At 40.2% G+C, this 288,358-nt stretch overlaps 3 protein-coding genes across 6 annotated transcripts; 2 read left to right on the top strand and 1 right to left on the bottom strand.

Annotated features, from left to right (window-relative positions):
• Window positions 1–6,882: 6,882 nt before the first annotated feature.
• On the top strand, window positions 6,883–113,539 carry SORCS2 (sortilin related VPS10 domain containing receptor 2; the record flags this gene model as incomplete). The annotated part of the gene is made up of 28 exons (XM_083358328.1): window positions 6,883–7,116; window positions 13,489–13,556; window positions 41,274–41,373; window positions 50,141–50,305; window positions 51,075–51,148; window positions 55,608–55,672; window positions 57,193–57,311; window positions 58,165–58,254; window positions 60,011–60,190; window positions 62,647–62,793; window positions 67,395–67,497; window positions 71,897–71,973; window positions 73,045–73,136; window positions 75,539–75,646; window positions 77,375–77,495; window positions 79,810–79,943; window positions 81,877–82,002; window positions 82,953–83,124; window positions 88,290–88,476; window positions 95,783–95,916; window positions 100,980–101,103; window positions 101,447–101,559; window positions 102,701–102,826; window positions 104,636–104,735; window positions 105,326–105,428; window positions 107,451–107,605; window positions 110,077–110,156; window positions 110,425–113,539. 28 exons carry the CDS (start codon window positions 6,883–6,885, stop codon window positions 110,446–110,448), a joined length of 3,321 nt encoding a protein of 1,106 aa, XP_083214454.1. The 3' UTR covers window positions 110,449–113,539.
• A 9,892-nt stretch (window positions 113,540–123,431) lies between these two features.
• AFAP1 (actin filament associated protein 1) lies at window positions 123,432–197,769 on the bottom strand. 4 transcript variants are annotated; one of them, XM_083358334.1, is made up of 18 exons: window positions 197,651–197,769; window positions 181,689–181,817; window positions 180,393–180,490; window positions 176,324–176,432; window positions 173,688–173,899; window positions 170,869–171,048; window positions 161,934–162,023; window positions 158,617–158,701; window positions 151,474–151,623; window positions 148,706–148,917; window positions 147,067–147,212; window positions 143,226–143,343; window positions 140,867–141,124; window positions 138,709–138,823; window positions 136,578–136,742; window positions 135,200–135,390; window positions 133,705–133,866; window positions 123,432–128,567 (listed from the first exon to the last, which is right to left on the bottom strand). In XM_083358334.1, exons 2-18 carry the CDS (start codon window positions 181,813–181,815, stop codon window positions 128,541–128,543), a joined length of 2,445 nt encoding a protein of 814 aa, XP_083214460.1. In that variant the 5' UTR covers window positions 181,816–181,817; window positions 197,651–197,769; the 3' UTR covers window positions 123,432–128,540. The 4 variants fall into 4 exon arrangements, 3 of the variants coding, with proteins under 3 accessions (XP_083214460.1, XP_083214459.1, XP_083214461.1); XM_083358333.1 differs by having other exon boundaries at window positions 143,208–143,343; XR_014491969.1 differs by lacking the exon at window positions 123,432–128,567 and adding an exon at window positions 135,819–135,894 and having other exon boundaries at window positions 133,828–133,866; window positions 143,208–143,343.
• Window positions 197,770–232,561: 34,792 nt separating this feature from the next.
• SYNDIG1 (synapse differentiation inducing 1) lies at window positions 232,562–263,136 on the top strand. Its single transcript, XM_083358344.1, has 4 exons — window positions 232,562–232,758; window positions 239,372–239,896; window positions 250,619–250,756; window positions 261,770–263,136. Exons 1-4 carry the CDS (start codon window positions 232,717–232,719, stop codon window positions 261,926–261,928), a joined length of 864 nt encoding a protein of 287 aa, XP_083214470.1. The 5' UTR covers window positions 232,562–232,716; the 3' UTR covers window positions 261,929–263,136.
• The last annotated feature ends 25,222 nt before the right edge of the window (window positions 263,137–288,358 follow it).

Here is a 288,358-nt window from a genome sequence, read left to right on the forward strand (position 1 = left end):
AGTCCTAGTAGACAATCACTTAAATATGAGCCAGCAGTGTGCTGCAGCTGCCAAAAAAGCCAACACAGTGCTAGGCTGCATTAACGGGATAGAATCAAGATCACGTGAAGTACTAATACCACTTTACAATGCCTTGGTAAGGCCACACTTGGAATACTGCATCCAGTTTTGTTCACCACGCTGTAAAAAGGATGTTGAGACTCTAGAAAGAGTACAGAGAAAAGCAACAAAGATGATTGGAGGACTGGAGGCTAAAACATAGGGAACGGTTGCTGGAATTGGGTATGTGTAGTTTAATGAGAATGGTGAGGGGTGACATGATAGCAGTGTTCCAATATCTCAGGGGCTGCCGCAAAGAAGAGGGAGTCAAGCTATTCTCCAAAGCACCTGAAAGCAGGACAAGAAGCAACGGATGGAAACTAGTCAAGGAGAGAAGCAACGTAGAACTAAGGAGAAATTTCCTGACAGAACTAACCAGTGGAACAACCTGCCTCCAGAAGTGGTGAATGCTCCAACACTGGAAGTTTTTAAGAAGAGACTGGCCAGCCATTTGTCTGAAATGGTATAGGGTTTCCTGCCTGAGCAGGGGGTTGGACTAGGTGACCTCCAAAATCCCTTGCAACTTCTTCTTCTTCTTCTTCTTATTAACTTGTAGAAAGGAAAGGCCCACACTGATAAATTAAAAATCTTTATGGTCTGCAAAGGAATGCTGGTGGGCTAATCAATGATTTGGTGACTAGAGGAGCATCTACAGTGTTGGAGCTTGTGGTCATGGTAAGCCATAGAGGCACTAGGCAACATGACTTTCAGGGCAGTGGTGGTGATTTTATTACTTTAAAAAAAAGTCTGTGCTCTGTCCAAGGGTGCTTGGTAGGCTGCATGTACAGGCCTGGTCTAGAATTTATTTTGGAGCATTCAACTATCTAGAGCAGGCATGTCAAACTCATTTTTTGAGGCAACTTTTTATAAAAGAATTGCCATTAATTTGTTTTAATAAAATAATTTAAATCAATTTTTCACTTGATTTCAAATTAAATGAATGAGATTTTTTTAGTACAATTGCTAAATGCAATAAACTGGTTTTAGGTATATGTTACTGGAAGGAAAAAGCAGTCCCTGTTGCGTTACTGATCCCAGAGAAACATTTGCATGTATGCAGGTATCCTTAGGGTTCCATAGTTATGGATGAGAAATATTTGTTGCAAAGTTGGCATTTCTGGATGTAATACAGATATTTTGGACTTATTTTGTTTCTTTGCATGTTTGATATTTTTAAAAAGGCATATGCTACTGACTACGCTTATGCACATATGTAACATGATCACTGCTTGTCCAAAATTTTACTATACAGATAATACCCCCAGAAATTATTTTAGCCTTTTTAATAAATGTTGTTATTGATATTAAGCTCACCAGGGAAAACATCATATATTGTTATTTATTTATTTATTTATTTATTAGTTTTTATAAACCGCCCTTCTCCCGAGGGACTCGGGGCGGTGTACAGAGGAAGGAAGGTATACAGATGAACAATAAAAAGTAATAAAAAAAATAGTGAAAACAAACTGGGACCCCAATTAACGCTATCATGCCAGGCCGGACTGCTGGAACAGGAAAGTTTTTAAGTCGCGACGGAAGGTACGGAGGTCGGGGGCCATCCGGATTTCGGTTGGTAAACTGTTCCAGAGGGCCGGCGCACCCACTGAGAATGCCCTCCCCCTGGGGGCCACCAGCCAACATTCCTTGAGCGGTGGCACCCTGAGGAGGCCCTCTCTGTGGGAGCGCACAGGACGGTGGGGTGCTGACATCGGCAGAAGGTGCTCCCGTAGGTAGTCCGGACCCATGCCATGTAGGGCTTTGTATGTCATTGTTAGCACCTTGAACTTATGTATATACTAGGTTAATTATTTAAAGACTGAAGTGCAACATAACTAGATTCTAAATAATCTATTTTTCAAAACACACAACAGTTTAAACAGTAAAAGTAAAGTCCAAATTAAGAATATTTCATTCTTAAGAATTGTTTAGATTCAAAATAGTTTTCAAGAGTGTACAAAAGATACTATTTTTTTCTAGAATCAGCTATATTAGACATATTACATTGAGAAAAGTGTTTCTCATTTTTTTCCTGTTACCTTTGATTTCATTGCAGAGATGTTAACATAAGAAATAGATTATTTTGTTATCTAATTTTGCCTTCCAAAAGACAGAAGCAGATGAAAAATGTGAGGTTCTTTCCTGTTGGCTTTTCTGAATTAGCTGTTTTAGATTCTAAAAGTTTAGTTCCTAAAGAAGTAATCCTGTAAATAATTTTAATGTGCTCCTCTAGTGCAGGCTCTTTTATGACTCAAGGACTTCAACTCCCAGAATTCCTGAGCCAGCATGGCTCAGCTTGGAAACCTCTCACCCCTTAGCATGGCTGGCTCAGGATTTCTGGGAGTTGAAGTCCACGAGTCATAAAAAAGAGCCAAGATTGCTAGCCCTGCAATAGGCTTAGGAAAACCAATAAGGGAGCTGGCTTGTTTTTTTGTGGTTTTTTTTTTTGCAAAAAAAAGGTTCTGGGATGCCGTTCTGAGCGTTCTATGAGAAAAAAAGCCCTGCTTAAAACAATCAGAACATGCGAACAAATACTGATTTATTAGTCTGTAGATAGTATGTGCTGCAAATCTAACCAATTTCAGACAAGAGCTACGTGGAGTTTAGCAATAATTTTCTGAAGAAGCTCTCAGAGATACTAAACTAAGTCACGTTATGGTTGAATTTACATGACAAACATTAACTATAGCTACATCTGGTCTGAACTTTGGGTACCTGACTTGCTCACTGATCCCATGTCAGAGTGTCATCCCTGAGATAGCTACACTTTCTTGAGCTTTTAAATATTTAACAAAACAGATTACCAAAAGGTTTAGCTTCTCTTACCCATTATTGCTCTCATTTCATCTCTCCAAATCAATTAGAAGGGAGGGATGAAAATACCTCCTACAATGCAGCTCACAGATACTTCTAAGTTCACTTTAATGGGACATCCCTGGCTGCTGCCACCACCTGCCCCAACCACCACTGCTGTCACTGTCTCCAGTCTCTTCAATCTGGAGTTCAGCATGGTAACAGTGGGGTGTGTGTGTGAAAATGGAAAGCCCCTGGCCACCAGTCTGTGCTCTGCTCACTTGCTCACCCATCCATTTCTCCAGCCACCCACAGTAAGTTGTCCCCATGGTGAGTTGGCTGTGTGTTCTTTGGCGGCAGTGAATTGGCAGAGGCGACTTGGCAGTGTAAGCTGCAAGCAGCGAGTTGGTCATACCCCATTTGATATACCTTTGTTGACAAAGTATTGCCCTATTTTCCCCAACTAAAAGTTACAAAGTATCAAACACACAAGTGTTTTAGTAGCATACAGGTAGTGATTTTTTTCTCTAAAATTACCCGCATGCATCTAAAATGATGTAATCCAGAAGTAAAAGGGGAGAATCATTAAGATTTGGGAAAATTATTTGCATAAATTATACAAATCAGGAACAAAAACCATTTTAAGTAAGTAGAAAAGTAACAAAAGAAAATGGCTAGAAACCAGAACCAGGAAGAACCACATTTTAGCTTTGTATTATATACAGGTAGTCCTTGACTCACAACCATTTGTTAAGTGACTGTTCAAAGTTACACCAGCACTGAAAAAAGTGGCTTTCACTTACAACTTTTGCAGTATCTTCATGGTCATATGATCAACATTCAGTTGCTAGTTAACTAGCATGTATTTATAACAGCTGGACTGTCCCAGAGTAATATGATCATCAACTGTACTCTCAGCCAGCTTCCAACAGGCAAAGTCAATGGGGAAAGACAGATTTGCTTGCGTGATTCACTTAACAATTGTGGTGATTCGCTTAACTGGTAAAAGTCATAAAATGAGGTGCAACTCACTTAACAACTGCCTTGCTTAGCAACAGAAATTTTGGGGTCATTTGTAGTCATGTCAAGGAGTTACCGGTATAAACTTTGTCTATATGATGGTTAGTGGTTTAATATGTTACATAAACCTAGAAAATTGACAAATTGTGCTTAAATGTATTAATGACAGTATATTAATTCTATTGATAAGAGTAAATATTGTAGTTCTAGAAACTATGATTGTGTAGGAAAAACCTTGAGAATAAGGACAGTGAAACAATTCAGAAAACAAAAGTCAAGTTATTTAGAATCTGATAATTATTTACAATATATTGTCAGTAATAATCAGTAATAATTCAACAATATGGAGAAATAAAGTATATTTAAGACATTTCAAAATAGATATACAGTAGCATAATAGGATCTTATATAAGCAATATTATTTTACATGGCAGTACATTGGCTTTGTTATAGTTTTATTTTGATGTACAGCATGGGACTTGTATTTCTCTTAGAATTGATTCTTGCTGGAACATTTAAAAACTGCAATTAAATAAAGTTGCTTGTAGTGTAGTAGACTACACGTTATGAAATAGCACTTTTCTTTTTTCTTGCACAGGAACATATTCATGGCGCACAATTCTTACTCAGGTTTTTAAGGTGAATCGATGACAATTGCAATAGGCTGCTGGAAGAAGATTCATTTAATGAAGCCTCATTATTGTCACCTAGCTCTTGACAATAATTTTAAGGTATGTCATATCCAGCCTTTTTAACAGAAGGACACCATGAATTAAGCCAGGTAAAGGTAAAGGTTCCCCCGCACATGCGTGTTTCCGACTCTAGGGGCTGGTGCTCATCTCCGTTTCAAAGCCAAAGAGCCAGCATTTGTCCGAGGACATCTCCGTGGTCATGTGGCTGGCATGACTAGACGCCAAAGGCGCACGGAACGCTGTTACCTTCCCACCGTAGTGGTCCCTATTTTTCTACTTGCATTTTTACGTGCTTTTGAACTGCTAGGTTGGCAGAAGCTGGGACGAGTAACAGGCGCTCACTCTGTCACGCGGCACTCGGGATTCGACCCGCCAAACTGCCGACCTTCTGATCGACAAGCTCAGCGTCCTAACTCACTGAGCCACCGCTTTTGGATCCAGCTTTTGTACTTTTGCACTGGTCTTGGACTGTAATAACATTTATCTAACCCCAAAGAAGTGTACAATAGCCATAACGTTGATTGCTTTCTGACTGGTACCTTGGTTCCATCATATTTTCTACTTGCTCTTCCGGTGGAAGTATTCAGGGCTGCCTCTTATTACAGTAAGACGTTAAAGCTGGAATGACGGAATCTTTATCTTGCAAGGCTGTGTTGTTCTTTTTTTTCAGGCTTGACAGCAAAAGTGAAACCTGAAATGCTAAATCCTGCTGTTCTCAGCATACCCTACTTTAGAAGGTGGTTGAAAGGATGTAATCACAGACGGAAGCCATTTATGACATTCTACGCTCTAAGGAACGGTCGAGTACAAATGAAATGGGTCCAAGTCTGAATCTTTCCCAAGAACTAGCCACACTCCCTGTATTTATCTACCCCTCACGAGATAATTTATCCATCAAGTTCAAACAATACCCGTTCGCAGTGCTTTTTTTGTAAAAGAAAAAGGTGCCGGAACTCACACGTGTCGTGCAACCCGCCTTGCCTACCCTACAAGGTTCCATCCAAAAAAGGTGCCGGAACTCCGTTCTGAGCATTCTATGAGAAAAAAAGCCCTGCCCGCTCGTATTATCAGAGGAACGTTGTTTGACATTCGTTGCTTGTTCGATGACTGCCCCCTTAGAAAGGGATTGGGAAGCCGGCTGATTCGCGAGGCTCTCTCAGAAGGTGGCACTCACAAGTCTTCAAGGCTTGGTGGAGCAGTGGGCTAATGCCTCCTTAAGTAACACCAGCTGCCTACAATTAGTGCAGGTTCGCATCCCACCAGGCTCAAGGTTGACTCAGCCTTCCATCCTTCCGAGGTAGGTAAAATGAGGACCCAGATTGTTGGGGGCAATTAAGCTGACTTTGTAATAATGCCGCTTGGGGGGGGGCGAAAGCCCTAATAAGCAGGCATATACATAGAACAGGGGTGTCAAACTCAATTTCATTGAGGGCCGCATCAGCATTGCGGTTGCCCTCAGGGGGCCAGGTGGGTGTGGCCTGGGTGGGCATGGCCTACTGGGTGGGCGTGGCTAGAGTGCGTATGGCCTACTGGGTGGATGTGGCCAGCTCTACATCGTTCGCATCAAGGGTGCCTATGGGGGCCCGGGCAGGAGTGGGACAGATCTGAGGGTCTCTGGTAGAAGGAGGGTCTCTGGGCCAGGGCCAAGGCAACGGGGGGGGGGCATTCCCTCACTGTTTCCAGGATGGCTTCGCGGGCCACATGAAACCACTTCGCGGGCCGCATCTGGCCCCCCGGGCCTTGTGTTTGACATGTCTGACATAGAATGAAGGCTATTGCTAAGCACATTGGTTTGTGCTTAAATTGTAAGCCGCCCTGAGTCTTCGGAGAAGGGCGGGATATAAATGGGATTAAAATAAAAATAAAATAAATAAAAAAATAAACCCGTGGCGTGGAGCGAGGCGTCTGTCAGTCATCCGAGGCCCGACAACCGCTGCTCGGCCGCGCTTTCTTCAGCCGGCTAAACTGCGCAGTCTCGTCTTTCTTGACGGGAGCATCAGCGCGCCCCGTCTGCTCCGCTCTTCGGCATCCGAGCAAACCCGCCGAGGCAGCGCCGGCAGAGGGCAGCCGCTGCTCCTCAACGGGGCGTGGAGGCTCCGACACGTTGTTTCCCACGCAGCGCAACCTCGCGACGCTCCCTCCGTCTCGGGCTCAGCCTCCCCTCGCCCTCGCTCATCTGCCAGACTCCTTTATCTTGGCCCGGCGGCGGGGAGCGCAACGGAGGCCGAGCCGGCCCGCCCCGCCAGCAGCATTCCGGGAAAGCGGAGCGTCGAGCCTCGGGATGCCGCTAAGGCTGCTGCTCTTGCTGCTGGCGCTGGACGCCTGCCGGGCGTCGCGTCCCCACGGCTGGCTCTACCGCCAGAGACGGAGCAGCCCGCGGGAGGAGGAGGAGGGCCTGCGGGATCGCGCCGCGGGTGGCCCGGAGGCGGCTTCCTTGCTTAGCACCTCGTTCGTTCTGAAAGGCGACGCGGCTCACAACCAGGCGATGGTCCACTGGACGGGCGACAACAGCAGCGTAAGTGCCGAGTAGCCGGCGCCGCTCGCCTTGGCCATCTGGGATCGCGCCCCTGGAGCTGCGGGGCTTTCCTGCTCGTTCGAGCCGAGTCCTCATGGCGCCCTCGCCGGCAACGGGGGAGGGGGAGTGACGTGCCGCGTTTGGGTGGGGAAGGGAAGACCCTCTTCGGTCCTCCCCGAAGGAAGAAGAAGGGTCGCGCGGGTCCCTTTTGGAAGCCTTTGCCAGTCGCCGCGGAAGCCAGCCAGCCCCGTCCTCAACCGGTCAGACAGACCTCCCTCCCCCCTCCCAGGCTTCCTCCAGTCGGAGAGAAAGCTTGACATGTAGATGGACGAGTGGGATTCCTATTTTCTGGAGTTTTGCCTGCTTGGGCGGATTAAGCCAGGGGTCTTCAAACTTGGCCCTTTTATGACTTGTGGACTTCAACTCCCAGAATTCCTCAGCCAGCAAAGCTGGCTGAGGAATTCTGGGAGTTGAAGTCCACAAGTCATAAAAGGGCCAAGTTTGAAGACCCCTGGATTAAGTCATCCAAATGCAGTTGCTTCCGAATTCGTGGGAAGAAGTTAGTATCTCTGACGGGGTCTGCTCTAACTAAAACACCGGCTCCAAAAACCCCCAATGAGATTTCCTCTCGCTCCCTCTCCCCCCCCCCCTGTTAGAGAGAAGAAGCCCATTTTTCATATCAATTTCATAATTTCCCAGATGTCAGTGGAAGTATATTTGTCCATTTTAAATCTCTCCCAACTAAGATATTTTTTTTTATCCCCTGTGTAACTCTAGGAACGTAATTTTGCCCTCTCCTGGATTGTGATAACTAGGGGAAATCTTACCCTTTTACACTTAGAAATGCCTGCTTGTCCCAGATTGCCATGTTACGGGACCACATTGGGACTCCTCCAATCCCAACTCCACACACACACACACACACACACACACACACACACGCGCGCGCACACACACACACACACACACACACACACACCGCCACTTGATGGTTACAAATGGACATGCCATGCTTGCACACAAAGAGACACAAGCTTTCTCTTGGCAAGGCAAGAATAGAACCACACTTTGAGATCCTCTAGGACAGAAGTCCTCAACCTTTTGGGCACTGGGGACCAGTTCCGTGGAGAGAGGTTTTGCACCGGAAGGTGCATGATATTCTTTGCTGCCTGCATCTTGTGGATGGGGCTTTGCTTGTTTGTTGCTGGCATGCCGCGGCCTGGTACTGGTCCACGGACCAGGGGTTGGGGACCCTTGTTCTAGGATATGCAGTTTGGATGAGAGGTATGCTGATAATCGTGAAAATTAGTATTCAGTTCCCATCCTATTTCATTTTATGGCAGTTTTTGAAGAACATGATTTCAGAGGCAAAAGTATTGGTCTTTAAAGTTTTAAGATCTCCAGAAATGCCAACACCAATTAATATCCATCTGCCCCAAAACAATATGCCTTAAAATCGAGGCAGTTACCGGTATTTCATAATTTGGTGGCATCCTGTGTTGGTTATTTCATTATTTTTTGTGCTTTCCCAAGACAAGATTTTTGGGGTCAAATACCACAACTAATTCATTAAAATTTCATGGAACCTCTGCACATTATCATGTAAAAGCAGACAGCAGTTGCTTTTTTAAAATAAAAATTAAAGACTATTGTCATCTTTTATATAAAGATGGAATGATAATGTAATTTCCATAGCTGCAAATATATTGAGCATTGATGCTCATTTTTTCAAAAAGAGGTTGGATGTGTTCATTGATTAATAAAAGGTAAAGGTAAAGGTTCCCCCGCACATGCGTGCTAGTCATTTCCGACTCTCGGGGCCGGTGCTCATCTCCGTTTCAAAGCCGAAGAGCCAGCGCTTGTCTGCAGACGTCTCCGTGGTCATGTGGCCGGCATGACTAGACGCCAAAGGCACACAGAACGCTGTTACCTTCCCACCGTAGTGGTCCCTATTTTTCTACCTGCATTTTTACATGCTTTTGAACTGCTAGGTTGGCAGAAGCTGGGACGAGTAACAGGCGCTCACTCTGTTACACGGCACTCGGGATTCGACCCGCCAAACTGCCGACCTTCTGATTGACAAGCTCAGCGTCCTAACCCATTGAGCCACCGCATCTCCTCATTGATTAATAGAGCAGCTCAAATACTAAAGCATAAACATACATTCAGTATAATCTTTGCAATCAGTTACTTTATATCTGGTGTATTTTATTACTTTAAAAAATAGCAACCAAATGCTTTTCTGGATATTTAAAAAGACAAGTTTAAATAATATGGTTTTAAATTTAAAAGAAATTATAAAGGAAAAGGTAAGAAAAAGCAGTAAAATCTACCACAAAAACATATCTTTATTATATGTTAATGCAAACCAATCATACATATATATATTCATGTCACAGTGCGCAATTTAATTAATAACGTTTAAATCAGCTTTCTTAACAGTGCGAAGAGGAATTCAAACTGTATTAACCACTTTTATGTAGTCCAGATTTTCAAGCAGTCTGTGTTTTCTTTTAAAAAGTATTTTATTTCATTTTACCACATGTTTGAAACTTGTAAGAAAATTCTCTCTCAGTTTCTAAGTCGTATTTCAATACTGTCTTGTAAACAGAGCTTCTGAATGTTGTTACAAGCTTTTCAAATTCAGTCAAGTCTGACTGCTCTGCTTAGTTTTATCATTCTTTCTGAATTAGTTGATGATATTAGAACGAATGTCATAAGTTGAGGACTACCTATATGTTTTAATTAAACCATATTTTATCCTGGGTCCACCAGTATTTTGAAAGCATGCCCTGTTTATTGGATCTTCCTCTCAGCCTGAGAGGAAATTTGGCTCTATGAGGAATGAAATATGTATGTGCAATTTTTTTTCTCTCCCTCTCCCTGAAATTTCCTTCCACCAAATTCTTAAAGTAGCTAATTATCTGTTCCTACCCTCAGCAGGGAGCAGGTAAAAAAAAAAGAACATGTCTAATATACTACCATGGTTACTTTCTCTACCCAGCACTGTCATTGCAGTTACTATAGGCCAGGGGTAGGCAACCTCGGCTCTTTTATGACTCATGGACTTCAACTCCCAGAATTCCTGAGTCAGGAATTCTGGGAGTTGAAGTCCATGACTCATAAAAGAGCCGAGGTTGCCTACCCCTGCTATAGGCTGAAGCCCAGGTAGACCGTTTCCTGAGATGGCCACATTGTCATCACTGTCCAGCCAAGTCTCAGTAATACCTACTAGACCAGCGTCCTCATCCATCATCATATCAGACTTGGATGCAACCTGTTTATGATCTGTCCTTTACAAGGTGCCCTTAGAACTAGGACATCCCCTTCTCCTGTGGCAACATGTGCAGGGTGATGTTGCTTCTCCTCCTGCCTGTCTCTATCCCAATTTGGGTCCCAATTGTCTTAGCCCCAGAGACAGACAATTTCTCCCATCTATCTTCACATGCCCCACTCAGCTCCACTCTTTGGCTTACACTGGCATGTATAAGCAAGCAGACTGTATCTATTCTATACTAACCAGATACATAACCCCTGATACTCAAGGTCCTATCTGTCTACCCTAATACTTATTCAATTTTCTTTTGCCTTCAGCCACATGGCTAGCCTCCTCCAGACCTTTCCAGGAGCTTTTCTTTGCTCTCCATACAGTATCATGCATTACCTAGTAAAATCAGAACGAGAGAGGAGTACATTTCAGCACTTCTCAGCTGCATCTGTACCATGTGATCTGAAAAGTCCAAGTCCAGGTTTGATTAACCTAGCTCTGCTGTGGCTTCTAAGTCACTTCCTTTCTGCAGCCATGGTATATTCCTTCTCTCCCTGTCATTGTTTTCTTTCTCCATGTCGCTGGTCTCCATGAATTCTTTTTTGAGGGAGCCAGTCGAAAATCTCCACTTCTGTTCTCTTTTCTCTCCTTAATTACCTGCAAAACCAGATTCCACCCTCTAACATTGATCTTTGTTGCTTTGTGTCATTCATGGTAACTGCTCTGTTGTCCTCTGCAGCAATTTCTATGTAGGGTTTTGAATCTGAATTTGAATTATTCCTTGTTGATATTTCTGTTACAGTCTTTTCCAGTTCAGCTCTCTTGTGGGTATGGGGCAGGAACTGGTATCAACAATTTGGACGATCTTTTCTTTCATCTGTCCTACTTCACCCATGTCTTCCTACCCTCTGGGACTTATTTAAAGATACTTGCAGTTTTCAGTCATCTATCACTTTCACCCTACCCAATTTCCTTACTCTCCTCTTCTCACTTTTTCATTATCCTGCGGTAATATAATTAACACCAACATTGATTAAGCTGACTAAATTAAACATTTAACCAGAGTGCTACTAAAATTAATCATCTGTCCAATAGTTCATATGCATCTCTAGATCCAAATGCTGGCTGTCCTGCATTTGTGGAATTACTGCAGAGTTTCATAAGCTATGTCTTAGTCTTGGGAGGAAAAAGTGCTATCAAGCACCAAATTTGGCCAGTACAAAACAGAAACTATAGGTTCATGATGTCGAACTAAATTTTCATTGAGATACTAGAAACTGTGTTATGCGAGCCTCTGATAAGGCATGACCCCAAAGAGTTTTGTCTGTTTTCCTTCGAAAGAATAGAACTAATTTTGGAAAAGGAATATGTATGTTTTCAGTTCCTTTGGAATTGAGCAATAAGGATCAATAATGATTAATACAGCAAAGCCTATATTTAGAGAAAATATAAATCTGGTTCAGGGACAGATCAACAGGATAATTGCCTTCTGGTGATATTCATCTTTAAAGTTCTTTTAGAAAAAAAAGAGTGGCATGACCCTGCTGAAATCCCAGTGTAATACAGCAGCTGATTTGAGCACATATTTTATGTGGTTTCCAGAAGATCTCTAGAATGTCTTGAAAGAAAAGAACAGTGGAAAAATAAAAGTTTTCTCTGTACATTGAAAGATCAACTTCTATCAATTTTCCAAGTATTGTGAAGCTCATATTCTGCTAGATCCCTATTTTCTTTTGATTTTGAAATCTCTTTCATTCTGTTGGATTTAGAGTTGAAAGAGTAGGCAGCCAGACCTAAAAGACAGGCTGGGGACATTAAGCAACATTTCTTACCAAGCAGAACATAGCAAAAGAGCTAATTTGGGGGAAAACCTCATTGTGTCAACCATCTGTCTAGCAAATTCAAAATTAAGGAATCTTCACAGCTTTGAGGTGCCAGAAAAGGTATTTATTGAATATACATCCCGGCACTGAAGAAATAAAACTAACTCTAGTTTTCCTGCGATAAAATCTGGTTAGTTAACAATAGCTTTGCATAACCTCCACTCACCAAGTGTTCCTGTTGCCCTATAAGAATGTTCCACTTCTCGTCAGACACCTGCTTTTGTGACCTTGGCTCTCATGGTTTCTGGTCGGCTTCTTAGAATTCTGTTTCTTTCACAAGCTCTCTATTCCCTCCTCCCTATATCTGTGGCAAGTTGAATAGTGATAGAAGTTAGCAAGCATCTTAGCAATTCAACTTTGACACTTTGAGAGCAGGTGAGCGGTATGAGCCATTCCTTGGTAGGTGGCTTGAATAAGGAACACAAACAATTCAGAGATAAACCATGAATAGAAGAGAATAATAACTTGATTGTCACTTTGAATGTACAATAATCGGCATACATTAAAATGAAATTTTGTTGAATACAGCTCTCAAATGGCCACCACCTCCAATATACACTACATAAATGTGACAAAAATAAATACCGAATTATGCATATACTCACATAAATTATAGGTTCTGTTTCAGCTATCATAAGAAACTACTTTGTGAACCTACCACATTCTCTAAGCCAAGGATTCAAAGAATGTTTTGCCAGAAAAAAACCCCTTCAATTTTATTTATGGAATGAAACAAACAAGCAGCATGATGGCTTAGCATTATGTGAGAATGCACCTAAAGACTAGAAGCTTAATTATAGTTTATTTATGAAGCTTATAAAAAAAGTATGTAATATATCTGTTCATTTAAACTGTAGACCTATGTATACTTTGCTAGGAATAAATCCTTTTAATCTCATGCTTTTAAGTAATAGCTGCATCAATCTGTTTTGCTGATTTTCTGAGACATTTTTGGTTTACAGTGCAAACCTGGATTTATCTGTTTGGCAGTAAGCCCCTTTGATACCTCTCTGACCACAAAAAGGCGAAGAAACAATGCTCAGCTTTTTAAAAAGCAGTGATACAATGGATAACTTAATAATTCTTAGAATTCAAGTCTTGTCAGTTTGTTTATTTTATTGCATATTAATATGGATAATTTAATTATGTATATATATATATATGTGTGTGTGTATATATATAAGTATACCTTAGTTTTCTTTTTTGCATGCTTTCCTTTAGGTAATTCTGATCCTTACTAAATATTACCACACTGATATGGGCAAAGTGTTGGAGAGTTCTTTGTGGAGGTATGTTTCTTGCTTATATTCTTAGTTTTCCTAGAAATCAAAGAGAAACTATTTCCTGCTTGAACATATTGGTTTTTTTAAATTGTTGTCACTTGAATGGGGAAAAGATATGGGTATGGCTAATGTCTTCGATTTTGGAGGCTTTTGTTTGTTTTCTTAAATTATGTTGCTTAATGTTTACTTCATAATTATGGGAAAATATCAGGAAAATCACCACATTGATTTTTAGTAGCCGCACTCAGCAATGTAATAGTAGAAGCTTCAGGAGCTGCAAGAAAGGGGATCGGGAATTTGCAGATTGCTCCCACTAGGTCAGGGGTAGGCAACTTTGGCTCTTTTATGACTTGTGGACTTCAACTCCCAGAATTCCTGAGCCAGCATGGCTGGCTCAGGAATTCTGGGAGTTGATGTCCACGAGTCATAAAAGAGCCAAAGTTGCCTACCCCTTCACTAGGTCATACAATTAATCTACTATATGATTAGCACGATGCACATTAGCTCCAGTGTCAATTTATTTTAGTTCAAATGAATATCTACTGAGTGAACGATTAAAATGACAAGTCCTTTTAATGCTGTTAAACGGTAGAGAATAAACAAGCATTCTAAATCTACGATCTCTGCTCCAGATCCCACTGCTCTTTATCCAGATTGCTGTAAAATTAGTATGAGCATAAAGATTTCAGCTAAAAATCCCCCAGTTTTCAAAATGAAAATATACAGGAAATTAGAAATTAGGGGAAGGCAAACTTATAAGGTCAGGACGGTGTTCTCCCATGTTATTGTATTGTAATGAATAAAAAAAGCTTTCTCCAAATGCTGAGTTTCTAATTTTAATTGTGACATCATTGAGTACGGAATTAGAATAGGATTTGCTTCTGCTGCCTTGTGCTAAAAATGTTTACCAAGGGATAAGTGCTAGATACTAGATTTTTGAAAGAAAGGTGTGAAGAAATAAGAGCATGATTATTTGTAGGACTGGTAGGTTAAATCTGTTTCATTTTTACTACATTCTACCGTCCTTCCACGGAGTTAATGGTATAAAACTAACCACAGGACAATAGCATCGGATGGAATTGTCTACCTCTGCAAACCTCCTCATAGAAATAGAAATCCACGACTAGATGATTGCTTAAATCTGGAAATTCAACATTAAAACATGCATTAAAGTGGGCTGCATATAATTAATTAGCTTCCCAGTCAGCAATACCAATACACGAGAAACAATACTGAATTGAATGTCACTAAGAAATAACATCTTTTAGCTCGGAGGCCTTGTTACTAACATCAGTGAAAAATAGGACCGGAAAGCTAGAGCCTTGGTGGAGCAGTGGGCTAATGCCTCCTTAAGTAACACCAGCTGCCTGCAATTAGTGCAGGTTCGCATCCCACCAGGCTCAAGGTTGACTCAGCCTTCCATCCTTCCGAGGTAGGTAAAATGAGGACCCAGATTGTTGGGGGCAATAAGCTGACTTTGTAAAAATGCCGCTGGGGGGGAAACCCTAATAAGCAGGCATATACATAGAATGAAGGTTATTGCTAAGCATATTGATTTGTGCTTCTTAGATTGTAAGCCGCCCTGAGTCTTCGGAGAAGGACGGGATATAAATGAGATTAAAAAAAAAAGCTAGATGCACAGCAAAGTAAGAGTCTGGCAAGGACTCTGTGGTTATTTACCTCTAAGGACTTGTACCTTATGTGCCATCATGTATGCCTTTAAATTTGTACGTGATTGTGGTACTAATGAAAAAGAGGAGGAAAGAACACAAGGTCCAACATGCAACTTGCCAGCATTCCCCCCCCCCACAAGAGGTCCCCAAATGTGTGGAGGCAACTTTTGGTCGCTTTTTTGGAGATTTTGAAGGATGCTCAGTGCTGTCCCTTCTACTGTATTTTTTGACTAGCTGGAGCTTCCAAGTGGTCTTCAAGGGAGCCTCCTGTAGGGTGCATTACTGTAGTTCATTTGTGAGGTGATTAAGGCATGTTTGTAAAATGAGCTCCTAGTCCAGGAAAGGGAACAATTGGCGCACTAGATGTACTTGCACAAAAGCCATCTTGGCTACAACTGCCACCTGCTTTTTGAATGGGAGTTGTGAGTCCACTATCACCACCAGGTTGCACACCAATCTTGAATGGTGCGATCCTATCAAAGTCCTATCCATGAACAAAGATGGAAGATCCCCAGTCTTGTCAGGATTGAGCCTGAATCTCTTCTTCTTCATCCAAATCCTGACACCGCTAGATAACAGATCAGTACATTGAGAGTTTCACCTGCACTGCCTAGGGATGAAATGTATCATCACATACTGGGTTCTCAACTTACTAATGACTTCACCCAGAGGTTTCATGTAGATATTAAACAAGGAGTGTGTGGGGGAGTGAATCTATCCCTTAGTTAATTCACAAGTAAAGAATTCTAAACTTGATCTCTCCCATCCTGTCAACACCAACAGGGACCAACTGCTGAGACGATTCATGAGATATATCTCATTGAGTAGAAAACAGCTTTTACATGTAAATATTCAGTTAAACTGGCAATGTAGAGTCTTTTTTCCCCCAGCAACATATGCATTTGCGTAGGCGGTAGCCTAAATGCAAGTGCTGTTGTATATAAAATTAAAAAGAGTACTGTGATAATTCCAACATAAGGTATGTTCTTAATGAACTGTATATTATAAGGGAAACTGTCAAACAAAAATTGAGCAAATCCGTTTTAATGGGTAACCGTGAGAGATGGAGGGGAGGGAGAGCTAGTGTGATGGACTATAATGAAGCAGCAGTTTCCCAGGAAGATGGAGCACAATGCAGAAAGAATCGGGAGAGACAAGAGGCAGCACAGCTGGGAGCTGGAGAGGAGACAGAAGAAGAGAGTTAGAATAGCCACTCCATAGAATTTCCCAGGGTATATCTATTGGGCTGAGAATAGTAAGGATTCTGTCTATTGCAGGGGTGTCAAACTCAATTTCATTGAGGGCCGCATCAGCATTGCAGTTGCCCTCAGGGGGCCAGGTGGGTGTGGCCTGGGTGGGTGTGGCCTACTGGGTGGGCGTGGCTAGAGTGCATATGGCCTACTGGGTGGGCATGGCCAGCTCTACATCATTCGCATCAAGGGTGCCTATGGGGCCCTGGGCAGGAGTGGGACAGAACTGAGGGTCTCTGGCAGAAGGAGGATCTCTGAGCCAGGGCCAAGGCAGTGGGGGCCGTTCCCTCACGGTTTCCAGGATGGCTTCGCGGGCTGCATGAAACCACTTTGCGGGCCGGATCTGGCCCCCGGGCCTTGTGTTTGACATGTCTGGTCTATTGTGTGTAAGCAAATAAACTGAATTCTGACTGGACAACTCTACAACATTCTTAGGATAAGAATGACAGTAACTAAAATAACGCAAGATGTAGTTCTAGTTTCACCAGTGGTGAGATTCAGCCGGTTCGCACCAGTGCGGCAAAAACCGGTAGCTAATTTTTTGTTGCCCAGGCCCAGAATGGACGTCCGGAAGTGGCATCCACACAGAGAACCGGTTGTTCACATACTTGAATCTCACTACTGAGTTTCGCCCAAAATCTAAAGTTAACCTGGTGACCTTGGGCTAGTCCCTTTCAGCACTAGGAAGGAGGTAGTGGCAAACAACTTCTGAAAAACATTGCCAAGAAAACTGCAGAGACTAATCCAAACCGTTACCAGGAGTCAAGATTGAAAGTGCCAAAAATAAATAAATATCCAAAATATGGAGCACATTGCTTTCATATCTTATTTGGTCAAATTTCTGCATAGCTCAAAGAATTTTGTCTAGAAATTCAAAGAGCTGAGAAAAATTAAACAAAAAGTTTTATTTTTTTGCATTTTTCTTGCATTTTTAAATTAGTCTGTTTTAGAATTATGAATAAATTTTTCAGTCAAGGTATTCTTGTATTGGAACTCTTTATTCAACCTAAACTTTGTTCCTAAAAACAAGGCAGAATGTTTCTAGATGCAATATAGAAAGGTTAATAACCACATTTGAGCTGAGGACAAAAACAATTTTTGCAATATTTCTCTGGCACAAGAGAAGAAGGAGGATCCAATGCATTCTTTACTTATAGGTGCTCTTATTTACTTTTGTCAATATTGATAAATATTGCTGTGCTCTTGTTGGCCTGACTAGATCTCAAAAGACAAGAAAAATAATAGAATGGGTAAATAGACCATTTATTTATTTATTTATTTATTTATTTATTTATTTATTTATTTATGGGATTTATATCCCGCCCTATCTCCCGAGGGACTCAGGGCGGCTAACAACAACAAAACTTAAAGGTCTCTGTACAGTAAATTAAAAATAAAATTTGAAATAAATTAAAATAAATTAAAGAATAGAGTTAGAATTGTAAATATAATTAAAATCCCTGTCAGTCTAGGTCAGCCAGGTGGAAAAGGAGTGTTTTGAGGCCACGGCAAAAGGACTGGAGATCTTGGGCCATCCGAAGCTCAGGGGGGAGCTGGTTCCACAGGGCTGGCGCTCCCACAGAGAAGGCTCTTCCCCTGGGGGTCGCAAGCCGACATTGTCTAGCCGACGGTACCCTGAGGAGGCCTTCTCTGTGTGAGCGTACTGGGCGATGGGAATTCGTTCCCGGCAGCAGATGGTCCTGCAAGTATCCTGGGCCTAAGCCATGTAGGGCTTTAAAGGTAAGAACCAGCACCTTAAATCTCACCCGGAGGGCAACTGGTAGCCAATGCAGCTCACGCAGGAGGGGTGTAATATGGGAGTATCGGGGTGCTCCCATCACTACCCGTGCAGCTGCACTCTGCACCAGTTGAAGCCTCTGGGTGGTCTTCAAGGGCAGCCCCATGTAGAGAGCATTACAGTAATCTATACGGGAGGTAACGAGTGCGTGGGTGACTGTACGTAGGGCATCTCGGTCTAGAAAGGGGTGCAACTGGTGTACCAGGCGAATCTGGGCAAATGCCCCCCTAGCCACGACTCTAATATGATCTTCAAAACTGAGTCGTGAATCCAGGAGGATGCCCAGGTTGCGTGCTCTATCAATGGGAGGTAATATCTCTCCTCCTATAATCAAAGATGGAACCTCTTGAACTAAACGAGATGTCGGTACGTAAAGCCACTCAGTTTTGGCCGGGTTGAGCCGGAGCCTGTTCTTTCCCATCCAAATCTGTACCACTTCCAGGCAACGGGACATCACATCGAGGGCATCACTGGGTTGGTTTGGGTTGGAGATGAACAACTGGGTATCATCCGCATATTGGTGATACCTCACCCCAAAACCACGAATGATTTCACCCAGCGGCTTCATATAGATGTTGAACAGGAGGGGCGAGAGCACCGATCCCTGAGGCACCCCACAACTAAAGGGCCTTGGGTTGACCTCTGCCCTCCTGCCAACACCGTCTGCGAACGGCCCGAGAGGTAGGAGGAGAACCATCGTAGAACGGTGCCTCCCACTCCCAACCCCTCAAGACGACGCAGCAAGATACCATGGTCGATGGTATCAAAAGCCGCTGAGAGATCTAATAAGACCAGGATAGAGGAGTAACCCCTATCTCGGGCCCGCCAGAGATCATTCACCAGCGCGACCAATGCCATCTCCGTGCTATATCCGGGCCTGAAAACCGATTGGTACGGATCCAGATACTCAGTTTCCTCCAGGACCAAAGGGAGTTGCCGTGCCACCACGCTCTCAACGACATTCGCAAGAAAGCGAAGGTTGGAGACAGGACGAAAGTTGTTTAAAATAGCTGGATCCAATGCAGGTTTCTTAAGGAGGGGCCTTACTACCGCCTCTTTCAGGGTGGCAGGGAAGTACCCTTCACTCAGTGAGGCATTGATAACTGCTAGGATCCAGCCTCGTGTAACCTCTCGAGACGCATACACCAGCCACGAGGGACACAGGTCCAATAAACACGTGGCGGCACTTAATTTCCCCATGATCCTGTCCACTTCATCTGGAGTCACAGGATCAAACTCTTCCCAAATGTTCTCGGCCAAACTCATCGTTTTCCTCTCGTCAGATACTGCCCAGTCAGAGTCCAGACCAGCCCGAATCTGAGCAATTTTGTCCACCAGATATTTACTAAATTGCTCGGCCCATCCTTGTAAGGGGTCCTCTCCTGTCCCTTGATTTAAAAGGGAGCGGGATTTAAAAGGGATTTATTGCTGTAGGCAGGGCTTTTTTTCTCATAGAACGCTCAGAACGGAGTTCCGGCACCTTTTTTGGATGGAACCTTGTAGGGTAGGCAAGGTGGGTTGTATGACATGTGTGAGTTCCGGCACCTTTTTCTTTTACAAAAAAAGCACTGCCTGTAGGCATTCAATTAGAAACTGATTGTCCTAGCTGTACACGAGGATTCAACAGATCTACAGATTTTGCAGAATTACAAATAACACTGAAGCTGAAAGCAGGCATAATACTTACTGAACTATGAAAGTTCTAAATTCCATTTTTAAACTCAGCTTTGCTGTAGTTACCGTTTATTAAAATAATATATTGTATATTGTGTTCAGTTGTATATTGCAGCTGAATTCTTAGTAATTTGTTATTTTGTGCAAAATTATCCCTTTATTCATAGTTCTGAGTTTTACAATCCAAACACAATAATTTTATGAGAAAACCAAGTTATAGTTCACACCACCGATGGAGACAGATGGAGGTTTCCTCATGTCCTGCTCAATTTGTCCTCCCCACCCCCCCAAGATTAAGCCAACACTCTCTCGTATGGTTTTGGAAAGTTTGAAAACCTGGCTTGGTCTCAGGTGTGGGTCTAATGTTTGCTATTTGTTTAATGATCCCTGTTTTGTTTTATTGATTTTGTCATTAGAACATTTTAGTCTGGGCTGCTTATTTATTTAATTTTTATTTATATCCCATCTTTATTATTTTCATAAATAACTCAAGGTGGCGAACATATCCAACACACTTTCCTCCTCCTATTCCCCCCCTTCCCCCCTGCAAAGAATTTGGAAGAATTTTGCCATTGCCGCCTTCTTGAATGTCTGTTTGACCTCCCATTCTAATCCACAGCACTGAAATTTTGTGGTGATCTCCAAGTACTAACTAGATCCAGACCATAAAATTATCCCCTCACCCAGTTTATTCTTCCCTTCTTTAAAACAAAAACCCTACAAACTTTCACAAAACTTTCTATTTGTAGCTTGTTTGACAACCCTGATATCCAGTTATCCCAAAGATGCTTTTTCACGAGGCAACTGGACTTTCTTGTTTTTCTTTGAAGATGTTGTGCTTCTTATCCAAGAAGCTTCTTCAGCTCTGACTGGATGGTGGGGAATGGAAGGACTTATACTGCTTACAGACAGCTGGCCATTTGCATTCTTTTAGAGAATCGTTGAGGCCACCTGGAGGTTTAGCTGTGTCCTCAGGGTCACCTGAGTACTGCAAATGGGTGTGGAGCCTTCTTGGAACTGTTGAAAGGACTGTGTTGTAGACTGAAGATAGATGATGTCATATTCCTCCCCCTCTGTTAAGAGAGGGCTGTTCAGTTTTGACATAGATGACCTCTTTGACCCCTCTTTGTCCTCTCTGTCCAAAATGTGGAGTTTGCTGTCTTCGAAAGAGTGGCCTTTGTCTTTTAAATGCAGATGGACTGCTGAATCTTGTCCTGATATCCAGTTAATTCTCTTTTTGGTGAGGTGTTTTTTTTTTTTTTGCACTCAGAAATGTTTATTGAAAAGTTTTAAAAATACAGTTTTCCTTTAAAAAACCCCCTTCCCCCTCCCTCCTCCCCTCCCTACCTCCCCCCTTCCCCCCCCCCTCCCTCCTCCCCCCCACCTCCCCCCAACCCCCCTCCCCCCCCGGACTTCCCAGAGCTAAATACAAGGTATATATATATAAAAAAGCAATCATAAACAACCATATACTAACAACTATAAATTCTAAAATCCATCACTCTCTAACTTATATAGGATCAAACAAAACTTAGCATTATTAAATATATATAGAAGACTAAAATAGAAAAAGAAAAAAGAAAACGAAAGAAGACTTATTCGAATGCTACATAAAACTTCTTAACCCTATACTTGTTCTGGATAAACTCAATCCATTTTCTCCATTCCATAATATAATGTTCTTGCGAGTAATCTTTCAAATAGGCCGAAATCTTCGCCATCTCTGCCAAGTCGGAAACCTTTAAAATCCACTCTTGTATAGTCGGCAGTTCCTCTTTCTTCCAATATTGACCTATCAAAAGTCTTGCTGCCGTAACTAAATTCAACATCAACTTAGAGTCCACAACTGTAGCGTCATCAATTATTCCCAACAAAAAAAATTGCGGACAAAACTTTATCCTCCGTTTAAAAATCTTCTGCATATTCCACCAGACCTTTATCCAAAAAGCCTTGACCTTTTTACATGTCCACCATATGTGAAAATATGTTGCCTCTTCATCACCACACCTCCAACATTTAGGCTGATAATTCGGATACATACTTGCAAGCTTTTTAGGATCTAGATGCCATCTATAAAACATTTTATAAAAGTTCTCTCTTAGACTTTGAGCTTGAGTGAATTTTACATTCCTCACCCAAATCTTTTCCCACGTGTCCATTGTAATAACTTCCTGAATGTTTTGGGCCCATTTTATCATACAATCCTTAACAAGCTCTGTTTCTGAATCGATCTCTATCAATGCAAGATATATCCGTTTAATATGTGCTGGTCCTTGATTTCTAATTTGCTTTATCAAATTTTCATCAGTCGTTACAAATCCATTTTTCTGGTCTTCTTTCCACCTGGCCCGTAACTGAATATATTGAAACCAAGTCTGAACAACCTTCTCTTCTCGCAAGAAGCTATATGATTTCAAGCACCAAATATTCCTTTCCAAACTTAAAATTTCCTTGTAAGTAGTCTCATCATGTTTGAAACCAGCATGTATATTTTCTATTGCGTGTTTTGGGATTGCCCACAATGGTATCTTGCTGCTTAACTTATGTCTATACTTCTTCCAGACTCTCAGCAGTGCCTGTCTTAAAATATGCATCCTAAACACAGTATCTACCTTCTTATCATACAACAAATATGCATGCCAGCCAAACAACAAATCATGGCCCTCAAGATTTAATAACCTCGATTGTGTCAAATTAATCCAATCACTTATTCCTACTAGTGCAGCAGCTTCATAATATAATTTAAAATTAGGCATTTTAAGGCCACCTCTCTCACGAGTATCCTGCATAATCTTAAGTTTAACTCGTGGCTTTTTCCCTGCCCACACAAATTTATTGATACCACGCTGCCATTCCTCCAGGTTAGAATCTTTCTTAAGAATCGGTATCATTTGAAATAAGAATAAAAATTTGGGCAGGATATTCATTTTCACTGCTGCAATCCGTCCCAACAAAGACAATTGTAATTTTTCCCAACTCTCCAGTTCTTTTTGAATTTTCCCCCATAACTTTTCATAATTATTTTTATATAGCTTTGTATTAGAGGGCGACAAAATCACCCCCAAATATTTAACCCTTTTAACAATCTCAAATCCAGTTAATCCTTCTAGGAGAGCCTTCTGCGAAACTGTCATGTTTCTAGCCAAAATTTTAGTTTTCTGTATATTTACTTTAAATCCAGAAACCTTCCCATATTGTGTTATTATCTCCATCAGGTCCACAACAGAGTTCTCTGGCTGGGTCACTGTAACAACCAGATCATCTGCAAATGCTCTCAATCTGTAATCCTGATCTCCAACTTGTATCCCCTTAATTTTTTCCGAATTCCGAATCTTAACCAATAATATCTCTAATGTTAACACAAATAACAAGGGCGATAGCGGACACCCTTGCCTTGTGCCCTTCTCAATATTACATACTGTTGTCAAACTATTGTTAACTATAATTCGGGCAGTTTGTTTTTGGTATAATGCCCTAATCGGTTGTAAAAAATTTTCCCCAAATTCCATTTTGTCTAAAACTTTCAACAAAAATTGCCAGTTCAATTGATCAAAAGCCTTTTCAGCATCTAAAAAGATTAGCGCAGCAGAGATCTGGTTGTGCCTTTCCAAAAACTCTAACACATCAACTATATGTCTCACATTAGTTTTCATTTGTCTTCCACTAATAAACCCCGTTTGGTCCCCATGAATCACCTGTTGCAGAACCCTCATCAGTCTATTAGCCAAAACCTTAGCAAATATCTTATAATCTGTATTTAAAAGCGATATCGGTCTGTAATTTTTAACTAAAGTAGCATCCTGGTCTTCCTTCGGAATCAAAGAGATAAAAGCTGTTCTCCAAGACGGGGGCACCTTTCCCCCCCTCTGGATTGTCTGGAACAGTTCCTTTAACGGTTTTATCATCTCTAATTGTAAGTTTTTATAATAGGCCGCAGTCAAGCCATCAGTGCCTGGTGCTTTATCCACCTTCAGTTCCTTAATAGCTGTAAAAATTTCTTCTTCTGTAATCAGTTGATTAATCCCCTCTTTTTGTACTTGCGTAAGAACCGGGATGCTAGCCTTCTCCAAATACGTATCAATATCTTTTGCATTAATGTCCTCTTTAGTATATAATTTCGAGTAAAAATCCACAAAGGCATCTTTAATAAGATTCTGTTGATACACAACCCTTCCTTTATACTCAATCTTATCTATATTAGATGCCCTTTGTTTTTTCCTCAGTCTATAAGCTAACCATCTGCCTGGTTTATTAGCATTGCAAAAAGTATTATGCCTAGCAAACCGCAGATTGGTCGCCACTTGATCAGCCATTAATTTATCAAATTGTCCTCTTAACAGTCTAATAGCCTCCTTGATCTTCACCTCCTCTGGGTTCAAAATCAAAGCCTTTTCTTTTTCCTTTATTTCATTCTCCAGTTCTTTCCTTCTAGTTTCCACTGCACGTCTATGTCTATTATTCATATATATCAACACCCCTCTCATATAGGCCTTGCTAGCATCCCAAACCATATCCATAGAGGTACCCTTATTCATATTCATCTCAAAAAAATCCTTCATCCGCTGTTTGCATTCTTCCACATTTCTCTGATTTCTAAACAAATTCTCATTTACGCGCCATGAGCGTCTATCTCCTCTTTCCTTATCAATCTCCAACCACACTGGACTGTGATCAGAGATAGTTCTTGCGCAGATTTTCACCTTTTTAGTTCTCAAAAGAAAATCATTAGTCAACAAAATAAAATCAATCCTCGAAAAAGATTGGTGTCTATCAGAATAAAATGTATAATCCTTCTCCTGCAGATGTCTCTCACGCCAAATATCTCGCAATTCCAGGTCATCCTTCATTTCAAAAAAAGATTTAGGCAGTCTAGCGTGACTTGGAATGCGCTTAAAGGCTCCAGCCTTATCCAACTGTACATCCATAACTCCATTCCAGTCCCCCATAAAAATAAAGGATTTATAATCCAACTGGGTAAGCTTTGTATCAAGTAAACTAAAAAAGTCAGCTTGTTGTTGATTTGGTGCATATAATCCAACTAAAAGCGTCTTTTTACCTTCAAACAACAGCTCGATCATAACATATCTTCCATGCTTATCTGCTTCAATTAGATCCGCTGTTAAGGCACTTTTAACATAAACAACCACTCCATTTTTCTTATTCTCTGCAGAAGCAACAAATTGCGTACCCAGCCTCGAGTTCAATAAGTACTTTTGATCCAAAACTCTAATATGCGTTTCTTGCAGGCATATAACATCTATCTTAAATTGTTTTAAATATTGAAAAACTTTCTTCCTCTTCTGCGGTGAGTTTAGTCCATTAACATTCCAGGTTAAAAATTTAGTTGCCATGTATATCCCCGAAAAGCTCTTGGACCACAGCTTTGATAGGACTGGTTACTTTAGGCCGTGCTCCTCCCACAGCTTGGCTATGAATGCGTTGTGAAGAATCTGAAGACTTTTGCTGATCTTGTTCTTTTATTTTCTTTGCTCGTTTTAAAGCAGCACGCGTCACTCTTTGCTCTCTAGGATCATCCAAAGAGATTGTAGCTTGATCTCCTCCAGCACCATTCTCCTCTGTTTCCTCCTCTTGTTGTTCTTCTTCTCCAGATCCCTTTCCAGCTTCCAGGAGCGTTAATGGGGTTGCTTTTAAGACATTATTGTAGAAATCACGTGCTTGTTTCACAGTAATCAGCCTATACCTTTTACCTTCATACATCACCATCAGCCCATCTGGAATCTCCCATCTGAACCTTATATCTCTTTGCTTGAGCTCTTGCACAAGAAATGTATAGTCCTTTCTTCCCCTTAAAATCCTTGGAGGAATTTCTTTTAAAACCAAGACTTCTTGTTCAGCAATCACCACCTTAGCATCATAGGCAGCTTGTATAACTTGATCTCTAATTTCTCTTTTTGCAAAATAAACCACCACATCTCTAGGCAACTTTCTCTGTCTAGCAATCCATGAATTCACCCGAAACACTTTATCCATAGCTGCTCTTATTTCAGATGCTGGCTGGTTCAATACCCCTTCGAGAGCCTCAGAGATCAGCTGCTTTAAATCTTCTTTAACATTCTCTTTTAAGCCTCTAATTCTGACAGCAAACTGCATCTGGTAATATTGGGCAAGGCTTAACTCCCTTTCCAACTTGCCTCTTACATTTTCATTCTCCCGTGCTTTTACTTCTAATATGGCATTCCTTTGAGCCAAATCATCCACTTTTTCATCTAAATCTTCCACACATTCCGCCACTTTATGCACTGAAGTCAAAATGTCTACCTTCATCACGCTGTACTTCTGTTCCATCCTCTCTTCCATTCTTTCCTCAAATTTCTCCAATTTCTCCTCCATCTGTGCAAATTTATCAGCAATTGATTGGTTAATTGATTCCAAAAGTACCTGGGCATGTTTATCCAGGGCATCTCGCAAATCCTTCGATGTCAGCACTTCAGGAGGGTGCAATGCCTGTAGTGATGATTGTTGCACCGGCGAGGATCCTCCACTCCGAAGAGTTTTAGAGGGAGGTTTAGCCGCCATCTTTTAATCCTCAATTATGACGCACTTTCAATTAAAGTTTAAAAAAGTCCAACAAGTTCGAGAGTATAGTAAAATAGTCCTCTTCACCTTTTCCTCTTGTACCGCTCTGCCTGCTCCTTTAAATCATAGTCCTTTCTTCAGGCAGGGATGGTTCGCAGACGCCTGGCTCTGCTCCAGGAAGTTCGGAGCAGAGACGACGGCCAGCTGGGAGCAACCCAGGCTTCGGGGGAGTTCGATCCTTCAGCCGCCCAAGCTCCAAGCTCAGGCGGCCTCGGAGAACTCTACCCCTACCTGGGGCCTCACCCCCTCCTCTTCTCCCGAGGAGGGGGCTTCAATTTCGCCCGAACAGCTGATCGGCGCTGTTTCGGGCGAAAAAACAAACAGCTGAGCCGCGGGCAGCCAGGGGAGGCTGTCTTCGGCGCTGCGCCGCCACCGGAAGTCCCTCTTTTTGGTGAGGTTGAATGGTGACATCTGTCCATGTGCTATTGAAGTTCCAGTTCCATTATCTTAACTTTTTGAAAGTTTCTACCAATCATAGAGATATTAAAATACATGAAATATAGATGAAACTTGAAAATAAAACTACTTGAATTAGTATTTGCATTTTTCCTGTTTTGTTGATTTGTTACTTTTTAATGCATATATAATATCTTACACTGGTTTGTATTTATTATCGTTCTCTTTCTCAAAGAAAAATCTAGTCCTGTGGAATACCGATGCTATCTCTGAAGAGTCTTCTAATACCACAGTAAAGTCAAAAGGCTAGATTCACATAACATTCTATCACAAAATATAGATTTTCAACACAAAAGATAAAATGTCAATCACTTCTTTATGAATTATCCTCAACTTACAACAACAATTGAAACTGCAATCCTTGTTGAGCGAAGCAATCGTTCAATGAGATGTCACGTGTCTGCTTCACTCGATGACTGCAATCCTGGCGCTCCCAGTTGAGGTCATTAAATGATCTCCTGGGTCATTAAGCAGACAGAGTGAAAGAGTTGCCTGCCAGAGAGACTTGGTCCTGTGCGGGGCTGAATCCCTCTGACGGGCAGCCCTTTTGCTCTGTTCCCTTTGCTGCTGCGTCTGTCCTGAAATCCAAACAGGATTTTGGCATGGAGTGTTTGCAGCATGGAGGTTTGCAGCCAGTTCCCAAAGACAAGAGGAGTCCCTCTGGCTTTTGGGACTGACTGTCAATGCATCGTGTTGCAAACATTCTGTGCCAAAATCCTATTTATAGTTTATAGTTTATAGTTTATTAAATTTTTATACCGCCCTTCTCCCGAGGGACTCAGGGCGGTGAACAGGGCATATAATAAAAATACAGAATACAAAAGTTAAGAACAAATTAAATTATAGCCCAAATAAAACAGTAAAAATATACAAATATTAAAACCCAAGTTAACTCCCCATCAGGCCAGGCCAGCTTGTTCAAATAAATGGGTCTTTAGGCCGCGCCGGAAGGAGCGGAGTTCCGGTGCCATCCGGAGCTCAACCAGCAGTTGATTCCACAAAGCCGGGGCCCCCACAGAGAAGGCCCTCCCCCTGGGGGCCACCAGCCGGCATTCCCTGACCGGAGGCACCCTGAGGAGGCCCTCTCTGTGGGAATGCACAGGGCGGATTTCAGGACAGGCCATTTTTGGCCAATGCCCAGAAACCAGGAGTCTTTCAGCAAGCAGAAATGGCTTGTGACCTTCCCTGTTGGTTTCCCTATTGACTTTCTAGGGAAGCTGACCGGGAAGATTACAAACGACAATTACATGATTGTGAGCACCCATATCTCAATCCTGTGAGGGTAAAATGGCTGTAACTTTTTGGGCATGGGCTGTAACATCCTTTGTTCAGCACTGTGGTAATTTTGAGCAGTCACTTAACAAATGATTGTTAGCCGAGGACGGCTTGTAGTGTATTGTGTAAACTCAGCTAGTGTGATTTGTAAATTTATTTATTATTAATTCAATTTGTATACCGCCCTATTCCCGAAGGACTCAGGGCGGTTTACAGGGCAAAATTTAAAAACAATACAGTTTAAAATTAAATTAAATTAAATATGGCCCCAAGAATTAAAATCCCAATTTAAAATCATTAAAACCCCTCAGTCCAGGCCTGATAGCTCAAAGTGCCAGGTTTTTAGGTCCCGGCGAAACGAACGAAGGTCAGGGGCAATCCAGAGTTCTGTTGGCAATTGGTTCCATAGGGCAGGCGCACCCACAGAGAACGCCCTCCCCCTGGGGATCGCCAGCCGACAATCCTTGACCGGCGGTACCCTGAGGAGGCCCTCCCTGTGGGAGCGCACAGGACAATGGGAAAATGACACTATTTGTACTTTACTGTACCATTTTTACCCAGTTAAGTTTTTATTCAAGAAACCAGTATTACACAAAATATGGCTTATGTGAACACAGACAAAATTTGGCAATTGTTAATTTGAAACTGATCTCAGAAAACATGTAACACATTTTGAGAGTGTGTCCCCTTGCAGTGGTCTACTGTATCACGAACAGGTTTTGGTTTTGATCTCCAAAACTGAAGTTAGTTGGGTCAGATTCTTTTTTCTGTTGCCCTGCATATAGAACAACCTTTTTCAAGATATTTTGAGAAAACTCCTATTAATGTGTCAGAGGTCTGCTATATATTTGTAGACATGATATTTTAGGTAGTTCATTACTGAAGATCTTGTTTAGTTGGCTTTATTTGTTCAATGCTAGTTATTATTTTAATATATGTTTTAATGTATGTTTTAAACTTGTTTGTAGAGAATCCTGTGTAGTTTACTCTATGTAGTAAGCTGAAAATGGAAACTAATTCATGAAGTACAGCTGGGGTTGTTTCAGATTTCACTCTATATGCTAGTGGCTTCAGATGTGTTGCAGTAACACATCTTTGTTAGTTATGTATGCCTCACCACCCCACACATCCTATTTTGCAGTTGGGAGTTTCAAGTGCTTTTGTTATTTTCTGTATTTAAAAATAAAACACGGAGCTGCACAAGAGGAGCAAAAGAGGAAAGCATAATGTGATTCAAACGCCACAGGAAGAAATTAAATCTCGACTGCTTTGAAAAAGGGATGCTTCTCGGCAGGAAATAAAAGAAGCATTACTTGTAAGAATAGAAAATTGAGATGGGTTGCTAGGAAACTAATAAATTAATTGAAAGATAGATTCAGAGGGAAAATTGAACAGTTGAAACCTATTGTTACTGTCACATCCATTTCTATTTTTGGGTAACCCCTTTAGTACAGCCAGCCAAAGGTTCCTAAAGAATAAGCAAGTTTTGGAATTCTCCTGAACTCTTCAACATGCAAGATGGGGGGAAAAGCTGAGAGAAAAATGAGTGTTTTAGTCATGAGCTCTGTAGTTCAAGTTGGTTCCAAAATGAAAGTTATGAATTGAACGTGTAGTTAATGGTGCCGCGATCCGAAAACAGGGAGGATGGAGTGGCTACTCTTATCTGAGGGGCTCTGCTAGCTTTCAGAGACATAGTCCCATAATAAAGGAAGGAGAGATCATGTTCAGTTGGATTCTAGGGTTCATTTGGGATCTCAATAAATTAAATGGAATTCTTGGGTTTGTTAGTAAGGTTATCTACTTATTTACTAGATCCATGTCTGTCCTGATTTATTAAAGTTGCCTGGAAAATGACATGCAGTTGGTGATAGCTGTGGCCATGAGTCTCTTTGTATGGAACCATCTTACAGTATGTGGCAACTACATCCTTTCCTGGATCAGGAGGCCTTACTCATGGTTACTATTGCCTTGGTCATTTTATGGTTGAATTATTGCAGTGCACATTACCTGGGGTTGCACTTGAAGATCACTTTGAAGTTATAGCTGGTCAAGAATGCAGGGGCATTAGTGGTAATGGGGACACTTTGGTGCACTCAGAAACACCTCTGCTCCATGAATTGCATTGGTTGCCATTAGGCTTCTGCGTAGAATCCATAGTAGTGGTCATCGTCTATATATCCCTTCATGATTCAGGGCCTGTGTGACTTCCTTTCTCCAGTTATGTATCCTGTCCTATAGATTTAGTAGAGTGGGCATATTCAAGATCCCATTGTTAACATTATATTATGTTAACACCCCTGCCCTGTGGAGTAGTATCTTTTACCCACATCCTCCCAGGCCTGACCACTGTCATTAAGGAAAGACTATAAAACATAGTTTTCCATCATGCCTTGGGGTAGGATTGTTGGGAATTCTCACTGATATTGGGACTTTATTCCTTGGTTTTTAGTAATATATTTAGGTTGATGTTTTCTACTGTTTTTATTGTTTTAATATTTCTACATATTAAAACAATACTCGGAGTTGCTTGAACAATTCAGGAGGTTGATTAATCAGATAGACAGACAGTCAGACAGACAGACATAGGGGATCTAATGGCTTTTTATATTTATGCTGGGCTGGGAGAGGCAACAGTTTTCTTTATTCCTTAATACTATGTAAGCTTGTCCAGGAGATGTGAGGAAGCAGTTGATGCATTCTTCCATGTGTTTCACACAAATCTGATAAACATGTTACATGAATGTTCAAAAGAGGCTTCTGGCAAATATTTCTTAAGGTAGATTATTAGAGCAGTCTGTGGAAAATTGCAGGCCCAGTTATTGTTCACAATTCCTATCTAGAATTTCTAACTGCTTTTGGATCTCCACACAACCTGCAAATCTAAGACAATTTCAGTAGCCTGCCATTCTCTAGTTAATTAAAAAGTACAATGTCTCAACCGGCGTTCAAGGAAACATTTCACCCATTATTGCACAAAAAGGCAAATTCCAGTAGTATGCATATAGAGTGTGTGTTTTGAGAGCAAAATGTAAAATCATATTTTAGAAATTAAATTTTGGATTATTATTTTTTTTAAAAAAAGAGTCTCAATAGCATTTAAGAGGAAGCAAAGTAGGACAAAAAGTATCAGAAGTGGCCTGGGCGAGAGATGACACTATGTGAGATGGCAGCCAGGAGTCCGAAGGAAAGGGGATAAAAATTGTCTTATAACTTTTTAAATTTACATCTGGCCTTTATTATTTTTATAATAATTTTATAAAATTTTATAATTTGTTTTTATAAATAAATAAAGTCAGTGAGCATGCCTAATACTCCTTTCCTCCTTCTGTTTTTCTCACAACAACCTTATGAGGTGGGTTGGGCTGAGAGAGTGACTGGTCCAAAGTTACCCAGCTGGCTTTCATGTGTAAGGTAGGACTAGAACCCACAGGCTCCCAGTTTCTAACCTAGAACCTTAACCACTAGACCAGACTGCCCTAACATTTCCAAACTGAACATTTTCTTATAGCTTGCAAACATACTTCACATATGGCTAGTATCATTTCTATGAATTCTCAAAAGAAAAAAGCACAATAAAATTTAGCAAACACTTCAGGAATATTTGGATCCATTAGTAACTTTTTTAAACAAGACAGTCAAAAGTGAGTCTGATGCCACTTTAGAAAGAAATTAAAATTAAACAAATACAATATCTTTTGCAGAATACAGGCAAACTAAAAATGGCAGTCCAAACTCCTCGAAGAACACAAAAACAAAGGGCAGCTGTAAAAAAAAAAAGAGGTCAGAAAAGAAAGGTAAGCATAGAGATTAAGCTGGTATAAATAAAAAATGATATTCTGACATGGTGATTATTTTGTCTTTAATGAAAAGTAACATTCATCACGTTTTAGAGGAAAGTGTAAAAAGGAAAGGAAAGACATATTTAATCTAACATCCTCCTCTTAAGTGGTACAAAGGGAAGGGATTATAATAGTAAAATCCACTTTTAACAGAAAAAGTATTGGCAACGTTTACATTGTTAGCGGGCTTAGAGCAGAGATGGAAAATGTTGGATACTTGGCTGTAGGGCAGACATGTCAAACACAAGGGCCCGGGGGCCGGATCTGGCCCGTGAAGTGGTTTCTTGCGGCCCGCGAAGCCATCTTGGAAACAGTGAGGGAATGGCCTCCACTGCCTTGGCCCTGGCCCAGAGACCCTCCTTCTGCCAGAGACCCTCAGATCTGTCCCACTTCTGCCCAGGCCACCATAGGCACCCTTGATGCGAACCATGTAGAGCTGGCCACGCCCACCTAGTAGGCCATACGCACTCTAGCCATGCCCACCCAGTGGGCCACGCCCACCCAGGCCACACCCACCTGGCCCCTTGAAGGCAACCGCTTATCCGGCCCTCAATGAAATTGAGTTTGACACCCCTGCTGTAGGGCATCCCCCAGCCAGCCTTGTTCCCTTCTTCTCTCCTTGCTTGTCACAGAGGACTTAGGGTTGATAAAAGTTTTTTTTTATTATTAATGGTAGATTTTTTTTCACGTCCAGCTTTTGCAGAGAAGTTTCTTCCATTGTAGTATGAATATATGTCTGAAAAAAAATGAGAATTAACCAAAGTATGTGTCTGTCATATGTGAGAGTGTGAATGAATGCTCGAATGTGAATATTATATGTAGATATGATATGGCTGCTGTGTTATCAAACATACTTTTTGCTTCGACTGTGTCCATTTTAACTCTTAAAAATTAGTTAGCAGGGAATATATTAAATTTTTACACCAAATCAGTATGGAACTACACAGTGGCTTATTATAAACATTTTTTTAATGTCTGATTCTCAGAAACTGCCTGGGCAGGTTTCTGCAGGTTTCTTGGCAAGATTTCAGAAGTGGTTTGCCAGTGCCTCCTTCCTAGAACTGAGAATAATTTGCAGCCTCTTCAGACAATCTTGGTGAAAGTACTGAGAAAAGCAGATTATTCTGAATTATTATTGTAAAACCGGCTTCAGGAAGGGTTAGGGTTTGCTGATTGCTCTGATCAGTCTGATGAGTGATCTGTATTTAGGGATCATTGAGGGAGGGTGACCCTGTTGATTTTTCTCACTGCTGCAGTGCCTTTAACATCATTTATAGTATTAACCTTCTGGACTGCCTGAAATATTTGGAAATCATAATGTCTTGATAGATTTTAGATAGCGCTGCTGCAGACAGCTGCTTTTTGGGGGAAATGGAGTTATGGTCTCTCACATGGCTCCACTCAGTCACCAGTGCTTTTTGATCTCAACATGAAAGACAGCAAGAGTGGATTTGGAGCTGGACCTATCAATAAACTGATAACAACCAGAATCCTAGGTAATGGTGTGATACAGTTGACTGTGTTCAGGCACCCCTTGGAAGAAACTTAAAATGATAGTATACATGCTGATAATCTCCAGAGTGAACTACTACAATATGTAAGTCTACTTTTAGTGCAGAAAGTTCAGGTAGCATAGAATTATGGGACCAAGTTGGTCGCAGTGATTTAAGGACATACTTACACTGTGCTGAAAAAAATATACTTGGTATACTACAAGTTTTTTTTTAATCCCATTTATATCCCGCCCTTCTCCGAAGACTCAGGGCTTACAATCTAAAGCACAAATCAATGTGCTTAGCAATAAGTCATAGTTGCTTGGTTTGGGTTACCTGAGATTGTCTTCTTCTACACAATCTTCCTTTTGCTCCTGTAGGAGCTTTGCCTACAGAGGTTAAAATTATATCTCTGTGTCATTTCCCACATAGTATAGAAGAAAAAAACTGAAGACAACATGATATAACAGAGAAATAGAGTACACGATGAAACTCAAATGAGTTTAAAATACTTGAAATGTGAACCTGAATTTCCTGTCTTTTGAAGGCAAAAAAAGAAATGCTTGAAGAAAGTAAAGAAAAAATATATAAACCATTACTTGATTAAGATATTGTGTGTACTGTACTAATATGTTAAATGATCTTTTTCAAAATTGATATTTTTAATTGAAATAGAAGCAGGAAAATTAATGTGGGGAAAAAGCAGAAGCAGTAAAAGTGAAGGAAAGGATTCATTAACATTCATCAAAATTCATTAAAATATCAAAAATGCACTAGCAGGAAGCCATATAAAACTCAGTAGGATTTGCTTCTAAATAATCATGTATAGAATGTTGTATTTAAAAAGTCTATTCTATCTCTGCATTTTTAATTATGCACAGATGGACGTATTTGGAACTTTATTATAGTTCCCATAATATCTGAGGGAAGTCTCATGCATATCATAAGACCTTTATGCAGATCGTTGTGAATATATATGGTAAGCACGGGGGTGAACAGAGCCAATTCAACAGAGAAGATTGACTGAAAAGGAACTGTTTTGGACTTAAGACATGTAGAAAAAAAGCAAATCATAAGAAATGAGACACAAGGAAAGAAGTAGATGTAAATATTTCAATTGCTGTCATGTTAATCTGTTTGTTGTCTTCACTTGGCTTAATTACAAAAAATAGTACACCAACATATAACAAGTATAATTTTATCATTTATGAGCATAAAAATATGTAGGTTAGAAAAAGGATGGAGAAATAAGCATTTCATTGTAGAGAAAATTCATATAAATCAATATCAATACTAGGAATAACTTTCATGTTCCTTACTACCATTTTTAAAATGACATCTTTATCTCCCTGGCCTAGCAGAAGCTAACAAGTACAAAATCGGATAACAGCCCATTGAAGGCCACAACTAGCTCTTTCCAGAATGGAAAACCACCCATCGCACAAATCTTTTCATCTTACATGGGATTTCAGTTCATGTCAGTCATATGCCAAGGCAGCATCCTGAAATATGGAACAAAGATCCAAGCAGCACTTTGTTCTTGGATGCTGTCCATGGTGCTGACTCCATTCTCTGCTGCTTAAAATTATTTTGACCCTGATCTCTTGGGCTTCAAGAAGAAACTTGGCCTGACAGTGTCCACTTATTTGAACTGCATAGTGTGTATGCACTACAGAGGAAGAGACTGAGATGCAATAGTATATGGTGAGTGGGCATTTTACCTGCATTAACCTTTTTCAGCCACATTTGTGGTTGTTAAGTGCTCAGTCATTCTGGTAATTCCAGCATACTCCCTCTTGCTAGTGCCTGATTTGCCCCGAAGTCATCATCATGTAGTAGATTTTTTTAATGAAAAATTAGCTTGTCCTTTGCTAAAACAATATTTACTGCCAGTCTTCTCATAGTCCCTAATTCACATAGCCAGATGATGTATTGAAAGAGATATTTAAAATGGACTGTAATGCTTTCCTTGTGTTTTTTTTTTTAAAAAATGTTCTGCTAGGAAGTGCTTGATCCCTTTTAGCTTGGAGAGGTTAGGAAGATGTTGGAGAAATGATAATGCAGTTGATGATACAGCACTTGAAACTCCTAATCTGGAAAATGATGATTCCTTGATTCCACTTATTTTTCAAGGTTGCCTCAGAGGCAGTTTATCAAATACCATAACTGTTGCTGATATGAACTGTGGAAAACACTCTGAGAGGTACCTCTTTAGAGACTAGAGCAAAGAAATATCAAACTTCATTATGGAAAAAGAAATCAAAGTATAATAGAAATTAAATTTGAACCTTAAGAATTTCACAAAACTCAAGACCTTTTTGAATATAGATCTAAAAGAACAGGAGCACTTGCAGCAATCTCAGAAAGAAAGAGAGATTGGCAGAAAGAAAACTGGTAGATTAGTAGCAACCTTGCCAGTTTTCTTCTTGGGTCTGTGTCTGAAGGTCCTTACTTTACAGTAGGTTGTTGGGATCTTTAGCTACTTGTCATTAATATGTGAGATCCAAGCATGAGTTAGGTTGGGATTTTTTCCCCCATCTGTTCAGCTGTAGCTGACTCAATGTTGCCCCAGAGCCTATTAAAATCTGGGTAGAAGAGATAATATATAAATGTGTTTGGATTTCTGGTTCTCATCGTGGCACTACAGGCAAAGGAATAGCGGGGCTCCGCTTTCCCCGGCTGATTTCTCCCTGCAGGGGCCCTAAAATGGTCGAAAGTCACCCGGGAGAGGCAATGAAGAAGAGGGGACCCTCGTCGATCACAGAAAGACAGCGGTCAATCTGTTTGATCTGAGGAAAGCCCTCTAAACTGGCAGAGGAAAGACGAGCTGCATTTGTGTGGTACCTGTTCAGAAAGGAACACCTCAGGAGATCAGGCCCTCTGAGGCAGCCATGGACATGTGTTGAATTGGCCTCCGCTCATGAATGAAGAAGGGCATACTCTAGAACTGGACCTCTATTAAGTTGAATGATCTCTTGGCAACTCTTGTTATCATATTTTAGGCAGTCTACTGCTGATTACCTCCAAAGTGGTAATGGATTGTTGCAATTATGTATCCCATATTTCCTTATGAAACCAAATACTTTCCTTGAGAATTTTCCGCCCTTCTTATCGTACTGTCAAAACATTGGCTGATTTATGGACTAAGGAAACAAGAGAAGAGTATATATCTAGTTCATGATTGACCTATAGAATCTTTGGTCTTTCTCAGCTCTGCTGTTTCCTTACAGATATTTCATTATCAACTAAGTAACATCATCAGTGCCCTGAAGATGTACATACTTGAGTAATGAAACATCTGCAAGTAAGTTCACAGAATACCAGGACTCCACTATGGAAACAGCCTTGAGAGTGAAAACTGTCACTGCTGAGCATGCCCCATGGTTAACAGAAAGCTAAGGAAGCCAAAACAAAAAAGCAGCAGCTTGAGCAGAATATTAGATGTGTATCAGTCTCACACAGACTAATGATCTTTTACAGCAATATTTCATAGTGATAGGAGCAACAAAGAATTCTTTCTTCACAGCATCTGCTGACAATAAGCTCTGCATCTTTTCTTGCTGTATAGCTCATTGTGATAGTCAGAGACTTCTTTCTTTACAGGCTGAGTTGCTTGATCCACCTCAACTTGGTCTCCAATTTTGCAGCAGATATAGTGATTTAACCATAGCAACTATTTGAGTTATTGGTCTGCATTCTTTTCAACTTACAGATCTCAAGAATTCAGACAAACTTGTCTACAAAGATATAGATGACCTTGTGCTTGTTTAATGCTGGTTAGTTAAATTGGTTGGAAGAAGACTAGATCCACAGTAAGAAGTAAATTAGTGCCTTCCATCCCTAAAGCAGACAGTGATAAGACCACTATTAAAGAAACCTTTCCTGATTAGAAACTGTTGATTAATCACAATTTTACCATCCTTAGCTAAGTTTATAGAGATCTTTCCACACAGACATATTTGGCATATATTATTTATCTGGAACTATTTTTATTGGGTTTTTAAATGGAATAATTAAGTTTAAAATTTTTATATGAGCCATTTCAGGATCAATTAGGATAGCCTCCCCATCATTAACTAAAAACAGATATATCTTTAGTGTCTGTATTTAACAGATGTAGTGCAAGTCCCCCCCCCCCCCCCGGGTGCTCCCTTTTCCCTCCAGAGAAAGTTTAAGGATACCACCAACAAATGTGGTCCTTTTGTTTCTGAAATCTTGGCTTTTATCTGAATAGATTTGGAATTCATTTTCATTGTAAATGCTTTACATAATTGCATCAAAATCTAAATGCAAACAAATCGAGGAAACTCTTTATTAGGATTTATTCTCAGATCCCTGAGGAATAAAATCCTCCTTCAAATCTTGTTACTCAGAATAAAAAGAGTGTATAGAAACTAAATATCTGAAAGAAGGAAAAAGAGAGAAAGGAAAGGAGGAAGAAAACAAAGAGAAAGAAAAGAAAGAAAGAGAAAGAAAGAAAAAAAAGAAAGAGAAAGAAAGAAAGAAAGAAAGAAAGAAAGAAAGAAAGAAAGAAAGAAAGAAAGAAAGAAAGAAAGAGAACCAGTTTTCCTTCTGCAAATTGGAGGACTGGAACTGAAATTAGAAGATCATTTCTTTGGTGTACCCTATTTTTCATCAGCACTAGCCTAGAATAACCAACTATTATAGAAAATTGTGCTATTAAAGGAATATTAATTCAAGGTGATTTAATGATAAAAAAAATCCTAAAAGAAGAAATGCAAGGACTATAAAATTATCAATCATAGCAAACATCTGAACAGCAAACAGAGTCTATAAAATAGGCTGTCTGAAGATATTCTTTCTCATGGTGGTAAGATATGCCATACTGTCATTCCAAATTTCAGCTCTACATCTATATTAACTTTCAACCTCCATGCAGATTTGTATCACATTTTGCCAATTTGTTTTGCTGACAGAGTTTCTGACTTCTAGCCTTATATACAGGTAGTCTTTGACTTATGACCACAGTTGGGACCCGAGTTTCAATTACTAAATGATGCAACCATTAAGTGGCTAGACCTGATTTTATGATCATTTTTATTACAGCTATTGAGTGATCACGGTGGCTGTTAAGCAAATCATGTGGTTAATTGAATTGCATGGTCACTAGTGATTCTGGTTTCCCCAATTGACTCTGCTGGTCAGAAGCCAGCTGGGAAGGTCGATCGTGGGATCCCAAGACACTGTGACCATCTTAAGTGAGCTCACTTACCAAGCACCTGAATTGCGTCGCATGACCTTGGGGCTTGGTGCAACAGTCGTAACTGAGGAAGGGTTGTAAGTCACTTTTCCAGAGATATTTCTAATTTTAATTCATAATTTTAAGGTCATTGAGTACTTCACTGATACTATATTTGTCTTCACTTACGGAATCCCTGCTGAACATATGGTACAAGCCAGGGGTAGGCAACCTTGGGTCTTTTATGACTCATGGACTTCAACTCCCAGAATTCTTGAGCCAGGTGGCTCAGGAATTCTGGGAGTTGAAGTCCACGAGTCATAAAAGACCCAAGGTTGCCTACCCCTGGTATAGGCATTGCACCTTTTATCTAAAATTTTTCTTGCTTGTTTCCAAAAGGCCTAAAAGAATCCAAGGAATTTGCAGGGGGACAAGTGGATTTGCTGATTTATATTGGGTAGAATGCCCCTTAGTTCCTTTCAGTTACATTCAATGTCTTTTTGAATTATAAATTTTGAATTTAGGAATATATTAGGAATCTGTAGGTGTTTTGAAAGGCAATTTTATAAGGTTGGATATAACTGCATTTTGTTCAATTTTATTTCTTTGCCGATTTTTAAAAATATCCTAAAAATTATGCTAAAGATAATGTGTTTTAAAGAAATCGCCTTTTGCAAGGGCTTGATTGACTGGTTTTATAGTTAGGCGAGGTATGACATTTTTAAACCAAAGCCATGAAATTGATACATTATAAATTTGCACAACTTTGCAATTAAAGGTATCTTTTCATACTTTTATCCATGGTGGCATGAATTGCTTTAGATAAACAGCCATCAAACCGTAGTCTTCTGTCTGTATTCTCCACATCTGCTTGATTACAACACCTACAGCAGCTAACCAGCACTCAGACTAATATGTTGTCTGGAAATTATATGAGTGTAGTCTTAATACATTTTTAACAATCCATTAGGAAATGTGGCAGTGTTATACATTATTATTTTTTACAACTGACCTAGGTTTGAATGGTGTAATGCTTGATCCCCACTTTTTCACCAGTCTGATAGCTTGCCTCTCAAGAGTTCTGGGTACTCCATCACTGGATGTTTTCAGAATTTAAACCAGAGAACCATTTGTCCAGGACGATATAAGGACTCCTGCTTTGAGCAGAGGGTTGAAGACCACTGAGGTCTTTTCCAGCCGTTTGATTCTATGTGCTATCCCTGGAATTAGCCTAGAGCAGGGGTAGGCAACCTTGGCTCTTTTATGACTCGTGGACTTTAACTTCCAGAATTCCTGAGTCAGCTATGCTCTGGGAGTTGAAGTCCACGAGTCATAAAAGAGCCAAGGTTGCCTACCCCTGGCCTAGAGCATTTTCTAAATAAGTATTTTTCAAGGAAGCTTTCAGCTAACGTGAATGTGTGTCTCCCTTAAAATGGTGTAGTACCACATTCCAACCTTTATCAAATATGTGGCACCTGTTTAGTTTGGAAGGATATCCAAGCAATATTGGCTCTTTACCTTCATTATTTTCATTGTTTTGCTGAGAAGGGAACATCGTAATGTGTGTTTTCACTGTAATCCGCTTTATATTGAAAACACGGTGGTAGAGCAGATACAGTCTGAAGGGTACCTCATACATGTTTTCCCTTGCAGAAGAATGACTCTTGGTCCCTTCAGATTTCTTAATAACTGTATTTTTGGTTTATAACATTGTAAAAAGAATAACAGAATATAGTTCTGCTCTAGGTTTTCATAAATAACATTTCAGTTGCTTTTACGAATTGCCTTATAAATTTACTGTGTGTCTTGATTAATTGTACATATATTGTGAAAGAAAAAATAATTGAAGTCCTCCAAACTCTATGTGAATTAAAACAGTGAATGAAATAATATATTACTGTATTATTTTACAATTAGTGACAATATTCTCTGCAAATTGAAAGCTGTGAAAAAGAAAAGAAATGCAATCACAAGTTGAGTTTAGCTCTCATTCTTTTGGCTTTTAGGAAACCTGTAAAGCAGATCTTTGTAGCCAAGCCTTTAAAGACCAACTGCTTTATTTTTTGTTTTACTATTTGTAAAGTTGCATTTTTTGTTTATATGTTTTAAATTAAATGTCCCTCTAACTGTTCGTTTTGAATGTAGCCCTTAAATTAAAATGTTTTGTGCGGTAGCTAGTTTAAAAATCTTTTTAGGGGGTTTTATTTTTATACTTATGCTTCATAAATGTTATTCTTTGTTGTAGAACTTACCTTTCTTCTGATAAATTAAATGTTTTTGTTTTTCAGAGGTGATATTTTGTAAACAATATTTACAGTCACTTTGGTTTCCTGCTTGCATGAATTTTGGTATTTATTTCAGTTGTCAAATATATAATTAGTGGCCTGAACACTTCTCAGTTATCTTTTAAAGTTGAAAATACATGCAGATCATCGGAATACCACTTTTGCTTTTTTCTTGTCTCCCAGGTCGTCAGATTTTGGAACACTATATACCAAATTAAACTTACAGCCTGGAATTGTTACAGTCATTGAAAATTTCTACATCTGCCCTGCTAACAAGAAAAAGGTATGGGGATAATTGTTTAGTTCAATAGAAGAGCCCAGGTAAAAAAAAATGTGTTTAGTAGAATACATTTCTAGCAAAGCATGTCAGTCACATGTACTCCAGCTCGAAAGACAAACAATCAGAAGTACGAATTAACAGAGAAATAAAACTTGATTAGGAATTAACTAACTGTAATCAAATAATAATTGTACTAACTGTAGCTATATTTATTCGAGCATGAGAAAATAACAATATATATGAAAAAGTAAAACCATGCAATGGAGCTTAAATAATGTAACTACATACACACCCTGTGCAAGACAAAAACAAAATCCTGCAGATATATGCTATATGGCCAGGGTGAAATTTATTTGAATGTATTTCATAGCACAAGGCAGGGTTAAGGTTAAAGTGTAGTTCTTAATTTCTGAAATCCCATGATTATGTGTTTCACAGAGGGCCAATACTTTCTTCAGCACTGCAACTCTGGCATCAGATCTTGTATATACTTGAACAGCTTTTCTGGAGAGGGCAATAGGGTAAAAATAAGTTATCCCTTCCTTCTTATAGTACTTCATCCTCAAACAATTCTGTATCCTCCATCCTCCTTTTCACTCTCTATAGCAGGGGTGTCAAACTCAATTTCATTGAGGGCCGCATCAGCATTGCGGTTGCCCTCAGGGGGCCGGGTGGGTGTGGCCTGGGTGGGTGTGGCCTACTGGGTGGGCGTGGCCAAAGTGCATATGGCCTACTGGGTGGGCATGGCCAGCTCTACATCGTTCGCATCAAGGGTGCCTATGGGGGCCTGGGCAGGAGGGGGACAGATCTGAGGGTCTCTGGCAGAAGGAGGGTCTCTGGCCCAGGGCCAAGGCAGTGGGGGCTGTTCCCTCACTGTTTCCAGGATGGCTTCATGGGCCACATGAAACCACTTCGCGGGCCGAATCCGGCCCCCCGGCCTTGTGTTTGACATGTCTGCTCTATAGTATGTGTGAATTAACTTGCTGAATAAACATGTAATATTTTTCTTAAAATGTAAGTTGGCCTTAGCTCATACTGTATATATATGTATATATGTATAGACAAACACACATACATACATACATACATACATACATACAATGTATATTCTTGGTAGTATTTCTCCCTTGCCTACGAGATATTCTCTTGAAGCAGATGATATATGTTTAATTTGGTATCCAGAAAATAAAAATTGGTTATTTTGTTAAATAAGCATATTCCTGTTGTGTCTGTCCATTTATTGGACTGTACCTGTTTTTGGATCGAAGCCCTCCATGCTTCTCAACCTGTTCTATAAGGTTGGGAAACCTTGTGGAGCAGATTTTAATAATGTAGAGGGAGGAAACAAAAGCTCACTGTGAATTCGGGTATGTCTGCACAGTATTGGGTATCGTTCTGTAAAAGGATGTTTTCTGAGAATTAACAAATCATACTGTTTCTCTAAATTTTGTCCATGTCAGGGAGAAATATCAGGGACAAATATTATTCCCAGCTCGCCTGTACACAAATACCTCTTTTATTTATTTTGTCCAGTGTAAGTTTCTAAAACTTATTTAAATGGTATCTTATTTGAGAGGAATTCTGCAGCTTAATTGTGACAATCTCAGCAGATGTGCTCTAAAATAGCCATCAATTATTCAATATCCTGTGAGATATCTTTTTAAAAATTAAAATGTTTTCACTTAAAAACCGTAACATGTTTTACTTATTACAAGGAAAGGAAGAACACTTCAAAATATTCTGCATAAACAGGCAGCAGAACAAAAGGACCACAACACAAATATTGCAACATAGCATAGGATGGAAACAATTATAAACAAATGGAAAAAGTTTGGACAGAAAAGACTTCCAAACACCAATTCTATACTCACTCTTCAATAGTGCGATGGAAGCTAGTTTTGTGTGGCAGTCAGGAATATATACAAATGAAGCACCCAGCTAGGATTGGTTGCCTACATTTCCCCCCCCCCCCATATTTCTCCTTTCCTGCTAGATCAGACATGTCAAACACAAGGCCCGGGGGCCGGATCAGGCCCGCGAAGTGGTTTCATGTGGCCCGCGAAGCCATCCTGGAAACAGTGAGGGAACGGCCCCCACTGCCTTGGCCCTGGCCCAGAGACCCTCCTTCTGCCAGAGACCCTCAGATCTGTCCCACTCCTGCCCGGGCCCCCATAGGCACCCTTGATGCGAACGATGTAGAGCTGGCCACGCCCACCCAGTAGGTCATATGCATTCTAGCCACGCCCACCCAGTAGGCCACGCCCACCCAGGCCATACCCAGCCGGCCCCTTGAGGGCAACCGCAATGCTGATGCGGCCCTCAATGAAATTGAGTTTGACACCCCTGTGCTAGATAGATACTAGATGTACATTTTATGCCATTGATCTTTGTAGTTGCTTCCTTCATAGAAACCTTCCACCACCCCATATGATATAGTAACGCAGTGAAGCAATATGCACCTAATAGACTACCATCTCCTTGTTCATGCATTGAACCTGGCTTCTTGTAAAGTCCTTAGACTAATTCCAGCACACGACATATCGCATTTTTCCTTTTGCTGATGTGAAATACTTTGCTTCTTGACCGCTGGAAGACATAGGTAGTTGGCACTATAATTAACTATAGATTAAGTCATTTTTGTAAATGTTGAATCTGACAAAAACTCTGAATTCTTCATTCTTCACTTGTAGCTTTTGACAAAAAAAACCCCCCTCGTTTCCATTTCCTGTTCTGAGTACACTGCCCTCTTTGTTAGGATGGAATGGGGCATTTCTAAGATTGCAAGACTTCCTGGCTTTCTTTGTGTGTCACCCTTGTTTAAGTGCCCAAGTCAGACAATAATTAAAGTTTTGTTAGGATGAGACCATCAGGCATGCTTGAAGGAATGTGGGAAATTATAGACTGATGTTAAATGAAGTGAGCAAAGCTGAAAAAATATTGATAATGCCTGGTAGTTTGGCTTATTTGTCAATCAGTTGTTTCAGATGGCATTTGAAGGCCAGTTGGAGTCAAAGATGCTTGAAGCTGGAGTTTGGAATGTAATGAATGCTTCTTAGTTCACATGACATGCCATCAATTATGGGTTGTCTCATGACAAAAAAAAGTTGTTACTGCTTTTTTAGCTTGATCGTTAGTAAAGAGGTTATAGTACTTATCACAGAAATAGTCAAGAAAATATAAGGTTGCAGTGTAACCAAGGAAGTCCTAATGACAGCAAAGATCCTTTAGCTTAAAGATCTTTTTTTACTGTCAGGTCAGTGATCAAGACCAGCACTTTCATCCAGTACTTTTAGACGTTTTGCCAGCAATTAACCAGGTTTGGCAAATGGAGGGGATTCAGTCCTCCTAACTAGGATTAATCTAAGATGTAGCAGTCTAAGTCTGTAGGGGGAGGGTTTGAGTATATAATATATGGGATTCTGTCTCACTGATTAGATACATCTTCAAGCACAATACCATTTTGAGTCCTCTGTTGATTTTAGGCTGCTGGGGTAATATAGATAGTTGGCCGATGTATTTGTATGCTGTTGGGATAAAGTGGTTGGTGTATTGTGTGTGACAGTTGGGTAGTCTCAGGCATGATGTAGGATGTTTCGTGCCCTGGAGCTTTTCAGTGACCAGTCAGGAAAAGCTCAGAATGTCAACCGTGCCTAGGCAACCATGGATGCATCACAACTAGCATGTTTGATAAGAGAAAAATAGTACTATAGAGATGATGTTTTGAGTTATCTGACACTAAGACTGACATTCTCACATTGATTGGAATGGAGAGTTTGTTGGATTAAATGGAATTGTAAAAGAACTTTTCTAATGCTCTTTTTAACATTTAAAAACTATTCAGACAGATTAGCTTTAGAGAACAATGTTAGGATAAGAGCATGTGTTTGCCTCCTCAATATTATTTTCCTAATTAAAATTCTTCACATCCCCACGAGCTGCTAAGAACTTAACTGGGAAGTATGGGGTAGGGAATTTCTTCTTTTACTCCATGTCTGCTTTTTAGCTTTAAAAAAAATGATATTTTAGTGTTATTTGTATTATTTCTTTCATTCTGTCACTCTGTTTTCCTCTTTTCTAATCCACGCGTTTGTTTTCTAATTTCTTGCTTTTATGCATCAGAACTGTATGTTGCCCAGAGTCACTTTTTGTAGTTATTTAAACTGAATAAACAAACAAAGAAAGAAATTGCAACAGGACTGCATGTAATCACTTTGGGAAACATAAAGCTAAGGAAGATGTTCATTTACTTATAATAATGTAGATTTAGTATAAGGTTATCAAACATTATTTTCCCTGCCATTAAGCAGGGAAACAGGAGAAAGAGCAAAGGTTATGGAAAAGAACTAAATTACAAATTATTACGTGTAGAATGTAGAGATGTAGACCTTGCATGATCGTGAGGCGAGGAAAACTGTAACTCAAAGGACGGGCTTCATATTATCCTGAGGAGGAGTGTGGGAAAATGTCAGGGAGCCAGATTTGTTGGGCAGCCGTAACAGTCGGCTTAGGAAGCCAAGACTGAGTTGGAGCCAACTTGTGGAGATCTTCCAATGAAAAGGACCACAGACAATTTCAAATTTGTTAAATAACATGGCACGGTTAAGAAAGTTAGAAAGTAGTGAAGAAAATAAAGAGGAAATTGTTCGATTAAGATTGACCTCTTGTGACATGTGCGCTGGAATCTTTTGAACCACCCCAGTGATGACAGAGGCCTTTCCCCAGGTACTTAATAGTCTAGTCTTGTCTAGTCTTTCAGATTTTCCGTAGCGAATAATAGGATCAAGAAAAGAAAATCAGACACTCATTCACATTTCTTGTAATGTGGAGGCCTAATGGATCTGAAAACACTGAACTCTACAAATCTTTATCTGATAATAGATTTGTTAATCCATAGGTACCCTAAAACCTGGGGAGGGGGTTGTAGGGATGGCCTTAAATCACTCTTTTGGAAGCATTTGGAATATTTTACTACTCTTCTGCCTTACAGATATTTATAGCTACTAAAATAAATGTCCAAATATTAAGGTATAGCAAAACTGGGTATGTAGTGAGGATGCAACTTTGGGTTGTAGATGTAGATGATAGTACACACAGTAAATGTTGTATATTTTGTAAAGCCCTTATTTAAACAAAATATTATTTCCATGTATGTCCCATGTGTTCCCCATCTATTTCTATCTGAAAGCCTGCTTATTCTGTAACGGAAACTTGATGAAAGCATATAAAGCTTTTGGGGACAGATTTATACAGTCCTTAATTTCACACCATCCAAGTTGCTACTTTTAGCTCTGGCTTCTGTACAGCGAGAGATTTAATTAGCCACTCCACAAACCTCCCTCCTCCGCTCACCTTGCTCACTTTTCCCACAGATGAAAGAGATGTTATGCATCACATTCCAGAAAATTCTTTACGGTTGGGAAGCAGGCACAAGGCATTTGAAAATCGTTCTGCAGATTTAAAAAAAAAAAAGGGGGGGGGGAAGCCATTTAGGATCTGCCAAGTAACAGGAACAGGCAACCACTCTAAGCCAAACGCCCCTTGAAGTGACTTACGGAAACATTCATCTAGAGAACTTTTTCTCTCCCTTGGCGATTTAAACAGTCGTTTGTTTCTCCTCTCTCTCTGTAGATTAGCTTTCCTTTGGGGACTGGCATGCAGCAACAGTGTTGGGATGGGAGGAAAGTGTGTGGACATAAAAGGTGCTGTTCCCTCAGCCTCTCTTTTAGGTGGCCCTCACAGCAGGTAATGGGCATTTATTTCAGGGCTGCTTTTCTCCTCTTCCCAGTATCGGCAGCTACAGCCCGGAAGATACAGAGCCTAGTGGGTAGATCGGAGTCCATCTTGGCTGGAGGGGCTCACCTGATATTTGTGCTCAGCCACTAATGCCACCTTCACTAGGAGTTGAAGGAGGTGGTGGTTCATAACCTTTGTAAAGAAACCCATCTTAGATCCCTTCATTTTTGGCTGGATCAGGTTTGAACTAGAGAGCCACTTCTGTGTGGTGGTTAAAATACTAGGCTAGAAACAGAAAAACTGCACATTCCAGTCCCATCTTAAGCTCATGCTTGGGCCAGTCACACACTCTCAGTGCTAGGAAGGAGGCAATGGCAATCCACTTCTGAAATCGTGCTAAGAAAACTGCAGGGACTAATCCAGATAATTGCCAGAAGCCAAAACTGAGTCGAGGGTGCCAAATTAAAAAAAAGATTTGAACTTGGCCAGTTTGGGGCAAGGTGATGAGGTAATGGCATTGGAAGAATTCCAGGTGTCACATATATGAGACTCGATGGTTTTTATTTTTAGATTATTACAAATTATGATGAAGGTATATTTCTGCCATTTAAGCGTGTGTATCTTTCTATTTATTGAAATAGTACTTCAATTTTTTTAATGAAAATTTATCTTAAAATTTGGGGTTAGATCTAATACTGCACAATGTAATACTGATAGTCCTCAGCTTATGAGCTGATGAATTAAGGGAAAATAAGTGAGAGAAGAAACATCTACAGCATTGCTGGAAAATTATGAAGAGCAAAGCATTAGAGCCTGTCTTGTTGCGGTGAAGACAACAAAATGTTCTTATTTCTGTGCCCATATTGCACCTGTGGCTGACTTTCCATTGGCCTTGTTTAGGGTAACCTGATTCCCCCTTGGGAGGGGATCCTGGGATCCATCTGCAAAGCATTCTTGCCTCGAGGCACCTCCTGGCTTAGCTATCAGGTGACAGGAGGGGTTGATCCTGTCAACTAGAGGATCTATATGCTGCCTGGTTAGTTAAGGCTGCTGAGGAGGAGGTGGGCTGGGTCCGAGCAATGCTAATGCTTCTTTGAGAGAGAGGTTGACCTGCCACTTCTTAAGGAGGCAGTGGTGTGTCCCCTTTGCAAGAAGCTATCACTAGACTAGCATTCTGGACAATTGTGTCCAGTATCCAATCTTCCTTTTTTTAAGGAAGATTGTAAAGAAGATGGCTGCACTATAGTATAAAGAACGCTTGGAAGAAGAGCATTATCTGTACCACTTTCAGTCAGGGTTCAGGCTTGGGTGTGGGGCTGGCATGGCACTTATCATACTCTTGGATCACTTCTTGGCATGTCCTTGCTCTTCTTGACCTCTCAGTGGCTTTTAATAACATTGATCATGGCATCCTTGTGTGGTGGCTTTGGAAGTTGGGAGTGGGCAGTGCTGCATTGTGCTCATTCTCCTCCTGCCGCGGTTCGTTTCACTTGCTGTTGAGGAGTGAGAGAGTCCAACCCATGGCTCTTCGTTTGTGAGGTGCCACATGGCTGAATACATTTTCTCTTCCTGTTTAACATCTACACGAACCTACTGGGCAAGGTAATCTGACAGTTTGGGGTGAGGTATCATCAGGTATCATCATATTTCTACCCCAGGTGGTCTGAGTGAGGCCATGGAGATTCTGTCTTTTTATCTTGAAGCTGTGGGGACTTGTTGGCCTTCTGCAAAGCCTTGAAAACGTGGTTTTGTGCCCAAGCCTGAAGACCTGAGTGTATGACATGGCCCATCTCCTGGTTATTGTTAATGTTTATTTTACAATGCCAGCTGTTATGTGTTTTATACTTTTTGAATCGTATGTGTTCTATTTATTTTTATTGTAAGATATCCAGAGACATGTATGTGAGGTGGGGCAGATATATAAATCCATTAAATTGATTAAGCATCAATTGAATAAGCATCTAGAATGTTCAGGGCGGGGCTCAAGGCAACTGGCTACAGACACCTGTAAAAATGCATGTCATTTCCAATGCAAGTGGACAACTTTCTGTAAAAGGCTTCTAGCTTTCATCGCAGTGAGATCACTAATTCCAAGAAATTTTTTCCTTACCTTTTCACACTTCTCTATGAGAGTCCTTTGTCTACCAGCTGCGAGAATGTCTGCAGCAAGCCGAGGGTTTTTTTCCCCCCCAAATGAGGAAAGTATGCATCATGATGTCACAACGCAAGTTCTATCCTTGTGTACAGCATCATAACGCTAGTATGAACTGGGCAAAAATTGCATTATAATACTGTATGTGTCTGACATTGCCCAGAGCTTGTCTCCTCTGTTGGTGCCCATCACAGTCACACGTTCAAGCTTAGAGGTTATGTTGTGGAATCTAGAGTAGAAGCTGTTGTGTAATTACAGAGTCCTTTTCTTCTTTACTTGATGTTGGGTCCTAGGTCAGTTAATTCATTGGCTTCCAAGGTCCCATCACACAGGTTTTCTACAAGACTAATAACAAATAATAGAGTTTTGTTATATTCATTTTCCTAGCGTACACGACTGTATTAGAAAGGTAAGTTGAATGGATATATATTTTTGCAGTTTCCAGTTTCATGATACTTTTTCTATGTTGCTTCCTCCTCCCAAGACTTCTTTGGTTATTCTGATACAAAGTAGACCTAAACTCAGATTAAACTGCAGCCCCACTTACTAGAAATGCAGAAGAGCATGCCTTAGTTTGTGTGATAAAACCTGTTTTACTTCTCGTTTACAAAATGTGAGAGTTGTAGTTATGTGAAAACCACTAGGGATTAGCTAGAAAATCTCTTGCAGTTTTGCTAAGCTTCAGTTTTTAGGAGTCTTTATATAAACTCTGAGAATTTAGGAGATTATGAGAATACTTGGCAGAATACTTCTTTTAATCTATTTTGGATCAAGTGATATTGAGGCATTGCTTATTTAGTTCCTATTTTTTCCCCTTCTTAATTAATCTTAATTAAATAATTAATCTTGGTTAATTTGTTTGCTTTGCTTTTTTTTCTTTTATAGATAATTCTTGTAAGTTCTTCCCACAATGACCTGGACCAGAATCTTTTTATTAGTACAGATGAAGGTGCTACTTTTCAAAAACAGCCCATTAGTTTTTTTGTGGAAACACTGATATTCCATCCAAAACAAGAAGATAAGGTGCTTGCTTACACCAAGGAAGGACAGGTAAAAAACTAAAAAAAGTTGTGTGGTTTTGCTTTTGATACATCTGAAATATGTTCTGGACAGCTTGGAGGAACAATATGAAATATCAAACAATTTTACAACATAAAATACTGTAATATAACCAATATAGGAAAGCTTTCCAAAATTGTTTATGTAACGTCTGCATGCATATCCCTTTCCAACTGTCACAGGTGAATCATCAGATACAGAGTTACATCTTTTTTTAAATGGCATTAAACTTAACATTTAGCTACAATGATTTGTTTGCAGTTGTATGTCATTAGTTGATCCTGCATTTACTGAGTGATTGATTTGTGTATATGATCCAGTCTCTCTGCACTGTGTTCATTTATAGGAATCCAAATACTGTTTCATTCTGCATCATGTTTGCTTAATACTGAAATGACTTTACATTAAAAATCTGTAACAGAGACACGAGCTATTTACACTTTTGGCTCTCTAGTGTTAATTCAGCTTTCAGTACTAATTTATGCTTTATTCCTTGGCAAAAAATATTATGGATAAGAATATGTAAAGTAAGTTTTAAATATGTTAAAATATGGAAGTGCCAGGGGGGTAATGACTAAGATGTTCGACTAAATCAAGCCCACTGTCAGTTATGAAAATTCATTGGGTGAGTTTGAACCATTCATTTCTCTCCACTCCATCCTACAACTTGTTGAAGGGAAATGTTGGAAGAGTCCTGTGTTTTTACCTTGCACTCTTGGAGGAAATAAAAATATGCTTTCTCCTTCTTTCTCATTTTAAGCTTTATGCATCTCTTGATTTGGGGATAAAATGGACTTGCGTACAAGATCACGTGTCAAAAGATCATATTTATTGGTAAGAGGCATATTCTTGCTATTCAGGATTACATAGAACAAATTATGGAGAAAAGTGATATTTTTCAGTCTTTGAGGGTATTGTATTCAACTGTACTGTAATATATAATACCTACAACTTTTTGCTAGAATTCATAGAAAGTGAGAAAGTTGATTTAGATACCGTGATAAGGAAAATGCCTTTAATTTTTCCACTTTATTTAAGTAATTTATACTTAATCTTCATTCTTTATGTTTTACTGAAAGGTTTCCCACCATATTCAATTCTAGAATGTTCATCGCTTCAAAGTACCTGCACTGTGTGAAATAAGACTTAAGTTTTAGAAGGTCACTCTTCTGGCACTGAACATTTTTCTGCCAAGAATTTGATGATTATTCATTTGCCAATTATTAAATCAAATACCCTTGCATAAGACACTAAACATACTTGCCAGAGCTTTTTAACCTTCTGACTTGCCAAACTGCATCCTGGTGTGCATCAGGAATTCACATTGGGCTGTATTTCTGTCAGCTGTTACATACAGAAGTTTGTGTAACTGGTTGTTCAATGTTATATTCTGATTGGTGTTTCAATGATTAAATCATCTCTGCAACTGAATCCTACACATTTTTTCAGGACTTTTCTCAACACCATGATTAATCTCTTGCTGATGCCATAATGAACATATGTTTTGATACCTTTGTTCAGAACCCTTTTTTTAAAAAAGTATTTTATTGATTAACACCATCTTTAGTGCTTAGTAAACAACATCTTGTCTGGGTTCACATAACTTAACATTAGCTTCTTCAATATAAGTCTGTTCAATATTAAACAATCCAGAGTTTTTTTCCTGATCCTCCTTTCTTCCCCAATTTATTTTCATTTTCTCCACATTATGCAATTCTTGCTACAATTAAGGCATAAAAGGTTAGATATAAACACCCTCATCATATTTTCTTAATATTATACAGATAACAATAATATCAGTTTATAACCTCTAGCCAATTGATACTTCAATTTTATTTGCCATTAAAATCTCCTTGTAGAGTCAATATCCTGTTTTTCACGCTCTTATTTAAGTTTGATTTCCCATCAATATTCAAAATATCTTTTATCAGTTATGATTTTCTCGAGATTAGTTACATTTATATAGCTAAAAATTTTGTTCGTACCAGTCATTCTCTTATTTTCATATTTCTCAGATCAAAGAAGAAAGAAAGAGAGAGAGAGAGAGAAAGTGCTACTCTAATTCTAACATATCTTTTGTTATAAAAGTCTAAATTTGAGAAAAACATGTGACTATGATTTCTGAGGGAAGAGGTTTACAGCCCTGTAATTATTCAGTGAAACCAATAATATTATAAGAGGTAGAATGGTGTGGGAAATTTTTTGCTACCCAGGGTTACCTAAATTGTCTGCAGGTAGTCCTCGACTTACAACAGTTTGTTTAGTGACTGTTCAAAGTTACAACTACACTGAAAAAAGTGACTTGTGGCCATTTTTCACACTTACAACTATTGCAGCATCCTCATGGCCATGTGATCAAAATTCAGAGACTTAGCAACTGACTCACATTTACAACGGTTGCAGGGTCCCAGGATCATGTGATCACCTTTGGCAACCTTCTGACAAGCAAGTCAGTGGGAAAGCCAGGTTCACTTAACAACCATGTCACTAACTTAACAACTGCAGTGATTCACCTAACAACTTTGGCAAGAGAAGTCGTAAAATTCAAGGCAGCTCCTGGTCGCATCGTGTCTTCTTTCCTGAAGCTTGTTTGCATGTGACTTGGAAAGCCACCAGCATCCTTAGGAAACCCCGCAAGAATGGAACCTATTCCAAAATCACACAGGACTTCCTCTAGGCTTCTGAAGGATGGAACTTGTTCACCTGGGGCTTCCTGAGACTTTCAAAGTTGCACAGACGGGCACTGGGAAAGATGGCCTGGTGTGATGAGAAGCTACCTCACATAGGCCATGTGGGGCCTTTTAATAGTAGGAGAAAAATGGCTGAAGGTAAGCAGTGTGTGGCAGATCTCCAGGAGTGCTAAGCAAGGCAAGGTAAAGGAGAAACTCTTATCTATGTGATCATTAAGAGTTGTCAATAACTTGATGGCATATTATTGTATCTAGGGTTCTTTAAGTGAGTTCAGCCAACCAATACTGTAGGCCAGTCTTAGTGCTCTTCTCATGATTTGAGCAGTATCATCAGGAGCTGTGCATAATCAGGTGTGGTACACATAGGAAACAGGACTCTTGCTAGGAGAATCTGTAAACGTTAAGAGGGTTCTGAACCAGCTTTCCAGTGAAGCATAATTCATGTCCATGATTTCACAGATGGCACTCAAAGTAATCCAGTTACTAATAATCAGTTTCATATCCTTCCTCACAATATATAATTTTCTTTATGTGGAATATGAGAGTGGATACAACCAAGTTGTGGAATCCCTGAGGTGAATAGATTATCACATAAACGTTTGTTCATGTGTGGATATTTCTATGGCAATGAGTGTACCATCATTAGTAAAATACACATACCAAATTTCTGGTAGTGATTTGTAATATATTTTTATGGAGCATTTTACAAGTGACAAAGCTAATTGAAGATTCGTAAAGAGAAAAGTTTATTTGACAAAAAGCAATCTGAACTATTAAAGTATTAGATAAGTCCTGAATAAAGAATTCAGTTTGGGTACTGTGTGCAGTGTCAAAAGAGTAGCATGGTTACTGTACAATATAAACTATGTCACTTGAGACAGGACTATCAGAAGAAAAAGTCTGATTAAAAATACAACAATAAATTAAACATACTATGTTGAGTAAGTTATTTTCTGTCTCTACAAGTAACTAAAAGTGCCAGAAAACATGACTTTCATGCTAATTAGAGGAGACTGTTTATTCAATACACTGAAAACATAATCCCCTCTAGAAACAGTACCAGCATCATGTTTCAAATTAGCTGTCTCATTGTAGACATGAATAATGCTGCTTGATTAAAGGGTAATTCATTCATAAGCCAGTATAATGAACTGGAGATCTTGACTCTATTAGTATACTTGGACAAACTTTTTAGCAATTTACTAAATATAGTGAAAGAAGACAGACATGAGAGTATTTTTAGTGCAATTTTAATTTGAATTGTTTTGAGGATACAGTTATTTTTTTAAAAAAATAAAATAGTGCATTCAGAAAATCTAGAAAATAAAATTGCACGCAGAACACCAAAACAATAAATCATCCAAATAGAAAATCTACATAGGAATAAGAAAGAAAAGGAATGAATTTTGAAGTATATATAAATACATGTAATCTTAAGAAACCTGAGAGAAATACAATATTTAAACATCCATATTCAATATTTCTTTCCAGAATATTTCTATAAACATAATTTGCTACAAACAATTACTTTGTTTACGTTTTATGTTTACGTTTTATTTAATTTATATACCGCCCTTCTCCCTGGGGACTCAGGGCGGTTAATATCATTTTATTTACTATATTTATCTAGGGAGATTTCTAGCATTTTCCAGTGATTAACATTAGTTTTATTTTGTTGACGAGACAGATAGGTGAACTCTTTTGATAGAGACATAGGAATGTTTTATTAAGATAGCTAAAAAAAATTGGCTAGAAAGTTGAATGTTATTTATATCAGAATTTTTGAAATTATTGATATTTAAATTAATTGTCTTTTGAACATGTAAAACTCAACGAAACATGTTTATAGACTTTTAAATATAATACAGACAATGCTATAGTTGGAATGAGCTTTGGTAACTATTTTAAGGAATAATTAAATCATACTAAAGAACAGTATTTGTTTTCTCAACATTCTGATTTTGCTGAGGTAGATATGAGTTAATTTGAAATATAATTGTATTTTAATTAACAGTGCTCATATTGGAGACAGTGATTATATACAGTAATTTTCTCAAATAAAGCTATTTTTAATAAAACTGCCATTATCTAACATTTTAAAGGAAGTATAAATTTGAAATTGATCTTTAAGATCTGCCTTCAAGGAAAGATAGTACTTTAGAGATAATAAACTGCATTTAGTATTTATAATGTGTTAGAAAACATTTTATCTTATGTCTACAGTTATAGTTTTAAAAAATTGGTTATGTAGTGGATAAGAAATTTAGACTTAAAATATCAGTTCAAAATCTTGCTCAGCTGTGAACTTGACTTCACAGACTATTGTAATTAAAATAGGATAATTTACATGGACTGTATCAAACTTTTGAAAAATAAATCAGGAAATAAATGTATCTTTTGGATAATATGAGTAAAAAACATTTCTCTGTTACATGAGTGTTTTTGAATCTATTTCTGCACTGCTTTTTGAGAGATTTTAATAATTAAGCAAAGAAAATAAGGCCCATTTTCTATAAATTCAGAATTGGCAGTAGATGGTTAAGTTTATTCACCCTAAAATTGTAGTTTTTCCTGTGGTAACAGCAATTTTATTACTCTTACAGGGCTGTTGATGGAGTTGATGAAGACCCTGATTTGGTTCATACAGAAGTCCAAGATCCAAATGGAGGTACACATTAGGATATTGCAGTTGTTTTTTGTTTTCAACATTTCTGGTTAAATTCATAAAAAAATTAACCAAAAATTTCTGGTTAAGTTCACAAAAATTGAGAAGCTTGCTGCTAAGTGTCATAATCTATCACATTCTCATGTATTCAGCAACTCTACCTGATCTCTTTTTCTCATTTTTATGTATGCTATAATATTGTCAGTGTAACAAAATCTTTCATTATGGATATCAAAATGGATTAGTCTGATTATGATTAAATAAGTCATTGTGTAATCAATTTATGATATTGATCAAGTAAATATAAGTTAATATTACTAGAAAATAAGCCCAGCTCCATTATACTTAAATGAGCTAATAATATAGACACAAAGGGCAAACAAAAGATTTTGTACAATACAAGAGGATATAAACTAAATGGATGAGAATACTCAAGGGGAAAACAACTGGGAAATTTTAAAAAGTGAGAGTATAAAAGACCAGTCTAGCACAATACCAATGAAGAAGAAAAATAACAGCTCTCAAAAGAAATCCGCATGGCTACATAGAAAACTCTGATAAATTGAAAGACAAAAAGGACAGGTATAAAAAGTGGAAAGCGGGGCACATAACTAAGGCAGAATAGTAGCAAATAGCCCAAGCCTACAAAGATGAAGTGAGGAAAGTTAAGGCTCAAAATGAACTAAGACTTGCAACAAAAGTCAAAAATAACAAAAAAGCTTCTTTCAACATCTGAAAAAACAAGAAAAATAAGGAAATTTTAAGGAAATAATTGGCCCATTAATAGGAGACAGTGGCAAGAAGGTGACAAGCAACAGGGTGAAAGCAGAACTACTTAACCCGTTTTTTGCATCCGTCTTTACACAAAGAGAAAAAAAAACAGTCCAACCTATCAAAAACAGTACAATAACAGATTAGAAACACAATCTGTGTTTCTAATAATAATAATCATGTTACATGCTGTAGTTACAAAGTTCAGTAATCACCACGAATATCAGTTCACTAAATTGGCCAATCGAATTTTGTAGATTTCACTCCACAAAACCAAAGTTTTGTATTGTAACCCTGAAATGAGAAATGACAAGCCCATTAAAGGTTTTATGGAATAATTTATTACTCTACTAAATACCCTAAAATTTACATGCTTCTGTTAAAATATGATAAATTATATGTAGTTCTGGTCAGTGCTTTTTTTGAAAAAGAAAAAGGTGCCGGAACTCACACACGTCATACAACCCGCCTTACCTACCCTACAAGGTTCCATCCAAAAAAGGTGCCGGAACTCCGTTCTGAGCGTTCTATGAGAAAAAAAGCCCTGGTTCTGGTATTTGTCATTTACATGTGTCTGAATCTTAGCAGAAATATCTTGCTCAAAAATCTAAAAACCAGCTGTCCAGGAAAGCAGATCAATCAATCAATTAGTTGAAGAGGGTGGACTTTTTGAATCATTCAGCTTTTATTCTGGCAAATGATGTAAGCATTTTTTTTATTTACTTATATCTATTATGTTTGGTTCTCAATAGATTTTTACTACATGACCTGTCAGTTTCAGAATTGTTCTGAAAAATCACTAAAATCTCCCTTCAATGGTAGGATTGACAAGAATTCCTTGACTGTACAGGATGACTACATATTCCTTCAGGTAAGATCATTGTCTGTGTTAATGCTTACATAATTTTCAGCAAAAACTAGTGCTTGTTTACTTATGAAGCTTATTAATAAAAAAATAAATGCAGCCTCAAAAAGATAGCGCAAAAATTATCGTAATCAAATGTGGGCGTCTCCCTTAACCTCCAAATGGCAAGTTATTTTCTAGCCCAAGTTGCCATTTAAAAGCTAATTCTTCATGTGGTTGGTTTCATTTTTCCAGGGGATTACTACAAATACAAGTGTCAGTTTAAATTTTCTCTGATGTTGCATAATTGGCATCAACTTTACTTACTTTGCAGCCACTTGTCTGAAATGGTATAGGGTTTCCTCCTTGAGCAGGGAGTTGGACTAGATGACCTCCAAGGTCCCTTCCAACTTTATTATTATTATTATTATTATTATTATTATTATTATTATTATTATTACCATCGATTCTATCAGATAGCTGATTAATTGGATAGCTACTTTCAAGACTGTCTAGCACAGGTTTGGTAATTTGTGTCCATACAGTTCATTTTTGCATTTGTAGAGTCCCCACAGATTAACAAAGTTAGATTCATTTGTTTCTTTACAGCCCTGCTCATTGTACCCTGGCTGTCATCTCACTCTGAAAATAATGTTTAAAAGTGCAAGCGCACAAGCTGTTAACTAGCCATCGCTTGATACTGTAGGTATTCTTTCCCCAATTCACTCAAGAAGAATTTCTGCAAATGACCATGACTACATTAGCGCCCCTTCTGTGTGCACTCTCTATAGTCCCTGTTCCTAATTAAATAAATCATTACTGTGTACATTTTTACCATATTTTCACAGATAAAATTGTTCTCCCCTATTTTTTTCCACAGGTGTCTTCAGGAAACCAAACAAAATACTATGTTTCTTATCGTCGGAATGAATTTATACAGATGAAATTGCCAAAGTATGCTTTACCTAAGGTAAATTCCTCACAAAATCTACAATTCTTCTTTCATTGCTGGACCAGAAGAGATTTACTCAAATTGTTTATTGGAAAATATATATTTCTATTTATAAATCATTCTTCAAGAGTTTCTATAATTTCCATACTTGTATTTTGGGGGGGGGGGCGGTTTTGCACTTAAGCACCAGGCATAAACCTATGATAAAACATCATTACAGGCTAAATCTTATGCAGATGTTTGCCTGCGCGCAGAAAGAACTGAAGATGAAGAAGGAAGATGCAGGAACCACGAAAGTCCCGTCTGCAGAGTCCTGCTGCTTTTGTCCTCTGAAAAGTCTTGAGGCCCTGGCAGTGGTGGGATTCAAATTTGTGAACAACCAGTTTTCTGTGTGGATGCCGCTTCTGGAAGTCCATTCTGGGCCTGGGGAACAAAAAATTAGCTACCGGTTCTGCCGAAGTGGGGTGAACTGGCTGAATCCCACCACTGGGCTCTGGGCTTTGGAGCAGATTGACTATTAGCTCAAGGTTGGCTGGCTGGCTAGCTGCCGTGCGGGGGAAGGCTCTAGCTCAGACATGTCAAACACAAAGCCCGGGGCCCAGATCCGGCCCGCGAAGTGGTTTCATGTGGCCCGCGAAGCCATCCTGGAAACAGTGAGGGAACGGCCCCCACTGCCTTGGCCGTGGTCCAGAGACCCTCCTTCTGCCAAAGACCCTCAGATCTGTCCCACTCCTTCCCAGGTCCCCATAGGCACCCTTGATGCAAACGATGTAGAGCTGACCATGCCCACCCAGTAGGCCATAAGCACTCTAGCCAAGCCCACCCAGTAGGCCACGCCCACCCAGGCTATACCCACCTGGCCCCCTGAGGGCAACCGCAATACTGATGCGGCCCTCAATGAAATGAGTTTGACACCCCTGCTCTAGCTCATGGCCCGAGCTTCATTGCAGCAGTACAGTCATTTGGTGCTGCTGCAGTTGAGACTGAGAAAGAGCTCTGGATATGGTGGTGCTTCTGCTTAACTCGTACTGGGGCACCAGCAATCTCTGTTGCTTCATTGAAGCTTAGGCAGCGAGCTGGTGCAGGATTTCTTGCTAGTCACCAACACAAGAGTTTTGGTGATTGGTAACTTAAGTTTATTATTTAATTTTAAAATGTAGTATTATTTATGCTTTATTGAATTTTTCATTTTTTAATTATTACCCAACTGCATTTTAATCTGGTACAACCCACATTCAGAATGTAATGTACTGTTTATGAAAAATTGCACTTCCATACTGAGCTGATCACTGTCTGATATGATTCAAAAAAGAAGTACTTAGGACATTGTATTAAAAACCCCTTTCTGCTATTGATTAAAGCAGCTGAGTCCTTTTTCAAGCTTCTGCATAAATGTGGAAAAGTTGCTGTGACTTTAAAAGTCAATTGATTAATGCAATTCTTAAGTACAGCAGCATTTTTTTTTACAAGCCTGTACTGGAAAAAGTGATTGTAGAAAGCTTTCTTGCTATTCTTTTTTTTCTGTCCCAAATAATAGGGAGATATGAATGATGGTATACAGCAGGGGTTCTTCAACCCCTGGCCCCTTTTATGACTTGTGGAGTTTAACTCCCAGAATTCCTCAGCCAGCATGGCTGGCTGAGGAATTCTGGGAGTTGAAGTCCACAAGTCATAAAAGGGCCAAGTTTGAAGACCCCTGGTATACAGTATTTTCATAAACACTACGTAGCTCTAAGTTGTAAGTCTGTGTTTTTCCCCCTCTTTTTCACTTCAGGATTTGCAGATTATCAGCACTGATGAGAGCCAGGTGTTTATAGCTATCCAGGAATGGTATCAGATTGACACATATAACCTCTACCAGTCTGACCCACAAGGCGTTTCCTATTCCATTGCATTAGAAAATGTCAGGAGTACCAAGCAACCTGAGGAGAATGTTTTAATAGATATTTTGGAGGTAAATGTCTTTTTAAAAAAAACACAACAACACAATTTTACTAACTATAGTAATATTTCTTCAGCCTCTTTGATTTTTGGTTTAAAGATTTTTGTACTGGTTTTCCTGTTTTCCTAAAATGGAATGTTCCTATCAATATAACTACACCTTATTTAAAGTACAAGTGTTCCTTGGTTTAAGAATGAGTTTGGTTCCTGTTGTCTGTCCTTAAATTGAATTTATACGTAAGCTGCAACAATTTTATTGTATAATACTGTATAAGTAGTATACTGTAATGAACTTGAATCATTACGTATTTCACTTGAATTTTGCCTCAGTAGGCTATTTTCTTAATTATCGATCAGCCTAAAACTGGGGGTGCTTAGCCCAGGGATTTGCTGTATTATAGATAGTAGTATAAATATAAAAGTGGGTATATATTTTAAAAATAAAAGGTAAAAGTATTCCTATTTGTTTTATGTATATTTTTGACAACCAAGGCTGTGTTACTATTAATTAACTGCCTTTCTGAGACATATTGAGCTGATAGGAAGAAAATTCTTCAATCTACAAATTTTTATTAGTATATACATATATCTGTCTACGTATGTAGTTCAGTCACATTTATAGAGTAAAAGGCATGTCAGATATATAGTGTATATACCCTCACTCTAGGGTATATGTAGCCCATTAATTATTACAAATAATTGAATTGCCTATTTGCCTTTCAAAAAGAGGTGTGCCTTCACATATTAAGGGGCCTCCAGTCGTATTTGATAACATATGTAGAAAACTCTTGAAGTAATAACTCCACCCTTTTTTTTCTCCCCTGGTATCCCATAATAGAATGGGTGGATGACCTTGGGGGATGAGTGGAAGAAGTGCTGCTTAAGAAACAATCAGACAAGGGAGGCAGGAATGACTTAACAGTTAGAGAAAGAAACTTAGGAAGGACTCCCCCTAATTGAGCAAGCAGTTGAAATTGGTGCCTTTTGTAATTTCACACTTGCCAGATTCTGCTAATGTAGCCTTACAATAAAGGAGAATTAGCTCATCTAATCATGTTTCCTGCTTGGTTTACCTGGAAGGATTGACATATCCTCTGTCCTCTCTCAGCCATGTGCCATGTTAGAATGCCCAAGAATATTTATTTATTTTTATTTATTTATTTTTATTCTATTTATTTTATTATTTGTCTGAAATAATAATCTTTTCCTTCTTATGTAAGCTGTTGGAATGAGAAGATGTTTTACCTCCACAGGGAATTGATACAGTGTATGACAGGATTATTGTATTTGGTCAGTCAGATGACCAGCTCTATACATCCAAGTATCTTAAAGGGATTAATTCTCAACATGAAATCTCAACAATATTTATTGTATAAGGGCTTAATACTGCATAAATAGAAGAATACCTAAATATCCATGTGACTAAAAATGTTAACCAACTACCTAATTACTATATTTATTTTTACTATATTTATTTATATCCCGCCCTTCTCCGAAGACTCAGGGCGGCTTACAAGCTTAGCAGTAGCCTTCATTCTATGTATATGCCTGCTTATTAGGGCTTTCACACACACCCCAAGCGGCATTATTACAAAGTCAGCTTAATTGCCCCCAACAATCTGGGTCCTCATTTTACCTACCTCGGAAGGATGGAAGGCTGAGTCAACCTTGAGCCTGGTGGGATGAGAACCTGCACTAATTGCAGGCAGCTGGTGTTACTTAAGGAGGCATTAGCCCACTGCTCCACCAAGGATCTATATTTGACTAGAATCTATAAGTCTCTTCAATAACCAAGAGTTGAACACCTCCAACTCATGCCTTCTTCAGAATTGTTCTATATCTTTCTGTTTGAAAGAGAAATTTTTATCCCTGAATCATCTGCTTCTACATACTGCAACATAATTTACTTACATAGCAATTAGTTTTCTAAAACGTGGTACAATGGATATGCAACACAACATACGTAACCATACAAGGAAAATAGATTTCTGGTTTAGAAAGACAACTTTTTCTTTCTAGTTGGAGAGACTTTCTTGAAATGTGGAATTAGAGCAGCCCCTGAAAGGCTACAGCTTCGGAATCAAAACATAACTAAAGGAACAATTGCTCTCTTTGTTTGGGTGTATTTGGGAGGGGAAGGGGAAATTACTGGAAGATTGCTCTCATAACAGCAAAATCTGCTTCAGCTCCAGTTAGCTCTTGTTATTTTATAATGACATCAACAGAATTCTTGCAATGTTTATAACTAACTAATACATTTGTTAACAAGAACTCTGTTAGAAAGGTGTCCTTTTTGGTGGGAAAAATGGTGGAGGCCGTTCTATTTCTGTCTTGGTCAGATCCAAATTTCTGAGAGTAGTTATATTTCAAGCTATTGACATGCTCACTTTTCTACTAGTATGTTAATATATTGAATATGTATTTGATGGTTGTTTATTAACTTGACTACATTTTATGTTTGCAACATAGGTTAAAGGTGTCAAAGGAGTGTTTTTGGCTAATCAGAAAATAAATGGAAAAGTTACCACTCTTATAACATTTAATAAAGGCCGTAACTGGGATTATCTAATGCCCCCAGCTACTGATATGAATGGTAAACCAACTGACTGCAAACCAGTGAGTATTTCCCCCTGCTCTTAAAATAGCAACAAAAAACCCATTTATTTAACAAAGACATAAAAAAATATGTTGACCATGAGAAAAACAGATTAACTATGGAATGTTTTTATGAAGTAAACAGAATATAATTTGAACTGTTGTGCTCTGCTATTTTTGGTTTTCTATCAATAAAAGAATCTGTACCTTACAATAAGATGGAAACACTTTAGACTTCAACAACTGAAAATTATATTTCCGAAATGATTTACAAATATTTCTGTGCTTCATTTTCCTGAAAGCTTTGGGTAAATCTCTCTTGATGTGTAAAACTACTCTAGATATAAGATCTGCATTATCATTCAGTTTTTTCTTTAAAAAAAAAGCATTTCCCTTTTACTGTAGAGACTTCATAGTTACTCCAACGTTTGCAGTGGTTTTGCATGGCTTTAGTAAGATGTGTTTTCTATGGATGTGGGGATAAAGGATATAGAATACATCCAAGTTTTAATGCATCGGTCAAACTAAATTCATAATTTCCTAGTATTTCATATGTAAATTGTATATATCATATATTAATGCTTTCCCATGAAATGATTCTTTGCAGACCTCATTTAGCAGCCAGCTAGGTCAGTATTCAGCTTGTTTCCTGAACTTCTTCATTTTTTTTTAAGATGTAGAAGCTTTTTGCATTCCAATATTATTTTGGACATTAATTTTGGGGGTTTCATCTTATAAACCTTAATTAAGTTTTATATCTATAAATGACTCAAAACCTCATCATAATCAATACTGAGATAAATGGCAGTGGATTATAGTACTGGTTCAAATCCACACTTCATCTTGGAGTCCTTTAGATAACAAAGCCAATCACTGTGCCCAAATCCAATTCATATCACAGGATTTTAATTATAATAAAATGTGCTGTAATTCCCTAAAGAAAGAAGGGACACAAATGTGATAACAAACACAACAATTTTTAAGAGCTGTGGGAAAGTCTTTACCGAGATACTGCATGTTGCATACAATTGTCTTTCAGTCTCCAGGTTCAAGTCATCAATTGTGGTTATAATGGCAATTCAGGCAACATGTGTTCAACAGTGATAAAGATGGAATTGTGAGTTTAAGATGGAATTGTGAGTTTTCTAGCATTTGCAAGAGAGAAACTGAGGAATAGAAAAGCAATTGACCTCAACGTATTTTGGATGGAGAGAGCATGTAGAAATTCTGCAACCCAAAATATTGATTTAGGATAATGGAAAATTAGCTTTAAGTCCTCACATAACCCTAAAGTTCACCAAATGACTTTAGGTAGCTATGCTTTCCAGCCCACGTTAAATCACAGGACTGGTGGATTAAAATGAAGGATGAACTGCATTTACATAGTCCAAAAAAAGATGGGAAATACAATAACATAATGAAATGTTCGTGCAGTGAATTTCAGATCAATGGATGACATTTTGGGGAATAATTGATCATTTAAATAAAAAGCTTCACTTGTAGTGCTGAGGAAGAAGAAGAGGAGGAGTAGAGTAGTAATTTTATGTAGGCAATTTCAGTATAAACAATAATATTCAGTAACAGAGATGAATTAACTTAATCATCTTGCAGGGGTCTTCAAACTCGGCCCTTTTATGACTCATGGACTTCAACTCCCAGAATTCCTCAGCCAGTGTGCCTGACTGAGGAATTCTGGGAGTTGAAGTCCATGAGTCATAAAAGGGCCGAGTTTGAAGACCCATGCTTAGGGCTGTAATAGGTGCTCCCAAATGTGTTTCTGATGTAATCCTGAAGTTGGAAGCAGGCTTGCCAAGCATTAAAACTCAGGCATGGTCCAGAATATTAACAGTTATTTCAAATCTCAGAAGATTACATCTACCGTTGTTAATGGGTAACTATAAAGACAGTTGCTAATAGGTTTGCAAACAAAAACTCATTACTTATGTTTCACACTATATAATATATAAGCCAACTGGGACTTGAAGATGCCATGGAGATGGTTAATGAAAAGATAGCCAATATAAAACACTGAAAAGGCCTGGCCCAAGCCCCATACTGCCAGTACATCGGATTTCTGTAGTTGATTAAATGATATATTTTGGACTTGGACGTACCTACCTTGATCCAATCCATGCTCATATGAATTAAATAATAAAAAGCAACTTTAGTTTATTTCAAGGAAAGTGAAAGGTGTACTTTTATGTATATTAGATTTCATCAATTATCATTATAATATTGGACAAATAAAAAATATCCATTTTATTGAAATCAAAGGACTCTCTTTGGCATTATAGAGAAGGCACTTTTCAAATATGATAGTTCCGTTTAATTCAGCTTATTCTTGTCAGTATTTTTCCTTCACATCTCTTTGGGAAAACATACAAGAACCCCAAACCTGAATTATTAGGATGATTAAAATTTCAAATATCTGAAAGCAATGATTGGAGACTGTGGTCTTGATGGAATACTATTAAAAAGTGATTAAGGTAATTAGTACATTTATAAAATCTTGGGACTAAGCACAGAAATTCTTTCTTGTGAAACTGAGAAGTGATTCTTCTGGCATTTGTACCTGGTGTATTTTAAAAATGGCAAAATAGTTTTCAAACAGATTTATATCTCTTTGGACTATACAAACCTTCAATGTAGATGTGTGTATTTAACTTTAAAGAATACAATTACAAGTAGTCCTCAACCACAGTTGGGACCACAGCTAGAATTACTAAACAAAGCATCATATGACTGTGACAGGTTTATCTACTCACTTCTGCTTTGGTCATTAAGAGAATCATCATATGACTGGAACGTAATGCTTTTACTTCCACATTCCAATTGAAAAAGCATACAAATGGTGATCACGTGGATATGCACCAGTTGCAGAGCAGCTGAATAGCATTGATCACAGGATGCTGTGACAATTATAAATGCAAGGATTGGTCAGAAAATTGGGGTGGGGGGATGGGTGGGTTAATACAATCATAACTAAATGGTTGTTTAAAGGAGCTATTCTGTAAGTTAGAACTACCGGTATGTATTATATTAAGATGTCATACAGAATTTAAACATACTGATGATATACAGGTAATCCTTGAAGTACAACAAGCCGTTTAATGAACATTCAAAATTAGACACCCCTTCAAAAGCTACATATGACCCGTTCAAAGTTATGATGGCTGCAGCCGGCCTGTGGTTATTCACCTTTATGGTCCACCTCCGGATCACTGCAGCCCCCTCCTGCCTCTCCCCCATCCCATCCCACCAGAACCCTGCAGTACTTGGGTCTCCTCCCCACACTTACCTTCTGAAGCTCTCCAGTCCTCACATTGTACAAGGAGGGTAGGTCATGTGTTCTTGGGGCCTGGGGCCAGCAATCCAAATGTGGCCACCATTTTGTCCTGCTTGCTTCTGGGAAAGAACAAAATGGTAACTGCCAAAGAAATTACTTCATTTTGCTGCCTCAGAGAGGTCTGCACAGTGCTACAGAAGCTTCTAAATCAGGGGTCCCCAACCCCCAGTCCATGGACCAGTACCGGTCTGCATCATGCCAGCAACCGGTCCTCACAAACAAGGAAAGCCCCATCCGTGGGATGCAGTCAGCACACAAAACCACGCCCCCTCCAGTCCATGGAAAAACCTCTCTCCACGGAACCGGTCCCTGGTGCCCAAAAGGTTGGGGACCTCTGTTCTAAATGATGGAAAAAGCTTCTGCAGCACTGTGCAGACCTTGTTAAGGTATCAGAACAAAGTCGATTGTCTCCGGGCTGTGCGACAGCAACCTGAATATGTCTCACCCATTTGTGGCAGGGGGCAAAATGGCAGCTGCCAGACAAGCTGCTTCATTCTGCTGCCTTAGAGAGGTTGCACAGTGCTGCAGAATTTTCTGAATGCTGCAGAAAGCTTCTACAGCACTACACAGAGCTTGTTAAAGCAGCAAAATGGAGTAGGTTGTCCCCAGGCCGTGCAGCAGCAACTCGAATGGGGTTTCCCTTTTGTGGGCAGGACCAAACAGCAACCACTTTTGGAATTGTGCCATGCAAAAAAGAAAGTCATCCCAGCATTCAGAAAGGTAAGTAAGGAGAAAGTTGTTTTGCTTGGTGGGATGGGAATGAGACCTGAGGCCTGACAGGACCCAGTGGGAGTGGGGAAAGGCCTGTTGGGACCCAAGGCAAGGGAAGTGGAACATGGGACATTTCAGGGATGGAGGAGTCATTGAGAGGGCCAGGACAGGAGGCCTGCACCTATACTAGGCCTCCTATGGCCTCCCCTCCTCAGGAGGCATCCCACACTCTACTTAACAACCCACACATTTGTTTTACATTTCATTGGGGAGAGCAGGGATGCAGGGTTGTTACATGACACATTTCACCTAACGGTTGCCAGGATGCGATGGTTGCAACCTTCAAATTCCCCATAAGTGGCAGGCTCTGTTACAGTCATATCTGGAGGACTACCTGTACCCTGTGGTAATATTTTATGCTGGTGCAATGGTATAATGTTATTATTACATGAATAGTAAGAATAAATTGTCATCTTCTGTTTAATCTTGGTGTGGCTGTTTCAGAAATTAAAAGTATTCCACCTACTCTGCTAAAAACAGTGTTTTTTCTTTGTTAACTTTGTAGCCTGATTGCCATCTTCATCTTCATCTGCGCTGGCCAGATAATCCATATGTGTCAGGGATGGTTCATACTAAGGATACAGCACCAGGACTCATAATGGGGGCAGGTAAAAAAAAGAGATAACTTAGTATTTTTCTTCTGGTGTTTTTCAGTCTACATAATGATACATAATGATGCAATTTTGTTTAAAATTGCCTATCTCTAATAGCTACTGGTTTCAATTCCATCCTATCTGCTTGTTTCTGTTTGGGTGTGAAATCTAATCCACAGAGGGAAATAACCAGGAACAGTTTTCCGTCTCTCTTTTTGTCTTTACCTTTTTCTGTAGATACTGCTATACCAGATGCAATCACCATAATATTATTTCTGACGTGTGTCAGAAATGTATGATCTCTAAATTTTGTTTACCTAGCAAGGAAAAGCACCAACAATAAAAGCTATGTATAATAGATAGAAATGGAACATTTGAGGAAGCCAACTAGTGGTATCTGAAATACTGTATTCCCCTCTCTTCCTCAGATAATATGTTCAGGACGTTGCCTTCTGAAAGAGCCTCTAGCAAAGTCAGAGGGCTCCAGACACTTTATGAAGCTTCTTGACCTTCCTCTCTCATTTAGGAGCTAAAGGGACAAAGTGTCATTCCAACTGCATAGGAGTTAAACTGAGGATAAGAAGGGGGTCATTTGAGATGGAAATTGGACTGATTAAAGAAGAAATAGGGGCAAAATCAGCCACATTCTGTGTTATATTTCACAGCTACAGGTAATCCTGTTTAATGACCGCTTCTTCAGAAACCACTCAAAGTTACAAAGGTGCTGAACAAGTAGTACTTATGGCCAGTCCTCAAAGTTCTAATTCAGGGGTCTTCAAACTTGGCCCCTTTATGACTTGTGGACTTCAACTCCCAGAATTCCTCAGCCAGCGTGCCTGGCTGAGGAATTCTGGGAGTTGAAGTCCACAAGTCATAAAAGGGCCAAGTTTGAAGACCCCTTTTCTAATTGATGCAGTCACATGATTGCAATCTGAGTGCTTGTACTTACGATGGTTGCAGCGTCCCACCTCATATGATTGCCATTTGCAACCTTTTCTGCCAGCTTCTCACAAGCAAAATCAATGGGGAATCTGAAGGTCACAAGTTGTTCTAATAAGTCGCTTGCACCCACTCCCAGCCAGCAACAGACATATAAGCTTGCTGATAAGACAGTGTTTAAAAAGCACAAGTGAGAATGTTTTTCTGAACTGTACACTTACTGCCCAATCCAATTTAGATTCACTACTCTTTCTTTCTCTGGAATGAAACCAACAGTATACCTTCAGCAGCCGCTAGAATTAGAATCATATTAGGCATTTAAACTGCCAGTCATCACCTCCATTTCCAAGTTTATTCATCTCAGAATCCTCTTGAATGATTTTTACTGCCTATCTGTGCCCTCCCTTTTCTGTGAGAACTGATTTTATCTAAACTAAATCCCTACACTTAGTTCCTTGTCAGCAAAGCAAGTATAAATTGTTTCGTCTGCATGGGAACATCGGAACATGAAAGCTTAGCAAGAAGTAATTGTTAAATGCATGCTCAGTACAAGGATATGTGTGGTTTATAAGCTGCAGGTTGCATTTTAAATGTACAGATTAATTCTAGCATTTAGGCCTTCATATTAGATACACACATTTTCTCCCTGTAGAACACAGTATTGTTTCTGACTTCATGTGTCCTTAGAAATATTACTGGTTCTACAGATGAGTCATTGAAACCAGTTACTTCACCTTGCACCTAGCACAGATGTTCACTATGTGCAACCTTAACAACACATCCAAGTCCACATTGTTTCATGAATAAGAATGGAAAACTATGAATGACTATGTGTAAGGGGAAAAGCTGCTTGGTATTTTGGAGCTGAATAATAAAAAAAAAACCCTAGTGGAATGTCGTCTGGCAGTCAGCACAAATGAAAGCTGCCATAGCCTAGGCCAGGGGTAGGCAACCTTGGCTCTTTTATGACTTGTGGACTTCAACTCCCAGAATTCCTGAGTCAGCTATGTTGAAGTCCACGAGTCATAAAAGAGCCAAGATTGCCTACCCCTGGCCTAGACCTATCTTCCAAACACATCCACTTCCTAGTGCACTTAAAAACTAAATATCTGACATACAAATGCTGCAGTGTACAGGAAATGTATAAATTGCCTTGCATACCTATTTGCTTCCAGCTTCCAGAACAGAGTACCAGATCCATCATCTATAGCCAGGCTATATACTTCAGCTGCATTTGTTCTGGCTCACTTGAGACAAATGTTCAACTGATAGAATTAAACCAGCAATCAGGAGATTGAATTCCCCACTTAAATAGACAAATCAATAGAGCTAGATCAGATTTCAAGAAAGATCTATTAAAAGATAGACCATAGAAACAGACCACTTATCACCTGCAGCTTACAGTTCAAACCCCTCAAACATTATTAATAAGCTACAATCCATACTGGATAATAACACCATACTTTCTCAAGCATTGGGTGGCAGACTGAACTAATGTGCAGACAACCATCCAACCTGCAATAAATTATCATAAGCAACAAGAAAAACACAGAATAGTAATATCAACATATGAACCATCTACATTACAGCACTGTCATAGGCCCTAACAAGTACACACCCAAGATTAGAACCACCTTTGCATGATGTTCTAATGTGATACATGCCAGCAATGTTGCTCTGGATTACTCATAGCACAAACAAGACAAACTTTGTGTAAAAAAAATTAACGGTCACAAGTTTGACATTAGGACTCAAAATAAGGTCAAAGTAATGTCTGAGCATCTCAACCTCCTAGAGCACTCCATAGCAGATCTCAAAAGCCTTTGGAAAACAGAACCACTGAACGAGAAATAGTTGAACTCACATGAAAAGGTTTCAGACAATCTCAGATTGCAACAAGCACAATAAGGTTTTTAACACATTATAATTGTTAATTGTTAATTGCACTCTCTCACACATGTAAACTGCATCTATATAGCCACCTTCTCTTTCTCTCCTCTTTCCCACTTCACCGCAGTTTAAATCCTACATCAGTCTAGCCATGATGTTCATCTGATAAAGTGAGCTGCAGCTCATGGTCACTTCTGCCATCTCACCAGAGATAGATGGAATACGTAGAAGAAGCAGAATGGGACAACTCACCCCGGCCAACTCACCGAGGCTGTCTTAAGGTGGCTGACTCGCCTCGGAACACCTCGCCCCCGGACATAACACCTCGCCCCGGGATAACTCAATAGAGGGACAAGTAGAATTGCAGCTTACCCTAGTCTTGAGGTCTTCTAACTTGAGAAGGTTTAAACTTAAAGCAAGACAAAGCCCACTGCAATTTTACTTGTTCCTCTCTTGAGTTATCCTGCATTGAATTGTCCCATGGCGAGTTGTCCGGTGGCAAGTTGTCTGTGTTGAGTCGGTCAGGGTGAGACAGCAGGGCAAGCCAGCTATGCCAAGTGATCCTAGACCCTAGAGAAGACCTCTGGCTGTGTGTCTCCAAGTTCAGCAGCGTTTAGTCATTTCAGAGTGACAGCTGTTGTGAAGAATATGAGAAAGGAGTTGGACCTTTTTTCTGCTGGGTCTGGAGAAGAAGGGGGAATGACAAAATTGATTCAAATACCAAGGAATGAAATCAGATCAGGAAAATAAAGAGAAGCAGTTTTTACAACTAATGAGTGTTACGTTAAAAATGAAATTAAGGAATAGGTGGCTGAAGCAGAAGGAACATAAAACAGCGAATCACTTGAAAGCAAGTTGCAAGGTAGTTTTGATCTAGGTACCTTAGAGGATATCTGAGCCATATCAGAATAAAGAGAACTAGTAATTCCTGATAGTTTTGATGGTGTTGAAGATTCTGATGACAGAAAAAAATCACAGTAGAATAAGTCCTGGTATGCACTATAACACAATGTTGAGTCTAGTGAGAGTATTGGTGATGCCTGTTTTCTTGGGTACTTACAATGTGGCAGATCACGTAAGCATAGAACGTGGGAACTTCTCAAAATGTGGTTATGTTAGGGTTTGTCACTACCCAGCCATGAAATTTGCATGCTTTCTTGGAAAGGTAGCATCACTTAATTTAATTTATGTAGTATGGCTGTATTGCTGTTAGATTAAAGTGAAATATCTTTATATGTCCTGCCTTTTAAGTTGTTGGATAAAAATGGAGGACAAGGATAAAGGATACAGTAAATACCATAAAATAAAAACATCAATATGTAACCCTGCTGTTAGGGGCTAGCTGTCATCAGTGCCATCAAGAACAAGTCCCACATCATTCTTTGGTGAGGGTTATCATTGGGCCAATTGTGGCTTTAGGACAGTCTTCTTCTAAAGTAGAAACTGCCCTAGGGATTCTCTTTTTCCCTGCACGTAGACAGGTTTTTTTTTAGCTATAAGGGTGGAGAATAGGAGCCTTTGTAAAAGTAACTACAGCAAGCATTTTCAATAGTTTAAACTCTGCTTATTATACTTTTATTTTCAGGAAATCTGGGTGCCCAGCTTGTGGAATACAAGGAAGAAATGTATATTACATCAGACTGTGGCAAAACATGGAGACAGGTATGGAAGTGAAGTGAATAACTTGTATATAAAACTCAGTGTGATGGGTTTGGTTCATTCTCCATCTTTTTATATTTATTTGTGGGATACAAACAAACAAATAAATACGATAAAATAATGCAATTTTGCAACCCATAAGCATGTTCTGATTCAGTGGAAAAAAAATATAGAGAGAAAAAAGCTTTTCAATAAATCTTTCAGGCCTCATGTGTCAAATCCTAATATGACCAAGCTAGTCCAAATCAACTCTAAAGACAGAAAGAATGAGTGGGTTATTGTTTATTAGCAATCATCTGTGCCCAGTAGAATCTGCTTTTGTATACATCATCAACTAAGATTAAGGATATGATATATTTTATCATCTATATTTTATTACTACTGAGATTTTTCTCGTAGAGGCTTGATGACATAATCAATTTTTAAACATTTAGTTAATTGCAGTCTAGGTCTAAGCATATTTACACAAAATTAATTTCTTTCGCTTTCAAGAAATATGCGGAGGACTATAGCCTTGGGAAAGCATAGCGATCCATTATTTTTTAATTAGGGCATAACTTTTTTTTTTGAATGATGTTTTAGATAAGGGGTGTCAAACTGCCGGCCCGCAGGCCAGATGCGTCATGCCAAAAACGCGCCCACCCCATTGCTGGCAATGGAAAAAAAGTGATACATCGCAACACGTCACGTGACATTGCGAGTTTGACACCCCTGTTTTAGATGAATGTATTTTCACACTATCACTTGGGATTTTTATAAATGTCATATTATCTTTCACCTTTACATACTTTCCCATCATCTGTGCTGTGTCTTTCACTATTTTCATGACCCAAAATATTTGATGTTGCAATTTTCATGAGAAGAATATCATTTCTTAATCTCCATTGTTATTTCCCACCCACCCCCATTCTGTTGTAACTCCAGTTTTTCCCAGATTTCGGTCTGCCTCCCCGCCCCTGTTCCGATGAATCCCCTTTCCCCTCTTCCAGTTTTAGTCTGTTGTTGATCCAATATGCTAATATGGTTTTCCTGAAAACCTAATTACTTTGTTGTTTTTCTTTTCCTGGCCGTTAGGTTTTTGAAGAGGAGCATCATATCTTATATCTGGATCATGGTGGTGTGATTGTGGCCATCAAAGATACATCTATTCCTCTGAAAATACTCAAGTAATTCTACAGCAAACTTTCCTTAGTCTACTGTATTTTCAGTACTAAAAATATCCCAGCTGAATTGTTTTTTCTCTAAGAGAGTTATTTACTAATTTAATATTTGCTCCATGTTTGTTAGTTATATTCACATATGGAAATCAGGAAACAAAATATAGGTAAGGAGGTCATTCTTCCCCACCCCCTCAGCATCTACAAATAGCTATCTAGAACATATAACAATAGGGCTGGAAGGGACCTTGGAGTTCTTCTAGTCCACATTCTCTACCCCGTGGCAGGAGATCCTATATCATTCCAGACTTTCTTTGGGCTTGATGTGATGGACACATGTGATCATATAAAGAATAACAGAACAGAATAATAAAAGTTGGAAGGGACGCTGAAGGTCCTCCAGTGCAGTCCCCCCCCCAAGCAGGAGACTCTATACCATTTCAGGCAAATGGCTGTCCAATCTCTTTTTAAAAACCTCCATTGATGGAGCACCCACAACTTCTTGAGGCAAGCTGTTCCACTGGTTAATTGTTCTCATTGTCAGGAAGTTTCATCTTAGTTGTAGGTTGCTTCTCTCCTTGATTAATTTCCATCGATTGCTTCTTGTCCTGTCTTCAGGTGCTTTGGAGAATAGGTCGACCTCTCTTCTTTGGGGCAGCACATCAAATAATGGAACACTGTTATCGTGTCACCCCCAGTTCTTCTTTTCATTAAATTCAGCATACCCAATTCCTGCAACTATTCTTCATATGTTTTAGCCTCCAGCCCCTTAATCATCTTGCTCTTCTCTGCACTCCAGTTTTGGTCACCACAATATAAAAAAAGATGTTGAGATTCTAGAAAGAGTCTCAACATCTTTTTTTATATTGTGGTGACCAAAACTGGATGTAATATTCCAAGTGTGATCTTACCAAAGCATTATAATGCAGTTAGGAAGTTTCATCTTAGTTGTAGGTTGCTTCTCTCCTTGATTAATTTCCATCGATTGCTTCTTGTCCTGTCTTCAGGTGCTTTGGAGAATAGGTCGACCTCTCTTCTTTGGGGCAGCACATCAAATAATGGAACACTGTTATCGTGTCACCCCCAGTTCTTCTTTTCATTAAATTCAGCATACCCAATTCCTGCAACTATTCTTCATATGTTTTAGCCTCCAGCCCCTTAATCATCTTGCCCTTCTCTGCACTCCAGTTTTGGTCACCACAATATAAAAAAAGATGTTGAGACTCTAGAAAGAGTCTCAAAATCTTTTTTTATATTATGGTGACCAAAACTGGATGTAATATTCCAAGTGTGATTTTACCAAAGCATTATAATGCAGTACTAACACTTCACATGATCTTGATTCTATTCCTCTGTTAATGCAGCCAAGGACTGCATTGGCTTTTTTGGCAGCTGCAGCACACTGCGGGCTCATATTTAAGTGATTGTCCACTAGGATTCCGAGATCCATTTGGCAATTACTGCTATTGAGCCAGATGCCACCTATTCTATTGTTAGTTGAGGCCACTTCCTTTCAGCTACTCACAAACAATTAATTGGAGAAGCTGTCAGGAGATTGAAAAATCCCACACCTACAGACAGGTAAATGGGTGCTGGGTGGGGGAGAGAGTGAAGAGGTATGCAGGGTGTGAGGGTTGAGGAGGGTGTGTGAGAGGCATAGTCTGTGAGGGAATGCTCAAGGATGGGAGAGAGGATCTAGGACAGGGGTAGGCAACCTTGGCTCTTTTATGACTCGTGGACTTCAACTTCAGCAATGGCTCAGGTTGGAAACCTCTCCCTTTCCCCTTAGCATGGCTGGCTCAGGAATTCTGGGAGTTGAAGTCCATGAGTCATAAAAGAGCCAAGGTTGCCTACCCCTGATCTAGGAGGATACAAAGTAGATTCCACGAGGGTCAGGGAGGGTGCTCAAGGGTGCAAGGGATTATGTGAGAGTTTGGGGAGGGATATACAAGAAGCACTGTATGGGTTGGGGAGAGTGCATGTAGGTCAGGGGTTACAACGGAGGCGTAGAGAGGTTGGAGAGAGTGCACTGGGATGCACAAGTGGTCAGTATGGCACAGGTGCACATGGTCTGGGGGAGGATAGAAGGATGGGAGAGTTACCCCAGCAACAGTGAAGGCTACAAGTAGTGTTCATGTGATTGCAGGGTGCTTGTAAATGTGAACAGATTGTCAAAACACCCAGATTGCAATCACAGAGTTGCTGGAACAGCCAGATCTCCGAGGACTGGCCCTAACAACCCTCATCGTAATTTTGGAACAGTCGCTGAACAAATGGTCCTAAGTCGAGAACTACCTATAATGGTTAGCTGTAGAATATCTGCTGTTGTAACTACTTTGGACTGTGAATCCTATGAGATAATTAAATTATTTAAAGAAATGGTACTGATTATTTTACTACTTCCATTACAGATTCAGTGTAGATGAAGGTCAGACTTGGAGCACCCATAATTTCACAAGTATTTCTGTGTATGTGGATGGCCTACTTAGCGAACCTGGAGATGAGACTTTAGTCATGACGTAAGTGCCTTTGTGCCGACCCACCAACGGCATGGAAAAAGTTTAAACGTCAACAGTTAAAAGTGTTTCATTACGTTAAGTTAAACAATTATCCGTCCTTTAGGAACACATCCAAGCTCTTCATTTTTTTGTTGGACGTCTTTAAATGAAATCAAAGCCAATTTAATCGATGACAATTGAATGGGAGAGTACTTATGGGAAATACTTTTGTGATAATGTGAAGTCTTCCAAGATTCAGTAGAAGAGTAAAAGGAATGCTTTAGATATATAGATAGTAGATAAATGGATATCTAGCTAAATATACATTACTTCAAAGCTAAACACATATACTTTGTGTTGTGAAGTCAATAAATATAAATGTTCAGGAAAGCAAAATCCTTGACTAGCATATAGTTTCCATTGTTGATTACTACAGTCTCTTCTTTAGTTCTGTTATCCTTAGGTGCTGAGATGTAGGTATGCAGGGTCAATTAATTGCTAATATTTAAAGTATGATATAGAACAGCCTGGTTATGAAAATAGTTTGAAATTATAACATCTTCATGTACTGACTGCTCTTTCATTCAAACTTACCGTCATGGTCCATCAGCTTCCATTAGTGTTAGCAGCAGAGTCAAAGGAGGAGGAGGTGGAGGGGGACCCTGGGTCAACTTTGGAGCCTTTGGAAGGATCCAATGAGGAAGCAGAGGCAGAGCCAGAGCCATCTCTCCGCACCCAGGCGGAGAGGCAGCTGTCTTTAGGGCCTGGGATAAGTGAGAGGGAGGAACAGATGGGGCCCGTCCCAGATGCGCGTATGCGTAGAGAGGAGAGGAGAGCAATGGAAGGCTATAAGCCAGCTCTCAGGGAAAAGAAGACGTAAACGCTAGCCAGCCACCACCACCCCTGTCTGGGAAATAAATAGTAGGAGTTTCGGAGTGGCCTGTTATCGCAGACAGCCGTTCCTTTTCCAGGGTACATCAATCAAGTCGAATTCCTTTACCAGAACCAGGTTTGTCGGGACCACTTGCTCTGTATTTGAGGTGCCAGCTGAGTCTCCCCACTGGGAGATGAACAGGGACTGTTTCTGCTTGGCTTAATCCTTGAAAGACTTTCTATCTGGAGGTGAACAGAGACTGTTCATGCCCCTGAGTCAGAAGGGGAAAAGACTTTCCTTTGTGACTCCTACTTTTTGGTTTCCTCTACCCAAAGTGAACAAAGATGGTTCCTGCCCTGTTTTAACAAAAGGGGTTTGTTTGACTTGCAAGTAAGCGGTTTCTCATTGCTTGCGAAGGCTGCCTCAGAATAGTTACGTCAGCACTGGAAAAGGAGATTTATAAGTGGTCCTTGAAGTAGCGGCTTTCTGTAGTCATGTGATCACCATTTGGGTGCTTGGCAACCAGCAGACATTTACAATGGGGGCAACATCCTGTGGTCACGTGATTGCCATTTATGACCTCCATAAATATGCTTATGCTTCCAACAAAGCAAAGTCAATGGGGAAACTGGTAGGAAGTCACAGTTATAGGACATTATGACTGCAGGCGGAACTGACATTGTAAGCCAACAAGGCTCACCTTACAACCACACCCCCTAGGGTTGGAGTTGTTGGTCCCAACTGCGTTCAGTAGTGAGAACTACCTATATCTACCACAGCCATCCATAGCAGAAGGTATTCCTTATTGTTATATTCTTGTTTTTCACTCCCAGTCTTTTAGTTGGGATCTTATTCGGATTTTTTTTCCTCTTTAGGGTGTTTGGTCACATCAGCTATCAGTCAGACTGGGAGCTAGTGAAGGTAGATTTCCGTCCATCTTTTTCCCGCGAATGCACCGATGAAGACTATGAATCATGGGACCTGACAAATGTGCAGGTGCAACTACGTAGAAAGAAATAACTCTCATATTTGGTGACATTTGTTTGCGTAATACTAAAACATGTTTGGCATTATATGTACTAACTGCAATAAGGCTATGGTTCATTTAAAGAAAACTATAATTTGTCTAACTGAACTGGTTAGAAAACCAGCACATCAAACTAAAACTTAATTTTGAGTTAACATCTAAATTCTAAATGAAATGTGATTTGTAAAAAACCTCAGTTTTTCTTATTCAAATGATCTGGAAATTTATCGCATGGTTTCATTCCATCATAAACGAGACAGAGAGAAACAAGGGGGAGTATGTATGCAGGTCGCGTAACTTTATGTGTGTGACACAGTCTCAACTTTTGTTCCACTGAACGTAGCTTGATTTCTAAATAGCCAGCCATAGGATTGTACTACGCCCATGGCTTACCAATTACACATGAAACAGACTGCTGTGAGAGAATAGCTGGATTTTTAGGATTACAGGTAGTCCTCAACTTACAACAGTTCGTTGAGTGACCATTCAAAGTTACAACAGCACTAAAAAATTTGACTTATGACCGTTTTTCATAATTACGACCTTTGCAGCATCCCCATAGTCACGTGATCAAAATTCAGATGCGTGACAGTTGGTTCATATTTGTAACCGTTGTAGTGTCCTGGGGTCATGTGGTCCCTTTTTGTGACCTTCTGACAAGCAAAGACAATGGGGATGACAGGTTCACTTAACAACCAGGTTATTAACTTATCAACTGCAGCGATTCACTTAAGTGCACCAAGAAAGGTCGTAAATGGGGCAAAACTCACTTAACAACTGTCTCATTTAGTAGCAGAAAGTTTGGGCTCTGTTGTGGTTGTAAGTTGAGGATTACCTGTATGTTCTGTTTATTCCAGGAAATTCATACCCATAGAAGCCATCAAAAATAACCTTTGATTAATTAAAAGCAAAAGTTATATATATTAAAGACATAGCTTCCAATTTGAATTTAAAGCTCAGATTTATTTATGAAAGGTAATATGGCATGAGCTATCAGAAGGCATTTTGATGCAAAGCGGGGCGGGGGAAAATAGTTCACAATACAATGTAGAGTGCAATTTTCCAGTTAAGTGAACATAAAATCAAAACAATTAGGGGTATGATTTTTTAATCATTAATGACATTGCAAAATGAATAATGTGAAAAATATGCAAAAAACAATTTCAGAGTAGTATATTGCTCCTTAAATTCTACAAAAAACGCTGTTTTCTAGCTCAAATATTTACAAATACGGCAATGTGTGCTCCTTGATTCAACTTTTTGCTGGATAAGTATGCTTCAGTATTTTATTAAATGCAACAAACATGATGCACATTAAACATGTTGTAGGCTGGACTGGCTAAGTTTTATTTGGTTGATCTGGAGATAAAGTATTTATTATGGACTGAGTATGAATAAACTCAGGTTTCAACAGTCCATCTTTTAATTGCCTGTAATTGATGTCAGACCAGTTAAGATTAATGAATCAAGATATTTTTAAGATACAAAATTTAGGGAGAATTTCTTTTTGACATAGCAGGCAAAGAAATAGAGGTGTGATTTGAGCAATAGGCACACAACTTGCTGAGTTCAGTCAAATTAATTAAAAGTGAGGAAAGATGCCCTCTATCGAGTCGACTTCAGTATTGCTTACACTGGAAATAGCTCTGTATAGATTTAGACAAGAAAGTTTCTCAATGGAAGTTGCACAGCCCAAGAACTGAGCTTGTCTTCTGTTCTGTGAGATCAGTCGTTTTGTTTTAGCATTTAATTTGTTTCTCCTTCGCTTCACGCACATGTGCCTATAAATATTGCTCTATTTCCTATAGTAAATATTAAGATGTGCTGTCAAGCTTGCTCAAAAATAGACATTGTGTGTTTATAACCAATACAAGAAATGGAAAAAAGGAAGAAGTTAAATTGTGTTGAGAAAGATCAGCTCATGCAGTCTGCAATGTGAAACACTAGTTAGATCTTATTCCTAAGATTCAGTTGACAATTCCTACTGGGTTCTGAAAATTAGTCCAATAATGTAAGTCCTTAAACTACAAATGCAAAGTGTAAGATTCAACATAAGAGGAGCAATTTGGTCTAAGGGATAAGGCTCCAGGCTAGAAAGCTGGAGACGGTGCTCTCAGGCCAGTGCACCCACCTCACAGGGTTGTTGTTGTAAGGAAGATAGGAGGAGGAAAGTGTGTTGGATATGTTTGCTGCTTTGAGTTATTGGTAAAAATAATAAAGATGGGATACAAATAAATAAATACCGTTATCTAGCAGCTATGAGAACTAACCTTTAATATTCAGGGTGACAGTTGCATAATGGGCCAGCAGAGAACCTTTCGAAGGAGGAAGAATTCATCATGGTGTATTAAAGGGAAAAACTTTATGTCAGCACTTTCTTCCAAAATTTGTGAATGTAGTTCTTCTGATTTCTTATGGTAAGTTTTTCTCTCTTCCTGTTTCTTCAGGTGGCTGAGTTGTTAATGTTATGTATAGACATACTGAAAATCCATACAGGTGGTCCTTAATTTATGACTATAATTGAGCCTGACAATTACAGTCATAAATCATGAGGGTCATAAAGTGGTTACAACAGGACATTCCCATTGTATTACCATAATTGTGGCAGTTGTTAAGCGAATCACTTGTTGAGTATAGGCCAGGTTTTGCCAGAAACCAGAAGTAGATGCCAGTTTCTAGCAAAAACATCCTAAATTATGGTCACTGGGTGTGGCAACGAGGTGTAATGTAGGCCGGTTGCTGAGGGCCCAAATTGCAGTCACATGACTGCAGGGGAGAGCTGACATCAGAACTTCAAATCTGGGTCGCAAGTCTCTTTTGGGGGCTGGGGGCGTCTATCACAATTTCAAACAGTTGCTAAGTAAGTTGAAACTGCATTTATTAATAGAAATTCTGTTTTTTATTTGTTTGGAAGAGAACAGTTATCTCTGCAAAAAAGAAAACATTTCATTTATTTTGTGACACTTCATGGACCATCACTCGGTCGAAAAACAATCTGTATGACGATTCACAAATATATCTTAAAGACTTAAAAAAAACCTTCAGTAGAATAACAATGAAATTTTTTATCCATAAACACTATTTTGTTGCACCAACAAATGTCCTGGTTGAGTCAGGAGAATGTTTTCCAGATGAATATCATTGTGAAGTCATTATTGAAAATGACAACTTGGCGACTTGCCCTACTCACTTCTTAAAGGTGACAAAACTAGAAAACAGATTTGGAGATAATTAATCTGCATGAATATATGGGATTATTTACTCCAAATCTATTATATCAGCTAAATTTTTAGCTTTTAAAGGTTTAAAAAAGTGGGAAGTAGATTGCCCAGGGATTGCACTTTGTGTGTCTTTGTTTGTAAAGTATCAGATCTGTCATTTTGAATTGTGCTTAAGCAATATGGATGGAATTATCTTGGGAGTTTGCTTGTTTGTTTGTTTATTAAATTTATCTGCTGCCCATCTTGTATCAAAACAACTCTGGGCAGAGTATACTGTATGCATGTGTTATTTTGTATTTCAGCAATACAGCATTCTTTACTTCTTCACATCCTGCATGTTACATTTTATTAGATTTAATACAATAAACTGAAAAAAATCTTATTCAGTTAAACATGTTTTCAGTTTTAAAGGTGGCCCAGTTTGTAGAGAAAAAGATCCCGTATCGCTTGAATCACGTCCGTGCTTTTGTAATAAAACGCTGCCTTGTCTGAAATAGACTTGTGGACCGTGAGGGAACTGTGTGTCTGCCAGCACAGCTGCTGGTAGCAGATTTATTACCGGTGGCCACCAAGGCTGGTTGCCAGAACCATCTGCTCCCTTTGAGTCTGCTCTTCGGAGACAGCCTGAGGAACTTTGTTTCAAGAGGGATTTTCTGTCTATGTTAGATTTTCTTTTCTTCCTTTGAATCTAAGCTGGATATCACAGCAGTCCATAACAAAAGAAGGAAGGGTGGAAATTAAGACCCTTTCCCCGTTCCAGTTGCCCATATGCTTTCTGATCTTGTGGAATGTTCTAACCTCCCAGAGAGGTTGTGTTCCTTTGTAAATAAAATTGACTAAACGATTGCACACTTATTCATCGTTTCTCATGCAAAGAGAATAAACCTGGTTTTTTGTAATGGAAACTTAGTGCTGCTAAACTAGAGGGCTAAAGAGTACCTCTGAACTCAAAATAAAGACACTCCTAGAAAGTTAGTTTGTTGGCCAATATGACAAGAACTATAGAACCCAAAAGATGTCTGGTAAAATATACCATCCCAAAAGGATACAAACTGCTTCTGCTATAATTGCATACAGTTATGTGTACAATAAAAACCGATTTATTGTTGTTGTTATTATTATTCCGTAGTGATTATGGATTTGAACTTTCACTGTCAAAATCGGAGCTCAGCATGTGCTTTGCTGACTTTTGGTTTAATCCTAAAGCCCCCCCTGAAGACTGCATCACGGGTCAGTCCTATAAAAGTAGTACAGGGTAAGTTAAGTGAATAATAAATAATAAATATGCTTGGAAAATAGCTCTCTGTTTTCCTCTCAGCCTTGTATCAGCCTCTTTACAAGTTGCTAATGTGATAGAGACAAAAACTTATTTATTCCTGATAAAGTATTTTGGTTTTTGAAAAAAAAAGATGTGGAAAGTTTCTGCATAACATTTTGCCTTGATGAATGCTCCTTAATATTTAGAGACAACATTACCTCTGGGGATTTCTGTTAGCCACCAAGTTGGTGTCACTGAAGCTGCTTTTCTGAAAGATAGCTAACGTTTTCAGTAGGGATGCAGCTACTTTTTCTTTCTGGTGTATCTAGCAGCACAAAATCATATTAAGCAAGTTAAGGATTGTCACTTTGAGAAATGTAAGGTTTCTGTCTACTTTTTACATACCTTAAGTCACTGCACTAGGAGAGCATTGACAGGACTGCAGTACAGGTACAGAGAAAATATGTAACTTTACATGTTCATCCTGTCATTTCCTTTTGGGGTAAAAAAGGAGTGTTTAATAACAGGCTAAAGGAATGAAAGGCATGAGAAAATAAAAAGGAGAGGAAATAGCACATACCAACAGCATTCACACGCATCTTCCCATGATTTCTATCCTTGTTTCCAATATCTCCATATGTTGGTTTATAATTTGCTGCTGTTCTTTCAAGTTCTCAGTTCTTTCTCTTTTTAGCTTCTCATCAATTATATAATTGTTACTTATCCATTTATGTAGATTTTTCTCTGGATTGCATTCATCTGGAATTTTGCACATTTTTTTTCTGATACCATGCTGCCTCTGCTATTGTTCTAAGTATGTTATGTGAATATATAGGGTTAAATCCAAATTAAGACTTTGTTCTAGGGCATGAGTATATCTTTTTCTGTATCTGTTGCTCAGTTGTGTTCCTCCCTCAGATATGCTCTCCATTTACTTCTTCCTACAGATACCGTAAAGTTATATCTAATATATGTAAAGGAGGTGTGGATTTACAGAAAAATTCTTCTCAGCACGTCTGTCCTCTAACTGCTCCCAAAGGATTGCAGATCAGCATTAAAGGGGAAAATCTAGCCATTAAGCCAGGAGAATATGTCACCTTTGTTGTCAAACAAAATCAGGTATTGCTGGAATTTCTCATCTGTGGAAGTCAGGGAAAATGTAATTGTCCTTTTAACCTGAAAACACGGTTGCATTAGAATTTGCCTTACAATCTATTTTGTTTTCCTTTCTCTTTCTCTGCTGACTTATTCTCTTTATTTGGAGATAAAAGCTTTATTAATCTCCTTCTCTTACTTCACAGTTTATTTCCTAAAGTTCCTATAAGAGACACCCCTCCTTTTTTCCCACTGATAAAAGAGGGAGATGGGAGCTATGTTATAGTCTGTTACTATCTGGCAGTCTAGCCTGACAGTGCTGTATATTAGTATGAAGATAAAGTGGTTGGCTTGGCAGCCGGAGGTAGTATGTGAGTCACTGAGGGCTTTCTTCCTTTCCTAGGAATAAATAAATTGAAAAATAACTGAAGGTAGTGTCAGTAATCAAGAAACTTCCTCTAGCAGGAAATGGCCAAACCACAGAACAGTTAGTGTCTAAATTTAAATTAATTATTAGTGGAGAGGATTTTAATCATTTCCTTTTCCCAGAAAGCAAGAGTAAATCTTACATGGAACATCATGGGAAATATGCCACTGCATCTATATCTGAAAGTTGATAAGAACTTCCAGGCTAAAGTTATTGTGGCATAAAGTATTATGACTTTAAGGGACGCGGTGGCTCGGGTTAGGATGCTGAGCTTGTCGATCAGAAGGTCGGTAGTTTGGAGGGTCGAATCCCGAGTGCCGCGTAACAGTGAGTGCCTGTTACTCGTCCCAGCTTCTGCCAACCTAGCAGTTCGAAAGCACGTAAAAATGCAAGTAGAAAAATAGGGACCACTACGGTGGGAAGGTAACAGCGTTCCGTGCGCCTTTGGCGTCTAGTCATGCTGGCCACATGACCACAGAGACGTCCTCGGACAAGCGCTGGCTCTTCGGCTTTGAAACAGAGATGAGCACCGGCCCCTAGAGTCGGAAATGACTAGCACACATGTGCGGGGGAACCTTTACCTTTTTAATATTCAATTAAATTTGAGGATGCTGTTTTTCATATACTACTTGATGTGGGCCCCAGATTTCAAATTGAGGCAAGGATGGTAGGGAACCCTAACTGCCCTCATGTCTAGCCCTTGGCAGCCTGGCAATAATGGGGAACACTGCAGAATTGGTGTGAATGGCTTCAAGCATTTCAGTGGTATTTGACTGCCAGCAGGTCCAAGTGAAAAGCAGACTTCCCCCCCCCCCCCCCCCGTTTTGCTGGCAAAGAGGCATGGGAGTTTCACAGTAAGTTTCAGCTTATACAGAGGCAGTTAAGGAAAAACCGCAAATAATAATAAAATGTTTGCCACATTTTGTGGCAAAAGTATTGTTTGTGAGATACATATGTATTTTCCTATAACTTAAGGAGTATTGGAGACTGTTGGTTTGTTATGGTGAATTTGGAGTTGCTTGTAAAGGACCGGACTGTGTGCAGTGCATGCACATATAGAGATTGTTTGATAGTGTTACTTCATCTTAAATAAAGTAGTAGATATAGCCAGAGCAGAAGTAGCTTTGATATCAGTGGTGGGATTTAGCCAGTTCACACCACTTTGGCATAACTGGTAGCTAATTTTTTGTTGACCAGGCCCAGAATGGACTTCCAGAAGCGGCTTTCACACAGAGAACTGGTTGTTCACATATTTGAATCCCACCACTGTTTGATATGCAAATTTGGGATGCCTTCAGAAGCAGACCTGCAAGTCTTTGGCTAAATGAATGGATAGTAAGCTTCTAGTAGAAGTGACTGATAATAGGTTTACATGCAGATCTTGTGGAAAAACTCATGCCCCAAGCAATTGTTCAAATCAACTATAAGGCAGGGTGAGAACCCACTGTAGTAGACGGATGTGTGTAGTGGGGTGCCCCAGGGCTCTGTTCTGGGCCCAGTGCTCTTCAACATCTTCATCAACGATTTGGATGAGGGGATAGATGGGGAACTCATCAAATTTGTGGATGACACCAAGCTGGCAGGAATAGCCAATACTCCAGAAGATAGGCTTAAGATACAGGAGGATCTGGACAGACTCGAACACTGGGCACTATCTAACAAAATGAAATTCAATGGTGAAAAAAGTAAGGTTCTACATTTAGGCAGGAAAAATCAAATGCACAGGTATAGTATAGGTGGTACCTTGCTCAATAGTAGCAACTGTGAGAGAGATCTCGGAGTCCTAGTGGACAATCACTTAAATATGAGCCAGCAGTGTGCTGCAGCTGCCAAAAAAGCCAACACAGTGCTAGGCTGCATTAACAGAGGGATAGAATCAAGATCGCGTGAAGTACTAATACCACTTTACAATGCCTTGATAAGGCCACACCTGGAATACTGCATCCAGTTTTGGTCACCACGATGTAAAAAAGATGTCGAGACTCTAGAAAGAGTACAGAGAAGAGCAACAAAGATGATTAGGGGACTGGAGGCTAAAACATATCGGGAATGGTTGCTGGAATTGGGTATGTGTAGTTTAATGAAGAGAAGGGTGAGGGGTGACATGATAGCAGTGTTCCAATATCTCAGGGGCTGCCACAAAGAAGAGGGAGCCAAGCTATTCTCCAAAGCACCTGAAAGCAGGACAAGAAGCAATGGATGGAAACTAGTCAAGGAGAGAAGCAACCTAGAACTAAGGAGAAACTTCCTGACAGTTAGAACCAGTGGAACAACCTGCCTCCAGAAGTGGTGAATGCTCCAACACTGGAAGTTTTTAAGAAGAGACTGGCCAGCCACTTGTCTGAAATGGTATAGGGTTTCCTGCCTGAGCAGGGGGTTGGACTAGATGACCTCCAAGGTCCCTTCCAACTTATTATTATTATTTGTATAGTACCTAGCAAGCTAAACAGCTGAAGAGCAGATACCTACATGAACAATTCAGGGAGAATGTGTACCCACAGTGATGTGTTACAAGATGTCTTCACAACATGGTGGGGAGAGAAAGGAAGAAACAAGGTAAAGGACCAACTACATGGTATACCCTGCCATACATCAAAAACATTTTGGAAACAATAGAATGAATCTTCCAAGATCTGCAAGTGGGCATTGCACACTGCCCAGAGGCTCCCTTATGAGGACAATTTATGCATTAAAAAGATCACATGGAAGTGGGAGATACTTCTAATGTAAACTACTGAATCCCCTGCATGGATTGCCCCTGTGACTATGTAGGACAGACAGGGAGAAAGCTAACCACCAGATTACAAGAACACATAAACCAGCGGTCAGACGAGGAGACCAAACTCATTGGTAGCTTCACATTACAATGAACAAGGACATACATTCAATTTTGCAGCTACTAAGTTTGTTGGATGAGCAAGCCCCAAAACAGCCTGGGAAGTGATTGAAGCCTGGGAAAGAAGCTTCTCATCAGTCAACAGGAGTGCTGGTTTGCCACCAGCTTATCAAGTACTTAGGAGACAGCACAAGGAAACAACAGCCAACGACTTAATAGCCAGCCATCAATATCCCATCAACAACTAAAAAGCTATACACAACCAGGCATCATATAAATACCACACACACAATAGCCCAAAGCACATACTTTGCCAGAGAGAATTTCCCTTAGGATGGGTTCCAGCAGGAGTCCTAAAACTTGGAAGAGTAAGTCTCTGGTTCCGGTGACCAACCCAGATTGGATCCTTCAAATTGTTCAATGTTTGGCACTTTGTGTAGCACACGCTCTAGCCAAAAACCTTTGCAAACATTGTGTAATCAAATCAATATCAGTCAGCAGATTGAGTTGATATAGGTGTTAAAGCCAATTTCTTCCTTAGCCAATGCCAAAATCACTGTCAGGCTTGGTACAAAGGGTGAAATCTCTTGGGAAACATGGTAGTACTTGATAGGGCATGAATTTCACCAGAAAGAATGGATACAACCTGATGCAAACTACCGTGTTTCCCTGAAAATAAAACCCTAGCTTGAAATTTATGCTGGTACCTAATATAAGCCCCACCCCAAAATGAAACCCTAGTTTTGGGGTGAGGGGCACATGTAAAAATCAAGCTTGGGTGGGGGTAGAACTGCCCCACATGCCCCCACACCACTTACCTTAGGATTGCTGCAGCCAGGCCTCCCATGCCCTGAAACCTGTCGCACTGCTGCCTGAGTTCTTCTGCGGCTGCATGCCACATGGTACATCGCACCGCTGCCTCCACTCACACCAGGACACTGTCTCGCTCGTCACGCCACTCACGCTGCTGCTGCCGCTCGCAGCAGGAGGCCACATGGCTCATTGCGTCAATCACGTCACTGACGCCGCTCATGGCAGGCGGCCATATGGTACATTACACTGATTGTGTCGCTGCTGCCGCTCATAACAGGACACTGTGGCTTGGCACGCCAATCGCACTGCTGCCACCGCTTGCGAGCAATGGCAGCAGCGCAGTGAGCCACACGGTGTCGTGCTGGGAGCCATAAGTAGCTGCAGAAGTACTCAGGCAGCAGCAGCACGACAGGTGTCAGGGTGTGGGAGGCCTGGCTGAGAGGTATCAGGGGAAGATTTATCTTTAATAATAAGAGTGTATTATTGAATTTAAATGGTCTAAGCATTGATTTTAAAAAAATATATGCACCATTCTTGATAAAATTTATATAACACCACCCAGACTCATGTTTTTGTGAGATGGGCAGCCATACAAATATGATACATATATAAACTCAAAGTAACCTGGGTAAATTCTGGGTTTCTTATCTTAAATTGATCAGTTCTCACCATGCAAACAAAAAGAGTAGGTTAATCCTCCAAAGACAAGAACAGCATCACAAATACAATTTTCTGAGGTACCATGGATTTTAAAATATTTTTAATAGAGCTTTGTGAAAATTCTGTTTCATTCATTCATTCGTTCGTTCATTGTTTCATCAGAGAATAAAATACAAAACAATAAAACAAACAAAATGAAAAAACCCAAAAGCATACATTCAACTCTAACAACAAAAAGGGAAAAAATAGTGTACACAAACAGAGGAAAAAGTGGTCAATTAACAGAAATTCTGTTTCTGATGTAACAGAGACCGCAATCAGTTCAGTGGAAGGTTATCGCTAAGCTTCAGAGCTACCAGTGTCAGTCGCCTGATACATAGTTTTTTTATTGCTTCCCTCTTCCATTTTTGTGATGTGCCCATTTACTTCTCCTTATTCTTGGTTTTCATATAGGGTGATACTTTAAACACCAAGTACCAAGTGAACTTTGGAGATGGTGTGAAGGCAAATTATATGAACCTGACACTGATAGGTGAAACATTTCAACACCATTATGAAAATCCTGGAGTTTATCATGTCTCTGTGGTCGCCAAGAATGATGCGGGTCAAGATGAAGCGGTCGTATTTATTCAGGTTCATCGTAAGTTTTACTTTATTTTTCTCTTTCTCATTACTATAGCAGTATTAGTATAGTAGTAACTTACTTATTTGTTACATTTGTATATTCCATTATAAAATAGCTAGCAATTTACAATGGAATACATATTGCACTCATGGAGCTTTTTTTCCTATTCCAAGTTTTATTGATTTTTTTAATATTTACATATACATGTATTTGTGAAGCAATATGGCGGTTGGGTAGTCAAAATAACAACAAGTTGTAAATAGTTCAGATTACATCAACAGGGATTCCCTCTCTGATTCCTTTAGTTATCACGTAGTCAAAATAATCAAGTTAATACACTTCTAGTTGTACCTAGTCAATTAACAAAATTTTCAATATATTTTCACTAATTCATATCAATATCCTGTTTTTAAATTTTATCTAATTGCAATAAAATATTCTAGAATAGCCTATAGTATACAAAAGAAAGCTTAATTTTTGGGTAACCCACAATTCCCTATTTCAATAAAGAATAATTCTCTTGTCTACAAAACTTACATTGTTCGTTACAAAACATTCTTATGTTTTACCATTAAAGTCTAGTTTTCATCTTAACAAATCACCAATTATTAGAAGTATATTTTTATCTTAACCATTCAACAATTATTAAAATACTGTCTTTCATATATAAAATTTTAGATTCTATAATATAGTTCAAAAGTAACAACTAATATCTTCTATAAGTCATCTTAACTGTACATCAATTGTTAAAATACTATCTTTTGATATATCATTCCAATTTCTATAATATAGTTCAAATTATATTCTTACTTTTGTTTTCCCTTACAGATCAAAAGCTAAATATAGAATCAGTTATACAGTCATGGCCGAAATTGTTGGCACCCCAGAAATTTTTCCAGAAAATCAAGTATTTCTCACAGAAAAGTATTGCAGGAACACATGTTTTGCTATACACAGGTTTATTCCCTTTGTGTGTATTGGAACACAACAAAAAAGGGAGGGGAAAAAAGCAAATTGGCCATAATGTCAAACAAAACTCCAAAAATGGGCCGGACAAAATTATTGGCACCCTTAACTTAATATTTGGTTGCACACCCTTTCGAAAAAATAACTGAAATCAGTCGCTTCCTATAACCATCAATAAGTTTCTTACACCTGTCACCCAGAATTTTGGACCACTCTTCCTTTGCAAACTGCTCCAGGTCTCTCTTATTGGAAGGGCGCCTTTTCCCAACAGCAATTTTAAGATCTCTCCACAGGTGTTCAATGGGATTCAGATCTGGACTCATTGCTGGCCACTTCAGAACTCTCCAGTGTTTTCTTGCCATCCATTTCTGGGTGCTTTTTGACATATGTTTGGGGTCATTGGCCTGCTGGAAGACCCAAGATCTCGGATGCAAACCCAGCTTTCTGACAATGGGCTCTACAGTGCGACCCAAAATCCTTTGGTAATCCTCAGATTTCATGATGCCTTGCACACATTCAAGGCACCCAGTGCCAGAGGTAGCAAAACAACCCCAAAACATCATTGAACCTCCACCACATTTCACTGTAGGTACTGTGTTCTTTTCTTTGTAGGTCTCATTTCGTTTTCGGTAAACAGTAAAATGATGTGCTTTACCAAAAAGCTCTATCTTGGTCTCATCTGTCCACAAGACGTTTTCCCAGAAGGATTTTGGCTTACTCAAGTACATTTTGGCAAACTGTAATCTTGCTTTTTTATGTCTCTGTGTCAGCAGTGGGGTCCTCCTGGGTCTCCTGCCATAGCGTTTCATGTCATTTAAATGTTGATGGATAGTTCGCACCGACACTGATGCTCCCTGAGCCTGCAGGACAGCTTGCATTTCTTTGGAACTTGTTTGGGGCTGCTTATCCACCATCCGGACTATCCTGCGTTGCAACCTTTCATCAATTTTTCTCTTCTGTCCACGACCAGGGAGATTCGCTACAGTGCCATGGGTTGCAAACTTCTTGATAATGTTGTGTACTGTGCACAAAGGCAAAGCTAGATCTCTGGAGATGGACTTGTAACCTTGAAATTGTTGATATTTGTCCACAATTTTGGTTCTCAAGTCCTCAGACAGTTCTCTTCTCCTCTTTCTGTTGTCCATGCTTAGTGTGGCACACACAGACACACAATGGAAAGACTAAGTGAACTTCTCTCCTTTTTATCTGCTTTCAGGTGTGATTTTTATATTGCCCACACCTGTTACTTGCCCCAGGTGAGTTTAAAGGAGCATCACATGCTTGATACGATCTTGTTTACCCACAATTTTGAAAGGGTGCCAATAATTTTGTCCGGCCCATTTTTGGAGTTTTGTTTGACATTATGTCCAATTTGCTTTTTTTCCTCCCCTTTTTTTGTTGTGTTCCAATACACACAAAGGGAATAAACCTGTGTATAGCAAAACATGTGTTCCTGCAATACTTTTCTGTGAGAAATTTCTGGGGTGCCAACAATTTCGGCCATGACTGTATTTTTAGAGATTCCCCTTAATCCTTTAAAAGGTATTTTTATACTCTATCTTTAGGAATCCCAAAAAAGAAACAAGTTCATTTTTTAAAATCTAACTCTTGCCTTCCTTTTGTGCCAACCAGGCTTCCCACTTGGCATCTTTAAATTCTCAAATGTATCTTCCTTTCTTCCTACAGCCGTTATTTGAATCCAGGGAGCGTATCCAAATGTCAATTTTGCAAGGAAAATGTCCCCTTTATAGCCATTGTAGTTTTGCTTTGATAGTTGACTTTTTGATGATTGATGTAATATAGTTGTCATTAGATCAGTCAAGTCTTTTTGTTCTTCCAATTCTATCTGGGTAAGGAAGAAGGTAGTAGCTGGTATTATGATTGTCATTTGGTTAGTTGAATTCTCAATATAGTGTATTTGAAGGCCTTTAGTGTCTTCACTCTTAGTATTGCTTTCTTCAGGTGCTGTTGCTTTTTGAGGTGTAAGTTTTGTAGTTGCCATTAAAGTTTGGACTTTAAGGTTTTCTATAGGTTGCTTTTGTTGTTCTTTGAAATCTCCTATTTTAGTGTTAGTTTCCACTTCTTCTATTTGGTTTTGGGTTATCTTTTCCTCATTTGAAGTCAGAATTTGATTTGGTGGCTTTGAGTTGTCAGATTTTTCTTGCAGTTTGGCTTTAATTTGCTCTGTCATTGCCAAAATCGTGTCCAGTATCAATTTATAGTCACGTGGTGGGATATATTCATCCATTTTGTTATTGTTTGCAGCTAAGTCTTCCATGGAGGCTATTTTAATAAGAATCAAGGATTATCCACCTCCAAAAGAGTTGTTTTCAGTGCTAGGTGTTCCCACACTTATCTTTAAGAATAATGTCAAGGACAGCTCTGTTATTCAGTCAGCTCTCACAACAGAAAAAAGAAATTTACTTGCTGTACCAGGTTTCGCCACAAGATGTCATCAATAACATAAAAAATGCAATGTAAAAACTTTCTTTTCTTTGTTTTTCCCCCCAAATTAATATAGAACTTTTGTAACATTAGTCCAATTTTTTTCCTTAATTCACAGCTTAGAGAGAAGATAGGATAGTGGATCCCCAGCAAAAAATAGGAGCTTTTTAGTAATACAGATGAAATTGCTGAATTAATTAAATTTCTTTTAAAGCTTTAAGGCTTTAAGATTTGTTCCCAGAGTAGATATTCACCGTTTTCTCAAAAAATGGGGAAGGAGATTTTCAGGAAAGTCCCACAGGAAGATGGTTAAAGGAATAGGAAAGGTAAAGGCTCACCCAGGTCCTCCAGATTGCTTCTTAGTGCTGGGTAATGCTTTTGGCTTTCGGCAGGGAGCGGCTTAGTGATCAGCCATCTTTATGTCTGGTCTCTTCTTCAGGCCAAAGGAGATTGTCCCAGATTCAAACGGAGGGCTGCCGCCCTTCCGCGATCGCAGGAAAGTCCTCCTCTTAGTAATCGCCCCTCCAGGGTGATTTTTGACCCTTTTCAGGGTCCTCCCAAAAAGAAAGAAACGGACCACAGGAAGTGGACTGTTCCTGTGTGTCTGGAAGCGCCGTGCGCGCGAACCGGAAGCCCACTCATGGAGCTTTTTAACAGTCAACAGAATGTTAGATTTTCTCCCTTTAGAGTAGAAATGACTTTCTGATCTTAAGTTTATTCATTTGACAGCTATTGTTATCAGTACCAAACTTTCTATGTTGAGAAACGGGAGGGATGCATTTTGAATGCACTTTGGCTATAAACTAAATTGAAAAATATATTTAGGTTATGTCCATACATGTATTCTGGTTCTATCCAGTATATTGTCAGTGTAGTACAACCCTGAAAGTTGATTTAGTATCTTGCTTAGATAAATGCTCACCCTAGTCATAAAGGAAGTAAGGTAGCCTTCAAGATGAAAAATGGAACACCAATCCATGTGATGCCTCATTGCTTTTTGCATTTGCTATCTTTTGCATATGACATTTTGTGCTGGCACACAAAACAAGTAGAGCAGAAACTCTGCTCTCACTTTTGGGTACAGCTGAATCATCAGAAGTGAAAAATTAAAAAATGCATGAAATCTGGAGATAAGTTTTTTCTTTAAGTGAAAAGTGCAGCTTAGAGATCCATGAATTTGTCCGATCAAGTTAGGAAAAGCTTCCTTTCCCACTAAACTGAAATTTGTTCAGTTTCCTTTTATATATTGATATCAGGGATATATTACAGGGTTCTGCCTAAATTTAGTTTTGAAGGCAGTGTAGCTCAGCTGCCCACAACCCCCGGTCCATGGACCAGTACCGGGCTGCAGCATGCCAGCAACCAGTCCATACAAACAAGCAAAGCCCCATCCATGAGATGCAGGCAGCACACAAAACCACACACCCTCTGCTCTGTGAAAAAACCTCTCTCCATAAAACCAGTCCCTGGTGCCCAAAAGGTTGGGGACCTCTGGTGTAGCTGACATCTGACCTGTCTTATGACACACAACCAACACTATTTTCTCTCAGGATTGCTACCGTGTTTCCCCGAAAGTAAGACTTATCCTAGTTTTGGGGCAAGATGCACACCTAAAAATCAAGCTAGGGGTGGGGTGGTTGTGGAGCTGCCCCTCGGGCATCGCACCCGCTTACTGTTGCAGCCAGGCCTCCCATGAATCAACAACTGCCTCACCTTGACGGCCCACTTCTTCTGTGGCGCCTCCCAGCCTGCATTTTGCCGTCAGATACCTTCAGGAAATGCCTCTGCAGCTGAGAATGCAGCTCCGTTTTCCCCCTGGCCTGCATTTCTCCCTCAGAGGTCTTCCAGAAAGGCCTCTGCAGCTGAGAACCGAGCTACAGATTTAATCCGTAGCTCGTTTCTCGGCTGCAGAGGCCTTTCTGGAATGCCTCTGATTGTGAAATACAGGCCAGGGGGCACCATGCATGTCAATCCAAAGCTCCATTCTCAGCTGCAGAGGCATTTCCTTTGGCCACAGAAGAAGTGGGCCAGCTGGACGGGGCTGTCGGTACCCCCACCGCAAGGTGACACTGTGGAAAAGACATCCCTGAAAATAAGACCTGGTGCCTCTTTTGGAGGCAAAAAAAATAAATAAGACCAGGTCTTATTTTTGGGAAAACACGGTAAATCCTGCTTTGATTGCTGTTTTCAGTAATTACAACTTTGAAACACAATTAAATACTGATTATTTAATGTTGCAATATATATAACTATGAATAGATTCAGCTTTTGATTTGTGGATAAATAGAGGGATAAAATCTGTCAGCTTCTTTTGGAAGAAGAACGTAAATGGTGCTGAGAAAAGGAGAAAAGGGAAAGAAAAAACACAGTCCCAGCAAAGAAGTTGGTAGGAAGCCTTTTATTGATTATATTCATCGCTGTGCAGGGTGTTTATCTGAAAATAAGACTGGGTCTTATATTAATTTTTGGTTCCAAAAGACGCATTACTAAATGCATCTATCTGTCTTGACAATCTGAACTGGGGCTTATTTTGGGGGTAGGGCTTATATTACGAGCATCCTGAAAAATCACGCTATGGCTTATTTTCCGGTTAGGTCTTATTTTCGGGGAAACATGGTAGACATATGTGATTGTTTACATATAGTTGATGGAATTCCATGGGAGAAAATTATTTGAAAATGGAAGCCTCTAAAACCTGAGATTTGCAAAGCTGTAGGTAGAAAGCATTTATAGTTGTTCTAACATCTGTCGATCCTGCACTTAGAGCCCTTTGTGACAAATATGTAGTATACTTTTCTAATAAATGCGTTGTCAACAATGAGTAACAATTGAATTGAGGAAAAACAAGCGCTACACAGTACAGGACATCATTCATATGAAATTAGCTTTAATGTACAGGGAAACTCCCCTGAAGAACTGCAGGATCAGTGTCTCAGACTCATGGTCCACAGGTCACGTGCACCTTGCAACAGTATTGGAAAAAATAGTCCCTGTCGCTCATGCAACTTGTAACTAATAAATTCTGCCCATCAGAAGGCAGCATCACCCTGAGTGTAAATAATGCAAACATAAGGCTTTCCCTAGAGTTGGTCAGACAAGTTCAGAGGTTTCAGATTCCCTTGTTCCCAGTGTTTGGAAACTCCGCTTTTCCCTAACTGAAAATCTTACTCTTCCTATTTGCTTCAGTGGGTTAGGACGTTGAGCTTGTTGATCAGATGGTCGGCAGTTTGGCGGGTCGAATCCCAAGTGCCGCATAACAGAGTGAGCACCTGTTACTGATCCCAGCTTCTGCCAACCTAGCAGTTCGAAAGCACGTAAAAATGCAAGTAGAAAAATAGGGACCACTACGGTGGGAAGGTAACAGCGTTCCGTGTGCGTTTAGCGTCTAGTCATGCCGGCCACATGACCACGGAGACGTCCTCGGACAAGCGCTGGCTCTTCGGCTTTGAAACGGAGATGAGCACCGGCCCCTAGAGTCGGAAACGACTAGCACGCATGTGCGGGGGAACCTTTACCTTTTTAAATATATATATACACAACCCATCAGCTTCAGGTTTCCCCTTTCTGATTCGGAAGGAATATAAATACAATATTTATTTAAGTCTTCCAAATAAAAAAATTTGCAGCTTTTAAAAAGTACCTTAATTAAAATTTAAGTTTAAATACTTAAGGACAATTTAATTTGCAGTGAGAATTACTATCGTTAATCTTCTATTGAGCAATAAAATTTGATATAAGGAAATGATGGTTTTAGTTCGGTCCCTGAGGAAGTAAGGTTCTCTTGAATTTGCTTGAAAAGTTTAAAAGATGTCCCTGAGCACTCTTGTGCATTCTTTGGAATATATATTTAAAAGCACAAGATGTTTGATAAATTAATGGCTTTTTAATTAACAGTTGGGACTCTTTCCAGCTCCACTGCAGGCTTTACATCTTGAAGTAGTTCCTGCTGTTGGGAGAAACCAGGAGGTGAATTTGACAGCCATTATCCTGCCAAGGAACTCTAACTTTACACTTTTTTACTGGTGGATTGGAAACAATATTCAGGTATTGAATAATTATTACTGTCCTTTTCCCAGCATTTGAATCTTTTTATGCTAATTTCAATATGTATCTATGTATTTATTTATCAATGTTATAGTCATCTTCGTATCCTAAAACAGCTAGTTTTATTTTCTTACAAAAGTATAGTTTTATTGTTAGATATTTTTGAAGGTTTGACATACTGTACCTCCCCCGTATTCACTTTAGCACACTGCAATCTCAGTGAGAAGAACAAATTGCTAACTGAGGTTCTTTGAGTGGCCATCTTGCACTCACTCCAACCCCCTGCCCTTAGCGGGAGATCCCATATAATTCCAGACAAATAGCTGTCCTGTCTCTTCTGGAGAACATCCAGTGATGGAGCACCCACAACCTCTGGAGGCAAGCCTGATTAATTGTTCTCATTGTCAGCAAATTTCTCCTTAGTTCTCCTTAGGTTGGATCTTTCTTCAATGATCTTCCACCTGTGACTACTTGTCCTGCTCTTAGGTGTTTGGAGAATACGTTGACTCCCTCTTGTGTGTGACAACCGCTCAAGTCCTGGAAGGCTGCTATCCTATCACCCCCCTAGTCCTTCTCTTCATTAGAGTAGACATACCTAGTTCCTTCAGTCGTTTAATCATCTGGTTTAGCCTCCATTCCCCTAATCATCTTTGTTGCTCCTCTCTGCACTCTTTCTAGAGTTTCAACATCTTTTCTGTATCGTGGTGACCAGAATTGGATGCCGTATTCCAAGTGTGATCTCACCCATGCAGTATAAAGCATCACTAACATGTCATGTGATCTTGAAACTATCCCTCTGTTGATGCAACCTAAGATTTCATGAGCTTTTTTGGCAGCTGCAGCACACTGCTGGCTCGTATTTAAGTAAGGAGCTGCTTATTGCCCCAGAGCGTGATTGAGACTGTTGGTGTGAAAGCAACATAGCAAGCTGCAAAATGCCACTGCAAAGAACAGTTTACCGTTAGGTATTTTGTTCTGAGTGGGACTTAGGTTTGAACTACTGAAGCGCTAAAGAGGTGGTTATTGTTCTCAAACCGGGCCCCAAAAATAGTCAAGGTAGTGGAGAGAATAAACTTTAGAAAGTCCTCTACACCTTTGGAAAGTCCAGTGTTTGCCTTCTGTTACTCTCTAGCCAGCTCCCCACTTCTTTGTCTGCCAGGGTCTCTGCCACAACAACTGTAGACTGTTTCTTCCTTTCCGGCATTTAAACCTCAAATGCAGACCACCTGTAAAAAAAGGTGTGAACTGCTAGGGATGAGCAGGTCAAATAAAGGAGGGAGACTTGGATTGTGTCAGTCAATTTCAAGCTGACTTCTATAACAGCTCTCTAATGCAGAAACCGCATAGCACTATGTGTTGCAGGCTTAGGTTGTGTTTTTGTTAGCAGTTCAGACTGTACTCCTGAGTGCATGAGATCTTTTTGTTCACTATCCATAACTCCCCCTCTTGATATGCGGAGTTACTTTAATAGTCAATAGTGAAGGTTGTCCTGTTAGAAATAGTGTTACTCCCAATCCTCAGTCCCATTAAATGGAACTAATAGCAGCACTTTCACTCATGTAAGTGTGACTATCAGATAGTTTAACCACTCACAATAACAGTGCCCCATATGAACTATGATTATGGCAGGTTTGTTTAGCAACATCACACCAACAAGCCTATAACTCTCAATTAATGTTTGCAAACATGGTGGTTCAATAGGCGTCTAGTTCATTTTAGAATTTTTAAAGGAAAATGTTCCTGAATTGCTACTACATGGAGACTGAAAAGAAACTGTGGTAATTGATAAGACCACACAGGGCATCTAATCTTGAATTGAGAGTCCTTCATGTGAAGGCAGAAAGTCCTTCATCTAATGGCAGAAAGTGAAGAGGAACTAAAGAGCCTCTTGTTGCGAGTGAAGAAGGAGAGTGCAAAACTTGGGTTGAAACTAAACATTAAGAAAACCAAGATCATGGCATCCAGCCCTCTCAATTCCTGGCAAATAGATGGGGAAGAAATGGAGGTAGTGACAGATTTTATTTTCCTGGGCTCCAAGATCACTGCAGATGGGGACTGTAGCCAAGAAATTAAAAACGCTTGCTCCTTGGGAGGAAAGCCATGGCAAATCTAGACAGCACACTAAAAAGCAGAGACATCACCCTGTCAACAAAAGTGCGTATAGTCAAGGCTATGGTCTTCCCAGTTGCAATGTATGGCAGAGAAAGCTGGACCATAAGAAAGGCTGAGCGCCAAAGAATTGAAGCCTTTGAACTATGGTGCTGGAGAAGACTCCTGCGAGTCCCTTGGACTGCAAGGCGATCAAACCGGTCAGTCCTAGAGGAGATCAACCCTGACTGCTCTTTAGAAGGCCAGATCCTGAAGCTAAAACTCAAATACTTTGGCCACCTAATGAGAAGGAAGGACTCACTGGAGAAGAGCCTAATGCTGGGAAAGATTGAGGGCAAGAGAAGAATGGGACGACAGAGAATGAGGTGGCTGAATGGAGTCACTGAAGCAGTAGGCGTGAGCTTAAATGGACTCCAGAAGATGGTAGAGGACAGGAAGGCCTGGAGGAACATTGTCCATAGGGTCGCGATGGGTCGGACACGACTTTGCAACTAACAACAACATGTGGGGGAAAAAAGCTTCAATGCAAGAAACTTCTGAACAAAAAGTATAATGCCTTGTGAAAAAAAATCATAATGTACATACTTATATGAGGAATATAATATTTAATAGAAGGATTTAGAGACTTTAGAAGATTTAGAAACTGTGAGAGAAATTAAGAAACTCCTGTATTAATCTAGTTGTCAGAGACTATGGAGTAGAAATTCTGAAATTAACTAGACACCTACTGATTTTTGATTGGGATTTAAGTCCAGATCAAAAGTTCCACTGCATAGTCTCTGACAACTAGATTAATGCAGGAATTTCTTAATTTCTTGTGTGTGATTCTGTTGCCAAAGAAAAATCAATATTAGGACATCTGTGTCATTATCAGACACTTCCAAGATGCCCTTCATCTACCACAGTGATAAACTGTAGACAATTCAAATAGGAGTCTTTGAGATTAAGTTACTTTCTTTCAGTTGAAATTAGTTTTTATCATGTTATATGCTTCCTGCTTCTATTTGCTTCTTTGTTTTAAAACTACGTGTGTTTGGGAGCCAGGGCAAGCAGCCATCTCCCCTTCTCAGAACTCTTAGAAATGTTGAAACCAAAGGGATTCATTGGAACCAAATAGGTTTGGGGCTCGGCCAAGCAAAGCATCCGGTCATCAATTTTAAAAAGGGGGAAGAAAGAGAGAAAAAGGAAAAAAAAACAAGGAAAGAGTTTTTGCAGGATTTTTTTTCCAGTTTTGAAAAACTGAAGGGTCGAAGCTTGTAAATGTAAATGAGGGTTATGAAAATGCATTATTTTCGTTTAAATGAAACCATGAATTGTATTATAATTCAATATTTTATTTTGCATTCATGATAATACAATAATAATATTGCTGATAATATTGTATAATGTTTTATTTTTCACATACTTGGAATCAATAGTCCTCTGTTCTGTAGTAGACAGTACTAAAATGTGGGGATTTTCATCAATTTTAAATCCTTTTTGCTGTAAAGAAAATGAAGGTTTCATGGATTCCCCCTTTCCTTCATTGAAAATATCTACGGGTAACATTCCTGCTACCATTTGGAAAAAGTGGATAGATGAGGGAATGTCTGCATGTTCACGAGGACATGTGTCTACTAAGGTACACATTAATAGGCCAGATCAAACAAAACACCTGTACTTTGTAAGTTGTGTCACAGTTGCAAACTTAAATGGGACCTGTGCATCTGTTGAGTGATTTTTTGCCTCTCAAAAACTATTAAAAAGAAACCACTTCTAGAGGCATGATAGTGATGTATGATATCTGAGATGAATAACTGGGATTTATGATTTTTTAATTACAATTTTTACCATGAAGATTTTATTTTTTTATGTTTCATTGATGAAAACTACCAAGTAAATTATTTGTGGCAGGTAGCAAACTGAATAAATAAATAAATGTGTGTGTGGGGGGGCTTTGACAAAAGAAAATCTAAAATTCTTGTTCAGAGGTAACTAGAAATGAAGCCTCCTGACTTTGAATCCTTCACCTTAGTTGTTGACATATTGGAACAATCTTTATTATTCATTGCTAAGAGAAATTATCTGTGTGTCTAATGAGTATTTGCATAATTGAAGCCCATTGACAATGGTGGGATTCAGACAGTTCACACTGGTTTGGGAGAACAGGGAACTAATTTTTTGTTGACCGGCGAATTGGCTAAAACCCTAGCCATTTTTCACAAGGCCCAGAACAGACCACCAGAAGTGCGTGGACACCACTTCTGGAAGTCTATTCTGAGCCTTGGAGGCCCGGGGGAGGCCTCCCGGGCCCAGAACGAACCGCCAGAAGCACATGGAGGCCATTTCCAGAAGTCTTTTCTGAGCCTCGAAGGCCTGGGGGTAGGCCTCCCAGGCCCAGAACAACCCACCGGAAGTGTGTGGGTTGTTCTGAGCCTCAGAGGCCCGGGGCAGGCCTCTAAGGCCTAGAATGGCCAACCAGAAGTGCATCTACGCACTTTTGGTGGGCCATTCTGACCCTCGGAGGCTGGGGGAGAGGCCTCCCAGGCCCAGAACGGACTTCTGGAAGCGGCGTCCACATAGAGAACTCATTCAGGTATTTAAATCGCACCACTGCCCATTGAGATATATCAATATTTAGTATTTATCAGCCTTGTTGTTATTTTTACTTCATTAGTTTTTGTTTTTGTGATGGAAAGGGTTGCTTTTTCCATTAACACTAACAATTGATACATGCAGCAGAGCAATTCATGGTGGTTACCTGCTGGTGACCCTGTTTTTGCTACACAGAATAAATATTCTAAGGACTATGTTCACATGTGTTTCCTGTGATATTTTAGTGAATTTCCAAATTAAGGAAAAAAAGACATTACTGTTGGCCAACATTTTAAACACCCCAAATTTAAAGATGAATATTCACAGTGGGGAAGTTTTTGGTTTACATTTATTTTCTCTCTGTCACTTATTTTCTTTAGCCAGTTCTTTCACTGGAAAATTTCTTGGTAACCAGTTTTGCTGAAGCAGGCAAAGTCAGAGTTACAGTTCAAGCTTCTTGTGGAAATTCTATGCTCCAAGATTCCAAGATTATTCAGGTTTTGGGTGAGGCACCATCCTTTTAATGATATTTAGTAATCATATGTTGTTATCATCCTGTAGTAGGTATTGTGAGTTTAGAGTTAAGTTTACAATCTACTGGATATCACAGCCATTGCAATTGCTGTGAAAATGCAAATCGGAGCACTTGCTGATATCTGGTTAATTCTATTCCTCCCATGATTTATAGTTATGTTACTTGTTGTTGTAATATAACAAGTTATAACTTCAGGATACTTGTTTAATACACATGCATAATTACATTTATAGAGTACTTTCAGTTGTTTTAGAATTGCTATTTTTAGAAGGCTTTTTTTCAATTATTTACCGTATTTCTTTATATTCCCAGATCATTATCAAGTACTTCCATTAAGGTTTTCTGAACATCTAGATTTATACAATCCAAACATACCTGCTTGGCGGGAGGATGTTGGTCATGTGGTAACGCAACGGATTGCCCAGGTACTCTGTTTGGTTATGGATAACTCCTCAGATTGTAAACTAGCAAATTTAAAGTAATTAAAGTTTCCATTGTGGCAGAGGTCGATTGTTCTTTAGTACATTACTTTTGATAAGTATATATTGGAATATTTCTTGCTACTGCTTTATTTTTTAAAAAATCAAGACTTTATTCCCTAAACTGGACTGACAGGCATTTTAATTATGTTTACAATTTTTAATTTATTTTTAATTTTTAATTTTAATTTATTGCACAGATGACTTTAATTTTAATTTTATCTTAATTTCTGTTATATGTTATTGTTGTTAGCCGCCCTGAGTCCTTCGGGAGATAGGGCGGGATATAAGTCCCATTAATAAATAAATAAATAAATAAATAAATAAATAAATAAATAAACTGTAGAACATTTAGAGAAAAAGGCCATCAGCTTTAGTTTTAGAAAAGTAACCCACAGGATGCATATTTTTGCTCTTAATTTTAGAAGGTGTAAGTATGTCCATATTAAAATTGGGTTGATATTTTTAATTTGGGTTCTGTCTAAATTATATTGGATATTGAAATTTGGATGGGGGAGGTGGGATTTATTAGGCAGCACATAAGGCTGAGGAAATTCTTCTAAAAATGCTGTGCAACATGCTGGAAAGTTCATGAAGGACTCTCTTTGTATCATTAAAGCAGCTGGGAAACAAGAGAACTGAAGTATACACAAGGGTAGACAGCTGGAAGCAACTGCATGTCCCTTGAAAAAGATAATGGCTGTTTTAATAAGTCAAAGAGAGGTCTTTGTATCTTCTCCTCTGTGTTGGCAGAGAACCTGTTTTTAAATATTTTCCTTGTCCTAATTAGAAGTAGCCTAAAATCTGACATCGCCAAACGAAACGTATGGGAAACTCTTAAGATAGTTGGATTTAATGTGTAAATTGTTGGAAAAATATTTTTATAAGCATCTCAAATTTTGGGTTATTTTATTAACATCTCTTCCCCCTTCTGAAAAAGTGTTTCTAGTGTGACTAAATAATGTCAGACATGATGCGGTTTCTGTGCTTACTGTATATCTGACTAAAACACTCAAAAATACATCAGATTCAAAGCCATCTCTAGTTGAAGGAGGTCATGGAGATCCAATGTTTTTTCTCCTTTTAGGAAACATGCTTACCCGAAGAAAGTCTTATGACAGTGATAAAACCTGGGCTACCCACCACTGCTGACTTTTATGTGCTTCGGTCTACAAACCATCCTGAAGGAAAGAAAAATGTATTTAATGATAAGGTACTCAGCTAATGTATATTAATCTGTGATGAGTCATCCCTGCCTGCATCTCATTCTTAGTGAAATTAATGGGAAATCATTCTCTTGTTGTAGGGTGGTGGTAAGTTTTAATCTGACAAAATTGTTCCCACAAATTGCAGCAAACAGGATTTGAGAGGGAGACTCAGAAGACACTGTCCCATTCTCTACATACATAGTTGCTTTTTTTTGGAGAGATAATGAGCTGCCTTTTGAGACACAAGAGAATCTTTGTTTTCTGGCTTTCCTGTGAGCCAAAAAAATTATTCCTTCGTTCACTCAGAAGACAAGAGAAACAAGGGATGGCTTACTTTCTTTAACTAAGAAAAATATTGAACTGGAGAGGAATAGAAATTACAAATGGGAAGTGGCCTTTTCCTCAACTCCTAGAGACAGGATGCAGAAATCTTGAGAACCATATCAGCTATCAGTTGGAGATTCCTGGTCCTCGCTTTAGTTAACACTAGGGTGGTGAAGCTGTCATTCCATGACTGAGGTGTCAAAACTGGCGGCCCCGTGGACCAGATGCATCACGCACAGGCCACGCCCACCCTGGCTCCACAAAGGCAAAAAAAACATTGCGATATGTCATGATACATCACGTGACGTGATCGGGTTTGGCACCCATGCTCTAAGAGATCATTCATGTTCATCAACATAGTATGAGGGCTCTTTCAGTGGGTCTGAGTGATGAATTGTGCATAAGGCGAGGGTTTCATATACTTCATCACAGTGGACTACAGTACTATAAAAAAAAGTCATTAATTCCTCTGGGCATCCTATGCTGTAGACATCTTGTAGCAAAATGTTGCCTGAGTAGGCTGTAATGACACACTAAGAATTGGGTTTAGATTCATGTGACTACTAGGCTATTATCTCATTTCTTACAAAATGTAGTCTTAGAAAAGATACAATGAAACAGGGTAACATTATATGCCCTTAGACCAGACATGTCAAACACAAGGCCCGGGGGCCGGATTCGGCCCGCGAAGTGGTTTCATGTGGCCCGTGAAGCTATCCTGGAAACAGTGAGGGAACGGCCCCCACTGCCTTGGCCCTGGCCCAGAGACCCTCCTCCTGCCAGAGACCCTCAGATCTGTCCCACGCCTGCCCAGGACCCCATAGGCACCCTTGATGCGAACGATGTAGAGCTGGCCACGCCCACCCAGTAGGCCATATGCACTTTAGCCACACCCACCCAGAAGGCCACGCCCACCCAGGCCACACCCACCCGGCCCCCTGAGGGCAACTGCAGTGCTGATGCGGCCCTCAATGAAATTGAGTTTGACACCCCTGCCTTAGACATTCTGCACTGGTACAAATAGCATCCAAACTTGCCTTAGGATGTCTTTTGTCTTATTTTTAGACAGGTGAAACATGGATTACCCAAGTGGCTGGATTTGTATACAAAAACATTATCCTCTCTTTTTGGCTAATTTCAACATACCTTAATCTGGAGGTATTACAATTTATTATGTGGAATTCCAATAGAAAGGTTGAAATAAAGGCAGGGATAGATAAGCATGAAATTGTCACTCTTCCAGTAACCTTTTTCTTGGCCTTACCCTGGGAGCTAATCAACTTGCACATAGAAGCAGTTAATAGTTTAGAAGCAAAGGTTCCATTTCATTGTCTGCATAAGTTGCATCCTTTATAATTTCCTGTTTTTTAGGATGTATGAAGCCAATTCCATCTCATCATTTCTTCCTTATTCTGAAGTTACTGAAACTTAACAGCAGAAATACACTGATTTGTTGTTTTGTATGACTTTTTAATTATTATTATTTCCAGCGGTTAGCTGTTATTAAGCAATCTCTGAATGCCCAAAACATCAGTTTCTTCATGAGAGGAGGAAAATGGGTCCTTGTGGTATTAGGTAGTTCTGATTCAGGTAAGCTATCTCTCCCCTTACCCCTCTCCTCTCTCCTCTTTCCCCTCCCTTCGTCTCTTTTTAGACAATCACAGTAGTAGAGTTTTCCCCAGACAAAATATTTTTCTAATATTTAAGCTATACTAATATTGATGGTAGATAATTCAGAATTATTCTGTGACAATAGTCAGCTTTATATGGATTACACCAAATAAAGCTTTTTTGTTTGCCCTGCGTTTTTTTTTTAACTAAACTTGGAAACTGAAGGGCTATATTATGAAACTGGTCGCCCAGGTAATTAAAATTAAGATATATTTTAACAGAGTCAAGGAACTGGAAGGAACTAGGAGGCGAACATGAAAGCAAGACTCGGGTTGATGTCCTGAAGGTGTTGAATTTAAATTCCTAACATCTTAAGGCAAAATATTCTGAAATCCAACACATTTGGAGAGTACACAGGGAGTGAAGGCTGATTTCATTGCTGCATCACTGTGGGGGGAAAAAAGTGTACTCTAGTGCAAGTTGCAGTTTGAACAGATAAATGTTTTAGGATGGATCAGAAAATGATTCTGCTAAAGATTCCACTTACCAGAGTTTAACTTTAATTTCAGATTCTCAGAGCATCAGAGGAGGCAATGGGTATTGGATGATAATGGCTCTTTTTGTCATTTCACTTGTGGTTATAGGAGCCATAATCCTTTACAAATTCAAAAGGTAAGTGATCATATACTTTATATCTGCAGTCTGAGGACGATTAATTTATTTTTTATATTATTTCACTATTATTTATTATTTGTCAGATTCATTTTATTTACCCAAAAGGAAAATAACCATGAATTTACAACTCTCCTTTCCCAAAAGAAAGAATTAAAAAAAATTGTAGTTAAAAATGTTTTTTTTACTGCTTTTCGCAGCTTTCCTGCCCTGCCAATTCCAACTGAAACAAATCTTGGATATTTCCATCTCTCCCTAAATGTGTGCATGCGACAGACTTCTTCTCTCTGTGTGTCTATTTATGTGTGTATAATTGTCTTGGTCTGGGATGGGATACGCAGGATGAAAAATAATAATTGCTAGTGATTAAATGCAGTTTCCTTGCCAATAGTTTTGGGAGTGGTTTTGCTTTGCCTTTGGTGCTTGTACTTTAAGGTACTCTTTCTATAAAATTAATTGATCCGTAATTGATTAATATGCTAACTATTCTCTTGCACTCAGAATTAGGTAAGTATATATATACATTTCCATACATACCTATTCCTTCCAGCAAAAACAGAAAATAACAGATGGGGATTGGATGAAATAACTGTATTTTCTGATATGTTTATAACTTTCTTTTTTTAAAAAAATTCAGCGCCATCTTCCTTTTGGGTAAATATGGTGTGAGGGCATGGTCAGATGATAAGAATATTTAAATCTATTCTACATGAATGAATAGAATGTTTTCACTGAATTCATTTAATTAAAGCAGCGAATGTTTTCATTTTGCCATGTGTTTCCATGTTACAAAGTCGAGTAGCTCTATAAAAATTTTTATAGCAACAAGAGTCCTTTTATCTTCAAGCATCCTTTGTCATTAACGAGCAATAGTCCATTGGACTCCAATATAGGAAAGTGTTTTGAAGCTAAACATATACTTTACTAAATTTAACAATTCTTAAAATGTTTCCTTTCCCATTTGGTGACTTACATTGTTCAAAGATTACTGTGGGAATTCATGAATGTGGCAGCAGTTACCTCTGTTATCTCTACTGAACTTTTTTTTCTACCAGTGAATTGCTGTATTCAATTATGATGTAAGGTTGTGGACATCATGTCTATGGAGATTCTCAATCATCCAGGTCACTGTTGTCCCAAAGGTGTTTTTTTTCCAAAAGGCAACTGGAGTTTCTTGGTTTTTTTTCTTTGAAAACATTTCACTTCTCACCCAAGAAGCTTCTTTAGGTTTCACTGACTGGTAGGGAATGGAAAGATTTCTATTCTTTGCAGTCATCTGGTTATTGGCATTCTGAGGGTCGTTCATTAGCTGTCAGTTAGTTCCAGGTTGGATCTTTCTTTAACGAGCTTCCAACCGTTGCTTCTTGTATTTTTTATGGAAAAAATGCAAAAGTTATTACTGTATTTTTTTCAAAACACAAAACATTATTTTATTTATAATCTAAATAAAATTATGAAAAATAGCAAAAAGAATAAAAATTCTTGCATTTTTATGAAAAAATATCATAATATCTATTGCAAAAGATAGCTTGTTTTTTTAGTATAGTTAGTATAACTATGTATAGTATAACTATGGAATCCAGAGGAATTGTGAGCTCTTGTTGAACCTGCCCCAAAGATGCTGCATTGTGTGCTTGAAAACTCTTAAGTTCCTGTGTAATAAGGTAAATGCAGAGCATTGAGCAACACATAAAAATTCCAAGATAATAATCTGAGTCTTGAGGCCATAGATTTGTTTGGGATATTTGCACAACATCAAAAAGGATTTCATAGTAGCTCAGTGAAGTCTAAATGACAATCATATTTGCAATGGATGCTTCCACCTATGGGTCACTCTTGGTAGATCAAGGCAATGCATTACAACAACTGCCGGCCTGCGGGCCGGTTGCATCATACGGAGGCCGCGCCCACCCCAGCCCCGGCAATGTAAAAAAAGTTGCGATACGTTGTGACATGTCACGTGACGTGGCGAGTTCGACACCCACACATTACAATATTAAAAAACTATCTTATGTTCTTAAGGAAATTACCAGGGAGAAATGTCTATGCTCAGATGCAAAACGAAAAAGAACAAGAGATGACCAGCCCTGTAAACCACAGAGAGGATACCCAAAATATTCAGGGGGAGGAATTCATTGATGACGATCTTGATTGTCAAACACTGGGAAATGCAAGAGGTAAATATAATTTCTTTATGAAAACAATGTATGAATCTAGTTGGTATTCAAGATGATCCCATACCATCTTATTTCAGCTTCCACAAAATCTTTTACAGTCATGTCAAACCACTGACAATATGTAACAGAGAGAAAATGCTAATGATTATTATGATTACTGTAAAGCACACTACCATGTGAGAGTGTTATTGGAGATTTTTTAAGAAAAATGTATCTTATGCTGAAGTAATTTACAGGACTAAAAGAATATTCAAGACTCAAATTTGTTGGTGTTAAATGTTTTAAATATATACATTAACTCATTGAAGCAGGCATATTAAAAAAAATCTTCTGACAGCATAATAAATAGTGTGTGTGTGTGTGTGTGTGTGTGTGTGTGTGTGTGTGTGTGTGAAAGGAGAATCCCTTACTATTGGGTGTACTGGTTGGACTGCTAGGCAGTATAACATCTCTGGGGCACACAGGTTCCCCGTTCTGTTTTAAATGATAGGGCAATTCTCCTTATATTCCCAACGCCTCTCATAAAGTGGCCTAACTGCTTCATAAACCTTAGATACCGTACTTTTATGTAAGATACTTCCGTGGACATGGATCAATACCGTGATCCTGGTTCCTGAAAATTAAATTGAACAGCATTGACAAAAGATGCCCGAAATCACATAAAATACTAACCCCTCACAACATTTGAGAGGGAGACCGCACAAATTCTGCATTTTTTTTCCTCTCCTTTTTTAGGTTTTTAAGGTCATCTGTCCAGTGCCTGAAAAGGTTGCTGATGCCTGGCCAATTATGTCCTATGGTTTTAGTAGTTTGGTATGGGATTATTTTACCACAGAATGAGTTTGAAGCAGAGAGTTGAATGGAAGCAGTGGCAGGAGAGGCATAGCATGGAAAACAAACCTTTCCTATTGATTTACAATTTATCTGTAGGGATGTCTCAAAAAGGGAAAATGGCAGGCTCCATGGTGTAAGTGAAGCCCCAACACTTATGCATAGGAGTTGAAGCAGTAGATGTTGCCATCTTGACCTTTTGGGTGCTCCACCCCTCTTGCTGCTTGTCTAACCTGGCTCACTGATAAGATGCAGCTGGATTGTTAGCTAAGATATTCAGTTGGATTCTGGTAACTTTTTCATGCTGGGAGGCAGGAGTGGGTGGGTAGAAGGGAGAGGAAGGAAATATAATAGTGTAATACAGGTAGGTAAGGGAATGTAAAATGGCTTTTTGCGTCTCCAAATTTTGGGTATCACCAACTAAAGATTGAGGAGAAATGTAATAACATCCCAGAAATCCTAGAATAAGTTTTTGGGAATAAAATAGAATAATAACTACAGTCGAAAAACATTCTAACCATATGAAGAAGTTACGTTACATTGAAGTAGCCATGGAGTAGCAGCAACGCGTCGCTGGATCAGTGATGTATGTTTTGATTTTTAATAATAGATATTTTTTAACAAAATATTGAAGAAAATTACTGAAGTTAGTAAGCGATACCAAAAATGCTTGGGTCTGGAATGTATTGAAAAGGATGAAATAATTTCCTAATTGCCTTGGATTCTCAATTTCCTGTTTTGCTCAGGGTAAAAATAATTTTGAAGAGAGATTCATTATGTTTGTATTGCCAGATGAATCATATTTTTTTTTTGATAAAAGAGCCATTCCAGAATATTTTTCCCCCTCTTCATTTCTATCATCTCTTCATATTGCTAACTGGAACCCATTACAACTTTGATGTGCATTCTCTATCCAAACCTACCAACATGTTTTTGCACTGATTCCTGTGATATGCTCTGATTCAGTTTAGGGACAGTCAAGCATAAATGGAACAACCCTAATGTTCCATAGTGGATGATAAAGTGCCACTATACCTGACTGCATTTCAAATTAGAGCCAGGAAAACATGGCTTCAAATTCTCACTCATCACTATAAAACTCAAGGGCTGATCTGGATTACTCTTAGCCCAGCACAACCTTGCCTTTCCCTATGCAGGGCACTTTATAAATGTCTGGATTGTAACTTCCAGAAGTGTCAGCAGTGGCCATACTGCTTGGAAAGTTCTGGAAATTAGTCCAGAGTTCAGAAGAGGATCATGATTTGAGGAAGTTTGGTCTAATGCAGAGGATATTGTGAAGGTAGAATGCATGCAAATGAACTTTTTATTTTAGGATTTCTTAACAATAGAAAATTATTCTCTACCTCTTCTTACTAGAATTTTAAATGTTTGTGAGAAGGTCATTTAAATTTGAAAGGCCCTTTTGTCACCCCCGTTTCACTGAAGTTATTGATAAGTTATTTTTCTGTGCATAATATAATGAAGCAAATTGAATTTTCTGTTTTCATATTTTTGGAAAAAAATTATATGGCATATTCCTCAGCTCACCCATCCATTTCTGTTTCTTTTGTATATTTTATGTTGCCTACTTTATCGCCATCCCCACCTTGGGACTCCTCCTCCACACCATTACCTTGCAGTGACTCCTTCTGGGAGAGGTGGAAACTTGAACAGCTACAGAGTTCCCTTATTGCTGATGGCAGTCAGTGTCCAGTCCCAGGTCAGTGTACGTTGAAGGGAGCCCGTGGGCCCGTCCTCCTTTCTCACCTAACTCTGCTTGAATCTGAAGGTTGTCTTTTGGCTCAGAGTTGTAGGAATTCATGAGGATTCGACAATGGCCAACATTTTCAGCATTACACCTCAGTTCTGCCGCACCACTTCCACACCCTTCCACTGTGGCAGAATTGTTCCTTGAATAAAAAGGGGGGTTTATTTTCAATGCCCTATATAATTTGCTAATCTTGGTGCTTTGTTTGTTTGTTCCATAGGCAATCTCTCAGGCATGGTTCTGAGCATTAGTTCCAGGGAAATGCACAGTTACCTGGTTAGCTGAGACAACTCAACCTATATTCAAGAATCTTCTACTGTGGGTCCCTCCTTTCCTCTCTGAAGAATTCACTGCTAGTGGGAAGGAGACTGTCTCGAAGATACAACAGCCATGTGTTACTTGGAAAACACAGTAATACGCTTTGTGTTCATGGCTGCTGACCTCAGACTAAGATAGCAGATCTGTAGCCCTAGGCATGTTTGCAACCACTTTGTCTGTCTCTGGGTCCCTTGGCTTATTTACGTCCACGTAATCAAACTCATTTCAGACTTTGTTCACTGTGGTGACATCAGGCTGCCATTCTTAAGGCACGAGGGTTAGTTTTAAAATAGTTGAAACAGAAATGGGTGAATATTTGGGATTTTTTTTCCTAGTAAATCAGCAACTTGAATCAGATATGGCACATTTCAGAAGGGATGCATTGAAGAGACAGGGTGATCACTCATTGGCATAACTCTTCAGGCCCACTGGAGATCTAGATATCATCTTCCTTCTATTTCAGAATATAATAACTGATGCTGATGTTGGAAAATGAGTAGAAGCTTTTTGTAATATATCACCAAAAGAAGCTTTCAGCTTCATTTTGCTCCCAGGTCAGGTTCGTCCTAGTCTGACACCCCCATCTTTTGGTCAGGATGTTCCACTAGGCTTTCTGTCACTTTGCAACCCACACCATAAAACAGCTTGGGCTGCCTTATCTCTTCTTTCGTTTCCAGAACAGCAAGTGTAATTACTTTTTAAAATTTCAGTAGCTTTTTTGTATCTTTTTACACTTTCTATTTTTATAGCTATAAAAGCATTCTTATCTCAGGATAATGCTGTCAAAGCAGCCTATTTCAAATTTGCTATTTTATTCTTTTTTTCCTATTTCTACTTTGGGGCTGAACAAACTAAAAAATATCACTGCCTTGGATGTGTTTGACAATCGGGTGAATCCAATTTGATTAATTCCATTTAAATAATTGCACTTTTTTTCAATTTCATCCTAAATATCATGCTTCATTTTTTTCAAACTGGAGCTAAGCGAAGTCTTAACTTCTACAGGCAGGAAATAATTTCTATTGTTATTTAGAAGAATGGCGAGTTTAATTGTGAACATGCTTGTTTCACCCCAGTAACTTTATGGAGCAAAAAGTGCAGTGGTGCTTGTCAAAGAAGACACATATAGAAAACTAGCCACAAAGTAGTGTAGAAATAATACACACGTAAGTGCACATTTAGAAAGAGTTTCCGAACATCAATGAACGATCCTTACAAATCACTTGTGCTGCACTTAATTGTATGTATTACATGACTGGGTCTCCAAGGTGCCAATGAATTCTTTCCACCGAAGGCACATTCCATTTTGTGTTGTTGTATTTCATTCTCATGTGTGCACAAAAGCAACTACTGCAGTACTGTGTCAAGCACAATGCATTCAGGAACTGATCATTCCAGCAGATAGAATAATGCTGCTGGAAATGAATGGCAACATTTATTTGCCACCTGCTCAGGATCTCTCTGTCTGTCTATGCAGCAGAGCTCCTAGTGGCCTGCACATTTTCTTATAAAAGAGCAACACTTCCCCACTGCCTTACCTGTACAGAGAATAATTGCAGTTGAAAAAATATGGAAGTCTAAATGTTCAAAAGCAAAAAGGGCAGCTTCTTCATAAAATGTTTTTATTCTTGGTATTAAGGGACAGAACTCTTCATTTTACTATTTGTGGTATTTCTGGTACTGAATTTTTTTTTTCAAAAAACCCACAATTTTTGTGATGGAAAAATTACTGGTCCACTATAATTTGGAAACACGTTTAAAAAGCAACCCTAACAATGCCGCAGGATGGGCAGATCGCAAATCTAGACTCCATGTTTTTTTTTTACAAATCTATGAATGATCAGCAGTAAAAAGGGTACATGTACTGATCACAGCATAAACATCTGATTATGTTATTTTCCTAAAGTGAAAACCCTTGTTTCTAGCTCTTCTCTTCCACAACTGGTGATAGAGTTAAATGAAGGGTGGTCTTTGTCTGAGATGTTACTTTACTTCATTGCTGTTCAGCAAACTTAGAATATCCCAAAATTCACACTTTCTGTTTCCTTGTGTAGGGTAATGTCTGTTTTAAGGTGGGGGCACTACATTGCAGTACAGTACAGTACTGTATATTATTTGTGGTTACTGTAGATAGAGCTACAACTTCTCACTAGCTTTACTAGAGGGAGAAGCTCCATCTACACAGATTACTGTTTTCATATTGCCAACTCTTACTGAAATGGGTGTTATTCACGTCAGTATCTTCTGGACCCTACTATATGTATTTTACTCCTACCATCTCGGCTCATTAAAAGGTCCCTCGGTTTAACGTTTCTCTAGCGGTTTCCCCCCTCTCCTTCTCCCAATAAAGAGATTTTTGTTTCTGCAAATGAAGAGAGCAGGTTGGGATCTAGCCACTGCAAAGAAATTTCAGTCCAGATCTTTTGATACAACATTGCTTTGCTCTGTAAAATGCAAGGGCAGTATTTTTAAGGCAGCTTGCTTTCATTATTGTTTGAAAAGCTGCTGGTATGTGGTTTACAACTGTGGTTAAGCCAACAAACAAATATTGGTAATTGCATCTCCTGAGAATGAATAGAAGCAATACTTGTCATAGGAATTTTTTATAGAATAAAAAGACTGGATTCTTTAATATTTTCTAGCCTTAGATGCAGGTATCTCTTATATTGGCAGATTAGTTCTTGAGAGAAATGTTTGTTGCATCATTTGTAAGAAAACCACTTTGTACAGCATTTGTATAATTGAAATAGACTGATATGAAAGAAGTAGATTTGGTTGTAAGAGTCGGATATTTTTGTGACACTGACAATAGTGAGTCAAAACTGGACTTTTCTTCAGAAGCAATAAATTTCACCAAATGCCAGCATTTTAAAACATGGAGAAACAAAAGACTGGAATGCAGAGAAACTTTATTTTTCCTGCTGGCTGTTTTCTCATGTGGTTCTTCCCCTGTCTAGATATCCAGGTATATATTTCTTCCTGCCAAGAATGCTTTCCATTAAAGCTTTCCACTGATATACAAACAATAAGTTTATTTTTTTTTGGTCACACTTCAATATATAACATGTAGTTTACCCTTTATTAAGAGCCAATATAGAACTACAAATAGCAAATTGCATACCTGTTACCCTGGAACAATTTTTTTTCATTTGTTCCCAAGTCTGCAGAAGGATTACATCACTGATGTCACATAATGGATATACACTACATCATACTGTACTGGATGGACAGACAGATAGACTTTACACTTCCAGAGATAGTATATTTTTATCCAGCCATGCAACAGAAAGAGTTTATAGACAGATTGAAGTAAATGGAATATCAGGGCGATCTGGCTGTCACATCTCACCCCACTGATCACTAGGGATGATCTGGCTGACTAGGCGGGTGTCCCTTTCCTCCCTTACTGCTCCATGTTCATCCCTCCCAATGCTACACACTTGGTGGAACAGGACGACCATCCCAGATAGGAGCGATGATGAAAGTAAATGCCAGACCATATGTTAAACTCCAAATTTCCTTTGGTGATGGGTGATAAAAGACTCTTGGAGGAGAGAAACTTAAATGTGCCTCATTGCAGTAAACCGGAGGAGGGTTTAGGTCAGGGGTAGGCAACCTTGAATCTTTTATGACTTGTGGACTTCAGTACCCAGAAATCCTGAATCAGTCATGCTGACTCCGGAATTCTGGGAGTTGAAGTCCACAAGTCATAAAAGAACCAAGGTTGCCTACCCTTGGTTTAGATAAATTAAGCTTATGACAGGGAATTGACTAGATAGGATCCAGATTCCCATAAGAGAGTCATCTACCTTCTTTTTCTGTGGTTTTCAGCTGTTCAATAGGACAGTGACATTTCTGACAGTGAAGCATTGCCTTCCTTAGCAGCCTCCTTAAACAAATTGAAGGCCATCTAGGCCACAAGGAAACCTGGAGTCTCTTCTGGGTGCATGTTGGACAATATTTATAGGCAATATTTATGGGCCAGAAGACTTTGAAATTTCAGAAGGCCACTCAAAAAGTAGGTGAAAATTACACTGATGAAGTTCAGTCTTCTGTTGTTGATTTTTAATGGTAAGATCTTGGAGTGCTGTTGGGGGCTAATAATGCACACCTGTTGAATAAAATGAAGACAAACATTGATGCTCTTGCACCTATTTTTTTTCAGTTTGCTAGGATCAAATGTGGGCATTGCACCCTCTAACCAATCATCTTGTTCTTGGTGATACTATGGTTTTAGGAAGGCCTTCTAGGAAGAAAATTCCCCATAAGAGTATGCATAAATAAAACAGTCTGATAAATTCAGGTTTAGTTGTAGCTTAAATGGATTAATACGTCATTTTGGAAATGAGATAGACTTAAATGGATAACATTTTTGATGAAAAATTGTGTTTTGAATGGAAGGTAGGAATTGAACATTAATTGGTTAAAAACTAGGGATAAAAGGACAAAGAGCAGATAATTTAAGAAGACTGGTAAAGTTCCAATGAATTGGCTTTTAAGTGCCATTGATTATAGTGGGAGATGTAAGTATATACTTCAATTTTATGAGGAGATATTAATGCCACTTAAAACCACTTCAGCCGGATTATTCTTTGTATTAAACGTAAGCCTGTGATTACACAATAGGTGAAATGGGGTATATGCAGCAAGAGTGGACTGAAGACTCCAGTTCATTAGTGCTGCAAGTTTAAAATTCTAGAAAATAAGAGAAAATTTACATATATATATATATATATATATATATATATATATATATATATATAGTATAAAAAAGCATTTGTTCCTATATTGCTGTAATTAAAATAGTTGCATTTTGCTATATGTAAACACAAGGTGGATTTACATGGTTTCATCAGAAGAAGAATATAAATATAACACAAATAATGTACACGGATACCATCATATATAACTGAAGCTATGTGTACATAAATTATATATCTGAAGTGAAACCAATACTTCCTTAGAGGCAAATATATGAACTACATGAATCAGGGTGAATCAAGAGGAGAGAAAAGTTCTGGATGTCCCAAGTAACCTAAAAATTTCCTGCTGCTTACAATACAGATAAGTACTATAATATTCCATATAACTAAAACCCAAATTAACATACAGTATGTCCTTTCTTGTCTGGTAAAATCTGATTTATATCACGGAAGAGGCCTTGTGGTCCAAACCCCTGGTCAAGCAGATTGGTCTGTAGTTTCCCGAGTCCATGTTTTTTTCTCTTTTTGGAGCCACATCAGCTCTTTTTTCAGTCTTCCGGTACCGGTAATTCCCCAGTGCTCCAGACTCTTCGAAAGATTTTGTTCACTGGTTCTGAGATCGCATCTGCCAGCTCCTTCAGGAATCTGGGGTGTAATCCATCTGGTCCTGACAATTTGAACTCATTATTAGTGGACCAGATGTTTTTGTTTTTTTACTTTATTCTTGTTTTTTACATGTTGAAATCAACTTTTAAAATTATTTTGGGCAAGTTTTAATTCATTCTGAGGCTTAGCTTTCCTGACTTCATCCATACAGATTCGTGCTATATGCTGATATTCTGTTTTCTTTATGTGTCCCTCTTTCCATTTCTTATACTTGCCCTTTTTGTCTCTCAGTTTATCAGAGCGTTTTTCCTGCAACCATGCTGGTTTCATCTTGTTTTTGTTCCTCAATTGTATTATATTAGACTGAACTTTTATAATCTCATTTTTCAGAGTTTCCTAGGCATCTTAAGTTGTTCTCCCCTTTACGATTTCCATCCAAGAAAGTCTTCCTAAAGTCTCTCTAAGTTTCTTGGTTATGACTTTTTGGTATCCACCCACACAGCTGCAGATGCCCCTAGCCCTATCCTGCTATGGGGAAACAATTTGACATGAGTGGCATTCATAGAATATTAATGCTTTTTTTTTGGCAGATGATTTTCAGGAACATTTCCTTTTGCAGTACTTCCCAATTGCAGAAGCCTAAGAGAAGAGCCAAGTGGAGGTTTAGCATTTCAGGGCAGCCAAAGCCTATACAGTCCTACCTCTTTCATTACTAAAATTCTGCTTTGTTCCATGGTGCAGTTATAACACCAGTATCCATTTGTCTCTCTTGTAGATTCTGTCTGTTAACCATCTAGAAACAAGCATGTAAGAAAGTCCTTGGTAGGTCTCTGGTAAACCTCTCTGGTTTTTCCAAAATGTTTGAAAATTGAGCAATCTAATACAATGGGTGTGGATAAGTGGGGACTTAAGTATCTTGTTGTGCAATTTTATTCCATTATTTTCTGTGGGACTGAGGCACACCTATTTTGCAGAGGATTGTATGTACTGTATATGCATATTTGGGGCATTGGCAATCCTTAGGAATGAGATGGGTGTATTTTAATGTTTTGTTTTGTTGATTTACTCCCATGAGCCTTGGGAAACTATGCAGGATAAATAATCTTTGTGAGATGAGCCAGATAGTGGTTTCCAAAAGTTAACTATACAAAAATATTGTAATGGGAATGGTTAGGCACCATTCCATTTTGCTGGTCTTCATTGGTACTCTGGAAGGATTTTTCTGCGGTTCTGTTTCTTGAAACAACAATTCTTATGGGTTAGCCTTGACTCCCAGTGGGAAAATTTCCAGTGAAAACTTAGGTGATGTTCTGATTTTGGTTTTGACACTTGTAGGTCCTGCCAATATTAGTGCTATTTTTGCTCTGTTCTGCTTATAAGCCTTCCTTATTCTGAAGATCTGGACTGGTAATACATAAAAGACTTAATTCTATCTATTCTCTCTAGACTACTTTTTGGTTCAAAGTTTTGAGGCCTAGATTCTATTGGTCTGCAGGAATGGGAATTCCTTATTTTGAGAATGCTTTTCCATGCTATTTGAATGTGGAACTTGAGAAATTTTCAGTTGAGCTTCAAAATAAACAAGCTCAAATATACAGGTAGTCTTTGACTTACGACTGTAATAAAGCCTGACAATTACATTTGTAACCCGAGGGTTCAATTAATGTGATCCCTCCCTGATTTACCCAAAGCCTTTGCTAATCAAATGCTCAGGTCGTTAAGTGCTCAAGTTGTTAATTGCACATGAGGTATCTCACGGTGAGGAAGACCATGGAGGGGCTAGTGCTTCCGACCATCCAAGACCTTCTGCAACCCACGGAAATATTTCATGCTCCCCCGCCACCTCCAACTTGCCCCACTGGGCTCGTGGAGACTCACTCACCTTTTGAAGATCTCAGTGATCAAGTGAGCTGCATCCTCTCCAGCCTCTCTGCTGTAGTTTCTTTGCCTGCATCCATGCAGGCTGTGGTCATCTTTGCAAAAAGCTTTTGGCGTGAAGTATGGAGGCTGGAAGATTCGTGCGCACTGCTCCCGGCCTCCTTTATTGGCAGCAAAAGCCTTGGGGAAAGCCAGCCGAAGCCTTCAGGGGTGAGAGATTGCGTCTCTGCACGCCTCAGTCATCTTTGCAAAAAGCTTTTGCCGTCAAGAATGAAGACTGAGAGTGGTGCGCATGCCGCTCCCGGCCTCCGTTCTTGGCGGCAAAAGCTTTTTGCAAAGATGACCGAAGCGTGCAGGGACACAATCTCTCACCCCTGGAGGCTTCGGCAAGGAAATGGCAAACGGAAGTCCTGAAGCACCAAAGCCTTCAGTCTGTTCGCAAAGCCTTTTGGCGTGGATTTTGTTCAGCCCTCCATTTGCAGAGAAGCGCCCGTGGAGATCTGGCAGGGTGGGGGGAGAAATAGGCAGGGCAAATTTGCAGGCCCTCTGCGGTCGTTCATAAGGGTAAGCGATTGCCGTGGTGCTGCAACATTCATAATCTCGGGACTGTGTCATAAGTACTTGGGGGGATTATGTCATAACTTTGGTCTCTAAGTGAACTGTCGTAACTCGAGGAATGCTTTCTCTTTTTTTTTTTAACCTGAAAATAAGGATGCAGAGCAAATGCTCTCAAACTGCTCCTTGTAACTTGTTCAATTAGTGCATTCTGCTCTAGAGGACATGGAAACAAAACATGTGAAGTACATTGTAGTAGACGAGTCTCAAGACTTTTGAAAGAAGGCTGCCCGTTTCTTCTTTGTTTTGTTTTTTAAGGTGCATTCCTCCCTTATGAGATGGAATTGAAGGATGAAGGTATGGCAACAGCCCTTTGATTTCCTTTGCCTTTATAAACATTGTGCTCTCCTGGAGCCTGGAAATTAATAAAGAGCTAGATAGGCAAGAGTTAACTGAAGGCAGATAGGTGCCTAGAAGCCCTATACTATAGCTCAGACATGTCAAACACAAGGCCCGGGGGCCGGATGCGGCCCGCGAAGTGGTTTCATGCGGCCCGTGAAGCCATCCTGGAAACAGTGAGGGAACGGCCCCCACTGCCTTGGCCCTGGCCCAGAGACCCTCCTCCTGCCAGAGACCCTCAGATCTGTCCCACTCCTGCCCAGGCCCCCATAGGCAACCTTGATGCGAACGATGTAGAGCTGGCCATGCCCACCCAGTAGGCCATACGCACTCTAGCCACGCCCACCCAGTAGGCCACGCCCACCCAGCCCCCTGAGGGCAAACGCAATGCTGATGCGGCCCTCAATGAAATTGAGTTCGACACCCCTGCTGTAGCTGATTGAGGGGGTACTGCACGTACAGGGCTTAATTCTCTTCGAAAGAGCAGGCAAATAGCTTAGGAGTTTTATTTTATTCAGCTTTATCACTTCAGGCGTTGTTGACCTCCAAGTTCACCAGCTGCAAACGATGAACAAAAGTTATCCAGCAACATTCGTTATCCGTGCTTGGATAACCTTCCAGTGTGTTACTGAAACACAGAGCGAGGTGCTGCCCAGTTTTGCTGAGCTGCATTTCCCAACATAGCCAATGGTGATGAATGCTGGAAGTTGTCCTTAACTTCTGGAAATATACAGGTGCCCCACCCTCACTGTATTGTGTTGCCTGTGCTGCAGTTAGCCTTGAAGAGGAGCCAGATGTTTCAGCTAGGACAGAATGGACCTGTAGGGCTGTCAAGAAGTCCAGCCAAATTGAATCGCATTTGATCAGTCTGGAGGGAGCTGTGCTGGATGTTTCATGACTCCAGGCCCAGTTCAAGGTCTGGTTTTAAAACTGCCTTAAAAATAACACAAAAGACCATTTTGGACCCCAAAAAAAATGACTGAAGGAAAACACATCTTTCTGTACCAGGCAGTTTTTTTATCCAAAATCTGTCAAGGAGTGACAATGGTTGATCTCACATAAAAAGTACCTGTAGAGATTTCTGCCATTTCATCTCTGCAAATGTCTATCCAAAGTTGTTGGGGTTTTTGTCCAAGGTCATTCAGTATAGTTTAAATTTAAATTTCCTACAGGCTGACGGTTTGATGTATCTTATGTTACACTAAGTAACTTGCAAGAAATAGTCATTGTTATATGGTTGGGATGTCAAATGTGAATTGTTGAAGCATTTTCATTCTATCGATACAAAGTCCCCAGTGAGTCATAAATGAAGAGTATTGCAAGATGCTATTTAACAGCAATGAATTTAATGAAAACTTTACTGCAAAACTGAGGTATGTGCAAACCACAGCTAACAAAAGCTAGTCTGTGATTTTTAGCTGGCAGCGTTTTTTATTAATGAAAATACCAGTGCGATATTGATCTGTGATTTTTTTTTTCAAATTCTTTCCTAAAATTAAATAGTCTAGAAAACCATCTCACTAAGAGCTGGTAAAACCATGTCTTTCTCCCACCTCCTTGCTGAGCAGTTTTTTCATTTGCTTTCTTTTGTCTCTCTGTGCCTGAGACATTTTTAGCAGAGAACTCTGAGGTTTTCCCCCCACTCATGTGGGGTCCTTGGTGCTGAGTTTGGTTGTTTCCTTGCAGACATTTCATTACCTGAATTAGGTAACATCACCAGTACATCTGCAAGAAAACCAAGCTCAGAGAGCAGCAACCCTTAACTACAAATATTCTGGTTCCACTTCTGCCTCATAAAGAGATCCTCACAGCAGACTAAGCGGTCCTGGCCTTCCACCTCAGCCAGCCCCAACCTGCCAGCTTGGCTGCCCAAGCCAAGTCTCCTCAGCTGCTTCTGCAGAGGAACAGGGTCCAGCGGCCCACAAGAGCACATGGGGATTCCAGCTGTTGACTTATACTTATACTGCTCGGCTGACAAGAGACTACTCTTGCCAGGAGATACACTGGGTTAGGCTGAAGTAAGTGGTGAGGCTATGTCTTACAGCTTATTCCACTTCCACAGGTTTCCATGGTCCAGCTTACCTAACTTTGTGGTATGTAGAGCATCCAGAGTCTTCTTGCAGGCAGCACAAAGAGACTTGGAGCATGTAGCTCAAGAATTGCAAGTTTTGAGTTCTTTGTTACATGGCCTTCCTGTTCAATTACTCTCTCCTGTCCTGTTTTGACCCTGCTTTGGACAATTTGCCTTTATCTCAAGAGATTTCCATTAGACATGTGTTGGGCTTAAACTTGCCCAGCCTTTTATGACTGCCCCAAGGATCTGAATGTTATTCCCATCCATCAAATGCAATAATGGCATTATCTTCTCAAAAATTCTCTTTTCTGCCGGCACGTCCTTTCGCTCTAGGGCTGTAGTATGTTTAGGCTCCATGTAGTTTTGTCCCTTTTGTAGTTCCCCTTTACCTTCCGTTAAATAAACCATGTGGATTTTTCCTAAATAAGTGTAAATTTATTTTCCCCTTATTTTCTCAAAACGTATTAGTTGAATAGTTGAGAAATCCTACTGCACTTTTCCCCCCCCCCCAAGAGGTAGGAGTATTTATTTGGTCTTGAGATGCCTATATTTTTGAAAATGCAGTGATGTAATCTGATATGCACCCTCATTACCCACCGCTTTAGCCATCTTAAAAATGTTCAGTGGAAATTTGTCACACAGAAGAACCAGATTGCACTTTACATAGTGTTTGTGTTGTTTATATGACGATTGCTGAAATGTGTGTGCTTAGAAAGCAAACACTGAGCATGAGAGACCCTTGACCATCTTGGCGCCCTAGTGAATAAATACCACACCATCCTAAAAAGATGCACATCATGTTTTATTTCCCGTAGCAAACAGCTTCAGTAAAGGGAATCTGTCTAAAAGTGTTAATAGGCCCTAAAATATGCAAGTCTGGCTTAGTTATTGTTTATGACATGAATTGATAAGCCACCTGATGGAATTTCCTGCATTTGATGGAACATGAAAGGAAAACAATTTTGACACTCGTAAATTATGAAAAGTTTACAGTTGATATAATAGTAATAATACTCATTTCTCTTTGCTTTCACTTCACTTAGTTTTCTGATAATACAGTACACTTTCCTATTACTATTTTAGATAAGATTATCCAAATCTTGTTTCTATACAAGGGAAAATAATTGTCAAAGAGGTGTAAGGTGGATGAGATTTAGGAGTCTGTATATTTTTGTATATATGTGACAGATAAAATGTCAAATTTGTAGTGATGTGATCACATTGAAAAGCAGAAGCAAATGTTGAAATATACATCATGTTAACATTTAACTACAGTTCAACTGCACAATCTAGATAGCTGGATTAGGTCTTGCTACAGCTTTGATTGCAATTTATTTATAAGCTGTGGAACTCAGCTTAAGACTGTTCTGCTTTGAAATAGGTAGCAGGTAGTGTGTCCAAAGGAATGCACTTGTTCCAAGAAACTGTATTGCATTTTCTTCATTAAAATGCTTTGACACTCTTGATACTTTGTGGGGATTTTTTTAAGACAAATCAGACAAGACGGAAGCTCAAGTTCCCTTTCAGGATACTTAACTGGCCATTTATAACCTCTTCCTCCACACAATTAAGCCACTTCATCCCAGTTCTCAAGCTACTCTTTAAATACGTGTGTCCATTTATATAAATATAAAATGGGGTGATGTCATCTATGGGGGGGCCACATCCCTCTAGCCAGGGCAGAAATTTATCTTGTTAACCATCTTAAATAACTTTGGCTTTGTCACATTACTTTTATCCTCTTGTTCCCAGCCCATGGTGGAGGCAGCTTAAAATGAGCCAAAACTGTTCCGAGTTTTAAAATTTTGCAGTCTGCCTTCTCGTCCCTACTTTTTGCTATGAACTCTTATCCTAGGATGCTTGGTGAATTTGGCTGATGATGAGTGAAGTATTGTTTCTCAACTTTGGTAACTTTTAAGATGTGTGGACTTCAACTCCCAGAATTTCCCATTCAGCATGCATCTGAATTCTGGGGCTTGAAATTCACACATCTTAAAATGGTCATGGTCAAGAAATATTGCAGTAAAGGCTGTGATTTGCCCACCTCCTACTGACCAATTGAAGCTGAGGTTATCTTCCCTCGCCATTCCTTTTTGTTTCAAGAGAACCTGGAAACCTCAATTAGCTCTGCAAGAACTGACCTGTCAACATGTACAGGTAAAACGGGTGCAGTTCAGTGACCTCATGAATTTCCTTACCTGTGAAAACTGTTCCTATGCCTAGCAGCCCTGTGTTGTGAGGGGAGCAGGCAGGTTGGAAACTTCAACAACAGACCAAAACTATTTTAATAGACTCTTGAGTCTAGTTTGTTTATTAAATGTATGTGATTGATGTGCCCACTAAGAACAGAGATCCTATACTGGCTGTAAGTTAGCCAGTCCCACATATTTCTCCCCCATAGACATGGATAGAAAAGTATACTATTTAGGTTCAAAAAAGCCTCACCCATTTACCTCCCATGCGTAATAGCACTGTTACAGAGATCATACCAAATTATACAATCCAGATGTAGCAGTGAAAGAAGAAAAAGTGGAAAGGGCATAGTAAGTAGCCCAGCTAACATAAAACATTTTCTTAGCACGTCAAGTGCTAAGTTGTGCAAAAAACCAGAAAAAGAATTCTGAAAAACAGACGTTGATCTTTCACAATGTTTCTTTATTAATAAGAAGTAAATGTTACACCAAAAAAGGTGCCTGTCGTTGCATTTGGGGGACAGAAAGGTAAAAATAAATCATAGCTAATGAGGCCTAAGTTTCTCGTTGCCATTTTTTTCCATTTGGAATTGATTCATAAAGATGTTTTCTCCAAAGTTAAACTGCAGGTTTAACTAATTCAGCATTTAACTTCTAACAGCTGAGAAACACAGGAAAAACATTAAGCAGTATAATAAAATACAGGAGACGTAAAATAAATATAGAGAAGAGGCTTCCTCTTACTGATATGTTTCACCTGCTTGGGGAACTGAAATACGTTTTCATTTAAAAAATACAGTAGGAAATTACAGTTTTAATATATGAATATTTTGGATTAGACAGTTCAGATTAATTGGTAGGTGCAGTAATTAATATTAGAAGACTGATATAAAATTAGTATTAAAATGTTGCAAATATAGTTTTTTTAAAAAAACTGCTCATTCCCCAAATACATTGAAATTATACTCATATCCCAACCCTATGACATCAAATATGATTTCCTAACAAAAAATTTAAACAATACCATTGCAACTTAAATCTGTAAAATGTCCCTGTACAGTAGTGTAGAAATACAATGTATATAAAACTTTTTAAAAGTTGCTGGGAGCACTGTTGCCAAGGCAGCCTGATGAATGACTTCATAAAGCTTTCCTATTTATGAACAAAAGCCTGCAAAAGGATAGTGAAATGCATGATGGGAAAAGAGAATGGACCAGTGAAATATACTTTTTCGTACACACCACATCTTTATCCCTAGAAGATGCTATATTGCTCCTCTGGCCTGAAGATTAAATTGTTCTGTACCAATTCTTCAATAAAGCATATTTCAAAGTGGCTTATATTAATTTCTTAGAACAACAAAGTGTAAACACACATAAAACTGAAACTGAACAAGCAATACAGCAAAGAAAGACAAACTAGACTGCAAATTTAATTCAGTTTCAAAGGTCTGGAAATGCTTAGGCAAGCAAGAACATTAAATATGATTCCAACAAATGAAAGTCAAGATATCTTTAAAATGTATAAAACTGTTCTAGAATAAGGCCACTGAAGCAACATAACAGGCTCATCTCTCATGCTTGTCTGTCAGCTTTGGGGTTAAATTTAGTGCAGACCTAGGGACTCCATTGTCTTCTGATGCTACTGAAGTAAAAAACTAACAACAAGGCTAGCTAGAGTTGCTGGAAGCTGTAGGTCAGTTACATCTGGAGAGTCACAGGTTCCCCAGCCATTGCATGGCCAGTTGAAAAAAGGATGAAATGATAGCAACTACCATTCAAAATGCACCCTACGCTCAAAATAATGTTCAAAAAGATAAAATTGGACATATCTGATATAATTATTCTAATTATTCTCTTTGTTATGTGGTATGTAATAGACACCATAAAAGGAATCACTTCCTTGTTGATTAGAGCTAGATCTAGTTTCATAAATATGTACATCCATAAATTAAACATTTATTCAAACATATAAATAAATTAGTTTCTAATAATTTGCCTAAACAAAATAACTTTTGTTTAAAACTTCCTTTCAGTAAAGATCAATGGGCTACTGAAGGTAATTCAGCACACTGCATTTTGCCAACCCTGTCAAATAGACAAAATATCCAAACAATTAATAGAAGCAGCAGCAGCGGAAAAATTGCATGTAAATTCAGGGCCTCAGAAATATACCCCATTTATGGAATGCTTATCCTCCATCTTTCTGACATAAACAAGAAGGCAGTGCTACAACCAATTGCATACAGAGTTCCTCCCTGCACACACACGTGTAGGCTGTTTTCATACACACATGTATCCCAATTCCTTTCCAAATAAAGTGAAACTCTCAATTTTCCACAAAACGGAAACAAGGATTCACTGGAAATTACCCTAGGCTGCTCAGAAGATTCAAAATAACTAGTAAGCAGGGCTACACTTTGGATGGATTTTTCAGTCAGATACAGAGCATATAAGGCCCACGTACATTTTTGGAAATAAAGCTGGGCACATAACGTTTAAAATTAAACGTCTCTTTATAAATTAAATTTTCAAGGAAATATACAAAAGGAGTGATGTATGAGCACACTATGCCTACTGACACTGCGCTGTGGATCCCATGTTGATCTCATTCTCTGTGTGAGCAAACGGTTTTGAGATAACTGACATGCATGAAATCAATTGTCCCTACAACTGTGTAAAATTGTTCACCTTTGATTATGCCCAGAACTGGACTCCCAACCATCAGTTACTAATTCATCTTCCTGCCGCAGCCTTTCTTGTAGATAATAAAAAACTATCATCAAGATGTGGAAAGATCTGTAATATTTTTACATTTTACATTATGGAGGCTAGAACAATTTATGGATGGGTGTAATACCTGGAACTTAAATGCAGATATTAATCCTTAATAAGTCACCAGTTGTCAAAGGCAAGATGAATCTTTTTAGACATGGCGGTTATCACCCAAGGGCCTTTTAATATGCCTTTTTCCTAAATTCAGGCAGATGAATTTCATGGCAGCCCACTATTTGTTTATTTTAACTATATGCTGTTTTCCCAGGCAATTTTCTCAACATAGCTTGGGTGCCTTTGAGTAATTTTTTTTTTACTCCTGGTGATTGCCTGGACTAGTCTCTGCAGTGTCCAAGGCAAAGTTTTTCAGAAGTGATTTGCTCACTGCTTCCTTCTTAATGCTGAGAGTGCGACTGACCCAAGTTCAGTCATTGGAGAGTGACTGGCCCAAGGCTTGGTGCCTAAGGCAAAATAAAATTCACAGTCTCCCAGTTCATAGTCTGATGTCTTAACCACTACTACACCAAAGTAGCTCTCCACAATAAAATTATAATAAATTAAAAAATAATCATCTAAAGAATAACTATTTGTACAAGGAAGGCCTGAATGTATTTGTAGGTCTTCAGCAAAGGCTAACACTAGGCAGAGAATTCTAGAGAACAAGTATCTCAGAATAATAATAATAATAAAAAGCAACTTTTATTAGAGACTGAGCAAGATCATTCCAAGGTTAAAAAAAAACCTACCTCCATCCTGAAGCTGGACATGGCTAGCTGAAAATCATTAGTTCTACTATGACCTACATTTTGTGGACATGAAGAATGCAGGCAATACAAAGAATAAATGCTATATCCAAATGCATAGCTGGGGATCAAACTAAAAAAAAGGGATTGATGCCCAAAGCATTTGGCCTTCTCCAAGCACTTCTCTCCCACCACAATTCTTTCTTCCTGGCTTTCTAGTTAGCAAAAAGCTAGGTGCTTTAAAACTAAATGCCTTTTAGACTTTGACTCTTCAAGTTGTCACTTGTGTGATAAAGTGAGAGGAACAGGTGCATAAAGAAATAGTCACTAGTTTAGAGTGCCTTGGTCTCTGTTTTCACAAGTAATGCTAGTTGGAGATCCTGCCACTTTTAAAGTACCTACTCTAACTCAAACATAATAGAGATGGTTGGAGAAGCAGAGGGCACAGAGCCAACTCTAGCTATTCTGTCATTTACTCAGAGCTTTCTATCAGCAGCAGCTTCTTGTAAAGACTTTCTACTTCAGGGGTGTCAAACTGCGGCCCATGGGCCGGTTTCATCATACCGAAGCTGCACCCACCCCGTTGCCGGCAATGCAAAAAGAGTTGTGATATGTTGCGACACGTCACATGACATGGCAAGTCTGACACCTGTGCTCTACTTCAATATGACAGGGAGGGGAACAAAGGAGAAAATGTTTGAGCCTCTCCAGCCATGATTTTTGTCACAGCTCTTGGGTAAGAAACAGAACTGTAAAAGGGAGAAAGAGACGCAAAAACACTGCAAATCTATTTACTATCCAATGGAGGATTTCTTTGTCCAGCAGTGTTGCATCCTATGCCAGATGATATTGGAGCAGTCCATATGCACAGAAGGGAATAGTGGAGCTCTGCCAGAAGAGGCATTTTATATTTTATTTGAAGATGGAAAGACAATAATGAAAAGATATGTAGATCATCTCAAGCACTGTACTTCACAAATACTATCTCAGTAAGTCCGCAAAGGTGGTGTTACTATTATCCCGGTACTGAAAATGGCCTTTGGAAACTCAGAGACAGAGCCACCGTGTTCCCTAATGCTTCCCAGGTGGGCACTTCTTAACTCACAATTCAGATTCATGCCCTAAAACACAGTTACAACAGGAAAAGAACAAGGTTTACATGGTTGTCTTAGAATATTCTGTCTCTTTTTAACAGACAACAGATTTTATAAATAACACCATTTCATTTTTGGGGGAGACATTCATTGCTGCTAGAGAAAGTAAGTAGCAATTTTAAGGATTTTTAATTTAAAATTAATGAATTTAAATATTTTTAAGTTGGGTGGTATTTTGGATTTCTGAATCCAAATTTATGATTCTTTCATAAATTTGCTTCAAATCATTATTTTTTAATGTTGCGGAGCTTTTTTGTATGTGTAAAGTGGCATCCATTGCTATTTGATTTTTGAAAATAATATCTGTAAAACCGTTTCAAAACAAGCAAGCAAATAAATACATTTTTTTAAAAAGAGTTTAAAAGAGAGCGGTATTTTTACTTGGGTTTGAAGATGTCTATTTGCTCTAATCTCACTTCCTCATTAAGAATTTAGTCTTTCTCTGATCTCTACTCACGGTGGAAAACAGCAGGTGTGTAATTTCTGCAAAGACTACAACTCTCCATTCTTCTCTTGCATAAAATTCCTAAGCCTTGAATTAATATTACAAGCCTGTGAATCCCCCACATTCATACAGCAAAGTTTTAGGGAGTCAAGATTGGATTTCATATCTAATAATTAAAATGTATCTAAATCTATTCCAAATGGGTACTGAAACATGCCAATCTCCATTTCCATCCAACACAATTGCTAGTGCTAGTTTTACCTGATCCGTCTACGTAACCATTTAAACAGTTTCTTTCATATTTTAAGTGAGTAAATAATCACTGCATTTGAAATGACACATTCAAGAAGGTCCCCCCTTTTAGCTGTATTAAGCATACTGTCCATTCACTAAACAGAACTGACAACCCATTAATACCCCTGTGCAGATTAATCTTCCTTAGTTCATCTTGAGTCAAGAGACCCAAAGCAGAATTCTAGTAGCAATTGTACTTCTTTATGTTCCATTTTTCATCTCCCACTCCTGGAAAGAATGAAAAAGAAAATGTAAATATAATTACAAATGCACATATATTCATATCAGCAAAGTCAAATATTATGTACCAACCTAGAAAAATTTTATTGTTTACGATTGGATTTTTTTTTTAAAAAAAAGACAATTCCAGAAAGAAATTCTAAACCCTCGTAACTTCTAAGGGTGTGGGCTTCAACTACCATAACTGCCCAGCCAGCATGGCCATCCAGCAAAGCTGGGATGCCGCATTATAGAACCTCAGAATCTTACTGATTCAAAAAAACAATGAAATCATAACCGGTATAATATATGATTTCATAAAATCTTGCAACTACAGGTCAAAACAGGAAGAAGGTAAACATGGACAGCTTGTTAAGATGGAAAAGGGAACTGTTAAGCAGGTAGTCCTCACTTAGTAACCACAATCGGGACTAACAGTTCTGTCATTAAGTGAAATACAGTTGCAAGAAAAAGTATGTGAACCCTTTGGGATTATGTGGTTTTTTGCATGAATTGGCCATAAAATGCGCTCTAAACGTCATGTAAGTCACAACAATAGAAAAACACAGTCTGCTTAAAATAATGCTACACAAACATTAGCTGTTGTCATGTTTTAATTGAAGATAAGATGGAAACATTCACAGTGCAGGATGGAAAAAGTATGTGAACCTTTGGACTTAATAACTGGTTGACTCTCCTTTGGCAGCAATAACCTCAACCAAACGTTTCCTGTAGTTGCAGATCAGATCTGCACAACGATCTGGAGTAATTTTGGACCACTCCTCTGCACAAAACTGTTTCAGTGTAGCAATATTCTTGGGATGTCTGGTGTGAATCGCTCTCTTAAGGTCATGCCACAGCATTTCAATCGGGTTGAGGTCAGGACTCTGACTGGGCCACTCCAGAACGTGTATTCTGTTCTGTTGAAGCCATTGTTTTGTTGAATTACTTGTATGCTTTGGGTCATTGTCCTGTTGCATCACCCATCCTCTGCGGAGCTCCAGTGGCGGACAGATGGTCGTACGTTTTCCTGCAAAATGTCCTGATAAACTCTGGAATACATTTTCCCATCAATGACAACAATCCGCCCAGGCCCTGAGGCAGCAAAGCAGCCCCAAACCATGATGCTCCCTCCGCCATGTTTTACTTTGGGGATGAGGTTTTGATGTTGCTGTGCTGTGCCATTTTTTCTCCACACATAGTGTTTTGTGTTTTTCCCAGACAACTCAATTTTGGTTTCATCTGTCCATGTTTGAAGTTTGCAAAAGAGCACTTGGATGTTCCACAGCATTACTGGCAAAATATACTGTGGACAGATGAAACCAAAATTGAGTTGTCTGGGAAAAACACACAACACTATGTGTGGAGAAAAAATGGCACAGCACAGCAACATCAAAACCTCATCCCCAAAGTAAAACATGGAGGGAGCATCATGGTTTGGGGCTGCTTTGCTGCCTCAGGGCCTGGGCGGATTGTTGTCATTGATGGGAAAATGTATTCCAGAGTTTATCAGGACATTTTGCAGGAAAACGTACGACCATCTGTCCGCCACTGGAGCTCCGCAGAGGATGGGTGATGCAACAGGACAATGACCCAAAGCATACAAGTAATTCAACAAAACAATGGCTTCAACAGAACAGAATACACGTTCTGGAGTGGCCCAGTCAGAGTCCTGACCTCAACCCGATTGAAATGCTGTGGCATGACCTTAAGAGAGCGATTCACACCAGACATCCCAAGAATATTGCTACACTGAAACAGTTTTGTGCAGAGAAGTGGTCCAAAATTACTCCAGATCGTTGTGCAGGTCTGATTTGCAACTACAGGAAACGTTTGGTTGAGGTTATTGCTGCCAAAGGAGAGTCAACCTGTTATTAAGTCCAAAGGTTCACATACTTTTTCCATCCTGCACTGTGAATGTTTCCATCTTATCTTCAATTAAAACATGACAACAGCTAATGTTTGTGTAGTATTATTTTAAGCAGACTGTGTTTTTCTATTGTTGTGACTTACATGACGCTTAGAGCGCATTTTATGGCCAATTCATGCAAAAAAAACACATAATCCCAAAGGGTTCACATACTTTTTCTTGCAACTGTAGTCTTGGGAAATCATGTGACTGTAACTGTGCTTTTCCTTTCCCACTTCCCCTGCCCTTTGGGATCTTCTAATTAGTTTTGCACCTTCAGCTTTTGTCTGCTTCTTAGCCACTCCCATCTCTTTGGAATGCTGCCCCCAGCAGGGGATAATTAGCAAAACTGGAATTAATGTTTGTATTTACATTCATTGGAGAAGAAGGGATTACGAGAGAGTAAGCAGACACACAATGGGGAATACACATGAAAATCAATGCTCTGATGCCAGCATCCCTGAGAGTGATATGCAAACTGTCCAGTGTATTCCCCACTGTGTGTCTGCTTACTCTCTTGTAACCCGTCCCTTTCAAAGTCTCCTGTGAGGAGGGGGGAGCTAGGTCAGGCACAGGAGAGATTGCCTACAGAGGGGAAGAAAAAGCTATGTAATTTCTCCTGTGCTTTATCCATCTCCCTCTCCCTGAAAGATTGGAGAGGAAGGGATTAAAAGAGAGTAAGCAGGCACACTATGGGGAATACACTGGACTATTTGCATAGCACACTCAGGGCTGCTGCTGCCACCCCATTCTTTTCATTGCATATTTCCTATGGTGTGCCTGCTTACTCTTTTGTAATTCTTTCCAATTTCTCACCTTTGCAAGGGGGTGGGGAAAGAAAAACAAGTCAGGCACAGGACAACATATACTAACTATAATGGTAATCTTGTGACAGAGAGGTGCTGTAAAGGTCATAAATGCAAACATTGGTTCTAAAATTAGTTTTTTCAGCACCATTGCAACTTTGAATGGTTGCTTAATGAGGCAGTTGCTAAGCAAAAACTAAACTGCAATCTAGCACAATGTGATTCTGCATTTGGGTATCTGACAAGCTTACAGCTTCCTTTGAGACTTGGCTTCAGACAAACACAATAGGTGGTTGGAAGGTGGATGTAATTATCACCCAGACCCAACACTAAACCTTGCTTGTTCTCCTTCATAAAGCACTTAATATGAACCAATGAAAGGCAATTTATGGCCAATATATGCTCCTATCCCAAGGTTTGGGGGTTTCTGGAAGACCATTCCTCATTTCCTTCTGCAGATCAATAGTGTTAGTTTGGCAGTGAAACTATATTGAATTCAGCTACAAGCTATGATAAAATCATGAGCATCGACTTTAGCTAATGTGAGAGATATTTACAAATCTGGATATTGTTTACTGTGGGATTGTTTGTGACCACCTGAATAATTTCACACTGCACATTTGTAGTGATTTTAACAGCACAGCCCATACTTTGGAAACTTCTTAATGTCCCAAACTTTCTCCATTTCAAGACTATGTTTCTGACTGGTTACTAGCGTAGGTGTAGAGCTTCATGAATATTTTTCTACATCTTTTCAATGCCTTTTTTTTTACAGAAATCTTCAGAAATTTCTTTTGCTTATGTGGGAAGATTTTTATCTTAATAATGGCAGTCAATGTTTGAAGTTTATGTGAGGCAGGGTTGGCCCAAATAAGCTTTTACTGTTGAACAAAAAGCCCACGTTCTTTTATCAAATTGACTAAAATAGGGTGATGATTACATTTTTATCCTCACATACTATAAGTTGGATGAATCTGTTTATAAAATAATAAAGCAAGAACCAAACTTTAGTGTCATTTGCTCTGGTGGACTTTCTTTTTTATGTACCTTATTTTCCGGCGTATAAGACGACTGGGCGTATAAGACGACCCCCCCCCCAACTTTTGAGATGATTTTCAAGATTTTTCGTCTTATACGCCGGAAAATACTTACATGCCAGTTGTCAAGTGTCCGACACAAGCCCGATTCAGACCCGTCTGATGCAGATAATGCAAAGCCCTGCCGGTTTCCGTCCGACGCCGGATGGCTCCGCTGGTGCCGCCTCGGGAGCGAAGGGCATGAGGCACCTGCCATGGCTCCCTGAGGACTCCTTAACAGCCAGGGAGCGCGCGTGTGCGCAGGACTGCCCTTCCAGCTCCCGCCCGACGCCGGACGGCTTCGCCGGTGCCGCCTCGAGAGGGAAGGGCGTGAGGTGCCTGCCACGGCTCCCTGAGCACTCCTTAGCAGCCGGGGAGCGCGCGCGTGTGCAGGACTGCCCTGCTGGCTCCCGCCCGACGCCGGACGGCTCCGCCGATGCCGCCTCAAGAGGGAAGAGCGTGAGGCGCCTGCCACAGCTCCCCGAGGACTCCTTAGGAGCCGGGGAGCGTACGCGTGTGCAGGACTGCCCTGCCAGCTCCCGCCAGACGCCAGCCTGCCCTGCTTCCTCCACAGTGAGAGGGGAGGGCGTGCCTTCCCGGGCTCGCTGAATTGCAGCCAAGCCGGAGCCAAAAGGGGCTTTTCCTTCCACCCACCCTTTGGAATACACGCAAGAGCTCCCGGGGTCTGGCGTTTGCAAGGGGGAGGGGAAGGGGCTGAGAGGCTCTTGGGGGTGGGAAGGGAGAGTCACGTTGGAGGGGGGACTGGACTAAGGAGGCTTGAAGTTGCTTTGCAAGAACGGGGGCGCTCGATTGATTTATGTATTATTTTCCGGCGTATAAGACGACCCCCCAACTTTTGAGATGATTTTCATGGGTTAAAAAGTCGTCTTATACGCCGGAAAATACGGTAAGACTCAATGTTCTGATAACACTCATGGCAAAGCTAATCAAACATGCAGAAAATCCAAACATTTTTTTACAGAATCATATTGCAACTGGAGAACTATTTTTCCACATTTTTTCTCTCACTTGAACTAAAAGCAGTGCTTTTTTTCTATAACAAAAAGGTGCCGGAACTCACACGTCATACCTATCCTACAAGGTTCCATCCAAAAAAGGTGCCGGAATTCCGTTCTGAGCGTTCTATGAGAAAAAAAGCCCTGACTAAAAGAACAAACTTTTAAGGGTAATATGATTACCAAGGGCTTTTTTTTCTGAGCAACAGTATCTTCTTTCAAAGCAAAGCAAGGCAGCAAACTGGCTTCTCTACTATGGAGAAAGGATAAATAAACCAAGCTACATAGTAGTAGTAGTAGTAGTAGAAATAGAATATGTAACAACCGTGTGAACCTCACCTTTGCCTTCTGAAGCACGTGGCCTCGGCATGGAGAGGTGCTTGAGGATGAATGTCTTTTCAGGACAATTGCACTATTCACAGGCATAGAACATTCTGTATCACTTGTATCGCAACTGGAGATGGGTGAATTCTCCAGTGCCTGATGCTTTAAAACTGGGGACTAAATAATAAATAGAAAACAACCTGAAACCACAGCTATCAAAAAGTACCAATAGTTGTATCAGCAGTTAAACTATTCTGGCTCTCTAAGAAGAGGGTGTTATCCTATTGGACAAATGTGAAGATTGTTTTGAAAGAACAAGATAACAGTGTAATATTGGCAGATTCATAGTCAGGAATCTCTGCAGTCCTTTGAATGAGTTAATAATTTCAGGGCCATGTAACTAGAAATCTAGGAGTAGCGAAGAAACATATATCTCTCAGCAGCAAACATGGCTACGCCACTAATCCTGCCTGATTCCAGATCATTTATAAAAAGCACTGGTCCTAGGACAGAGGTAGGCAACCTCGGCTCTTTTATGACTCATGGACTTCAACTCCCAGAATTCCTGAGTCAGCTCAGGAATTCTGGGAGTTGAAGTCCATGAGTCATAAAAGAGCCGAGGTTGCCTATCCCTGTCCTAGGAGGACCCCACTAATTTTATCCCTCCATTGTGAGCAATGTCCATTTACTTCTACTGTAAATTTGTTACAATTCTGTTTTCTGTTCTTTACCAGGTTGCTTACCCATAAGAGGACCTGCCATTTTATCCCATGGCTGTTAAGCTTACTGTGAAGTCTTTGATTATGGACTTTATTAAACACTTTTTGAAACACTAAGCAGTTGATGTCTACTGGTTTGTCCTTATCTACACGCTTATTAGTAAATTAGCTAAGAAGGCCTTCCCTTAGTGAAGCCATGTTGGGTATCCTTAACGAAGGCCTTTGTCTCCAAATGTTTGCTAATTTTATCTTTAACAGCAGTCTCTACTATCATCCTCAGAAGAAACATTCATCTGACAGATCTATGATTTTCTGGATCTCTCTCTGACTCCTTCTGAAAAATTAATTACATTCACTACCTTCCAATCTTCAACTACAGAGGCGAGTGTACAAACAGGCTGCATATTTGAGTTAGAAGTTCCAGAATCTCAGATGTGTTTAAGACACATTCTGTCTTATCTCCACGTTTTCATACAATCTGTTCAACTCTGGTGCTCAATATGCTACATAGAAGCCAAGTTATAATAAATAATAATATATAACATTTGTTATATTTCTATGTCTATATTTAATAATTAATATAATAAAATGGCATAATAATTCTCCAAGTAGTAACAGATCTAAACTAGCAAAAGTGTTCAAACGACAGAGTTGAGTGCTGAATCTCATATGTGAAGCATGACAGACAGTAATTATTTAAAAATGAGATACTTAAAATTATTTATAAAATATATTTTGTAGCAGAATCTATTTAAGGTTAAATTAAATTAAATTTATTTAAATTAAAATACCTGTGCTGTTAAACTCTGTGATTTAGGCTCGATTGCCAATCCTAGTGTGATGCCTCCAGCCAAAGCCTTTTTCAAATTCTCTTTCACTTCCGTCAACTCTAGTTCCAGAGACACACGCTCAGACTCTTTCAACTTACATTCTTCTTCCAACTTCTTTAATTTATCTTCAAGGATTATTAGGGATTTCCGGCCTGAAATCCAGAGGAGAGAAGTGAGCTTTGAGGCTGTGATAAAATTGTATACTCTGTTCTTAAACTGGAAAGTGAAGACACTTCACAGAAGATAGCTTCAGAAGGGAGTCATCATCATTCATCAAATAGAAGTTACTCTAATCTGAACAGCCACATTAAATGTAACCAAGTTGTTTGTTTGCTTTTTTTACTTATAATTTCAGTTGTTATAGCCACCCACCTGAACACCACTCTGGTTGGATAAAATATTCTATAATTAAAATACAATAATTAAGACTGCATCAGCAAATTATTGCCAAAGTAAGTTATATTTAGCGCTATGGTTATTCAACAGTATAAACTAGTCTTGAGCATTTAACTTCATTAAAATGATCCAGCCTGGCAAATAAAACAGTATAAAAATAATGCTATCTATAACACAGGACTACCTTGAAAGTGGCAGCTTAATGCTTGAACAGTTGCCTCCTCTTCTGTAACATCATATACACAACTACAACAGAACTGCTATAAAATAAAGAAACAAATAAGAATCTCTGCCACCCTCTTCATAACATTAGCTGTCATTGAAAAGAATATGGAAACACAATGAATGTCTCATTATTTCAGCATCCTCAAATTTAATTGAATATTAAAGGTAAAAAGGTAAAGGTTCCCCCGCACATGTGTGCTAGTCGTTTCCGACTCTAGGGGCCGGTGCTCATCTCCGTTTCAAAGCTGAAGAGCCAGCGCTTGTCCGAGGACAACTCCGTGGTCATGTGGCCGGCATGACTAGATGCCAAAGGCGCACGGAAAGCTGTTACCTTCCCACCGTAGTGGTCCCTATTTTTCTACTTGCATTTTTACGTGCTTTCGAACTGCTAGGTTGGCAGAAGCTGGGATGAGTAACAGGTGCTCACTCGGGATTCGACCCGCCAAACTGCCGACCTTCTGTCCTAACCCACTGAGCCACCGCGTCCTTTAATTGAATATTACAAAGGGACAGAAAATTGGCACGGAGTAGCAGTTTGTCTACTGGTCTCATCTTTGTAACGCAAACTCCCTTAAGTTGTAAACAGAAGGGGACTTCCTCTGTAATAACTACTCTGTTTTTAAGTTTGAATCTTTTCATATCAAAATAACAATAAAAAAGCTACTTCTGATGCTAGAGACCTACTTTGATTATAAAGAAAAAGAAGGGCCTAACTTACCAGGATTCATTTCAAGAGCTGCCCGGAGGTCTTTCCTTTCCTTTCGTAACTGAGCCAGGTGATTCCTCAGGATTTCTTTTTTCTTTAATAGTTCCTCCTCTTTTGTTTGTAATCTCTTTGCATCTGCTTCAACACGATTCTTTCCATACTTATACTGATCTGCATCTACACAAAAGTTTAATTATTATTTGAACTAGGAAACTTATGTCAGAATGAAAGACTAAACCGAACCTGGGCATCCCATTGACTTGCATGTCCGCTTACAGTCAAATATTTCAATGAAGACTTGTTTTACTATTATTCTGTATTTGACATACCTCTTGTCAGACTTGCCCTGTTCAAATCCCTTAGGAATAAAAGACCCTTGACTCCATTTGGATGAAGTGACAGGTTCTTTTACTAAAGGTTACTGGCAGCAGTAAAAACAGGCTAGAACTAAAGTTCTTGCGCCAACAGTTACAAACTTTTCCCTTTCATCATGGTCCTTCCCCTCCCCTCCCTGACCAGATTGTCTTCGGCCAATGGCGAGCTGCATAGGTGTTTTGGGAACCGCTTTAGATGTTTGGAACAATTCACATTCCTTTCCAAAGCTTTGTGGCCTTGAAGACTGGCACAGGTTGGATTCATGCATCTCTGGTCTCTTTCAAACCGTCATCTCTCCTCCCTAATTCCCATCTCTAACCTATACATGTTTATTCCCCATTTGCTCTTCTTTCCCTCCCCACTAATGGTCAATGGTCGCTGCTAGAGAAGTGCCAAGCCGAAGATGACAGAGCTGACATCTCTACCTCTATGGTTGCTGTTACATCTTCAATCACTCCAGTTTTAATCCAAACAAAAACTTCTTCAAATAGCTCAAAATACACCTTACGAACCATATAAGGAACGGCTGCTGGAATTGGGTATGTCTAGTTTAATGAAGAGAAGGGTGAGGGGTGACATGATAGCAGTGTTCCAATACCTCAGGGGCTGCCACAAAGAAGAGGGAGTCAAGCTATTCTCCAAAGTGCCCGAAGGCAGGACAAGAAGCAACGGATGGAAACTAATCAAGGAGAGAAGCAACCTAGAACTAAGGAGAAACTTCCTCACAGTTAGAACAATTAACCAGTGGAACAACCTGCCACCAGAAAGTGTAAATGCTCCAACACTGGAAGTTTTTAAGAAGAGACTGGTCAGCCATTTGTCTGAAATGGTATAGGGTTTCCTGCCTGAGCAGTGGGTTGGACTAGATGACCTCCGAGGTCCTTTCCATTTACTATTTTGATTATGATTATGACCTACTGCACCTGAGCAGTTATCGAGATAATGGTAGCAACCATACCAGCCAAATTACACAGAAAAAGTGTCCAAAAATTCCAAAGCTTTAAGAAGTAGCATTGAAAAAGAAGGAAGAATTTAACATAAATTTTCCATTTGTTCCTCCCTTTATTTTTATGCTAGAAAAGTAAATAAAATAGTAAGATAATAAAAAACTTGATTATAAAAAAATAAAGATAAGGGCATTTTTATGACAACTGGGAGCAGAACAATCAAAACAATTATTTTCCATTGTCAATGTGCAACCAGGAAAACTGGACATTGAGAAATAGTGAAAAAATATAGACACCATTGAATTACATATTTGGAGAGTATCAGAGGCTGCAAAAAAAATCAGTCACTTGGTCTTGTACAAACTACATGTTGGCTGCTTCCTTGAAACAATGGTCTGCATAGAGAAACCCATATATTTTAGGCATATGATACAAATGTGATCCAATTTTTTATTTTATTTCTAAAATAAATTATAATAATGGAGTAGGAAAATGTGACTAGATATTAAGCAAAGTAGAAATAGAAGACAACAAGAAGACAGTTCTTCAGAAATTACTTATAATCTATCAACTTGAACCCCCCCCACTTACCTTAGAACACTGATGATCATGATGAATGACCTTGGTTTTTGTAATGAAATTTCTGCGTGAGCAGTCATTTATCTCATGGACAATAGACAGATGCATGGATAATAGATAAATAAATAAAGACAGTGGGCAAATACTTATCTATCATGCCCAAAGAATTATTTTACCTCGAAACTTCAGATAGTTTAAAAGAATAAGATATTTCAAAGCCACAAGAAATAAAGAATACTCACTAGAGCTGCTACGTTTCACATTTGAAGCAAATTCTGATTTTTTTAGTGAATTATTTAACGTTCTCCCTTTTCCTGAAATTCCATTTGTAGCTATTGGCATTTTTTTCCCTTTAAACTGCAAGGAAAATCAAGAATGCATTTATTGCTAACCATTAAGTGCAGTTTTCTTACAACAGTGGGAACAAACAGAGGCAAGTTTTGGTTAAAAGTTTAAAATCAAGGTAGTTAGAAAACCATGCTTCTGAAGCAACCAAAGGCATCCATTGTGCTTTTTGAAAATATACAAGACAACATAAAATTAAAAAAAATATTGCTTGAGAAACGGCCACATCACAAAATAATCATCGAAGGATGATTATTCTAGCCCAGAATCTCCAGAAAACATAGACTGATCTCTTAAGCCCGGAAACGAACTGGCAATAAAATCTTATAACATCAGCCTTTATTGGAACTGCAACATGTTCAGAACTACGTTGTAATGACTGGGGCAATGGACCATTTTGCAAAGAGTGAAAAGACATCTGTTTTTAATTAGACAAGAGTAGAACTTCAACATTTAGACTTACATTATTTACTAGTTATTTGTTTATGGTTCAGATATGGGAAGTTGAAATGTGAAGAAATGTTTGGATTTATATTTTATATTGTTTTGCCTCAGAATAACATTGGCTTTTGTGAGCCATTAAAATGAGTCATGAAGGAGGTAATATCTGTGCTTATCTGATTTTTTGGAATCTTCAATTACTCATTTCAATAAAAAACACTCTTGAAGCAATGTTGCATAACATTCTTTTGAAACAAGCAACAATCATTTTGCAATGCATGCAATAAAATGAACTGGTGTGTGTGTGGGGGGGGGGGAAAGATTCCTCAGCAACTCATTTCACTATTATTTTAAACTTTAGCAGATCTTGTTATTCTTAGAACAAATCTTTTAGGCAAATTTCTAATTGGTTTTCTAAATATACAGCAGACAGTACACTGATCACTGACAGCAGAGGAATGACTGTTCCACTCTCAAAATGAAAAAGCAGTAAACTATAACAGGGCACAAGTATATGGCCAACTTGTCAAAAACTTCTCCCATCCTCCGTTACTTATGGGAACTGCATTGTCTCTATTACTTCCGAATGTGAAATAAGTTTATTTGGGAAGATCACATCCCCAAAGACTTGAAAGTGAATACAAAATTGAATGACGTATATTTATTTGAAATGATTTTGTATTCAAGTAAGTCTGTTTCTTTTAGAATGAAACAGCACCATCTGCACAACACAGAACAGTAGGAATCACCCAAGCCACAATAACGATCTACACTTGATACACTAACTGCAGTACTCATACACACGTAATTGCACACAGATAGTACAGAAAAGTACAGAATGTTCTAGGCTGTGAAGTTGACCATTACCAAGGACTTAATTTCAGCTGTTGAAGCAATCATATTAATAATACTGTATATCAGGGGTGTCAAACTCAATTTCATTGAGGGCCGCATCAGCATTTCAGTTGCCCTCAAGGGGCCGGGTGGGCGTGGCCTGGGTGGGCGTGGCCTACTGGGTGGGCGTGGCTAGAGTGTGTATGGCCTACTGGGTGGGCGTGGCCAGCTCTACATCGTTCGCATCAAGGGTGCCTATGGGGGCCTGGTCAGGAGTGGGACAGATCTGAGGGTCTCTGGCAGAAGGAGGGTCTCTGGGCCAGGGCCAAGGCAGTGGGGGCCGTTCCCTCACTGTTTCCAGGATGGCTTTGCGGGCCGCATGAAACCACTTCGCGGGCCAGATCTGGCCCCCGGGCCTTGTGTTTGACATGTCTGCTGTATATCTATCCTCCGAAACTTGCTCTGTGTAAAATCTAAGATAGTTTGATTTAAATTGATGCCTTTCAGAAATGTTACAGGTGGAATTCCCAGAATCTTCAAGGATAATTTGGAGTCCTGAGCTGTAGTGTTAGTCTGGAGGGGTTGGAGCAAGCTAAATTAAGCTAAGAATTTTAAAAAGAAAAGTGCATAGGTTTCTAAGATGTTAATTCTCATATCCAGTGTTTCTTAATTAAAGGTAACAATTTTTGCAATATTATATTAACTAACCGTAAGCATTTAATGATCAGTACACAAAAGCAAGAAAAGAAATATGATTAAAAGAATTAAGCATTTTAGTACCTGTGCAACAGATCCCCTCCCCACAGCAGAGGTATTAGTGACAGACTGAGCAGAAGACAGATTGGATGAGATAGGATGTTTATAATGGTTAGAGGACAGTTTGTCAGTAGGTAATCTATTGGCTTTTCGCTCTGCTGGTGAACAACGTGCAAAAATTTTCGGAGATGGCAAATTATCATACAGGCCCATGTTATCATAAAGCCCATCTTCTCCTGTGTTTTTGCTAGAAGAAGTAGGAAAGCCATCTTCTGGTTCCCTCTGCAATACACATACTTAGTAAATTAGCATAACTTCATGCACTGAAAAAAATGGAATAATCAGAAAGTTAACTGAGCAATTAAGAAAAGCCCTCTAATCCACAGCAAGAGTTCCTTCTCTGTCGGTTCTATACAGTGGTATTTCGATACTTGATTGCTTCAAAACTCGTCAAATTTGGTACTCGAAGCATTTTGATGTGAAAATGTTGTCGAGGTACTCGTCGTTTGTTTGGTACTCGACACACTGCAATAGGAAGAGGGGAACACCCAGGGAGAATGGACAGGAAATCGGTCATTTCAGGAAGATTGCTCAAAAGTAAGTAGGCAACGGCCGCAAAAGGTGGACAGGAAGTCGGCCGTGCTGGGAAGATCACTGGCATAGGAAAAGGGATGGATACAAAGTTCTTCCGAGCCAAAACAAAGGGTCACACAGATAAGTCCGTGGTTTGTTTGGTACTTGTTTTTAATACTTGTTACATCTCCCGGAATGAGTTAACAACGAGTACCGAGGTACTACTGTATTTTTATTCTAAAATTTGCTTTTAGTTCACAATAACTACATCAAAATGGAAACCTTGCAAATTCCAAGGTTAAGCTTTCTAAACACATTGCTGAAAAGGATAGTAAGAAATAATGCCACTCAATATCCATATGTCGTCTGTCTTATAGTCTATCAGATAAGTTTCAATGAAATATGCCAAACATCTGACTATTGAGTTGAACCCACAAATTAACTCGAGGCACATTTTGACCTTCCCCGTACTAAAATTTTGATAGAGCGTTCCTCCTCTTTTTAAACATGTCTTGATGCAAAACAGCCTTTTGATTCCTTGCTTTAATTTTTATCATTTTGATTTAAGAAGTTCCTACAAATTAGAATTTTAAACTAGGTTCTTATACTGATTCATAACCAATTTTCGGGACCTTCATTTGGACATCACAAAAAACAGAGATTTAGAAACCAAGAAACCATAACTACAGGTGATTGCCCAACAGAAGGATGCAAGCAAAGAAATCAAGAAGTAAATGTGCATAGCCCCACAAGTCATGTTGTTGGGGAACTTCTTATTCCTGTGTCAATGTACCAGAATGATCAATGTGTGTTAGTAACATTAATTTCTTTGTCAAGAATTATCTGAAAATGGATCCAGCTTCTAATAATTTTAGGATCTAATGCATTCACTGAAAGATAAAATATAGAGCTGTATAATATACGGAGTTAGAAAGCAATCGGAGGCAATTTCAGCCAGTATTTATGGTAACTACACGTAACAATATATTGTTGATATTTTAAAAGTTTTACTGTCTCCTAAGGATGGATGGATAAGTACTGTAAGAAATGTAATTATATTGGAAAGAGGAAACTATCATATGGTAAAGTTACACTTATAGGATACACATGGGTAATCACAGTCAATCAATTTCAGGGATTGGCTGGAGAAAACTCCTAAATGAATGGGACCATCAATTCTGTCTCAATGACACAGTTGCCTTAAGTGTGACTGCAACAGCATTAAGCAAGTCACTGTGGATCATTAGGTGAGACCTTGATTGGTGATTTTACCACCATCTTCTCCATTGAGTCCGCTTTTCAGAAGCTGTTTGTAAAGCATGCAAATGACGGTCATACGATCGCGGGATACAGTGATAGTTGTAAATGCAGCAACTGGTTCTGAAGTTACTTTTTCAGTGCCATTGTAACTAAACAAGGAAGTCGTTAAGTGAGGTCTATCTGTCAATAGCTAGGACATATATAGGATAAAAATTGCATGAAGACAAATTCATGCACGTTTTTCATTACTCTCTCTCCCCCCTCCGTATTTTAGCCATAGAACACGCTTAATCAAACCCTTGTTTTTATTTTTCTCCAGAGTGTTCTATTATGTTTAGGTGTAACTTCATGAACGAAGGAATACAGAGACAGACATATTTGTGTTGGCTTACATATGAGATATACTGAACTAATTTCCCCCCTTCTCTGGTTGAGACACAACAAAACCTTGTGATAATATCCAGTGATATTTAATTTCAGAAGCTTCGTAAGTTTTTTAGAGGTTCAACAGATAATAAATTATTTGACCTACACAAAAGTCAATTCTTACTGATCCATTTATGCAAGGAACATCATCATAATGAAGTGCCATCCCACTGGGACATGCATAGCCATTAGCAGCATTTCCTCTGTAAGGATTAGTAGAAAGAACCCGTCTGTTCATAAAACTGAAATACAAAAACAAGCAGGACAACAAATAATGAGTTCACTTTGAAAGTTCATGTCTTTTCATAAAATAATTGTTTTACAAGTCTCTGTCTTTTAAGAGATTGCATGATATACACACTGAATGGCACTACAGCCTGATGTGTTGTCAGAAAGCTTCCATTTTTACTTACTTGTATGTGGGGAGGGGCATACATTGTTAAGTCAAAAGACAGACAATTGTTTTAAAGGGCAAAGCTGAAGATTTAGATTGCTCAATAGAAAAACTTCTCTGGAAGGAACTTGTAATTATGGAAATGAATCTCTTCCTTCAAGACCTATCAGGAAATGGCTTTAGGTGTTCAAATCACAATTTATAACTGCAAAGAGAAACAAACCACACAGAATAGGAGATGGGACAATCACAGTATAAAAGCACAGTAATGCACAGACTTCCTTTGATTTTACACAAGCAATCTTTTCCTGGAGCCAAGAGCTTTGTTTGATTAGTCTGAGACAGCATAAAAGTCAGACTTTAGCTTTTTGCTGAGAAGAAAAGAAGATATATAGCTTGAATTTGGCAAAAGAAAACAGAGAAGTTTGGCAGAGGAGACTTTAAATGTTTTCCTAATTCTTGAGGGATTTTGTAATGTTTTAGGACTGGCATTGCCTGTTTCTATCTGTGGTAAGAAAGCTAAACAACTTTAAATCCACTTGTGTTTTCTTTTAGGAAGACTGCCCTTCCCTCAGTATCCATATTTTAAAATTCTCATTTAGTGCCGCCTTGGGCAAATCACATTGTTCAAAAAACTCATATAAGAATTACCAGTTGAATATGATAAATAACTATTCTGAACTATTATTAAATGCTCCAACAAATATCTACGTAAAGATGTGAAAATTAAACTTTCAGAAGCATTATATTTTGTAGGCACATTTCCAAAATGTTATTTTGGCAGTGATAACCAAATCCAATTATTTAAGTAACACAATCTTAAGATAAGTGCAAGATCTGTTTTTGTATCTAGTTTTTAGTTTTCCTGAGATACTGAATACAACAATGCATTTTCTTATATTGTATATCATTATATTGCTTGAAAAGCTACTACTGAAAAGATTATTACTCTCTGTACTTTCTAACACAACTTTCTTAACAAACTGGGAAAACGTAATGGGCATTTAAATGGGCCATAAGTTACTGAAGAGCTTCAGCCTTGAATTAATTGATTAGACAAACTCATTATAAAGGCTGCAATTCTTTGGTCCCTGATTAGAGGGATAACACCATGGGAGTGAGTTTTATGGAGAAGTTCCATCTGTAGTAAAAAATCTCCATTATCATAGTGTCTCTGCCACTAGAAAGAAAGATGGTATCACAGAGCTAAATCAAGCAGCACCCTTGATCACAGAATCTTAAATTCTCCATGTCCTCTGCATATCTTAATGTCAGTCCTATTGCTGCAATTAATTCCTTTCTCTGGTTGCAGCAGAACTACAGATAGTCATCGAGTTACAACCACTCATTCAAACTTACAACAGTGCTAAACAAGTGATAGTTACCACTAGCCCTTGGAATTCCAGCCATCAATGTTCCTATGGCCATGGGATGGTAAGCCAGGCATTTAGCACCCAGGTTGCAATTATAAAATCACAGTGAGCTGCGGTCACATGATCACGATTTCCAACATTCCCTGCCATTTCCCATAAGCAAAGTCAATGGGGAAGCCAGCAGGAATTCAGAAATTGCAGCCTTGCGAAATCCATCCCTAATTGCCTTTGCACTCCTTGCTTAACAATGGCAACCAATACTGCTGGAACTGCCACTGCAAGGAGAGGCAGGGAGGCAAGGAAGGGAAACCATGGGAAATGGATTAGGATTCCAGGGGGTTATGCCATGCTAGGATTTGCTATGGTGTGGCTGAGAGTGCTGGAACATGTTCCAGTCTTGTCCTTGTAGAGATCTTGTGTTATCCAAACCACAGAAAAGTCAAAAGCTTTACAGGTTTCACTTTTGTAGAACTTGTGGTTGGTCCATCAGGTCTTCCAAAATGCCATGCTTTGCTGCAGGTTACAAACTAAATATTCTTATCTATTGCCTACATGCCCGTATTATTATGTTTATTATATTATTATGAGGGGATAGATGGGGAACTGAGGGGATAGATGGGGAACTCAATATCTTCATTAATGATTTGGATGAGGGGATAGATGGGGAACTCATCAAATTTGCAGACGACACCAAGCTGGCAGGAATAGCCAACACTCCAGAAGATAGGCTTAAGATACAGAAGGATCTGGACAGACTCGAACACTGGGCACTATCTAACAAAATGAAATTCAATGGTGAAAAAAGTAAGGTTCTACATTTAGGCAGGAAAAATCAAATGCATAGGTATAGTATAGGTGGTACCTTGCTCAATAGTAGTAACTGTGAGAGGGATCTCGGAGTCTTAGTAGACAATCACTTCAATATGAGCCAGCAGTGTGCTGCAGCTACCAAAAAAGCCAACACAGTGCTAGGCTGCATTAACAGAGGGATAGAATCAAGATCACGTGAAGTACTAATACCACTTTACAATGCCTTGGTAAGGCCTCACCTGGAATATTGCATCCAGTTTTGGTCACCACGATGTAAAAAAGATGTCGAGACTCTAGTAAGAGTACAGAGAAGAGCAACAAAGATGATTGGGGGACTGGAGGCTAAAACATATAGGGAACGGTTGCTGGAATTGGGTGTGTGTAGTTTAATGAAGAGAAGGGTGAGGGGTGACATGATAGCAGTCTTCCAATATCTCAGGGGCTGCCACAAAGAAGAGGAAGTCAAGCTATTCTCCAAAGCACCTGAAAGCAGGACAAGAAGCAATGGATGGAAACTAGTCAAGGAGAGAAGCAACCTAGAACTAAGGAGAAATTTCCTGACGGTTAGAACAACTAACCAGTGGAACAACCTGCCTCCAGAACTGGTGAATACTCCAACACTGGAAGTTTTTAAGAAGAGACTGGCCAGCCATTTGTCTGAAATGGTATAGGGTTTCCTGCCTGAGCAGGGGGTTGGACTAGATGACCTCCAAGGTCCCTTCCAACTACTTCTTCTTCTTCTTCTTCTTCTTCTTCTTCTTCTTCTTCTTCTTCTTCTTCTTCTTCTTCTTCTTCTTCTTCTTCTTCTTATTATTATTATTATTATTATTATTATTAGAATCAACAGAAAACAAAGCAGTTGTGCCATTAGAGGCCTCCCTGTCTCCCCTTTGCTGCTATTGTTCCACACCCCATCTGAGTCATTTCTGCCCAGATCAAAAAAACACCATTTCATTCCAAGCGCAGATCAAACCAGAAGAAATATGTATGTTTAAAGAGTCTAGTTCCCCAGATGTTGCTAGATTTTAAATTTGATTATCCCCAACTATGATCATGAAGGAACTGAGGAAAATACAGGGTTGTACCACAGATTGGTCACAGATTCCCTACTCATGCACGTCTAGCAAAAGTACTTGAAGAATTGCTAAATGATGTATTTGTAAATAGGCGCATTTGTTGATATATTTTGCCTTTCAACTTTGAGCTAGCATATCCATTCTTGGGACACATGGTACTATACAATACATGAAGCATATCGCATGCTGCCTCTCACCATCTCAGATTTCTGGTTTATTAATAAGTAAGAATTCAGATTTCTCAACTCCAAAACAAAAACACTGAAAAGGCCAAAGTTCTTGAAAATGTTCTAATTGATTAACTCCTCCTACCAGAAGGTTTGCTTTGCAGCTTGAATGACACTGGCTGTCACATCCACATCTATGTAGTCATAGTGCAGAGTGCCAGGATCTGCAGATGACCCACTCTCAGCCAGCAGAATCCCAATCCACCTGCCCATATCTTCTGAAGATGAAGCCTACATAGAACAGGAAAAAATCACAGGTGAACACTGAAACTTTCACTAATATATATCTATTTTTAGTTCAAGTATGCATTTACTTATTCAGTGAAGGAGCTCTTGGATTTCATTTTTAAAACATTTCCATGATGGCTGTCAAAAATCTTGCTAAAACAAATAACCCTACTCCTTTAGGATGCAAAGATAGCGAAGATCAGCTTTCATCAGTTCCTATGTGAGGGCAGAGATGGAGGCAAAATGACAAAAGCAGCATTGTGACAAAGCGTCTGCATGTTTCACATGGAACTTGTAGCATGACACCACAACACTGCTCTTAGCATTCTGATGAATACAGAAGTTCCAGATGCCCATTCCAGATATTTTTTTTTGTAGTGCCCAGAGATATCCCCCATTTCTAGCCACATTCTGGAGCCCAACGTTTGGGCTCTCTCTCTCATGTCATTAAGAGATAATTTTAGGTTTTGATGCCTAAAATGCTTTTTCCTTCTTCCAAAAGCACTCTGTCCAGACACACTTTTGGAGTATAGCCCTTGATGTCAAGCCTAGAGTGATCCTTAAGGAGACATAAATTCTGCACCCCTGCCTGAGATATATGGCACTTCCAAATCTGCCCTGAGGATATGGGCAGGCTCATGGTGGCAACAGAAGAGGCTGCTCCACGCCTATACCCTCCAGACGTGGATTCTATTCCCAGTTGGTAATGCCGTTATCACACATTTCAAATGTCTCTTTTCTATGGACTTCAGTGTGTGTGTGAGAGAGAGAGAGTGGGGGGAGGGAGGGAGGAAGAGAATATTGTTGTGTATTAATATGTTATGTTTAACGATTGTGTATCACATGTAAATAGTTATGAGGTAAAACCCCACGGCAGCTTTTGACAGCTGTCAAAAGCTGCCGGTAGCCACTGCGCAAGCGCAAGCGCTTGACAGCTCTCCGCTGTCAAAGTCGCTGGAAACCGTGCAGGCGCGACACAGCTTGACAGCTCCAGGCTGTCAAAGCTCACACCGCTGATTGGCCTGCGCTCACTAGTGGGAAACCGGCACAGCTCCGATTGGTCGCCAGTCGGCCAGCTGGGGTATAAATAGAGGCGTTGTGAGTCTGTTCCTCGCCCGGTTCCTGACAATAAAAAGTTTACGTTTAGCCAGCTGTCTCGCATACTTCTTCAGCGAACGAAGCAAATATGAATTAAGAACGAACATTCACTGAAACTGGTTTGTGGCCTGATACTGATTTCAGTTTAATAGCATTGCCTGCTGCCTTTTTAAACGTCCTGAGTTTGAGAATTTCTAGAAACAGAGTTTTAAAGTTTTTCAAAATAGCGTAATGAACAAGTTAATATTGATATATATTATTAGCTACCTAGCTAAGGGCTCCTGTCATGGGTAAAAACAAGGAAATATTATGGATTCAAGGTATTAATTACAGAATAGATTTCTTATTTTAGAAGCAGGATTCTTAGATTCTGCTTATGTTATTTCTTTACAATATACCTCTAATACTGCAACCTCCTGAGCATTTCGAAGCAACCGGAATGTGAGGGGATGTTTGGAATCCAATCCTGGAATAACTTCACAGCCACGGAGAGGAATAGAAACAATATGAGTCTTTAGATCTGTCCTGTCTTTGTGGAGTATCAGCTTATTATCTTTCACTCTGCACCAGCGCTCACGCCAACGGCTATTTGACAGCACATTAAGATATCCTGCAAAACATAAAAACAAATTTCTTATGAAGTTTTCTAATGTGTATTCACAGTTTATTGTCAGGCCAGGTCCATACAAGGGTCAATTAAACTGATTTAATGCTCAAGCCTGTGTATAGGAATTCTCTCAGCTAACAGTCAACACCTGGTTAACAGTTAAGATACAGGGCAATGGTTGTCTTAAACGTTTTAATGATAAGAACACAAATTACCTCTCTACCACATAGTGGAAAAAATTTAATTTTCAGAATTTTCTTTTAAAATAGTAGATTAGAAATCCTATTAGTTACTGTATTGGTAATGCAAAAGAAACTTGTTATGGAAGGATTTACCAGGTTGTTGTTGTTAGCTGCGAAGTTGTGTCTGACCCATCGCGACCCCATGGACAACGTTCCTCCAGGCCTTCCTGTCCTCTACCATCTTCTGGAGTCCATTTAGGCTCATGTCTATTGCTTCAGTGACTCCATCCAGCCACCTCATTCTCTGTCGTCCCATTCTTCTCTTGCCCACAACCTTTCCCAGCATTAGACTCTTCTCCAATGAGTCCTTCCTTCTCATTAGGTGGCCAAAGTATTTGAGTTTGAACTTCAGGATCTGGCCTTCTAAAGAGCAGTCAGGGTTGATCTCCTCTAGGACTGACCGGTTTGATCGCCTTGCAGTCCAAGGGACTCACAGGGGTCTTCTCCAGCACCATAGTTCAAAGGCCTCAATTCTTTGGCGCTCAGCCTTTCTTATAGTCCAACTTTCACAGCCATATTTACCAGGTAGTCCTCAACTTATGATCATAACTGATTCCCTAAGGATGAGCTCCAGCAGAAGTCTGAAAGCTCGGAAAACTAAAACCTCTGGTCCTGGTGACTGAACTGATTGAATCCTGCAATATTACCCTGGGACATGTATATTTGCCTTCATTCCTGACCATAAATAAGCCCAGAATTACAGCTGTAAATCATGCAGGTTGTTAAGTGATTCATCACATCACTGACTTGACTTTTTTTTTTGCAGTAGTTGTTAAGTGAACCCATTGTCTGGTTTTCAGCAAAAAAAAACAAAACACAACACAAACTGCAGTCAAATGACCACAGAATACTGCAAATAGCCATAAATGTGAGCGGGTTGCCAAGCGCCCAAAATGCAATCATGTGACGGGAGGGGTGGGAGGGGTACATTGTAACTTCAAATCCAAGTCATAAGTACCTTTTTGTGGGTCTGTTGGAAGTTCAAACAGTTAGCAAGCGCCAAGTTGCTAAATTGAGGATTGCCTGTACAACTATTTTATAGGGAGGGGGGGGGAAATCACACAACCTTGGGACACTAGATAAGTGACCATTCACTACTGCGAAAAGAGCAAAGACGAATATAGCAATATTAGAGAGGATTATGAAGCAGGATAGGAGGGGGGTATATGCTGAACAGGAGATACTCTAGGAGACAGGTGGAACTCTAACAGAAAAAATGGAGAAAACTGAAAGCCAACTGGGGTGGTGAAAAATCAGAACCAGAGATGCTTAAAACGGTGTTTGCACAGATACACGATACTGCATAATCCTGAATCATAAAATTGTTCAGATCATTTGAAATCTCTGGCTGTGTGTGTGTGTGTGGGGGGGTAGGTTACAGGGAGTGTGAGATCAGTAAAGTAGAAACATTGGCAATGTTAACCTGAGGAGAGTCGCTAGGAAACGACTAGTTGTTTATCACTGACCCATTGGCATGTGGGTAAATATCCTCCAGACAGTAACTGGAGCCATTAGGCATAGTTTAAATAGTTCAGATTAAAAAAAATGGAAAACCAGGTAATTTGAATGGAATTCTTTAGTGGACTACAGTGTTTAAAGCAGTCTGACAACATATTTGGACTACTGCAACGCTCTCTACATGGGGCTGCCCTTGAGGACCACTCGGAGGCTTCAGCTGGTGCAGAATGCGGCCACGCGAGTTGTGATGGGGGTCTCCCGATACTCCCATGTAACACCTCTACTCCGCGAGCTGCATTGGCTTCCGGTTGCCCTCCGGGTGAGATTCAAAGTGCTGGTGATGACCTATAAAGCCCTACATAGCTTGGGTCCGGGATATCTGAGGGAACACCTGCTGCCGGCATCAAGTTCCCTTCGTCCAGTGCGCTCCCACAGGGAGGGTCTTCTCAGGGTGCCACCGGTAAGAGATTGCCGGCGGACGACACCCAGGGATAGGGCCTTCTCAGTGGGGGCGCCTGCCCTTTGGAACCAGCTGCCAGTGGAGCTGAGGACTGCCCCCGACCTCCGTTCATTCCGCCGGGACCTGAAGACCTGGCTCTTCGAGCTCTCTGGCCCAGGCTGAGGATTAATTTTATTTTAACTGGGGTTTTACTTATACAGGGACAAATTTAATTTTTTTTTAAACATGTTTTTAACTTTTGTATTTTGGTTTTTAATTACCCTGTAAACCGCCCTGAGTCCTTCGGGAAAGGGCGGTATATAAATGTAATAAAATAAATAAAATAAATATTTGTATAGTGAAATCAACGTTTTCCACCAACAAAATTGTTTCTATCAGTGATCATAAGAAGTCACTTACCACATGTTGGTATATCTTCTTCAGCAGATGAGGTCTGTTCATCAGTAGATGGCTTTTTTTTCCCCAGCCCAATTATCTTTGTTATCTTCTTTCCTGTTACTTTAGGGACAGTGGCTTTGGAGTCCACTTTTGAGCTCTTTTTCCTCTTTACTATCAACCAAACACATACACACGGACAGCTAAGCCTTCTAAGATTTTAAAAGAAACTTTTATCAAATAGCTGAAACTATGGCACCAAAAAAAAAAAAATTCACCTCAGAAGCAGCTGAGTTTCCTTTACTTTAAATCAATTCAGAAACCCAAATGGGATTCATAGTCTCACTCATGACAAATCATTGAGGTGGCATGTCACTTTTTTTTTTAAAAAAAAAATCTAACTTGAACTTGACTTCTTAGTTTGAATGTCACTTTTGGAATTTAGTATAAGGATAATACATTATCCCAACACTTGTTTTTTAAACAGCAACAAGCAGTTAAAGTGCCAAATGGCTTGTGGCAGTGCAATGCTTGTTCTTCATTTAATGCAGACATAGAACAGTTCTATTTTACACTACAGCTCTTCAACAATGCTGAAGAATCGCAGGACATAAAATTAAAGGTAGGTTCCCTACACGTAATATACCAGTATCCTTCTTTGTGAATGAACTTGGTCTCTACTTACTTATATTTTCACGTAGCAAACATTTCCAGTTTTAATTAAAAGTGCTCTGTGCTGATTTTCCTACTGTTTGCAATTTGCTTAGAGTGCTTAATTTAATTGAGCCTTTCAATCTTCATGTATTACCATATCTACTCTCAGTTGATCATGGCTAAAAAATTAAATATGAATGTATGTGCTCTTATAATAGACTTTTAATCATTTGAATGACTCATTTTGTTGTTTGATGGAGGACTATCTATCTATCTATCTATCTATCTATCTATCTATCTATCTATCTATCTATCTATCTATCTGATTATTTAAACAATGAATCAAGACTATCTCCTGGCACTATTCTTTTTTATTTTTATATGGTAATTACACATTGGCAAGAGCCTGGCAACTAAACGACTAGCTAACCTGTTTTACATAGAGGATACCTCTGTTCTGTCACTAACTCAAGTTGCTCTTAGGAAAGATTTTTAACACCCTCACCCAACCCTGAAAAGAAAAAAAAACCAGCTGGTTATAAATAACTAACATTCAAAACTGATTGTCTTCTCCAACAACACTAAACTTCACAGATGCTACATAGGCAGGCAAACCACAAAACATGTAAAATACTTTAAATATCTGAGTGTTTTTCCAATACCTAGAAAACAAATAGCCCATGATAACTGTGCTTCTTCCTCAATCTAAAAGAGTACAGCAGCCATTTAAGATTTCATCAGTTGGTGCAGGAACTTTATCCCAGACATTACGGTATCATTTGTTGCAAAAATAGTTATGTAACATCTATATATGGCACAACTATAATTTTTTTACCAATTTTGGTCCATGCAAAAAAGCAGTCAGATTTTTTTAAGGTTCCTTACTCTTGATACCTTGATGTACCTTGAATTATCCTTGAGACTAGAGGTTTGGTTTTTTTTTAACAAGCTGACTCTGTAAAGCAATTTTATTTAGCTTGCTTAAGGCTTATCTTGACTCCAATTGAGTTGGTTTCATTAATGACATCTGATATCTATCTACTTGGTGGAAAACATTGCAAGAAAATTGTTGCCCTCCACTCTTTGTTATTTTCAGGTGTTAAAAAAGGTAGGAATTATTAAGAAACCTGTTGAGAATCTAGAATATTAAAATGGGAACAAACTGCAAGAATTTACTAGTATTTCACTGTTTCCCAGAGACACTTTTCTGTGCTAGGTATTTACCATAGTTTGCTTCAGTTCCCTCCTCTTGGCAACTTTAGGAGGTACAGTGGATATACAAAATTTATATCCTATTAAAATGCCAGGTTTTTGAGATGTAAAAAAATCAGTCCAAGATAATTATTTCACCTTTAATATATCAAATAAGCTGTACAATACAACAGAACTGAACAATCAATTGAAATCATTTGAGGGGAAAAATAACAATAAAAATGTACAACAATGTGGTTGCATAAGTGTGCATACTCTCTTATAAGTAGGGTTGTGACTGTGATCAAAATTAAGCAATCACATTCAAACTGATGTTAAATAGTAGTCACTACGTACCTGCCATCAATTAAAGCTACTCTCATCAAGTCCATATAAAGTTCAGCTATTCTAGTAGGATTTTTCTGACATTTATTCAGTTGCCATTCAGAGCAAAAGCCATGGCCTGCTAAGAACTTACAAAGCATCAAAGGGATCTCATTACTAGAAGATATGTCTAAAGCAGGGGTGTCAAACTCAATTTCATTGAGGGCCGGATAAGCATTGCGGTTGCCCTCAAGGGGCCAGGTGGGTATGGCCAGGGTGGGCGTGGCCTACTGGGTGGGCGTGGCTAGAGTGCGTATGGCCTACTGGGTGGGCATGGCCAGCTCTACATCATTCGCATCAAGGGTGCCTATGGGGGCCTGGGCAGGAGTAGGACAGATCTGAGGGTCTTTGGTGGAAGGAGGGTCTCTGGGCCAGGGCCAAGACAGTGGGGGCTGTTCCCTCACTGTTTCCAGGTTGGCTTCGCGGGCCACATGAAACCACTTTGTGGGCCGGACCTGGCCCCCGGGCCTTGTGTTTGACATGTCTGGTCTAAAGGGTCCAAAATTTTATCCAAGTATTGGATATGCCATGGAATACAGTGAACATGGTCATCAACAAGTAGAGAAAATAACTGGTTGCCTCTCCAAAGTTAATGAAAAAAACAAGAAGAAAACTGGTTTCAAGAGGCTGCCAAGAGGTCTGTAGCAACATTAAAGAAACTTCAGGAATTTCTGGCAAGTACTGGTCATGTGACAACAATTTCCCGCATTCTTTATATGTCTGGGCTGTAAGGCTGGGTAACAAGATGGAAGCCTTTTCTGACAAAGAAAAACCCAGGCCCAGCTACAGTTTTGCAAAAGCCTGTGACAAAAGCATGTGAGAAAATTATTTTGGTCTGATGAGACCAAGTTTGAACTTTTGGGCCATAATTCCAAAAAATATGTCTGGCACAAAAACAACACTGAGTCACAAAAAGTACACCGTGCCCAGTATGAAGTATGGTGGCGGCAGCACTATGCTTTGGGTTTGCATTTCTTCAGCTGGAAATGGGGCTTTAGTTTCAGATATCAGTCGATTTTGGCACAAAACCTTCAAGTCTCTGCTAAAATGCGGAAGATGAAGAGGAATTTCACTTTCCAACATGACAACAACCTAAAGCATACCTTCAAATCGAGAAAAGAATGGCTTCACCAGAAGAAGACCAAAGTTTTGGAATGGCACAGGCAAAGCTTGAACCTGAATCCAATTGAATCTGTGGGGTAACCTGAAGCGAACGATGCAAGATGACCTTGCAATCTGACAGATTTGGAGCATTTTTGCAAGGAAAAGTAGGCAAAAATTTCCAAGATGTGCCATGCTGCAGGCTTCCCCCCCAAAAGGTCTGAATGCTCTTATATAAAATCAAAATGTGTTCCAACAAGTTTTAGTTTAAGGGTGTACGTGCTTATGCAAACAATTTATTGTTAATTTTTTTATTGTTATTTTTCCCCTAAAATATTTCAGTTCATTTTTAATTGAATTGTACAGCTTATACATTATATTGAAGATGGAAAGCATTTGAAGTGATTTATCTTGGGTCTGATTATTTTACATCTCAAAAATCTGGCATTTTAACAGGAGTATGTAGACTTTTTATGTCCACTGTAGATATAGTAACATTCAGATCCCTCAGAATTATGCCAATGTAATGGAAGGAAGGTTGAGTTAGAGGGGCCTACTCTATAACCATATAAGCATTATTCTGATGTTCTAACATGATCAATTCTGCCTGTATTGAAAATAAATGATGTTATCCTGAGGAATTTTATAAAAACTATTTACTGGTAGACAGAGTTCCCTGAAGTGATAGACAGCTGCTAAATTCTGCCTTTTGGCAATGAGTATTTAATGAATCAATGCATCTTAATTAGAACTTAAATAGGCTATTTTATTGAGCGAAGTTGAAATCATGACTTTTTATACTTGTTTTTTATTCTTTGCAACTGTGGTTGTATACTGAGAAATGATAAAATGAGGACCCAGGATTGTCGGGGGCAATATGCTGACTCTGTAAACCACTTAAGAGAGGGCTGTAAAGCACCGTGAAGCGGTATATCAGTCGAAGTGTTATTGCTATTCTGGTATAAGATTGTAATAAAGTTTACTTTCTTATATTTGGCATTATTTAACCATGTAAAAATGAAAAAGAACACAATAATTGGCAATGTTAAGTTTATGTCCCGTGCCAATGTTTATTGGAATAATAAAAATATGTCAAATGCCAGGATTTTTTGAAAGAAGGGCATAAACAGTAATTTTTTTCTATGCATATTGTATAAACTCAGGTAAATAAGGTACTTATAAAAGTAACTCCAAGCCAGATTTTAAAAACATGCAAAGGCAACAGCACTAGAATGTATTATGCAGACAACGTTGTCGGGGCACTTATAAAAGTGAGTAAAGATTGGAAATCATGTGAAAAAATCATGTGCAGCCCAAATCTCATTATTATACATCCATTACCTTCTAAAAATGGCACCCTCCCAAAATGTGCTAGAAAAGATGTGATATAGGCCAGAGGTCCCCAACCTTTTGGGCACCAGGGACCGGTTATGTGGAGAGAGGTTTTTCCGCGGACCGGAGGGGAAGTGGTTTTGTGTGCTACCTGCATCCCGCGAATGGGGCTTTGCTTGTCTGTGTGGACCGGTTGCTGGCATGTCACGGCTCAGTACCGGTCCACAGACAGGAGGTTGGAGACCCCTGATATAGACAACCTACTTGAAATTAATGAAACCATCTTACTGTAGACCTTCAGAAAAGCAGAATCACAGGGTTAACTGTTATTAACTGAAGTGGTTATGTTGCCGTTCATTGCAACTATACTTCTGCTCAATACAGTCTTTCCCAACTGTGGGGGGAAAAAAGACTGTCCAGACAAAAAGTATAGTTTCTAACCTGTGCTTATACTACATAAATTGTGTAAGAGTTTATTGCAGCTTCATGCCAATTTCTCTATAGGAGACCAGGATCTTCCTTTCTAGTTTTAAGGATGTCCTGGGTAAAGTGTCTCAGGGAAAAGCAGTACTGGCAGTTCCAACTGTCTGAGATTATAATTTTCCAAGCAAAGTTAGATAACTTCAGGAAGATACCTTTCAAGTCTTCTAGCCATACCCCAGACAACATGAGGTCTGGGAATTGTGAGGTTTTTTAAAAAATAATTTAACCCAGCCTCTGGTATTACTTGTGGTGCTAGGCCAGGGGTAGGCAACCTCGGCTCTTTTATGACTCATGGACTTCAACTCCCAGAATTCTTGAGTCAGTTATGAGTCATAAAAGAGCCAAGGTTGCCTATCCCTGTGCTAGGCAATCATTGAGCCTAGCAGTAATGGAAGATACTGTTGATAGAAGTTCATGAATTTCTTTCTTGGAAATTCTGTTAATGGCCCACCTCAGTGAAGTCCCAGAGGACGGAGTATTTTCAAAAATGTCATGATGATGTTCTGACTGTGTGATTGAAGCCCACCCTTTTTTCTACATTTTCTAAATTAAGTTAGGTAAATGCAAAATTTGCACACACATTTAACCTAACAAATATTAAGAGTTGTTTATGACAATTTGACTTTCTGCACATTTGTACCTGATATTAATTACATCAACTTCACATCTTCTCTTAAAGTCCATTTTGGTTTAGAAATGAAAGAGCAAAAGGCTCAGTAGTATTTTATTTATTTATTTATTTATTTATTTTATTAAACTTATATACCGTATATTAGGAACTGTATATTAAACTTATATAATGTATATTAGGAACAAAAGCAATGAATTGGAGGCAAAGCTGGCTGTCCAACTGGCTATTTCACAAAATTGACCAAACTTAAAGCAATTATATTCTCAATATAGAGTATCCATTCAGAGCACCACCTGGGCAATCCTTGCAATATGTTTTATTTTGCATAACAGGGTCTACTTGAATTCGCATTACTTTTTTATTATTCAACAAAATACTCAGAAACTGAAAATTGATCCCAGCCTTATGGTCTTTTATGGCTCAAAAAACTACTCAGAGCTGAATTCTGAGCCTCTTGATCTTGCTGGCAATGTTGACTGCTGCTATTAAGGATAATGGTAACACCAGGAAGTCTATAGTATCCAATCCCTATTACCCTCCAATAAAGCATTAATTAAATCACAAAATTTGTTGTGGCAAAAGGTACTCATGAGCATCCTAATTCCACTTTTAATGACTTGCAGGGAATTCTCTGTCATATATGAATTGTGGGTTTTTAGACTGGTCAGGAATTTTTGAGTTTTTAAAAGAAAGCTGCTAATGAAGTACTTTAAGACAATATAATCAATTAAGTGTCTTTTAAATCTTTGGATTGACTTTGTAATTAGCTTCATTTTCTCTTTCCTTTTATTTTCAAAATTTTCTTATCCTCTCCTATTTGTGATTTCCTTTCACGTACCACTATTTAAGAAGTTGACACTTTAAAGTAATCCTTTCTAATTTCCATTTTTTCACCCTATTTTTTAAATGTTATTAAAACGTTAAGCTTCTATTCATTATTCATACTCTCACCACAATTAAAAGGTCAAGATTATACCTATTACTGTTCTAAGAAGTGCTAAGCAGCTTGATGTTTTTCCTTTTTCCCCCTTCCTATAATGTTTTCCAGTTTTTTTCAGATCAACTCAATGTTGATTTTTTACACGTTTTCATTTCCTTCTAAATTTCTGGTAAGGTCTAGAAAATTAAAAGTTAATTAAGAAAATTAAATTTAAATTATATATTTTTTTTAAAAAAAAGTCTTCATTTTTTAAAAGTATCCTTAGGTTTCCCTACTATCTTGATACAACCATTACTATTCCTGTTGACAATAAGAGGTTTTACATTCAGTGAACTGACGTTTTCATTTCCTTCTAAGGCTATGCCTATGAAAATGTATTATTGACATTTTCTCAGCATACAATGCTTGTGAATATTGTGATTTGACTTGAGCACTATTAGCAGCATCTTACCATGTTCTTTCCCATTACAAACATTGGTTATGCCATTTTCTACCACACCTTCTCCATCAGAACTTGGTCTTTCTAAGGACAGTTTCTGGATGGAAAAAGAATTATTAATGTAGGTACAGTGGAAATAATCTGTCGTGAATCAAATGACAAAACATCATCTACCATGAGGCAAACACAACATATCCAAGAATTATCTTTGTCAGGAATTATGTTTTTTTACCATTCAAGTGTTTCATCTTATGCTCAACATAAAGCTGATGTTCACACAATGTTCACAAGGAATAATGTGTGAAGATTGTAATCACTTCTTGGCATTCTGCTACCATTGTAACTTTAAAGGCTCGGGTTCATTTTTACTGTAACATTACGTAAACTCCCCATTTAACTGACTAAAGAAATATCTGTTCAATGAGATCATCTATTAAATCCAAACTGAATTTTAAGCATGTGTAAAAGAGCAAAAATGATTTTGTACATGACCATGCAGCATGTGTACAATTTGTCTGTAATATCCAAAGTATGCTAAAGAAAATGGCAGATTTATTTTATGCATTTATGATACGATATGTAACAATAGCAATTTATTTACAAAGTAAATAAAAAGTTGTTTCTCTAACTAGCCTCTATTTCATTCCACTCAGTATAGAAATGCATACAGGTATTCCTTCACTTACAACCATTTGTTTAGTGACTGTTCATTGGCACTGAAAAAAAAAAAGAATTATGACTGGTTTTCAATTTACGACTATTGGTCACATGATCCAAATTTGGGCGCTTGTTAGCTGGTATGTATTTATGACAGTTGTACTGTCCCAGCCAGCTCTTGACAAGTGAAGCTGAAAGGGAAGCCTGATTCGCTTAATAACCACATGATTCGCTTAACAACTGCATTGATTCATTTAACAACTTGAGTAAAAAAAGGTTGTAAAATAAGACAAAACGCACAGCTGCCTTGCTTATTAACAGAAATTTTGGGCTCAATTGTGGTTGTAAGTCAAGGACTACCTGTACATCCTTTTTTGTTTTAAAATGGTTTAATCATCTATTCCTTTATTCAAGAAAAAATTAGCTTTCCTTCACTGTACTCAATTCCAAATAATGTTTGATTAATGGAGCTGCCTGTTCTTAAAATACTTGCATTCACAAATAGGCAGAGATCCCTTTGGCAAACATTAGGCCAGAAATCACAATCACAGTAGCAGTTTTAAAAATGTCTTTTATTTTTGTTTAGTTCTTTTTTAAAAAGAAATGTTCCTTCTGGTCATGGTAGTATGAAAATATGTTTTTAAACATTAACCAGCCTATATAAAGGGAATGGTATATAGTTGAGTAATAGGTTTGCATTATTCTAATCTATCTCTATCTTTTGATTACATAGTTGTGGTTACCATCATTTTTTTAGCATCCCCACACGCACTCCTGTAAATAGTCATACAGTAAAAAGAAAGTAATAGTAATAGAGAAGAGTAAGCATGCTAAATTTAAACATCTTATTAGCTGTATTTTCTTCTTTTATTGTTTTTAATCCCTCAGAAAATGTTAGTTATTGAGTGGATTAGAAATTTAAAAAAATCACCATCACTATCAGCGCCATCATCATCCCCTGTGGTTTTAAAATATAAGTGCAGTGGAAATAGAGGATAGCCTTCAAGGGCATAGGGAACATCTGCTGCCATAGCAATGGTCAGATAAGTGAGCCTAGATCAGGGGTAGACAACCTTGGCTCTTTTATGACTCGTGGACTTCAACTCCCAGAGTTCCATGCTGGCTCAGGAATTCTGGGAGTTGAAGTCCACGAGTCATAAAAGAGCCAAGGTTGCCTACCCCTGGCCTAGATCAAGCAAGTGCAAACATGCCTCAGGCAGCCTCCCTCCTTAAGTTAAAGGGGGGGGGGGAGAGAGAAAGTTCAGAACTGCAAAATTCTGTACCTAAAGCTGTTCTGATAAAAGTAGCTTTAGGTCCGCCCTGTATTTCTATGTATTTCTTAAACTGATCTACCTTACAGAGCTGACAGTAACTGCCGGTGAATATTTAAGACATTCCTAAGAGAGAGCAGAATTTCAATAACATTTAAAAATAAATAAATAAAACCTCTGAGAGAAGACAAGGCTCACAGGTGTCCTTGCAATTCTTACTGTTCTAGATAACTCTCCAAAGTCTGTAACCTAGACATCTTCATCCCCATTTTTATTTTGCAAGAAACAGCAATGGCATGGGCAACTTTTTTCCAATGCAATACATCATAGTGTATAATTTTAATTTTCAGCAGTACTATATTTTCCATATCCCATACTACCACAATCAATCTACCCTGTACTTTATGCTCTGACACACAGCATGACATTTGTTATTTAGATTTAATCCACAAATAAATGTATCATATGTTATTTCTTTTGATATATACAGTATAAGCCAGGGGTGTCAAACTCAATTTCATTGAGGGACGCATCAGCACTGCAGTTGCCCTCAGGGGGCCGGGTAGGTGTGGCCAGGGTGGGCATGGCCTACTGGGTGGGCATGGCCAGCTCGACATCGTTTGTATCAAGGGTACCTATGGGGGCCTGGGCAGGAGTGGGACAGATCTGAGGGTCTCTGGCAGAAGGAGATGGGACCGGGGCAAGTGCCAAGGCAGTGGGGGCTGTTGCCTCACTGTTTCCAGGATGGCTTTGCGGGCCACATGAAACCATTTCGTGGGCCGGATCCGGCCCCCGGGCCTTGTGTTTGACATGTCTGGTATAAGCCAACAAAAAATGTAAAGAGATCAAATGCACTAAGCCTATTTTGAAGAAAAAGCATTTATCGCTATCTCTATAATATAAAATAGGGAAATTATATGTAGGCACAGAAATCAGCAACATTGATAAATCTTGATTTCTAATAGTGACAATGAAATTTAGCATTTTACTTTAAATGTTATAGAAACTAGTGACATTTGACTCTTTGGCCATGTCAGCACATCATTTGATCCTACAGCTCATACTTTATTAAGCCATGGTGAATATATATAATCTGAGGAGACAGCACAGTATAATGTATATTTATGGGTTACACCATAAACTCTAGTTCGTATTTAGTTTACAATCTTGCTTTCCTTACATATTAAAATAAACAAACCACCATCCCAACTTCACTCCTGCTAAATTTGTTTGGGAACTCACATGGACAGAAGACGAAAGCAAAGATGAATGGGCTGCAAGAAACAGCAGACTACTTGTTCATCTCCTTGGAGAATTAATAATTCAGGATTCCTGGTTCATGATGATTTCTGAACAACCTGAAACCACCATATTGTAATTTGTTATTTGAAATTTAATTACCTTTTCAAGATCAGTCTTATATACAGAATTAGATGATGGTCCATCTGAATCTATTGTGCTAACGTAGGTGCTGCAAACTTCTTTTATTACCTTTAAAGAATAGAAAAATATGTTCATTGGTATGTTGCTTGAAACTTTTAAAAAAACGTACAAAAGCTTATACTGAAAGGAAACGATAGTATTAAGAAAATGAATGACCAGTTATAATTTTGATAGTTAGAGAATGAGAATTTGCTAGAGTAGTAAATCAGAAAGTATCTTATAAATACCTGCCATTTACTCAGTTAGCATTTTATGCCTGACATGAAGATGGCATTGAAGCTACAGATTAAAGATTCAATTCCATATCTGAGGCTTCTCATTCTGGACAGAGGAATGCTTATGTCATATGGCCGTACTTGTCCTTCTGTTTCTTATTAGATTTAATAGTCAATTGTCATTTAGATTTAGATTTTAATTAGATTTAACATTCCTTCTTTTTATCTGGTTCCTCCCCTTTTATATACATAGGCACCTAGAAAATTGCTAGGCAGCTTAAATGCAAATTGAACTTTTCAGCTCAAGTTTAAACGGAAAAGAGATACAATAGCTGTTTTAAAAAATACAATTATTTTATCTTGTTTACTCTTAGCATTTTAATTTTATGAATGTACTTTGTCTATTTATGTTTTCTTTCTATCAACATATACAGGTAGTCCTAAACTTACAACCACAATTGAGCCCAAAATTTCCATTTTGCCCCCATTTTACAACCTTTCTTGCCAGTTCTTAAGTAAATCACTGCAGTTAAGGTAGTAACATGGTTGTTAAGTGAATATGGCTTCCCCAATGACTTTGTTTGTCAGAATGTAGCAAAAGGGGATCACATGAACCCGGGACACTGCAGCGATCATAAAGATGAGTCAGTTGTCAAGCATCTGAATTTTGATCATGCGGATACTGTAATGGTCATAAGTTTGAAAAACCATCTTAAGTTATTTTTTTCAGTGCTGTTGTAACTTCAAACGGTCATTAAACAAATTGTTGTAAGTTGAGGACTACAGGTATAAACATTACACACATACAGTCACACTCACATACATACATCAAGTAACAATACAATGGAGCTTCAATTTCAAGTATTTATTTATTTGTTTGCTTAAATTTATTTGTCACCCCATCCTGCTATGGCTCAGCTTACAACAGTAAAACTGAAAAATAATGATTAAAAAATGTAAACATAACAATAGCGAAGCAATGAAACAATAAAAATAAACAATGGAAGTACATTACTATAAATTAAAAGATGGGCAAAATTAACTTAAAAATAACTTAGCTTAACACTGAAACATTTATTAAATAACAAATAACAAATGTAAAAGGGACGTGGTGGCTCAGTGGGTTAGGACGCTGAGCTTGTCGATCGGAAGGTCGGCAGTTTTTTTTTTTTTTTTTAAATTCCATTTATATCCCGCCCTTCTCCGAAGACTCAGGGCGGCTTACAAGCTTAGCAGTAGCCTTCATTCTATGTATATGCCTGCTTGTTAGGGCTTTCACACACACCCCAAGCGGCATTATTACAAAGTCAGCTTATTGCCCCCAACAAACTGGGTCCTCATTTTACCTACCTGGGAAGGATGGAAGGCTGAGTCAACCTTGAGCCTGGTGGGACTCGAACCTGCACTAATTGCAGGCAGCTGGTGTTACTTAAGGAGGCATTAGCCCACTGCTCCACCAAGGCTGTTTGGCGGGTCGAATCCCGAGTGCTGCGTAACAGAGTGAGCGCCTGTTACTCGTCCCAGCTTCTGCCAACCTAGCAGTTCGAAAGCACGTAAAAATGCAAGTAGAAAAATAGGGACCACTACGGTGGGAAGGTAACAGCGTTCCGTGCGCCTTTGGCATCTAGTCATGCCGGCCACATGACCACGGAGATGTCCTCGGACAAGCGCTGGCTCTTCGGCTTTGAAACGGAGATGAGCACCGGCCCCTAGAGTCGGAAATGACTAGCACGCATGTGCGGGGGAAACTTTACCTAACTTTACCTTAACAAATGTAAGTCACAGTGTGTTCTTCTTTTATCCCTTCCTTTTCAGTGTTAAATTTAACTTCGTCTGAAATAAATCCTGTTATAATCAATGTTATACTGCTTCTAACACTGTTATCCTAAATTGTAATGAATATGGATAGAATATGTATTTTCTTTTGCATATAATATTGTAAGGTGTGTAAATAATGGAATACCAAGAATTTAATTTTACTATAAAAACTATCGTTGTATTGAGAGAAAAAAAGAAAAGAAAGAGATGGATATTTATTCTTATTTTACTTGCAACTGATCTTATTGATGGACTGAATCACTTCCTCTCGGACAATGAGATGCTGCTGTACAGGTTAGTCCTCGCTTAACAACCCTATTTGGAACCAGCATTTCCACATACCCATTTTTACTTAACTTCCATAGTTTCATATAACCACTATTTAACGAATGTAGCAAATCTTAGCACAAAACTTCGCCACAATGAGAGTTCTTTATAGGTAACAGCAGCAAGGAGTTAACTTCATGCAAAATTCTTTGGGTCTACTGAAAGGCAGTAAATTCTTGTAAAACAAACAATATAATGCCAGGTAATGCTATCCCCACCTCCCCTCCATTGACTGCACAAAAACTCTGAAGAAGAGAGGCAGTTCAAATAAAGCTGATGGTAGTGGTTAAAAAAAACCTTTACCCTTCTCCTCAAAAGCATAATGGGATTAGTTATTCTTCCAACATGTGCCTATTATTGTTACAATGTTTCAAAAATTCTTTTGAAAATTGCTATCACACACTCCCTGTGGGAATTCTATAAGCCAGTGGCGGCAAAACTATGGCACGTGTGCCAGAAGCGGCACTCAGAGCCCTCTCTGTGGGCACACGCGGCGTCGCCCCAGCCCCGCCTCCCCCCATGGCCCCCTAACCAGCAGTCCCCCCCCGGAGGAGAGGTGACCCCCAGTGCAGCCTACGCGAAGCAGCGCAGCCAAGCACATGGCAGCCGGGCAGCAGGGACAAGACTCCGCCCTCATGCCCCATCGTGTGCAGATGATGTTGTTGGGCACAGGTGGAGGGCGTGTCCGTCATGGCGCTGCAGGGCTGCCTGGGCGATTCGCTACGGCAGGTCATGGAGGTGGTGGGTGATCCTGTGGGCAGACAAGTGGGTGGGTGGAAGGGGTGGAGCAAGGGTGGAGCAGGGGCGGGGCGGTTTTTGGGCACACGGTCTCTAAAAGGTTTGCCATCACTGCTATATGCAGTACTAATTCTGGGACAAACTGTAAGCAAAAAGCTTCCTCTTCCAGGTCCTCTTCTGAGATATTTGGAAATTGTTCTGTAGGACAAGAATGCACATTCCAAGAGATTTGCTTCAGGCCTGGAACAAAATATACTGCTTTGCTGCTTAAGCAGAGCAATATGCTTACCCCTAATTTCTAGATTGCAGTTCTTGGACTATTAGTAAGATAAAATGTATAATTTCTACAATACCAAAATATTTCTTTTATTACAGAATATGACTGAAACATTTAAGTTGCTTCTTCCTGTTTTTCCTTTATCAAAAAATCCTAACCTGCTTATTCTCCCCCTTCTGTACGATAAGCTAAAGAAAACGCTGTTGCTTTAATACATTAAACAGCATATCTATATGGATTTTTCTTAAAAAAAAAAAAAACAAACGTATGTGATTTGTATTTCAATTTAAGTATCCCTTTTAGTTGTGCAAGTGTTTCTGTATTCTGTATTTTTGCTTCTGCCTCTTCAGTGACCCTTAGGATATTGCTCATGTTTTCAGTATCTGTTCATCCCAGAGGCAATTAGTTTTGGCTACAAAAAATACAGATGTCAGAGAGAGGACAAAGAGAATAATTTGGCCATGAGCTGGGCCTATGAAATCATGCATTCTTTCAAAAGATAGATTCATCGTTCCAGCAAGGCAGAACTCAGGCCCCCCACTGTTATCAGGACAGCTGTTTCCATCCCAAACTGTTTGCTACAAAATTAAGAACTAGGGATGTTTTAAGAGAGCAAGGAGAGATATGTGTCTGCTGCCAGTCTTCCCTTCTGTTCAGTCCCCAAAGGGAAGATTTAAGAGTTGCAAACTGTCAAATTAAATGCAAGAATGAAACCTTTATATTCTGAAAGTAGTATTAATCTAGCTCTATAGCAGGGGTGTCAAACTCAATTTCATTGAGGGCCGCATCAGCATTGTGGTTGCCCTCAGGGGGCCGGGTGGGTATGGCCAGGGTGGGCGTGGCCTACTGGGTGGGCGGGGCTAGACTGCGTATGGCCTACTGGGTGGGCGTGGCCAGCTCTACATCGTTCGCATCAAGGGTGCCTATAGGGGCCTGGGCAGGAGTGGGACAGATCTGTGGATCTCTGGCAGAAGAAGGGTCTCTGGGCCAGGGCCAAGGCAGTGGGGGCCGTTCCCTCACTGTTTCCAGGATGGCTTCGCGGGCCGCATGAAACCACTTCGCGGGCCGGATCTGGCCCCCGGGCCTTGTTTGACATGTCTGCTCTATAGCAATAGTTTCCTACCTAATCCCAAGTCCCAGTCTGAGCTTCAAGTGCCTATAGAGCTTGAATTCTGCAGAACTTTGTGGTTACTTTTTCAGGATATCGTATTATTGTCCTTAAGTATGATTTACGTTATTTTTTTTTCTACTATTGTGCAGCCCAAAGGCACCAAAAGAAAATCTCTAGAGTTGCTTCCCTCAAAAGTTATGAAATTTTCATCTGTGTTCTGGAGAGGTTTGGGTTTAGAATGCTTTCTAGATGAATCTTATTTGGATTGATTTCCAAAAGATGAATTAAGGCAGAATAATTTAATTCTTTAGTGGGTTGTTTTTCCCCCCCTGTATGTTTTATTTTCTTCCCAATAATACTAACTGGCAACCAATCAAAACAAATAAATAATACGTTGGAGTGAAAAAGATTTGTTCTGGGTATTAACTTCTTTTATGCAGACATCTTTGATATCTGCATGCAAGTCTCCTATTGTGCTTTTTCATAAACTGGCACATAAGGTGAGTTTGGCCTATGCTTGTAAGCGCAGGCGGTTATAGATAAGCACAATCTTGTTTTTTTCTTTGTTAAATCTCATATGAAATATGTCTTATATGAAAAAGAATCTATTAAATTTTGGAAATATAGCTCCTGAAAATATTGCCTGTCTCTCTTCTTGTTCCCAGGTCTAAGATACAGGGTCTGAAGATGAACAGAAGAAAACATGAACACAGGAGCAGTAAGTATCAAGGCACTATCAGTATACCACAATGTTGTGATTCAGGGTCAGCCTGTGGGTTCGGCAGTTGGGTCGGACGACTCAGAGGAGGAGGGGGGTGTTGAAGAGCTTGCTGAGGGGGTTGAAGATCTTGCTGATGAGAGCCCTCAGCCAGGCCCCTCCCACCTGGTCACGACGGAGACCCAGCTGTGTGAGCCTGACAGCGTGGATGAAGATGACCACCTGGTCATGACGGAGACCCAGCTGTGTGAGCCTGACAGCGTGGATGAAGATGACCCACAGCTGGCCCTGTTCAAGGACGCCCGACGCAGGAGGCAATCAGGAGTAAACAGAGGGAGGCAATGGGGCACCTTGGAAGGAGGCAGAGAGAAGCCACGCCCTGAACTGTATAAAAGGGGAATGCGTGGGAGGGCTGGTTTGCTAAAGGCAACCGCTTGATTAGTTCCTGTTTCATAGCTCCTGTTTCATGGTTGGTGTCTTGTTTTGCTCTGTTTTATGTTAACAAATTTGGCAGGCTTAATTCCAGCCTCTTGCCGTTTGTAAAGGAGTTGTCCCTGCCTTTTCTGCAGGGCCGGTAGCAGGCTGGTACAGAACACACAAAGACTTTTGCAGATGAGAGGAAAAAGCCTAAGACTACTAATTCTCTAAAACAGGGGTGTCAAACTCAATTTCATTGAGGGCCGCATCAGCACTGCAGTTGCCCTCAGGGGGCCGAGTGGGTATGGCCTGGGTGGGCGTGGCCTACTGGGTGGGCATGGCCAGCTCGACATCGTTTGCATCAAGGGTGCCTATGGGGGCCTGGGCAGGAGTGGGACAGATCTGAGGGTCTCTGGCAGAAGGAGATGGGACCGGGGCAAGTGCCAAGGCAGTGGGGGCCGTTCCCTCACTGTTTCCAGGATGGCTTTGAGGGCCACATGAAACCACTTTGCGGGCCGGATCCGGCCCCCGGGCCTTGTGTTTGACATGTCTGCTCTAAAAGATGAAAATGTTAAAGGGAAGGTCAGCTGACCCTCAGTCCCTGGCTAGAGAGAAAGCAACTACCGTATATACTTGAGTATAAGCCGAATTTTTCAGCCCACTTTTTGGGCTGAAAAATTCCACTTCGGCTTATACTCCAGTCAACAAAAAAAACTTACCGAGGACTTGTGCGCGGCCGAGGCTTTGGTGCTTCCGGGATTGCGCGCACCTCTCCCAAGCAGCCGCCGTCCGGAGACCTGCCGAAGTTTGGGGAGGTTTGGGGAGGTGCGCGCGCACCTCCCCAAACCTCCCCAAATGTCGGCAGGTCTCCAGATCTCCGTGCCTTGCCTGCCTGCTTCTTTCCGCTGCGGAAAGAAGCAGGCAGGCAGGTCACGGAGATCCGGAGACCTGCTGACGTTTGGGGAGGTTTGGGCACCTCCCCAAACCTCCCCAAACGTCGGCAGGTCTCCGGATCTCCGTGCCTTGCCTGCCTGCTTCTTTCCGCTGCGGAAAGAAGCAGGCAGGCAGGTCACGGAGATCCGGAGACCTGCTGATGTTTGGGGAGGTTTGGGCACCTCCCCAAACCTCCCCAAACGTCGGCAGGTCTCGGGATCTCCGTGCCTTGCCTGCCTGCTTCTTTCCGCAGCGGAAAGAAGCAGGCAGGCAAGGCACGGAGATCCCGAGACCTGCCGACGTTTGGGGAGGTTTGGGGAGGAGATCCGGAGACCTGCCGACGTTTGGGGAGGTTTGGGGAGGTGCCCAAACCTCCCCAAACGTCAGCAGGTCTCCGGATCTCCGTGACCTGCCTGCCTGCTTCTTTCCGCAGCGGAAAGAAGCAGGCAGGCAAGGCACGGAGATCCGGAGACCTGCCGACGTTTGGGGAAGTTTGGGGAGGTGCCCAAACCTCCCCAAACGTCAGCAGGTCTCCGGATCTCCTCCCCAAACCTCCCCAAACGTCGGCAGGTCTCCGGATCTCCGTGCCTTGCCTGCCTGCTTCTTTCCGCTGCGGAACAAAGCAGCCTGAACGAAGCAGGCTGCTTCTTTCCACTGCGGAAAGAAGCAGCCTTCTTTCCGCAGCGGAAAGAAGCAGCCTGCCTGCTTCTTTCCGCTGCGGAACGAAGCAGCCTGAACGAAGCAGGCTGCTTCTTTCCACTGCGGAAAGAAGCAGCCTTCTTTCCGCAGCGGAAAGAAGCAGCCTGCCTGCTTCTTTCCGCTGCGGAACGAAGCAGCCTGAACGAAGCAGGCTGCTTCTTTCCGCTGCGGAAAGAAGCAGCCTTCTTTCCGCAGCGGAAAGAAGCAGCCTGCCTGCTTCTTTCCGCTGCGGAACGAAGCAGCCTGCCTGCTTCTTTCCGCTGCGGAACGAAGCAGCCTGAACGAAGCAGGCTGCTTCTTTCCACTGCGGAAAGAAGCAGCCTTCTTTCCGCAGCGGAAAGAAGCAGCCTGCCTGCTTCTTTCCGCTGCGGAATGAAGCAGCCTGAACGAAGCAGGCTGCTTCTTTCCGCTGCGGAACGAAGCAGCCTGCCTGCTTCTTTCCGCTGCGGAACGAAGCAGCCTGCCTGCTTCTTTCCGCTGCGGAACGAAGCAGCCTGAACGAAGCAGGCTGCTTCTTTCCACTGCGGAAAGAAGCAGCCTTCTTTCCGCAGCGGAAAGAAGCAGCCTGCCTGCTTCTTTCCGCTGCGGAATGAAGCAGCCTGAACGAAGCAGGCTGCTTCTTTCCGCTGCGGAACGAAGCAGCCTGCCTGCTTCTTTCCGCTGCGGAACGAAGCAGCCGGCGGCGGAGGCTTGCAGAACGGCGGATCGGCTTATACTCAAGTCACCAACTTTTTCCAGTTTTTGGGGGTGAAATTGGGGGTCTCGGCTTATACTCGAGTCGGCTTATACTCAAGTATATACGGTACACATGTTCTGAAAAACCATCCTCAGGGGGAAAATAATATGGTCCAACTGGCTATGTTCTGTATTATGAAATGAAAGGGCATGCCAGCCATAAAAACAAAAACAAACAGATCTAAGGGCAATGGGATATTGCACCACTTTTCTCCATGCAAGACAGCAAGGTTGGATTAATTTGGATCAAAAGTAGTCTGCTGGCATCTCCCCAAGACCAGGTCTTAATAGTGTTAGGTTTTGTGACCTAAATATTTGGGACAGGTGCTTTAAAACAGCAGACACCTGTAAGGAATAAATACTTTGGAGTTGGAAGGTCAATTCCTTTAAAATAAGCAGATATGCTTATTTTACGTACGATTTTTTAGGTACGATTTTTAAATTCAGTATTGTTTTATTTTCAAAATCTAAATTAACTGGAATTGAACAAGATATAATTGTGCTAAATTGTATCTCTAGCTACCCAATAATTAATTTAAGCCACATAAATTTAGGCCACATCTAGACGTGCAATTGTCAGCAAATCCACTGCTGTTTCCAAACTTGAATACTTGTAAAAGAGAAATTGTCCTCTCCCACATTCTTAGTTTATTGGAATTAAATAATCATGCTAGTGTCAGAAGGGAGCAATGTTTATTTGTCCAACCCTAACTTATTACTTAACATGTGGATTGGCTGAATTCCTATATCACTATGAATTTAATGATGGGGTGAAATTAATATTTTACATATTTGATTTTATGCTAAGGTTTCACACCTTTTAAATACATTTTTATCAATCACTACTTTGTATTACATTAATCAACGGAAGGGTGAGCATCGGAATTGATAATAACATGACATACCTTCAGCCACTGATCTGCCTGTTCCTTGCTTTGTACAGCAAGAACTAGAGCATCCTGACCTTGGTGTGCAATTTTCAGTTCATGCTTCTTCTTTTTGCTGTCTTTGGGAATATATGTAATACTGCAGTCACACAATAACAGTTCCATCTGAGGCTGTTGCTCCTTGGAACTTTTATAGCACTAGAGGCAAAAATAAGAATGTTGAGAATTAAACTTCACTGAGCAAACATCAACTTCACATTACATAAACAATTCCATTCACATCATCTTTCCATTATTCACAAATTAACAATGGCAAAAAAAACCTTTGACAATAATATAATTACAATAAATGACAAAAAATTGTTGTTAAAAACCAGCATTAATCTCAGCTTGAAATATTAACAATATCACTGGACAATTTTCATCCAATTCCAATTTCTCCTATTTAAGGAATGGCTATGAAGAATGTGGTCTATGAAGCAGATTATCTAGAGACCCTTCTGCCAGGATTGAGATCTGGGCATTGGTCATGCTTTTGGATGATCTCTGACAGGAGCAGGATGTAGATAGTGCATCCATCCTGTCTTTATTTCATAGCAGCCTTCAATATCATTGACCATGGTATTCTTCTGGATCTGCTCCGTAAAGTGAGAGTGGGCAGCACTTAATTGGGTGGGTTGTTTTCTTTTCTACGAGATTGATACTGATCAATATCGATTGAGGGTGAGACCCCACTCTCGGCCCCTTTCTATGTGCGGTTCCACATGGTTTGGTGCTCTCCCCACGCTGGTTTAACATCTACATGAAACCCCTGGATGAGATCATCTGAGGTGAGGTATCCTCAATATTCTGATGAAACTTGATTATATCTCTCTGGACGCGGTGGCTCAGTGGGTTAGGATGCTGAGCTTGTCGATCAGAAGGTCGGCAGTTTGGCGGGTCGAATCCCGAGTGCCGTGTAACAGAGTGAGCGCCTGTTACTCGTCCCAGCTTCTGCCAACCTAGCAGTTCGAAAGCACGTAAAAATGCAAGTAGAAAAATAGGGAACACAACGGTGGGAAGGTAACAGCGTTCTGTGCGCCTCTGGCGTCTAGTCATGCCGGCCACATGACCACGGAGATGTACTCGGACAGGCGCTGGCTCTTCGGCTTTGAAACGGAGATGAGCACCGGCCCCTAGAGTTGGAAACGACTAGCACACATGTGCGGGGGAACCTTTACCTTTACCTTTTTACCTTACTCCTGGCAAAGTAAATTATGTTTTTGATGCCCTGGGTCTGTATCTGGAGACTGTTGGGTTTGGATGAAGAACAAGTTTCAAATAAACTGTGGCAAGACTGTTGGGCTTTTGTTTTAGGGCCTTCCAGTTCTGGGGCTTTACCATCTTTGGTATTAGATGGAGTTGCAAAGCCACAAAGATCCCCAGTACACAATCTGGGGAGCCTTCTGGGCTCATGATTCCTGCTCAAGGTGCAAACCCGAGTAGGAGGGATTTTGCACAACTTCATATTGTGTACCATAAGATCCTACTCACAGTTACTCATGACCTAGTCACCTCCCGAATGGATTACAGTAATGCACTCTCCATGGGGCTACCTTGAAGCATCTGGAGACTTCAACTGGAGCAAAATGTGGTAGTGCAGGCAGTTATTATATGTGCTCCTAGAATGGCACGTTATACCTCTGCTCCATGCATTGGTTGCTAGTTTGCTTCCTGGTTCAATTCAAGGTGCTGTATTTGACCTTTAAAGCTCCACAGGGCATGGGACGAGATTATTCTCCCTAGTTACATCTCCTCATCCCATCAAGTCCAGCAGGGTAAAGAGTTATGGGTCTTTGTTGGTAAAGAGTTTCATCTGATGTGATTCAAAAGATGAGCCTTTGGCACCCACCCTCTGAAACATAATTCCTGCCCAGATGAGATTAATCCCAACCCTATTGGCCTTCCATAAATCATTAAAAAACAGCTGGTTCTAGCATCCTCTGGAGTCTGCAATATGGTTGTATTGCATGTAGGATGTTGGTCCATTCTCCCACAGCTTTATTTATATTTTATATGGAATTGTTTGTAATGGTTATATTAGCTTTGTTTTTAATTGCTTGTTTTGTTGCACACTGCCCATAGACAAGTGTGAGTTGGGTGGCTATGTATATTTAATATATAAATAAAAATGATTTCTGATATGTTCCAGGATTATGCTTTTCCAACACTTTTTTAATGAACAAGCCAACAGTGTCAAGGTTCTCAATATAGAGAATTTCTTCAAGATTAATTTTTGGCAACCAATTGTCAAAAGCAGCCAGTGTCAGAAACTGATGCTGAAATAATTATATTGTTCTCTCAGTGTAGCACTATCCATTATTAGAGTATCATTATTTAAATTATTCTAAATTGGGGCTGGATTTTGGAAAAAAGGGCAAAATCAAGACTTGCATGTCTGAATGTCAAGATGCCTTCCAAGTACCAGGACTGCACAACATTCTTAAATATTGTTCAGTCTAATTATTCTGTATGTCTTTTTCAACCTGCCTAAATCTTCTGCAAAATTTTATCATGAATTTTAATTCAATCAGAATTCAAATATTATTTGGGTCTTGGCTGCCCATGCTATTCCAGTAAGTAATCATACTTCAGAAAAAACACAAAGATATATTGCAGAAAATAGGTACTAGCTACCTGCTTTTCTGTGTAGGAGAACTAAGTAAGCCATGAAAAGACAAATTAAATCATGATACTTAAGCAAATGTTCCTGAGCCATACAGATTACTTTCCACCATAATTCTGAACTTAAATATACTGCAACTGGCATTTCAATAAAATCCATAAGGTTTAGTTACCAACAGTTTGTTTTCTTTGATCACACACAATAGTTTGGTCCACTGTCCAAATCGTTTTTTTCGTAAAAGGAAGGCACAAATTTTAGCATCCTTAACAAGGTCCATTGATGCTTCCTCAGAAGGCCATTGATGTCTCATTTTTTTCCCTTTTCCATCTTCATCTTCTTCATCATAAGATTCATATGAACTACTCATTGCATCAGAATCATAATCTGAAGAGGCAAAAAAAGTTCTATTAAAATAAAATCTGCATATAACAGACCAACCAAGTCACATCTGGAATTAACCAGTGGGTGCTGTATAACATTATAACAGCATAATTTAATAAAATGCACTTGTGTCTTAACAGCAGGGAATTATATACTCCATAGATTTAATTATATGGATATTTATATAAAAATTACTTTTACGAGCAAAATTAGCTAACCTTGGAGTCATAAATAATACCAAAGCTAAAAAAAGTGTAAATAATAAAGCAAGTGTGGCTGATCTTTTCTTATGATTGTATAATCTTTTAACATGAATGATAAAACATTTAACTGGCAAAATTTTCTTTACACATAAAAACATTAACTATATAAACCTAGAAGTTGGCAGCTGAAAAGTTAACTACAAGTGGTCCTTGACTTATGACTGGTCGCTTAGCAACCATTCAAAGTTATTAACAGATCCCTAAATGGAAATTACAACCCAGGTTCAAAGGTCCAATAACCAGGCCTGTCCTGCAGTCACATGATTTCATTTTGGGAGCTCGGCAATCAACCTGCATTTATGGCCACTTCCAGTTTCCAGCAAAAAAACAGCCATTGTGACCATTAGGTTTGCTTAATGACCATGGCATTTGTTTAATGACCACAATTTTGCTTAACAACCATGGTGATTCACTTAACTGCTGAAAAAACATCATAAAATCAGATCAATCACATGATAACCTGTTTAACAACCAGTAAAACTTATGACTATAATTCTGGGTTTACTTACAGTCATTAAGTCAAAGACTACTTGTAACTAATACTCATTATTGCCTGACAGGTGGTTGTGGGAACATGCTTTCTCCTGAAAGTTACAAAAACGTTTAAGCAATGTTCTATATATGACTACAGTAAAAAGATCTCCTCTTTTCAGAAATGAAAAGTAAACTTTATGAATGCAAAGGAAATTGCAAGCAATAATATTTAAACATGTTTCATTACAGGTTGTTACATCTTCACCCATAAAGAAAGATGCAGGGTTTTGGAGACCCTAAACTTTGCGGCCCTGGAGAGTTGGTCCAGTTGTCTCCCCACAAGTTAACTCTGCCACTGTGATGAAAGTTCCCCAGACAAGGGAATCCAATTCTTGCTTGAAGAAGTTCAGCAAAAAGGGTTATGGACTAAAAGTATGTGTTGAACTGAGAATGGGTACGCAAGCTCCTAATTAACAACAAGTTGTCTTAGAGACTGCCTAAACCTTTTTTTATTCTTTTTACTTGAACTCAAGGATGATCTGGAACTGCGAGACATTTGGCGTAATACATGCAAGAACTATTTTTGATCATAGTTTAGTTTGGTTGGAGATTATTAAGGTTAACAGAGATAGGCGCTTTTGGCGCGTAATTGAGAATTTGTTTAGAAATTAGAGAAAGGTGGGAGAATGCAAATAGTAGGTGAAATTTTTTTTCTTTTTTTTTAAATTAATATGAATAAGGACTGGGATTAAGAAAATCTATTCTGAGTAAAGCTCTTTTTCTGTTTTCTCTTTCTCTTTTTTACTTTATTTGTAATATTAATATTGTTTGTATTAATTTTATATGAGCTAGAGGGAGATAGAATTAATAGTTTATTGTTGATAACATAGGGGTGCTTATGTTTGTTTTTTGATTTTATACCCTGTATTTAGCTCTGGGAAGTCGGGGGGGGGGAGGGAATGGGGGAGAGGGATAGGGAGGGCTAGATAGGGGTGGGAGAGGGGGGGATTAAAGTCAAAATGTATTGTAAAACTTTTTAAATTAAAAAAAAGAAGTTCAGCAAAAAGTCCTGTATAGGAATCGTGGCTCTGATATTTTAGTCTTTTACTTCACTGATTTCTGCTTCAAATTCATAATACCTCCTTGACCCTTCACCTGTTACCTATCTTAGACCAGCATTATCTCATTCATTCTGACTGTACTTAGGAATATATTCCCGAGAAGATGAGCATTATTTAGTGACAATAAAAACAGACTAAATACACAAGAAATGTGTCACAAACCAATAGCACTATTCCTGGCAGGTTCTGCAGTATCTTAATGTTATTTAGAAACAGTCACAGGTTCATTGGGAGCTGGTTAAGAATACTATTTTAATAAAGTATGCTATAGTCCAGGGGTAGGCAACCTTGGCTCTTTTATAACTCGTGGACTTCAACTCCCAGAATTCCTGAGCCAGCATGGCTCAGCTTGGAAACCTCTCCCTTTTCCCTCAGCATAGCTGGCTCAGGAATTCTGGGCGTTGAAGTCCACGAGTCATAAAAGAGCCAAGGTTGCCTACCCCTGCTATAGTCAGAGATACTTGCGAATAGTTTTCTTTAAAATATTACAACTGAATTTTATATTCATAAATGAAAATCACCAAACAAGATAATATACTAGCATCCCTTTAAAGGTATATTTTACTTACTGGATGTAATGTATTCAGGAGCTTTCCCTGGGCTGAGTGGCACAGCCTCTTCATAGTAACCTTCAGGAAGAGAAGAGGAAGGCAATGGAGGAGGACCATCATCTGGGGGCTAAATGGGGGGGGGGGGAAATTAAGCAAATTCACCATTAATATAAAGAACAGTTGTTTGATCTTTTATTCAAAACTTATTGATTTGTTATAAAACCTTGATTCTTCAATGCAATTCCATACAGCTTAACAGATATCATTCCCGAAACAAATCTTTTTCATTTTTAATGCATCATTAATTAAGCTGAAATGTGTTTAAAGTGTTCCACATACCGCTATATTTATTCATTCATACATTCATTCAGTTTATTAATTCATTCGATCAATTTTTGGGCTACTGCAACTGAATGACTCTTGGCAGGTTACAATCTCAGCAATAAAGCATCTACCTTAAAAGTACAAGCAGGCAACAATAAACCGTCCTCCAAAACCACAGATAAAATAATAAATCCATTCAAAACGCAACCTAAATATGTATAAATCAAAGAGCCTCTTAAAAAGCTAGGCGCACAGAATTATAATGCACTCATACCAATAAGGCATGGAGACTATTAGAGACTATTAATATATTACTTTTTAAATATATTACTATTTAGGATTTGTAATTGTAAATAGTGAGCTATTAAATATTTGGGGAGGCAATTATCCAAAACCTTTTCTAATTCAGTAAAAGGCAATCTCAAAATCTGCAATACCATTTCCCGCCCAAATGATACAAAATTCTTGTGACTCCCCCTTTACATAAAACTAAATAATAAATAAAAAGATTGTGGTTGAAAGTTGGCCTGTGTTTGGGCTCACAAATGTTGCCATTCTTCAAAACTCAGTTTTGCTTCTTACATTGTTATAGAAACCTGCTGCAGGTCCGTTCACCCAAAGCACGACTACTATCAAAATTCACTCCAGTTTTCACTTGACAGTCCTGGTACAAGCCAATTGCACTCCTGTCCAAGCAAAGTGGAAGTGAATTTTGACAGCAATTCTTAGCTTGATCAGATATAGAGAGAGGGATTTTGAGCTCCACGCTTGCTTGAATTTCAGCAGCCAAGGTCCAAACATTCAAAGAGCTTGGGTCCTTCTCTCCTTGCCTCTGCAGAGAGCTTGTCCGAGGTGGGAAGAGGATTTTAAGCTCCATGCCTGCTTTGATTTCAGCAGCCAAGTTCCAAGCAGGCATGGATCAGAAGGGAGCTCTTTCAGCCAGACCTTAGAAACAAGAGGAAGTCCTTTCAGCAAGCAACAGCAGCTTGCAACTTTCCCTGCCAACTTCCCCATTGACTTTCTGAAGCTGGCAAAGAATATTTCCAATGGCGATCGTGTGTAATTGCGGGGCATTTTGGAACAGGTCATACACATGAACAAGTTGCCAAGGCACCAGAATGCAATCATGTGACATGGCGGGTTGGTGTGGCATTTTGCAATAGTCAGAAATGTTTTACAAGTCGTAAAGTACCCTTTCCAAGGCCACTGTAATTTCAAGGGGTTGTTAAGCTACCAATTGTTAAGGTGGGCTACCTACAATCTCTCATTGAACTTCCCCTTTCTCATCTATTGATATTTTAAAATCAATGATGATACTGATTAGGGCAGTGGCCCCCAACCTTTTGGGCACCACATTCCATTGAGAAAGGTTTTTCCACGGACTGGAGGGGGCGTGGTTTCCCATGCTGCCTGCATCTCGTCGATGGGGCTTCGCTTGTTTGCGTGGCCCAGTTGCTGGCATGCCATGACCCGGTGCTGGTCCACAGACTGGGGGTTGGGGACCCCTGGATTAGGCTATTTATGAGTTTCCACATCTTCTAATGATTTTTTTTCCATTTCTGCAATCTTGTATTTTCGTTTGGCTTTGTAAAGATAGGGATGGGAAAAATCTATCAAGAGTAAATTTGCTTCATTTATATTTTTCAGATTTTATTCATCATCTGCATCATATCAATTTCTGGTTGTGGTTGTTCTGAAAACACCTGTACATGCATTTCTACAAGCATTTCTGGGTTGCATAATGCAGCACAAAATTTATGGGAAATTGTGCTATTGTTCACATACAGGTTCATGAAATGCAAGCTGGATACATTTACATTATAATGCAAACAAAACATATTGCTCCCTCCTTTGTACATTAAGATTAGCATACCAAGAGCTGTTACTGTATGTGTGTGTGTGTGTTCACATTCTTCTGAATACATACAAACTTATTAAAGGCCTGGGACCAAGAAAATATATGTAAAATATTTACAAATAATACTTGTGATTTCAAAACATGAGTATATACTATCAAGATCCACATTCATTAAGGTAATCTTTTGGGGAGGGTGTGTAATAGATCGGGATGAAATAAAAGTTGGGTGCTTCAAGATTCAGAAGAGGTTAAGAAACACCATTCCCTCCTCTTACATTCCCCCCCCCTTTATCTTTTTCTTTCTTCCTCTTTTGGATTCTCTTTTTCCCGCCAAACCAGGATGTTGCATGGAGGGAAACATGTTTTGGCACACATACCATTAAGCCAGAGATCACAGGCTGCCTGTCCCTGATCTAATGGCCAGATTTTAATAATAATAATTAAAAATAACAATTTTAATAATTATGATTCATTGTGGTTTTTACACAGTATCCTAGGACAGGGCCACTTTTAGTCTAAAGCCAAGCAGGCACCAGCCAAGGGTGTCAAAGCATTTCCTCTCTTTCTGAATCATTCTAAAAGTGCAAACGTCCGCGCTGCCACCACCTTCTGCTAATGAGAACCTTTGCACGCTTAGAATGAGCCCATCATTCTTCCTTGTTTGTTTGTTTTACAGTATTGGAAGATAGCTAAAAGCCCTTTGGTATATGATACACAGATTATTCCTGAAAAGTAGAAAAATCTGAAAATCACCTTTTTAAATAATTTCATATTAACTGTTAAAATACTGCAAAATATCATCAGTTATATTCTAATAATTATCAATTATAAACTAATGGAAATAAAACATAATTATTTTGCATCAATCTCAGATATGTCATATAATACATAACTGCTGGGAGCGTGATGGCTCAGCGTTTAGAGAGGCAGAGCTTGTCAGCTGGAAAGCTGACAGCCCAACAGGGTGAGCTTCTGTCCACCTAGCTGTTCGAAAGCATGCAAATGCGAATAGATAAATAGGTAACACTTCAAGGGAAGTGGGAAGGTAACAGCGTTCTGTGCACCTTGGTGTATAGTCATGCTGGCTACATGACCACGGAAATGTCTTCAGAGAATGCTGGCTGTCAGGTAAAAAAACAGAGATGAGCACCCTTCCCTAAAGTCAGACATGACTGGCTAGGGGAAACCTTCACCTTTCTTTACATAACTACTAACTACATAAATACAAATAATCACCTCATACCCAGTTATAATTTGAAAAACATTTTGCATGCAAATTTATTTCTGCGAGACTAGCTAACACACCAGATGAATAACCTGTGTAAGTACTCTGTAAAGAAAACTACTTATCTGCGGAAACCTTTCATAAAATAAACAAAATATTAAATATTTAAATGAGATCTTAAATGAATTTGGAATGAGTACATCAATTGGTGATGGAATAAAAGACTGCCGGCGGATAACACCCAGGGGGAGGGCCTTCTCAGTGGGTGCGCCTGCCCTTTGGAACCAGCTGCCCGTGGAGCTTAGGACTGCCCCTGACCTTCGTTCATTCCGCCGGGACCTGAAGACCTGGCTCTTTGAGCTTTCCGGCCCAGGCTGAGAGTTTTTAATTGGGGGTTTTATATTTTTCAGGGATCAAATTTAATTATTTTTAATTGTTTTTAACTTTTGTATTGTAATGACGTTTTTAAATACCTTGTAAACCGCCCTGAGTCCTAGGGGAAAAGGGCGGTATATAAATTCAATAAACTTAAACTTAATATTTGGTTGTAATTAAATAATTACTTGAAATAAATGAAACATTCTTTATACCATAATTTAGAAGGAACCAACTCAGATGAATGTGTAGCTTGGTTTAATAACTGAAGAAAGGAGAAATGAGGTCTCTTATGACAGACTTACCAGCCATTGCTGTGGGATTTCTGGCAAAGGCATCTGAGGTGGTGCAGGTAAATTGATGGCAATCTCTTGTCTCTGTACGTTTTCTTTTACCTCAAAGTCTAACACAAAGGGAAAAATGCATTTACAACAGAAAATATTAGATGGAGTGAAAAACTTTCCACAATATTGGATGAGGCAAACATATGTACATATGAAAATGAAAAAAAAGAAAACAGAATATCTCATCAAATGAAAAGCAAGAGCTGGAAAGAAGGACTATTCCACAATACACAAAACCATTAATCTATATTAGAAGGCAGCCTTTCCCAGTCTAATGTCCACCAGAGCTGTTGGGTATAACTCCTCAAATTCCCAGCTAGTACAAGGTCCAGTGCATTTGTTTGGGTGTGTGTGTTAGTTATGTATCTGTTGTGATTCAGGGTCAGCCTGTGGGTTCGGCAGTTGGGTCGGACGACTCAGAGGAAGAGGAGAGGGGTGTTGAAGACCTTGCTGAGGGGGTTGAAGATCTTGCTGATGAGAGCCCTCAGCCAGGCCCCTCCCACTTGGCCACCACGGAGACCCAGCTGTGTGAGCCTGACAGCATGGATGAAGATGACCCACAGCTGGCCCTGTTCAAGGACGCCCGACGCAGGAGGCAGTCAATTAGGAGTAAACAGAGGAAGGCAATGGGGCTTCTTGGAAGGAGGCAGAGAGAAGCCACGCCCTGAACTCTATATAAGGGGAATGTGTGGGGAGGGCTGGTTTGCTGAAGGCAACTGCTTGGATAGTTCATGTTTCTTAAAGCTCCTAATTCTTGGTTTGTCTTGTTCCGTTTGTTTTTGTTGCAATAAATTTGGCAGGTGTAATTCCAGCCTCTTGCCTTCTTGTAAAACGGGTTGTCCCTGCCTTTTCTGCAGGGCCGGTAGCAGGCTGGTACAGAACAGTATCTTGCCTTTCTGCCCGAATTCTAAGGCAGTGTATATATAGTTTTCCCCCCTCCACATTTTTCCCACAAGGATCTTATGAAATAGGTTGGCCTGAGAGAAAGGCAATGGGTTTCTCCCTGCTCCTAGTCCAATACTTTAAACAGAAAAGAATGAAATGGTAATGAAGACATTCCTCTATCTTTCAGGCAGCTCTCACCGAACCTCCTCATAGGGAGACAGTAAAACAGCCCAAAAAAGTTCTAAGGTGTTTTGCATAAATACAGAAACACTATATCTGATGGCAGAGGTGAGGATTTCGATTGCTTTCTTTCTATCTCTGCATGTTGCTTTAGAGCATCATGAATGTAAACAGTATGAGAATGACACTGACCTTTTGTTGCCTGTATCCTTAGAAGAATGTTATTTAAAACTGCTTTCTTTTCCCTGACCGTAGATGTCAAGTATTCATGGTCCAGAAGTTGAAGAAACAGCTGGAGTTCAACTATTAATTCTTCCATGGCTGAAAGGTAAAAATAAAGCATCTAAATTGAACCTAAAACATTTTTATAACACATAACCTAGGAGCTCTATAAACAAATATACATATATATATATATATTGCAATGTATTAAAATTATCATTAATAGCTGCCTAATCATACACATACACATAAAAATCCATCATAGTATTGTTTTTTGAAGTACACAACATTATACAAGATGCCAAAAAAAGAATAGGCTTAGTAAGCAAAAGAAGTTAAACATGGGAGAAATGTGTGCTGCTGAATTTCAGAAGCATACCGTAATTTCTTTATGCTTGGCAATTATATATTATATATATTTATATGAAGAGATACCTATGCTCTACAGATTATTTACATGTTGTATCTTATAAACTGAAATAAAATGGTAATTATATATTCTTCAATTAAAGTGTATGAATTCTGATAACCCTCAGTCAGCTTCAGATGCTTTTAACAAAATTTAAAATATTAAGGGAGGGAAAAACGTCTGGCTGCTTGCTTCTTCAAAAGACCATTTGCTAGTAAGGAGAATTATCTCTACGTCCTGCTGGCAAGTTTACAAATGATGAAGCATTCATTAAAGACTCATGAGATCTTTGGAGCAGCTTTTCATGTTTCTGGCATCTTACTTCTGAATGCAAACTTCATACCCAGATTTGTCATGAAGGCTCTAATCTGCTGAACCTTTGGATCAACTAATAAACATCATTCACTCACATAAGCTTCATGAGGAAAACTGAGAATGCTTTACTTATCTTGCCATTAATAACTAGTAAATTAAAAAATATTTCTTTCAGAATTAAGTAGCTACTGCCACCATCTGTTTAAGACAAAGTCATGTAAATTTAATAATCTCACAACATGCCGTATATTGCCAACATGGAAACTGTTTTATCCCAACAGAATGCTTCATAAATAAAGACTTCAATTATCATGTGTTTTCAGTTTGAAATGTTTAGTACTAATTTGTTTTATTTTTTAATCTATCACATACTTAACTTCATTGTTAAATACTGTATTTAAGCGTTTTTACATCTAGTGACAATAAAATATGTCAGAATATACACAGCAAAAAGTTATCCATATAATTCTTCTAGCCCTGAAGATAAGAAAAAGAAGTTTCCACATTATTATCAAGGTTTAATCAAGATATGCCTAGGAATAGTCAAGGTAGGATTTGTCACATCCTATTACTTCAGTCCACAACATGTTACCCACAACACCAACATACCACAGGCCCAAGGAATCTGTTTCACATAAGGTTTTTTTTTAAATAAAAAGTGCTTTTATTGAAATTAAAATTTCTTCCTCTCCAAGTTCATTTATCAAAAGTATATGCAATATACAGAGAGAAGTATCTTGATTTGTTACCGAGAAATTAAGTAACTATTTTATTTAAAGTTATTATAACATAAATTTTCAGACTGAGACTTTCTGTTCACGAAATATAGATATAAAATTCATGAAGCTAGTCTTCAGTTATATTCATGATTTTTAACTGAAAATGTTTATTTACCAAATTTTTCAATACTCTGTAAAATAAAAAATGCTTCAGAATTCTGAAGTGTTTGAAGTATCATAAAAACCTCTGTACAATGTTCCTTTTCTGCATTCATTTACAACATATAAAATAAATCAGATGCTTAGAAGTTCTTTGGCACAGTATTTCAAATATGAAAGCCACACCTAACTGAACCAAGTTGACCTATCGCTTGTATGCCAAATGCAATCAGGTGTAGTTTATATAGTGAACAACTTGAACAGAACATTACATCAGTCAACTTAATCAAGACCAAATATCCTTTTTCTTTTCCATCACAAAAATGTTTGCATAATTCCATATATCACCAAATGTCTACATTTGTTACCAAGCCTAGCTCCTCCCTTCACTCTTATAAGACAAACATTCCTCTGAGTCAAGGTTGAATCCTGATACCACGTTCATGAAATTTTCCCATCAAGATTACAGAAATTGTTTGCTAATGTCTTTTTGTGTATTTTTTTTATTTCCCAGGCTAACCTATAACCCTGGGTTTACCTAGTGGTCTTGGATTCACATTCTAAACAGATGAGATGCTATTTAATTTTTTTAAGATCAGCGTGTGGCCATATATCCCAGATGGGAGTCTCACTGACTTTGGAAACAGCTTCATTTAATGCTTAGTTATAGCCTTCACAGAACTTTTCAGCAGGTGGCAGCATCTGCCTGGCCACATCAGGATTCAGCTGTTAAGCACAATCAAGCTCAGCTAATTCTTGAAAAGATTATAATTCATTTATGTGACTACATTTGGTCTATCTATGTGGTCTTCTTGGTAAAAATCCAAGAGTTATTTACCGTTGCCTTCTTCTTCTATTTAGTATGAATAGTAAGTCTTTGCTGCATCCGGCATCTTCCTATATCACTACTGCCCAAGAATAGATTTCTGCTTGCTTTAACTAGGCCAGGGGTGTCAAACTTGCAAAGTCACGTGATGTGTCGCGACGTATCATGACTTTTTTTGCCATTGCCGGCAATGGGGTGGGCGCAGTTTTGCTATGATGTATCCGGCCCGTGGGCCGGCAGTCTGAACTAGGCAATGAGATGACCTTCACAACTTATGTGATCCTCCTGGGAGATATACATATTTTTAGCATACACACTTGATGTTCTTTGCTGATACGACTCAGAAACAGCCCCCTACCGCAATCTATGGGGCTGTTAAGAGCCAACAACAATTGGATGCCATAAAATCAATCAGAATTAATCATCTGACTAAGTACGGTAAATAAAAAATTGTTAATCAAAGAAGAGGAATGTGTGCTAAAGGTCATCTAGTTTGCAGTTATAAGAAATCTACTATTTAACATTCCTGAGAACTGGCTATCCAGCCCCTTCTTGCAAACTTCTGAGGAAACATCGCTACTCTGAACAACTCATACCATCAAAAAGAAAGAAAATGTCATAAATATCTGAAAGGTTTTGTTGTAGCCCATCTGCACATGTAGATGTGATCAGATCAACTCCCCACATACTCAACATCAACATTTTTAAAAACTCACAAAGCGTTAGGTGAATTATGTTCTTAAATAAGTCAATTGGTCTTAAAATATAAGACCAATAAATATTAAAAAGTAAGGACACCCTACAGAAATTCAGGGAAAAAAATCCAAACATTTTAAAATATGTTGTTCTAAAATTAAGTTTAGTTTTCTTTTTTAAAATATCTGTACCTTCATTTTTTTCTCCTTACAGTTTTAATTTGGGAAAGACCTCCCCTAAGTGGGCTCATTCTGATGCGAGTAAAGGTTCTTCAAGGACTACAGAAAAGAAATCAGTGCCACCCAACCAAAGCCCTAATAGTGGAAGCCCTTCCAAGATAAACATTAAATATAACAGCACAGACACTGAATTAAAGTAAATATATATATATAAAGGTAAAGGTTCCCCCGCACATACGTGCTAGTCGTTTCCGACTCTAGGGGCCGGTGCTCATCTCCGTTTCAAAGCCGAAGAGCCAGCGCTTGTCCGAGGACATCTCCGTGGTCATGTGGCCAGCATGACTAGACACCAAAGGCGCACGGAACGCTGTTACCTTCCCACCGTAGTGGTCCCTATTTTTCTACTTGCATTTTTACGTGCTTTCGAACTGCTAGGTTGGCAGAAGCTGGGACGAGTAACAGGTGCTCACTCTGTTACGCGGCACTCGGGATTCGACCCGCCAAACTGCCGACCTTCTGATCGACAAGCTCAGCGTCCTAACCCACTGAGCCACCGCGTCCCTTATATATATATATACACATTGTTAATGTCATTCAAATGTTAATTGTTGTGTAATGTTTTGTTTATTTAGTGTCATTCAAGTGTGGTGATTAAATCATAAGTTAGCTTCACATAGAGTACTCTTGACCAATTCTAACCAATCAATCCCAGTGGAAACTGGTTTGTTTTTGTGTCCACTCCAAAAACAGATGACAGCAATTTTTAATTTATTTCTATCTCCAAAGAGATATAAATACATTTAGCAGTACAACTGAGCACAGAATTTATGTTGCCAAGTGAGAAATTTGTTAAGTGTGTTTAGCCCCACTTTACGACTTTTCTTGCCAAAGCCGTTAAGTGAATCAGTGCAGTTGTTAAATTAGTAACACAGTTGTTAAATGAATCCGGCTTCCCTGTTGACTTTGCTTGTCAGAAGGTCGCAAAAGATGATCAGATGACATTGTAACCGCCATAAATATGAACTAGATGTCAAGCATCCGAATGTAAATCATATGTGACTGTAGAGGTGGGCCAATATAGGTCATAAGTACGAAAATGGTCGTAAGTCACCTTTTTCAATGCCGTTGCAATTTTGAATGGTCACTACACGAAGTGTTGTAAGTTGAGGACTACCTGTACAGATTTGAGGCTCACACCTATAGAAGAATTATCTATTTGGCAGATGCTGTCTGAGCATTCTGGTGCCAAAATCCATAAATCTTTTTTTTAAAGGCAATAGTAAAATTCACAGTAGAAAATGACTGTCAATCCCTACTATCTTATCAGGTTCTTCCTGCTAAGCCAGGAACGGCTTCCCAAAGCATGAATGAGGTTTCGAAAAGTACAGACAGCAAAAGTACAGACATATATATGTATATGTGTACACACACACACACACACACATACAGAGAGGGAACTGTTAGACATTTCTCTTCAGAAATCCCCCTTGCTATTTGCCAGCCCACTGCTCAATCCTACATCTTAAATAAAAATAACGGGTGCATGTATTCTGATAGCAAGCAGGCTGATTGCTTTGCATTCCTAGATAAGTCCCTTTTCATGGTTTGAAATAGCATACTAGGTGCACCTCTTCAAAAGTTTAAGCATTTTGAGCCATTTTTATATATGGAAATTATTTTGCTAAATATGTGTTCTGCAAATGATATTTTCCATTTAAAATGTAGGACATGGCAGACTAAAAGACAGATTCAGCACAAATATGTCTGCCTTTTTCGAAACCCATAGAAGGGTGTGTCTGTCTCTGATCCTGTGCTTACTTTGGAATCCCTTGGGGAGCTGAAAAAAAAGTCCTATTGTTTAAACAACTGTAACCACAACTAAGTGTGAGGTCAGAGAAATAGCCTGGGCCTTTTTCAGACTCAAGAGAAAGGCAGAGGCTTCTGCCAGAATAAGCATGCTTGCCAAGTACAAGCAAAATTGAATATTCCTGCCAATTCATTAGGGATTTTATCTGTATTGTTCATAAATGTGAATGACCTAATAAGGACTGCCCCCTCTTTTAAAATTTCAATTACAGATCCCAGCTGGAAATGTATCTTCTTTGGACACAGTTCCTCTTCAGATTTAACTTACTCTTACCAATAGACCAAAGACATAACTTACCCAGCTCACAGCTGAGCAAATGAACATTAATTCTATTAAAAACTAAGTTCAGCTCTTAATTTTTTTTTGACAAAATTGTCTTTGACGCAGTTAACACTTCAGTGGAAACAAACTCTCCTGAAAATAAAATATCTCAACCCTGAGTTTAGAAAAATTGTTTTCAAATAGAGTTATTTAAGCAGAACTCATTCTAAAAATGTCACTTTTGTTTTTCAGCAAAATGCTGTTGTAATTGTTAAGATTGTACATGCTCCAAAAATAATCTGAAATAAGTACTTGGGAATTTGCTGCACATCCGCATTCATTTAGAAACAACCTACCTTTTTTCCCCTGTGAGTCTATAAAAAGATGTGATAGCATTAAGACTTTAACTCATTAATGTGACTCTTAAAGCACCCGCATCCTTTTTTCAATCACAAAACTAAGAAAAAAAACCAGACCGTTTTAACAAACAGCACAGATGTGCTAGCCCTCTCTAAGGGCTGAAGCACATTTTCCTAAGCATTTCTGGAACATGTATACTTCTAATTAACAAGCAGCATTAATAATTATATCTTCTTTCTCAGATGATAGGAAAATGTAGGATAAATTAAAAAGGGATACTGGAAAGGAAAAGCAAAAATGCAAAGCTCTTCTTCCTTTTTTACTGACAGAGATAATTGTTATTTGCGGTAGCCCTTCTGAGGTAGCCCTCAGATTTGCTATATTGAATCTAATCCAACTAAGAGATATATATTTTAAAAAGCTACCCATTTTCAGATACTAATGATGAAAATAGACGAACACTTAGTATGCATAGGATTAAAGCAGCAAAGCAGCACTTTTGGAAATCATCAGAATTAATACATAATCTCAGATTATAAAAGCCATAAAACTGGTAAGTAAATAATTGGTCTCACAGTACAATGTGTGATACTATTTCTGTCTATATTTTTTATTTATTTCTACAGAGAACAGTTTCTTAAATAACACTATGGAAGAAAAATTATTGACCCTTTATTTAAAAACAAACACAAAAAAACTGTTTTGTCAGGGGGGGGGGGTTGTTCTTTTTACAAAGGGTAGATATTTTTTGCTTCCCTAATGTTACTTAAGAAAGTGTTCTCCATAGAAATAAATAAAAACATAACCAAAATTACAAGATAATAGACAATTATAAAGCAACTGTTTGGTGCTGTGATTAGGAATCAGGCTAGAAACCAAGAGGCTGTAAGTTCTAGTCCTGACATAAGTACAAAGCCAGTTGGGTGACCTGGGACCAGTCAATCTCTCTCAGCCCCAGGAAAGAGGGAATGGCACTTTTGAAATTTTGCTAAGAAAACTGTGGGGACTTGTCCAGACAATCACCTGGAGTCAAGACTGACTAGAAGGCGCGCACACACACACACACACAGAGAGACAAAACCCTCACAACCATCAAATAACAGTTCAAACACTGCCAGTATATTAAAAGTATTCTTTTTGTTGGCTAAACCTCACAGTGGCCACCAAATATAAAAGATCCTGCACAGGAACATTTTAATGAAGTTTCCATACTTGTATGTAGAACAGCCAAGATTAAAGGTGAAAATGGTGTGATAAAGAAATGAAGTTCTTATTGCCTAAAGGAAGCATCACTGACAGAACTGCTTTGATTTTGAAGGTGCTGAATGTCGTTAAATAATCCTTGATCATCATTGTTCCTTTTTTCCAAGGACTGTGTCTTTTCTGGTCATAGATTTTGAATGGGATTCTGAAGTTACTAGGGGTATTCCCATAAGCGAACAAAAATATAATTGCTATGATGATTACAGATAACTGGAACTCCTTCTTCAGTCAATAATTCCAATTTTACCCCTAAATAACAAAACCAACTGTTTCCAGAACTCTCTGAATAATTGATCTGATGTAACATTTCACATAATAGCATGCAATACTTCAAATACCTTAAAATTAAAAGTTTTACTATGTTACATTATGAAGTTCAGTCACAGTTAAATAAAACAGATATTCATTGAATCCTCACTTTTTTTTAGTGCATTAACTCAGTAATACGTGGTCAAACAGTAGATACTTTAACTGTTTTTTGACTGTTTTATTTACAAGGTTTTGCTTTGGTCCATCTGTGCTACCTACACTGTCCTCATTGGCGCCCAGGGTTTCAGAATTACCTGCCAGTAAGACTATATAGCAATTCTGATTGTCAGGTTAATAAAGGAAGACTACAGACTGGTAGTTTGACACTACAGAGCTTGGATCAGAAAAGGGAAAAAATCAAACTTAGAATTGAAGGATGTCAAGCAGTGTCAAGGTGGAAGCCAGCAGGAAGTCAGTATCACAAGATCCTCACGTAAAAACCCAAACAGTACTTAACAATGGTAATCAGGGCTGTTGCTAAGCAAAATGGCCATCTGATGTGGCATTATGAGTGCATTGCTTAGCAAGAGTAATTCAGAGTAATTCCAATCACATTTGCCACTGTAACCCAAGGATAACCTACATGTATTCAACCTGCGACAGCAAGTATACTTTTCAGTAACAAATGAATATAACATTATAGCAACTTATAACATTAAGTTGAATCATCTCAACTACTGATTTACTTTTGCTTGACTAAAAAGAAATCTAATCTGACCAGTCTGGCTAAAAGTAGGGGCGGGGGGAAATGATGAAATTGCAGCCTAAGAATATTTAAGAGAGGATAAAATCAGATTCTTGGGAGGTAGAAACTCTTGCCCATGTATTCCTACACGACCCTTAAATGATATCCCAATTCACAATTATTTCACTCATTTGCTCTCCACAATTGTTTCCAGATTTGGGGGTCATACAGGTACATTTTATATTCCTGTATTTTTTAAAGGGTGTTAACTCTTCACACACATTCTGGGTTACAAAATACCTTCATTAAGCCATACAAATGGGCAAAAGTTTGACTTAGCTTGCTATTCTATTGTTGCATGATATTTTCTGGAGTAATAAGGTTTTCTATAACAATTTAGAGGGACGCGGTGGCTCAGTGGGTTAGGACGCTGAGCTTGTCGATCAGAAGGTCGGCAGTTTGGCAGGTCGAATCCCGAGTGCCACGTAACAAAGTGAGCGCCTGTTACTCGTCCCAGCTTCTGCCAACCTAGCAGTTCGAAAGCACGTAAAAATGCAAGTAGAAAAATAGGGACCACTACGGTGGGAAGGTAACAGCGTTCCGTGTGCCTTTGGCATCTAGTCATGGCGGCCACATGACCACGGAGACGTCCTCGGACAAGCACTGGCTCTTCGGCTTTGAAACGGAGATGAGCACCGGCCCCTAGAGTTGGAAATGACGAACACGCATGTGCGGGGGAACCTTTACCTTTTTATAGAAATTTCTTTTCCTTTTTTTTGTAATGGAGGTCAAAGTCTATACAGGTAATCCTCAACGTATGACTCCAACTGAGACCAGAATTTTCATTTCTGAGCAAGATGTTTGTTAAATGAGTTGCTCCCAGTTTTATGACCTTTTTTGCCATGATTGTTAAGTGAATCACTGCAGGGAAGGTCACAGATGGTGATCACCTGATCCCAGGACATTGCAACCATTTTAAATAGATGCAGGTTCCCAAGCACTCAAATTTTGCTCAGGTGACAGTGGGGGTGCTGTGAAAGTTGTAAGTTTGAGGACCGGTCATAAGTCACTTATGTCAGTGCTATTGTAATTTCAAGGGTTACTAAACAAATGGTTGTAAGTTGAGGACTACCTGTAATAAAGAAAGTTCAATTTCAAAGGTATCATATGTGAAAGTTGGAATCAACAATTGAATTTTGAGCAGATAATGTAAGTGAAATGAATGTAACACTTTTCTGCTTATTAGACTTCTCTCTTCATTTGAAGTTTTATTCATTGTAATATGTTTACACAATTGTTTTTACTGGCAATGTTATCTTGAATTACTCAGTTTATTATTGCCTTTTGAAATGGAAATCCATTTGTTCCTTTGGGTGGAAATTATTCCCCTTAGTTGGGAATCAATACAAATTGAATGGAATTTGAGGAATAGGAAATCCCACTAAAATTTTACTCTATTACAGTAATCTCAGATATTGCAGATACTTTGCACACTAAAAAGACACATACTTTTTGTTGCTATTTTCTAGTTTTTTAAAACTATGAGTGTGGAATGTTTGCTCTATATCTGCCTACCTTGATTCTGTCCATTCCTGCACCTGATGAACTAATGTTTATATTTATCCATTAGCCTAGTGTTACTTTGTTATTCAACTATTTTTTACAAAATGTTAATATAGCGTATCATATTATTAAAGCCAAAGATTAAAATAAATTTTCCCAGAAAAGATTAACAATTATTTTTACCCTACTACTTTATGAAGGCTAATTTTTGATTAGAACAATGACTACAACAACAATATGTGCAGTCTTTAGCAATTCTTTGAAAGCACCTTAATTAAAATAATTGTTAAGGTTTTCAACCAGTTTTTAAAAGAAGTTACGTTATTTTTTTTATTGTAACATGCTGAATTCTTGCTTACTTCCAACATGCACATACACTGTTTGGTTCGAATTGACGAGGACTCAGAGTAGTTAACACTGAACGAGTTTATTGAATACACAAAGTCAACTGTCAAATGTCAAATGTTGCAACCCTTTTATAGAGAAAGCGTTTGAACTGTAACCAATACAAACAGTCTGTTTTCCCGCTCTTGGTTGTGGCGTCCAATGATTGCACCTTATTTTCCCGCTTTAAACCTTGCAAAGCTGCACAGTGTTTGCAATATCTTTTATGGCTTATTGCTAACTATTTACATACACAACACCCCTTACCCCCCAGTTGGTGTCATTTCTTTACAAAGTCCATTAGGTATTTTGGTGGCCTATGTATTCTAGAAGGGTATCTGTTACTTTGGCTGCTAGGGACCCTACTTCCTGGTTGACTGCTTGGCTGCTGGTTACTATGCTGGTTACTGCTAGACCTGGGCTCAGGGTTACTGGCTTCAGATGTACTGCCTTGTGTATTAGGTTGTGTTTGGGATTCAGTTGTCACTGGCCTACTTCGCAGGGGTATTTCCCAATCAATTGGACTGAATTGTTGTTGATGGGCATCAGGAAATATGTCATCTTGCCCCACCACTACACCACTTTCAGGCCTAATGTTATCTGTACTGTTTGCCCTAACTGAGCTTTGGTCCCCCTCAGCTGGCACACACCCACTAGATCTTTTCCTCAGCTGGTCTATGTGTCTTTTACAGACCCTATTCCCTTCCCCCTCAATGATGTATGATAGGGGACCTAAGATTTCAGTTACCACCCCAGGAATCCATTTATCCCCTTGGGCGTAGTTCCTGGCCCAAATCAAGTCCCCCACTTCAAATGTTCTGTTAGGAATGTCTAATTCACTGTTTGGTTGGAGACGGTCGGGGTGTAGTCTGTCCAACTTGGTCAAGATTTTTCTTCCCCACCTCATTTCAGCTGGACTTTTCCCTGTAGCCGAACAAGGGGTTGTGTGTTGAGCCAACAAGAACTCAGCTAGCCTCTGATGCCAGTCACCTCGAATGATTCTTTTAAGCGCGTCCTTCGTGGTCCTCACATTCCTTTCAGCCAATCCGTTGGTGGAGGGGTGGAAGGGTGCAGAAGTCTTATGCTTAATCGAGTTGGCCTTGAGGAAATCCTGAAATTCAATAGATGTGAATTGTGGCCCGTTATCAGACACTATTAAATCCGGCAACCCGTGAGTGGCAAAGAGGCCCCTTAATGCCTGTATTGTTCTGCCTGCTGTTACTGAACTGACCGGTACTACTTCTAGCCATCTAGAGTAGCTGTCGACCACTACAAGGAACGTTAACCCCTGGAAAGGTCCAGCGAAGTCAATATGAATCCTGGACCAAGGATTCCTAGCTAGCTCCCATTTATGTGTGCGGATGTGTTGTTGTTCAGGCCTGGAACGTTGGCACAGATGGCAATTGGCAACGCATTCCTCAATGTCTTGGTCCAATCCAGGCCACCACAAGTGACTCCTAGCTAGGGCCTTCATCCTTACTATTCCAGGGTGTCCCTCATGCAATTCAAATAGAATAGCTGATTTGTGGATTCCTGGGATTACTACACGAGTTCCCCAAAGTAAGCAACCCATATGAACTGATAGTTCATCCTTCCTTCGGAAAAATGGACTGTATTTTACGTCTGGGTTGGCGTTGGGCCAACCGCTCATGACCCAGGCCATTACTCTCCTTAAGATGGGGTCCTTATTGGTTGCCTCAGCTATGTCTTTAGCAGTTAGGGGCAGATCAGGAATATCTTGTAGGGACATTACTTGTCCCACTGGGGCAGGGTCCTCCTCTGTTGTGCTAAGGGGCAATCTGCTAAGAGCGTCTGCATGACCCATGTCTTTACCTGGTCGGTATTGGAGGGAAAATGAATATGCTGAGAGGAAAATGGACCATCTCAGCATCCTGGGAGACATAATTTGGGGAGTCTGTTTATCTGTGGTAAACAGTCCCAGCAGGGGTTTGTGGTCTGTCAGTATTGTAAAGTTCCTGCCATACAGGTAGTCGTGGAACTTTTTAACTCCTGCCACTATGGCTAAAGCTTCCCGGTCAATTTGAGCATAGTTCCGCTCTGCCTTGGTTAGTGTGCGGGAGTAATAAGCAATGGGTCTTTGCATTCCTTGGGTGTCTAAATGGCTGATTACTGCCCCAACGCCATAAGGCGAAGCATCGCACGCCAGGTAGATTGGTCTATTTTCTAAAAAGTGGGTAACAGTTGAGCTACTGGAAAGGATATCTTTTAAGGTCTGGAAACTCACTTTGTGCTTGTTTTGCCAATGCCAAGGGGTCTTCTTATCTAAAAGCCTGTGCAGTGGTTCTGCAATGGCAGCCTTATGTGGCACAAAAGTGTGATAAAAATTTACCAAGCCTAGGAAGGCCTGTAGCTCAGCCTTGTTCCTAGGTTCAGGAGCCCCTTTTATTGCTTTAATTTTTTCAGGGGTAGGGTGGACTCCGCTTTTGTCAATCCTGAACCCCAAAAAATCAGTGGATTTAACCCCTATGCTACATTTTTCCTTTTTTAATTTTAATCCAGCCTTTCTAAATCTACCCAGTACCTGTTCCAGCCGCTCTATTAACATTCCTTCATCTTTTCCAGCTATTAGGACATCATCAAAGTAAGGGCATACTCCAGGTATGCCCTTTAAGGTCCTCTCCATCACTTCTTGGAAGATGCCTGGAGCAGCTGCAATCCCAAATTGCAGTCTGTGGACTCGGAACGCCCCCTTGTGGGTAACAATTGTTTGCGCCTCTGCAGCCTCTTTAGAAACAGTCAGCTGTAAGTACGCATGCGCCAAGTCGAGCTTGGCGAAGATGGCGGCGTCCTGGATCGTGGCGAGGACCTGCTTCACCGTCGGGACCGGGTAAGCATGCTTTTTCATTCCAATGTTGAGGGTCGCTTTATAGTCGGCGCAGATCCTCACATCCCCATTGGGTTTGAGGGGTGTGACGATCGGCGTCTCCCATAAACCGCCCTCAACAGGTTCTAAAACTCCGAGGCCTACAAGCCGGTCGAGCTCGGCCTCGATTTTTTCTTTTAAGGCAAAAGGTACCCTCCGGGCCTTTAGCCTGATTGGATTTACTGAGGGGTCTAGGTTAAAATTAATGGGGGGCCCTTTGTACTTGCCTAGAGATCCATCGAATACGTCTGCAAATTCTTTGCAGACGGATTCGAGGGTCTTATTTCTAATCACAGAATTTATTCCCCCTATCCAAATTCCCAGGGCAGGAAACCAATTAAGCCCTATTAAGCTAGTCATATTCCCCTCCGTAACTACCACATCTAAGACCCCCTTAAATCCCTTAAAATTAACTCTAAGGCTGGTCTTTCCCTTTACGATTATTGGACTTTTTTGAAAGTCCATTAGTTGAATATTTGTTGGGCTAAGTGGAATTCTTTTTCCACTTAGTTGTTCAATTTTTTCCAGGGTTTCAGTGGAAATTATCGACACTGAAGCCCCAGAGTCGATTTCCATTCTGCAAGGAACCCCTTGCAGAAGGACTGTGATTTTTAATTTTCCGTCCGGAAAATTGTGCCCCCTTCCCTGCCTTTTGCGATTGACTCGGGCCACCTCCCCTGGGTTTGAAACTTTCGCCCGGGATCTAGGGGTCTCCTTGCCACTAACATTGGGGGTTACCTTACCCTCTGGCCACACATCGACTTCATTCAGACGGGAGTCCCGGACGCGGTTTCTGCAGATGGCCTGGATGTGGCCGGTCTTGCCACAAGCCCTGCACTTGGCGGTGCGGAATCGGCAGGAAGCGCGGGGATGGTTGCCGCCACAGCTGCCGCATCGGTTCTGGGTGTTGTTGTCGCGCGGTCTGGTTGCTGTGTCCCGCCACGGTCGTTGTGCCCCGGTCGGTGGTCTCTGCGGTGTTGCGGGTTGTTGCCGGCGGCCGGGTTCGGCCCCTTCGCTTCTAAGTTGTCTGGGTGCCATCTTCCCAAATCGCCTGGAGACTTCGGCGATCTCTTCCTCCCACTGCTGATCCACCTCCCCGCAGTCCACATAGCCCTCTTGGTTAATTTCAGGTGCTGTCGCCATGCTACTGCGGGGGGGGTCGCGATACCCGGTTGACTCATACGTTAGGAGTTCGTCGAGCACTTCCTGTAAATCGCCAGTAGGTTTGGCGATTATTCTGTTTTGTAATTGTTCATCGCGTAAGCCTAGCACAACTCTGTCCCGAATCCTAATTTCTAAATTATCGTATTTGCAACGAACTGCGGCTTCCCTAACGGCAGCGACGAATTTCTGTATGGACTCCCCCGGTCTCTGATTTCTCTTCTCGAAGATGCGCCGCCAAAAAAGTTCGGACCTTCGGGGAGTAAAGTGCACCTTTAGTTTTGCAAGGAGGTCGGCATAGGGCACGCTGGAGACTGGTTGTGGCTGGCACAGCCCGACAGCGACTCTGTAGACCGGTGTGCCGCAAATTGTCAAAAGTGCCGCCGCTTTTTTTCGGTCGTCGGTGATTCCGTTCACTAACAGGAATCCTTCGACCTGACCAATATATTCTTCCCAATCTTCGGGGAAGTTAGGGTCAAATTCCTTCAATGACCCGATTTGCGCCATTCGGAGAATTTTTTTTTCCTATTCTGCCGCGGCCGCTCGGTTGACTGTGACTCGCTCAGACTTTGCCGCCTTCACGACAATTCTTCCTAATCTCTGGTCTCTGTCGATCCCACCCTCGTCGCCAGTTGTTTGGTTCGAATTGACGAGGACTCAGAGTAGTTAACACTGAACGAGTTTATTGAATACACAAAGTCAACTGTCAAATGTCAAATGTTGCAACCCTTTTATAGAGAAAGCGTTTGAACTGTAACCAATACAAACAGTCTGTTTTCCCGCTCTTGGTTGTGGCGTCCAATGATTGCACCTTATTTTCCCGCTTTAAACCTTGCAAAGCTGCACAGTGTTTGCAATATCTTTTATGGCTTATTGCTAACTATTTACATACACAACATACACTGTTTGACTCACTGAAGTCTCTGCAACTTCAGTCGGAAATACGCTCCTTTTCCAAGTCTACCAATTTAACTGACAGCAATCTTTTGCTTCTCTGTTCAGCATTTGCCGTAAACAGATGTAGGAGACCTATATTTTGCGGGTCTTAATTACGAATCTGACTCCGCTACGTTACTGTGCAAACGTGTAACGCACAGATTCGTGCAACGTAGCCTCTAACCTTTTGGACGCGGCACACAAAGCCGGAGCATCATCGGTGCCATCCTAACTGAAGTCTGGAGACCGCTGCTTGCAAACAAGTTTCTCCCTAAAAAAAAACAAAACAAAAAAAACCTCTCCCGGCCTCGCAACCCGGTCTTCCCGGCCGCTCGGCAGGACTAATCCCCTGCGGCAGCCCATCCGTATTTCCTCGCCGCTCAGCTTTCCAAATCCCCCGCCAGCCAATCCAACCCTACCAGGCGCAGAGGGTCTTCAAACTCGGCCCTTTTATGACTCGTGGACTTCAACTCCCAGAATTCCTCAGCCAGGCATGCCTGGCTGAGGAATTCTGGGAGTTGAAGTCCACGAGTCATAAAAGGGCCGAGTTTTGAAGACCCCTGTTAACCAGGGCAAGAGGCGGGAGGCTTCCTTAGGCCTGGAGAATTTAGCAAAAGAGCCGTTCCGCGCCCAGGCTGGAACTCTTTTTGACATGATGCAATCTCCCCTGGCAGGCCGAGAGGCAAGCTTTTGGGCAGACGCCCCCCCCCCCCGTCTTGCTTTCAGCCCACCGCCATAAGACTCGGCGCCACAAGCGCCGCAGCCTTCGACCTCGGAGTCTCTCGCCAAGCCATTCAGGCAACCCCCGGCCGTGGCCATGAGAGGCCGCCTTTTGTCTCCGGGCTTGAAGGCTCCCGGGCTATAGAGCAGCTCCCTCCCTTCTTCCTCCTGCTCGGCCATGACTTCTGGAAAGAGCGGACGCGCCCGGGGTTGGCAAGCGCGCCAGCAAGGCTTACCTGGTGCCGGCCTCGCGCCGCAGCCCGTAGCCCGGGACGAGGCGGGAAAGGAACGGAGGCAACGCCGGGCTTCCCTTGCCTCGCCAATCTCAGCCAGGCTCCGGGAGCGGGACCGAGCGGGTCCCCCCAGCCCGAGTGAAAGCTGCATGAGCCAATGGGCAAGCCAAAAGTGAGGGAGGGGCGGGGCCGAGAGAACAAAGGAGGGAGGGGGCAGCCCTGAAGAAAAAGTGGTGGTGGGTCTATCTGGGCACAGCCTTCCTCCGAGCCACACGGGGACCGGAGACGCCCTGGAAGCGCTGGACTTTGCCTGGGATGCGGCCGCGGCGCCCCTTCCCCCAAAACGGAGGGAAGCGGGGGGGGGGCTCATAACCCCTGCAAAGGGCCCAGGAAGCCGGGAGCGAGACACGAGCGTGGCTCCTCAACTCAGGAAGTCCTGACGTCTCCAGTGGTTTTGGCTTAGTTAGTTAGAAGCTGCTGGGCTGCCTTGACTTGCAGCATGAGCCGAAAGTGAGATGGGAGCCGGAAATCCAGCCAGAGCGTAGGTTGGGAGAAGAGGTCGCGAGATGACAGGAGTAATGTAAAAATCGGGAATTGTTGGGGGCAATTAAGCTGACTTTGTAATAATGCCGCTTGGGGGGGTGTATGAAAGCCCTAATAAGCAGGCATATACATAGAATGAAGGCTACTGCTAAGCTTGTAAGCCGCCCTGAGTCTTCGGAGAAGGGCGGGATATAAATGGAATTAAAATAAAATAAATAAAATAAAAATATTCCAAGCCACTGATCTGCCACATCTTTATTTGTCCAAGGCTTCCAAACTTGTTCTCCGATGGGGGTTGCGCATCTGCCCCCATTCACCTACTACACAACTTATCAAACCCCCTCCTTGATTTAAATGTGTCTTGAAGTAGCCTCGGGATTTTCCTGATTGCACAAGGCCTCCTTTAGGCAGAAGGGCTTGAATATTTTTTTTTAAAAAAAGATTTTTATGTTCCTGCCTGAGGAAGTTAGGTAAAACAAAGGATTTCCCCACTAGCAGCTACTTTCCAGGTCCCCTGCCCTGTTTACCCACCATCATTAAAACTACATCTTTTGATAAATTGTACCCTAGTGTGGAAATGGCTGGCTAAAAAGCCTTAGGCCAGGGGTGTCAAACTCAATTTCATTGAGGGCCGCATCAGCATTTCAGTTGCCCTCAAGGGGCCGGGTGGGTGTGGCCTGGGTGGGCGTGGCCTACTGGGTGGGCGTGGCTAGAGTGTGTATGGCCTACTGGGTGGGCGTGGCCAGCTCTACATCGTTCGCATCAAGGGTGCCTATGGGGGCCTGGGCAGGAGTGGGACAGATCTGAGGGTCTCTGGCAGAAGGAGGGTCTCTGGGCCAGGGCCAAGGCAGTGGGGGCCGTTCCCTCACTGTTTCCAGGATGGCTTTGCGGGCCGCATGAAACCACTTCGCGGGCCGGATCTGGCCCCCGGGCCTTGTGTTTGACATGTCTGCCTTAGGCTAAGCAAGAATGAGCAGGGTTGTTCTGTTCTGTTCTGTTCTGTTGCCATCAACAGAATAGCAACCTCTGCAATTCAGCTCCTGTATCTTCTAAAGATGCTGAATATGTTAGTGAAACATGAACCTCTAGCTCTGCCAATAGGAGCTGTCAATGTACCTTCATGCTACGAATTTCAGATGAAATATGACTTGATATATCCTAGAAAAAAGTTAATGAGCTTAAGAGTAGAATATGACTCCAATAAATATATAAAGTTGGCTAGAAAGACAGCTGGCGTATAAAAGAGGAATTTTAGTATAAAAAGCATTCTTTTGCATACTGCAGAAAGTATAATAAAAGTAGGCATTTTGATAACCCATCAATAGTGGAGATTTTGGGGTGAAAAGAAGGTGGAAGTTCTAAGATTGAGGTGAGGGGAGATCACAGAAATATGCATAATGTAACAGTGAGCTGAACAGTGAGATAGGACCTAAAGATGAAAAATTTAGATGTAAACAGCCACAAATCTCCTCTAATTTCACTTGAGAGAAACCTAATCCATGCAGTGACCATGCCATAATTCATCTTCCATTTCAAGAACACAGATCTGGAAAACCTCTCACTCATCCCAGAGTTAGCCTACAATAGAGGCATCCTTGAGAATGGCTCTTGTGGGGTTTTCTTCAAACATAGGCCTCAGTCTCTGACAGGAGGATAACCCTAGATAGCCAACTTAACCTTCAACTTTAAATTCCTCACCCAACTCTCCTCTCCTGAGAGGGAATCTGAAAGAGGAAATTCCATGGCAACCGGCTATTTCACTGAGTTATATGATTGGGGAAATTATGCAACCAAACTCTCCCCTTGCTTTCCTGTTTCACTCTTTTTCATCCTACGTTTGTTGTCCCTGGAAGGTTGTGTACTTCCCATTCCAGCTTCCAACATGGATCTGAAACCAGTCTTGGTTTTGGATCCCTCCCTGTAGTTGTTTAGTCTTCTGTCCACTGGCTTTAAAGAAGGGCTGAAGCAGCGGTGGAGCATTACGTGGAGAAGGAACAAGGCAGTCACTCCTCTTGAAATCCAGGATGAAAGAGAACTCCTGAAAGGGTTCTACTACAGTTATAGAAATACCTATGTTTTTGCAGAGTTCAGGGCTAAGGGTTATGACCAGTGCTTTTTTTGTAAAAGAAAAAGGTGCCAGAACTCACACCCACCTTGCCTACCCTACAAGGTTCCATTCAAAAAAGGTGCCGGAACTCCGTTCTCAGCTTTCTATGACATAAAAAGCCCTGGTTATGACCAAAACTAAGGCCCTTTCTTTCTGAAAATAAACTGTTGCCCATACAGCTCCCTTAAACAACCCTGCCTTGTGCTCCTACTTTCATAAGTTTCAACGGATTCTGCACGATCAAGATGACGCTGAAGTGTGTGATGTGCATCTTTTCCTGGCCAAGGGCAACAAGAGCATTGGATCGTGCAATTCCATGTCTACGTCAAGAGACAATGGTTGTTGGTCACCCAAACTTCTCACACATGGCTGCGTCTAAGTGGGGAAGAGTGGCTCTCCCTTTGTCCACACCTAGAACCCATTTGGCTATTTTCAAAGGGCACCCGTGCAATTCGTGACTCTTAAAATCCCTTCTTCACTGTACCCTCCAGGCGGGTCAACAGATTTTCAGAGTACAGAATTGTATCCGAGTTACTTTATACGCTTTGCTTGATTACAGTACTAGCAGCTGCCCAACCCCCAGATATATTAACAGCCAGGAATTACCTGGAGTGCAGACAGTTTATATGTACAATCCAGAACTACATTAGTGAGAGAAATGCACCCTCTGCACTGAGATGAATTGTATTTCATGTGCTTCCAGAGTATACACCACACTTTCACACAACAGGTTTTTAACTTGCTTGCCCAATTTCTTACCTTTCAATCCTTGGCTCTGGCTGGCATTAAATACTTCTCCCCCTTCCCCCCCTTTTTTTGCCCCTACCAAAGCATACTAATATCAGGCCAGGTGAGTATGAATGGTTCAACGTCATCCTTTCACTTTCTGTATCAAAGGAGGATGATATTTCGGGTCCTTTGATTCATGCTTCAGTGCCATAACCACAGCTACTCTGGTGTGGCATAAGGGGTGGGAAGTGTATAAACTGGAATAGCAACACACAGTCGTGAGAACGGGACATGAGAGAGATAGACCAGCCAAGCAAAACACCTCCTAATGTTATCTCCCACTAGCCACACACATCTTCCCCATGACATGGAACCACAAGGACTGGTAGTTTAGGTCACAGCCTCCCTGTCATGTTCTGTCCACTCCAGGAACATCTGCAAGAACTCAGTTTCCTGTGTCTGCCAGATGTGACCCAAGCCTAGCAGCCAGCGTCCATGGGAACCTCAGAGCAGAATGATTGTTGGCCTCTGGTAAATTGGCTGACAAAGATGCACAGCGGCCTCTGGCGAAATCTTTTGGTAACAGCAAGTAAAGACTATGGAGTGGATTGGAAGGAATACATACAAATCATTGTCTTATTTATCAAAAAATGTGAACTCCCATATTTTTAAAGATGAACTAATAGGGAGAGGTATCTGTTTAATTGGATAGTCCTTGCATTTTCTGAATGTATTGGTCCAGCATTGCAAAACATTTTATCCACAGTGATCTAATGAAATCAGCCACATAGCTACTGCCAGCAAACATTCTTTTTGTGGGATGCAAGTAGCTGATAAACTTGTAAATGTCTCAAGAATGTTTCTCATAAGCACAAAGGAAATTGAGTAGGTTGAGCTGGGGATCACAAAACAGTTCACAAGTGTAACTATTATTCTATTCCTTCTTTCCTTCCTTACTTTAACCATACCAAATATCCTGTCTTAAATTATAGTAGTAATACATATTTGGGAAAGAATACATCCTTTAAATAAATAAAGACTTGGAACTGGCAACCAATAATTTATGAGCCTGAAATCTCTGAGTAAAAATAAAAATTGCTAATATATTCTCAATGTACTGTCGTAAAAGGAGTAGTTTTACTTCAACTGCTACACGGTGCCCAATTTAGGTCTATGTAACTCTTTGGTCCCCTAGAAAAGCTTAAGACCAATTTTCTCAGGAACATACTTTAAGTCCCCTGTTGTGTCTCAAACCCTATTCTTTAGAAGTTGTGGGGTCTCCATCACTGAAGATATTGGACAACCATTTGTCTGAAATAGTATAGGGTTTCCTGCTTGAGTAGCGGGGTTAAACTAGAATACCTCCATGATCCATATCAACTCTATTATTGTTATTCTGAATCCACTTGACAAGAGATGTTTATACTGTAAAAGCCAAAGAGTCCTCATCTTTCTAGTGGATTAAGCAAAGGCCACTCTATCTCATAAGACTTAGCGTATTCCTGCAAGGATGTATAATGTATGGGGAACCTTGTGCCGATCACCCTTCCTTAGAACTTTTAGCTAAATGTCTTAATTTCTGGGCCACTATGAAGAGAATTAAACCAAGTTAAACCAAGGCATCTGGTAATAATTATATTCCATAGAGAGATTAAAGATCAGTATAATCTGATAGGTACAAGGGCAGGCATTGTTGTTGACATAGACAATAAAGCATACATCCACTTGATTGAACAGTGGCTGCTTATGTCTCTGATATCATGATCCCCACTCAATTATAAATACTTGTCCTAGGCCAGGGGTGTCAAACTGCCAGCCCATGGGCTGGATGCCTCACACCAAAACTGCATGACACGTCATGTCACGTCACATGACAGGGCACGCAAGTTTAACACCCTTGTCCTAGGCCATGTGGAAGTTGCAGTGGATTGAGGAAAATCCAAAATGAGCTAAGACAGACAAGGATTTACAGGTCCTTAACAAATCCCCTAAGATACTTGCCTGCAAACTATACTTGTTTATTACAAATTTCTCTGAGCATTCACCACAGCCTATTTCAATGTTCTTTCCTCAGCAATTTTAGAAGTAGGTATAATGATGTGTCAGCTCCTCAAATAATATGTTCTTGTAAAGTGGGGAAGTTGAAACAATTCAATGTGATCTTTTAAGTTAAGTTAGACAAGATTAATTCAGCTCTATTTAAAAACTGACCAGGTCACTATGATGGATTTTATATCCATTATCTGAGTCCCTAAAATGACATATACAGTTGCAAAATTCATTTCATAATCTGGATTTCAATTCACCTAAACTAGCAGGATGCAAACTCCCTATACTCTTTTACACAGATGATACTGCCATAATTTCATAAATCTCTGTATGGCTGAAAAAAAAAACAATAGCAGCAATATATTTTGGTACTGCAGACAAAATCATCTGGTTCTTTTGATAAATCTAAAATTCTGGCCTTTGTTAAGAGAATCGACCAATGGTCCTGGAGAGTGGAAGGACACAAATTAGTGCAGATTACTGCATTTAAATACCTTGGGATGGTATTCTATTCTAAAAGCATGTGGAAAATGCACAAGAATGATGTACTGCATTTAGCTTTTAGGACTACCATATTTTCAGGCGTATAAGATGACTTTTAACCCATGAAAATATTCTCAAAAGTTGGGGGGGGTCGTCTTATACACCTAGTCGTCTTATACGCCGGAAAATAGTACATAAATCAATCGAGCGCCCCCGTTCTTGCAAAGCAACTTCAAGCCTCCTTAGTCCAGTCCCCCCTCCAACGTGACTCTCCCTTCCCACCCCCAAGAGCCTCTAAGCCCCTTCCCCTCCCCCTTGCAAACGCCGGACCCCGGGAGCAGCAGGAAGCCCCTCCCCCTCACCCAAGTGGCATCTGAGCATAAGCAGAGCACGCCCTGCTACCCGCTCTCTCCCGGCAGTCTGGACAGCATTACCTGGCGGCCTGGCCCCCTCTCGCCCACAGACCAAGAAGCGGCCCTTGCCAGCCGGCCTCGGCATGGCCGCCCCAAGCCCAGCTCTCCAGCGCGTCTTCCGGGCCCACCTGGCCGACCGCCTCCTGGGCGGGGCTTGGCTCCAGATGCGGCGGCTGCTCTGTCTGCAAATGTACTCTCAAAGCTGGATTGCGCTCGGCCGTGCAGGCTGCTGAAAGGCAGGGACTCGGAGTTCCCACAGTGGTTGCGGCTTCTGGCGTGCCGTTTGCAGAGTCTGGCCTGGAAGAGTGCATCGTGTGAATGCAGCTCTTGCATTTATTCCAAAGGGTGGGTGGAAGGAAAAGCCCCTTTGGGCTTCAAAAGGGAGGCTTTGCACCATCTGCATCAGACGGGGCTGAATCAGGCTTGTGTCGGACACTTGGCAACTGGCATGTAAGTATTTTCCGGCGTATAAGACGAAAAATCTTGAAAATCTTCTCAAAAGCCGGGGGTCGTCTTATACTCCCAGTCGTCTTATACGCCGGAAAATACGGTATTAATTGCTATTAATTGCTTCCTTTATACAAGCAGAGGACAATTAATCCCACTGGTATTAAAAAATTTTGAAGCCAAACCACTGGCCCAGATTCTTTACGGGCCACAAGCAGGAATTTGTGTGAAGAACAGTACAGTACTGGAAACAGTACAAAAACATTTTTCAGATCAAACCTTGTTGCACCCAATGGAACAGCAAACACCCAGTTAAGGCTTGACACAATAATGCCTCCAGTTCAGGTAAGGACTTGGAAGAGGATTACAAATTACTGTTTGAAAATCCAATTCTTCCCAGTTGGACTGACTCTTTTAGTTTTAATAGAAAATTCTCCCTGGAAACAGGCTGTAGGGCAGAAGTGGCCTTCCTGTGCCATTCCTAGGTTTTTTGTTGTGTTTTGTTGTTGATATTTTTAAGCCAAACAACTGCTCACTCAAAGAATAAGGGATATAGAGTTTCAGATTGAAGTTAATGGACTGCCTGATGTGACAGAAATTGGATAAATAAGGGCTGTTCGAAATCAGAAAGATATCTACAAAATCTAACTTTCTCCAAGCTGAGATATACAGCCAGCTAAATATTTATTTCCTGTTTACTAAGCTTTAGTAAAACTAAATGGAAGTCTTAAGACATTTCTCTGCTTTTGAGACTTTCAAGCCTTATGAGGCTTGCTCTGAGAATAAATTTAAGGAAAGAGACGTTATAATAAATAAAAAATAATGTTTTGAAGCTTTTTCGGTTTTCAGTTCTACAGATGAAAACATTTACCTTGGCTTGTAAAGCATCTCATAAAATAGATTATATTCCACCAAAATTTGTGATGCCATTCAGGGCAATAAAACAGTCAGTTGCCTTTGGGGACAGGGTAATACAAATTTCTTAAATTTCTTACAATTTCTTAAAAAGAAGGAGAAATGAAATAGCTAGGAAAGATTTGGAAATCCTTAGCTATGTTATTTCTTCAGCAGATGATTTTAAAAAATTAAATGAATATGATTATATCATTTGCTCAGCAGAGGGCAGCAGAATAACGGAATGAAAAACCAAGAAGTTGAAAAAAAACATTTTAATTATTTACTACCAAATCCTGAGGGTTAAATTGAATTATTAAATTTATAATATTATTCAGATAGATAGATTTTCCTCAATCCAGAGCAACTTCCATATGGCGTAAGAGAAGTATTTGAGTGAGGATCATAACATAGATAGATGATAGATAGATAGATAGATAGATAGATAGATAGATAGATAGATAGATAGATAGACAGACAGACAGACAGACAGACAGACAGACAGATCATACTGAATCATTGAAATAAAATTTAAGTTGCTTTAATTCAATACAATAATAGTTTGCCCCGTCTCTCTCCAGTCTCTTGCCCAAACCTCTTGATGGTCACTTCCCCCAAAATCAGTTATTTCTTGCTCACCAACTTTATACTGTATATATATTTGCCTCAGTTATGTGTATATAACTTCCCACCAACTGAAATGAAAGAACAGACGCTAAAGAAAACCTGAGAGCTTTTAGCCCATCAGTCCCATCTTCCATTTGCAACTAGCAACACTGGAGGTATTGTCTTGCAACATTGACCATAATTTAAAGTTTCTTTATTTGTTTTTCAGATGAAAGCAAAAATTGATTCATGTTTAAACAATGTATTCTAATCTAGACAAATCATTTTTTGTGTGTGTAGATGATCCTTTGTCACCATTTCCATTCATACTTAGGTCTTTAATTGTCCCTATCACTTTCTCTTCAGTCCTGTTCTCCTCGATCCATCTGTTAGCTAACAAAATAATACACAAACACACACACATCACATTCATTCAGAATGTTGCACAAATCATCCCAAAATATATATTGGGTTCTTACATTTTCATCATTCACTGAAGCATAACATAACCATGAATTCCAACTCTCATATATATCCACGACAGCCTACGTGACACCAATTTGTACAACAGTTCTACCATACATTCTGGTCCTTTTTATTCATAATAAAACCTATTTTTCTTTTCCACATATATTCATCAGTTTCACTGTACAGCAGGGGTGTCAAACGCTATGGTTGCCCTCAAAGGGCCAGGTGAGTGTGGCAGGGTGGGCATGGCCAGCTTGATGTGGCCGGCTCACATGGAGGGGCACCTGTGGGGGACCAGGTAAGACTGGGAGGGAGGATCCAGAGGTCTCCAGCAGAAGAAGGTGAGACCAGGGCAAGCACCAAAGAAGAGTAAGCACAAAAGTAGCAGCATTGACAAGGAGGTAAGCCTGGCCTGGCTCTGGGAAGCGGGGCTGGCCTGGGCTGTCGGGTCTCAGTGCCCCGGGAGCTCAAAGTATGGGCTGAGCACTTGCCCTCCACTGCCCAGGGCTCTGGGCAGCCTGGGGGACTGTCAACACCAACTGGGCACCCAGATCCTCCTCCGGGTGGGTCACCACTCGGCCTCCTCTCTACTCTGGCCTTGGCATTCCATTGGCCCCGTGCCCCAGGGCTCGGGGTGCAGTTGTCCTTTTCCATAGGAATGGCTTGCACATCGCTGGGTACCCGGCTGTTCCAAGCCATGGCTCCCCATCGAGTGTGTGCTGCATTCTCCTCTCCGGCCCTGCCATGCGGCAGAAAGGGTGACCCAGAGCCGGTCCCAGCCAACACTTGGTTCGTGCCGTCCCACATTTCCATCTCCTCACCTTTCATCCCACAGCTAGATCCCATTGCTGTGGCCCCAGTGTCTGTCTTTACTTGCCCATGGCCGCCACAGCTGGGACAGAGTGGGCAGCCACCCAACCCATCCAATGAAATGGATTGAGTGCCTCCCCCCTTCACTTCTGCCTCCACATGCCACTTAAAGGGCTGGTCTGACGGCCACAGTGCTAAAATCCACCTGCACTTTGTGGGCTGCAGGGCCCCGAGGTGCACAAGTGTGGTGCATGTGGGGCAGGGCTGAGCACGGCTTAGTGGATGCCTCGGCTCACATCCAGCTGCCTGTTGCTGCCAACCAATGATCAGCCAATGGGCCAATGAGCTGCAGCTGTTGCCAGGCACTGCCATCCCCCATACGCTGGCTATCTCCTGTGCGTGCTCCCAGGCGGAGTGCCAGGCTGGGGTGAGCCAGGGCTGAAGTCGTGGGGGCTGGCCCCTCACCATTTCAAGGGTGGTCCCACGGGCCAGATCTAAATCCATCGCAGGCTGCATCTGGCCTGTGGGCCTTGAGTTTGACAAGTCTGCTCTACAGGATCAAGTCACCTTCATTCAGAGCTGTTAATCCTACCCCATTCCCCTAGATTCACTAATACACATCTTCTTTTTCTGTATTGTTTAATTTATGTAACATGAGGGGAAAGGACATACATAACATTTCACATGTTACACAGAAGAAACTAAGCTTTTGTGGGCTATCATTAACTAGCATGGATCTTCTTATACTTGTCTCAAACAGAATATCCTGCTAAGAGTAAGGATGATGCTGTTCAGGTTTGACATATTTTCTAAAACACAGAAGTATAACTAAAGCTCAGTTTTACCTCAAGCGTTTTCAATTTGTTCTATGGGAGCTAGAATATCTACTCTAGAGCTTTCTCTGCAAACCAACATTTTGTTGCCAATATCCCATCCACTAAGAGGCATATGCAATATAGCAACAACACTCAGGATATATGAAGCAAAGATCAAGAAATCTAAAATTTATCCCCCTCATTAAAATGCTTTTGTTCCAACTGGATAACTATGAGCAGAGCTGTGTTCTTTCCAAAACCTTCTGCCAGTTATTTAATTAAAATTGAACGCTACATTTCCCCTGTGCTGCAATATACATTTCTGTACTCTCTTAATTTTTCAGATAGAACTGGATCCATGCCAGAGAGAAATTGCTCTGCAGCCTCAGCTTTCTTAAATGTTTTTAGAATGTCCTTATATCAAACATAAAATACAACTGGATATTTAGTCCAATCCTTCTGTTCTCCCAGGAACTCTTTGGTGGGAAAGAAGATGTGCCTGGCCACCATAATTATATTTACAGTATATAAACCAAAAGAACTCTTTCTTGAAGTCTGCTCAGGTAAACTGAGCTTGGATTCTAGGTAAAGCGTCTCTGTTCAGAAAATTTGCTGAAAGATTCTTTCTCTTTCATAGTAAGTCTCAAATACTTGACATTGAGTGGATGAGGGTATCTAAACAGGAAAATTAAAATAATACTGAGGAAAATAAATGTATGTAGCAGCTAGGGTGATTCTTGTTCTTTCCTCTATCAGCAGAGAGCCAGAACGTGCAAAGATGAAGTCAGGAAAGCAAAGGCTCAGAACGAACAAAGACTTGCAACAGAAATCATGGATAATAAAAAAGGTTTCTTCCAACATATTAACAACAAGAAAAAAGTCAAGGAAACTATAGGTCCACTAAAGAGAGAAGATGGCAAGGAAATAACAGGCAACAGGGAGAAAGCAGAGCTGCTTAACTCATACTTTGCATCAGTCTTCACACAAAAAGAAACTATAGCCCAACATACTGTTGTGATTCAGGGTCAGCCTGTGGGTTCGGCAGTTGGGTCGGACGAATCAGAGGAGGAGGGGGGTGTTGAAGACCTTGCTGAGGGGGTTGAAGATCTTGCTGATGATAGCCCTCAGGCAGGCCCCTCCCACTTGGTCACCATGGAGACCCAGCTGTGTGAGCCTGACAGTGTGGATGAAGATGACCCACAGCTGGCCCTGTTCAAGGACGCCCGACGCAGGAGACAGTCAAGTAGGAGTAAACAGAGGAAGGCTGTGGGGCTTCTCGGAAGGAGGCAGAGAGAGGCCACGCCCTGAACTCTTTATAAAGGGAATGTTTGGGGAGGGCTGGTTTGCTGAAAGCAACCGCTCAGATAGTGTTTCAAAGCTCCTGTATCTTGGTACGTGTCTTGTTTGTTTTTTGTAGTAATAAATTTGGCAGATGTCATTCCAGCCTCTTGCCGTTAATAAAGGGGTTGCCTTTTCTGCAGGGCCGGTAGCAGGCTGGTACAGAACACATACCAAAAAAACCACTGCAAAAGACAAATTAGAAACAAACCTTTAAATAAGCAAGAAAATGGTAAGAGAACACCTATCCGACCTTGTGGAATATAAATCACTGGGGCCTGATAGATTACATCCCAGAGTTCTGAAGGAGCTGACAGATGTTATCTCAGAACTATTGCACCACATCTTTCAAAAATCCTGAAGCACCAGGGAAGTACCTGAAGATTGGGAAAGGGCTGATGTGGTTCCCATCTTCAAGAAAGGGGGGAAAAAACAGACCCAGGAAACTACAGACTAATCAGTTTAACATCAATACCTGGGAAGATCCTAGAAAAGATAGTCAAAAAACAGATCTGCGAATGACTAGAAGCAAACAAAGTTATAACTAGTAGTCAGTATGGGTTTGTTAAAAATAAAAGGTAAAGGTAAAGGTTCCCCCACACATGTGTGCTAGTCGTTTCCGACTCTAGGGGCTGGTGCTCATCTCCATTTCAAAGCCGAAGAGCCAGCGCTTGTCCAAGGATGTCTCCGTGGTCATGGGCCGGCATGACTAGATGCCAAAGGCGCATGGAACGCTGTTACCTTCTCACCGTAGTGGTCCCTATTTTTCTACTTGCATTTTTACGTGCTTTCGAACTGCTAGGTTGGCAGAAGCTGGGACGAGTAACAGGCGCTCACTCTGTTACGCAGCATGTGGGATTCGACCTGCCAAACTGCCGACCTTCTGATCGACAAGCTCAGCGTCCTAACCCACTGAGCCACCGCGTCCCTTTTATTAAAAATAGATCACGCCAAACCAATCTTATTTCATTCTTCGACAAAGTGACTAAACTAATAGACCAGAAAAATACTGTGGATGTAGTATACTTAGACTTCAGTAAGGCATTGATAAAGTAGACCACAACCCTTGGTAAGCTAGAAAACGGTGGAATAGACAACATCACCACCAGATGGATCTGTAGCTGGCTGGCAAACCATACTCAATGAGTAGTCCTTAATGGCACTACATCCACATGGAGAGAGGTAAGCAGTGGGGTACCACAAAGTTCTGTCTTAGGCCCAGTACTCTTCAATATCTACATCGATGACTTAGATGAGGGAATTGAAGGGGAACTCATCAAATTTGCAGATGACACCAAACTGGCAAGAGTTGCCACACCCCACAAGACAAACTCAGGATCCAAAAGGATCTTGACAAACTTGAACAATGGGCCCTATCCAACAAAATGAGTTTCACTGTGGAGAAAAGCAAAGTTTTACATTTAGATAGGAAAAAATCAAAGGTACAAGTACAGATTGGGCAAGACCTGGCTTAAAAACACTAACTGTGAGAGGGACCTTGGAGTCCTAGTGGATGATCACATAACCATGAACCAGCAGTATGCAGCAGCAGCTAAAAAAGCTAATACAATCCTGGGTTGTATAAACAGAGGCATAGAAGCAAGATCACACGAGGTATTAGTACCACTTTATAAAACCCTAGTAAGACCACACCTGGAAAACTGCAGCCAATTTTGGCTACCATATCACAAAAAAAATGTTGAGAGTTTGGAAAAAATTCAGAGAAGAGCAACTAATGTGATCAAAGGCTGGAGACTAAAACATACGAAGAGCGGCTGCAGGAATTGGTCTTGGCTAGTCTAAAGAAAAGAAGAAATAGGGGATAGTATTCCAGTATTTGAGGAGCTGCCACAAAGAAGAGGGCGTCAAACTATCCTCCAAAGCACCAGAGGGCAGGACAAGAAACAATGGTTGGAAGCTGATCAAAGAGAGAAGCAACCTGGTATTAAGAAAAAACTTGCTAACAGTGAGGACAATTAACCAGTGGCACAGCTTGCCTTCAGAAATTGTGGGTGCTCCATCACTGGAGGTTTTAAAGAAGAGACTGGACAGTCACTTGTCTGAAATGATATAGGTTCTCAGGGGGCTGGACTAGAAGACCTCCAAGGTACCTTTCAGTTTCTATTCTATTCTATTCTATTCTATTCTATTCTATTCTATTCTATTCTATTCTATTCTATTCTATTCTATTCTATTCTATTCTATTCTATTCTATTCTATTCTATTCTATTCTATTCTATTCTATTCCTATTATAGAAGAGGTAAGTGAATTGGTGGCAGCCAAAAAAGGCTTATTAAGAGCATGCTGTCCAGTTACCCCTTCCTCTCAAACAAATCCTTTCTTCCATTGCTTTCTATGTTTCCTAATCTGGAGTGTACAGATATGACATTCCCTCTTGCCATCGCTCCCTGTCTCTGAAAAGAATTCAGTAAAAACTGGGGCAATTGTACAAAAGAGTAGAAACGCCCTGAATTCCAACCAGATATGAGTAAAGGGATAAATCAGTAGGTTTGGATAAATCCACTCTTTGGATTAAAAGGCAGGAAAATTAATTCTGGCTACAGGGAAGCATTTGCTACCCCTGGCATATGTGTCTTGAGGGAGGTTTCTCACCTCAAGCACTTCTAGAAACCACACGACATCAACTACCATCAGTAAACTAAAATTCATTTGCAAGACTCTTATCAGCTGGTTTTTGTTTTGGGATCATTATTCTCTTTAAAAAAATATAAGGGGAGAACTCCCCCCCCCAATGCTATGCTTAAATAGGAATCAGAACTGGCAAGTTACTTCCTTCCTGGGTTTCTCTTCTTGCAAACTCAAAATACAGAAATATTAATAATCAACATACAGCTGCTTTTCTTGCAGTGATATGGAGTTTTCTGGTTGAAATTCTATATGCTAGCTGGTTGTATTTGGTTCCTTTTGCCTTAGAACCGTGGTGGCGAACCTATGGCATGTGTGCCGCAGGTGGCACGCAGACCCCTCTCTGTGGGCATGCGCGTCGTCGCCCAAGTCCTAGGCCTTCAGCTGGGTTTTATAAAACCTTTTCACTTTAGGCCTCCGCTGCCGTGTGCAAAAAAAAAAAAAGGCTGCAGCCACGCCCACCCATTGGGCCATGCCCACTCAATTGGGCACACTTACCCTTGGCCATACCCAACCAATGGGCCACGTCTACCCAGTACGTAAGTGGGTTTTGGGTTGCAGTTTGGGCACTCGGTCTCTAAAAGGTTCACCATCACTGCCTTAGAATATCAGGGAAATAAAATACACTTAACAAACACCACCAGGGCAGAGATAAAGCTGGGTCTAGCATCTTGTTTATTTTGTGCTGTTCCGGAGAAGGAAACAAGGCACGATTAACCAAAGAATGATCTTCAAACACAAGATACATTGATCTTCATAACAAACATAGTGCTATTTAAGGGATAATAAGGTTAAAGGTTAAGCTCAATATTTCAGGTAGAAGGTTCTGCAGTTATAAATTCTAAATACAATCAAGAAGTAGCTTTATTTGCAAACAAATTCAGATCAAGGTTGGCAGGTAGATATGTGGTCCTTGATGGCTGTTTTTGCTTTTTCCCCATTAATGTCTGCTTTGGTGTTCAACGAGCTAGCTTTTGATCCTTGCTAGGATTTTGATAATCCAATCTCCTAGGGAATATGTACATACTGTAGGGTCTCACATAATTATTGCTTAGGATAAAAGGAAAGATGTCAGCTTAACATAATTGGAGGGCTGTGCAGGTTCAGTTTCAATTCTAAAACTGATCATGGTCCCAAGCGCTGGCCTTTACACTAGATATCCCACATCTACCTGTTTTTCATTTGCTAATCATTTAGGCAGGGCCAGATGAATTGAAGCAACTCCAGCAGATCTGTAGAGCCTCTTGCTGAAGTCTGATTTGCTCTGCATGGCTTCATCCAATATTGTTACTACAGACTAGTAATTTACTGGGAGGCTGTGAATGGAACAGGTGGGCGATAGGCCCTTGACTGAAGCCTTTAGATGCTTCTTCTTACTGCTTCCTATTTGTTTTTACAAGTACATTTAAAAAGGGATGTAACACTGGATTCTTCAGGTGGCCAGAGATCCAATTTATCCTGCATTGTTCAGTAAGATACCATTCAGTAAGACACACATTTCTCTGAGCGTTTCTTTCATCCTATGTTTTACTTCCCTGTTTCCTTAAATCTCCCTCTTGTTCTTCTACTTTAATTTGTTTAATCTTTTCCTCCAGGGGTACTCCTACCCAGAGGGAAATGTTCCCATCTCCCTGTGGCTACTCCTTGTCTCATCGAGTGGACCTTGATGATGGCAAGAGTTGCCCTAATCTGCTTTTGTGAAGCATGACTGTTGGAATATGTTTATAATTCACTTAAGAGCATTCTCTGAATTATTTTGTTCACTACAACATTTATAAGCTTTATATTCCACCTTCCCTCCAGGAGTTCAAGGAGGAATACATTGCATTCTATTCTGAAATTTCTCCTCACAACAGCCCTGAGATAGCGCAGCTGACCCTATGTCTCCCGCTAAACTCTCATGGCTGTGAGTGGACTTTCCAAGTTCAGCGCTGCCACTGGTACACAATTAAAAGGGCCAATCAGAGTAGTAGCAGACAACATTGGCAGGACCATTCTCCATGTATAGTAATTGTTTTCATTCCGCTGGTATAGAGGTTTAGGTATTTCCTGGATGGCTGCCATGTTGCTGCAGTTTATATCAACAATGGGACCGTGATGAATGATTGTATAGAACAGGGGTAGGCAACCTTGGCTCTTTTATGACTCGTGGACTTCAACTCCCAGAATTCCTGAGCCAGCCATGCTGAGGGGAAGGGAGAGGTTTCCATGCTGAGCCATGCTGGCTCAGGAATTCTGGGAGTTGAAGTCCATGAGTCATAAAAGAGCCAAGGTTGCCTACCCCTGGTATAGAAGTTTCTCTGTCTTTCTATGTGGCTCCCAAAGAATTGTAGAGATGAGATAAGGGGGTTCCCTAGACATATGGCATGCTTCCTGTGCAGTTGTTTACCAATCACATCGGAGCAATGCCCACATTTTGTTTCACAACATTTTAAAATAATGTTTAATTATTCTCTCAAAACTGTTAACTGTTATGGAAATATTCCACACCCAATTTTTATCTTGTACTCTCTGTGTAAATGTCTCCACTGGAATTATAAACACTTGATTTTAAATATTTGTAGCCATCAACAGGAATCATCAACATGGCTGACAGAATTGAGAATAGAAGAATGAAATATTTCTTGTTTAAAATATAATAACAAAATGAAGCTTAAAATATTTTTTTATTTCAGACCATGAGAGTTTCCTTACATATTTTTTAAAAGCAAGTAGTAGGGAATAAAAAAGGTTGCTCATTCAGTCATTGTCAGAAGCAAACTTTTGTATCATTTCACTTGAAAAGGGCAAGTGAAGCAAAGACTGAAGAGGCTTATGGGGTCCATATTGACATTGAAGGAAGGCAATCTTTCTGAAAATTCAAATTTATCATTGAAAGGAAGGCTGGATTGAAACTACCAGAAACCCCTCTTTAAAATAAAAAAAAGCAAAGACTTTTCTCCATTTCAAAAGAAGCAAAACATTCCAGTGAGAAAAGCTTATCTATATATTTTTTACATCATAATTTTATCTGTGGGGGGGTTTTGCACTTCCTTTTATTCACCTTCACTTTAAAGGTGCTGTACTGTTTTTTTCATAGAGATCTTCGGCTCTTTAATTTCTTTTGTTGCACTTTTGCAGTATTCCCAACATTATAATGTCCTTTTTGAGGTACAGTGATTAGGCTATGCATATAGCATTTCAGCTGAAGTTACACTTACGGGGAAGATTTTCAGTTTCCTTCCTAACCATTCCTTTTTAAAAGCAACTGCTCCTTGTCCTGACACTTTCAGTGAGCTCTTACCCACACAATCTGCTTTACCAAGGTGTCAAACTCGCAACGTCACGTGACGTGTCGTGACATATCACGACTTTTTTTCCATTGCCAGCAATGGGGTGGGCACGGTTCCGCCATAACGCATCCGGCCCATGGGCCGGCAGTTTGACACCCCTGTTCTAGGGCAAACTCAGTCATCAGCATCTGTATTACATCTACCACAAAAAAGTCAGATGAGAAGAATTAATTTTTTCTCCAATTTCCTTTTCCTCCCTTAGCCGACCTTTCATGCTTGCCATCCAATGTTCCAGAGTCTTCTCTGTTTATTTTATATTTAATTTTTGTTGCTGTACTGTATTCTTTTTCATATTCCATTGTGTATATAGGTCTCTTCAGTTCTTTTGCCATTTTTCCAATTCTTTTTTGCTCACCTGATTTGATGGAACTTCTGTTATTATTTTTGCTTCAAATACCATCAGTGTATTTGATCCTGTTAATTCTGCTGTACTTTGGGCATAGCTACACATTTTGTGATCAGAGGTTTACTTTTTAGATGAGCTATTATTTTAGTATTGAATAATCTCTAAGAATTCTGAAGATAACTGACCACTTAACATTTCCCTCAACTTTTTTTTTACTGGCCCATTTATTTTTGGATAGCTTGATGTAAAGTGACTATTTTGGATACTATAGGCCAGTGTTTCCCAACCTTTTCTGTACCCCGCATCACTAGAATGCTTCTGATATATTCTTGCACCCCTTACAAAAGTTCGAAATAACGGCAACGAATTATGCATATACACAATATGTGACAGCAGGCATTGGAACAATCCCCAAGACTCCTCTCTTAAGAAAATATTGCATATGTGCTTTGTGAAGGGAGAACTACACTCCAAAAGCAGGAAGGTAAGGATTTTCTATTTAGCAAACAATATTATAAATATTCCAGGGTTTATATTTCAGTGGGCAAGGTTTTTTAAAATGTGTTGTGCAAATTTTATTTACCTATTCCCTTTCTTTCTGCTGGATCACTACATCCTGTATCTTGCACCCTAAAAAATTTGATCCAAATGAACAAATCTTTATTCCCTGGGGCTAAAGTGTTATTTGCTGGCAGTGGGAACATTGTTTCCCAAACTCCAAATGAAAAGAATATCCTAACATTAAGAGCTGACAGGAGTTGAAGAGCTGTTTTGCACTGCGGGAGAAGCGCCTAAATTATTCAGCAGCATGTCAAGTGAGGCACTTCGAGAAGACCTAAGTAGCAACTTGATAAAACAAATCTTGAATTTGCTAATGATTTAGCTACTTTTTAATTAAACAGCTCCAACATATCTAATCAATGCAGGGGGGGGACTCCAGAAATAAACATCTAGATGTAATTTTCAAGTTTCATTTAGAACAAAATATAGTAAAACATAAGCAGTGGTTACTGTATCAATAAAAGGAGGGGAGGGGAATTACTTACTCCAAAAAGATCATAATTCAAAAATGAATAAAATTCTTATTTTTATTGGGTTTTGAACCTGCAACCTTCCTTCTGCCAGTCAGGGACCTTATTTGGGGAGCCCCAGTTCCTTCCAGGAAAGTAATTTCAGGGCCACTGTGAGAATTATTCTTGATGTCAGGTGAACAAATTCTGCATTGAATTCCAACTATGCAAGTCCTACGGAGTTGATTGAGGTATGATTTTGCCCGGTTAGCTGGGATGAGTTTGAGACCGATAGTCCTGAGGAAGGGGGCAGGGTCCTTGAAATCCATCTTCTCCTTAAGAAGCCATTGCTGCATCCAACAGAATTGGACATTTTTAAAAGAAGGTTGCAGAGAAAGTGGCCACCTTATAACTCCAAAGGGGCCTGGAAGAAACTAATTGTCTGTTCAGTCTAAGTTCAGACCACAACACAATCCCGAGACAGTCATACTTGATGAACAATGGCAAGCACGGGATGGAGAAATACATCATGCTGTTCCCTCAGTAGTTTTCAATGCCATTGATCCTAGCATATTTCTGGAACACCTCATGGGGTTTGGAGCGGAAAGTATGCTACTGTATTGTAGTGGTTTTCTTTTATTCTTCAAAATTGGTTCCAGTCAATGGTGGTGATGGTGAATATAGCTTTGCTGGGTGCTTCAGGGCTCCATTCTTTCCTTACTGTTTTATTTTGTCCATACAAAGCCACTTGGTAGGTTATGCTATCTTATTCTGTTTTCAAACAGTAACATAATAAAATATTTAGTTATTTGAATGCATTTAAGCACAAATTCTCCCAATAAAGTATATTTTAAAAACTATCCACTGTTGTAGAAAAAGATACTCTACATTGATATCTGTTCTTGATTAGAGGTAACAATACCACTAATAATTAAGTTTGCCAAGTTTTCTCACTTCAATTATCAAGCTGAGAAGTCTACGGTCTTTTTTTTTAACTTTTATTAATTTTCTAATTTTACATCCAAATATTTATGAAGCAATGTGGTGACTGGGTAGTCAAAAGTCCAATAAAAATATCCTGGTTTTAACTTTTATCTAATTTCAATACAGTGCTCCAAATTAGCCTATAGTATCTAAAAGACTTAGTTTTTGGGTAACCCACATTTCCCCTATTTCATTATATAGTAATTATCATGTCTGAAATATGTACTTTGTTCATTTAAAAAAAGAGCCTTGGTGGAGCAGTGGGCTGATGCCTCCTTAAGTAACACCAGCTGCCTGCAATTAGTGCAGGTTGGAGTCCCACCAGGCTCAAGGTTGACTCAGCCTTCCATCCTTCCGAGGTAGGTAAAATGAGGACCCAGATTGTTGGGGGCAATAAGCTGACTTTGTAATAATGCCGCTTGGGGTGTGTGTGTGTGAAAGCCCTAACAAGCAGGCATATACATAGAATGAAGGCTACTGCTAAGCTTGTAAGCCACCCTGAGTCTTCGGAGAAGGGTGGGATATAAATGTAATAAAAATAAAAATAAATAAAATAAATAAATTTAAGTGCATTCTTGTTTTATTTCAAAAATATTCTATTAGTCATCTTAGTAATTCATCAATGATTTAAAAAGTATCTTTTGTTGTATCATTCCAAGTTCTGTGATATAATTCAAAGTTATGTTCTAGTAGCTAATTTTCATTCCCTTAGAAATCTAGATCCTAAATATAAAATCCGTTTATATCTTTTAATGATTCCCCTTGGCCCGTTAAAAGAAAATTTAAGATCTATTATTACAAGTCCCAACATTAAGAAAAAACCCATTTTTTAAATCTAACTCTAGCTTTCTTTTTGTGCTAAGCAGGCTTCCATATCAGTGCCTTTAGCACTGCGTGCTTCTAACTGGCCAACAGTGCGGGAGGGGGAGAGGGGAACCATTTGAATCCACAGGTGCTTCTTGTCACACTTGAAGAGTTGTTTTGGTGAACTAAAGTTTCTTCTCATAACAATTAGTGGAAGATGTATTGGACAACGTGACCTGGACTGTCAGAGACGGGGAGAGAGAGTTTTACTCTTTTAATTATCTGTTTCCCATCATAGTTTCAGAGCTAGCTTCCTTTCAAATGTGCTGGAATGTTTATTGCCGAATAAGGTTAACACTGGAGTTCATCATGTCTCTAGTGCTTTGCTTGATTGAGCTTATTCAGCCGGAATATGACAGCAATGCTGTACCTGACTTTGATTCCATTATTAATTTTTGCACAAAAATTGTTTTCTGTAAAAGCTTTTTTTTAAAAAAATTGATATTTATTTCATTTGTATAGTTGCCTATCTCACCAAGTTCATTTTTGCAATCCATAATTTTTATATATTGAATTTATCAGCAGTATAATTGAACCATAAATCAACTTTTCACATTGACATTAAAATAGTTTATCAGCAATTTGCATTTTAAGTTACTAATAACAACATAATCCTTAAGTATTACTAACTGAACATAAGCATGAGTGGAATCTTTGGTTTCAATTTTTAAAGTCTATAATATTTTTCAGTTCAATTTGAATACCTGAGATATATGATTGAAATATGATTTCAATTCCAATGATTATAAATATAATCAGTAATATGGTTTATTAATGGATTATAGTCAAGTGGAACAAATATTCAGTTTAAGAAAAATGCAGCAAGATTTGAATACAAGTAAGATTTGCCTTGGGACTAACAATATTTCAACTTTTTGAATGGAATTGATTTTCTTGATATATTTGCCGGATGAATATTACATTATTCTGACATTGGATGTTACTCTATGTAATATTCAATCAACAACAAAGCCATCATTTGTCAGAGAGTCCTAAATAAATTATGGGAACTATGAGTATGCAACTTATATTAATATTACTAATAGTGGCTAACTTAACTGTAGTATGACACTGAAAAATGAAAAGAACACTTACACTTATGGATTTTGAAGACTAACATTTGGGGAATAAACTGTAATGGATGAATGCAAATCAGAGGAGCATCAGAGCTTTTAAATGTGGAAACAAAATCATAGAAGAAATAGATTACAATCAGTATTAACAAGAGTATTAAATACAATATTGGGTAAAACCTCAAAAACTGAATCTGATCTCAGTTCAAACCAATCAATATTAGAGTGATCCAACGGTATGCTCTAACCACAGATTCAGAAAAAAGAAAGCTTACAACACCTTGTTGACACAACACAGATAAAGATATCATACTAATTACAGTAAGCTGAAATGTTAAAGAAAATAGCATCTCTAATAAGAGAAAAATTGCCCTTAATAACTAAATGAAACAGCATACACTAATGCTTGTACAAAAATGTTACATATTTATAGAGAATACCTTTTTTTAACAACCCGAGAGATTACTTTACTCATGGATAGACAACATTAAAATTAAATACACTACTGAAAGCAAAGAGGGAGAATAGTCGTAATATATTTGAAGAAGTTCAAATGCTCAAGCCAAGCACATTTTTGTTTTTTATTGACCCCACGGCTCAGCTTGCAGATTTTTATGTATCCCCTTCATTTGCCAATGTACTTTTCTGAGGGAAGAGTTCAGCAATCATTTATCCATATGGAGACATGATAAGCACAGAGCAGATCTGTGGGACTTTTGATTTGTAAGAAAAGAATCATCCAAGATAAATAATGTTTCCATAATATCCCAGATAAATTGCTATTGTTCATTCTATAGAGAAAATTAATCCATGTCCTCTGCATAAAAGTAGAAATTTATGCATCAGAGTATGAAAGAGAAGGGCTGATTAGAATGTTTATACTGGAGAATAATATTCATCAGCTGCTAAATGATGAGAAGGAAAATGAGTTTTTTAAATTTAATTTAATTTAATTTAATTATTATATTTGTATACTGGGGGAATTAAAGGAACAGTGGAATGCAGAGTTCCTTGAAAACATTTTTTTTCTAAAAAGTCATCATGACAAACAATGGCAGATAACTTCAAGCAAAAATAGAATCTGTTAAAATCGCAGTGGCATTATTGCAAATTATCAGAAAGTATAATGTTAAGGGGCTCTGTAGAGTAATAAGAAATGGAACATGAATGGAATAGCCCTAGTCTTATATTTTCACCATACATTCTACCAAAAAGAAAATTATATAAGAAAACAGATTAGGAAAAAAAATGACCATTTTTGGAACGTTATAGAAGAACATCAGCCCTGATATTATGGCTTCTTATGTGTGTGTGTGTGTATGTGTGTATATGTTTGGATGAGACTATTCATTTTATACACTACAGCAAAATGCAGAGAGATGTCTCATCAGAAAAGAGGCACTCAATCAAAGTTTATGGGTAGTTTAGCAGTTTATATAATAAAGCAAAACCAAATAATAATAATAATAATAATAATAATAATAATAATAATAATAATAATAATAATAATAATAATAATAATAATAAGTTGGAAGGAACCTTGGAGGTCATCTAGTCCAACTCCCTGCTCAGGCAGGAAACCCTATACCATTTCAGACAAATGGCTGTCCAGTCTCTTCTTAAAAACTTCCAGTGTTGGAGCATTCACTGCTTCTGGAGGCAGGTTGTTCCACTGGTTAATTGTTCTAACTGTCAGGAAGTTTCTCCTTAGTTCTAGGTTGCTTCTCTCCTTGACTAGTTTCCATCCGTTGCTTCTTGTCCTGCTTTCAGGTGCTTTGGAGAATGTTATTATAAGCACAATCAGATTATTTTCTCTTCAGAGGATTTTGTCAAAGTATATAATAAAATACCACTGCCCTGATGCCCTGGTGTTTTCTCTTGAGATGGCCCAGTTTACCTCACAATTCTTAAATAGTAAAGCAGTTGACAATAACCTGATCCCAGCAGAAATGCTGAAGATAAATATGGACACATGATATTGATGTTTTCATTTATAGCCTCTTTTTTCCAGATCCCTGAAAACCAAAATAGATTCATTATTCCAATTACTACTGTATTGACTCCAGTAATTGCAAAAAAGGAGATAGGAAGGATTTGCCCATCAGCCTGTTAAGTGTAATTAGCAAGTTCAATGATAGGCACCTCTGTAAAAAGCTAGTAAACTCAGTGGATAGTGCTTGAGTCTCCATCATCTGATTAAAAAAAATATATTAGTTGCCTATGCAAAACTATGTATGTTTTTTATTGATTTAAAGGGGAGCTTTAAGGCAATCCCTAGAACTAGGTTCTGGGGAAAATGACTGATACCTACTGTTGCTATTATGAAATAATATGAAAACAATGTGATGCTACTTCAGTTTTGTGCTTTAGGGTACCATTTTGCCATAATTCATGGTTATATGGGGCGAAATAGGGTTGCATTTTAATTCTTATCCTTTGGTATGTTTACATCAATATGCTGGTCCAGGCATGATTTTTACCTTCATATGCAATATGCAATGCTATCTTTCTCAATATGTAGTCCAGGGGTGTCAAACTGCCAGCCCATGGGCCGGATGCATCATGCCGAAAACGCACCCAAAGCACAGGATGAGGTTTGGCAAAGTCAAGATATAAATTTGTTCCTATTATCTGGATAAGACCACAGCCAGATTACAGGGAGAGAGCAGGGAGTAGAGTCCAGAACAAGTATTGACCATGCTTCCATTTGGCCTGCACAAGCCTGATAAAATTTAAAAGAAATAGCACCCACCTCTAAGTAGTTCAAGATCCACCAAAAAATACTATGTCATAATTAGAGAATGCCTAAGGTAAAGGTAAAGGTTCCCCTGCACATGCATGCTAGTCGTTTCCGACTCTAGGGGACAGTGCTCATCTCCGTTTCAAAGCCAAAGAGCCAGCGCTTGTCCGAGGACATCTCCGCGGTCATGTGGCCGGCATGACTAGACACCAAAGGCGCACGGAACGCTGTTACCTTCCCACCATAGTGGTCCCTATTTTTCTACTTGCATTTTTACGTGCTTTCAAACTGCTAGGTTGGCAGAAGCTGGGACGAGTAACAGGCACTCACTCGGGATTCGACCTGCCAAACTGCCGACCTTCTGATCGACAAGCTCAGCGTCCTAATTCACTGAGCCACCACGTCCCTTTTATGCCTACTTTATCTCAATTCTAAGTGCAGCATATGCATTAAATGCTGCAAACATTTAAAGAAATGTTGTCCAATTTCACTGTTAACATATGCAGCATTTAACATACAATTTAGATGAAGGAGTTTTCCTTTACCCAACAGGCATTACTCCAAAACAGTATTGGATTGCTATTGAACTTCACTGGGGAAAAGAGAGAGAGAGAGGAAAAAAGACTTTATAATCAAGTTTAACTCGTGGACAACATACAGACAAATAAATCAGAAAGTCTTTTAAAAATTCAGTAGTATACTTTCCTGAAATGCCCCAGAAGGATTATTCTCTGCTACACAATGCAAGAATATGACACTTCATCTTGGCTTTGTACTTAATAGATTCTATGGACAGAAAAGTCAACAAGGACTTAGCGATTCTGTGCCACTGTTTTGATAAAGACTAATTTATCCTGCCTGGCACTCTAAATGAATTTCCATGTGACATATTCAAATTGCCAAAGATTTGTGGCAAATGAAGAATTTGTGAAAGACCAGAATATTTTCATTATTAAAAACAAAAAGAGATTTTGATAAAGCGATTAATGTGATCGTATGCTCTTGTATAATGTAAAACAATCACTTTGAAGATAGTAAGTGAAAAAAGTTAAGGAGAACATTATGAATTGCTTTGGAATCCTGAATCTTATTCAAAGGGAACCAGAGGAATAGTGGAATGAAATTACAAATGTTCTTAAGAATTAATTTGAAGAGAGACTGTCAATGACCAAAACACAGGGGAAAAAACACATGCTGGATGTCAAAACAAAAGGTGACAATTGTCAAGAAGTAAGACAAAGATCCCAGCAACCATCTTAACAAAGTCTGAGAATTGTTAGAAGATGCAAGAAACAGTATTATAACAACATCCATAAAGGCATTTACTTAATGAACAAACAGAAGCTGATTCAAAAGTTCAAATAGAGATAGAAGGAATATATTGAAATTCTACACAGTAAAGATGTCAACAACTAACATTTTCTCTATTTACTACCGTATTTTCCCAAAAATAAGAGCTGGTCTTTTTTTTGCCTCCAAAAGAGGCATCAGGTCTTTTTTTCAAGGGGTGTCTTTTATACTCACCTCCGGCACCAACAGCCCCGCCCAGCCGGTCTACTTCTGCGGCCAAAGGAGCAACTTCATTCTGCAGCTGCATTCTGCTCTGCATTTTGCTGTCAGGCCTTTCCGGAAAGTCTCTGCAGCTGAGTACCGAACTATGGATTCAATCCATAGCTCGTTTCTCGGATGCAGTGGCCTTCTGGAAAGGCCTATGACTAAGAAATGCAGGCCTGGCTGCAGAAGACGCCGCAGAAGTGGGCCAGTGAGGAGAGCCTTGGCTGCAAGGTAAGTGGGTGCAGGGCATGTGGGGCAGCTCCACACCACCACCCGTACCCTAGCTTGATTTTTAAGCATTTGCCTCGCCCCAAAACTAGGGCTTATTTGGGGGCTAGGGCTTATATTAGGCCCACCCCCCAAAATCAAGCTAGGGCTTATTTTCAGGGTAGACCTTACTTTCGGGGAAACATGGTATACAAAAACATCTATTTGAAGATGAAGCTTTCTGGTCAAAGGCTACAAAAATTGAATGACTTCAGATGCATGGCAAGCCGCAGAAGAATCAGCCAAGATTCTAACCAAATTATGCCAACAAATATGGAGACTAACATAGTGACCAACAGATCGGAAGAGATCAGTTCACACCAGTGTTTTTCAAACTTGGCAACTTTAAAATGGGTGGGCTTAGAATTCCCCAGCCACACACTGGCTCCAGGTCAGCAAGGGAGTGAAATAAGGCCATGTACAGGTAGTCCTTGACTTACAACAGTTAATTTGGTGACTGTTTGAAGTTACAATGGCACTGAAAAAAGTGACTTAGGATCATTTTTCACACTTACGAGCCTTGCAGCATCCCCGTGGTCACATGATCAAAATTTAAACGCTTGGCAACTCCACTCATATTTATGACGCTTGCACGATAATCTTTCACGACCTTCTGACAAGCAAAATCAATGGGGAAGACAGAGTCACTTAACAAGCGGGTTACTAACTGCAGCGATTCACTTAACAGCCTTTGGTAACCTGTGGTAAGAAAAGTCATAAAATGGGGCCAAATTCACTTAACAAATGTCACACTTAGCAACAGAAATTTGTAATAATTAAATTGAGGATTGCCTGTAATCTCTTCTTTTTTTTTACTCAACCTTTACGCTGAATTTACACCGAGGGATGCTAGATTGGAATACGAGTATGATTTTAAAACTGGAGGAAAAAGCTTGAATAGTAATGCTGATGACATTACTCTGATAGCTGAAGGTGCAAAGAATCTGCAAACTCTAGTAATGAAAGGCAAAAGCACCGTGAAATAATTGGATATAATTAAGAAGGTCTAATTAATGACCAGATATACAGTCACCACTATTAGGACTAATGAACTGGTAACTGTGGATGAACCTTAGCTGTAAGAAAAGTTTATAAAGCAATAAAGAAACCTGGTAAGGTAGCAACAATGGTCTCTGAAAAAGATATTCAGAAATTGTGCTTTATCTTTGTACTATGTACAAAGATTAGAATCGTGCATTGCAATGGTTTTACCCTGTAACATGCTATGGAAACAAAAATTGGATTTTGAAGAGCCAGAATAGAAAAGTACTGATGCTTTTGAACTTTGATAATGGAAAGGGCTCCTAAGATTAGCATAGGTAGCGAAGAGTTCTCACCAGTCCAGAATTCTCATTTGAAGCACAAATCACTAGACTCAAACTATCATATTTTGGACACATTAAATCAAGTCCTACCTCCCCTGAAAATAGGATGAGTAGCAGCAAAGTTCATGGATTCAACTGTAGCAAAAATAGATGCTCTGTTGGAAAATCTGAAGGGCCAGCTAGGGGACAAATAATCCTAGAGAAGATGAACAGTATATACAATGTTTGTATTTAGACATGTTAATTTATTTAAATATATTTCAGAGTACTATATGGGAAGACTACAGTCATTACATCCTGATACAGAAATATAAATTATTCGCACTTGTTAAAATACGTAGTTTATCAGATATGAAAAAAGCATGTTGTAAATGTGATTTAGTTTTAAAAAATAAAGTGCATGCTCTGAGCATTTGTGTACTGAAATTCATCATGGAGTCAAAGGAATAAAAACAATTAATTTTTGTCTCCTTTCTGAAGATTTGTATGTGCATTAATTTTGTGTGGATTTTCTCTCCAGTTTAAACTGATTCAGGTGTTTGGTTGGCTTGGCTGGTGAGAAAGATGTGAAAGTTTTTGGCACAGTTTTGAAATTCATAAATATCTTCTGCCTTCAAGCAGAACAACTCAAGATGATGCAGCTGTTATTGCCTTCCACTGGTATTCAATGCCACAGTGCCATTCATGTTTTCTTCCCCTCAACCAAGGCTATTAGAGCAGGGCCAAAAGAAGGAAAAAACCTTTCCCTTTCTGTTAATTGAAAAATCCTTAGACCAGTGTCTGGTAGTCAATTTGGTTATCAAATTATATCCAAGGTTATCATATTATATCCAAGTTACAAGCCTCACTAACATGTCTGTTAGAATTAGAACGTTAAAAGCACGTAACAACAAAGAAATGGGTGAGTGCTAGGCTCAGAAAAAAGAATTAGGATTTTTTTAAAGAAATAAAATAAAATAAAAATAAAGTATAAAAGTAATAATGGGCATGCTCATCTAAAATGGGGCCAGCCTCATTGAAAAATAGCTTTAAAAGAGATTAGACAAAGCTTTGATCACAATGAGCATAAAATGAACATTCAAGCGCACTACATGTGATTTTCACTATATCTACTGTAGAAATTTGGATGTATTAAAATCCTTCTGCAAGTTAACACCTCATAACCTGGTATGTGCATACGCTCTTTTGAGTTGAAACCAGCTGTTGCTTTCCAGGAATTCAAGGGCAAAAAGGGAAAGGAAAAATGCCAAGCTGGCCCTTCCCTCAGTGTTCCAGTCACCTTAGGGGTGGGGAGAGTAATCTTGGGAGAGACAGAGAGGACTACTCCACAGGCTAACTGCATACCTGCTCCAGGAGCCACAGTTGGAGCTTGTATTAACAGAAGTGCCCGTTAGACTGACTTCCGCCTGAAATGACTAATAGAGTGTGATAGTCACGAAGGGCTTCAATGTTATTTAATCAAGTCCTTCTTGTCTGACTTGACAAGAGAAGTTGGTCTGATTTGCTGGCAAATAACCTATTGGCCAAATCTCCAAATATTGCATTTTCCCTGAAATGCACACCAAAATAAGGTTTCTGTAGAATATTTCAGTTTTATCTCATCAAGATCGTTTAGCCTTGTATGACTGATCAGCCCAGCTAATTTCACTAGTGAAATTTCACTCTCCTTCTACAGAGTTGTTTTTTTTTTGATGGAAATAAACATTATTTCAGAAGTAAGGGGATAGGGCTAAACAAGAAGCTTCCAGGAGAATACAATGGAATTAAAAATACATTACGAGTGGATTAGATTAGATACAAAATGGTTTCGGAGAAACAAAACTGCAGAAATTGTGAAAAAAGTCTTTTAGACTGTATGAGAATAATAGTGACATCATGAAGAAGAAAACTAAAATAAATGCTCTAATATTAGTAATGTTAGCAAAATTACTAATTATGATGATAGCAATACTGTACTGCATATACAGTCATGCTCGAAATTGTTGGCACCCCAGAAATTTTTCCAGAAAATCAAGTATTTCTCACAGAAAAGTATTGCAGGAACACATGTTTTGCTATACACAGGTTTATTCCCTTTGTGTGTATTGGAACACAACAAAAAAAGGGAGGAAAAAAAGCAAATTGGACATAATGTCAAACAAAACTCCAAAAATGGGCCGGACAAAATTATTGGCACCTTTAACTTAATATTTGGTTTCCCACCCTTTGGAAAAAATAACTGAAATCAGTCACTTCCTATAACCATCAATAAGCTTCTTACACCTCTCACCTGGAATTTTGGACCACTCTTCCTTTGCAAACTGCTCCAGGTCTCTCTTATTGGAAGGGCGCCTTTTCCCAACAGCAATTTTAAAATCTCTCCACAGGTGTTCAACGGGATTCAGATCTGGACTCATTGCTGGCCACTTCAGAACTCTCCAGCGCTTTCTTGCCATCCATTTCTGGGTGCTTTTTGACGTATGTTTGGGGTCACTGTCCTGCTGGAAGACCCAAGATCTCGGACGCAAACCCAGCTTTCTGACACTGGGCTCTACAGTGCGACCCAAAATCCTTTGGTAATCCTCAGATTTCATGATGCCTTGCACACATTCAAGGCACCCAGTGCCAGAGGCAGCAAAACAACCCCAAAACATCATTGAACCTCCACCACATTTCACTGTAGGTACTGTGTTCTTTTCTTTGTAGGCCTCATTTCATTTTCGGTAAACAGTAGAATGATGTGCTTTACCAAAAAGCTCTATCTTGGTTACATCTGTCCACAAGACATTTTCCCAGAAGGATTTTGGCTTACTCAAGTACATTTTAGCAAACTCTAATCTTGCTTTTTTATGTCTCTGTGTCAGCAGTGGGGTCCTCCTGGGTCTCCTGCCATAGTGTTTCATTTCATTTAAATGTCGACGGATAGTTCGCGCTGACACTGATGCTCCCTGAGCCTGCAGGACAGCTTGAATTCCTTTGGAACTTGCTTGGGGCTGCTTATCCACCATCCGGACTATCCTGCGTTGCAACCTTTCATCAATTTTTCTCTTCTGTCCACGACCAGGGAGATTCGCTACAGTGCCATGGGTTGCAAACTTCTTGATAATGTTGCGCACTGTGGACAAAGGCAAATCTAGATCTCTGGAGATGGACTTGTAACCTTGAGATTGTTGATATTTGTCCACAATTTTGGTTCTCAAGTCCTCAGACAGTTCTCTTCTCCTCTTTCTGTTGTCCATGCTTAATGTGGCACACACAGACACACAATGCAAAGACTAAGTGAACTTCTCTCCTTTTTAACTGCTTTCAGGTGTGATTTTTATATTGCCCACACCTGTTACTTGCCCAAGGTGAGTTTAAGGGAGCATCACATGCTTGAAACAATTTTGTTTACCCACAATTTTGAAAGGGTGCCAATAATTTTGTCCGGCCCATTTTTGGAGTTTTGTTTGACATTATGTCCAATTTGCTTTTTTTCCTCCCCTTTTTTGTTGTGTTCCAATACACACAAAGGGAATAAACCTGTGTATAGCAAAACATGTGTTCCTGCAATACTTTTATGTGAGAAATACTTGATTTTCTGGAAAAATTTCTGGGGTGCCAACAATTTCGAGCATGACTGTACATAAAATAAGTAAAAATTCTGTGAGAATACACATTGTTCAAGAATGGCTACAAGTATATATAGTGCAAATGTTATAATATTTTGATATAGTTTGCTTCTGGAGTTGCAAGGTGACATCTTATGTACATGGAGGCTATATCTATATACGACATTTGAAGGAAGTCTATAGAAAGGGGAAGGTAGCAAGAGTGAATATAAACATTACATGTAGATTACTATACATTGATTTGGGAAGGTCTTTAGCAGAACTATAATTGAATCAGTGGTAGAAGGTAACAATGGTGCAAGTTTTTCAAGCTTCTTAATCTACTACATGACTAATAATTTTGGGTGCAGGCTGACTGGAGAATAGAAAATATTGTATGGGCAGTTCTGCCTTGTTCCATATGGCTTAGGTATACATACTGTTTAAAGCAGTGGTTTTCCACCTTGTCTTTATCGTGCATCCCCTTTAAATATATTTTGTGGCCACAGACCACGGCCACAGACTTCTAAGACTTAACTCTAGATTTAAGTCATAATATTTCTTCAAGCTTTCGCAGACCCCCTGTGATGACACCATGGACCCCATGGCTCCACAGACCACAAGTTGAGAACCATTGATTTAGAGCAGGGGTGTCAAACTCAATTTCATTGAGGGCCGCATCAGCACTGCGGTTGCCCTCAGGGGGCCGGGTGTGTATGGCCAGGGTGGGCGTGGCCTACTGGGTGGGCGTGGTTAGAATGCGTATGGCCTACTGGGTGGGCATGGCCAGCTCTACATCGTTTGCATCAAGGGTGCCTATGGGGGCCTGGGCAGGAGTGGGACAGATCTGAGGGTCTCTGGCAGAAGGAGGGTCTCTGGGCCAGGGCCAAGGCAGTGGGGGCCGTTCCCTTCCTGTTTCCAGGATGGCTTTGTGGGCCACATGAAACCACTTTGCGGGCCGGATCCGGCCCCTGGGCCTTGTGTTTGACATGTCTGATTTAGAGGGTTACAGTTCTCCATCCCGACCATTTCAGTCTTTTTAGCATTAGTTTGCATTTTAAAACTGCATGCTCCAACTTGGCCCATTCCAGTCTGACACTGTCCTGTGATGATGGTTAGAAGGCAGAGCACAGCAACAGCAAGATCCTTACATACTACTGTAGCATAACCCCCTCAGAGGCCGCCAAAGCCCAGACCCTCCCAGCCCTCCTCCCTTCAGTTATGCTCAGCAGCTGCGCTCTCAAGGCGTTGATAGAATGTCCTTTTTAGCAGGAACTCACGCAAAGTGAAGGGGTGGCAGGTTCTCCTTGTCAAAAGGGTTTACAGGAACAATGACCAACCCTTAGCCACAGCAGTCAGTGTGTGACAGTGTTTATCAACCCCCTAGCAGTCGTGACAATAATAGTCAACAGCTTGCAGTAGCTGCTTGGGAAAACGGGGGGGGGGAGGCCCTCTGGCTTCGGGCAGCAACGGAAAGCAGGAGCGAAGATAGTCAGTGCTCTGCAGCAACAGCTCGCCCCACAAGGGCAGCCCCCCACAATGTCTACAGCTTGCACAGGTGATAATGATCAAAGTTCGGATGGCCACTGATCTCCGAAGCAGTAGCGACCAGCCTCTCCTCCTTTTTTTGGCACTTGTAGTTCCAGGTCTCTCTATGCCAAATCCCCCCCACCTTCCTTTCTAATTAAACCTGAATTTAAAACCCCACCAAGCTTTCCCTCTTCTCACTCTCACTCTTCCCTTCGCTCGGGATATCCCCCTGTGAAAAAAAAGCAATAAACTCTGCTTTCTCTCTCTCTCTCTCCATCCCTCTGTTTCAGAGGAAAAGACTCACACAAAACTCCTCTCCAACTTCACCTGGTCTCTCCCCGACAACAACCACCCATCCTCTTTCTCCTTCCCCTTTTCTTTCCTTCTGCCCAATCCACACCCACCGCACCCAGACCGGCAGCAGCTGTCCAAGCTTCCTCTCTCCTGCCAGGCCCCCACAAAGCCATTCAGTCAGCCCTGCTATGCTACCTTTCTCCTATTCTCTACCTCTCACATATGAAAAGAGGTGAAGGGTGGATTTATATCAGGCATGTCCAACCTTTTGGCTTGCCAGGGTCCACATTGAGTGAAAAGGAATTGTTTTGGGTTGCATATAAAATATGTAACACAGTTAATGTGTGTGTGTGTGTGTGTGTGTGTGTGTGTGTGTGTGTATGTATGTATGTATGTAGCTAATACCACTTTATACTGCACCGATAAGACCAAGCTTGGAATCCTGTATCCATTTTTGGTAACCACAATACAAAAAAGATGTTGAAACTCTAGAAAGAGTTGCAGAGAAGAGCCACAAAAATGATTGGGGGACTGGCGGTTGAAGCATATGAAGAACGGTTGCAGGAATTAGGTTTATCTAGCCTAGAAGAGAAGGACCAGAGGTGACATGATAGCAGTCTTCCAATATTTGAGAGGTTGTCACAGAATACAAGGGGTCGATCTAGTCTCCAAAGCACCTGAGGGCATGACCAAAAAAAAAAAAAAAAACAGATAGAAGCTTATCAAGGAGAGATCCAACCTAGAACTAAGGAGAAGTTTCCTATCAGTGAGAACAATCAACCAGTGGAACGGCTTGCCTCCAGAAGTTGTGAGTGCTCCATCACTGAAGGTTTTTAAAGAGAGACTGGACAACCATTTGCCCAGAATGGTAAAAGTCTCCTGCTTGGGGGCTGAACTAGAACTCCAAAGTCCCTTCCAACTCTGTTATTCTGTAATTTAACAGATAATGTTAAAAGTTTACAATCTTGTGGAGCTGCATTACTAGCTGTCCAGGGCCACATACAGCCTGTGGGCTGTAGTGGGACACACCTGATTCATACAGTACTTAGGCGTGGGTAACTTGATGGCAGCAGAAAAGGGGCAACTTACAGGTCCTAATTAAACCTATTTAAAAATCAAAGCAGGTTGCTTTGGTATGCAGTATAACATTTCAGCTGAATTAGCCCTTCTGGGATGACCCAGTCTGTAGACAAGGAAGTACATTCAGGCTGTTTCATGCCACGAGTGGGAAGAAGAACTCTACTTTGTTCATAAGCCTTTCGTTTTTGTTGCATCCTTATTCTCTCTCTTACATTGGTTGTCCATTTGTTTCCTAGTTTCGACTCTGGCTTGTTGGATTCGACCTTAGAGATTTTGAAAATGCTGTAAATTTAATATAAACAACCGTTTTAATGATTATAAGGACGTTTGCTTGCTTCTAATCGTCATAAGGCAGTGAATAATAACAATAATAAAAAGGAGTAAACACTGAAGACGACAAGTACGTCGAGCGTCGCCACTACTCGGTACGGATTCAGAAAAGTCCACTGTTCTCCGCCTCGGTCTGAGGAGGAGGAGGATTGCCTCTTAATTGAGCGCCAAAAATGCCGTCTCCTCTCTTCCGCAATACGCAGCAGCGAGTCTCAGCTCTCTTTAGGACCTGGGGGGAGCTTTGTGTTGGTGTCTCCCCCCCCCCCCCCCCCGTTCTCTGTGCAGGGTTGTAAATTCCTTCTGTCAAGGCAAGCCCAGCCGCGATTGCAGTAGCAGCAGAAGCTGGGGAAAACCCGCGGCTGCTCCATCGCCTAGGCTAGGGCTGCAGCGCCCGGCGTCGGCTCCCAGTCCAGGTCCGCGCTATGGTGGACGGGCGTCGGCAACAGCGGCCGCCACCGCAGACGGTACGGTTCCTTCTCTCCGCCGCTTTTGCCGACCTTCCGTGTATTTTCCCCGCCACCACGAGGCGAGACCTCGCCGGCTAGAGCCCACCCCCCCTCCGTGGTACCGCCGTCTGTTGCTTCGGCTCCTCTTCCCGTCGCGCCCCAAAACTCGCCGCTTTTGATTCGTATCTTAGGGCGTTTTAGGTAAGAGGCCAGGCGGACTTGGGAAAAACAGCCTCTCTCCGGAGGTCCTGCCGCCGTCCCAAATTCGACGGGGACGCCTGAGGTCACCTTCCCACCCCCCCACCCCCGCCTATGATGCTGCTGCTGCTGCTGCGTCGTCCGAAGGTGAGTCCCAGCGTAGAGTTGTGGCGGAGGGGAGGGCAAGATGAGAGGCGACCAGGCACAGTCCGCCAAAGCAGGTCTCCAAACGCGGGGAAGGAGCTGTTTTCTCGCACGTCGGAGCGATTTGTAAGTGGCGCAGGACCGTAAGCAAGCACCGGAGGCGTGGCCGAGAGGTCGCTCCCGGGGTAGACCTGGGACTTGAATGTCGTCGGAAATGGGGCGGGATAAAAGCGCGGACTCGCCTGCCTTTCGACAGGGTGTTGGGGAGCTGCCCACCTTCGATTTGTAGCCCAGCGCCAGATTTTCGGAGAAAAAGAGGCTGCCCCCAGTTGGGCTTCGTCCCCGATCTTTCGGGGGATCGTCATACCTGGGACTCTGCAATGCCAGGCACGTGCTCGCCCGTCGGAGTTCCGGATTCTCGGTCCCGTCTTGCTTCTCCTCGCGTAAGAGCGACTGTGAGCTTCTGGACCCCCGAGCGCTCGTCCAGTCAGAGAAAGTTGCTTGCGCTTGTGGTCTTTCCTACGCACAAGACTTTGTTGCCGAGATGCGCCAATTCTGCGCTGCGTTGCTTAGCCTTAGAGCAGGGGTCTTCAAACTTGGCCCTTTTATGACTTGTGGACTTCAACTCCCAGAATTCCTCAGCCAGCATGCCTGGCTGAGGAATTCTGGGAATTGAAGTCCGCAAGTCATAAAAGGGCCAAGTTTGAAGACCCCTGCCTTAGAGAAACAATACAGGAGATGCACCTTAGGTTCCTTCCTTCCTTCTTGGCCCTCAATATGTCACAGCAGTTTATCCAAATAATTCACACAGCGTACATTTCGGAAGCCGTTCATACCGTAGCTGAAGCAATATAAGAAAGAAAGGTGGCGTGGCTTGAGGGCTGGCTGAAGAAAACACACGTAACTTTTGTCTGGGGGACCATTCCAGAAAGAAAAGCAAAACCGGTTAAACTGAATTGAATTAAAAAATTCAATATACTTAATATTATTCATCCCATAAATTTAAACGATGTCTCTCAAATTGAAATTTACCTCAGTTAGCAATTTTTCAATAGGCTCTGGAGCTTCATTGCATTCCTGGGGAAGGGAGGGTATTTATTGTGGGTATATGGCAAGACTGTGGTAACTTGGTAAGTATGTTTTAGATGAAACAAATGCTGAAACATAGACGTTTTTGATGTAAGTTTAAATGAGGGACCTCTCTGTTATTTCTAGATTTCTGTAAAGATAGCTGTGTTATTAGAACTGAATTCTTAACATTCAGGGACTAACTTCCAAACTGGAGGCTTTTAATTCCTATTTTACTGTGTTTACTGCATATCTGGATTGCTTTATTTGTTTTGAGGTGGGGAAGTCAGGGTTTGAGATAATACTTCTGATATAGTTGGCTAGGGAATTAATGCGGGCAACAGTATTGGGTTCAATATTACAGTATTTTAATATTATAGCCCCAAATTGATATGGGAGGAATATTTTAATTTTTAGTATGTTAATTTTAATACTTGTTTTTATTAATGCTTATTTTTTTTATAAATGCAAACAGTTTTGCATGTTTTGGCCCATAAGAGAAACTTAAAAATAGTACTCAGATTTGGTAAAACCATTCAAAGTGATAATTTGCCTATTGATTCTGATGTCAGTATCAATCTCTTTTCTCCCCTTTATTTACTGGGTTATAGTAGTTGATTAGTAAAGAAAATATGACACTGCTTTTTTAGTGCATGGGAATCAGCATGGTTTACTTAGTGACAAATCTAACTGTAAATGAGAAATAGTGCATTCAGATCTTATCTCTGCTATGATCTGGGCTTCTTAAGAAAAGTAATTGTCCTTTCTTCACTTGTTCCTTTCCTGTAGCTTAATAAGAAGTGTTATTGGGATGTCATCGATGTAGTATTAACACAAGGATATTTGCATAAAGGAAATTATATATTGCAGTCATCTAAACCCCTATGTCCCAGAAGAGCTCTACAAATATGGAATTGGGGGGGGATGAAAAGGGGGAAAGTCCAGTAGTGAATTTTTGTACGCTTAGGCCTTTCCAAAAAGTCCTCTCTCTCTTAGAAGAGGATTGTTGGCATACACAGTCTGTAATGGGGGGTGTCAGTGTGGTAAATAAAAGGAAAATGCCTTAAAAGGATAGGTTCTTCTTTTTAAAAAAAATGATGTGGAGAGGCTTCTGCTTTTATTGACTGTAAGTAAAATACAAACTCTTCTACAGAATTCAGAACAACCCTGGACTCAGAAATGACTTTCCTCAATAGGCAAATCAAATGTTTTGATAATGTCCCTTTCTTTTGGATAATTAAACAAAAATCATGAGCCCTAGGATTACTACGTAAACTGGTTGGATGATAATGGTGAAGATGATTTATTAAACTTGTATGCTGCCCAAGTCTCAACGACCCTGGATGGCTCATAATAATAAAACAACAAAAAATTGCAATAAAAACTTAAAAAATAAAGATGCCAAGCACAATGAAATGAGGGCTTTCACTCTCTCTTCCCAAAGCCCTGGGTGGAGAGCCAGGTTTTTCTGGCTCTTTTAAACAACAACAGAGTGGGGGGGAGGGGGGGAGGCAGACCTTGTCCCTGAGGGCAGAAGGCAAGTTTCTGAGATCCTGAGAGATGATATTGTTTAATCAAAGGAACCTGGATCACGCCAACTCTGCAGAATCAAATCCACAAGGTAAACCTTACGAGAGACAGGATGTTCCTCAAGTAACCCATGCCATGTACAAATGAAGGAATAGTTCAGATTCTGTTGCAAATATACTGAGAATTTAAACATCTTTATTTGAAACCAACCTACTATATTCTGCATAAATATACCTTGGGTACATGAAAAAGACATATTCAAAAAGAAAAAGAGTGAGAGGTAGATTTCAGCAGCTCCTGAATGGTTCACAGTCATGTACATATTCTTCTATGCAGAATTAACAGTCGAGCATTTTTTTAAAAAAAAATTCTTGCATAAATAGAACAGAAATTGATAATTTGTGGTTGACCAGTTATTTAACATGGAATCCTTATCATTCAAATTAAATTAATGTAAATGTATCTAAATTTGAAGTTCACCAAAAATGAATGATTGACAACAAATATATGAAATGTTATTGATATTGGGTGATGTGTGGATGATACTTTTTAGAAATACCTGGCAGCATCTACTTGGTGAGACATAAAAATAAAATGAGACATTTTAATGGCATTAATGGCTAGAAGAAAACCTTTAAAACAAGAAAACAATGTGTATTAGGTAAATCATTTAGGTAAATTATTATACAACAAAACATTGTACCATTTCTTACTCAATAAGATCTAGTAGGGTGGGTTGGACCAAGTCTTAGCTTCCTGTTCTTTGATTTCTTGTTTTAAAGGTTTTCTTCTAGCATGGAAGAAAACGAAAGACAGGTTGTAGCCTAGTAAAATTCTTTGGCTTCTGTCTTTCCTTGATCTCAGTGCCTTGGGCAATTTTAAAATATTCAAAAAGAACATTTTTGAAAATATTTATATTTATAAATTGGAAATAGCTCCCCCAATATCTAAGTATAATCTCCAATTTGTTCTTTATTTTTCTGTGTAGGATAGAGAGTGATGTTCAAATTATACTATTATTTCTGTCTTTCATTATCTACTTTAGTAGTAAATACAGAATAGACAATAATGTTTTTCTTCATGACATATACAATACGTTTGTGGAAAGTATTACTGCAAGGTGGATCAGAGGAATGCTGTGGATATATATTTGGACTTCAGTAAGGCATTTGATAAAGTAGCTCACAAACTACTACTTCATAAGATAGAAAAATGTGGGTTAGACAGCATCACCACCAGATGGATTTGTAGCTGGCTGACTGGCTGTACTCAGCATGTGGTCCTCAATGGAACCGCATCTACATGGAGGGAAGTGTGTAGTGGGGTGCCCCAGGGCTCTGTTCTGGGCCCAGTGCTCTTCAACATCTTCATCAATGATTTGGATGAGGGGATAGATGGGGAACTCATCAAATTTGCAGAAAACACCAAGCTGGCAGGAGTAGCCAACAGTCCAGGAGACAGGCTTAAGATACAGGAGGATTTGGACAGACTCGAACACTGGGCACTATCTAACAAAATGAAATTCAATTGTGAAAAAAGTAAGGTTCTGCATTTAGGCAGGAAAAATCAAATGCACAGGTATAGTATAGGTGGTACCTTGCTCGATAGTAGTAACTGTGAGAGGGATCTCGGAGTCCTAGTGGACAATCACTTCAATATGAGCCAGCAGTGTGCTGCAGCTGCCAAAAAAGCCAACACGGTGCTAGGCTGCATTAACAGGGGTAGAATCAAGATCACGTGAAGTATTAATACCACTTTACAATGCCTTGGTAAGGCCACACTTGGAATACTGCATCCAGTTTTGGTTACCACGATGTAAAAAAGGTGTTGAGACTCTGGAAAAAGTACAGAGAAGAGCAACAAAGATGACTAGAGGTCTGGAGGCTAAAACATATAAGGAACGGCTGCTGGAATTGGGTATCTAGTTTAATGAAGAAAAGGACTAGGGGAGACATGATAGCAGTGTTCCAATATCTCAGGGGCTGTCACAAAGAAGAGGGAGGCAAGCTATTCTCCAAAGCGCCCGAAGGCAGGACAAGAAACAATGGATGGAAACTAATCAAGGAGACAAGCAACCTAGAACTAAGGAGAAACTTCCTGACAGTTAGAACAATTAACCAGTGGAACAACCTGCCTCCAGAAGCTGTGAATGCTCTAACACTGGAAGTTTTTAAGAAGAGATTATGATGGAAACAGGGGATTGAGAAAAAATCACTAGCCAATACCTGAGACTGGGATTTCTAAAGTAGAATGCTTTATATATATATATATGTATATATATAGGACACTGAGCTTGTCGATCAGATGGTTGGCAGTTTGGCGGGTCGAATCCCGAGTGCCGCATATCAGAGTGAGCGCCTGTTATTTGTCCCAGCTTCTGCCAACCTAGCAGTTTGAAAGCACGTAAAAATGCAAGTAGAAAAATAAGGACCACTAAGGTGGGAAAGTAACAGCGTTCCGTGCGCCTTTGGCGTCTAGTCATGCTGGCCACATGATCACGGAGACGTCCTTGGACAAGCGCTGGCTGTTCAGCTTTGAAACGGAGATGAGCACCAGCCCCTAGACTTGGAAACGACTAGCATGCATGTGCGGGGGAACCTTTATCTTTATATACATACATACATACATACATACATACATACATATATATATGTATGTATGTATGTATATGTATATATATGTATATATTTGTATATATATGTGTATATATGTGGATCCTTGGTCATTCGGGTTTTTTCCCATGTAGAATTGAAGGTGTAGGAGCAACGTTTCGACGGAATCCCATCCGTCATCCTCAGGCTGGTGGCTTCAGCTTCCTTCTTCTGGGAGAAGCATGTGGTAGTGGCTGTTTGTTCCTCTATATATGTGTATATATATGTGTGTATATATGTGTATATATGTATATATATGTGTATATGTGTATATATGTGTATATATATATATATATGTTTAAGTATTTGTCAAGGCTTTTTGAATGGACCTTGCTAATTAACTCTTTCATTCCTGTTTTGGCCCGGCTCAGGGCTTATCCACAGGAACTAGTCAACTTATGACAGCTCATTATTTGTGCAAATTATTCAAATTGCTAATAAAGAATTTGGGAGGCCTCCCAAATTATTTATTAGCAATTTGAATATATATATATATATATATATATATATATATATATATATATATATATATATATATATATATATGAGATAGCATCATTTGATGGAATGTTTGTATTCTACCTTTTGCAAATATATTGCTTTCCAATTTATTTTATATCTTATAATATCTCTAAATGCGAGTATTATTTTGTATATATAGGAATGCCTGAAAGATATTAGCTTATCTAAGGCCTGGTTCAGAGGGGTGATTTGAGCCAGATGCTTCATGGGTCACCTCTCTGACTCTTAGACCTTACGCTGCATTAACTGTCCAATGATGTAAAAAATGTCTCTGTTGTGAAATAATGTTCAGCACTATCTTCAGTTCATTAACAACAAACATTTGTACCAAGTGCTTAATTTATTTTCAGCTCTTAAGAGATCTTAAGAGCAGCATAAAGGGCGATGCTTATTTCTCTTCTCTAATGAGTCTTCTCTCTCTCTCTCTCTCTCTCTCTCTCTCTCTCTCTCTCTCTCTCTCTCTCTCTCTCTCCCCCCCCCCCTCAGGAAAATGGAATAATTTTTTTCTATGTGATCAGACGAATGAGGAATGGCAATTTATTGAGGCAATAGAGGAAAAGGAATCCAGGATGGATGGCTTAGTTAAGCAGAAAGATGTACTTAGAAAGAATAATAAGGCAATTGACACCCAGAAGAAGAATGGGTTGATTAACACAAGGAACTTAATGGCTGAAAACAGGGAGAGGTTGGTATCTGTGTATCCAACTGCTCAGTATCAGGGTCTGCCAGTTGGGACTCTCTATCCCCCAAATGACCCAATACAACAGCTTCTTGACCCCAGTACTCTACCACAGATAGTAGAACCCCGCTATCATCCAAACATCATCCTCTATTCAGAAAGCATGCTTCGATCATGGGGAGAAAGCTTGAGTGCAGAATGCTGTGAAACAACCTTTATTGAAAACAAGTCACCCACCAAAGGCTGCCTGGATTATCCTGAAGGCAAATTCGTCAGTCTGTCCACAGATGAGATTAAGATCCAGACCCTCTCCTATGATGTGGAAGAAGAAGATGACGAAGACGAGGACTTCCAAGAACTAGAGGTCAGGGAAGTTTTCTTGGTATATCGTCAATTGCAAATAATACGATAGGATAAATTGTGGTAGGATGCAATCTGTTTTAAAACTTGCTAACGGTGCTAGCATTATGTAGATAATGAAATGATGCCCACCCACAGAAACGGCTTGTTAAATTAGATAAATCACTGTCACTCTTCATTTCCTTGGTTGCAACAGGTGTAACAGCACCATTCAAGTAGTCCCAAAGCAGAGAGAAAGAGGATCTATATACAGAGATGATTCCCACTTTGCCTGTTTGACTTCATTTTCATCAGAAGCCAAATTCAGAATTGGGAGGTGTGGGCAGGAAACTCTAATTAATGAGGTGTTTCTGTCCAGGCTGAACATTTTAGGAGGCAAGAATCTATTGTGTAGAGACAGTGTTAATTCAGAAAGAAAGGGTTCTTCTGATTGTAGAAGTTCAGGAAATACTGCCCTATTTGCTGGACTGATGGTTGGGACAGAAATAAAGGGGAGAAAGTTGTTTTTTGCACATGTAGTGACCAAAAGTGCAGAGCTGCTGTAACTTTTTATATAAAAATGTTGCATCAGGTATGGTTTACACGATAGCAATATAGCACTTATATTCCACTTCACAATGCTTTTACAGCCCTCTCTAAGGCGGTTTTACAGAGTCAGCATATTGCCCCCAACAATCTGGGTCCTCATTTTACTGACCTCAGAAGGATGGAAGGTTGAGTCAACCTTGAGCCTGTGAATTGAACTGCCAAACTGTAGGCAGCTGGCAAAAGTAGCCTACAGTATTGTATTTTAAACATTGCGTCACCATGTCTCATAATAAGCTACAAGCTATATATCTTTCATCCTCTAAAAACTGTATTTGGATAGGTTTCTTGTATGTTTATGTGACTGTGTTTTCATGGAAATGTACAAAATCAGTATAGATAGGGCAAATCTCTGAGATAATTCTGAGATATACAGATACTTAGAACATAAGAAATGCTTCCTGGGATCAAGATTTTAGGAGATTTCTGCAACTAATAGAAGAAATTAACCATCAGCTGATGTGCTCATAAGTGTGAATCAGCCTTTAAGATATCCAAAACTGTTGGTTTATTTAGTTGGTTTGCCTCTTAAAACTGCAAAAATTATATACCAAAATAAAGTCCCAAAATGTAAAAAGAATAAATTGTATAATTCAGAGCACAATATGGAATAGAATAGAAAGATTCAGACATTACTGAAGCAGCATAAGAAGTGCCCATGTTGCTTTTGTGACAAAATGCAGCTTTATACTCATTGTGCTATATTGAAAAGCTCAGTTCCAACACAACTATTAAAGTAAATCTATAGGATGTGAGTAATTAATATTGTGTATACTGTAAAGTAAAATATCATTAGATGTTTCTCTAACAGCTGCTTTTTAAAATCTAAATCCTTTATTTGGGTTTATAAATGAATGAACCTTTATTGTCAAAGTACAACCATGTATACAATGAGATTGGCTGAGCCTCCCTTCGTGCCCACCCCCACAACTCACAGTGACAGCAAACCCTCCATCTTGTTACACCATGTGAGCTAATTGCACAACACACCGGCCTCGCAAGTCAGTCACACATAAAATTATAAAATTATTTCCCGTTCAAAAGCCTACCAGCCCATGGATAAAAGCTGTTCTTCAGCCTGTTGGTACGGCTGGCTATACTCCTATATCTCCTAACCAATGGTAGGAGAGTAAAGAGGTACTGACCAGGGTGTGAGTCGTCCCTGAGAATTTTCCTCACTCTTCCAAGGCAGCGAGCCCTGGCAATGTCATCCAGTGGTGTCAGGGGACAGCCCACAATGTCTTGTGCTATGCTCACCGCCCTCTGTAATACTTTCCTATCCGTGGCTGTCAGGCCAGCATACCAAACCACAATACAGTGCGAGAGGACACTCTCTATAGTAGACCAGTAAAAGAGGGTCATTAGCCGTTGTTCTACCCTGTTCTTCCGGAAAACTCTGAGAAAGTGGAGTCCCTGCTGGGCCTTTCTGGCCACCTGGGTTGTATTAACTTTCCAGGTAAGATCTTCACAGAGGTAGACCCCCAGAAATTTAAAGGAGGGAACTCTCTCTACACAGTCCTCCCCGATGTAAAGTGGGGCAGGTTCCTCTTTTTTCCTCCGGAAGTCTAACACCATCTCTTTTATCTTACCGATGTTCAGGTGCAAGTAGTTCTTGGAACACCATATGGATAGTTTTTGTACCTCCCCCCTGTATGCTGTTTCATCTCCACCTGTAATAAGACCCACTACGGTGGTATCTGTGAACTTAATTATCGCAGTAGATGAGTCGGACGATACACAATCATATGTGTACGACCCATTTATTTGAACTAGCTGGTCTGGCCTGATGGGGGACGTTAGGGTTTTTTAATGGGTTTTTTATATTGTTATTGTATTTTTTTAACTGGGCACTTGTTTAATTCCTTTTTAATTTTTCTATTTACTATTTATATATTCCCTGTTCACCACCCTGAGTCCTTCGGGAGAAGGGCGGTATACAAATTTAATAAAAGTAAAGTAAAGTAAGTAAAGTACAATGAGTACAGGTAGGGGCTACGCACGCAGCCCTGTGGCAAGCCGGTGCAAAAGCTTCAGGGGGGTGGATAAAACAGACCTGACCCTCACTGTTTGTAACCAGTCCCTGAGAAAGTCTTTAATCCAATCGCAGATGGAGGGGGAAAAATTCAAGTCAGTCAGCTTTTCAATGAGAGTGCTTGGCAAAATGGTGTTGAAAGCCGAGCTGTAATCAACAAAAAGCATCCTGACATAGCTTCCAGGTTTCTCTAGATGGCTTGCTACAGAGTGTAGAGCAGTAGGTATGGCATTGTCTGTCGACCTGTTTATGAAATACTGTATACCTAAATTAGGAGTGGGAAACAATTCTAGTGTTAAGCATGCTTGTTGGCCTTATGTCAAATATTCTAGCAGGAGGAATTAATCTCAACCCCAGCGGTCTGATGTGTTAGGATTAAATAAACAGAAGTGGCTTTCTTACTTTAGATTCTGGCCATGCCCACTGTTGAGTTTGGTTCTATCATTGCCAGCATATTCTGAAGGATTGTGCTTTCCAGAACAGCGTATTGGCTCTGTTCTAATAGATTTATTCCATCTTGACAAGATTATAGATAGTAAATGTGAGCTTAAAAAATCATTTATCATTTTGTCCTGATTTTTTTTGTCCTCTCCTTCTTTTAAATAATAATCCAAGTAAGTTAATTCCATAGAAATCAATTGATTTCAGTTGAGGGCATTTAGTAAATAAATTTATGTATTATTCCTAAAATATTTATTGTGATATAAACCTGCATGTTTTTGTGATGCTTATGAAAGATATGCTACATTGGACTTTAAGGTATGATAAAAATATTATTTTTCTTATAATGGGTTAACAGGAAAATTTAAATGCTTGATTAGCATCTTACTTTGCGGGATTCTTATCTGTAAATTGATAGTTGTATTGATGCATTGCAATTCTTATGGTCCCTTACCATTAACCATAATGGGTAGGCATGATGTTATTCAATAATACCTGAATGAATATCTGGTGTCCATAGTTGATTTCAGATTTGATATTCTTACCAAAATATTCTTTGATATTCTTACCAAAATATTCTTACCAAAATGTTTGCTTCCAGAACATTATTCAGATGCAAATTTCTTGATCCATAATTTTGTTATACAGCTGCTCCAAGGATCTTTTTCTGTTTCAGCAATACATTTACTGTAGTACCCAACCAATAAAAAGTTCAATACCAAAAAAGGAGCAATTTATAATATGTAGCAAAACAAAAATAAATACTGTAGATCTGTGTGCTTTCTGGATTTCAATTTTAATATTTTTTCAGTAGCAAAAATATACCCCCAAATTACTTTTTTTTACTAATACAAAGATAATATACATTCTGTGGATGCAATCCTGCTAATGTTATAATTAAAAGAAAACAAATGAAATTCACATGAAATTGAAAAGTACTCTGTTCTAGTTCTTCATTGATTAGGAAATTTGCATTCAAGCATACAAAGACATCACTATCACTTAAGGGTTTGTCTTTAAAGAGCTTAAAATGTTGCGGGGAGGCACCCCAAGTGGAAACCAGCTTTGTCTCTATGTGGGAGATACAATCAAATAATATTTTAAAAATGTAAATGAAAATAAAGAAATAAGATGCATTGATGGTTCCTGACAGCTGTTTAATAAAAGGATAAGTGTTCACAAAAGGGTGATGACTTCTTGATGGAAACCATATAACTTACATACTTCATTGTATGTTGGAACAAGTATAAAAGGCTGGGCTTTGTGCTGGAATATTGATTGCAGCAATAAAGGTGTGGCTCATTGTGGCTTGTATTGGCTCTTTAAGGACTTACAGACTCTATAATACTCGCCTAATAAAATATCCGGGAAATACCGATCTCTTCTACATACAACTGTTATCAGGTCAGTACAAAGTAATTTCTCTGAATGTGGCCAAATTCTGTTAAGCTATGTGCAAAATTAGGCAGACTCTAATGCTCACTGATAATCCATCACCAGTCATGATGTATTATTTTGTCTTTTATTTATTTTTATTTACTATTATTATTGTTGTTTATAATGCTTTTATTTGTGTAATGCTAATCTATGACTGTAATAAAAAATGATTGTATTGGATGTCTATGGGAGAGGTGGTTAACTTGTGATAAGTCAATTGTTGTTGAATATATTTTGAAGGGTCACAGGTATTGCTGAAATGCTAGTAACCAGTACATTCAAACTGGATGCAGTTATTGCTTGTTTACTTGAACTGAAGTAATCAAATGGTCAGATAATGAAATTGCTTTCCTTTTCCATTGTCCCTGTCTGTAGTTTCACTTTTTCAAAAACAAAAAAATAATCCCTTGCAACTCAATTTCAGTTCACTTCAAATTAAGAAAATACTCAAGTTTCTCTATTTGGCTGTCACTCAAATGCCTATTTGGCAATACTATCATTAATTTCATTCTGGAGTCTAAGGACATTTTTTAAATAATGTTTTTTCAGTCTGTTGGCAACTGATGTATAGCTCCAAGTTACTTTTTTTAAAAAAGATGCTGGGTTTGACATTGTCATTGTCAGCAGCGTGTCCCAGGAGCTGTATCATTTTGAAATATTGATCAGAACTCTTTAATTTGTGCTCCAAATTTCCTTCCTGATTGGGATTTATCTGATACACTTGTTTTACATTATTTTTGCTCCTATTCTAGTGATGTGGTGGCCTAGAGGAGAAGATGCTAGCCTTCCACTTTTAAGGTTGAGAGTTCAATCCTAGGTAGTGGCAGATATTTCTCTGGGAGAGGGAGCAAAGAGGAAATATCTACTGCAAACTCCACGTGGCATCAGGAAAGGCATCCAGCCAGTAAATGCTCAGCTGCATTCAGTCACCCTGACTGTACTCCAAGGGATTACAGGGTCAAGAAAAGAGTTTTTTCTTAGTATCACTCAGACAACTTCTATGGCAGGGCTTTTCAGACGTGGCTGGTGGTACGCGACCATCCTAGACAAGTGGTAGCAGGGGAGGGGAATTAGCTGAAGTGGCGGCAGCATCGCAGAAGCCTGATGGAGAAAGAGCTGGAGTTGCAGCAGCAGTAGCCCCAGGATTTGTGCGTGTGGCTACAAGCTGATCGGTACTTTTGCAGGGCTATGGGTCTGGGCAGAATCCCCAGGATCAGCACCAGGCTCCAGCTGATTGGTGCTTCCAGAAGCTTGTAAGCCGCCCTGAGTCTTCGGAGAAGGGTGGGATATAAATGGAATTAAAATTTAAAAAAAAGAAAAGAGGAGGGGGGAGAGAGGAGAGGATCTAAAAGAAGGTCTTGGCGGGAAAGAGCCAACGAGGGGCTGCCCCCGCCTCAGCCCCTGGACACGCGCACAGGAGGTGGCAAGTGCCTGGCATTCTTGCTGACTGTCCCTGCTGACCGCTCAGAAAGAAAAGAGGCAGGAGAAGCACTTCCCTTTCCCCCAGGATGCCAGCGCTCCACACTCGCTACCTCCTGTGTGCACCCCCAGGGGGCAGGGCAGAGATGGCGGGGCGGCCCCCTGCTGACTCCAGGGCTGCTCTGTGGATCTAAGGCTGAGTGCGTTCCGCCTTCGATAGCTGCCACCAGGTTGTAGATCAGCACCGCGCCCGCTTGCTGACCTAGCGTCCCAGCCACGAGGCTTCCCTTTCCCCATAACTGCCCCTGCCCATTTGGAATAGCTATGCCCGGCAGCAGCATGGCCACTGGCAACACTGGCAATCTCTTCCCCCTCCCATCATCCCTTCCTGAGCGTGGAGGAAGGAAAGAGATGGGAATGAGAAGCAGGGAAGGAAGGAAGGAAGGAAGGAAGGAAGGAAGGAAGGAAGGAAGGAAGGAAGGAAGGAAGGAAGGAAGGAGATGGGAATGAGAAGGAGAGAGGCAGGGAGTGAGGGGGAAAGAAAGGAGATGGGAATGAGAAGCAGAGAGGAAAAAGGAAGGAAGGAAGGAGATGGGAATGAGAAGCGGGGAGGAAGGAACGAAGGAACGAAGGAAGGAGATGGGAATGAGAAGGAGGGAGGCAGGGAGGGAGGGAAAAGGAAAGGAGATGGGAATGAGAAGCAGAGAGGAAAAAGGAAGGAAGGAAGGAGATGGGAATGAGAAGGAGGGAGGCAGGGAGGGTAAAGGGAAGGAAGGAGATGGGAATGAGAAGCGGGGGAGGAGGGGAGGGAGGAAGGAAGATTATAATGAGAGAGAGGGAGGCTCTGAGGGAAGTCCAGACTCCTGCCTTAGCACTTGGCCACCAGCAGACCTGCTGCCCTTTCGCCATCCCCTTGCCCCCTCCACCTGGCCTCCTGGTAGTCTCCTATCCTATTGCGAAGGAAGCTTTGGTTACAAAAGCCGAATCTCCTCGCATGGAGAGGGAGTGGGCCTCCCTCTGACCCATGCACCTTGCCCTCCTGCATCCACCCAAAATAACCTGGCCGAGGAGAGTGAGCACAGCAGCAGCAGCAGCGGCATCCTTGAGGAGGAGGTAAATGCAGCCGGGCACCCCCTCAGGGAAGTGGGGTTTTGCTGCAGGGTCTTAGTGCCTGGGAGCTTAAGGGCTGGGCTGGGTGTTTGCTTTCTGCTGCCCAGGGCTCTGGGCAGCCTGCCCCACCGTCCGGGAGTCCCCTGCGGTGGCCCAAGTGGGACTGCGAGGCTCCTTAGGTGGACCATGCCCCGGTGCCCACCCCAGTCCCATCCTCCTTCATCAGATCCCCCCCAGATCCTCCCTGCCCCCCCAGGCACCCCCAAACCTGAGTGGCGTTGAGCTGGCCAGGCCCCCCGGCCATTGACTTTGCTTGTCAAAAGGTTGCAAAAGGTGATCACATGACCCGGGGGCACTGTGACCATCAGAAATATGAATCAGTTGCCAAGCATCCAAATGTAAATCATGTGAGCCTGGGGATGTTGCACTGGTCATAAGTGTGAAAAATGGTCATAAGTCACATTTTTCAGTGCCGTTGTAACTTCGAACAGTCACTAAGTGAACTGTTGTAAATCGAGGACTACCTCTACTTTTATCACTTTTTTCCTTTTTTGGGGGTCATCAAGTTTTTGATACCTTGCTAGGCGACTGATGGTACTCGAATATTGCCATATCCTAAAAGTGGTACAATCAGTGAAAAGGTTGAAAAGCCCTGTTCTACAGTTCCCTCTTGGCAAGTCCATTAGATGTTCCCGTGGTTTATCAATCTAAACCAAAATCTTGCAGATTGTTCTTTGTTAGCCTTCCCCAATTTGGTACCCCCAATGCAGAGCCCATAATCCTAATCAAATCAATTAACCTTAACACTTGGAATTATGGGAGGTATAGGGCAATTGCATTTGAAAGCAAAGCTGTTCTATGCAGTCCAAGGCATTTTGTTAAGATTTATAATGCATAAGCATAATAAGGAATAAGCAAAATTACTTGATATTTTTGAGCCTAGATTGGGGATAGGAACTGGGTTCCAGTCCAAGTTCAGTATAAAATCCGCTGACCTTTAAAACTATATGGCTTGGATCTTCAGACATAAAAGAACCTTTCCCAAATAAATTTTGCTTTCCTAGCTGGGATGGCCTGAGTTCACATATAAATGTTGCCAGCTAACAAAGGTACTATAGGAGGGGGGCTGATGGTGGGCTCTCTTTATTGAGGGCTCCCCTCCTATGTAACAACCTGCCCTCTGGTTTCCATTTTTTACTGCATTACAGAAATTGGTAAAAGACCTGGCTCTTCCGAAGGACCTTTTGAGTTGATTACAGAGCTACCAACATTGACATTAGAATATTTTAATTATATTAGTATTATTATTATTATTGTATATTTATTATTGTAAAGAGCCTGGAGTCTGACAGTTTTGTGGAGTTGTAAGAATATTAAACTCAAGGTGTTCCTTCCGGAGGCTCCTTAAAGTGAAATGAAATTGAATACACCGAGTGCAATTGTGTACTCGGCCAATAAACATAGAAGTAGAGATAAGAGTATATGTAGTCTAGATCAGGGCTTTTCAACCAGTGGTACGGGTACCATCTGTGGTACATTGGCACCCGGCAGGTGGTACGCGACCATCCTAGAAAAGTGGTAGCAGGGGAGGGGAATGAGCTGAACCGGTGGCAGCACCGCACGAGCCTGAGCGAAAGATGGCTGGAGCTTCAGGGCTATCAGGGCTCAGCGAAAGTGCCAGGATCAGCGCTTCTTCGGGGCTGTCAGGGCTCAGCAGAAGCAGCAGGATCAGTGCCAGGCTCCAGCTGGAGCTCGGCACTGATCCCGGCGCTTCTGCTGAGCCCAGAAGAAGCGCCAATCAGCTGGAATGTTTCAGCATCTCCAGGTTCTTGTGGTTTACATTCAGATGCTTGGCAACTAATTCATATTTATGACGGTCACAGTGTCCCAGGGTCATGTGAAGTGACCAAAATCTGCTGCAACCACCCAGCAGACGGAGGGCGGAGGAATAAAAACCAAACTCCCCCCACCCCACCCCCGCTGCCAATCCTCAACAGAAATGCTCACAACATTGAAAACCTCGGACAGGAGGAAGAGCGCCTCTGGGCGGGCAGTCAGGTGTCTTGCTCAGCTGTGGCTTGGGGGGCACTTTTTCCAGTGCCATTGTAACTTCGAACAGTCACTAAGCGAACTGTTGTAAGTCGAGGACTTCCTGTACTTCATCACTTTTTTCCTTTTTTTTTTTGGGTCATCAAGTTTTTGACACCTTGCTAGGCGACTCGTGGTACTTGGATGTTGCCATATCCTAAAAGTGGTACAATGGGTGAAAAGGTTGAAAAGCCCTGGTCTAGATGGTGGTTGCATTTGTACCATACCACTATTTTATATTACTGCTTTTCCCTTAAACGAGGGTAAACTGCTGTATTTCTAGTTTAGATCTAGCTTCTCTGACTTTTCCCTAGCCTTGTTGTTTTGCTAGTGTCTCTTTCGCTACTAATCATCGGTCAGGTTGAATTGAATTCAAATATCTGAGTATCTCGGTGTCTCACTATCATCTGCTTCCAATCTCATCTACCTCAATAGTTGGTCAAATACTGTTATAGCCACAGTGCAAGGATCTCGTTAAAACATTCTTTTGAATGCAAGAGTATTCCACGTTACATAGATGAATTATTATCTTAACCCCACATAAGTTTACTATTTCAAGTGTTTGGGCTGTTGGCCAACATATATTTTATGTTTTACTCATTTAGTCTATTTGATTTTTAATGGATTCCTTTTTTGTAGTTGCCAGCTGACAAAGCTGGGAAAAAAATTTATTTGGTAGATGAGAGGCATCTGGTATTGTAATCTTTTCCCTAGCAAATTAAATGTTGTTTGGCATTTGGCCTTTTCTTATGAGTGGTACTTTAACTATCTTCAGAAGATCCATTCAGACTTAAAATGTGAGCAGAGCCGAGTAAGTAATTCTAATGACAAAGGCGTATATCTCTTGGCTTGGCCCACTTTATTGCTTTTGTATATACAGAGAATGCTTGCAGAATGGAAGGCTTCACACATACAAGTGTGTGTGCCAAGGCATACATACAAGTAGATGTGTTCCTTGATGTGAACCCACATAGCCCTGGTCACATGCTGATTAAGATAAGCAAAAATGTCACAACCAGGGCTTTTTTTCTCATAGAACGCTCAGAACGGAGTTCCGGCACCTTTTTTGGATGGAACCTTGTAGGGTAGGCAAGGCGGGTTGTATGACATGTGTGAGTTCCGGCCCCTTTTTCTTTTACAAAAAAAGCACTGGTCACAACCATCACAAATCGCCCCTTAATGCCAGTAGTGGGGATAGGTTTCAGCATTCTTAAATAGAGTAGGATAACTTTTTACTGTTACGGCACTCGTGGTGATTTCCTTCTTTTTAAAAGCTGTTGCTGCAAGATTTTGTGTTCTCCCTGTGGTCACTACGTTGCAGAACAGGATGACCCTCCATCATAATTTTAAGAAATGAAAAGTTAGCTGTTCTAAAGTAATTCCTAACAATGTCGTCCTATCAAAAAAAAATTTTTTTAAAAAAAAAAATACGATTCTTCTAAAACGTTCTTTCATTGCAGAAGAGTACAAATATCTTTCATGCGTAATTTCAGCCAGAAAATTCTGTGTTGCCTTTTGAAGAAAACGGATCATAGGTATGCCTGAGGCAGAGAGAAAGGGCTGGTCTTGCCAGTGACGTATCTACTTCATGGTCTTTTTCTCTTGCTGTTTCAGAGCGATTACTCAAGTGACACTGACAGTGAAGACCATTTCCTTATGATGCCTCCCAGGGATCATCTTGGACTTAGTGTATTCTCCATGCTCTGTTGTTTCTGGCCATTGGGAATAGCTGCTTTCTATCTTTCACATGAGGTATTTATTCAATGTTATTATTCCTATGGCAGGTAGGCAGTATTCCATTAGTATAAGGTAGGGGTAGGCAACCTTGGCTCTTTTATGACTCGTGGACTTCAACTCAGTGGCGTAGCGTGGGTTGTCAGCACCCGGGGCAAGGCAACCGGAAGCGGAAATAGAGGGGCGGGCAGGCGGGCGGTGACATCACGGCACCGCCGAAAAGACGCGCCCCGCAGCGGCGTAGACTTTCCAAGAAGAGTCGCGCGCATGCGGGATGCTTCTGGGTCCCTCTCGAGGGCGGCTGGGTGGGGCTCCGACCTGCAAGAGCCGCTGCATTCAAGCTCGCACGTGAGCCCTGCTAAATAAAGCCACGCATGCGTACGAAGCTAGGCCGGCCGGCCGGCAGGTCTATCTTCGCTTGGCCAAGCCTGCCGGGGCGCCTGCGGGGCGCTTGCGGTTGGCCTGAGCCTGGGCGGAGAGTTGGGCGCTTCTATTTATTTTATTCAGTTTATGTGGCCGCCCATCTCACCTGCCGGACTCATTTCGCTTTGCAAGAAAGAGCAGCTCGAGAGCGGAGCCAAGCCAACTCTGTGCAGCCCTTGGGGCTCCCTGAGCAGCTCAGTGCGAGCGGGGCCCCCCCCAGATGTTGCGCCCGGTGCGGCCGGCCCCCCCTCCACCACCCCCGCTACGCCACTGCTTCAACTCCCAGAATTCCTGAGCCAGCTTGGTTGGAACCAAGGTTGCCTACCCCTGGTATAGGGATATGATAAAATAAAAAATATTTTTTTAATAACAATAGTTATTTAAACATGCTGGTCCATGAGAAAAAACCCAGTCACCGTTGAACAATCCTTTTATTACTAATCAAAATGCCAGATATTCACAAAGTGAGAAATTTGCATGCTTCTATGTACTGTATGAATGTAAAATACCTGTATGGCCACCCATTTTATATGTCACAAATCTGAGCAGATCACAAAACCGTCATAAACATTGATATACATTGCTAACTTTACGTCTGATTAAATGTGCACAAGAATGCACCAGCAAAATTGTCGTCCCCCTGGGGGCTAACCTGTGGTGTACAAGATCGAAAAATAGCTTTCCCAATATGATCTGATCTGATGTGTTGGGAACAAAACTTCAGCAGTTCCCAGGTAATTCTGAGAATTGGTCTTAACACATTTGGGGAATATGAAACAAGAAGGAATAGCTGTAGAATTCAGTTAAGGTTTAACAAAATACGCATCACATACATGAGTGTTTTGATAATGTATTTTCCATCCTTGTTGGTACATGAGTGAATTGGTAATTGACTTACCTTTCCTCTTACACTGAAGTTTTTTGCATCCTAAAATTATTATTATTCAGTCACTTTTTAATCTTTTTGACCGAATGGGTATTATTTCCTTGAATTCTTCATATAATCAAAGAATCATCTCATAAGTTTAAGCTTGTGTCATTGGTGATAGTATCTATTTACCTTGTTTTCTGTCAGCATCTTGTTCAACTGGCTTTTTCTAAACATCAAGGTCTTCTCACATTATGTTCCAACATATCTAAGTGTTTGCTTCTTTATTAATTTCCAATGAGGGGCCTAGTTTACTTCATCTAAAATTGAATGATTTATTCTTCTACAGTGCAGGATATTTTCCTAGCACCATGATACAAAGTCATAATTTTTCTTTGTTCAACCTTTCTCATGATCCAACTTTCACAGCTGTATGTTACAAATAGGAAATTAGCCTTAATAGTGCATACAGTTGCTGTCAATGTAATGTCTTTAATATTTTGTCTAAAGTTGTTACAGACCTTCTTCCAAATAGTAAATACCTCTTTATTTAATGGTTGTAGCAACAATCCCGGTAAATTTTTAAGCCCAGCAGGATAAAAGCGTTCAATTGTCTGCTGAAATAATCTTTTTAAGCAGCAATCAATTTTTGCATTCTTTTATTTTCAGCAAGACATTCTCTAAAACATCTATCAAAGAATCATCAGCATATTTGAAGTTGTTAATGTTTTTCCCAGCAATTTTAATTCTATTTTCTGTCTTCTAGTCCATTTTTTCTTATGATATATTCTGCATATAAATTATTTATTTATTTTATTTATTTAGTTACATTTATATACTGCCCTATTCCCTGAGGACTCAGGGCGGTTTACAGGGAATTAAAAAATCCACCATACAAAAGTTAAAAAACCAAATTAAAAAATATTAAATTGACCCTGTATACTTAAAACCCCAATTAAAAATTTCTCCTCAGCCTGGGCCTGAGAGCTCAAAGAGCCAGGTCTTCAGGCCCCGGCGGAATGATCGGAGGTCGGGGGCAGTCCTCAGCTCCACCGGCAGCTGGTTCCAGAGGGCAGGCGCTCCCACTGAGAAGGCCCTATCCCTGGGTGTCACCCACCGGCAATCTCTCACCGGCGGCACCCTGAGCAGACCCTCCCTGTGGGAGCGCACTGGGCGAAGGGCGTTTGATGCCGGCAGCAGGTGTTCCCTCAAATAGCCCGGACCCAGGCCATGTAGGGCTGTATAGGTAATAACCAGCACCTTGAATTTCAACCGGAGGGCAACCGGAAGCCAATGCAGCTCGCGGAGTAGAGGTGTTACATGGGAGTATCGGGAGACCCCCATTACAACTCGCACGGCCGCATTCTGCACCAGTTGAAGCCTCCGAGTGGTCTTCAAGGGCAGCCCCATGTAGAGAGCGTTACAGTAGTCCAAACGGGAGGTAACAAGCGCATGAGTAACTGTGCGGAGGGCGTCTCGGTCCAGATAGGGACGCAACTGGCGCACCAGGCGAACCTGTGCAAAAGCCCCCCTGGTCACGGCTCCTATGTGGTCTTCAAAATTGAGCCGTGAGTCCAGGAGGACGCCCAGGTTGCGAGCCCTATCAACGGGGGGGTAACACCTCACCCCCCATCGTTAGAGGTGGAATAAGTTGGTTAACCCGAGATGCCGATATGCACAGCCACTCAGTCTTGGCGGGATTGAGACGAAGCCTGTTTCTCCCCATCCAGACCTGAACCGCCTCCAGGCACCGGGACATCACGGAGAGGGCATCGCTGGGTTGGTTCGGGGTGGAAAGAAAAAGTTGGGTATCATCAGCGTACTGGTGATACCCCACCCCGAAACCACGAATGATCTCGCCCAGCGGCTTCATATAGATATTGAACAGGAGAGGCGAGAGGACCGACCCCTGAGGAACTCCACAAATGAGAGACCTCGGGGCGGATCTCTGCCCTCCTGTCAACACCGACTGCGAGCGGCCCTGGAGGTAGGAGGAGAACCACCGTAGAACGGTGCCTCCCACTCCCAACCCCCTGAGACGCCGCAGCAGGATACCATGGTCGATGGTATCGAAAGCCGCTGAGAGATCTAATAGGACCAGGACAGAGGAGCAACCCCTGTCCCTAGCCCTCCAGAGATCATTCACCAGCGCGACCAATGCCGTCTCCGTGCTGTATCCGGGCCTGAAGCCCGATTGGTACGGGTCCAGATAATCAGTTTCCTCCAGGAACAGAGGGAGCTGATGCGCCACCACACTCTCAACAACCTTCGCCAGAAAGCGAAGGTTGGAGACTGGACGATAGTTGTTTAAAACAGCCGGGTCCAAAGCAGGCTTCTTGAGAAGGGGCCTCACCACCGCCTCCTTCAAGGCGGCAGGGAAGACACCCTCCTTCAAAGAAGCAGTTATTACTGCATGGAACCAGCCTCGTGTTCCCTCCCGAGCCGCATAAGCTAGCCAGGAGGGGCACGGATCCAACAAACAGGTGGTGGTGCTCAGTCTCCCCATGATCCTGTCCACATCATCAGGGGAAACAGGGTCGAACTCAGTCCAGATAACGTGCTCAAGACCGCCTGATTCCTCCACGTCAGACTCTGCCCAGTCAGAGTCCAGACCGGTCCGGATCCAAGCGATTTTGTCCGCCAGATGATGACTAAACTCCTCGGCTCGTCCCTGCAAGGGATCCTCTCTCACCTCCTGCTTAAGGAGGGAGCGAGTCACCCTAAACAGGGCGGCCGGGCGATTATCTGTGGACGCGATAAGGGCGGCAAAGTAGTTAGACTTTGCCGTCCTTATCGCCGCAAGATAAGACCTTATAAAGGTTCTTAACTGCAATCGGTCGGATTCGGATCGGCTGGATCTCCAACCGCTCTCTAGACCTCGTCTCCGACGCTTCATCTCCCGGAGCTCCACAGAGAACCATGGGGCCCAGCGGGATCTGCGCCAGGTCAGAGGTCGCATGGGTACAACGCAGTCAAGTGCCCTGGTGGCAGCCGTTTCCCAGGCCTCCACCAGAGCATCGACTGGGCTGTGGGTAAGGGTGATAGGTATAGGCCCAAGCGCCCTCTGGAACCGATCCGGGTCCATTAGGCGCCTGGGGCGGAACCACCTGGACGGTTCCGCCGCCCAGCGGCGGGGGGTGGCATAACAGGAAAACCAGCCTCAGGAGGTGGTGATCTGACCATGACAGAGGGGTGATGGACGGGGAACCCCCTCCCAGATCGTCCAACCACTGTCCAGACAGGAACACCAGGTCGAGAGTATGATCCCCCTCATGAGTCGGGCCCTCAATAACCTGGGTCAGGCCCATGGCTGTCATGGAAGCCATGAAATCCCGAGCTAACTCCGACGACCCTCCCAGTGACGGCAGGTTGAAGTCACCCAGGACTATAAGCCTGGGGAACTCCACTGCCAACCCTGAGAGGGCGTCGAGCAGCTCAGGCAGGGCTGTTGCCACACAGCTGGGCGCCAGGTATGTAAGCAACAAGCCCAACTGAACCCGAGGACCACATCTCAAGAGGAGGGATTCACTCCCGGCCATCTGGACAATGGTGGCCTCCCGGGGACACAAAGTCTCCCTAATAACCACTGCCACTCCACCACCCCTGCCCTGAGCCCGCGGCTGGTGCAGCACCCGGAAACCCGGCGGGCATAACTCGGTGAGAGGCACCCCTCCCTCCGAGCCCAGCCAAGTTTCCGTGATGCACGCTAGATCCGCACATTCCTCCTCGATCAGGTCACGGATGAGGGGAGCTTTGTTGACTACAGATCTAGCGTTAAAATAGACCAACCTGAGCTCAGGGGCCTGATCACCCTCATCCCCGGGTAAGAGGGTGCTAACCGGAGGGTCGGAGCGCGCCACCGCTCGGAGATAGCGGGGGCGCGATCCCAGGTGTTGATATGGCCCTCCGCGCAAACACCTGCTGCCTTTCCCTATCGCCGTGGGGATTTGAAGCCCCACCCCCACATTCCCAGAACCAGCAGCCCCCGACCCCGTCCCGTCGGGACCTCTAACAGGTCCAGACTGAGTGCCGGTTAAAGATTCCCTCCCTCCCCTCCCCTCCCTCCCCCTCCCTAACCTTTTAAAATAACCGGCTAAAATTTTTATCAGGGGCCTCTTAGTACGTCTCCACTCGAGGCCCCTAGTTAAGCCCAGCCACCTCTCGGAGCCCCAGCAATTGGGTCCGTCATCAAGGGGAATGTTAGAAAAGAAGGCTGGTCGTATCCAGGAGGGAGAAACCCCTCTGAGGGCGCACAAGTCCGATCCAGAGTATTGTAAACGAGCCATGAGATGGAACTGTCTATATGAGCCATTGTTCACAAATGGGGTCAGAAGTTATTAAGCTGATGGGATGTTACTTCAGATGTAAAGAACATTAAGTCCGGAACGTGTCTTCATCCAGCAGTCTGCCAATCCGGCTCTGCTCTCACCTGAGCCGGTCCAGACAAGAGCTCATGACTGTCCTCTCACCTAGCCATGAAATCCAGCCTGGGATGGATAGGGGCAGCGTTGCTGGGGAAGCAAAAGTCCACCTTGCTAGTCTCTCACACCAGCAGGGGATTCATAGCCAGTCCAGAGCCGCCCTCTCACCACAGCCTGTCCTAGACTCCTTCCGGAACATCATAGGGAGGTCACGGGAACAGGAGAAAAAATGTCCCAAATCCTGTTCCAGCATCCAGTCCATCTTAGAAAGTAGCAAGCAGACCATCCAGCACACAAATCCATTTCTAGGGCTGCAGGGAGCTCAGTTATAAATGTCAGATGCTCAGGTTCAAGCAGCCAAATCTCCATCGTCCTCTGAGAAAAAGGAGACAGAAAAGTCTCTCCCATAGCCTCCACGCCGAGACGGGATTAAATTAAAATACAAGGTGACAGTATGCAGTCTTAGTGCACTGTTCTTTTTTTCATTTTTGGACCAATGTTTAGTTGTTACATACTCTTTTGTAATTGTTGATTACCAGAAATTTAAAGGCTATCTACAGTAAGCTGTGGTCTACAAAGTAAACACCCTTGTATATTCAGTTAGGGGGAATAGGTCTGTTTAGAACTCCCTTCCCTTCTCTGCTATCCACTGAATGGTAACAATGTGGGTTTTGATCCCTGCCTCTTCTGAATCCAGTTTGGCAGTTCTTGTTCTATGTATTGTCGAAACGTGGATTGCAAAATTTTGTACATTATCTTATTAGCGTGTGAGAGAGGTACAGTTGGTAAATGACTTTTAAGGTCCTTCATGGCATGGGTCCAGCAGGGTGTGTGAAGAGCCATCTTGCCTCACTCACTCCAATGGAAGGAGACTGCTGCAGACCCCATTTCTTAAGGAATTCTGGTTGGGTGGGGTCAAGGGAAAAAGCCTTTTCTGCTGTGGCCCCTGCCCTTTCTGTTCCCAGAGGCGAGAACTTTCCCCACACTTTTAGCCTTCTAGAACGGCATTGACACCTGGTTTTGCCAGTTGGCTTGGGGCCCCAAGGGGGCGCTGTCAACTGGAAGTGGTCGACAAGGTAAGTAGACATTCTCATCCTGATGCTGTCCATTAGCTTGGTTCTAGTTTTTTATATCACTTTTTAAACTTTAATTATTTTTCTTTTTATTGTTTGTATATGCCTGCTTATTAGGGCTTTCACACACACACACACACACACACCCAAGCGGCATTATTACAAAGTCAGCTTAATTGCCCCCAACAATCTGGGTCCTTATATATTTAATCAATCAATCAATCAATCATTGTATGGTATTTTGAGGATCCTTTAGCACTTCCCTTTCTGGTATTGGAATACAAATTGTTCACTTCTCAGTTAATTTGGCCATTTCTTATTTTCCATAGATCCTTACACACTACAAATAGCATTTTAACCACATAATTTAAATACATTCTGCTGGTTTTCTGTCATCTTTTACAAATTTGTTTGGAATATTTTCTATTTATTTGAATGTCTGGGTCTACTTCAGGGATGAAATCCTCTCAAAGAACATTCCTATGAAGTACAATCTCTATTCTATCCTAAGTGCCTTATATATCGGGCATGTCACTCTAGCTCTTTTACAGCATCTTCCAAGATCTAGTTTGGTTGCCCTGGTGTCATTAACCATTTGTTTCACAGTTGCATACATTCTAAAATGTTGTGATGCTTAGCTATTGAATACAATTTGATCCAAAATATTCTGAGTTCCCTGCAAAGACCAGTTGTCCCAGGGCTCCTCCAGTAGAAGATATGATTGTCAGAGATCAGCAAAGCAAAATTAGAACTTCTTTTACCTTACCATGTTTACTTTTTCTTATCAGTTGATCATCCTTTCTCACTCTCTATGTAACCTGCATCTGTTTTAAATTGACTGGATCTTTATTTTCATTTCTACTATATGCGAATCAATCCCTTTTGCTTGTCCTTGATTTTAAAAAAATATATTTATGGAACGGGATGAATGAAGCTATCTGTTAAAATTGGATTGACATATACATTTTCATCTCATAGGAATGCATGAATCTCAAGCAATTTTCATATTACTCCAGAAATATTCACTTTGTTTATTTACAAGGTGGCTCATTCACTTCTGGCTTGGGAAGTAAACCTGGCCTTTGAGGTGTGAAAGACGCAGCATGCAATGTGAACCAGGCCACTGTAATTTCTTCAGCAAACCATGATTCAAATAATGATATGGCATGATATGTGTATCCAAACTATGATTTGTACCTTGATTATATAACTGAAGAATGCGTACTTGGACCAGCCTCCCCAGTTGTCCTCAAAGGTATTGGGTTACAGTTTCCATACTTTTTCAGCAAGCGTGGAAAGGCTATTTAGATGTGTTTGAAATAAATAAATAGGAATACAATTCAAATATACAGTACATTCTTGCTACTTGTTAACCAATTAGCTTCTTTCTGCTAATGCACTGCAGAAATTCACTCATTTAGCCTGTACAAGCACTTAACACTTATTTTTTTTTCTGAATTGCATTCACCCTTGATATTATGATTTCAGAGCAGAATATATTTTCTGTACACTGCAAATACAGTGTATAGTGTAGTAGTGCAGAGAAACCTATAGAACCACAGAGACATCCTCTGCAGATAGATGAGAATAACAAAGACGATGAAGAATGATTGGTGCTGAAGGATCCAGGAGTTTTACAAGGGAATTGCACTGTTCTCTCTACTAATATCTCCTGCTGAACAAGCTAGCTTGCCCTGCGCTGTTCATGAAGAAGCGGTCTCAACTTAGCATTCTTGTGCTTGCTGTGACTTTTGTTTATTAAAGTTCTTAGTCTGCCATTGAAAACATTTCAGCCTGGAGAGGTTTTTAAATTGGCTCATCAGTCATTTCGATGCCAACCATAGTCTCACTATGTTGTGTTTTTTTTAAAGAAGAAAGAGTTGAAACGCATAGTTATTGCAGAAATGCCCTTCAGAACAGCAAAGAAAAGAGAACTGGGGGTTTTACTTCATTCGTATGAAATACATGTCTCTGGCGGGAGAATTTGCATTAAGCTTGGCTACTTCAGTGTTAGAGCATATTCTGTATCAAGATTTTGCTGCCCTTGAATTTCTCAGAAAGGATTTATTTTTAATAACAATGTTAACATTCACTGAAGCCACATTACTCATTAATTTTATTTTGTGTGTGTATAGCTGGACATATTCTAATCTTAAGATTTGTTTTCAGTTTCAACATTTATTTATTTTTTATTTATTTTTATTTATTTTAATCTCATTTATATCCCGCCCTTCTCCGAAGACTCAGGGCGGCTTACAATTTAAGCACAAACCAATGTGCTTAGCAATAGCCTTCATTCTATGTATATGCCTGCTTATTAGGGCTTTCGCCCCCCCCCCCAAGCGGCATTATTACAAAGTCAGCTTATTGCCCCCAACAATCTGGGTCCTCATTTTACCTACCTCAGAAGGATGGAAGGCTGAGTCAACCTTGAGCCTGGTGGGATGCGAACCTGCACTAATTGCAGGCAGCTGGTGTTACTTAAGGAGGCATTAGCCCACTGCTCCACCAAGGCTCCACCAAGGCTCCATTTGCTTTGCTCACCTAGATTTTTTATTCAAAATTCACACACACACCCTTTCCTCAAATATCACTGGCTAATTAGGTGAAGAAAATAATTTATTTGTTCTACCAACCCTCTTCGCCTATGGTCTTTTCAGATGGAGGGCATTATGAAGAGTTTTCTGAAGGATTGTCTCCCTTGCCAGTTCTTAAGAAAGGACTCAGCATTTCAGTGTGCGCTTTTTAGGGCTAATTTGGTTGTATTGGCTAATATATAAACTCAAACTAAATAAAATCCAAAGAAAAAAGAAAGAAAAAATCAAAAAGAAAGCAAAAAGTGCAAGAAAGGGGAAATATACAATAGTAAAGAAAGAACCCCCCCCCCCACAAAGAACCGACTTCTGATCTTTTTTACAGTAGTTATAAATGCAATTATAAATTCACCTTTTACTCTGGGCTTTTGTAACACGACTCTTTTCTTTCTATAATTTATCCTGTCTAGTCATCAAAATTATAAATCATAAGTTCACTTTTTCTGTTTTATGCAAAAAAAAGTGCACAAGGGTTTTCTGGTGACTATAATATATTTTAAGGAAGATCACTTCCTTTTGGAATCATACTTTTTTATCAATGCCAAATTTCAGAACAATGATTTCTGTCGATCAAATAGTATGGGATAAAAATGTTAGTCCTGTTCTGTAGTTCTGTAATTTCAACCAAGCTGCTACTAGGGGAAAAAGAAAGACCCTAATCACAAATTTCTCTAACTTAGCCATAAAGCGCTATCCAAAAGATATCTACAATTGTATTCTGTTGGGATAAACTGTAAAATATTTTTTAAATTCATGGTCTCAAGTCCACTGTACTGTGGTCTCTGTGAGCTTTTCTATTGCTATTTGATAACAATAGAGGCCTTTTTGATTCTGAAAATGTGAAATGATGTTGATTTTAATAATAATTGTATTGGAGGGGGGTGATAAATAAGAAAAGAATTAATAAAGAATTACCTTAGAGCAGGGGTGTCAAACTCAATTTCATTGAGGGCTGCATCAGCATTGCGGTTGCCCTCAAGGGGCCGGGTGGGTATGGCCAGGGTGGGCGTGGCTAGAGTGCATATGGCCTACTGGGTGGGCGTGGCCAGCTCTACATTGTTCGCATCAAGGGTGCCTATGGGGGCCTGGGCTGGAGTGGGACAGATCTGAGAGTCTCTGGCAGAAGGAGGGTCTCTGGGCCAGGGCCAAGGCAGTGGGGGCTGTTCCCTCTCTGTTTCCAGGATGGCTTTGCGGGCCACATGAAACCACTTTGCGGGCCGCATCCGGCCCCCGGGCCTTGTGTTTGACATGTCTGCCTTAGAGGACCAATGCTGGAAGAAAAACAGCTGATGTGGGGTCCAGGCAGTGATCACAAGAAAGGAGATGTGCCCGTGCCATCCAGTATGGCCAAAACACATTTCTGGTTGTACTCACAAAAGGTCAGCTGTTATTGTCTCTAAGATAGGAGTGCCAATCACCGATGTTATGCCCATTGAAAATGTTGGACTTAAACGCAAATACTTATATCCGTGAAGTACATGAAAGACAGTTTTGTCCATGAATTGCAGAAAAAAATGTATCTTTCAGACAAAGTAATGCCCATTAAAACCCCAAATCCTATGTTTGGTTTTTTTCAAATTTCTTCATGTTATTTCCTGTTAACTGGCTGCCATATCCACACTGACTAATGCAAACCTTATCCATTCTTGCAGACAAACAAAGCTATTGCTAAAGGGGATTTCCACCAAGCAAGTTCCAGTTCTCGGAGAGCTCTCTTCTTGGCTGTGCTATCCATCACCATTGGAACAGGCATTTATGTAGGAGTTGCTGTTGCACTCATAGCATATCTGTCCAAAAACAACCACATATGAAAGCTGACAAATTAGACTGCTACAGAAAGCTACAGAGGAATGATATTGTACCTTTCAAATATAAACAGTTTTGAAAGTGAGAAGGGCTGCCATAAATTTGTACAATCTGAATTCTGAGAGAAACGTTCTGGATCTTTTCTTTCTTTCTTTCTTTTTTTTTACTTTTCTGATTTATTTTTAGTATTGGCAAAACTGTTATTGCAAGAAACCCAAGAAAGCCATGGACATTTCCAAATATCAAACGTTCACTTCGGACCTTGTTTATAATTTGTTTCTGGTCTAAATTAGACTCAGCTCCAAATTTGGGATCATCGGTCAAAAAGTTGGAGACATCGGAAGGAACAAAACTAATAAAGGTGGAGAATCTGAAAGTTGTTTTGCTATTCCAGAAAGGCTAATTCTGGATTTTGGATGACTAAGAACTAGTAACTGGCTTAGTGCTTATCCATAACCAAAATACAAACAAAGCTGCAGAATCAATGTAATGTAGGGATAGCAAGGGACTGTCAGTTCTTTTATTCAATCATAATCAGAAAAGGGCCAACCCTGAGCCAAATGAAATGCAGTAGCTGAGGGGGCAGATTTTGTTATTGTAAGGAACAGCAGAATGGTAAAGTGAGGGTTCCAGTTATAGTATAAAGTTGTTACATACTTTGCATAAACTGCTCTGGAATACACAGAAGCTGTACAACACATAAAACAGTGGTCTTGTGCAACCCTGTTCTTTGCCTCAGTGTAGCTTACACAGATAATTACTACACGGATTGTTCATAAATGATTTCACTGAACATCTTTGAAGTCAAAGCATCTTGTGCTAATTGGCCCTGCTCCTATTCCGAAAAAGACTTGCTTGCAAAGCATGCTATTCTTTCTGGCAGCATCTCTTTTCCGGAGAGGATATTTTTCAGCAAGTAAATATAAGAAACCCATGCATAAATGTGATGGCAAAGCATGAAGTATCTACCACTGAGAAACCAGCCTACCGGCACAAAAATGTTTTCTCAGCTTACAGACTCACATCTGAGCAAAGCTGGAATATGTTGGAATACGTCTCTTGGTACAAAACCTGAATAAGCAATGGTCATATTGCAAAGAATGTATTTAATATTAAAAATTGTCTAAAAATCATGAATCTGCTACATATCTCTTCTAATGGTCTTTTTGCTCTCTTGAAGCAATCTTTTCACGTGGCATTTTACAGGATCTTATAAAACCATTCGTTGCAATGAGATACGGTATCTGTCTTGATTTTTTATCAACATCATTAATCCAAGGTTTTTTCAACATTGGAGGCTGTTTAAAATTTGTTTACTTTGGGATTAATATATTCTCTGTAAATGCTCCTAAGCCTGCGAGTCCAAACTGCCATTAAATGGTAGTTTAGATTGGGAAAAGCAAAGTGGTTGGTTGAGGTTTCAAGGAAATCTTGTTCAAATATCAAATCAAGTCAAAAGGTACCAATATAAGTTCTTTTCAAAATCTGGGCTTTACTAACAAGCTTGGTTTAATTAACTATAGCTTTTTCCCACTCTTCTATACATTGTTTGGTATCAGTTCTTGAACTCAACTAATGAAAATACCTTGGTTGGATTTGCCCGTTCATATAGTTACAGATTTTATTTATTTATTCTACCGGGGATGGGCCAAACAGATGAAGGAAAGTCAGACAGTGGCTGCCCTTAAGACCTCTGACTGGTAATGGTAACTTTTAATACTAGTAACACTACTGGTTACTGACACTGTAGCTATCATGTTGTGCTTCTTCAGTGATCTGTGATTGAGGAAGAGCTGCACTGCTTCCATAGTCACCTTAAAAGTAATGCTGCTCCTATACTACAGATGGCTGGAAGTTTCTAACAGCTGTTGGCTGAGTATAATTAGAAATTGACATTAGCATATTGTGGAAACAATGCTGCACAGGGACATGCTGAGCCGATCAAATTATAATCATTATTCCCACAACACCATGAAGTAAGATAATATATATAATTTTGATTCAACATTTTTGTCAAGCAAAGAGGAGGTGCATGGCAAATCACATGATATAATAATCATAAAAACAACACCATAGTTTTACAAGCCCCAGATCATAAATTACTCATTTGCAAGTTCCAAGTCAAGGTAAAGAAGAACAAGACAGTCTTCGTGACATGATCTTCACCGTATATCCACCATTTTCAGAGAGATAATCATGGACCGCATTGAAGTCCTGAATCTCACTGTAGGGAAATAGAGGAACTGTGATGTGAAATTAAAGGATGAATGAGAAAAGAGACTTGTCAACCACCAAAAAACAAAAGAAAACAAACCCTCAGAATAGACTGTGGAAACTGCTGAGACAAGAAGCGAAAGCCAAGAAAAGAAATCTCAGAAAGAAACTTCCGCGAATTTCAAAAACCTATTAAAAGACACAAGGATCAGCATTATGACATCTCTAAAGATATGAAACTAATATAAGAGTAAAGAAAGATTTCCAAAAGATCTCTGAATTCAGAAGGGGGAAGGGTCCAACCTCAGTCTGTTATGCTAAAGGAAATCAATGGACAAATAGTAAATGATTTTAAGATCGTAGAGATGGAAGGAGTACACTGAAATTCTGTACAATAGAAATGTCATCCTCCAGGATAACTTAATGTTTTGTTGTTGTTGTTGTCCTAAATGATGAAGTTAGATCAATCCTCCAGTTATTACGAGATTAGAAGATTACAGGAACTGATGGAATATCTACAGAAATATAAGTAATAGAAAATGTATCAGTAAAAGTTGATATAATGGTCAACTTTAGAAGAGGTCATTCTATGTATCAATGCGAAAGGAAGAAGAATTAACAAAATGCAGACTATCATTTAAGTAGCTTTAATTTAACATGATAGCAAATTAATACTTAGAAACATGGAATGCAGGTTAGAGCCCGACATGTAAAGGGAAATGCCAGATGTTTAAGTTGATTTTAGAAAAGGCTGAGAAACAAGACATAATGCTGATCCATGCTTATAACTGAGAAAACCAAGGAATACCAAAAAGAATGTCGGTATGTATTTTACCAAGTCTTTCAATGTGTCAACCATGTCAAGCTTAGGAAAAGGGGAATCCCAGAACATCTCACCATCCTTATGCAAAACATATATACAGGACTGAAAGCCATTGTCTAAACCAGGGGTAGGCAACCTCGGCTCTTTTATGATTCATGGACTTCAACTCCCAGAATTCCTGAATCAGTTATGCTGACTCAGGAATTCTGGGAGTTGAAGTCCATGAGTCATAAAAGAGCCGAGGTTGCCTACTCCTAGTCTAGACATAACAAAAAAGTGAAGCAAAGCTGTATACTGTCTTCTTATTTATTTATTATGCTGAATATATATTGATAGTGGCTAGATTTGTAGAAGATGAACTTGGATTTAAAAAGAAAAACAATTCATGTTTTTTCCCTCCAATGAAACATCAACAACGTGCTGTGTTGATGGCACTATTCTGATAATGGAAATATGTAAGTACAAACTTTTGTAAGGAAAGTCAAGGACCATCATAATAAAAAAGGGACTACCATTAAATATAAAGAATGAACGAATGACAATAGTTACAGCAGGGGTCCCCAACCTCTGGGCCGTGGCCCACTACTCAGCCACAGCCTGTTGGGAACTGGGCCACTAAAGCAGCAGGTCAGTGTGCAATTTGTACATGCATGGGATTTAAGTTGTGCGTGCGAAACCACTCCCCCTGCTGCCGAATCTGCTGTCAGTCTGCAGAACCAAAAAGGTTGGGGACCCCACCGTTACAGCAACCAGCCTTAAGATTGACAAGTTGTGGGTTGCTTCTGTCTTTTAGAATTAACCTTCCACATTAAAGGAACCAATAGACTGATACTTAGTAAGATAACAATGAAGGCCATGGTATTCTGATGCCAGGATGCGTCTATATCTACAAAAACCAGAATTGTACAGGCAGTGGTTTTCCTATGATTTTCTGTGGACTTCAGAGAAGCAGGACAGAAATAGTATTGAAGCTTTTGAGATTTGGTGTTGGAAAAGGCTCTTAAGAACACTAGAAGAAGAAAAAATGGATCATACAACAAATGAATCCAGAGTTCTCACTTGAAGTACAAATTACCAGCCTCAAATGTTTATATTTTGGGCACATAATGTAAAAAATCAACTTCCTTAAGAAGTCCAAAAAGCTGAGGGAAGTGGAGGGAAGAGGACAATTAAGAGCAAGGTGATAGATTCAGCTGCAGAAATGAAGGGTGCGTTATTGGAAGATCTAAAGGGCCAGGTTGGGGGCAGATCATCTTGGGAAATGTATGTGGTTTCTAAAAGTCAATAGCAATTTGGTGGCACATAATCAAAATGTGGAGAGTAATTTCTAACATCAAGATAAAAGATCCATTTTTTAAAAAATCGTATAAAAATAATTTTAAAATGGGCACCAACACGAACCAATATGGACCAATAAAATAACAAACACATTGGGGAAAATAGAATGTATGATCAGAAAACAAAATGTAAACTTTTAAAGCTAACTTTTTTAGGACTAAGAAACACTGGCTCTGAATTAATCAGCTGCAGATATCACTGATTTATGACAGGGTGGATTTTATTTAAATCAAGTCAATTTAAATCACTAGTAAAAAGGCTTGATTTAAATCAACTCAATTTAAATCAATTTTTAAGGGGCAACTGTCACCTCTGTCCTGCAGCAGCTCCTCCTCTGACCCGCTGTTAAGTCACCAACAGCCCCATTGACTTTAATGGAGCAGCTGTTGATGCGGCAGTGACACAACAAGGTGAGGGACGTGGTGGGCAGCAGGTGAGTGGATGCCCGCTAACAGGCGCTGCCATGATGGATCTAAAATGACAGGTGCTCTTTAATTGTAAGGACTCATTCTTGCTGGTAGTTAGAACCTTTAATATTATTATTTGGAAACAGAATGAAGATTTCCTATTTAGAATAATAAGCTGTCAGGTTAGTAAAGCAGCAATATCAGAAGCGATTTTAGGTTAATAGGTTAATCACACATACTTGGAGGACTACTCAAATTCTTTTATTTAATTAAAACACTTAGAGCTTGGTACTGATGCATTTCTCTTCAAACAATCATGCTGTTTGTAGCGTACATAGATTTGCAAAACAATAGGATAAAGGAATATTCCTGAACTTTGTTTTATGATTTATCTCACGGATACTGTGAAATTGTTTGAATGGATCAATGCAGTGCATGTTATTTTAGTTTGCAGAGCTTGGATTCATTGAATGAGTTTACCAAAAATGTAAATACTGCAGAATATATAGCCTCATGCTACATAACTAAGCTCCATTTTATGCTGAATAAACTAAATTACTAATGTATCTTAAATAGAAAACTACATTTAGATAGATTTTTATTCCAAAAGCATTTTATTAAAATAAGTTTGATAAAAATAGAAAAAATCCTTTTTTTTAATTTTTATTTTAAAAAAAATCATCGATTATTTTCCACCTTGATTTATGGTATTAAGGCCCAGTCCTGTGATACTTCAGAAGGCTTCTTTGCAAGTCTATCAGGCAGAGTACAAGAACTATTTATCAGATGGGAAGTTGTCATAAATCAGAAGCAGTCCTGAATGATCACATAAAGAATACAAAGTACTTTCTGTACAGAACCATACATGGAATCTGCAGTGATTCAGTATAAATACAGGAAAAAGGAACTATATACGATTTAGTTAGTTTCAGAAAGGCCAGACAATCCTCCCCCTCCTCTTCCAGTAATTTAAAATAAAATTGTACTCTCTCCACTATTCTCTTGTATGGTGGGAATTTACAACTAGTTTTTTTCACCTGTACCTGGCCCACGTTATCATGCATTCCTCCCACCCCTGGTACAATTTGTGCTCCTCCCACAATCGTTCTACTTTGCCCCAGTGATAAAACTGGTAGCTTTTTACAATTTTAATACAAAAAAAATGAACTGATGGATTCCTTCGGTAGCCTATTTCACCCAGCACTGCCTATCAATTTCATCAAAGATTCTGAATATCCTCAAACCAGCATGTGGTGCAAAGGAACATCTGTGATAGGCAACATGATGTTTCCCTAGTGTCATAATACCAATAAAAATAGAACCATGGAAACATCCTCATCAGCAGAAACAGCAGAAAAACTGCAGTGCAGAAACAGAATCTAGACTAGGAAAATCTCTTTCCTGTTCAATGATCCCAGTGCCAGACCTTTTTAAAAGATCAGTTTAATATTCTTTCAAAAAACTATTAATTATATGTTTCAAAAGAGGGTCACTTCCTGTCTAGAATACCACAACATCCATGTATACCAGGAGAGTGCATAATGTTTGATCAGAATTATACAGGCAACTGGGCATGTCCCAGCCACTCACTGTGTCATTGCCCAAATAGTTAATGAAGCACTGCAGATCATTCACCCAGCAAGACTTGCATGGGAGGAAGACAGAAAATGCTACATATTTTGAAACTGGAACAAGTGAGTACAAGTAAAAGCTTCTTCCATAGTTGAAGATGATCTAATAAGTATGTGCCCTCTATATACGGTCAGTGAATATCTTTATGCTGCAGTTAGGGGAACATGAGGATGGGCTCCTAGGCAGATATGAAAGAATGGGACATTTATTATTTATTTATTTATTTATTTATTTATTTATTTATTTATTTATTTATTTATTTATTTATACTGCCCTATTCCCGAAGGACTCAGGGCGGTTTACAGGGCAAAATTTAAAAGAACAATATAAAAGTTGAAATAGAAATAGAATTAAAATGAATTACATTTATTAATAGCCCAACAAATTAAAACAAAGTTTAAAAACTTAAAACCCCTCAGTCCAGGCCATATAGATCAAAGAACCTGGTTTTCAGGTCCCGGCGAAACGAACGAAGGTCGGGGGCAGTCCGGAGTTCCACAGGCAGGCTTTGAGTGCCTAAGTAGGATCCCTGCAAGTAACATGCAAAATATTTTAGTCTTAAAAGTGGTTTGCCATTGCCTCCTTCCTAGGGCTTAAAGAAAATGACTGGCCCAAGGTTGCCCAGCTGTCTTTGGACCCACGGCAGGACTAGGACTCACAGTCTGCTGGTTTCTATCCCAATGTCTTAACCACTGCATCAAACTGGGTCTCTCGAATCGAGGTGGAGTGTCCATCTAAAAAAAAGGTTAAAGTTGTTCCAGCAGGGGAAAAAATGTTATATTTGCCATTTTCTGACAATTATTTTTAACTAGCGGGTTCCTCAATCCATAAGATGTTGAAGTTTAAAAGCCTTGCTCGAAGCAACTGGGATGGCAATGGAAAAATGCTTTAAGAGGACCAAATGCAAAAGAGTTGTTGAGGGAAAAGTCTTCTTCATGGTTCAGTCCAAGCTGGGGATAAACAACATGGCGACTGCTTTAGAAAGAAGGTTGCAGTTTATTGAAGAGGAGAGCCAGACAGAAAGATGGCTCTGGAAGAAAAGAGAGACCAGCACATGTAGGGAGTGGGTTTTTATACCCTCTGGGGCTCTTGAGGTTCTTTCCTGTTCCTGTTTGAGGCTTTGTATTTCCTGTGTCATGTATTCTGACCTGAGTCTGGGTGTGTCCTTTGGCATCTGTGGGTTAAATCCTATTATGTCCTGTCTTAGACTGGGTGGGGTATGTAGATTTTAGGTGTCTTTGTCTTCTTAATCTTCTAGCTGGGGGCTTCCAACCTTCCTGGATGGTTTACATCTGCATTTCTATAGAGCTGGTTTCTGCTTGGGGGAGGGAGACTTGGGGCTATTAAGAAAAACTGGGCATGCTTTTCTGCCTCTTTAAGATCCTTTGAGGAAATATATTTTTCTGCCCTTTAAATATTTCCTTCTCTGGGGGGGCTGACTTCCCACAGAGTTTTTCACTTTTAGATGTGAAGAAGGCATTATTTAAGCTTTCACGTAAAATTTCTGTAGCAGCACCATAGGAGTTTTCTCCCTCTGGGAAAAAAAGTCACCTCTAGAGATGTTAAGCTGAGATATTTAATAGGATCAAGTAGCATTCACAATTTCTCCTCCCCTTGACCAAGTATAAAGAAACATTTTTAAAGTTACTTGGTCTTTCCTGCAAAACCTTTTTGGCTTAATGAAAATAGGAAGATGAATTTTTTTTTTGGAAAGGTACATGCTGCAGCTCTTGAATATGCAGACTCTGTGTTGTAAACACATTACTCCCACGCTGAAGCAGAAAAACAAACCTGTCTGGACAGCCACAACTCCAGTGTATTGCTCCTCAGTTCCGCACATTCATTAATTTTGTACTGATCGGTGGCTACTATACTGAATAAAGAACTTTTCCAAAAAATGCTGTTGCAAAATTGGCATTAATTTCTCCCTATTTGTAGACACATATATTAACTACATAGCTGAAATCACTTGGTGGGACCACGAAAAGAGCTTTCTCAGTGATGGCCCCCTTATGGAACATCATTCCTTCTGAGGTATGGTTGACCTCCATCCTGTTGCTTTACTGAAAGATCCTAAAACATTTTTTCGTCAGTGGACCTGGGAACCATAAATGGAGAGGAAACCTCCAAGTGGCTGATTTGATTGCATTATTGCTGCCATGGGCGTGGGTGAATTTCTTAAATGGGTTTTATTATATGGTGGATTTTTAAAAATTTGTAAACCGTCCAGACTCTCCTATATAAATTTGTTTAATAAATAAGTGATCTATGGGTAAGCTTATTGGGATGTAGTAAACTCACTTCTGAGTAATTGTGCATGTGCATTGTACTATAACTAAAATTAAGTTTTGGAAGTTATATTTTAATGACAGTAATACCATTAAGTTACAATTCTTTAACCATTTAACTTGGAATGACCTTCGGTGAAACACAATGGAGACTGCTTCTAAAGAGGACTGCACTGTAAAGTCTCTTTCCAACACATTTTGATGATTTTTTCACTTTTCCAACTCTTTCTGGATAAATGCTCTTTTTCAGAAACTGATCCTATTTATAGGTATCTTTATTTTAAACATATCCTTCATTTCAGCATACACTTATTTGTTCTTGACAAGTCCTTTTGGTCTTAGAATAGAAAGAATAAAAATAGTCAGGCTAAGAAGCCAAAAGCAGGCCAAATGTAACATTTTGTTTGGGACACTGTGTGGTCACAGGCTATTCCAGGAACCACTTGGGAAGAAGCATCTAGGAAAAGTCTGTAATTGCTGTAAGCATACCAAGATTTTAAAAAGTGAGGGGGAACAAACCCAGTCATATCAGGAAGCCATCTCCATCTGCTCTCAAGTACAATCAGGAAGTGTCTTGAACATTTTTTGGCATTTTTTAAAATAAGTTTGACAATGTCACATAATTCATCAGAAGAAACAGCCTATGTTATTTGCGTTTGAAGGGTAGCTTGATGAGTAATATTAAGCTGATGATCAATCCAATACTATATTTCTATAAAACATGAAAGAGCATTGTTATGACAATTAGCATCGACATAGCCCGCTCTTCTAACAATCACAAAAGCCCTGTATTTTGCCTCACAAAATCTGAAACCTGAGTCAGCACTTAAAACAAATACCCCACAAATCTAAGAAGAATGTAATGTTAAGGAACAACGCAGGAATATTTTATTAATTTATTCGTTTACCCATGTCACATATGTGATTCCGAGATGAAATTAAATGAGCTAGAATGCTAGATGAAAGTTTGACAGATTGCAATGAGCCGCCAAGAACAATTTTTGCTTTGCCCACTGAAGAGTATTTCAAAAGAAGGATAAGTTACAAGTGGACAGCTTTCCTCTTGGCATTTGTGTAGGCTGTCACAGTTTATTTATTTAGTATATGGCGATGTTACTTTAGCCAGGAGACTTCAGTATGAGCGCAAAGTAGTTGTTTGGCTACTGCTGAAGGTTGTCCCTGTGGTTGACTTTGCCAAGCTGGGAAAGTTGGGTCTTGAAAGAAAATCTTTCAGATAAGTAGAAGAAACATTCCAGAATGCTTCAGTAGCAAGCCATTTTTCGATTCCAAGGATATTATATTGTTGTACCTGTGACTTCAAGCAGGACTTGAGCATGACTTAAAAGAGACTTGGCAGAGATTCAAAACTTTATTAAATATTCTTGCATTGCATGTGGTACATGCTAATTATAGGCCACCTACAGAAGCAGCTTTCTCAACATTAAAACTGGGGCATTACTCATCTCTACTTTAGGATGCTGTAATTTTTATATAAAATGGTAAGTGACTGTGCTAAAAAAATGCTGAGTTCTCTTAAGGAAAAACAATCCAGTATCAACAATCCAGTTATCAACAGATAACACAATAACAGAATAACATAATTGGAATGGACCTTGGTGGTCTTCTAGTTCAACCCCCTGCTCATGCAGGAGACTCTATACCAGGGGTAGGCAACCGTGGCTCTTTTATGACTCGTGGACTTCCAGAATTCCTGAGCCAGCCATGCTGAGAGGAAAGGGAGAGATTTCCAAGCTGAGCCATACTGGCTCAGGAATTCTGGGAGTTGAAGTCCATGAGTCATAAAAGAGCCAAGGTTGCCTACCCCTGCTCTATACTATTCCAGACAGTCTGTCCAGTCTCTTCTTAAAAGCCTCCAGTGTTGGAGCACTCACAGCTTCTGAAGATAAGCCGTTCCCCTGGTTAATTGTTCTCACTGTCAGGAAATTTCTCCTTAGTTCTAGGTTGTTTCTCTCCTTGATTAGTTTCCATCTATTGTTTCTTGTCTTGCCTTCTGGTGCTTTGGGAAATAAATTGACTTTCTCTTCTTTGTGACAACCACTCAAATATTGGAACATGTCACCCCAGTCCTTCTTTTCATTAGACTAGACATACCTAATTCCTGCAACCATTCTTTATGTGCTTTAGCCTCCAGCCCCCTAATCATCTTTGTTCTTCTTTTGTGAACTCTTTCCACTCTTTTATATTGTGGTGACCAAAATTGAATGCAATGTTCTAAGTCTGGTCTAACTAAGTTTTTTATAAAGTGATACTAATACTTCATGTGACCTTGATTCTATCCCTCTCTTATGTCTCACCCAATCTGTACCTTTGATTTTTCTGGTCTACTGTAAGTGTGAAACCTTACTTTTCTCTACATTGAATTTCATGAATCAGATTTCTAATATTGATTGGGTCACTTAGAAATTATGCAGGCTGTTATGGAAAGGACCAAAGTTGTTTATATCAGCTCAGATTTATTTTTCATTTAAAAACAGTGTCAAATGTAGTATTTTATTTCCTACATTACAGTTTTGCAGGGCTTCTCCCCTCTCCTCAAATGTGCAAAGCATCATGCAGTGACAATTTTGATCAGATAGCCTGAGAGCTAGCAAAAGAAGGTTCAGTTGTTGCATGTGACCTCAAATTGCTCACCCCTGCATGATACCATTGTTGCCCATATGCCAACAGTAGGACCTTGAAGCTTAATTGGAGGGTTCGATGCCAGAATGCAGGCAGCTCAGAAGCAGGAATACCATCTCATTCAGACCCTTGGATTATACAGAGGAAAAGTGGAACACACAGCAAGGTTAAGTATTTTCTTCCAACTCACAAAAATACTGGCAGATTTCTGCAAGTTCAGACAGCTGCTCTGAATGGTGATGAGATAAAATGTAATTGTTCTTTTTTGTTGATTGTCTGTTTTGTTTGCTTTTGATACGTTATGTGTTTTGCCTTGTAGGCTGCTCAGAGTCATTTTGGAATGGAACAACATTGAAAAGCTAGGAATCCATCTAATCCAAAGTATAACATGTAGGAAAGAGTTAGGAGCTAAAGATGTTTCTGCTTCAACAATGGAGAAATTCCAACAGCTTGTGGGCTTAAAAACTGACTGTCTAAAAAGGGGTTAAAGTTGACTTCAGACTCATTGGACAATTGCTGCCATTGTTGATCCTTTGGGTGGGATTTATCTGAGTTTCATATTTCTAGCACACTTTCCTCTGTTTTACGTTTTGTAAAGATTTCATTAGAAGTATTGCTTAATGACTGCCCTGTTTAGTAACCATTAAAAATTAAAATGGTGTTGAAATTTTATGACCAGTCCTTGCAGTTACAACTGACACAGCATCCTGTAGTCACACCATTGCCATTTGCATATAATAATAATAATAATAATAATAATAATAATAATAATAATAATAATAATAATAATAAGAAGAAGAAGAAGAAGAAGAAGAAGAAGAAGAAGAAGAAGAAGAAGAAGAAGAAGAAGAAGAAGAAGAAGAAGAAGTTGGAAGGGACCTTGGAGGTCATCTAGTCCAACCCCCTGCTCAGGTAGGAAACCCTATACCATTTCAGACAAATGGCTGTCCAGTCTCTTCTTAAAAACGTCCAGTGTTGGAGCATTCACCACTTCTGGAGGCACATTGTTCCACTGGTTAGTTGTTCTAACTGTCAGGAAGTTTCTCCTTAGTTCTAGGTTGCTTCTCTCCTTGATAGTTTCCATCCATTGCTTCTTGTCCTGCCCTCAGGTGCCCTGGAAAACAGCTTGACTCCCTCTTCTTTGTAGCAGCCCCTGAGATATTGGAACAGCCAGCTTTCGAACAAACAGGGTCAGGGGAGAAGGTGGCAGTAAAACTGCAAGATGCGATCACATGATTTTTTTCAATTAATTGCATCATTTAGTGATGGATCATGGTTGTTAAGCAAGAATGGCCTGTACCTTTTTGCATAACAAAACTAATAAAACACCCAATAACAGAAGATAAAAGCTATGTGAGGTTTAAAATTCAAAGGTTAAGAAGAAAAGCCCTGTGACATGAGCAAGAAGGCTGAGGGAAGGAGAACGTGGGTTGGTACAATCATAGGGGTTAGTGTGAAGACAGACAGGCCAAGGAAAGGAGGATACACATTGGAGTGAGTGCAGGAAGGCCAAGGGAAAGGAGGTCGGCAGTTTGGCGGGTTGAATCCTGAGTGCCGCGTAACAGAGTGAGCGTATGTTACTCATCCCAGCTTCTGCCAACCTAGCAGTTCGAAAGCATGTAAAAATGCAAGTAGAAAAATAGGGACCACTACGGTGGGAAGGTAACAGCATTCCGCGTCTAGTCATGCCGGCCACATGACCACGGAGTCGTCCTCGGACAAGTGCTGGCTCTTCGGCTTTGAAACGGAGATGAGCACCAGCCCCTAGCATGCATGTGCGAGGGAACCTTTACCTTTATATATATATTTGGCTTGCTAACAAAGAATAAAGGGAGACAGATATGATCATTTCAAACTTATTTGTTCTCATCAGTCAGCCATATATATGTGTGTGTGTGTGTGTGTATGTGTATGTGTATATATGTGTATATGTGTATATGTGTGTGTGTATGTATGTATGTGTGTGTATGTATATGTGTGTGTGTGTGTAGGTCTATACATATGTTGTATATAGTATGTTTAAATGTGTGTTATGCATGTTTACACTTTGAAAGCAACTAAATTTCATTTTTAATGCATGCCATTGTGCCTACAGTAAAAAAAAATGACAATAAAGGTTATCTATCTATCTCTACTATTTTTTTCATTTTCTGCAGTCAGGCTTGAAAAAAACAAAGGGGCTGAGATTAACTTTCATTGATTTATACTGCACTGGAGAAATCACACTCAGAACATGTGTCCAGTTCTGGCCACCACAATACAAAAAAAGATGCTGAAACCCTAGAAAGAGTAGAGAGAAGAGCAACAAAGATGGTTAGGGGACTGGAGGCTAAAGCATATGTTGAATGATTGAGGGAACTAGGTATGCCTAGTCTAGCGGCGACAAGATAACTGTCTTCCAGGACTTGAGGGGCTGTCACAGAGATGAGGGGGGTCAACTTATTCTCCAAAACATCTGAGGGCAGGATAAGGAGTAATGAGCGGAAGATCATTAAAGAGAGATCTAACCTAGAACTAAAGAAAAAATTCCTGACAGTGAAAACAATTAATCAGTGGAATGGCTTGCCTTCAGAAATTGTGGGTGCTCCATAACTGGAGAGTTTCAAGAAAAGATTGGACAACCATTTGTCTGGAATGGTATAAGGCAGGGGTATCAAGCTGCCAGCCTGCAGGCTGGTTGCATCATACAGAGGCTACGCCCACCCCAGCTCCAGCAATGCAAAATAAGTCGCAATAAGTCGCAACACGTTATGTGACATAGCGAGTTTGACACTCGTGGTATAAGGTCTCCTGCTCAAGTAGCAGGTTGAACTAGAAGACCTCCAAAGTCCCTTCAAGCTTTTTTATTCTGTGTCCTATTATCAGGAAATACCAGCAAGAGATCATAAAGGTATCTAGAATACCAGCCGAAAAATAGGACTGCCACGACCAGGGAATGTTACTATCAGCTCTGCCTATTGTTACATACAAATATGTCTTATTGCTAAGGGATCACAGCTCAGCTTCAACTTGAGGCAAAATGAAAAGTCAAATGAAATTTGGGATGTATTGTGATTCACCTGATGAATTCTAACCACCTGGGCTGATTCAAAATTCAAAATTCTCCATGTATACTACCCCCAATTTGTAATCTAATTTACACAATGATGTAAATAATGGAGATGTCATTAAGACCTCCAGAGGAAATTTAAGAAAACAAAAGAAGCAAAAGAGAATACTAATGTTGTAGGGCTTTTGTTACGAAGCCTACTTGTTTACCATATTTCAGCCTGTCAGTTGCACATCCAGCAGATTGCAGACATTCTGAATACATAATTTCTCCCAGACATCAAAGGCAGATTTGCCATTCTTCTGCTCTACTTGGGAAACAGCAGCTCTGGGGTTTTGTGTGTGGGGGGGTTGTTGTTTTTTTTGGAGGCTGCAGGGAGAACTGTGGTGAAAAGGAAGAAGAAGGTACACCAAGGGTGTGGGAGTGGGAAAAAGAGGGCAGAAAAAGCTATCAGAAATCTCCCCCAGTGTCTGATGAAAATGGAATGTCCACATAACATTCTGCTGAATCTGATTCAAGGATAGTCTAGTAGTCTATAGAGGAATATGAAATTTTTTAGATAAGAACTAGACCAGGGGTAGGCAACCTCGGCTCTTTTATGACTCATGGACTTCAACTCCCAGAATTCCTGAGTCAGCTATGGTAACCCCTCAGTACTCATCTGCCTGGCATCACTCATACTCTTCAGAACCCACTACACAACACTAAGCTCTGGAAAATATTCTTTACAATCAAAGATATTTTATTTTATTTTACTGATATTGATTGAGAATCTGAATGACACTCCTATCTGTAGAGGACCAGGGATCTGATGAGAGCAATGCATTAGACATTTTCCTCTTTTGACTCAGTCAGAAGCTGTTGTGCCATTATGAAATTGGGCAGTTCTGAAAGTATTTTTTTCCAGTGTTATTTGTATGTTAACATTGAAGTTAAAAGGATTTCCACACTGGAACTTTCTTGTCTTTAATAAAATTTAATTTTGTCTGTACCCTGAAAGACTGGGTTATCACAAAAGAGTGAAGGACCAAACCTGCTGTTTGGATGCAATATAGCCATGAAAACAACACAGTATATGGATCCCTATCTCCCTTCTACATTGGGGTTCAGTGTGTATGTGTGTGTTAAAGGTAAAGGTAAAGGTTCCCCCACACATGCGTGCTAGTCGTTTCCGACTCTAGGGGCCGGTGCTCATCTCCGTTTCAAAGCCGAAGAGCCAGCGCTTGTCCGAGGACGTCTCCGTGGTCATGTGGCCGGCATGACTAGACGCCAAAGGCGCACGGAACGCTGTTACCTTCCCACCGTAGTGGTCCCTATTTTTCTACTTGCATTTTTACGTGCTTTTGAACTGCTAGGTTGGCAGAAGCTGGGACGAGTAACAGGCGCTCACTCTGCTACGCGGCACTCAGGATTCGACCCGCCAAACTGCCGACCTTCTGATCGACAAGCTCAGCGTCCTAACCCACTGAGCCACCGTGTCCCTTATGTGTGTGTTAGGTAGTGGTAATTAGAAATGTGAGTTCTAATAATCTCCCAGGTCTTGAATGGACACATAACATTAGAACCATTATTCAAAGGCACAACAAAGAATATTCTTCCTGTGTCAACTCAGGAAGTTCAGACTGCCCCAGGAGCTGTTGATACAGTTCTACACGGGAATTATTGAGTCTGTCATTTGTACCTCAATAACTGTCCGGTTTGGTACAGAAACACAGGACAGGTACCGACTCCAACAGATAGTAGGACTGCAGAAAAAACAATCGCAACCGGCTTGCCTTCCATAGAAAACCTATATATTGCGCGGGTCAGAAAGAGGGCTGAGAAAATATCTACAGACCCCTCACATCCTGGACATAAACTGTTTCAACTCTTTCCCTCAGGGCACCATTATAGGGCATTGCACGCCAAAACAACTAGACACAGGAATATTTTTTTCCCTCGTGCCATCACTCTGCTGAACACCTAATTCTCACAGTAATGGCTAAATATATTTACCCCTGTTGTATGGTTGTAGTGTTACAGGTGGTCCTCGACTTACAACAGTTCACTTAGTAATTGTTCAAAGTTACAATGGCAGTGAAAAAAACGAAGTGGCGGGCAAGTGCGTGAGTGCGTGCATCCCCACTTGCGCAAATGGAGCTGCACACTTGCGCACTGCACGCACGGAACCGTCCCCTCTCTCAATCTGCAAAGCCAAAAAGGTTGGGGAGCTCTGATTTAGCCCATGAATAACCTTATCTTCCAAAACACCAACCTCCTTAGAGTTACAAAGTGGAGGAGATGTCTCCCCAACACACTGATGGCAATCCAATGCTCCAAATGATTTCACCTAATGGTTTCACTTAGCAAAAGCGAAAAGAAAAAAACCCATGTGACACTATTGGTAAATGTCAAATAGTAATCCATACACCCTCTTCTGGACACACCCAGCAACAAGAAAGAGAGATGGTGCAAAGTACTGTTTCCATATCCACCAGATGGTCTCAAAGCATACCATTATCAAGGGTATTAAAAGTCACTGAGAATTAGGAAGGCTACAGTTCTTATTTCTAATTTTTGCATAGGTCATTCATCAAGGTAATCGAAGTGGATTCAGCATTATATTCTGGGCAAAACCCTAACTGAAACTGATCCATACGTTCAGTTTCATCCAGATGTACAGATAGTCCTCGACTTACAACAGTTCGCTTAGTGACCAAAGTTACCACACCACTGAAAAGTGATTTATTACCATTTTTTGACATTTACGACTGTTGCAGCATCCCCATGGTCATGTGATCAAAAATCAGACGCTTGGCAACTGACTCACATTTATGACTTTTGTGACCTTCTAACAAGCAAAGTCAATAAGGAAACCAGATTCACTTAACAACTGTGTTACTAACTTAACAACTACAGTGATTCATTTAACAACTGTGGCAAGAAAGGTTGTAAAATGGGGCAAATTCACTTAACAAATGTTTCATTTAGCATCAGAAATGTTGGGCTCAATTGTGGTCGTAAGTCGAGGACTTCCTGTATTATTTTCCTTCCCATCTTTTTTTTACTACCCCCTCTTATTAGTATCATTATTATTATTATTATTATTATTATTATTATTATTATTATTATTATTATTATTATTATTATTATTATTATTATTCACTTACTTTAATAAAGGCCTCTGGGAAGCCCAGATAGTGCCAATGAACAGTTGATTTTTTTTCTTTAGCAAACAGTATATTTGAGAGAAAATGGCTTTCTATCAGATAGAGACGTACATACTCAAATATTATGGTTTCTTTCAACCACATTTTTGAATAAAATAAACTGTACAGACTTACACATAAACTATGTTACAAACCACAATACATTTGCCATGATAAAACTAGAACAAATCACTTTTTGCCTAGCAAAATATACTAACCACACTTTAATTTGTGCAGATCATCTCTCTTCAAGGCGTCATATTCTTTGTTAATAAATACTAAAAATAATTATATCTGCCTGGATTAGAAACTTGCTTTGTTTGACAGTTCGTCAGCCATTGCTTAGAGAGAGAGGGAGATGAAAATGCACAGGGTTTACAACCCAAGTACTATTAGCTCAGCAATTGAGGCCTGTTCCCTTAATGTGCTCAGCAAAGGGAACAGCAGACTGAGCGACTGTAGCCCTTCAGGGCATGGCCTGAGCTGAGCACTGTGGCCATTGGCCAAACTACCATGCCTTGCACAACTATGAAACAACAATGGGGAATCTGCCTGGGAGTTGTCTATAGCACTGCACAATTGCCTATCACCATTTCTATATCCAGTGCTTTTTTGTAAAAGAAAAAGGTGCCGGAACTCACACGTGTCATACAACCTGCCTTGCCTACCCTACAAGGTTCGATCCAAAAAAGGTGCTGGAACTCCGTTTTGAGCGTTCTATGAGAAAAAAAGCCCTGTCTATATCACATAGCATATGGCATGGGGGGGGGGGAGCGGTCAGTATGCCATACCGTGCAATCCTCCAGAATTTCTGTTCAGTTCTGGGTGAAGATGCTCTTATGTTCTGGCACTTATCCCAAAATAGCCAGCTTCAACAAGACACATCTTCCTCATAATTTGGACTTTATAATGGAGGTTGTTAGGCAAGGGGCCATCATGCTCCTGAAGGAAGCTGTAGAAGTCCCCCTTGAGCTGATTGAATTTTGTATAGACTGAGGCCATTCATATCCTTCTCTGCTTGGGCTTCAGGTTCCATGCTAGTCTACTAAGGAGGGAATGTGGCTATTGGCATGGTCTTCATGGGGCCCAACTCTGGGCAAGCCTTTGCAAATGGCTCCACCTTATTGTATACCTTATACATACACCTTATACATTCCAGCGCAGGGGACCGTGCTGTTTTGGATAATCCTGAGTGCTGAAGAAGCTTGGTTGCTAACAGGAGTTAGCTTTGGAAGCTGTGCAGAATCCTGCAGAGGAAGACTGGCATGCATAGGCGGTGTCCAGCAGATACATGCAGCCACTGTTTCCTAGCAGCAAGTGACTTTGCATAGGTTAACAGCTGCCAGATTAAAAATATGATTCACCTAAAGTTGTTCAGTTGATGTTGTGGTTTGGGAATGAGACGAGAAGGGAAGAAACTGTGTATTATCAATTGGCAGTGGATTCACAAGCAGTCTGGAGACACTTGAAGTGCCTGGGAATGCAACAGCCAATGGTGTCCCTCGTGTGGTACCAAACCCAGATCAGAATACTGAACACTCTTGCTCCAGCTGCACATCAAAGGCCCAATCAGGTGCCTTCTGCTTTGTGCAGGGAAAGCATGCGATGCCAGCTGAGACGTGTTGCTCAGTCAATTTACTCCTTGGGTTAATCCACACAGCCTCCTTGTCCCAACATGGGGACTGCCCGTTACACATTTGGAAGAATATTTCTGCGTCCCATTGAACTTATCACACCCGCTAACTGCAACTATGCTATACCTAAGGTGGATTAAGGTGCTGGAAGTAGTGTTTTCTGTAATGTGCCATCCCAGGATGTGCTAGGGATTGATGCAATGAACATTGTTGCAAACCCTTGTGCCTGATGGTGATCTCTCTGTGCTCAACTCCCTCACTCTGTTCCTCCCCTCTGCTCTTGTCTTGTGCCTACTCTGGCTGGCTGGGAATGGTTTGATGGTGACAGGGGCTTTGGGTTTTTTTCTGCTGACCAGTCTGAAGTCAAGCCCTGAACAATCAGGGAAATCACTCAACAACTTGACAAGCCAGCTGCTCAACCCCCCAACCCCCGCTGCCTATTATTCCTTTTTGGTGGCTTTCCTGCTACATTCCTTAATTTTTCTCTATTCTGTTTTCAGTTTAGCTGAGCTACTCAGTGGTAGAAAAGACTGATCAATCAAGGATTTTTCCCATGGCCCACACTCCATTCTGTCCCATCTCTTGGGATTTTTAAAGATTTTTTTTAAAAAATCATTTCAACATTTGTTAAATAATTGTTTTTCATTTTTTTTCTGGATGCCTCGTTTGATTGATCCCTCAGCCATAGAATATATAAACACAATTTACTCATTGTGAACTTCATTCACAAAAACATTGACATCAATAATTGAAAGAATTGCAGGCCTTCGGTTTGCATGTGTGGCGCTTTCGGACACGCAGGGGAGAGCTCCCTCCCTGCCGTCTGATCCTTTTTCATTGGAGGACCCTGAAAAGGGTCAAATGTCACCCTGGAGGGGCGACCACTGCGAGGAGACCCTCCTGTGATCGTGGAAGGGTGGCAGCCCTCTGCTTGAATCTGGAGCAGCTCCTTTTGGCCCAAAGAAGAAGAGACCGGCCATCAACATGGCCGATCACCAAGCCACTCCCTGCCGAAAGCCAAAAGCACCATCTAGCACAACGAAGCAATCTGGAGGACCTGGGTGAGACCTTTCCTTTTCTATCCCCCTAACTGCCTTCCTGTGGGACTTTTCTGAAAATTTTCTCCCTCCTCTTTTTGAGAAAACGGCTTTTGTACACCTGGGGGATCAACATTTTAAGCCTTAAAGTGTTGAAGGAAGAAAAAAAAACCCTAGCTGATTAAACAAAGAAACTAAATAATCTCATTCCTACTTATTAAAAAGCTCCTATTTTTGTGGGGATCTACTACCCTATTTTCTGTTTAAGATGTGAACTAAGGAGAAAAGAATGGACTAGTTATACAAAAGCCTTATACTAATTTGGAGGAGAAAAAAAAGAACTTTACAACTTATTCTATATGCTACTGATGACATCCTGTGGCTAAACTTGGAATTCCAAGTAAACCTTTTGCTTATTTTCAGAGCTGAGAGCTATCCTTGATATTATCTTTAAAGACAAGTGTGGGAACACCTGGCACTGAAAACAACTTTTAGAAACATTGGAGGTGGAAAATTACTGACTCTTATTAAAATAGCCTCCATGGAAGACTTAGCTGTAAACACTAACGAAATGGATGATTATATCCCACCACTTAACTACAAATTGATATTGGACACAATCTTGGCTATAACTGAACAAATTAAAGCCAAACTGCATGATAAACCTGACAACTCAAAGCCACCAAACCAAACTTTGACCTTAAATGATGAACTGACTACCCAAAAACAGATAGAAGTGGAAATCAATACTAAAATAGGAGACTTCAAAGAGCAGCCTACAGAGAACTTCGAAGTCCAAACTCCAACTTTAACTACAAAACTTACAATTCAAAAAAACAACAATACCCCAAGAAAGCAACATTAAGAGCGAAGATATCAAAGGCCTCCAAATACAGTATGTTGAGGATTCAGCAAATCAAATGATAACAATATTAGCTACTACCTAACCCAGATGGAAATGGAACAAGAAAAAGATCAGACTGAATTAATGACGATCATATCACATCAAACATCAAAAACTGAGCTATTAAAGCAATACTTCAAGGATTATAAAGGGGACACTAGCTTGGCAAAACTGTCATTTGGATGGTCTCCGTGGATTCAAATAAGAGGTGGAGGAAGAAAGGGAGACACATTGGAGAACTTAAAGGCATTAAGATGGAAGCCTGATTGGCACAAAAAGAAGGCGAGAGTTAGATTTAAAGACTTAGATTTCTCTCCCTTTTTTGGGATTTGTAAAGACAGAACTTGAAAATTTTCTTTTGATGGACTAAGGCACAGGTCTGCAACCTGTGACTCCGGAGCCGTATGCGGCTCTTTCAGCCGTCTCCTGAGGCTCCCAGTCCTCTGCCATGTGCAGTCCAAAAAAAAAAAAGTGGGACTAAAAAAGTTCAACCAATCAATTCAAGTAGGTGCATATCTCGCCTTGGCTCCACTCTTCAGTCAAACCCTGTTCTGCGCATGCGTGCATGTACGCGCATGTGCACACATTTTTTGTGGCTCCCAGTTTTTCCTTTTGTGAGGGAACCGGTTCTGAGTGGCTCTTTCACTGTTTCAGGTTGCTGACCCCTGGACTAAGGGGAATCTTAAAAAAAAACTGATTTCATATTTATGTCCTAGATTTTTAAAGGAAAACAAAATTAAGCTTTTAGAATAAAACTTTGAATTATACAATAGAATTTAGAATCTTATAATAGAAGATAGTATTTTATTAAGTGTTGAATGGTTAAGACAAAAAAATCTTTTTTAATAATTGGTGATGTGTTAAGATGAAAATTAGATTTTACTGTTAAATCATAAGAATGATTTGTAATGAACAATGTAAGTTTTGTAGACAAGAGAATTACTCTTTATTGAAATAGGGAATTGTAGGTTACCCAAAAAGTAAGCTCTTTTTTGTATATTATAGGCTACCTTAGAGTATTTTTATTGCAATTAGGTAAAACTTAAAAACAGGATTTTGATATGTATTAGTCTAACTATATTGAAAACTTTGTTAATTGACTAGCTCATAACTAGAAATGTATTAACTTAATTACTTTGACTATGTGAAAATTAATGGAATCAGAGAGGGAATTTTTATTGATGCAATCTGAACTATCTACAAACAACTTGTTATTTGTTACTTTTGACTACCCAACCACCATATTGTTTCACAAATATATGTATATACCCCAACCCCTACCCTTAACCTTTCCGCTACCCTATTCAAAATCCCCATTTCCTTACCTTCCTTTTTAACTCTATAAAACTAATAAAAAAAATTCAAAAAATAATAATAGTTGAAAGGATTGCTGTGGATCTCAATGGATTTCCCCACTGTGAGAAAAAAGTGCCAGACAAACATGCTATAGCTTGAGTACAAGTGCTTCATGATACACAATGACAAGCTGAACAATATCGAGTGGTGTGGTACAGCTAGTTTGTACTGACATGAGAGAGGAATTTTCAGAAAATTTCTGAGGCAATTGAGAGCAGATCTAAGCCATGATGCCTAGTGCCCAAACCGCTTTTTGGTGGCTCGTGGGATGGCTGCAGCAATGGGGCCAGCAAAGTTGTTATACGTTTATTAGCATACCACTAGCAATGTCCTTGCCTCTCCTATCACTACACTAGATTTTATATCATAGAATTATAGGCTGGAAGGGACCTTGGAGGTCTTCTAGTACGGAGGCCCCCAGCCTTTTGGGCACCAGGGACTGGTTCTGTGGAGAAAGATTTTTCCGCAGACCAGGGGGTGTGATTTTGTGTGCTGCCTGCATCCAGCGGGCTTCATTTATTTGCGTGGCCTGGTTGATGGCGCCCAGGAATGTAAACCTTCTGGTCTTGAAGATATGAACTTGTCTAGAGTGAATAGGCATTTTCTTTCCAATTACTTGCCTTTTTTGATCTGCATTCCTGTTCTGTCTGTCACAGTTCTGATTTTGGTAGGTTAGGCTATTTTTTATTTTTGCGTAAAGACAAAGGCAGAGAAGGTATTAAGCAGTTCTGCTTTCTCCCTGCTGCCTGTCACCTTCTTGCCATTTTCTCCCATTAGTGGACCGATCATTTCCTTGACTTTTTTCTTGTTCTTTACACACTGAAACTCCCACCCCCCACATTTGTTGTAAGTCTTAGTTCATTCTGAGCCTTATCTTTCCTGAGTCTGTTCTTGCAATTTCGGGCTATTTGCTGCTATTCTGCTTTGGTTATGACACCATTTTTATTTTTATACTCAATGACATGAGTGTAACCCCACAACAAATAGTCTCTAGCATTTTCTGTTCAGAGGAGATATTATAAAGGAGCACCAAGGAACCAGGAGCATCACACTAAGATCCAGAGATACTGAATGCTGTTGGATCCATTAATATGTATGTCTTGGCCACTAATTCAGCAGCAACATTTCCCTGTAAATCACTAGGGCTGGTAATGCAGGGCAACATCCTCTGCCCTGGTTGGGGCATACAACATTGCCAACATTATCAATGATCCCTGTCATCACACAGTCAATGACACCATGTTCATTGCCTGACTTTCACCATCTACTAGACTTACATCTGTCCCCTCTGATTCTCCACATCCCAAAAAAGAGCTTCCTCACCACACTTCATAAGTCTGTTGGGATGCTGAGGGTCACTCAAGTAAGCAGAAGACTGGCAATAATCCTGCTGAGGTACAAGTAATACAGCTGCGTGCAATTTGATTGTGTTGCTCAATGCTCTATGTATCAACAACTGTATCAATGATAGGAGTTTAGTATAATTCTCCAGAATAAATCCATCCAAAATTTCCATAATCAGAAAGCAAACTTGAGTTCCCTCTTCAGATTATATGCTTTTCACCAGGTAGTCCTGGTAAGCTGACTGTTAAATATTGGGTTCCGACATGTAGAGAAAACGCCAGGCCAATGAGTACAAACTAATGATTTATTAGCATTATCTGTACTGAGTGGTTAGGGCATGCAAGCAAGCTTATATACTTTTGTACAGCCAATCAGATTGAACCTAACAATCCCGCCACTAAAACTCCCACCAGAACTGTTAGTTCAAACATGTGAATAGCTGTTTCCCAAAACCTAATACACAACACCCCTTTCCCCTATCAAGGATCAGACAGTATACGTTATAACACTCCAACTTGGCATCTTATACTTAACTTTATACAATTTAATTAATTTAATTTAATTTATTATACAATGCCTATTCAAGGTTATATTCTTCTATAATCCTTTCTCAAGGTTATAAAACTCACTCCCAACCACCAACATTAATTCTGAGTGATTGACCCCACTCAAGGTCGAAGTTTGTCAACGCGACCTTCTCGCACGTGTACGTATGGTTGCTGCCCATAAGATCACAAACAGACCATTCTGCTGCTCTGCCAGTATCTCTGTACTGACAAGTGGTACACAATGACCCAGTATGAGTCTATGAGTAGACTTCTCCTGTAAGTTCCCTTACAAAATGAAATATATAGATAAATTAACAAAATCAAAAAACAAGAAGCATGTCTTCCCAACTAGAATTCTTAACATACTTCTTTCTCTAATTGACCACATAATCATTGAGATAGGCAGGTGGCCTATGAGGGCATGAAGAACGTCTCTGTGGTTTCCTCACCTTGTAGTGTACCAACTCATTTGGCATGCCCCATGAACCAGTGTCCCTCTCAGTTGGAGACTCTGAAGAATTTCACTGGCTGGCCATGTCTGGTAGGCCCACCCCAGAGTCAGATCCTGAAACAGGATCAGCACAGTGGTCCATGACGATGGGTTGATCCACTTGTTGCAGGGGTTCCTGTTGCACCTCTGTCTCTTCTGGATCAGACTGGAACTCAACTGAATGCTGAAATTTCTGGTAGGGTGAATAGGAGCTAACCTGTGTGTCAGCTTGAGAGCTATGGGAGGGATTGTCACTTATGCTTAGTGACCGTTCTGGAAATCGTTTCCTTAATTGATCTATGTGCCGTCTCACTAGACGCCCTCCCTCCACCCCTACTGTGTAAGATAGGGGCCCCGTTTTGTCAACCAACTTCCCCGGAACCCACAAGTGTCCCAGTCCATAGTTCCTGGCCCAGACCATGTCACCTGGTTGTAGTCTCCTTGGGGGCTTGGGTTGAGCAGCATCGGATGCCACTCTGTCAGGGTGCAGTCTGTCCAGTTTGGTGATGAGGTGTTTGCCCCAACGCAACTCTGTAGGGCTTTTCCCCATGGAAGTACAAGGTGTGGAGTGCTGGCAAAGTAAAAAGTCTGCGAGCCTGTGATGCCAGTCACCTGTAATGATGCACTTTAGTGAGTCTTTGGTTGTTCTTACCATCCGTTCTGCTTGACCGTTGGACGACGGGTGGAAGGGCGCGGATGTGGCATGTCTAATCATGTTTGCTCTCAAGAAGGCCTGAAATTCAGCAGTGGTAAATTGAGTCCCATTATCAGAAACTATGACATCAGGAAGCCCATGAGTGGCAAAAGGTTTCTTGAGTACCTGGATTATTTTGGTTGAGGTCATGCTAGTGGGGCTTTCTCCTGTCCCAATGGATATATTCATTGGTGGGATTCAGTCAGTTCGCACCACTTCAGCAGAACTGGTAGCTAATTTTTTGTTGCCCAGGCCCAGAATGGACTTCTGGAAGCAGCATCCACACAGAGAACTGGTTGTTCACATATTTGAATCCCACCACTGAATATATTCCACTGCAGTATTCAATATGCCATTCAAGACCCCAAGGTCTAAACTGGTCAATGTTTGCATTATATACAGACCTTTTAATTGGTTATAGAGTCTATTAACTGGCAAGGCGATAATTGTGGAAAATCAGGGCAATAGCAATGAAACTTTGTATAAAGCTGATAGCAATTGAAGCCAATTCTAATATTACAAGTCCTTTAAGAGTCTCCTGTAATTCATGCCTCCTGTAAAAGTATAGTATGTTTATCTAAATACTTTTTTTTAAAAAAGCATAGTCATCTACCTTGGAATTTCACCCAGAACACTCCATGAAATAATTGAAAGTGTTTGTAAAGTTTCCAAAATCAATTGGGTTGTGAAAGAGAGGTTTCATTGAGATTCCACCTGAGATCCTTCAATTATTCTCAAATTAGGTTTTATCTGAATCTCTGAGAGTAGGCAGCTTATCAGGTGTACAGCAATTAAAAGAGACAGAAGTGCATTCATTAATTGAAGAAAAAGTAAATATATTATCCTTAT

Source organism: Vipera ursinii, assembly GCF_947247035.1.
Source record: "Vipera ursinii genome assembly, chromosome: 3".
Taxonomy (NCBI): domain Eukaryota; kingdom Metazoa; phylum Chordata; class Lepidosauria; order Squamata; family Viperidae; genus Vipera; species Vipera ursinii.

Coding starts and splice junctions, on each gene's coding strand:
- AFAP1 (XM_083358333.1), bottom strand. CDS start 181,815: ATGGAAGAATTAATAGTTGAACTCCAGCTGTTTCTTCAACTTCTGGAC. Junction 162,024..170,868: donor AGGCAGATCAGTGGCTGAAG/GTATGTCATGTT, acceptor TATTCTTTAAAG/GTAATAAAAGAAGTTTGCAG. Junction 147,213..148,705: donor AGGAGGTTGCAGTATTAGAG/GTATATTGTAAA, acceptor TGTTCTATGTAG/GCTTCATCTTCAGAAGATAT.
- SYNDIG1 (XM_083358344.1), top strand. CDS start 232,717: ATGGTGGACGGGCGTCGGCAACAGCGGCCGCCACCGCAGACG. Junction 239,897..250,618: donor AGGACTTCCAAGAACTAGAG/GTCAGGGAAGTT, acceptor TTGCTGTTTCAG/AGCGATTACTCAAGTGACAC. Junction 250,757..261,769: donor CTTTCTATCTTTCACATGAG/GTATTTATTCAA, acceptor CCATTCTTGCAG/ACAAACAAAGCTATTGCTAA.